General features: G+C 42.6%; 1 protein-coding gene across 1 annotated transcript; it reads right to left on the bottom strand.

Moving 5' to 3' along the window:
* Nucleotides 1-65750: 65750 nt before the first annotated feature.
* On the bottom strand, nt 65751-240687 carry LOC124804617 (brain tumor protein). Its single transcript, XM_047264818.1, has 5 exons — nt 240516-240687; nt 82219-82420; nt 75950-76237; nt 74786-75139; nt 65751-74131 (listed from the first exon to the last, which is right to left on the bottom strand). The coding sequence occupies exons 2-5, from the start codon at nt 82399-82401 to the stop codon at nt 72809-72811; spliced, it is 2148 nt and encodes a 715-aa protein (XP_047120774.1). The 5' UTR covers nt 82402-82420; nt 240516-240687; the 3' UTR covers nt 65751-72808.
* Nucleotides 240688-286371: the final 45684 nt, after the last annotated feature.

The raw sequence follows: 286371 nt of genomic DNA, 5'->3' as shown, positions 1-286371 counted from the left end.
CCACCCATCATGTCACATGATCTATCATTGACAGAATGTAAAGGTAACGATGTGATTTGGGGAGTGGCCCTGCAATGTCAATGTGGACGTGCTAGAAGTGCCCCTTTGGAATGGGTAATTTACCAAAAGGAGGGGGGTGGGGTGGTGCATGGGCTGCCAGTCTTTGCCTGCTTGCACAGAGTGCAAGTCCTGGCCCATGCGCAACAATCCTTTTTAACGTTACGTCAAACAAGCTGTTCTGTGATGAGGCATACAGTAGGGTGCAAGGTTGTGGAGAAGGTCAAAAATTGTCCTGTAATACGTCACTGGAATGACTGTTAAGACCCCTTCATTTGAAACTTCACACCAAACTTGTTTGGTCGCATTGGGTAGTGGTTTGTTAAACAAGCTGTGGAGATTGGCGTTTGTAACTTGTGAATCTGCGATCCTATCGAAGTCCAACTGGGTGCAGGTAGCTACAATATGGGAAAGATAGTCTACAACAATTGTCGTAGTGGTCCCTTATTGTCAGAGGGCCTGAGCAACCGACAAGCAAGATGGGTTGCTGACCCCTTTTCAGGAGTGGGGAGAGAAACATCGCCAGCGGACAGACTTTCCAAATAAACAAGGAACTACTTCACCAGACAACATGTGACAGTGTTCCACCAAACGGAACTCATACGACTCATGTAGCACGCCATCGACCTGGCTTTATAAGCACATCTAGACCATCAGACCGGCAGGGTTTATCAACGCTAGGAACAGCTCCGGCCAGTACTTATGCCGGCCCTAGCATTTTATTCACTCATTGTAGCATTGTGGTAGCACGTTGTATTTTGTAGTGTAGATTTTGGTCAGTATTTTCCTCCATTGTCTTACTTCCTTATCTGGTTTGCCACCACAATAGTTATGAGTTTTTCTGTTAGTTCTTGCGTTTAACACACAGTGTATGGCAAGAAGGCGTTTTTCTTAAATTGTAATAAAGTGTGCTCAAATTGACTGTTAGTTCTCTCCTGCCGACCGCAGTACACTACAGGAAAATTATTGGCGCCTTTGCCGTATTGCACATCGTTAGCAAACTGTGCTAAAAAATCTCTGTGGCAGAATCTCCTGGGTGCAGAATCCACCAATTGACTGCGGAATGCGTCTGCCAATGCACAACGGTCTGTACATATGGTAACAGGTCTCGCCTCAACATCATCTTGAAAGTGACAGAGTGCTTCATATAAGGCTAGTAGTTTACAAGTAAATGTGGAACATTTGTTCCGGGTATCAGTAAGTTTGTGCGAGATAAACCTGAGTGGTTGAGTGGTCCCACAGATCTGTTGCATGTTACATGATCACTAGCACTGGACACCATAATTAGATGTGCATCAAGCGATGGTTTGCAAGGCTTGTGGCATTTACAAACATTATTTTATTTTGTCAAAGGCCATTTGCGTTTGCAATGTCCAATTGATGTGCTGTTTACCTCATGTATTCTTGCTGCACAATGCTTGTGTGGGTGGTAATTTCCTATAGAAATTATGACTCCTAAAAACCTAAGTAGCTCCTGGTAGTTATTAGGAGGTGGGAGGAGGTGTATATGGGCAGTTTTCTCAGTTGTAGGAAGCACCCCAGACACGACTATGTGGTGCCTAAAAAGGTCACATGGGTATATAAAACATTCTCGGTATTCTTGCCGTGTCAGTTCTGGATAAAATCTCGAGCTTTCGACATTTACCTCCATCGTCATCGTCAGGAGCTGACTGTCTTCAACGCTGTTTTTTTTTTCTTTGTTGAATTTGGTGGGCTGGCAGCAGCTTAGTATGCCGCTCTTCAGCCTACAGACTTTGTTTTAAAAAAGTGAAGATAATACATAATAAAAAACAGGCGGTAAAATCGAAGACTTAAAGGGTAACATAGCGAAAAAATCATGGAACTTAAAACAGAACAAAGGGATGATGATACTAATAAAAATACATATGAAGCAGACAGGTAAAATAATAAACAGACAATTAAAAAAAACATGGCGATAGTCTGGTTTCTGTTTGCAAAGGACATAAAATTCACACCCAGCGACAGCATGGTTTCTGTTCGCAACACGGGAAAAGGTGAAACAACACTGACCGTTCACTGGAACACTGCGCTAAAATATGACATACCACAGCCGAGAGCATGTGAGGGGAAACTAGACAGATGAGGGGAAGATAAAAAAGGGGGGAAGGTGAGGAAAAGCGCAAGGGGGGGGAGGGGGGAAAGGAGCCAATGGAGGATGAGGACCCATAAGAGGGGTGGGGGGTGCTGGGCAGATGCGACAGGGAGTGGGGAAGGCAGAGGACGGGAATACAAAGGGACTCGGGGGGGGGGGGTGGGGAGAAGGGAGGTAGGGAGAGGTTAGGCGGGGAGAAACAAAGGATGGAAGGGGGTAAGAGGGAGCCCAGGGAAAGGATGGAGGAAAGGAGGGGGGTGAAGATCAGAGTTGATAGGAAGGATAAATGGAGGGAGAGAGGGCATCATCTGGGAGGGGAAGTTGATGGAAGCCACCTTGGGAAAGGAGATGAAGGGTGTAGAGATGGAGGGTAGGGGGGACACAACAGGGAAGACGTGGCAGAGGGCGGGGATGGGAGAGGAGAGGAGCAACCAGGGGGTGAGGGGGATCAAGGCGGCGGGAAGTGTAGAGTATGCGGATATGTTCGAGGAATAGGAGCAGATGGGGGAAAGGAATGAGGTCATAGAGGATCCATGTGGGGGATGGGAGGCGTATAAGGAAGGCGAGGCAGAGTGCATGACGCTCAAGGATCTGGAGGGACTTGTAGAATTTGAGGGGGGCAGATATCCAGGCGGGACTGGCATAACAGAGGATGGGACAGATTAAGGATTTGTAGGTGTGGAGGGTGGCAGAGGGGTGCAACCCCCATGTCCGGCCAGAGAGGAGTTTGAGGAGTCAGAGGTGGTTGTGGGCTTTGGATTGGATGGAGCAGAGATGAGGGATCCAGGTGAGGTGTTCAATGCTGCTGTGGTAGCCTTTTTTATAGCCCGTAGACGGCTTCTGATTGGTCGGCTTATGATTGGTCGGCGATTACGTACTGCTGTCACAGACAGTGCCACTGTGTGCGCTGGTGGCGCCACCGCTTCCGTTGAAACGTAAACCTTGGAAGGAACGTCTCTGCTCCTCTCTGCATCAAGTGCTCTTTTCCATGCACAGCTGGGATGGTATCCGCTATCACGGTTAGAGTTCTTTTGGTTCATTCTTATTTCAACAGCCTCCTTAATAACAGAATCCTAGTACGTGGTCGGCATGGGTAAGAATTTTAGTTTCATCGAACAATATTTTATGTTTGTTCGTGAGGCTGTGCTCCGCAATTGCCGACTTCTCCAGTTCTCTATTTTTAATGTGGCGTTGGTGTTCTGCACAGCGGTCGGAAACGGTACGAATCGTGTGACCAAATTGCTTCCACACTCACAGGGTATGTTATAAACTCGAGGCACCCTGAGGCCAAGATTGTCCTTAACAGGGCGCATCATCTCCTTAATTTTCTTAGGAGGACGAAAATCGATCCTATACCTCGTCTACGCAGGACTCTTCCTATTTTGCTGGAAATCGCGCCACAAAAAGGAAGAACCGCAATCGGTGTTTCATCCTGTGTGTGTGCAGCATTTTCACGTTTCCTTTCTTTGGAGAACGCTGCCTTCATATTGCGTGCACAATAGCCATTCTTTCGGAACACGTACTTCAGATGGTTAATCTCGGACCTTAAGTGGTCCTCGTCAGAAACTGTTTTTGCTCTGTATACTAACGTGTTCAAAATGGGTCCCTTCTGAGCAGGATGATGTAAACTCTGTGCATTCAGGTATAAATCGGTATGTATCGGCTTATGGTATACAGAGTGGCCAAGACGCCCGTCCGCCTGTCATTGTACTAAAACGTCTAAGAAAGGCAGTCTCCCTTCCTTCTCCATCTCAACAGTGAATTGTATGTTCGAATGTATGCTGTTCATGTGTTCTATGAATTCTTGGAAAGCTTGTGCGCCGTGTGGCCAGATCATATATGTATCGTCAACGTAACGATAAAATTGGGATGGACGGAGGGGAGCCGAATTTAATGCACGTTCCTCAAAACTCTCCATAAAAAAGTTAGCCAAGGATGGAGACAACGGAAAATCCATCACCATACCGTCCGTCATTTCATAAAATTTGTTACCATACAAGAAGTAGGTGGTCGTCATCACTTGCCGGAACAACTTTATAGTTTCAGGAGGAAAATGCTGGCGGAACTTTAACCGCGATAGCGAATACCATCTCAGCTGTGAATGGAAACGAGCGCTTGATGCAGAGAAGCAGCAGAGACTTTCCTTCCAAGGTTTACGTTTCGACGGACGCGGTGGCGCCACCAGCGCCCACAGTGACACCGTCTGCGACAGCAGTACATAATCGCTGACCAATCATAAGCCGACCAATCAGAAGCCGTCTACAGGCTATATAAAGGCTACCACAGCAGAATTGAAGACATTCAGCTCCTGACGATGACGATGGAGGTAATCGCCGAAAGCTCGAGATTTTATCCAGGACTGATGCGGCAAGAATACCGAGAATGTTTTTATATGTAAGTGCCGTCGCGAAAAACTTCGTTCCCGTAAGGTCACATGGGGTTGCCGAAGCTGGCACTTGTCACCATTCATCATGATCCGGTGGGAGGCCAGTTAATCAAGGATAATATGCAGGTTGTTGCCATTGTCTTGTTCGTTTTGCAAAAAGATTATATAATCTAGATAGGCCTAACAAAAAGGCAAACTGAACAGTACGCTATCAATGAATCTTTGCCATGTCTGTGCCGCATTTTGTGGTCCATACAGCATGTAGAGGAACTCAAAGAGATTTAATGCTGTGTTTATTGCAGTTTTTGATACATCTTTAGGTGCCATCGAAATTTGCAGGTATGCTGTTTTTCAGTCAATGACACTGAAAATTTTTTCCCCAGCCAAGACGTGGGAAAAATCGTGCAAGTTCAGAATGGGCTAGCTGTCAATGATTGTCTGAGCATTGAGGTAATGGTAGTCACCGTGTAGGCGCCAAGTACCATTCTTTTTAGGAACTAGTTTATAGAGTAGGCCCAAGCACTGTCTCACGGCCTGACTATTCCAGCTCACAAAAGTATGTCCACTGCAGCTTTAGGCGCTTTATGTTTGTGGGGCGCTAGACAACAGGGGTGGCGATGGACAGGGGGGCCTGGTGTGGTGGTAATGTGGTGGATTGCACCATCCTGCACAGTACAGATTGTATGTGGTCTAATGAGGGGGCGTGGAGCAAGTCCAGGAGGTGGGTCACAACATGATTCGCCATTTCTATTAACATCACACGACGTTATATCATGAGTGCATTCAAGTGAGGCTTGTGACATTTCACCAACCTGAGAAGTGTCCTTAGTAGTGGCGCTATGTTAGTGATCATTGTCAAGGTGAATAAGGTCGTTGGGATGCTGTTGAGCTGCATGTGGTGATGTGGTAGTATCCACGATTCGTCTCCATAGTTTTTCAGTGTTGAGGCGCCTGACCTTATTGTAATAATGAGTACTTGGTTGCCTTTAAGCGTAGCTAGTTTAAAAATGCCCCACTCTATAGCTTAAGGCCAATTGGTGTGTCAATTGGCGGCATGGTGACCAAGAGAGTTACTGTCCAGCAGGTAGTGTATCACTGACCATACCACGGATTGGCTGTTGGATGTCCAGTCATAATAGGATGACATTATTTAAATCCAGCAGTAGTTGATAGTGGTGCAGGAAATCAGCTCTGAGGACTGGTTCAACTCTCTCTGCCACTAGGCACGTCCGAGGTATTTGTGTATCTGTTCTGAGGTCGAGCATGATTCCAGCAATTGCAGTTACAGTGTCATTGGCTGTGTGCAGTTTCAGCAGCAATGGCAGGTGGTACAGTGCTCACATAAACCCCAGTATCAATGAAGAGATACGTGTGCAGCCATCTATCATGGATGAATAGTCTGGAACTGTCTGCCCATTGAAACACTGTGTCGGTGCTGTTTTGTTGTGGTATGCAGAGGTGTCTTGTTAGTGAAAAGTTGCCCAGTGCGCCTATGTCATATCACAGTTCTAGTCTGGGTAAGCATTGGGTTGTCTGCAGCACTGTGCATCCTGCTCTAATATCGTATGCAACCAGCAGTAGCATTGCTGTGTGTTGGGTGTGGCCGGCCGGAGTGGCCGAGCGGTTCTAGGCGCTACAGTCTGGAACCGCGCGCCCGCTACGGTCGCAGGTTCAAATCCTGCCCCGGGCATGGATGTGTTTGATGTCCTTAGGTTAGTTAGGTTTAAGTAGTTCTAAGTTCTAGGGGACTGATGACCTCAGAAGTTAAGTCCCATAGTGCTCAGAGCCATTTTTGTTGAGCATGAAAGTAAGCAATGCAATGGTCGGCACAGCATTTGTTGATACAGAGTGGTAGTGGCCATGTGAAAGGGAAAACAACCTCGGCTATTGCAGTAAGCAACTGCTGTCCACCAGAGCCATGAAAGGTGCTTGGGGTGGTAGAGGCAGGGGGCATGGCCCAGTTCGGGTTGGTCCAGCCATCGTTGGGCAGTCTGTGGCTGCGTGGGATGTTGGGGCACCTAACTGGGATCATCCAAAATTAGTTTCCGTGCAGGCCTACTGGGCGTCAACTGCAGCGTAGTGCTGTTGATTGTTGGTTAGAGTGGGATGTTGTGATAATGCCTGCATTCTGTTAGAAAGTCGAAGTTTAAACTCCAGAGGTGCCTCCTCATGCGCTATCATTGCTGTCTGGATGTTCACTGGTACTTTTAGGATCCAAAGTGTCCAAGGCATACAATCAGGCAGTAGCGCTGGGTCAATTAGAAATCGCAGCAGCACCAGAGCGAAGACTCCATGCTGTTGCCCAAATTAGTGTCGCTGATGATGAGATGTAGCTGCTGTTAGGCGTGTGTGTTAGTCACTGTAGCAGTGGTGTCTTGGCAGATTCGTATTTGTGAGAAGTCATACTGTCCAAAAGCGAGTAGCTAATGTCTGCACTGTGTGCGAGGTGGTTAAGATGAGTGACGAGCTTCTCATTGTCCCCAATGATGCCACAGGTTGACATAAAACTCTTGCTGACGGCAAACCACATTGTGGGAGAATTTACGAGGAACAAAGGTAGTTTTGCACAGTGGTGGACAGTATGATAGTTGTAATTCTTGAGTTTCTCCCGGCGTATTTGATAATCAAAATATCCACGGGTATGCTGCCGGTCTATAGTGTCCAACGGGCACCATATTTCGGCGATCAAACATGTCGCCATCATCAGGTGAACTGACGGACTGAGCTCCTGTGAACGTGCCGGCACGGAGATCCGTACGCTATGGCTGCTCAGAGGGAACTGGGTTCGGTCGCGGCGGCGGCCGATTTAAATACCCTCCGCCCGCGGCGCGCTCCCTCCGCCGTCCGCGCCCAGCGCCACGGTCGTGCGGTGGAACAGATTGCGACGGCGTCTGAGATGACGTCGGTGTGATGGCTCTGTCCGCCGTGGTCGTCACAACTATACGTCTGCTCGATTTACTCTTGATTACTCTTGATTAACCTCATAAACCGTGACTGTGGCTATAATCTTAGCAAGGCTTGGGAACCAGCGATCGGGTTAATCAAGAGTAAATCGAGCAGACGGAGGGCGGAGGGAGCGCGCCGCGGGCGGAGGGTATTTAAATCGGCCGCCGCCGCGACCGAACCCAGTTCCCTCTGAGCAGCCATAGCGTACGGATCTCCGTGCCGGCACGTTCACAGGAGCTCAGTCCGTCAGTTCACCTGATGATGGCGACATGTTTGATCGCCGAAATATTGTGCCCGTTGGACACTATAGACCGGCAGCATACCCGTGGATATTTTGATTAGTATGATAGTTGTCAGTGGGTTGATTGTAAGGCACCATCATGAGATGCGTATGGCACTACATGGGAGGTGCGGGATATTGGTGCTTGAGATGGGCAGGAAATGCTGCTCAATGGAAGAAATCATGTGATAAGGCAATTCATGTCACAGCATGAATGGCGTCGGCATCACACAACGATGTGCATAGAACTTGTGTGTCTGTTTGAAGAACAGCTGTGTATGTGAGTGCAGTTGGTGCGTATGACTTTCCCAATATCAGATACCTGAGACAGATGTAAGAGTGCACATGAGCTCATGACACCATAAAGAAGGAAGGCATGGTCCATTTATCATCCAGTGGCACAGCTGGTGTCTCATGGAGATTGTGCAGACGTGCAGCCAATGGCAACGCCGCTGACATGGATGTGATGTCACCTGAACAGGAAGGGAGCAGTACCTGACCACGCTAAGGCGAGGTCGTGAAAATGACATCCTCGTAGCCCATAGTTGGTTTTGGTGCTGTGTGTAATTGATGCACATATGAAGCACGGTGCTGGACCAGAAACCAGTTGGTTGTGATCCCCCGTGTGGCTGGGATATGAGTGACATCATAGTCTGCCTAGTAAATCCGATTTCCCAGATACTGAAAAATGATGTAAATCCTGATCCTGTTGTTTGTTGGTAAATGGATGATAAAACATAATGATGGAGTAATATGGTACAGGGAGGCACCCATAGAGCTCAGGACATTAATGGTGGGGTGGGGTGCATTGTTTATTGTGATTCTCTGCAGCGCTTTTGTCTGAAGTACCTGGAATAAATTCACTCATTGTCAAATCTGGAATATTTATCGTGAAGTCACTCGGTAAATACAACACTCGTTGCGGCACAGTTCACTGCTTGACATCAGTGGCAAAGCAAGGTTGGTCTGAAGATGTGGCAAACAATGAAGGCATTGTCGCTATGGCACTCAGCACAGTAGTATCATCCAAGCCTTTGCAGATATCTAGCAATCTTGCACATGGAATGTTTGTGGGATACATGAGCAGTTGTTGAGAGATGTTGTCGACATTGCCGAAGAAACAGTGAAGTGGTACTGTTTGTAACGGCAACATTCGTGATGGCTTAACCAGTGCAACAGATTTTCGACTTAACAGCAAAATCGTGGTGTGACACGAAAATTCAGGGTCACCACTGTGGGAAATGGGACACTGGAGGTGTGACAGCTGAATAGTGACACAACATTAAGATAGTATTTCAACTCTATTTATTGCTAATAAGGAAACCTCTCCATCGCATCCCCCTCAGATTTAGTTATAAGTTGGCACAGTGGACAGGCCTTCAAAAACTGACCACAGATCAATCGAGAAAACAGGAAGAAGTTGTGTGGAACTATGAAAAAAGTAAGCAAAATATACAACCTGAGTAGATAGGCAACATCAAGGATAGTGTGACCTCAGGAGGGCCATGGTGAGCGTGAGCAGCTGCGGAACGAGAGGTCCTTGGTTCAAGTCTTCCCTCGAGTGAATGCCGGCACGGTAGCTCAGCGTGTTCGGTCAGAGGGCTGGTTGCCCACTGTAATAAAAAAGGCATCAACGATCAACTTGAACAGATGTCCTGTGACGTCCGCCCAGACCAAACGCAACGAACAATACCGAACAAAAGAGACGTACAAATAAAGAGAAGCATACGAGCCGTGTTCAAAACTCCTTCATGTCATTATTAAAAAAAAAAAGTGAAAAGTTTAATTTTTTATTTTAGAGAGTATTACTGCTAACGAGGCTCCCTGGCTGGCAGTAAACTGTTCGCTACTTTGGACGGGAGTGCATTAAATACGTGAGATGTATTCCGTAGGCAATATGAATCCAGCAAATATAGCTCGCGACTTCAATAACAAGGTCAATGAATATTTTCCGACCTGTAAGGAATCGGAAAGTTCCTTAAGGGATCGAACGATTGTCGAACATTTGTATGATTGTTTCCTACATTTGTTGATAAATAGTACGTGTGGTGATGACGATACCTTGCTGATTGCTGCAGGGCTGTATGTACCAGATGATGAGATTGTTGACGATCCGTACGAAGAACACGAAGAGGAAATACTGCGACTTCAATCTGATGGTATTTCTTTGGGTTACATGAAGGAAATGCTCCAATACAGGTTACTGTCCAAAGCAATTAAAAGACGCAAATATAGATTATGGAGTGAAGTAACAAATAATTTTAAGAAATTTATAGGGATGGAGGAAAAAAGCACAATTAAATATTGCAAAGAAGTCGTGGAACGAGGTGGAACCAGAAGACACAAGCTGAGTGAACTAGAAAACCATGTATACCGACAATTTATTAAAGTCAGAAATGAATTAAGTGCAGTGCATGATACAGACCTACAGATTTGGGGATTGCATTACGCTAAACAAATCGGCCTGGACTTCAAGGCTTCATCTCATTGGCTTGTCACGTTCAAAAGAAGTGTTCCAAGACATTTGTTACAGAAACTAACGTCAGATACCAACAGTATGAAGACGCATATGTTATCAACACAGATCAGTCCGGTTTTAACTATGAAATGAAATCGACCCGCACGTTATCGTTAGTTGGAGAAGGCGACACGGAATGTACTGTAGACCAGTTGCATGCCACTTCGCCTGCCCGAGTGGCCGAGCGGTTCTAGGCGCCACAGTCTGGAACCGCGCGACCGCTACGATCGCAGGTTCGAATCCTGCCTTGGGCATGGATGTGTGTGATGTCCTTAGGTTAGTTAGGTTTAAGTAGTTCTAAGTTCTAGGGGACTGATGACCTCAGAAGTTAAGTCCCATAGTGCTCAGAGCCATTTGAACCATGCCACTTCACATAGTTATACCATACAATATGCTCTGAACAAAGCAGGATTTCTTTTGCCTAGATTTTATTTATGTTTGCAGGAAAAAAATGGTGCATTTGGACCGCAAATTCAGCAACAGGTGAATAGGGTACTTGCGCAAACGCCGAATGTCATTGCGAATTGCAGTGCGTCAGGAAAAATGGAGAAAAGGCTAGTGAAAGACTTTAATGAACGCGTGATTGCTCCTTACGCGGACAAAGATTTTGCCTTAGTCGTTGACAGTTATATAGGACAGAAGGATCAGGCATTGTACAATTTTAGAGTGAGAGTAGACGTGATTACCATTCCTCCAGGTTGTACACCTCTTGTGCAACCGTTAGATGTGTTTGGTTTTCGGCAAGTGAAACACTTTGTGAAAAGATTCTATGATTTTGCGGAGCTGCGCAGGTACACAGAGCAGTATTGGTTACGTGATCGTGTGTCAATTATCAAAGTTCAGGCACTCACACATAATCAACTTCGCTCTCCAAAATTCCAGGACATGTTCAGATTTGCTTGGACATACGCTTGATTTGACGGTCTACACACGGAAGAATTTGAAAACGTTAAAAACATATGTTTTGACAGAACACAGGGAAAACTGTGCGACCGTGAAACTGTTGCATTCATTTGTTGCAGTTTATGTGACAAACGCTTATGTTTTTACCAGTTTTTTGGGAGTGATTATCACATCCACAAGAAAGCCTAAATCGAGAAAGGTAGAAGAATCTTTTTACCCATTCGCCAAGTGTACAAGTTAGGTGGGTCGACAACATATTCCTGTCATGTGACGCACATGCCGTCACCAGTGTTGTATAGAATATTTCAGGCGTGTTTTCCTGTGGAGGAATCGATTGACCTATGACCTTGCGATCAAATGTTTTCGGTTCCCATTGGAGAGGTATGTCCTTTCGTCTACTAATCACACGGTTTTGCTGTGCGGTCGCAAAACACAGACACTAAACTTATTACAGTGAACGGAGACGTCAATGAACCAATGGACAGATCATAACTTTGCGAAAATAAAGAAAGTAAACTTTTCACTCGCGGGAAGACTTGAACCAAGGACCTCTCATTCCGCAGCTGCTCACGCTCACCACGGGACCACGACGCTCCTGAGCTCACGCTGTCCTTGATGTTGCCTATCTTGCACATGGACTACTCAGTTTGTATATTTTGCTTACTTTTTTCATAGTTCCACACAACTTCTTCCTGTTTTCTCGCTTGATCTGTGTTCAGTTTTTCAAGGCCTATCCATCGTGCCAACTTATAACTAAATCGGAGGGAGGTGCGATGGGGAGGTTCCCTTGTAAGTGCAATATATATAACTCATGTAATTATTACCAGTGTACAGAATATACTAACCCTCACTGCCTCCTGGGGCAGCAATGTTCCTTTTCTCCAGTCAGAGATGTTATGTCGCCACAGACCCAAAAATGAGATGATTATAATGGATGTGGAAGAACTCAGAAAGTAAAACACAAAAATTATACACCATTTTAATATAACACTCACTTCCCTGATCATCTGTCAGGAGATTGTCAAAATGTATGAATACATTACAGTAAACTGGAACTGCTAGGTTTTCCATATTTCCCTAAATTGTTCCAGGCAAATGCCAGAATGGTTCCTTTGAAAGGACACCATTCTTGCAACAATCTGAGATGTGCTCTGTGTAATGGCCTCAATGTTGATGTGACATTAACCCCAAACGTCCCAAGCATGGTCTCACAGACTGCTAAAGTTACTCCGTTGCTGATGTATTATGGTGGGCTAGGAGATTACAGCATTGTCTAGTTGTTCTTTCCCGAAGCTGCCATGGTTTCCTTCATCAGTAGCCACTTGAATGTTATGTGGACGTATACTGTGATTTTTCATTTCTATGCACACTCATACGAGGCTGTTCACTCGAGATTTATTTCGTCTGGACCTATACTATTACTGCTTCTTTCATGACAGAGGTCTCTGAGACCGCACGTGGGAGTTTGTGTTATGGATTCACTAGCCAGGCCTTCGTCACCTGTTCACATTTAACAGACCCTGACTTTGAAACTACTGTTTTAATGGTTTGAGGACATTTTAGGAAGTGATGTTGGATCAGGTAGTGACAATAAAATTGAAAGTGAACATAATACAGTATAGGAACAGCGCGAAAGTGAAGACAAATTTATTTTGCCATCAGCGAATTTTTTGAATGAAACAAGTTATCAAAGTTATGAATACAGAAGTGTGGAGACTGTATCTTTAGCCAGAGTTCTGCTAGAAATGCATTAGGTCGAAACAAATATCACTGCTCATTGAAGCCTCTTCCAACGATGGCCAATGACATAATTTTTTCACTTGTTGGACATAAGTGGGGTGAATGCATTTGTTCTTCATAGTTCCTATAAAGACAACACCCAAGTCAACAGCTTTAATTTTGAAGACACTTATAAACTTGCTGGGACAGCACAGATAAAAAGCAAGTCAACCACATACCCCATCAACTTCTTGCATGCTTCACCGTGCTTTGGATGTAACAGAACCAAGAGTAGAAGTCATTGTAGAACGACTGGAGAAACGCAGAACATGCTCCACATGTGACCCAAAAAAGAAGAGAAAGACAGCTTATATTTGCCATTATTACGAGAAGCCAATTTGACTTGAAATCTCTACAAAAATTCCAGCAAGTGCAAAGCAAACCTCTGAGAAGGAAACAAACTACTAGTGTAATTTTCATTTCTTGAATGTTTTGTGGGAGTTTTTAAAGTTTTTATTATTACATGTGTAATAAACTATAAAAAATAGCAAAAAGTAAAATTTATAGTGCAAGATATTTCAGTTTTCAAAGCATTAACATTATCATGTAATATTATGCTCATTTCATGTAGTTTTCTGTTTAAATGCATTTTCTCGTAAAAATAAACTTTAAACTTTATTTGAATATATATACATTTTGTGTGGTATTAATGCAACCACTTCCATAAAATCTGAACAGTTTCACTGAAACAGGTCGATGCTATTTTTGTGGCTACTTTTAGTGGTCACTCAGACCACATCCAGGTCAGTGTGTGACCAAAAAATGATCTGGGGAGGTAAAGGTTAACCCTAACCATTGTTCCTTCTGTTTCTGAAATGGAATTTTCCCCAGTACCATAAAGACAGGACAAGTATCTCCTTTATCTAAAAAGGGACAATAAAAGAGTAAACAACTAACTCAGTGTTTTCTCCAAAATAATTGAATGGGTTTTGTATATAGGTGTCAAACTACATTACAAACATTTCATTAGCATGAAAGTAGCATGTATTTAGAAAATGTAAGTCTGCTTCCACAATGATGTACGTGTATTTTGCTGCTCCCTCTGAAGCACTGGCACAGAGAATATTCTACTTGCATTTTTTTGGATGTGTCAAAAATATTTGACGCAATTAATGGTGATATTTTTATTCACAGATTAACCTGAAATGTGTCAGACAGATCCCAAATAAGTGGATATGGTCATACCTCTAAGAGATGTAGCAAATGATGGTATTAAGACACTATGACATCATCAAAGAAAATACGATTATATTCTGTTCATGAAGAGATAAAGGAGGGCTCCCTGATTCTGGATTGGCAGAAGCTGATAGGAGTCAATCTCAGTGATCTAATTACCATTTATTACCATAGGTATGTTGTTCGCCACTCAAGACTGGACAGACTGCATCAATGTTATAAGGTAAATATACGCAAGCATTATAATACAAAAAATTAGCGTAAGTATATACAGTATATACAGAACAAATTTTCACAAGTATAGCATAACACTTAATGAAATATAGAGTGAGAAATTCTCAACAAGTACATATTCACTTAATTTCATATGGCAGTGCATTGTTTAGGGATTCCAATTTGCTGTTTCACTGTCAAAGAACCCATTTAAGTTGTACAGCGGTTTTTGGTATGGATTTTGCAACATCTTTCCTTGAAATTTCACCAAGTCCAAGGATTGCATTTCAATATTTAGATGGTTGAACATTTTATTAGCTACTGTTGCAAAACTGTCCCACATCACAGATATTTGACAGCCTGAGCTGTCTAAGTCTTCCTTACTATGCATGTTATAATTGTGTACATCACTCCTGTTTGTGAATGTTTCATGATTTTCTTAGACAAACATGAGACAGGTGAGGACATATTGACTGAAATTTGACATCACTCCCAGATGTGTGAAGATGAGTTTACAGTGGTCCAGTTTCCTGCATGATGTTAGGATCGCTGTTGCTATTTTTGTAGTAGCAGAATTTTCTTGCAGTCTGTAGAGTGACACCATAGTAACAGGCCATAGCTAATATGGCTGTGGAACAGCGGCTAATATACCATCAGCAGATACTGATTAGTTGTCACATGGTTGAGTTTCCTCAGGATGTATGTGACTCGTTACAGTTTGTGACACACACGTGCAGTGTGTTCTTGCCAAGTGAGTTTACTATCCGCCATGAATGAGCTTAAATCATTTACAAATACTAAGAACAGGATGGGTCCTATTACTGATCCCTGTGGCACACCATATTGCACCTTCCGTTCACATGATAACACTCCTTGAACTGATACAATCTGCATTCTGTTTTCCAAATAAGAGTTGAGGGTAGCCAAAACTGCGCTTCCAGCTCCATATTTATGGAGCATATGTAGCCATTGCAAAGGGATTGTAGTGGCATGTTGTGTTGCAAATCGTTCAAACGGCTCTGAGCACTATGGGACTTAACATCTGAGGTCATTAATCCCCTAGAACTTAGAACTACTTAAACCTAACTAACCTAAGGACATCACACACATCCATACCCGAGGCAGGATTCGAACCTGCGACCATAGTGGTCACACGGCTCCAGACTGAAGCGCCTAGAACTGCTCGGCCACAGTGGCCAGCGTTGTGTTGCAGATTAATACATTGCTTAATAAGCGATGTAATGATTCATGGCCCATCACTGGCAGCACCAGAAACTCCTTGCACTCCTCGGGGAGGGAAAAGGACAGTGGACCTAGAAAAATAATTAATAACATCACTGAATCTTGCAAGCAGGAGAGCAAAAATATAAATGGTAACTCTATTCTCTCTCTCATCTAGTGAGACAAACAGTGTCACACACAGGAGCAAGCTTCAGCTCTGTGGGAAGAATCCAGTATTTGTGCAAAAATAATCTAGGAATCACCAGAAAATCCTTCATAAACCGTAAATTTCAATCGATAGCAATAATGGAAACTCCAGGATGGAACAAAAGGTAAAACATGGAAAAGACAACCATTCATCTATAGCAGACTGATGTGTGGCTTGTAGAAACACAAAACAGAAAGCGGTGTTTAATAGCTTTCAAGCACACAAATACACACTATTGCAGCTGTGGCAAAACTGATCACTGATTAGCTGTTACTGAGAGAAGTTGCCAGAGCTGATTCATGTGGGGAGGGTGTAAGGAAGGATGCTCAAGTCAAGGAGGGGATCACAGGGAAATGTGAAGCACGAGTGGGAAAGACAAGTGACTCAGCAGCTGCACAACAAAACAAATGGAGTTCTGAGGCTCTTGCTGAATAAATATAGATTTTCCTTAATATAAAGGAGGCACAAAAATACATAATGACTGGAAACAGTCATTATTTCCAATCTTGTGAATAATGGCCTGTGATGCTCCTGACTCCTAATCAGTGTTATGATTCTTATTGCCTATTTTTGGAGTAATAGTACTTTCTTGCATCCTGTAGAGTGACCCCATAGTAACAGGCCATAACTGATATAGCCGTGAAACAATGATAGCAGATACTGATCAGTTGTGTCATGTTACAATTTTCTCTGGAGGTAAATTACTCATGACAGTTTGTCACACACATATGCAGTGAATTTGCTGTCCAGAATTTTCACAGCTGCAACACAGATTAGTTATCATTTGCCACTGAGGTTACATACCAAATTTTGCTTTTCTTCTTCTTTTATTTTCATTTGTTTATAGCAAATCATCGCTTTGTCACATAAAACAAACCATTTGTCTCTTTTTGAGCCTTGCTGGCATCGATGCCTGTTAGGTACAAAGATGAGTCATCTGCAAACTGCAAGAATTTTCCATGAGAACTTAAACCATATGCAAAAACTGTGGCACAGAGTATTCCAGCTTTCATTCACATGATTGTGTTCCTTGGATTGATACAATCTGCCTTCTGTTTTCTAGATGAGATATGTGTGTTGCCAGAACAGTACCCCGAACTCCATACAGACTGAGGAATGCAGTCAAATGCCTTACTAAGGTCATAAAGTGTCAGAGCTAAAGATTTTTTTCTTTCACAACTGTGATTTATCCCAGTAACCAGTGCTGCTGCTCGTTTGTTGTAGATATGTCTTTTCTGAAGCCATGATATGCATTTGAAAAGTGTTCATTGATTTCAATGTACTTAGAGATTTGGTGCTTCTTTCCAGTCTCAGTGTTTTTAGCAAAGACTCTGAAATCCCCCCCCCCCCACCTTCCTACTTTCATCTATTGTCCACATTAAACAATATTCAGCCCAAGTAATTAATAACCAAAGTCTTTTAAGATTTGCGAGGAGCAAAGATTACAATAAACTTTCTAGTTTACTTAGCTTGTCATGTTGAGTTGGTTCTTATTGTCAAGCATCTAATTCCTGTAGCTGAAAATATCACACCAGGTCCTCATGGTTGGTTTGAGGTAAATAAATCTGAAGATTGTTGTTGCAGCATTTTTAAGTAAATATATTTGCTCACATTTTAGTATATCATACAGTATTTTGATTTTTCACATTAACAAAGCCAAAATAACATTGTTCGCACAAAAATACATGCAATCACATCAGAAGCATGCTTATAACTCTCACATTCTGTGGAAATAACAATATTCTACAGGATTTACCATTTTTCTCAACAAATGAGTTTGTATTAGTTTCTGTTACATTATTAATTTCGATTATTATTTCATAAATAAATCCAGTAATAAACATAGTAAACAGCACAAGATTGTGTGATTAATAATAGAAATTTTAATTCTGCCAATAATTTGTAACTTCAAATGTTTCTAAAAAAAATAATTTTAACTGTATATTCTGAACTAGTACTTATATATTACAACATCAAGATTAAAATATTTTATAAAGTAATTCCTTTTCATAGATTTTAGCTTGAAGTATAACATACTGTGTATAACATTATATGAAAGTTTTCAGAAAAGCAACTGAGATAATAATTGACTTGTCCAAAATTCGAAAAATAATACTGGTATCGACAACTACTGTTGAGGAAAAGTAATGTTAGAAGAGGACGTCACGTTACACTGGAATTATTGAAATTGGTGTGAAGCTTGTTGTCATGTCTGGGTCACATTTTTTATAAAGTGGCACTGTCCCGGCAGTCAGGAAATATACCAACAGAGAGACACAGATTAATTTCATAGTTAATGGTTCAGCAATCTCATAAATAATTTTGTTGAGGACATCAGTAGACATTCTATATACATTCTGATAATGAAAAGGCATATATGATCTTACAATCTTTCTTTTTTCTACTGTTTATGATGGTTCACCTTTTGTCATTTCTTACACTAGCTGTAGGGTCTAGATTGTAAGTCTGGGTTTGCACTTATGGTGATTTCCACAATGTCAATAAAACAATTGTTAAAGTCATCTGGACTACACGAGTTTGAGGGAGACGTGACAAGAAGGCAGCGAATATGGGTGTGCGCGATTTTCCTGCTAAAATGAATTACAGCGATGCAGCTAAAAACATAGCGTGTGTGAATTGCAAAAGTGAAATCGCTAAATATAATGAACGTACGGTATTTCAAGTTTATAATGTGTAATCAATGGAGTCAGATGAGAAAACGACAGCCTGAAGTACGAAAATATGCAACTGAAATCGAAGCAAAACATGGGTGATCTACCAAAAAAGAATGTCGACTGTTTGGCTGAATGGAAGAAAGTATCCAACAAACGGAACGCATTAGGCGCAAAAATGCCACCGACAGTAAATGTTAGAAGGTTTGAGAATGTAAATAAATTTAATATACTCTGTTCTAGTAACACTTTTCCAATGAGTGACTCAGAACTAAATCTGAATTCGAATGCTAAAGCGACCTTCGCAAACGTTCCTAAAAGTGTAAATTGTCATAAAAAGTTACGTTTGATTTGCCAAAGCCTGAAGTTAAAGCGTCGAGAAGAGAAATTTCTGCTGTGAATAAAACAGCAAACTGCGTTCATATTTTTGCATACTTTCATGGAAGAGGTATGGCTGAAATGGTAAAAAACGGTTTTAATAGTGCTGATGTTTGTGGAATCGTGAAACCTGGAGCGAAAATTCAGGATGTCGTTGCAGGCTGCGATCCAGAAAGAGTAAAAAACGATTATGTGATTATAATAGGGGATTCGAACGATATAGCCTGCAATGAAAGTTTTGATGTTACACAATCACTCAAGGAGAAATTAACGGCGTTTCAGTATTCTAAGGTATTTATTGTGAACATTCCAAAGAGACACGACTTAATCCCACAGTCCTGTGTAAATGAAGCTGTCTCTTAAACGAACTCTACATTAGCAAAGATTTGTAACAGTTTAGCAATACTTGTGTTGTAGATATGAGTAATTTTCAAAGAGAGTTGTTTACCAGACACGGCATGCACCTTAACAGGTCAGGTAAACAAACCTTAGATACTCTTGTAAATTCAGCAATCATGAAAGAAATCAACAAAATATCTCCTCACTCGGAGCCTATTCCCCTTAAGTGGCTCTAGCAATCCCATCAGACTAATTTTCAAGCTCAGTATTTCCGTGAAACTGTTAACAATGTGCCTCTTGTTTCTGAGCCCACAAATGATTTTTTAGGCAAAAGTAGCTGCTTGCAGCAAATACCAAAGCTATGACAATTTTTCACCATAATAAAGGAGGACTTATAAACAAAGTTAACGAAATTACTGTTCATTTAGATGAGCCACAAGAGATAAAGGACATACCATATAGCACATTGAATTTAAAGAGTCACTGTTTTGAACAAGATATTGAAATATGTGGCACAGAAATTAATGTAAGTGACCATACAGTTGTAGTGTTAGCACTATACAGAGCTCCCTCGGGGAACATAAAGGTGTTCCTGAGGCAGTTAGGTTCTGTTTTATCACAAGTGTACTCAAAATCCAACGATCTAATAATTACAGGTGATTTCAATATAGATTTCCTAAATGAAAGCAATGGTAAAGCAGATCTAGAAAATCTAGTTGATTCTTATAATCTGACGACAGTAGTAAATTTTTCAAATAGAGTTACTGAGAACTGTCAGAGTCTGATTGACAACATATTTATAGATAAGTCAAGAGTCAACAATACAAGTGTACATCCAATTCTTAGCCTTTCAGATCATGGTGGTCAATTCCTTACTCTCACTGACATCAAGCTGAGCAACAGGTCTGAAAATTCTTGGAAATCTTCTTAGGATAATAAATGATGAAACCCTCCAAAATTTCAACACCAGCCTGCAAGAGATAGATTGGAGTCCAGTTTTCAATGAAACAGATGTGAACAAAAAGATAATACATTTCTGAATGAATTTATGTCTACCTTTGAAGCCTCATTCCCCCCCCCCCCCCAAAAAAAATAATTAGAAACAGTCATATAAGCACTGTCAATAAGTCATGGATCACTGCAAGAATAAAAACATCCTGCAGAACAAAGAAGATGCTATATTATTCCCTCAGAATTTGTAATGATCCAAATAAATGTCAGCACTACAAACTTTACTGTTGCACCCTAAAGAAGGTAATCAATAAGTCAAAAAATATGTGCATTAAGTCTAAAATTGATAAGTCTGACAACAAAATAAAAACAATTTGAAATGTAATGAAGTGGGAAACAGGCAAAAAAAATGGGGAACAGGACACCCATTGAAATTAAAGAAGATACCAATATTGTGAAGAAACCTGACATGGTTGCAGAAATCTTCAACAGGCACTTTTAGTCAGCAGCAGAGAAGACAAGCTGTAATGGTTGTGTGGACAAATCATTGCCTCTTCTACAGATAGCTATCAATAATAGACCCCCACAATTATACTTACCTCATGTTACAGTAAAAGAGATTGAAAGAATTATTACCTCATTAGAAAATAAAAAAATCTGTTGGTGTGGACAATATCTCCTGTAAAATAGTGAAATATTGCTATAAATATATAAGTCCAGTCTTATGCAACATATTCAATACATCTCTGCAAGAGAGAAGAGTCCCTGACAGGCTAAAACTGGCTGTAGTGATACCACTCTTCAAAAAAGATGAGACAAACAATGTTACAAACTATCACCCATTCTCCCTCTTAACCATCTTTTCAAAAATTCTTGCGTGGGTTGATTGTCAACCATCTTAGCTTCCACAATATCCTAAACATGAGTCAGTTTGGATTTCATACTGGTCTTTCTACAGAACAAGCGGTATTCTGTTTCACCAACCAAGTTCTGGAAGCCATGAACAAAAAAATGACTCCAGTAGTTATTTTTTGTGACCTCTCAAAATTCTTTGATTGTGTAAACCATCTAAGCCATTTGAAAAAGGCAGAATATTATGGTTTGGGTGGTACCATTGGTTCATGGCTCCAATCATACCAAAAGGACTGTGACGTTGATAGGTCCTATCGACCACGATTAACACCACCTTCAGACTCTTATTGCCCTGCCGAGCCTCCATGTTAGTTTTTAGTTCTGTTCTGTATCTCAAACTGTGTACACGTTAATGACTAACTACGAAATATATCTCTATGTGAAATTTAATGGGGATAGTTGTTGTTTTCGACCGATAATCGTATCTCATTCCCGTACTGGTGACCCCAAAGTTACTACATTTTCCGCGACTTCCACGCTAGGTGTTGTAAATCAACAGGTTATGCACATGATGCCATGGCTACCTCACCCAACGATCTGTTCGAAGATTTGGAGGCCCAACTATGACAACCAGGCCACTCCAATCCTTTGCCAACGTTTGGCTCTCCACTAATCAACAGTGATTCACAATCTCCAACCAAGTTAACCTCAAAATTTGTTGTTCTACAACAGTCGAGTGCTACACCGTTAGCTCAAACGATGGACTCAGGTTTTGTGTCACCGGACTGTGCTGCCAACATGTGAAATGGATAATTTTCAAAACTGTGTAACTACCGATTGATCGTGTAATGTTCAAAGTGATCTAATTCACACACGTACTTTGACTCTCAAGGGGCCACAAAGTTGGTTACAGTCATGCCGTGTGCAATGCCACCATTTGTGCAAAACGCACATGCTATCAACAACTATCAACCTATTCTGGTTTTGCATCACTCACAAACTTAACGATGGACATTTTCATGCACCAAATTCCCCTTGCTCACCTACCAGAAGTGTTGCTCAGTTTTTCGACCAAATGGGCTCGAGCACATCTTACGGAGCTTCGCCTTCCAGGAACGTTTTACCGCAACAATGCGATCTTCAGCAAGTTTCACCGGTAATTTATAGTCCGACCACACCGGGTGTGTTCTCGATGTGCACAGAAAACTCACACTGTTGTCGCATGAAGTACCAACCCCCTCTCCCCCCCCCCCCCCACCCCACACACACACACACACGCAGGGGAGTGCCCCGATTCCGACCGTTCAGCCGTTCCACCTGTCTCTGCCGCGAGGGCCTTCCGTGTCATTTCCCAGGTGGACAATTTCAAATCTGTATCTCTAGCCTCCGGTACAGTTTACGGGATCGTCACACGTGTTGCGCAACCACTCGTTCCCAGGGAACCTGTGGTATCGATAGCTACGATGCCACAGTGTAGGTGCCCGTTCTTAGGTTGGCACTACGAGAGCGGAAGAGCTTCGCCGACCACAGCGCCCTCTAGCCGACGCTGTGCAGCTCTATGAGCGCCGCTCAACTTTCACCCAGTTCATCAAGAGCAGATGGCCAGGACACTTGGCTCCAGCTTCGTTTGGTGTAGAGACTTTGCACCACTTACGACGGGTCTAAGGCTTCGCACATACGTGCTCATCTGTACAAACTTATGTATATATTCATGCACCAGTAAAGCCTTTTTACTTACTTGCAGTACCGACGTGTTTTACCTCACCTGCTCCTACTCGCTTCCTTCATTCGGCCAATCTTTAAGTTTTCGGGAGCAGACCCACGCGCCGCCTTCCAGGCAGGATACAAAAGTACCGTGTTTTCGCCACTCGTCAAGGACAATGCAACCCGCCGTTGCTTCGGACGTGCTTGCCAATTACACACCTATGCCTATGGTGCTGAGCTGCAGTACGGCCCCTCCTACCACGGACCAGCAGGCCTTCCAAGATACACCGAAGCCGCCTTTGTCCCATCCCCTGACCGTCTGCCAAAGTTGCCCCCTTTGTACGAGGACAACCCCGTATCATGGTTTCCACTTGTGGAGCATCTGTTCAAATTACATCATATGTCTGACGATAACTCTAAATTCCTATGTCTCGTCAAGCACCTTCGGTGGCATTGCTGTTGCCAGTGGTTTCTTCAGTTCATTTTTCAAAGTACTTTGGCAACTGCAACAAACATTTTTCTAATCTTGCATTTGAAATGAGAATTGTTTCTAGCTCTGTATTTATTGCCGAGTTATCATTTGGTAATTCACTTGTTAACTTGAAAAGATTTTGTACTAATTGTAATAAGCTGACATTATTCTTAACACAAAACTCAAATTTTTTACGTTTTTGTGTTCCTTTTTCACTGAAAAGTTTGATGACTAGCCTTTTGATGTAAGGTTCACAATAACATATATGCTATTTTGAACATCTCACAGAAAAAGCTTCACTGTTCGGCCTACACAATAATTGTGGAAGAACTTTCTACAGCCGGCCGCGGTGGTCTAGCGGTTCTAGGCGCGCAGTCCGGAACTGCGCGACGCTACGGTTGCAGGTTCGAATCATGCCTCGGGCATGGATGTGTGTGCTGTCCTTAGGTTAGTTTGCTTTAAGTAGTTCTAAGTTCTAGGGGACTGATGACCACAGATGTTAAGTCCCATAGTGCTCAGAGCCATTTGAACTTTCTACATCACAATCTAGTCATTAAAACTATTTCTGTGCTTTTCACTAGTTTTCTTCCACTTTAAACGTGATTTACCATCATCACTCACTGCCATCTTGAGATCGCGTTGTAGAGCCCCCACACAGGAGTGACGGATCGCAGAAATCCGTCGCGTGTGCAATCGATCACTACCGGCTAGAGATATTGAGTACCAGCAAACGCTAATGCCTGCTTGGCCCTCCCTTCTCCTCCCCCCTATTAGCAACTGCTGTGGGAAGTGATGTCAAACCAACATGACACTCGATGTGACATTCACGGTATTGGTTTTCTGGCTTTTTGCTTTTTTCCCCCTTAAAACTTGCAGTGTGCTGTTTCAATGTTTCGATGGAACAGCGCATTGAAGATTTAACATAAAAATATCATCCTTGGTACAGTTCTTGTAATCAAATGTCAGCAATGACACAATGACAGTATGACCTTCAGGATATCTTAAGATCCATAATAATGTTGATTGTTTCATGTACTCACAGTGGCCATGTGCATCAAGACATCGAGTTATGATGCCCATGAAAGGAGGTTCCTGTCCAGCTATACTATTTTTTTTTTATCTTTACCTTTTGTAAGAGATTCTGGTACCAACAATCACATTGTATTCATCCTCATGTGAAGCTAACATGTCGTATTTGGTGGTTTCTGTATTTACATTGGTGTATTATGAAAACACACAGGTTTTGTGGTGTACCACATTAAACAACTCTCCAAATTTCATCATTTTCAGCATGGTTTGTTGTGCTGAAGTGTTCAGGAAATGTACATAATTATGAACCGTATGGAGGTATTGCACTGAGCACTGAAGTTAAGTCAGAGCTTATATTGAACATACCGTATTCACTCGAATCTAAGCCGCGCTTTTTTTCGGTTTTTGTAATCCAAAAAACCGCCTGCGACTTTGAATCGAGTGCAAAGTAAGCGGAAGTTCTGAAAAATGTAGGTAGGTGCGGCCACAACTAACTTCTGCTGTCGAATATACACTCCTGGAAATGGAAAAAAGAACACATTGACACCGATGTGTCAGACCCACCATACTTGCTCCGGACACTGCGAGAGGGCTGTACAAGCAATGATCACACGCACGGCACAGCGGACACACCAGGAACCGCGGTGTTGGCCGTCGAATGGCGCTAGCTGCGCAGCATTTGTGCACCACCGCCGTCAGTGTCAGCCAGTTTGCCGTGGCATACGGAGCTCCATCACAGTCTTTAACACTGGTAGCATGCCGCGACAGCGTGGACGTGAACCGTATGTGCAGTTGACGGACTTTGAGCGAGGGCGTATAGTGGGCATGCGGGAGGCCGGGTGGACGTACCGCCGAATTGCTCAACACGTGGGGCGTGAGGTCTCCACAGTACATCGATGTTGTCGCCAGTGGTCGGCGGAAGGTGCACGTGCCCGTCGACCTGGGACCGGACCGCAGCGACGCACGGATGCACGCCAAGACCGTAGGATCCTACGCAGTGCCATAGGGGACCGCACCGCCACTTCCCAGCAAATTAGGGACACTGTTGCTCCTGGGGTATCGGCGAGGACCATTCGCAACCGTCTCCATGAAGCTGGGCTATGGTCCCGCACACCGTTAGGCCGTCTTCCGCTCACGCCCCAACATCGTGCAGCCCGCCTCCAATGGTGTCGCGACAGGCGTGAATGGAGGGACGAATGGAGACGTGTCGCCTTCAGCGATGAGAGTCGCTTCTGCCTTGGTGCCAATGATGGTCGTATGCGTGTTTGGCGCAGTGCAGGTGCGCGCCACAATCAGGACTGCATACGACCGAGGCACACAGGGCCAACACCCGGCATCATGGTGTGGGGAGCGATCTCCTACACTGGCCGTACACCACTGGTGATCGTCGAGGGGACACTGAATAGTGCACGGTACATCCAAACCGTCATCGAACCCATCGTTCTACCATTCCTAGACCGGCAAGGGAACTTGCTGTTCCAACAGGACAATGCACGTCCGTATGTATCCCGTGCCACCCAACGTGCTCTAGAAGGTGTAAGTCAACTACCCTGGCCAGCAAGATCTCCGGATATGTCCCCCATTGAGCATGTTTGGGACTGGATGAAGCGTCGTCTCACGCGGTCTGCACGTCCAGCACGAACGCAGGTCCAACTGAGGCGCCAGGTGGAAATGGCATGGCAAGCCGTTCCACAGGACTACATCCAGCATCTCTACGATCGTCTCCATGGGAGAATAGCAGCCTGCATTGCTGCGAAAGGTGGATATACACTGTACTAGTGCCGACATTGTGCATGCTCTGTTGCGTGTGTCTATGTGCCTGTGGTTCTGTCAGTGTGATCATGTGATGTATCTGACCCCAGGAATGTGTCACTAAAGTTTCCCCTTCCTGGGACAATGAATTCACGGTGTTCTTATTTCAATTTCCAGGAGTGTATGTAGCGCTACACAGGTATGCTTTGCAGACACAAAGATAAATACTGGCGCCAAAACCTCTGCGTCAGTAAATAAATTAAAAAAAAAGTAGAAGACAAGCTTTTTTCTCCACCCCGAGTTTCGACCACTGCATTTTCATACATTATCCAATGAAGTAAATAGAAATTCCGTATTGTTCATCTTCGAATGTTGTAGTCTTTCAAATATTTGTAGCAAAAAAAAAATTCGTTACACAAAAGTAACAACAATGCACAAGGCTTTAGGATTGTTGCACGAGTCGATACGCTGGGGCTCATTAAGATTTGCAATTTTGTCATATGATGACATGTTGGATTCCTTGATGTTGGAGACCGTGGCTGTTTTTGAAGACAAATGTTGATCGTGTTAGGACAGCAACCAGCCACAAATTTACTTTGAGTTCCTTTATTCAAAGGAAACCGTTACTGGTTTCGAATCGTTACGATTCATCATCAGACGGTTTACACGCTTTCTTTCTACATTTGGTGTGTTTTTTACATCTGTATGTGGCGTGTTTGTAATTGTGTTTTATTTATATTTTAGGACAATTAATCTGTAAAAAACACCAAATGTAGAAAGAAAGCGTGTAAACCGTCTGATGATGAATCGCAACGATTCGAAACCGGTAACGGTTTCCTTTGAATAAAGGAACTCAAAGTAAATTTGTGGCTGGTTGCTGTCCTAACACGATCATCATTAAGATTTCACGTAGCGGCACCTATTGCTTCGTGGAATTTTGTGAAGTGCTTGTTGGTGTTAGTGGACCATAATGAAGCCCTTTCATTATAGTTCCGAATTCAAGAGGGGAGTTATTTCTTATGCGGAACAAAGTTCTAATCGTGCTGCAGGTCTGCGATAGCCTATGGGATTGATGAGAGCAACGTCAGGCGATGGCGACTGCAGAGAGACAAATTATTTGAATGTTCAAATAGCAGGAAAGCATTTAGTGGGCCAAAGTGTGGGCGATATCATGCGCTAGAAGCGATTTTTTTGAATTTGTTAAGTAACAGCGTCAGTAATTCCTGCCTCTGAACGCCGAAGTCTTAAAAATTAAGGCACATGGAATTGCCAGAGAGCAAAAAATCGAAAATTTTATGGCTAGTCCCAGCTGGATTCATCTGTTTATGAAGCGCTGGGGTTTTTCACTTCGGAGGCGAACTTCAGTTGCACAGAAGCTGCCGAAAAATTATGAAGAAAAACTTGTGGAATTGCAGCGCTTCATAATCAGGCGGCGCACAGGAAAGCAATACCTTCTTGGTCAGATAGGAAATGCTGACCAACCTCCCGTATATTTTGACATGCCATCAAATTATACGGTTGACGCCAAAGGAAAGAAAGACATCAGTGTTCTTACATCACAGGGTGAAAAACAGCGGATGTCCGTCATGCTTGCTTGCACAGCAGATGGACATAAATTGCCGCCATTCATAGTTTTCAAGTGAAACACTTTACCGAAATGGGAAGTGTTTCCAAAAACTGTAATTGTACGAGCAAACGAAACTGGGTGGTTTCCGGAGGACATCGTGCAGGAATGATTGAGGCGTGTGTGGAATCGTCGTCCTGGCGCAATGCTTGGTTTACGCAGTCTGCTGGTATTAGATGCGTACGCAGGCCATACAACACCTTCAGCAAAACGAGAATTAGACGAAAGCAAAACGGATTTGGCAGTAATTCCAGGCAGGATGACGTCAATTCTGCAACCACTTGACGTTTGTTTGAATAAACCATTGCGGACAAGCTCAATCGCATGTACACAGACTGGCTCTGGAAAGGCGACAGACAACTGACACCAACAGGACGTGTAAAACGTGCAAGTTTGTCGCAAGTGTGCCAATGGATTTATGACGCATGGAAGTGTGTTCCAAATAAGACTGTGCAACAAGCATTTAAAAAATGTTCGATATTCGATGCACTAGATGGTACGGAGGGCGATGCTCTGTATGAAGAAATGAGCAACAAAGAATCGAGTGATAGTGATTCAGAATTATCACTGGTATTTTAAACATTTCGTATAAATGTATTACAAACCTAATAAAATTTTGTTTTAAATTTCAGCGTTTAATTTCTAAGTTATTTTCATTCTTATTTTATAAGTGTTGTTACTCTACATTACACAGTATAGAATAGCGTGGAGAGCTCCATCAAACCAGTCTACGGACTGAATACAACAACAACACACACTGCATTTGAAGTCATCACTAAAAATCTACTGCGAAAATTCGACTGGCAAGACTGTTTGGGATGTATGCTTCGACCATAGATATTTATGGTCGAAGGATGTATGTCAATATGGCCAACTCAACATTCTGAATTTTATCCTACCTGTGACAAGAGATGGTTTCTAATAGGAACTTTTATGGACCGTGAATCACATGCAGTATCCTCTTCGTCATAAGAATAATACGAATGTAAACATTATCCCATGTATTCTTGTGTTTGCTGCTATCACATTTAAATCCTGTCTGCCTAATAAACTACGAAACTTGAGCGAGACAACAGCAAACGCGGAAGAATATACATATCATGTCATGTTTATATTCGTATTATTCTTATGCTGAATAGTGATACAGCCAGAAATGAAGCACGGCAACTGATTAGATTTTTAAATCTAATATGACTCTAATTTCTGTGCAGAATGTAATGTACTAAAGATGCGTCTGCAAAGATTTTCAAACGGAGAAAAATTTTCGCTAAACTCTTTTTGCGAGCACCTTCTGTCATACGCAGTCTATTATTTGGTTCTTGTTGATCTTTATCAAAGAAAGCAGCAGTGTAAGTAACAAAAAATAGCAGTCTCTTGCCATTGTTTTGCTAGTGAGACAATTTCTCTTTTTTTATTGTAAGCGGTGATAGCTCTCACAAAAGCAATCCATCCCGCGGGCGGTGACAGGTCGTAAACAGTCATTATCAGAAATTCAGAATGTGACGAATAATACATGACATAGTGCAATAATGCATTTTCAGCTTAGAGTGACGCAACACCTATAACAAAAAACTGCACTCATCAGATCAAAGCAAAGTAAGCAATCGATTCTAACCCGACGAAGCACGTGAAAAAGGGAGGTTCCCGTATAAATACGGACGGAGCGCCGGACGCATAGCAATGGCTACGTGGCGAAGCTTAAATGCTAAGCTTACGACTCGAACCAAACTGCTGTAGCTGTATCTTCATCCATTCGACCTAAATTGTGTCTCATGTTACAATGGTCCAACATTGTTTCGATTTGGAGGTGCGGTCTAAAACTTTGCTCTCCCCTTGAATTTCGAGTCTCAAATTTCAGATGCGGCTTAGATTCGGGATATTTTTTTTCCCTTGATTTCGAGTCTAACTTCTCAGTACAACTGAGCAGGTTACTTAAAAGTAGAACAGTAATTACTGATGACCAACACAACCTGATGAAAGACTGCGATTAACACTCCAGTTTTTAGTAGCCGGAGAGAGATGTAGTGACATATGCAAAGCAATTCAAGGAGTAATGAAATGTGAAATAGACATTGATAAAGTCTGGTACGTAGCTTTTTAGAGGTCCGGTAGCATGATCCAGGGTAAACCATTTTTATTTATAGTCAAAAATCTCTGTCATAACAGCGATGTAGCACACTTGTAATTACAAATAGCACGAATTTGGGTAACAAGCATGATCAGGTCTGTCATATATTTTTAATCAGCATAATAGATGCATACTCTGTCACCATCCTATGGCAGCCCAAAGCTGATTTATTAGCCGGCCGTAATGGCCAAGCGGTTCTAGGTGCTACAGTCTGGAAACGCGCGACCGCTACGATCGCAGGTTCGAATCCTGCCTTGGGCATGGATGTGTGTGATGTCCTTAGGTTAGTTAGGTTTAAGTAGTTCTAAGTTCTAGGTGACTGATGACCTCAGAAGTTAAGTCCCATAGTGCTCAGAGCCATTTTGATTTATTAATTTTGAAGTAAGTTAATAATTTGAGCGGATGGTCGCATTTCCACAGCACTTGACACTCTGAGATAGTGAAACACTGCAGAGAACGGTAACAGCGGTAGAATTTGAATAAACAGTTTTCATAATACTCATCTGTTATTCTTCTTTGTTATAAGTTGTAGGCTCAAACCCCATTCTCAAATGTAATTATTTATACTGATCTAGAGGATGCTCGGCTTCATTTTGCTAAATAATATGAACACTGGTGGACTGTGTGATGTTGAACACATATATTTTCAATCATTTCATGTCAGAGTGCAAATAAACATCAACCACGATGCTAACACAACACACATAACTTGTACTCCATTTTCACACTTCAAAACTGGGCTACTAACTATCCAAAGACAAAATTTACCTCTAACAACATGTAGCAAAGAAAATACTATCATTTATTGACCTATCTGTACAAAATCATCTTTGAAACATACATTTCAAAAATAAACTACAAATTATTATTTATCATTGCTTATCTTTTTAAGAAGATGATAATCATCATAATAATTACATTAAGTGTTTCTATATGTTGACGTTGCATGGAGAGCTGCATCAAACCAGTCTCAAGACTGAAGACCACAACAACAACAACATTTTGACGTTTTCACAATCTCGTATAGCCACATATATAGCTCCCCTGTGGTCTAGGGTTAGTGTCTTTGATTATTAATCAAAACATCCTTGGTCCTGCATTCAAAACCTGCCACCGCTTAAATTTGTATTATTAATCAGTATTGGCGGCTGAAGACTTCCAGCATAAGAAGTCACTCTCATTCTGCCAAACGACCTTGTCAAATGAGGGTTGAGGAGTGGACACAGTTTCAGCGCATTCTCTTGTCCTTGGGATGGGGAATTGCCCCTAAAGCAATGATGAAAGGCATGAGGATGCAGAAGTCAATGGACACCACTGCATTAAAGACACATAATGTGTATCCACAGGACATGTGGCCTGTAATTGAAAAAGTGTCATGATGATCTTTCCATTGGCTAAAGATTCTGGAATAGTCTCCCATTCAGATCTCCAGGAGGGGACTGCCAAAGGAGAGGTGACCACGAGAAAAAGATTGAATAACCTACGGAAGGATAACATTCTACAAGTTGCGGCAGAAGCTTGAACATGGTAGGGAAGCTAGAAAATCTGAAAAGGGAAGTGCAAAGGCTCAGTCTCAATATAGTAGGGATCAGAGAAGTGATGTGGAAAGAAGACAAGAATTTATGGTCAGATGAGTATTAGGGTAGTATCAACAGCAGCAAAAAATGGTATAACAGGAGTAAGATTCATTATGAATAGGAAGGTAGACCAGAGAGTTTGTTACTGAAAATAGATCAGTGATAGGGTTGTTCATATCCGAATCACCAGCAAAACAACACCGACAATGATAGTTCAGTTATACATGCTGATGTCACAAGCTGAAGATGAATAGATAAAGAAAGTATATGAGGTTATTGAAGGGTAATGTGGTACATAATGGGAGATGAAAATTAACACTGACAATGATAGTTCAGGTATACATGCTGATGTCACAAGCTGAAGATGAATAGATAAAGAAAGTATATGAGGTTATTGAAGGGTAATGTGGTACGTAATGGGAGATGAAAATTTAATAGTCATGGGGAACCAGAATGCAGTTGTAGGGGAAGGAGCAGAAGAAAAGGTTACAGGAGAATATGGGCTTGGAACAAGGAATGAGCGAAGAGAAAGACTGATTGTGTTCTGTGTAATAAAGGAGGAGGAATACTGGGAAAAGGCCAGATCATACAGGAAGATTTCAGTTAGATTACACCATGGTCAGGCAGAGATTCCGAAATCAGATACTGGATTCTAAGGCATACGCAGGAGCAGATATAGACATAGATCACAATGTAGTAGTGATGAAGAGTAGGCTGAAGTTTAAGAGATTAGTCAGGAAGAATCAATACTCAAAAATACAGAAGTACTAAGGAATGATGAGATGCACTTGAGTTCTCTTAGGCTATAGACATAGCAATAAGGAACAGCTCAGTAGGCAATGCAATTGAAGAGGAATCGGCATCTCTAAAAAGGGCAGTCACAGAAGTTGGAAAGAAAAATGTAGGTACAAAGAAGGTAACTACGAAGAAACCATGGGTAAAAGAAGTAATTCTATTGATTGGCGACTCCATGTTGTCTTGTGCACTACGACCAGGTAACAGGTATACTTGAAAAAAGAGACAGCATTGGTCGTATATTTTTTACTATTGCAAAATCGATTTTCTGTCACTGAGTGACCATCTTCAGTGCTATATTGTATAACTTAAATTGGGATGCACTGTTGTCACTAAGCTTACGGCAATCACATGTGATTGCCGTAAGCTTACTGACAACAGTGCATCCCAATTTAAGTTATACAATATAGCACTGAAGATGGTCACTCAGTGACAGAAAATCGATTTTGCAATAGTAAAAAAAAATATACGATCAATGCTGTCTCTTTTTTCAAGAAGTAATTCTTTAGTTGATCAATGAAAGAAGGAAGTCTAAAAATGTTCAGAGAAATTCAGGAATACAAAAATATAAGATGCTGAGGAATGAAATAAATAGGAAGTGCACAGAAGCTAAGACAAAGTGGCTGCATGAAAACTGTGAAGAAATTGAAAAAGAAATGAGTGGCAGAGGACTGACTCAGCATGTAGGAAAGCCAAAACAATCTTCTGTGAAATTAAAAGCAGAGGCAGTAACATTAAGAGGGCAACTTAAATTCCACTGTTAAATGCAGAGGAGAGAGCAGATAGGTGGAAAGAGAACACTGGAGGCATCTGAGCCAAATGGCTGATCACCATCAGCAATTGGCTAGTTTTTCTTTCCTATTTACAACTAGTGTTCTTTGTCAGAGAGGTTAGAAGCACAGGGGGAGAGTCTTTGGAGGGGTGGGCAGTAGAGAGGCATGCCTTGGCTGTCAATGCGAATGGTCATACAGAGAGTTCTGCATTGGTTGGGCATATGATAGCGTGTACATTGCATGTTGTGTGCTTTTAGCGGGAAGTAGTGGCCTGTATGAGGAAGTAAAAGACACCTGGCCTTGCTGGAGAGGAATGAGTACGCGTATGCCACTGCTTCTAGGGTTTCACTATGGGATCTTGGCATGGTGCAATGTGCTAGTTGCAACTCATAGGGAATTATGGAATGACGGCCTTGGTGTTTGTGAGAGTCGCACAGGTGGGGTTTGTTAGAGGCTATCCATTCCAGTTTTGCTAGATCAGCATTGAAATCAGCAGTCTGCTAGTTGTTACGCAATTCGAAGTGCCTGACTGTACTTATTGATCTGATCTTTGTGTCGGCTCAATATGCACCTCCCTATATTAAGATATTTTATGCTCTGTTTTCATGAAAGGTGTATCTGCTGTGTACAATTTGTCTGGTGTGTTGGTATCTCATGTGTGTTTGTTTAGTTGGCAGCTGGGGCTGCAAACTTGTATTTCAGTAACAAAATGTTTCCTTGCGGCACCAACTTATAACGTGGGGCCAGCATTATTCAGTTTACATTCTCATTTCTCTTATTATTGTATTCAGTTGTCAGTACTGGCTGGTAATTTAATGTTTTAGTCTGTTGTAGACTTGTGGAAACTTCTACATTAAATTGGTGATTTGCGAACTGGCTGTAGTGTAACAGCCAGGTCATGTATTAGGAAAATGTGAAAGAACTCACACTAATTTAGAATTGAGAACCAAATCTTCAGTTATTTTATTGCTGATTGTAATTATTATCTGTGGAAATTTTAAAGTCTACCTATTAATGTGATTCCTTTGCTAAACCTTTTGTTTCTGTTTAATGTGTCTTGTTAATTATTCAGTCAAATAGCTTGTTTTCAAATAGCATGTGTTTAAGATAGCCTTCAGGCCTGTTTCAAAATTAACTTTTCAAGTACTAGTTAATTACCGAGTTTTTAATTGTATTTCTTTAATTAGCCCTTCAGGCTGTGTGGGAAATTTTATCTGGCTAAGTTGTTGCCATTGTTTTTAAAATAACTCATAAATTGATAAAGATCACTAGCTTGTACAGTCAAGGCTAACTTAATGTTAAATAAAGTCTGTGGTACCTTCCCATCTAGTGTGTGCAAATGAACCAAAATTGGCCCAGTCCTTCCTTTGGTTATTTGGTCACGAGGCACTGAGTTGGATACCCATCCTTGTCTATCAGTGTCTATGAGGGGGAAGATTTGTCTGATATAGTAGAAGAAGAAACAGGAGTCAGTTTAGAAGAGATAAGGGATCCAGTATTAGGATCAGAATTTAAGAGAGCTTTGGAGGACTTATTATCAAATAAGGCAGAAGGGATGGATAACATTCCATCAGAATTTCTAAAATCACTGGGGGAAGTGGTTGTAGAATGTATGAGTCTGGCAACATACTATGTGAGTTTCAGAAAAATAACATCCACACAATTGTGAAGACTTCAAGAGCTGTCAAGTACGAGAATTATTGCACAGCCAGCTTAACAGCTCATGCATCCAAGTTGACGACAAGAATAACATACAGAAGAATGGAAAAGAAAATTGAGGATGTGTTGGACAACAATCATTTTGGCTTTAGGAAAGGTAAAGGCACCAGAGATGCACTTCTGATGCTGCAGTTGATAGTGGAAGCAAGACCAAAGAAAACTCAAGACACGTTCATAGGATTTGTTGGCTTGGAAAAAGCTTTTGCCAGTGTAAAATGATGCAAGATGTTTGACATTCTGAGAAAAATAGGGGTAAGCTATAGGGAGAGATGGGTAACATTCAATATGTACAAGAGCTGAGTGGGAATAATAAGAGTGGACAACCAAGAACAAAGTGCTCAGATAAAAAGGGGTGTAAGACAGGGATGTAGTCTTTCACCCTGCTGTTCAATCTGTACATTGAGGAAGCAGTGACAGAAATAAGAGAAAGGTTCAGGAGTGGAATTAAAATTCGTGGTGAAAGGATATCAATGATATGATTACCTGATGACATTGCCATCCTGAGTGAAAGTGAAGAAGAATTACATGATCTGCTGAATAGAGTGAACAGTCTAATGAGTACAGAATATGGATTGAGAGTAAATAGAAGAAAGATGCAAGTAATGAGCACAGTGAGAAACTTAACATCAGGATTGATGGTCATAAAGTAGATGAAGTTAAGGAATTATGCTACCTAGGTAGCAAAATAAGCAATGATAGATGGAGCAAGGAGGACATAAAAAGCAGACTAGCACTGGGAAAAAAGGCATTTCTGGCCAAGAGTGGTCTACTAGTATCAAACATACGCCTTAATTTGAGGCAGAAATTTCTGAGAACGCATATTTGGAGTGCAGCACTGTATGGTTGAGAAACATGGACTGTGACAAAACCAGAACAGAACAGAATCGAAGCATTTGAGAAGTGGTACTACAGACAAACATTGAAAATTAGGTGAACTGATACGGTAAGGAATGAGTAGATTCTGGGCAGAATCAGAGAGGAAAGGAATATATGGAAAACACTGACAAGGAGAAGGGACAGGATGACAGGACATCTGTTAAGACATCAGGGAATGACTTCCATGGTACCTGAGGGAGATGTAGAGGGCGAAAATGGTTGAGGAAGACAGAGATTGGAACACATCCGGCAAATAATTGAGGACATAGGATGCAAGTGCTACTCTGAGATGAAGAGGTTGGCACACAAGAGGAATTCTTGGCACCTCTTCCTTTTAATAAAGACTTGTGCTTATTTACTCCATTTCTGCCTGGTACAAGCGTGTACAATGAAATTTATCATCATTGTTACATCTGCAATGGGAACAAATTGCTGTGAGTGGAATATTTAGCTGTTATTTCTGAGATTTCTGGTGGACCATTCAGCCATGGGACAAGGTGGTGTCTGTGTCAAACTAAGCTTACTCGAAATGTGCTGTGGTCATGTACATGTCATTTGGACGTCACTTCCGGGTCTCTGAAGGCATGCAGGCTTGAAGCTGCTATTTGGATTCCTCATGCGGATACCCAAGGCAGATACCTCATGACTCAGGAGATTTGTTTTTGTATTTGTATCTCCCGTGCTTTACCTTTCCAGTCTCCCACCACTTTCTAGAGCCCCACCGTCTGGCCACAGAGGATAATTCCCCTCATAACTCAGTACCAGCCAGGACTGGAACAACTGAATTACATTCTCCGCCAGGGTTTCGATTACCTCTTGTCGTACCCTGAAATGAGAAATGTCGTGCCCGCTATCCTTCTCACCCCTCCCACAGTGATATTCTACCACCCACCGAACCTACACAATATACTTGTCCATCCTTACACAACCCCTGCTCCCAATCCCTTACCTCATGGCTCACACCTCTGTAATAGACCTGGATGCAAGACCTGTCCCATACGTCCTCCCACCTCCACTTACTCCAGTCCGGTCACTAACATCACCTATCCCAGAATGAAATTTTCACTCTGGAGCAGAGTGTACACTGATATGAAACTTCCTAGCAGATTAAAACTGTGTGCTGGACTGAGACTCAAACTCGGGACCTTTGCCTTTCGCGGGCAAGTGCTCTACTATCTGAGCTACCCAAATGAGTACACTCCACTGCAGACTGAAAATTTCATTCTGGAAACATCCCCCAGGCTGTGGCAAAGCCATGCCTCCCCAATATCATTTCTTCCAGGAGTGCTAGTTCTGCAAGTTTTGCAGGAGAGCCTCTATGAAGTTTGGAAGGTAGGAGACGAGGTACTGGCAGAACTGAAGCTGTGAGGATGGGGCAGGAGTTGTGCTCGCATAGCTCAGATGGTAGAGCACTTGCCCATGAAAGACAAAGGTCCTGAGTTTGAGTCTCAGTCCAGCACACAGTTTTAATCTGGCAGGAAGTTTCATCACCTATCCCATCAAAGGCAAGGCTAAGCTTCAACCACTGTGCTGCTTTCTATGTAGGAATGACAACCAACAAGCTCTTTCCCCACAGGAATGGCTAATGACAAACTGTGGCCAAGACACAAGTGGACCACCCTGTTGCTGAACACGCTGCCAAACATGACATCCTTCATTTCAATGACTGCTTCACAGACTGTGCCATATGGATCCTTCCCACCAACACCAGCTTTTCTGAATTGCACAGGTGGAAACTTTCCCTGCAATACATCCTATGTTCCTGTAACCCTCCTGGCCTCAACCTTCATTAGTTACTGTCCTCGTCCATTCAGCCCCCACCCTGTTCCCATTCCAGCACTACACAGCCGTCATTCCGCCACCATACCCAGTCTTTTTATTTCTCTCCTTTTCTGCTACTTCCTCCCCCCTCCCACCTCTCCCCTGCCCTCCGTCTAATCTGCAGCACTTCACTGTCCACCACCCCCACATATTATCCCTCCCCCTCCCTGCTCAGCCTCCCCCTGACCCCCACCCAGTCGCCACTCCCATCATGCACTGGTGCTGCTGCTCGCAGTGTGGTTTCAGTTGCCTGAGACTGCAATAGTGTGTGTGTGTGTGTGTGTGTGTGTATGTGTGTGTGTGCGTGCGTGCGTACGTGCGCGCGCACGCGCGCGCGCTTGCATGTGTGTCTATTGTTAACGAAGGCCTTAATGGCCAAAAGCTTTAATCGTGAGAGCCTTTTTTTGTGCCTATCTGTGACTCGGCATCTCCGCTATATGGTGAGTAGCAACTTCCTTTCTCTTGTACTGTTACATTCCATCCTGAATTTTCCATTTGTTTGATTGGTGATTTGAAGCATTTTTTGGAGAGATTTTCAGTTCACGACAGAGCTGAGAGTGAGATTCTTCTGTTCCAGAATCTGTTTCATTGTAACCATGATGATACAGTTGGAGCCAATGATCTGCAAACAAATGAATTGTTGAAATAGAAATTCTTCCAATCCATATGTGGCATACAGCAAACCAGTGCTTAACAGTATTGGTTAAAAACAGTCTTGGTTGCAATTTTAGTTTTTTTATTTTTCAACAATGCATTTCACCTTATTTAAACATCTTCAGGTAATCGTTTCTAGATGGACACAAGAGGCACCAAGATCTGCATAATGCGTTCCCGTTCACAGGAGCGCATGGGAATGCGTTATGCAGATCTTGGTGCCTCTTGCGTCCATCTAGAAAAGATAACCTGAAGATGCCTAAATAAGGTGAAATGTGTCGTTGAAAAATAAAATTGGAACCAAGACTGTTTTTAACCAATACTGTTGAAATAGAATCACAGAGAAGAAAAACTTCTTGAATTTGACCGCTGCTTATCTGATGTTGAGTTTCCAAAATTTGACGCTGGTATGGCAAACATTTTCAAAAAGGAAGCATGTGGAATCCACACACCAAATGAGATTGACTGAAGAACATTTAAAAGCAATTCTCTTTATTGAGTGCAGCAATACCAAACCAAACACTGATGATATCTTGAACAGTTTAACAAATCTCGCTAATGTATTTTGTTGCTTAGTTTGTGAGATTCGAGTATGTGCACACTAGGTCTGATGTTACTACCTTTCGCTACCATTGCCTCCTTTGATAACTTTTTTGTAAATAAATACAATTACAAAAAAAATCGCAAAGGCAACAAGTTGTGTGACAAACGGAATTCGGTAGGCGTGTTTCAAAAATATGTTGTCTGTTCAAAGTTCACACCAGTCAGTTCACACCAGTCGCATAAGAGAGGTGTTAGTAGTGCCACTACGACAACGCAAATCAGGTTTGCCTTTAATGCATGCTGTAACTGCCATGAGCTTTAGTTACCTTCAAGATTGGATGTGGTGAGTTGACGTCAGTTACAAATGCCTTTAAAGCTACAAAGATGCCATTATCAGTACCTCGCTGAGCTTGAATAAGGTCACGTAATAGGGCTACGAGAAGCTGGATGATCCTTTTGCAATATTACAGAGAGGCTTGGCAGAAACGTAGCCACTATAGACGGCGGTGGTCACAGGCTGCAGAAGAATGGGCTCCAGATGGCCACGTGGCACTACTGAGGGAAGACCATCGTGTTCGGCATATGCTTCTGGTGCTTTGCACTGTTTCTGCAGCACCAATCTGAGCAGCAGTTGGCACCACAGTGACATGACAAACTGTTACAAACTGGTTACTTCAAGGACAGCTCCGAGCCAGATGCCACCAACAATAAACCACCGCCACCTGCAACTTCAATAGTGTCAATCAAGATCTCATTGGAGGGCAGGGTGGAGATCTCTTGTGTTTTCTGATGAAAGCTGGTTTTGTCTCAGTGCCACTGATCCCCATGTGTTGGTTAGGAGGAGGCCAGTTGAGGGTGTGCAACCAATCTGTCTGCGTGCTAGACACATTGGACCTACACCTGGAGTTACGGTCTGAGATTTTGTATGACAGCAGGAGCGCTATTGTGGTTATCTTGTGCACCCTGACTGCAAATTTGTTCGTCAAACTGGTGATTTGACTGACCTGTTGTGCTTGCATTCATGAACAGTATTCCAGGGGATGTTTTCCAGCGAGATCATCAGATCTGTTTCCAATCGGGCACATGTGCGATGTCATCGGACAACAACTCCAGCATCATCCACAATCAGCATTAAGCGTCCTTGTATTGACTGAGCGAGTGCAACTCCATCCCATAAACTAACATCTGGCACACATACAACACAGTACATTCAATGTTTGATTGCTTGCATTCAATATTCTGCCAGTTACATCCATTATTAATGTACCAGAATTTCACATTTTCACTGGCACTTACATTAATGCATGATCTTCCAATCACTTTACGTAGACAAATGTATTCTCAAAATTTCGTTACTCCAGATTAATTATTTTTTGGTATTGTGATTTTTTTTCTGTCAATCTATGTTGGTTGGCCTTGATTTTGGGCATTGCTTGCCACTCACCTACAATTAACACAGAATGTTGAACTTAGTTTTCCATCTTTTTCTTCGGAGTTGCTTGCAAGTGTTGTACAAAATGTTGACGCTACCCACACTCATGATTTTGATAGTTATCCGGCCTGCTGTGCAAAATGTTTGGTGACCTCTGAGCTATTTTAAGGTAGTGATGCACCACAGACCACTGCCTCTGGCAAAGGGAGATTTACTACAAGCACTGAGCACGGAATGATTTACAAAGTGAGGAACTGTTGTGCATTTATTATAGTTATAAGTTTAGCCTGTATAGTGGTATTTTATTTGACACCTGGAGAGGAGCAGCGTTTGTGGTAGGAGCAACCCGTGTCAATTTTTCTAGTGTTTGTTGGCTCAGTACCACAATGTTACTAGGACAATATTTATGGCATTAACTGCCAAGTCTCATATTTTGTGCAGTCTATTAATAATATTAACAAATTTGAGTAGATTCCTAAACAGGTATTTGCCCACAGACTTGTGTATAAACAATTTCCAATGTTTCTTCCTACCAAAATGCCTTAGCTGTTAGAAGCCATAATGTGGAATAGAAAACTTTTGCATAAATGATGCAGAGCAAAAATAATGCGAGATCTGCAAATTTTTGCGACAATGCATAATCACTGGTTTTTACTAGCTTTCGCAAAACTTGGCATTTTCCCCATTCCTGTGTAAAAATAATGTAAGTGACACCAGAAGTTTACCAATATTGGTAACTAATAGACACCAAAATATTGGATTTTGTCTATTTTCTCAATACTGAGAACAGAGGTTAGCACAGGAAAGGAATTCGTGGCGGGCCGCATCAAACCAGTCAGTAAACTGACGACCAAAAAAAAAAAAAAAGTGTAATCTTAAAACGGCAGTTGATCTCGTATAAAGGACTAGATGCAACATCAGACACATGAACATGGCACATTTTTGAAAGATTTTTAATGTGATGTATCAAATAAACTAGATATTTTTATGATATGCAAGCATAAATATGAAAAACATCAAATAAGGCACTTTTGTTTTCTAACACCATAAACAAGATAGAGTTGCAGCTTACAATCTGACTTAGTCACCAGCCCGTGCAAGAGATCGTGTTGCCACCACAAACTTCATTCGTAAAACAGTAAAAATAATATTGAATAAATATAGAAATAAATATTCTTTACAGTGTAATATTACTAGTGCGTCCTTCATTACAATGTTCTCTCCACATACTATGTTCATTTTTGAAATACCTCTCCCAATTGCATTAAATGTGTGTTAAAACGATTCATTTATGTGGTCTCCCTCCTCACTTAGCGCTTTCAAATTTGGTGGTATTGGTACTGTTTGGATGGTGCGACTTTTGCTGTCAAGAAGGAGTGTGGTGCAGAGAGAGAGTGCTATTCTGTGCAGGTACCTTGGCAAGTCATACAGATTGTTTGCTATGGTAGAATGATGTGCAAAAGTAGTTTGTATAGGTTGGCAGTAGCTCCGATGACTGCCAACTTCTGTAGCGGCCAAACAATGTACAGAATAATGTGTAATTCAGTCACTGGTGTTGTTTGTTGATGTTTAGCATTTCATCAACTTGTCAAACTGTGTGCTGGTGTAGAGTTTATGCCACATCTCTGCCTACATTTTCTGTTACATTTTAACATACAATGTAGAAAGGCTTTTGTGCCATGTGCCCATGTTTAATTTAATGTAATTCCCATGGATTTGGAATCCCTATGGCCTCAAAAGTGCAGGGAGTGTTACTGTTTCCAGTAGAGGGCACGTCGGAGGAGAAGGTAGTTAAGGGCTGCACCAACCTGGAGAATGGCGAGTGTAACACAGGCGGCAAGGTGCGCAAAGTGAGGTGGTGTGTTGTTGTGACCAAGCATCTGCCTTGGCCCGTTGGCAAGAGTGGTGCCTTTGCTGACTGCGGGTTTTGTGGGGCCGAGTGTCGGTCGCAGCCATGAACATTGTTCATTAAAAGCTACTTCGGCTGGATGCAGAGTACTCGGCGTGTCCTCTGCTATTGAAGTTGTAAGCAATTTGTGCCCATTGTGGTGCCAGGTTGGAGTCCGGTCCGACCTTTGCAAGTACTGGACGTGGTGATGTCTGCCATATGAGATCCGTGGGTTTCCGACTACGAGTAATCTTAGTAACATCCTTCTCTTGGCACACTCTAAGCAAGCATCTGGCAATGGGCGCTGGATTTTATGAGAAATCACGATGAGCATCCGATTAGTAGTAGTAGTAGTAGTAGTAGTAGTAGTAATAGTAGCTTTAGGATATAGGACAGGTCAAAGTATTTACAAATTTAGACCAATTTAAAATCAGCTAATTCATATACACATACATTTACAGACTTCTGGTTAGATACAATCATTAGATTTACTTCTGGTATACAATACTTTTTTTTTACAAATAACTTAATAAATAATGTAATGCCACACTGTTTACTCATATCTCACTATCAATCACTGCACAAACTATACAGACATTGTTTCATAACACTTCACTCACTACACACACACACACACACACACACACACTGGTGAACTCTGGGCCATTTTCTGTACCACAACTTTCCATTTGCTATCCTGAAAAACTGACTCAGCATCCCTCTTTTATGAGTGAGATGTTGAGCTCAGAAAGAGGAAGAGGCGTTAGTATTGTGCAATGCATAGCTTGGGGGTAATTTTTTCTAGAAAAGGAAAAAAAACATTGTGTGAAGGTGTTATGTGGAATGTTGGATGTTTTATAATCATTATTATTATTTATTTGAATAACTTTTTTTTACCAAACCCCTACTCTATTTTATCTAAGTAATCCTTCAATGTATAAAATGTATTGCCTAACAGGTACTTTTCAGCTGCCTTTTTAAATAAGTGTATTTTTGCAATTTCTTTTATCTGTTTTGGTAATCTATTGTACAGTTTTATTCCCTGATAGAAAATGCTGTTTTGAGTTTTATGTTTATTTTTTCTTGGCAAATGTGAATTGAGTCTAGCTCTTGTTCCTTGGTCATGGACAGAACTGTTTGTGCAGTAATTATCAATGTTATTTTTGATGTGTAAAAGTGACTGGTAAATGTATTCACATGGAGCAGTTAAAAAAGTCCCCAGTGTTTTGAACAGATCTTTACAATGACCTCGACTACCATTTTTGGTTACGATTCTTATGGCTCTTTTCTGGAGTTTGAAAATTATGTCCATATTTTGTGCATTTTTCCTAAAAAAAGATATTCTGTTTGCAAGTACCTTTGTGTGTTCACACCACTTCAACTGACAAGGGAACCTCCCCATCGCACCCCCTCAGATTTAGTTATAAGTTGGAACAGTGGATAGGCCTTGAAAAACTGAACACAGATCAATTAAGAAAACAGGAAGAAGTTGTGTGGAACTATGAAAAAAATAAGCAAAATGTACAAACTGAGTAGTTCATGCGCAAGATAAGCAACATCAAGGAGAATGTGAGCGCTGGAGCACCGAGGTCCCATGGTTAGCGTGAGCAGCTGCAGAACGAGAGGTCGTTGGTTCTAGTCTTCCCTCGAGTGAAAAGTTTAATTTTTTTATTTTCAGACAATTATTATCCGTCCGTCCGATGTGATCACTTTTTTGGGAGTGACTATCACATCCACAAGAAAACCTAAATCTGGCAAGATAGAAGACTCTTTTTACCCATTTGCCAAGTGCACAAGTTAGGTGGGTCGACAACATTTTCATGTCATGTGACGCACATGCCGTCACCAGTGTCATATAGAATATATCAGACGTGTTTTCCTGTGGAGTAATCGGTTGACTTTGCGATCAAATGTTTTCGGTTCCCATTGGAGAGGCACGTCCTTTCGTATACTAATCGCACGGTACTGCGGTGCGGTCGCAAAACACAGACACTAAACTTATTACAGTAAACAGGGACGTCAATGAACGAAAGGACAGATCATAACTTTGCGAAAATAAAGAAAGTAAACTTTTCACTCGAGGGCAGACTTGAACCAAGGACCTCTCGTTCCGCAGCTGCTCACACTAGCCACGGGACCACAGCGCTCCTGAGATGATACGCTCCTCGATGTTGCTTATCTTGCGCATGGACTACTCAGTTTGTGTATTTTGCTTATTTTTTTCACAGTTCCACACAACTTCTTACTGTTTTCTCGATTGATCTGTGTTCAGTTTTTCAAGGCCTATCCACTGTGCCAACTTATACCTAAATCTGAGGGAGGTGCGATGGGGAGGTTCCCTTGTGAGAATCAATATTCCTTCCTAGAAATTTTGCATTTGTTACACAGTATGTAGAGGTGCCATCTACATTTAATTTAACATTGTCATTTTCTCTCTTCAAACTGAAATTCATGGCATTAGTTTTCTTTGTGTTCAATGTCACTTTATTGCTTATTGACCAGTTGTAAACTTCCTTGAGAGCATTCTTTGCAAGGAGTTCTCTTGTTTTCTCAGTGACTACAATATTGCTGTCATGAGCAAAGAGAATTTTTTCACCACTGGGAAAGTCATTGATGTATATCAGCAATAGATTGGTCCTAATATGCTACCTTGCAGAACCCCTATATTAATGTATTTTGGCTCTGATAAGTGTTTTACTAAATGTTTAGATCTATTTAAAGTATGTGTTATTTCTGCTCTTTGTACCCTATCTGCTAGGTATGATCGAAACCAGTCATTAGCTACCCCTCTTACTCCTAATGCCTCTAATTTATTTAACAGAATCTTGTGGTCAACTGCATCAAAGGCCTTAGAAAGATCCAAAAATATGCCTGTGACACACTCATCTTTAATGTGCACGTCACTTGGTGCCGCGAGGTGGCTGTTTTGACTGCGTAACCTGGTTGCCCATTGTTATATATATGAATTGTACTTTATAGTCAGTGAAAACTGTTTAATCTAGCTACCTTATTTCTGAGGCATGTCTATATAGTTACCTGTTGGCTTGTATCATGAGCTTGAGCTGTTTACTAAACTGTTTGCATCTACTAAAAACAAAATTAAGGAAAATTTTATGCCTCAGTAGTCGTCAAAGTTTCCTGCATAACGTTTGTGCTTTTCTGCATTTGTAGTATGTTTAATTTTTACTAAATAATTAATGAGTTGTCTATGTGTTACAGGATAGGTGATTGTATCTCTTGTTAAGTATGGTCTGCTTAAAGATGCCTGTGTACCATGTGGAAGTTTTTAATGAAGGTTTCAAGTACTGTGGTAGTGGCAGTTGCCGTCCTATGTTACTAGAGAAGGAGGAATTATTGCTACTGGCGTTGCCTCTGCCACCGCTTCTATCATCATAAATTTGAACTGAATTTGTCAGTCATTCTGGCTACTCGAAGGCAATGGCATTTTGATAATTACTGCCAATAGCTGATGGTTGATATTTGTGACATATTCATTTGATCGTATGTTTTGCTGTTTGTAATGTAAAGGTATTTTTACTTCGTTTAATATTCTCTACTAAAAGGAAGTGATTTTGTACTAATGCCGTTTTGAGGTATTTGCTATCAGCCGTGTTATTGAAATTTAATCTTTTCAGTTCTGGAGGCAATTTGTTAATGTTAATCTTGGAATTTTGCTTTTTTAAAAATAAATTCATTAGTAAGAAACGTTAATAAATCCATTATGGCTCAGTACCCTTCCATTCAACACCAGCTACCTACCGCATTTCACTGGTAGCAGAGCGAGCTTGTAAACGAGTGGCAGGATTCTGATCCTGTCTAGTGGTAGGGGTAAAATTTTATGATTACATTTGTGTGAACCAAATTACTGTTTGAATATTTTTGGTTTCAGGTGTATTTGTTACTGATGGTGGAACATGGATCCAAGATTGGTGGTTGGAATTTCTTATCTGACAAAACAACAAATTAAGTATGAGCTGGCTGTACATGGGGAAAATCAGGAAGGTAGCATGGGTGAAAAGGTGCAGCGCCTGCACGGGTCGCTGAGTCACGCGATTGTTATCAACACGGACACCGTAGGTGAGGTATGCAACACTTGTTCTGTTTGCGACAGCCTCCTGCACAGCTTGCAGGCCAACCTTCAGTTATTGCAGGGCAGTGTGCCTACACATGCACAATTGTTTCGCATTCCAGCGCAAATGAATCACCTTGTTAATCATGTTGGCAACCTTAGTGTAATTAATTCAGATCCTAAGCAGAAGACAGTCATTGAAAGATTGAAGGATAAAGTAATTAAGCTTCAGATTGATAGGAGTCTTGCGAACTGGCAAGCAAATGCGGTGAAGGAAGAGTGTTCTGATCCCAGGGAAGGTTACAGTTCTAACATACATAGTTGGTACTGTAGAGGGGGATAATTGTCATTACTGGAATTTATTTAGTAAGTTGCCTAATCCACTTCTGACTGTACTTCAGGGCATTTCAAAGTTGGGTATGGACACGAATGATCAAACTGTTGACTTGTTAGGGTTAACAGTTTGTTTGCAGAATAAGGGCAGAGTTTTACAACTTGCCGATATTGTCATTTATCAGGCTATGTATCCGTTAGCCCAAGGCAAACTTAGCATAGTAATTGCTGACGCTATTGTAGGGGGGATGTCACTCACCAGGTTTAGGCAAAAGTTGTTAGAAAATGGTTTGTCTAGCAGGTTTCGTTAAGGACTCAATAATCGGTATGTTTATTGTGTCCAGGGTCCTGAGGAGAATTTGGCCCGGTATATTGAGGAAATTAGAATGGCAGTTACAGCGTTGTCTCTTAATGTTCCTGAACTGGAAGTTGTGAACAATATTATCGAAGGAATGCATCCTATGGATTGGTCGCGAGTGCTTTTTGTTGAGAGTCCACAAAGTATTTTGGACCTTGATGGGTTAGTTACAGAGATTGAGGAATTTGTTTTAGCGATAAGAGGCAGGGCGCTATTCCAGATGATTCTAGCTTAATAGGTGAGAGATCTGTTAGCAGAGAAAGTTTGTTAGAGCATAGACCCATAAAGTCAGGTGCTTGTTATCGTTGTAATCAGCCTGGACATTTTGTGCGTGAATGTTCGGCACCCTGAGAGAAAGGGAAACAAGAGCTGACGCCAGAAGGGTGCAGGTTTCTGTGGAAGCCTGCGTAAATTAATTAGCAGGACCTGTAAAATCAGAGCATCCGCTCCAGGGAATCTGCCTTTTATGCATGCCACTTTAGGCCGTGAGCCAGTTTGTGCATTGTTAGATTCTGGCAGCAACCTTCCGCTACTTAGTGAATCTTGGTATCGTAGGTTTTCTCGAATTTGTAAATTTCCTAAGCTCCAAAAGTCCCAAGTTAAGTGTCAGAGTGTTAATGGCAGGATAATTTCAGTCATAGGAAATATGGTTTTGTATCTGAAGATTGAACAGTGGCCACGGCCATTTGAGTTTATGGCGGTACATGGTTTGAGTACCGATGTATTGTTAGGGTGTGATTTCTTTGAACACACTGGTTGCATGTTGAATTAAATAAATTTTGTCCTGGAAGAAAGTACCTGTTGTGATCATAAGCGATCATGACGAATATGTGCTGTGGTGGAAGATGGGTCTTCCTTTAATTTTTCGTATTTGGAATTGAGCGGGTCAAAGCTATATTACAGGTGTTAAATCAGTACCTGGACACCACTAATAAGATTAAACACGCCATTCAGCTAACAGGCGAGGTGCCAGCTCGGCAATCCCCTTAGTGATTATCACCCCCTAAAATGAAAGAACTTCACAAGATAATTGTTCATCAATTGGCCGATGGGGTTATTCATCCATCCACCTCTTCCTATCCTTTTCCAGTATTTTTAGTGGCAGAGGCCGGGGATCAAGGGTTCCAGGCTGTGGTTGATTATTGCCAGTTGAACCAGAAGGTGACTTTAGACTCAGTCCCGCTTTCGGATCTACATGATTGTTTTACCTGGTTTTCAGGTAGGTGCGTGGTATTTTTCTATCCTGGATCTGAATCAAGCATATCATCAGATACTGTTAGCTGAGGAGTCAAAGCCCTTGACTGCATTTTGTACTGACTGGAATATATTTGAATATAATCTTGTCCCTTTTCGTTTGGCTATGGGAGCTGCTGTGTTGTCCCATCTTTCAGATTCTGTGTTAAGGGACTTAAAGTGTGTATATATTTACCTAGATGATGTCATGATTTATAGTGAGAACTTTAAAGAAATCTTAAGTCATTTAGGTCAGGTGTTATGCTGGCTGCAGAATGCGGGGTTAATGGTTAAGCCATGAAAAGTTAGCCTGACTAGGAAGGAAATTTCTTTCTGGGATCACCTAATTTCGGGCAGTGGGGTAAGAACTGATCAAGAACATACTAAAGCCATCCATCAGTTTCCGGTGCCCCAGAATAAGAAGGATATTGCAAGATTCGTCAGGATGACAAATTTGTTTCAAAAATTTGTGCCAAAGTTTGCACATCTAGTGGCCCCTCTTAATCAACTGAGGCGGAAGGGGGAGAAACTTGTTTGGGGCGAATCTCAGCAAGCATTCTTTGACACTCTGAAAGTCACTTTATCTAATGCTCCGGTTTTGGCCTTATCTTATTTTGAGAAGGATTTTGTTCACCAAACCAATGCTTCTAATTCTAGGATTGCCATGGTCCTCTTACAAGAAAACGAGGGTGAAATACAGCCAGTTGGCTATGCCTCAAGATCTTAGTCCACCATTTGGTATATGAGTTAGAAGCGTTGGTGGTGTTATTGGGCTTGGAGTGTTTCAAGATCTATCTTGAACATAAATCTTTCCTGTTAGAAACCAACAACCAAGTATTATCATGGCTTCTAGCTTGGCCGTGGAAAACAGGATGCATAGCCAGATGGGCAGTGAGAGTTTCTGTATTCCGTTTTCAGGTGCGTCATATCAAGGGCATGGATAATAAAGTGGCTGATGCCCTACATCAAATGTTTCCTGAAGACGATTATGGCCAATCCAGTGAGTGTGACCAGGAGTATGTTTGTGTGGGAGCAGTTTTAGCCGAGATTCTGGGCTGGTTTGGTGATCTGAGTCAGCAGCAGGATGAGGATCCTCAGTTAAAGGGGTAGAGGTTCCGTGATATTCCATTCAAAGATGAATTCTGTGTTTTGGGATTCGTTATGACGGCAAAGAGAAGTTGTGTCTACCCAAGGGGTTGGTGCTGGCTGTGTTTCAGTATTTCCATAAGTCCTTATATGCGGGTCATTTGGGTGTTTATAAGACCATCATGAAAATATAGCAACACCTTACCTGGCCCACCTTAAACGGGGACGTTCAATAGTTAGTGGGCTGATGCCAAGAGTCTGTAAAGCAAAACTCGTTCAGCATATGTGTAAAGGGGAACTAACTTCGACCAGGGAGGAAAACCCCATGAACAAAATCTATGTCGATTATCTTGGACCCTTGCCACGCACCTGGCCTGGAAATAGGTGTCTCTTCATCATGGTTGATGCGTTCTCTAGATTTGTGTGGTTAATGCCGAGCAAGTCAGGAACGTCTGGAACCAGTATTGAACTTTTGGGTCGGCTGTTTGCCTTGTATAGTCCTCCCAGAGTATTAGTGAGTGATAATGCGCCGCCATTTGTCTCAAAACAATTTAAAAGTTTCTGTTTTGGTAGTGGGATATCTACATCTACATCTACATGATTACTCTGCAATTCACATTTAAGTGCTTGGCAGAGGGTTCATCGAACCACAATCATACTATCTCTCTACCATTCCACTCCCGAACAGCGCGCAGGAAAAACGAACACCTAAACCTTTCTGTTCGAGCTCTGATTTCTCTTTATTTTATTTTGATGATCATTCCTACCTATGTAGGTTGGGCTCAACAAAATATTTTCGCATTCGGAAGAGAAAGTTGGTGACTGAAATTCGTAAATAGATATCGCCGCGACGAAAAACGTCTTTGCTTTAATGACTTCCATCCCAACCCGCGTATCATATCTGCCACACTCTCTCCCCTATTACGTGATAATACAAAACGAGCTGCCCTTTTTTGCACCCTTTCGATGTCCTCCATCAATCCCACCTGGTAATGATCCCACACCGCGCAGCAATATTCTAACAGAGGACGAACGAGTGTAGTGTAAGCTGTCTCTTTAGTGGACTTGTTGCAACTTCTAAGTGTCCTGCCAATGAAACGCAACCTTTGGCTCGCCTTCCCCACAATATCTATGTGGTCTTTCCAACTGAAGTTGTTTGTGATTTTAACTACCAGGTACTTAGTTGAATTGACAGCCTTGAGAATTGTACTATTTATCGAGTAATCAAATTCCAACGGATTTCTTTTGGTACTCATGTGGATCACCTCACACTTATCGTTATTTAGCGTCAACTGCCACCTGCCACACCATACAGCAATCTTTTCTAAATCGCTTTGCAACTGATACTGGTCTTCGGATGACCTTACTAGACGGTAAATTACAGCATCATCTGCGAACAACCTAAGAGAACTGCTCAGATTGTCACCCAGGTCATTTATATAGACAGGAACAGCAGAGGTCCCAGGACGCTTCCCTGGGGAATACTGATATCACTTCAACTTTACTCGATGATTTGCCGTCTATTACTACGAACTGCGATCTTCCTGACAGGAAATCACGAATCCAGTCGCACAACTGAGACGATACCCCATAGGCCCGCAGCTTGATTAGAAGTCACTTGTGAGGAAAGGTGTCAAAAGCTTTCCGGAAATCTAGAAATACGAAATCAACTTGAGATCACGTGTGGATAGTGGCCATTACTTTGTGCAAATAAAGAGCTAGCTGCGTTGCACAAGAACTATGTTGTCTGAAACCATACTGATTACGTATCAATATATTGTTCCCTTCGAGGTGATTCATAATGTCTGAATACAATATATGCTCCAAAACCCTACTGCAAACCGATGTCAATGATATAGGTCTGTAGTTCGATGGATTACTCCTACTACTCTTCTTAAACACTGGTGCGACCTGCGCAGTTTTCCAATCTGTAGGTACAGATATCGGTGAGCGAGCAGTTGTACAGGGCTATTACAAATGATTGAAGCGATTTCATAAATTCACTGTAGCTCCACTCATTGACATATGGTCACGACACACTACAGATACGTAGAAAACCTCATAAAGTTTTGTTCGGCTGAAACCGCACATCAGGTTTCTGCCGCCAGAGCGCTCGAGAGCGCAGTGAGACAAAATGGCGACAGGAGCCGAGAAAGCGTATGTCGTGCTTGAAATGCACTCACATCAGTCAGTCATAACAGTGCAACGACACTTCAGGACGAAGTTCAACAAAGATCCACCAACTGCTAACTCCATTCGGCGATGGTATGCGCAGTTTAAAGCTTCTGGATGCCTCTGTAAGGGGAAATCAACGGGTCGGCCTGCAGTGAGCGAAGAAACGGTTGAACGCGTGCGGGCAAGTTTCACGCGTAGCCACGGAAGTCGACGAATAAAGCAAGCAGGGAGCTAAACGTACCACAGCCGAAGGTTTGGAAAATCTTACGGAAAAGGCTAAAGCAGAAGTATTTCTTAAACAGGAGATTGGAAAACCGATGGATCGGTCGTGGTGGAGATCATGATCAACAATTCATGTCATGGCCTCCACGCTCTCCCGACTTAACCCCATGTGATTTCTTTCTGTGGGGTTATGTGAAAGATTCAGTGTAAACCACCTCTACCAAGAAACGTGCCAGAACTGCGAGCTCGCATCAACGATGCTTTCGAACTCATTGATGGGGACGTGCTGCGCCGAGTCTGGGAGGAACTTGATTATCAGCTTGATGTCTGCCGAATCACTAAAGGGGCACATATCGAACATTTGTGAATGCCTAAAAAAACTTTTTGAGTTTTTGCATGTGTGTGCAAAGCATTGTGAAAATATTTCAAATAATAAAGTTATTTTAGGGCTGTGAAATCGCTTCAATCATTTGTAATAACCCTGTATATGATTGGTGCGTAATCTGAAAGGAACCTAATTGGTATACAATCTGGACCTGAAGACTTGCCCGTATCAAGCGATTTGAGTTGCTTCGCAACCCCTAAGGTATCTACTTCTAAGAAACTCATGCTAGCAGCTGTTTGTGTTTCAAACTCTGGAATATTCCATTCGTCTTCCCTGGTGAAGGAATTTCGGAAAACTGCGTTCAATAACTCCGCTTTAGCAGTACAGTCATCGGTAACAGCACCATCGGCACTGCGCAGCGAAGGTATTGACTGCGTCTTGCCACTTGCGTACTTTACATACGACCAGAATTTCTTCGGATTTTCTACCAAATTTCGAGACAATGTTTCGTTGTGGAACCTATTAAAGGCATCTCGCATTGAAGTCAGTGCCAAATTTCGCGCGTCTGTAAATTTTAGCCAATCTTCGGGATTTCACGTTCTTCTGAACGCATGCTTTTTCCATTGCATATGCAACAGCGTTCGGACCTGTTTTGTGTACCATTGGGGATCAGTTCCATCTCTTACCAATTTATGAGGTATGAATCTCTCAATTGCTGTTGCTACTATATCTTTGAATTTGAGCCACATCTCGTCTCCTTTTGCATAGTCAGTTCGGAAGGAATAGAGATTGTCTCTTAGGAAGGTTTTTAGTGACACTTTATCCGCTTTTTTAAATAAAATTATTTTGCGTTTGTTTCTGGTGGATTTGGAAGAAACAGTATTGAGCCTAGCTACAACGACCTTGTGATCACTAATACCTGTATCAGTCAAGATGCTCTCTATTAGCTCTGGATTGTTTGTGGCTAAGAGGTCAAGTGTGTTTTCGCAACCATTTATAATTCGCGTGGGTTCGTGGACTAACTGCACGAAATAATTTTCGGAGAAAGCATTTAGGACAATCTTGGAAGATGTTTTCTGCCTACCACCGGTTCTGAACAAGTATTTTTGCTAACATATCGAGGGAAGGTTGAAGTCCCCACCAACTATAACTGAATGAGTGAGGTATTTATTTGTTACGAGACTCAAATTTTCTCCGAACAGTTCAGCAACTATATCATTGGAGTCTGGGGGTTCGTAGAAGGAGCCAATTATTAACTTAGTTCGTCTGTTCAGTATAACCTCCACCCATACCAATTCGCATGGAGTATCTACTTTGACTTCACTACAAGATAAACCACTACTGACAGACACAAACACTCCACCACCAATTCTGCCTAATCTATCTTTCCTGAACACCATCTGAGACTTTGTAAAAATTTCTGCAGAACTTATTTCAGGCTTTAGCCAGCTTTCTGTACATGTAATGATTTCAGCTTCCGCGCTTTCTATTAGCACTTGACGCTCAGGGACTTTCCCAGCACAACTACAACAATTTACAACTACAATTCCGACTGTTCCTTGATCCAAGCACGTCCTGTATTTGCCATGCACCCTTTGAGATTGCAGCCCACCCTGTACTTTCCCCGAGGCCTTCTAACCTAAAAAACCGCCCAGTCCACGCCACACACCCTCCGCTACCTGTGTAGCCGCCAGCTGAGTGTAGTGAACTCCTGACCAATTCAGCGGAACCCGAAACCCCACCACCCTATGGCGCAAGTCAAGGAATCTGCAGCCAACATGGTCGCAAAACCGTCTGAGCGTCTAATTCAGACCCTCCACCTGGCTCTGCACCAAAGGTCCGCAGTCAGTTCTGTCAATGATGCTGCAGATGGTGAGCTTTACCTTCATCTCGTAAGCAAGACCGGCAGCCTTCACCAAATCAGATAGCCACTGGAATCCAGAGAGAATTTCCTCAGACCCAAAGCGACACACGTCATTATGCATCTGGCTCAGCCAGAGACAGTACCTGAGACCTGTTTGTCAGACGCACTGAGGAGGCTTTCTGATCAGCCTCCGGGGACATCTTTCGCTGCCTGCCACGCCTTGGAACGACCTCCCAATCAACCACAGGCGAGGGCTCAGCCCCACTGCGGGCAGCAACCGGGGCAACCACAGCGGCAGACCGATCTGGGGACAGACGGGACGAGGTTGACATCCCCGTGATACCCAAGTCCGGCTCCCCACAGTGGTGGCCATTGGCAACAGCCTCAAGCTGCGTGACCGAAGTCAGCGCTGCCTGCAGCTGTGAGTGAAGGGATGCCAACTCAGCCCTCATCCGAACACAGCAATCACAGTCCCTGTCCATTCTAATCAATGTTGAACAACAGTTACTGAAACACGAGTCCACAGCCTAGACAACGCAAGGGAAACACGCAAAGAATGTATGAACTAACCTGTACAAATGCCTAACGACTGTGCTACAATCTGTCTGACTTTACGATTACTGTAACAAAAACTCGAAATTACACCTCCTATACGAAACTCACACGCAATTTGTAAGTAAGAATCTACGAAGTAAACACAGAAAAGAAGCTATATACGTATCTTTCTGCGGTGTCAATGTGCACCAACTGCGAGCTCAGGCCACATAACCACCATACCCCCAGCCATCATTTGCAAAGAGAGTGAACTGGAATTTGAAGTCAGCTCTTACCATCTTTCACTCACACTCGCAGACCAAGTGGGATCAATCTGTTGGGTGGCTAAACTTTGCTTTGACATGAGGCCCACAAGATGACTCCTGCCAAGTTGATGTTTTCTTATACTGTCAGTTCTCCACTTTCTAACATATGGGGGATCAACAATTTGTTCCCAGAGGATAGTGAGCATGAAACCATAAGGAAAAAAAATTGGGAGGCTACTAAGAAAATATTCAGCTGGCGCATAGAAGGGAGGCTGCTCGCTACACTCATGGAAGGCCTCCGGTCTCATTACCGGTGGGTAGTACAGTATTTTTGAAGAATTTCTGGGCACAAAGTAAAGGTGCTCAGAAGATCACTGCTACAATACTTCCTAGATTTGTTGGGCCTTATACGGTCAAAACAGCTATTCCCCAGTCAGTTTTCTGATCCAAGATCCATTTTCCCAGAAACTTAAAAGAGCCCATATAAGCCATCTCGTGGACAAGGGTAACGAGGATGCTGGGGCAGGATCCAATGCCCCCCCCCCCCCCCCCCCCACCACCACCACCACCACCACCACCACCACCACCACCACCACCTTTTCAAGCAGAATTGTGCCGGGTGCCCGTGTTTCATTTCGCTAATTCACATGGATTTGGAATCCCTCTGGGCACAAGAACTTATGGAGCGTTACTGTTGCTGCTAGAGGGCAGGTCGGAAGAGAAGGTAGTTAAGGGTTGCAGCAATCTGGAGAAGGGTGAGTGTGACACGGGCAGCGAGGAGCGCAAGTGAGGCAGCATCTTGTTGTGGCCAAGCGTCTGCTGTGGCCCGTTGGCAAGTGTGGTGTCTTTGCTCACTGCAGGTTTGGTGGGGCTGAGTGCTGGTCGCAACAGTGAGCATTGCTCATTAAAACCTACTTCAGCTGGATGCAGAGTACTCGGATGTCCTCTGCTATTGAAATTGCAAGCAGTTTGTGTGCATTGTGGTGCCACGTTGGGGTCCGGTCTGACCTTTGCAAGTACTGGATGCGGGGGCATCTGTCGGATAATACCCATGGGTTTCTGACTACGAGTGATCTTAGTTACACCCTTCTCTCGGTGCTCTCTAAGCAAGCATTTGTCAATGGGCACTGGATTTTACAGTGAATCACGGTGAACATCCAATTAGTGTGCACGTCACTTGGTGCTGTGCGGTGGCTATTTTGACTCCGTATCCTGGTTGCCCGTCGTTATATATACGAATTGTACTTTATAGTCAGTGAAAATTGTTTAATCTAGCTACCTTATTTCTGAGGATTGTCTATAGTTACCTGTTGGCTTGTATCATGAGCTTGAGCTGGTTACTGAACTGTTTGCATCTACTAAAAACAAAATTAAGGAAAATTTTATGCCTCAACAGTCAAGTCAAAGTTTCCTGCATTTGTAGTATGTTTAATTTTTACTAAATAATTAATGAGTTGTCTGTCTGTTACAAGATAAGTGACTGTATCTCTTGTTAACTGTGGTCTAGTTAAAGATGCCTGTGTACCATGATGGAAGTTTTTAATTAAGGTTTCTAGTGCCATTGTAGCGGCAACTATCATCCTATGTTACTAGAGAAACAGGAATTATTGCTACTGGCATTGCCTCTGCCACTGCCTGTATCATAAATTCGCACCACATTTGTCGGTCATTTTGGCTACTTTGAAGGCAATGGCATTTTGATAATTACTGGCAATAGTTGATATTTGCGACATTCATTTGATCGCAAGTTTCACTTTTTGTAATGTAAATGTACCTTTTACTTCATTTAATATTCTTTACTAAAATGAAGTGATTTTACTCTGTTGCTGTTTTGAGGTATTTGCTATCAGTTATGTTATTGAAATTTAATCTTTTCAGTTCTGGAGGCAATTTGTTAATGTTATTTTTGGAATTTTGCTTTTTTAAAAAATAAATTCATTAGCATTTTTAGAAACATTGATAAATCCATTATAGCTCAGTACCTTTCCACTCGACACCACCTCCCTGCTGCATTTCAATTTTCATTACTGGAAGTTAGCACCAAGGTAATACGATCATTAGGTGTACTCATCCCACTACATGCCAGAGGGTCTTTGAGTGTGAGAAAAGCGTGTCTAATGGAAGCTGTATCATGCTGGAACATAAGAGGGATAGCAGAGATTTTTCTGAGACACTGGATGCCAACAGTGTATCTTTTATTGTTTAGATTTACTGTTTAAATGTTAATTTACACCTCCGTCCATGCTCCTGACGTTACTTGCACTGAGAACTTGTTACCAATAATTTCTGTAACTTCATTTCACATTCAGAGCAATTACAAATTTCAGTAACTATAGATAGTCACTAGTGGATAAGAAGAACCAATCAAAAGTGTGCCCTGGGCAGGTCCCACAAAGGTAACATAGCTCACTGCTAGTGTAAGATCGGATTCTGGAGAGATAATACATGAATTCAAGTATGACGTCTGATCGTGTGTAAAACAGAACAATTTGTTGGAAACTGTCTCAGATGACGTTCATGTGCAATACCAAGTTGATCTTAAAATCATGCTTGGTTTCTGGGGAGGATATGTGACAAAATGGCTAAAAGTTGCCCCATAAAACATACATGTGTGATCTCTAGAATTCTAATATCACATGAAGCATTTTTTGTAACTTTTTACAGTGCTCTGGAAATAATAAGTATACAGAAACTTTGCTACGAGTATTAATCGTAGACTGGCTCTAGGAACCATTTTCTTCATTTTGTGATTCTATGTATAAAGTCACTAAATCAAGTATGTTCCCAATATTTCTTAATTACATTTTTTTTTCACACTGAGATTTTTTCCATTTGTCACTTCATTACGCACTGTTTACTTGTGTGTGGCAGAATCAGTGGCCAGCAGAGAAGAAACCGATTGGGACTACCGACTAAGTAATCTTTAGAAGACAAAAAGATGTATGCAAGTTACATGCAGTTTTACTAGGGAAAGTGGGCACAGCTGTTACATTCAAAAATTCACTATGTCTGTTACACCTGGCATCTTTTTCATGAACTGCCTTACATTCAGCAACCCGCCATGTAGTTTATGAAGTTACAGTTTGCATCTTTTGGGAATTGTATGAATATTGTACTTCGAATATCCCCAAAAAATTTTAAGCTTGCCCTTGTGCAGGAAAAATACTGTTAAGCAGCAGATAATTTGAATAGGATGTTTTAACCCTCATTACACATTACACTCTTATGTCCCGGATAAAAAGACCTGATACAGTTAACGAAGAGAAGCGCATTTTTAGGAAGTGGGCAAAAATTTACACGAGCTCTGCTGCTATTGCACAGACTGAACATTCCTCCATCAACATTAAATGCAATAGTGAGAAAATGAAGGATATTCAAGCAGTATGTTTACAAAAAAAAAAAGCAGCAAACAAAAACAAGAATGCGACGGTCAGTTTCCAGAACTGGAACCTTCCTACTAAAGTGGATAAAAGAAACTCGTAATAAAGTAATATATATTTGGCACAAAAGTGTGTGGCACACACACACACACACACACACACACACACACACACACACACACACACACACACACACACAGAGAGAGAGAGAGAGAGAGAGAGAGAGAGAGAGAGAGAGAGAGAGAGAGAGAGAGAGAGAGAGAGAATATATGCTGTCATCAATAGGCTTAATTTTTCATTTCCTGCCTGACAAAACTCTCAGATTCAGAGGAGAGAAATTCCACAATGAGAAATTTGAGGCTAAGTGTTACTGTTGCAGTGAAACAGAAAAGTTGATGCCACCAATATTTCGAAAGTTGAAGAGTGCCCAATGCTGCAACATTATGTGGACATTTCCATGTAAATATACATCTAATGCGATGTGTGGGGAACAACTATCTCTGTAATATTCTTGTGCACCTGGGATGCAAGGACAGGTGTTCCAAGTAGGAAAGTCACCCAATTTATTGAACAGTGTGCAGAGCATTATCAAGTTACATCGAATGTACATCATATAAATGTAGTTTTTTCTCCTCCCAATTGTACAAACTGCTTTCAGCCACTTGACCCAAGCATTATAAAATTCCAGAAACAAATGCACAGGAAGACTCTTGTATGGAAGAGGCTGGCCTGTCTTGATACCACAGTGAGGAACATTACCATCTTTTACGCTATGCATTTTGTAAGAAACCACAATCTCAGACTGCTTCAAGACACTTGGGTTTCAGCGGATACTTACAGAACATTACACTAGAAAATGAAGTAATTGCAGCTTAACAATGGCTGCAAATGAAGAGGCAAGAAGAAAATGCTGACTACCTTAGCTTTGATGAATATTTTGAATTTGACAAAGGTGTTGCAGTCTGCCAGTCCATGACAACTGACGAAGTCTTTTAGGAACAGATATCAGAGAAACACGATTAAAGTGAAGAAGAGAATGACCTGGAAGCTTTTCTGGTTCCTACTAAACCAAAAACTATTGATGCGCTTCACATAGTTAAGCATTAGGTTTTGAGTTTCGGAGTTGAAGATGAGGTGAACACGATAACTAAGATAGGCAATACAGTAATCTTTTGTGAAGTCAGGACGATGCACTACACATTATTGTGCTATAGTTGGTGTACAGTTTGTTAAAATGACAACTCCTATTCAATTACCAGTAGTGATTCACTAATGGAGGTGAGATATGAATGACTTTAGTTTGTTTTGAGAAGTGTAATAAAAATTGCAATTTTAGTGTAATTATATATTTTTACATCAAATGCCAGGTGTATATTTTGACACTAGAGATTACATTCACGTCACATGATTTTTCAAATTGGCTGATAGGCTAAATACGATATCAGACATGTACACTTCTATGTTGCCCTATTTAACACTTTTTTTTTCTTGTATACTACAAGGTGTACAACTTCGCTTCCACCGTTTGCCGATAGGTCGGAAGAAACAGATCACAGACGTCAGACAGTTAGCTTGGACCTCGATCAACATAACCTTATTCAAACATTAGTCGATTTGTGTCTGCATCAAAGTTGTTCTTGATTGGGAATGTCAGTTTATGAAGCTAATTCTCGTCATTTGCAGGCAGTGTTACTGTTTTGTTTGAATATGAAGGAAACAGCAGCTGAGTCTCTCACAATTGGAGACATTGCTGAGTGAAGAGACGTGTCGGACTCAAGAAGAATTGGCACGATTAGTCAGAGTGACACAGCAAGCATTTCAAAACGTCTTGAGGCTATGGGCATGATTCAGAAAGAAGGAACTTGGATCCCGTGTGGGCTGAAACCAAGAGACGTTGAACAGAGTGAGAGAGAGTGTGTGTGTGTGTGTGTGTGTGTGTGTGTGTGTGTGTGTGTGTGTGTGTGTGTGTGTGAACAGTTGCTTCAGAGGCAAAAATGGAAGGGATTTCTGCATCGCATTGTGACCAGGGACGGAAAGTGGGTTCATTACGATAACCCTAAATGCAAAAAATCGTGGGGATATCCCGGTCCTGCTTCCACATCGACGGTCAAACCGAATATTCACAGCTCCAAGATAATGCTCTACATTTGGTGGGACCAGCTTGGCGTCGTGTACTATGAGGTGTTAAAACCAAGTGAAACAATCACAGGCGCTTATTATTGAATGCAATTAATGCATTTGAGCTGAGCATTAATAGACAAACTGTCGCAATACAGCGAGAGGCATGATAAAGTGATTTTGCAGCATGACAACGCTCAAACCCATGTTGCAAAAGGGGTCAGAAAGTCCCGCTGTATTCTCCTGTCATTGCTCCCTCTGATCATCACCTATTTATATCAATGGTGCATGGCCTGGCTGACCAACAGTTCCAATCTCATGAAGAAGTCACATCTTGGATCGATTTGTGGATCGCTTCAAAAGATGAACAATTTTTTCGATGCGGGATTCATACACTGCCCGAAAGATGAGAGAAAGTAGTGGCCAGAGATGGAAAATACTTTGAATGATACAGGTGTAACCAATCTGTTCCATTGAAGCCTCAAATGTTGGGGGGAAAAAAAACGTTGGAAGCAAAGTTGTACACCTGTTAACATAAAATTCTTAGGGCTTCTGGGTTTGATATTCCAAACATGATATTTAAAAAAAAAAAAAAAAGACACATTTTGATGTATAACTTATAGAAATAGGGTGTCAGGAAGACTACAGTACCCCACAATGGAAACATCTACACATTATCAAATTGTGATTTTCCGTAGGAGGTTTTTCCACTTATGTTCAAAATCTGTGGTTCTTTCAAAAACGTGCTATTGAGATTCCACTGTATTCTGTTTTATGGGACAAGTTTGCATTAGGTCACATGTCCTGTGCGTTGATTGGCTAATGGAAGCAAACTGAGCGGGCGCAATGTTGATTTGCCTGTTTCTGAAGCTTAAGTCCCGCAATTTTTTATTTACATATTTACACAGATGTACTAGAAAACTGACAACATGCTAATGCTCTCTCCACACTGAATCATTTTTGGTACGATTTGTTGCACAAAAATATCAGAACATCTGACATTTCTGGATCAAACAGTACCTGTATTCCAAGTTAAAAATTAATATTGCTTGTGGAAAAATTAATTTTTCCATGAGTAATCCATTAATCTTTTGAGGAAGATGAAGTGACAATCACTTCAGGCAGAAGTGAATGAAACACAAACACACTGCGTTGCACTTTCAAATTAGGCTGATAATTTTTATGATCACAGACTTATGTATCATGCCTGTTCCCAGAGCCAAATTTTATAGATGATGAACTAAATGACAACACGGCAGTGTGTCTTATGGACACCTCGAAGGGCAAGTCTCAACTCTGTACAATATTCTGAAGAGATACAGATCCCTTCACACTTTAGTGCAAAAGCAACTTTCAATGCCAACAGAAGATGTTGACATTGTCAAATGGCTGGTGGCGTGCTGAAGTGTGAGTCTTCCATGTTCAAATTTAGACTCCGGGCACTTGTGTTCCCACTACAGTGATATATTGTCAAGTCTTAGAAGAGAATTTTGTCGTAACTTCAGTGTTTTCTTTTGAAAAACTTTCATTGGTGAATGGTTGCCAAGTATCTTTTCTAGTACTGCAAATAAATTAGGTCTTTGATGTCAATAAATATAACTGTATAGTTATATTAAAAAACAAAGATTCTGTGACTTACCGAACGAGAAAGTGCTGGTAGATAGATACAATTAAAAACACACAAATTTCAAGCTTTCGCAACCCACAGTTGCTTCATCAGGAAAGAGGGAAGGAGAGGGAAAGACGAAACGATGTGGGTTTTAAGGGAGGGAGAGAGGGAGAGGGAGAGAGAGAGAGAGAGAGAGAGAGAGAGAGAGAGAGAGAGAGTGTAAGTGTGCGAGTGTGTGTGTGTGTGTGTGTGTGTGTGTGTGTGTGTGTGTGTGTGTGTGTGTGTGTGTGAATTCTTTGGCCATACAAAGTGGTTGATTCTTCACACCTTTGTCCAAAGAGCAAAGTACTGTCCACTTTTTGTTGTGCTTTCTCCCTGTTTACTTAAATCCCATTCACAGAAGCAGTTTTCGTAATTGTAAAAAATGCCGAAGCACACAGTAATGCCAACAAAAGAGCACAGGAGTTTGAAACTGATGGTCTGCATGCTTCTGATATTCTGTAAATACCGCAACAGCATAATATTTTGAGACAGAGAAGATAATAAGCGAACATTCCTTCATAAACTGGAAACTGATGATTTTCGGCAGTGGAGGAATTAATTAATTGAAGCTAAGCTGTGGTTACTAATAGTAAATAACATGATAATCAAATTGAAGTTTTCAGCTTGCTACTGTATATTTAATTCAGTAATAAATTTTGTTAGCACAGATATAAATTATTTTTAAATTGAATGGTTACAGTGGAGTTACTTTCGTTTGAGGAGCTGGTGACATTCCATGTGTCAAGGCAATGAGGCAAACTGTTGTACCTTCAAAATGATGAAAGGATGAGGTGATGTAGCAACTAGATAGCAAGGATGTTTTAGTTTTAGCAGATGAGACCACTGACAAAGGAGGTCATGTTTTTGACGTGATAGTAAAAACTGTTGAGGTGTGTAGAGAACAAACTTTTTGTTGCAAGTGTGTGTTTTCTGAGACAGCAAACTCTGCTCATTGTGTTCGTACAATACTGGGTCTTTTTGCAAGACTGTAATATTCAGTGTACACAGTTAAGGCTACTGTAACTGACAGTGTTACATATATGAAAAGGTGTGTAAATTCGTCAAAAACAATCATATGAGACCGTTTGCACCATGTTCAATGTTGGGCATACAAGCTGAATCTGGCTGCAAATGTTTTTTCCAAGCATCTTTTGAATGAAAATTAACTCCGCTATAACCAACATAAAGAGTGCTTTCCCGAGTACCGGGAACAGAAAACATTTATATCTGTAGTTTTTAAGATGGATCCGAATTGTTTTCCACAGCCAGTTATGTGGCAGAAAATTTTGAAGACATAGTGAAATTGATTACGTTAATTCACCATCTTGTGATGAGGTAAGTTCAATTCTTGTGGAGACCATGTTCATTAAGGAACATGCAAACACTGATGGACATCAGTGTCTACTTAGGAGTCTTCAAAATCATCCTACCTCAAATGAATAACATTCAAAACAGCTGGAAAATGACTTTGCTACTGTGGCAGATGGAATTTTTTATGAGGAAACCAGCAAGCTTGTGAATAAGGTGAAGAGAGAGACTCTTTAGGCGGAAATGAGAGAAACCCTTACGCATACCGGACTGCATCTCCAATCAAAGGTGGCAAAGGTCATTGCTACACATCCACGTAAGTCTCCGTTCTCATTCCTAGCACTGTTTTTCGACCCCATGATAGTAATCACAAACTACTGTTGACATGGCCAAGAGACTCTGGTGTGTACTTTGAATGGCAGCCGTTAGCAGCATAGATATTCTGTAGCAATACAAATCTCTTCAGAATTTGATTGAACAGTAGCTTTCAGCAGGCACTGCGGACATCATTAAATGCTTGCAGGCAATGGAACTCAATAACCCCCAATTTGCTGCAGTTTGACTGAAGGCAGTTTAGGTTGCACTTTCATACTCAGAGTGGTTATTTTCACAATATAATGAAGTGCTAACAGACAAGTGGCACAAGTGTACAGTAATCCCCATCGGGATTTGTCTAAATCAATAACTTGACTAAAAACCATTGAGACAATCAAACAAGCTTCTCCTCACTCAAGCTTATGCCCAACATTTTAGCAGAGGGAGATGTTTATTATTTATATTAAGATGCCCACAAAGATACGTTTAAGAAAGTAACTGGGAAGTTGGTCACATTGTGAGGTGTGCTTGCTTGTGTGTATGGATGGTGTATGTCTCATACTGACAAAGGCTGTGGCCAAAAGTTGTGTATGTAACGAGTCTGTTTACATGGCCACCATCTACAACAAGCACAGAAAAATTTGTGTTGTAGATAAAACTATAAGTAGTTCTGTCTAACTTAATCATTTTCCATCAAATGTATATATTGGTAGAAAACTGATAGTGCATAACAACGACAAACGAAAAGTGAGAAGAAAAATGTTGGAGACTTAAAAAGCTTGCTTATGTTTCGTAAATTGAGTGATACTGTGACCTCCAGCCATGTGAGCAGATGAGAGGAAAAACAAATGCCAACTAAAGACGCGAAGAACATTAAGTAACCACTTATTTACATAAAAAGCAAGACGTGAACTGTTTTAAAATCTACAAATAATACATATCAAAACAAAAGTGTATCATTATAGATCCCATTGTTAATGCCTTAAAATGAAAAAAAGTTATATGCACCTGGGAGAACAAAACACAGTAGAGAAGGCATTTTTTATTTACAAAACAAATACTTAGTGTGTCTTAATTGCGCCTGTCTGCAAATTGACATGTCTTCTTTATGGTAAGTAGCAATCTGTATTTTGCTACACTATTGTAAGAAAGTAAAATATTCAACAGAAGACCAACTGCTGTCGCCAGTTACCATGGAAAATGGCTTTTACTACAGCAAATGTTTCACACAACATGGTAGAATAGTGCAGCTACATGTAGGTAAGAAAGGAAGCATACTTGTTGTTCTAGACTGTCTAATATACTGACCAATTGTGTTGTCATAAAAAGAGTGAAACATTTCAATTTACTGCGGACTTAAGTCATACTGTATGGTCAAATTTGTTGTCTTCAATGTACTGTATTTCTTCATGTAACATTCAGCTAACTACAATGCCATCAAGGTATTTAAGAGAAGTCGACATTCAAGCAAACAAAATATTTTATTGAATACCATTGTAATACATAGACAACAAAATGACACGAAAGACTTAACTGTCTAGTTACAAGAACCTTTCAACAAAAAGAAAAAGTGATAATGAATATATGACATTAACATAAGATGACATTTTGAAACAAATAATTGTTTTCAGTGTACCGGATAATGAGGAAGAACATTACAGATCACCATTTCTTTTCCTGAATGCTGTTAAGATCATTATAATCATGTCTTATTAACTTTTCACAAGAAAAAGTTTAAGCCCTTTTCAAGTAGAATTGATACTTCAGACACTGCAAAGTTCAAAGCAATGGTAATTTTTGTTCTGTAATGTATGTACAAACAGAACACTGCTGAAACGGATTCCCACCTCCCATACACAAAAATAACAAGATGCTGCCTTTTCGAATTTCAACTTTTGTCTCCACTGACTTATCATAATGAATGATTCTACTTGATATTTCACAGCTTGTGCTCTGTCTTCTGTCAATTAACATGTGGTAAATGTGTAACAATCTTAATTATATCCATGGAACACCACAACAGTCTTTTTTTTTAATTTTATGTATTATTTCATAAAACTGACCTGAACTCTATGACTAGGCACACATTTTAACAAGAAAAAATGTTCTATGGAAAAATAGAAACTTCTGACAAAATAATGAAACAAAAAATTCAAGATCATGAAATATCTGCTCAACTACAATGAACCATATATTTTTTTAACTGCTCCTTACTGAATTACAAAACTAAACATATCCTCAATATTCTCACAACACTCTGTGGCATCTTTCAAATACGTACTCCACATAACATATAAATACAGAGCTTCTGATATAATATGGGAGCATAACATGGTCAAATATTTGTCTTTGGAATGTTGCATGTAACACATTATTAATCTGTACATTGGAAATCTTGAACTAATCATTACAGATTTTTCAAATGATCACTAAAAATTTGTGTTTAAATCACAACGAAGTACAGTATTGCTTTTACTCTTCATGGTGAATGTATACTTACTTGACAGTTACCAAAACAACTGAGTTCTGTTTAATACACAGTTCCTGTGGTATTCAGACAGAACAACAGTTGTTAGAAATACTGCTGGTTTAATTGCATTTACTGACACATAAAACAAGACGTTCAGAAACATAATCAAAGATGCATCAGTACAGTGTGAAGTATGGATGAATTTCAATTACACCCAATTGTCATGAGGCTACAGGAGTGAAAAATCCCGCCCCCCCTCCCCAATGTATATGACGGATATTTTCAAATAAGTTTGTCAATAAAATAAAAGTACCCCAGAACAATTTAACAATTTAGTTATTTGGTTCATTACATTTCAGATACACATGAATAACAGTTTAAGGCTCAGGCTTGTAAAGTTATTTTTTTTTGTCGAACAACACTTGGTACAACAGAGCAACAACATACTGAAAAATTCCTTCGCAACATACTAAAACCAACAGATTATTGTCCACTGTTATAATACTATGAACAGTGAATTGTTAAAAAAAAAAGGTGTCCTCCCAAGCAAAAATAGCCAACATGGGCAAAGTGGCCAGCTTTTGAACTCAATATGTTACGCAAATTCGTACCTGATAATGTCCTGTGGAGCAATTTTACAGAGACTATTGAATATCTATAATCAGAATTTGATTCTACAGAAAGTACAGACTGAGTAAACTGACATTGCTAGGAACAGGTAAACAGTAGCAGCCTGTAAAATGACAAATTACAGTGCCAGAGATCAGAAGCAAACTACTGAGTTTTAAGCCTTGAGTATATCACCTTTAAGCCAAAATTAAAGAAACAAGTGTCCTCTTGTTATATTTCAGTAAAATATTCTTAATATAGACAATTTTAAAATAAATAAAGTTAACTTTTAAATATTCAGTACTTTTTCTTAATATGTGAACCATATTAACAGAATTGACTGGTAACAAGCAGATCAAATGACACACCAATACCACAACTTCCATTAAAAAACTTAAAAGCCTGCTTTCTTTCTTTTTTAATATTATTCATTTATTTCAGTCTTCAAAGGTTGAGTTAAATAGGCCTTGTCTGCGCCTTGAGTTGCAGGTATAGGACAAAATTCAAATTTTAACAAACTAGGCAACAATTTTATTTTGCCATCCCCCCCTGCATCTACACAGTCACTGAATTGTAAACAGTGAAGGCAAGTACCAAGACTTGTTATGTCTGGCATTAATAAGGTAATTACAAAAATCAAATATGCATATGAAAGTGAAGCCTCACACTACGAAGCATCTAATATAGAAAAATGAAGCCAGTCAAACTACAGGTACAAATCCTACTTTTTTTTAATCCTTGCTTACAAATATATTAGGATATGTCACTGACAGATCTCTCTATACCAAACACCTACAATATTACAAATATCAACATTACAAATCCATCGTTTAGAGATTTCCAGTACAAAATATTTGATTGAACAACTTTTTGTCTAAAGTCTTGCAACAATCCAAAAGGATTATTGGTAGAAAAGGGCTCTTAAATTCTGACTGTATCATACAACATTAAGATCAACAAGTAATTTGACAGTTGTGTCCTATTTAGATTTTCTTTTTAAATTTGAGCATAGGTTCAAACGTAATTGGGAAAAAAGGTGTGTCGCCTGCTCACAAATATTCAAGTAATGTAACATCAAAAACAAATCACAAAAAAAACAATGAAAGATAAAAATGAAAGCAAATATCAAATTATAAAATCTACATTATTGTTACATAAACCAAAATATTAAAAAGAAACAGATAAAATGAACAACAAATACTTGGTGATAAATACAACACAAACTTAAGTAAAACAAGTTCGCAGAAACTTGATGAAATAACAAACATGCTTAAGCAATGAAGTGACAGTTTCTTATGAACTACAACAGAATGCTAACAAACTTAATGTCATCAATAAAAACAGTATAATAACATGGTTCAAAGAAATGTATACATTGAAAACAATACCTGTGATACTTTTACTTTTCAAACATATATTTTTAACTCATTAAGTGAACTGTGGCAGAACTGCAGTCTGCACACAAAAAAGGACTAGCAAAGTAACCAATGCACAAATCTTAAGTTTGATAACATCTGTACCATCAACTCTTGGCACATCATACTTAAAAAGAAAGGAAAGTCTTCATTTTGTACCAAAAACCCTTAGATATGAGTAACAAAATGGACCACCATTATTGGACCAACGACCTTACAGATCTTTTGGATTTGAATCAGTCAATCGATCATTCAAGAGTGACATTATGAATGAAAGATAAGTATATATACATGCACACGCACACACACACAATAGTACTTTACCTACAGATCTACCAAGCAACACATTACATTAAAAATGTTGTTTCTAATGGACTTAATATGCAAGATTGCGATTATTCTTACATTTCTGTGATGAATACATTTCTGATAAAAATTAATAAATATAAAATTTCAGCAATAACTCAAATTAATTTTAATATATTAAATTAAATTTGTAAACTGACTCATTGAGTCTATGAAATAGAACTGCAATGCAGGTCAAATAACCTTACAAATATGTTATGTTCCAACAACATTTATCATTTTAATTGTTAGTTTTAATAAAGTGATTTATATCAGCAACATTTCCAATAAAATGAGTATCTGACTAAACGAAGAAATGTAAGAACACCTGCCTTAGAAGGTAATCCAATTCAAGTGCTATTATTCTATTATTTCTATTAAATAAATTATAACATTTACAATACACACAAGTACAACCTGTTGGTCCTATAACTTAGTACACACTGTATTCTTTCCTTATAAACTAACAAAAAGTGGCAGTAATAGGCCTACAACATCAAGCTTCTCATTTCTGGAGCCCCCTCTCAGTTACCCAAACATGACTTCAATTTCATGAAACATCCACAGAACTGTAAGTACTAAAGTGTTAAGTACACTCTGGTCATCTGTCAAAGTATCATGAAAGTTCACAGTTAAAAACAGCTCTCATTTGAGCCAATTATCTACAGCATGATAAAAAAGAAGCAATACTACATGTTACACGTGTTTTGACGATATTATACACCGCACACTTTTCGGTTTTGTCAACAATATTCAACTGGTAATAAGACTAAACTACAAAAATGTAAATACCACAACATTTTTTACTATAAAGAGGTTTACCCACTTATTTAGGATTCCATAAATATAGATGACGAACAATACAACATGGCAATATTATTTTGCAAGTTTTATTATACCATAAAAATACACTTACATTGGCATATATCTTGGAAACAGTCTGTGAGCTTCAATAATCTATGTGCTCACAGAAAATACGTTCAAGGGGCAACCAATAACTGGTCACATTTAAAAAATAGTGAAGCAAATTATTAGTGAAAAGATTATATAAAAGCAGCTCTGAAAAATTGGACCATTTGTCAAGAATTGGTCTGTGCGACTTTAACTGGATGGACAAATAAGATAACTGCTGCAGATAGATCAGTCAGATTAAAATCGAGCTAGAACAAGAAGGGCTAAAAACATCATAAAAGTCCCTATGGACTTTTAAAAATGACACCTGCAAATGCTTTTCTTTTATAAAAAATACTTTTGTGCGATAAGAAGCGAAGTTTGAATAGTAATCAATTACACATTATCAAATAAATGTTTGCTATAAAATTAAAGCTCTGACAAAATGAAAACGTGCTCACATTTTTATCTTAAAATTTCGAACTACATTAGGCTAAGAATGTTTATTGGTGTTATATGATATTTCTTAACAATAGTCTGGAACTGCCACTTCCTAAAACTGATTATAAACCTGGTGTCACTGGGTGCTCTGACAGGAGTAATTTGAATTATTCTATAGTCATCAGAAGTGAGCACTTTCTGAATTGTCCAGGTATGGGAAACCTAATATGCTGTTGAAACTTAATTGTATTAAACTTGTTTTTTTTTGTTTCTGTAAGAGCAGTTTATGTTGAATGTAGGATAATATACACTATTAAGAACAATAAACAATAACAAACAGAATGTGCACTCGGATACAACGTCTGTTGCCGTCTTCTTGCATTATTCCATGTACCTTGAAAAACATGGGTCTGCTCTGCCCAAGGATCATCAGTGACTATTTCAATTACTATGTATCTTAATATTTGCCATCACTTTATTAAAAAAAAAAATCTGTGTGTGCTCACTTCTGTAACATCTTGTTTGTAATGAATACTGTACAAACTAAGTTTTCATAACCACTCCTGCCCCTTATTCACTATTTCTTCGAACAGCTGCAGAATTGTTTAAATGTCAAGACTCCAAATATTCGTTCTAGTACTACAACACTGAGTTTAACAGTAATTCAATGACAAAAATTATATTCATTATTATTTTTTTTTCACAAATTTAACAACTAATATCAAGTCCTCCTTGTGTGTTTCACAGGGGCAACTTAAGGAACAGTTTCAGATACTTCACAGTTCTCCACTAACCTTATATGAGGAAACTGCAATGATTAGTCCTCGATGGAAGGCAAAAAACTTTACAGAAGCAATCCACAATATTGTAACAAACTAGATGAGATACTTTATGTTTAGAGCATTGTATCGCAGTTACAAAAAGCAGGAAAACGCTACATTTTTTTAAATACTATCTCAAACACCCAGTGGATAAATGTTCCCAAGAGTAATTGACTTGTTTAACAAGTATTTGATAAAACTGCTTGCAGCAATGAAGGACATGCATGATACCCCCTTTAAATTGAATTGCATATTTCACTTCAATTGCACCACAATTGAGGTTACCAACACAGTTTTTCTGTGGAGCACACAACCCATCACAGATTTGTCAGACCTACAGAAATTAACAATAGCCACAACATACAGTTTTAAAGTATCAACACATGCTATCAAAATAGATAATTATTAGACAATATTTGAAAGCATTCAACCAGTGGACTGCTTTCAGCTTAGCTTATCCAACCTAAAGAACAGTCAATTTTTTTTTCAATAACTGAGTAGAAACTTCACTATAAAAAGAGGCGTACAAGATGTTTTTTTTAAAAAACTCAACCTGTCAGTCTTACCCATTACTTTACACTTCTCATACATAACATTCCAATTCACTATTTTACAAAATTTTGTACTTAATTACAATGGAACCTGACATGCTGATGTCCTGCAGATTTAAAGTATAGAAGTTGAGTATTACCCTAAATCCAAGTTTCTATTCTAAACAAAAACCTACAGCAGATCAGTGTCACGCACACACCTACCAGAAGGAAATATTAAATTTATTGTGTAAAAGAATGTTTTCTGGAAGATTACATAGAAAAAATAAAATTTTTTGTTTCTTACTTCTTTATATGAAAGGCTGCAAAATTTTTAACAAAAATCTCTCATATATAAGGCTGCAAGTATAAGAGCATTTGCAGATGAAGCACCATCTACAGACTGCTGAACTTCTAAGTCCTATTGCAAAATACTTAAAATTTTCCCTATATATAAAAAACAAGTTTTAAAAGTTGTTAACTTTCCTTTGTTCAAAAGATTTCAGAAACAAGAGAACTTAGTTGTACTAACAAAGAAACAGACAATGGCTTTTATTAATCATTGTTAAAAAAACCTTTAACACAATTCAGAAAAGTATCTACTGGATGACTGTTGCAATTCACTAAACGTAAGTCACTAATATATATGAATAGCAAGGGGTCACTACCAAAACAACAGAATTTCTCAGAACTCAATAGGCATAATATTTCATCTGAAAGAAGAAACTAACAAATGAGAACTTCAAAACAATATATTTTTTTAAAACTCAGGAACCTTCTGTTTATCGCAAGTAAAAACTACAGCTCTATTTCAAGGACACGTCAAAATTTAAGCACTAAAATATTGTTGAGGGTGTAATGGAAAGAATTTATAATCTATCTCCAGATCATACAATTACCTCAAAGTGAAATCAGAAAGTATAAAAAGATATATACACGCACACAATAATCAACTTCAGTATATCTTATTAGTGGCAGTACCTTGTATCAAAACACAGTTCTGGAGGTCACTGATGACATCCCACTCAATGCATTTTCTTACAGAAAAAAGTAACAACAACAAACGGAAAATACAAAACAATAATATAAATTGGTCATGTTCTTGTGCTTCGCCACCGACAAAGACTGTAGCTATGTCACAGTGGTGTAGGCAATGTTACGCAGAGTGACTAGGACATAACTGATCTTGAAATGTTGCACTTCAAAGAACATAACAAATAATAAAATGAGAACAGTATAACAAAGGAAAGCCAACACTGCCATTCAAACAGCAAACACTTCAAAATTTTCTTTTAAATAAAAATTTAACAGGAAGCTGTTATGTTAACAGTGTTGCCTTTTTGTAGAAATCTTTGGACTCCCTTCATCAAATATATAACAGCATTCTGTTTGTGAATTTATAAATGTCATTTCTAAGCTATTCTACTCCTATGTCACAAAACGGCACAAAAACACTTATAGTAAAATAGAGCTTATTATGAAACAGGTGCAAGATTTCCAGAACTATACAACATGGCCCAGGCACCATTGCTTTTTCTTTTAAATGGTACACTGCTCAGAAGATTGTTACAATATATAAAAAACAAAATGTTTCACCCATTTCTGTTAGCTGGGAGAAACACAGAAATGGTATACATAAAAGCACATAAATTATTCAGTGGTCAATTGGTAGAACTGGGACTTTAGAATGTATTTCATGCAGCTGTGAGAGTTAACACTGTAGCATAGTACAAAACTAACACTACTGTTCATAATTATGAAGAGAGGAGACTATGTATATATGATTCAAAGAATACACATCTGCATGAACACAAGCTCATCTGCACTCCTGCCTCATTTAAAAATGCATAAACAGTTAACAGCATTAGGAATGGTTACTCCACTTTCAAACTTTTCTGTAGCCAGTACTTCATTCCTTCAGTCAGTCATTCTGAATCTGTTACATTCCATTATGGAATGCAATCTAAACATCAGAATGGAACAATTCACAGCAAAGTGTGTATAAAAAAAGGATATGTTTCTGCCAGGATTTATGAGAAAGTTCTCTACAGAGAAACTTATCCGATGGCACAAAGGAATGGTCAATACAAAAGTTTCTCATTTTGAGATGTTAAGTACTGGAAACTAATATTTGTGTAAGAAAGGACAAGGACAAGATAACAAAGAAATGCACAATGCTAAAAGCTGGATTTATACACAATTCCACATTAAAAAGAGTTGTTCTTGCACAGATTGTCCCTCAGACTTTTACTGAATTTGTGATACTGCATTCATAAGCCGATAGGAGGGACTTGGACATAACGGTAAATATACAGTCTGTAATCCTTACTTGCAAGGACAACAGAGCCATCATCCATGAGGGCAACATCAAAGCACTGCGCATGTTTGACTTTTGACTCTAATGCAGATACAAGCTGTCCATCTTGTGTAAAGATTGTTAAATTGAAATTATTATGATTGTCTGCAATGAGTATTTCACCAGCAGAATTTATACCAACTCCAATGGGATAGTTTGTGATTCCTTCGCCACCAATTTGTCTGAGGTATGCACCTTCATAATTGAACACTTTAACACAATGAGCACGATTGTCGCTTATAAAAATCTCCTGGCGGTCATTAACAACAACACCATTTGGAAATTCCAAGTGCTTAGAACAACCAAATTTCTGCAGTACGTTGCCCGACTGGTCAAAGATGATAACACGCATAACTTTGCATTCCACAACTACAATACGCCCTTTCCCATCAACAGTAACACCACGTGGGTGCTGCAAAATGTTGGCACCAAATTTGCGCACAAACTGGCCATACTGGTTGTAGATTTGGATCTGATGAGTTGGTGAACGCTCCGTGACGATAATATCACCTGATGTGCGAACGACAGCTACACGATTTGGATACAACAGCTGCCCGTCTCTTTTTCCACATTCACCAAATTGGAACTTGAATCGGCCTTCTCTGTCAAATATCTGTATGCGGTGGTTGTTGGTATCTGCCACAATTATGTCATTCTGTGCATTTACTGCAACTCCACTCGGTTCTGTAAACTGGCCTTCCATTACACCAAATTCACCAAACTTACAATGATATATCATCTTCTGTCGCTTTATTTGTGACTTTGGTGGAAATGCTGCAGCTGAAACCAATTTGGATGTGAGCTCAAGTACACTGTCGTGTGATGTTAAGCCATATGCATCTCCACTTCCACAACCATTCTGAAATGGACTCCCTCCTTCCGAACCACCATTTGACCATTTCTCGTATGGATTGCTTCCATTTAATCCATTAATGTCACCACTTACAGTTGCCCCAAAAGGCCCAAGACTGTTGGCACTGCTGAAACGTTTTGAAATTATGTTTGACTCAAATGGTGACGGTGATGGTGCCAGCCCATTCGAATACGGCCTCTCTAATACTCCATTGGTAGGTTGTTGAGGAGCATGATGAAGCCCATTTATGCCACCATTTGTGAGACTTCCAACTGTAGTTCCATTCACTGGACGAGCTATAGGTGGTTGTTTAGTAGGGCCTACTGCAGGTAACTCAGACCCTGCACTGGATCGCACATATCCAAATGTGTTACGAACACCAACCTATAACAATGAACAAATTGTTTTTACATGGAATACACAAGCAAAACCACAACTGAAATTCTTAAGCTAAAGTAAGTGAAAATATTTTACCTAAATTAAGTATTACATTAATGAAAAATGTCTACACTAGGTAACTCCTGAGTTCCAATTTTTTTGTGTGTGATCTATTGAACCAACATTTGATAAATATCCAAGATCAGTGTTACTCCAATACTTTAGTTTTGTTAGTTACAAATTCTGTACAGTATTTCCAAGGTTTTTTTTATTGGAATGATGTGGAATGACTCCATTTGCAAGAAGCATGTACACAATTTGCTTGTTGGGTGTGGTTACACGATAGCCGTTTACATGATACTAAATAATACACTGGCTTACATTTACTAACATTAGTCTTTGGCACTACTCAGGAAATATCACACACGTTAACATCTTTAATTTTAAATATTCTTCATTATTAGTTCAGTTCCAGTCTACCATTTCTGTAAGTATGCCATTCACTTTGACTTTCAAATTGTGTGTTGAGAAGGAAGACAAGAGGAACTCATTATGAATGAATGACTTATTGAGTAACTGAGTGTGTGGTAACTGCTAGTAGGAGCCTTGTCTTTAAGGTTAAGTCTAATACTACGAGTGAAAAATAATCTGAGAACTCACCTGTATTGCCTGGTAATTTGAGACAAACTCCAAGTCACAGTTGGTCATGACTGGTGTAGTAGTAGCATCCTGTCCATAGCTTGAGAATGTGGCAAACCGAGAATCAAGAACCTTTCTAAGCATCAATGTTTCTGGCAAAGATGCATGTTTAGCTAACCTCTCAGCAAATTCGCAAGTGTTGATAATTCTGTCAGCAGCTTCTTGGGCACGCTGTCCAAGTGCTCCAAGAGACATGTGCCGAGCTGAGAAAATACTCTCCAATTCCTTCAGAAGTTCCTGCTTCCGTTCTTCTATCATTGAGCGATAAAATTGGAATGTTTCGTGTATCTCATTTTGAGCCTTATGGTACTGCACCTGTAAGATTAAAACTGACATTTAAAATAAAATAAAAAACCAAATCCAATAGAAATAACTTTTCTTGCATCAGAATCTGAAGTATTTAGTAATCAGCAAAAAAGCATTTCCCACAGCTAGTGTGTGCCATAAGCTAAAGTACTTTTCTACAACACATACAAAATTTGCTTATCATAACCACTGGTGTGTACTGGAGTCTGAATTGTGCCTGTTGGCTTACCTAATCTCTTACAAGCTGTTTGGAGGTCTGGTACTACATATGGCAAACTTGAAAGGGCAATACTTTCGTACTAATTTACAGTAATCATCATACGATTATTAATAAAGTATTAAGAGATTTTTTAAAAGCAAGCACACCTAGAGAAAATGCAACTTTCAATATATATGCTGCTTTACTTTAAGGGGGAGGGGGAATCAAGTCTCTGCTACTACTTTCGTGAGACATAAGCATAGAAGAATAGTAACAATCTGGGCAAATATAATAAGTATGAACATCAACTTTGTTATATCCCCCGCTCACCAATGATTTTTGGTTTAACAGATCAAATCAGAGAAGATGCTGGAAACTCCTATGGCAGTTTACACTATCCACATCCACATCTAGGAACATCTCTCTCAACAGTTATTGACTTTAACAATTGTTTGAAGCTTTATAATCATCAGCCACAGCTTGACAAACAGAAGTTTACATTCAGCATTGCAGACTAAACTAAGCAGAATTTATAATAAAAATTGCAGTCTTTATGTTATATCATGCATATGGTATCTGAAACCATAAAGAACTAGACAGAGATGATTTTCAGCAATTACCTGTAGTCGACTGGCAGCTAGCTCTATATTTTTGACAGTAGCTCTTATGTCTGCAGCTTTGCTACGCCCTTCTAGAACAGTACGTGCCACCATTTCTTGTTGTCTAGGACCCGCTTCCGAAACACGCTCTATTTCATGTGAGCCTCCACTGTGATCCACACGTACACACTCTGCACACGCCACAACAAGACACGTGCGACAGAAAAGTGACACAGTTTCTGACTTGTGACGAGCACACCAGGCAGCTGAACTGTTTGTTCCCTTTTCACCAAGAAGTGTTGTTGGTTGCTGATTTGAAGAGAGAAAGAAAAAAATACTGTTAAAAGAAAGTCCATTTACTACTTTACCAATGTGTGTAAATACTCTATGCAGCACTTGCCAAGGCAGCCACTGATCTGTGAGCCAATGTACTGGGATCAAATTTTTTGAAGGCATCACACTCTACTTCAGGTACAAACAACAAAATAATGAATGTATTGAAAGCATTCCCACGAAACAAAGAAAACCCATTATGTGCCAGAATAAAAGCCATCATCTGGTAAGCGGTCTTTTTGAAGCTGCAAAGAGTGACATGTTCATTTGTTCCGTATGGAGGAAGGTGAATGTTCTTGGCTTGGCACAGATAGTGGTGATGTCAGACGGACAATTTTTTATGTTGGTACTATACAGGTTGTTCAGAAATTAGGGGGCGTGTGGCAGGAAAGAGTGATTTTGAAGTACGAAGTGAGCAATAATAGTAGTCAAATGTCAACTTTAATACTTATTTGCCATACTGGTACTTTTACAACAAGAAAGAAATACAATCAGAAATATCAGCAAAAATTTGTTGGAGGTGCTCAGCGAAAGATCAACTTCCAGCTATACAGATAAATTTTTCAACACTTAACAGCCACATCTCTTTCTCCATCTAAACATGTCATCCTCAATTTTAAGACTAACATATTACCTGTAATTCACTGATTTCAACAATCTACAGCATATTAATATGGGGCCACACACAAGGTAGCTCTTAAGGAGTTTAGTGTTAACTCTTCAGTTTTCGGGGAAAAAAGTCTGGGTCAAGAGTCGTGACACAGGATTCATTTTGAAACAGATGGGATGTTTGTCACTATAGGTACACCAATGAAATTTTGTTTACACACAAGAGGCCTGCAGTCAAATAATTTTCAAGATAAATAATAATTTGTTATTTCAATCCACTGCAGAAACTTCACAGTTGAGTGGCAACCTAGTAGTGTAACATCAGTCTTCAAATCACAGGCAACTTTTGTACATGCAAATACAAATCACACTTCTTGCATTTCTAATAAGGCTTTGGCAAAAGCAAAACACTGTCACAGATTTATATACTGCATTATGCCGAAACAATTTTTTCGGAGAATAGGAAAACTATCAGTGCATAGGCATACAAGCTTCAGTGAGGTGTCTTTGTTCTTATGTGGGGACTTCTGTTTCTGTGTACTGCATTTACTGTGTTTTGATCAAAAGCAAACAGTTTTGGATTTGTTAAGGTTGGAATATTTGGCAAAAAAGTAAACTAATTTTGTAAGCCAATTTGTTACTGTGAAGGAGACCCATGTCTACACTTCACGTCTGAAACCGAACAGCCGAAGTGTGTGCAAGAACCTGTAGGTCTGCAGGAAAAAAGAAATCTATTTCATCTGCTCTAACTCTGCCATAGAGCCACGAGCTCTGATAAGCAAGAAACCTACAAGGCAAGAGCCCATTTCACCAGCCTGTGTGGTTTCAGCAACCGACAAACCACCCTGTGCTTGCAGTCATTAGATGAACAGTACACCCTGTACATTAATTTATACAACAAAATTTGGTGTAAACATAAAATGTACCTTATTACATTCTGATGCTCTAGCTTGTGATGGTCTTGTTGGATAAGATGCACCACCTACGCTACAAAGAAATGAATAGCCATGTACTATGTCACTCATTATTACTATAGAAGTAAAATCTTATTACTTTACCAGTTAAATAAAAATTGTTTATTTTATTGGAACACTTATTTATGATGACAAACGAATAAACACATCTGCTTCTCTTCTCTATTGCTTAGTACTCTTTATACCCTTCCGACTTCAGCTATTACTCCACTAAAGATTTTAGCTTCAGCCTCACTCAACGTAATCCAATTACCTCAACACAGATAGTTATCTTACAACCGTAACCTTACAATATCAATCGCAAGATTCACAAATGACATTACTACTGTCAATGAAAATTAAAGAATTACTGGACTATTGAAATAGAATGAATAGTCTACTGAATTCACACTATCGATTGAGATTAAACTTCAGAAAGTAATGAGAAAAAGCAGAAACACGATTAGATACAAACTTATCAAAATTGTTAACCGCACAGTAGATGAGGTGAAGGAATACCATTACCTCAGTAGCAAAATAATGCAAGATGTCCGAAGCAAGGGGATATAAGGATCGAACTCAAACAGGCACAAAGAGCATTCTTCATTTATAACCATCTACTAGTATCAAATTTAGGTCTTAATTTGAGCAGGAATATTCTGAGAATATATACACGGACCAATGCGTTGTACTGAAGCGAATCAAAGACTATGGTAAAATAAGAAAAAATAAAATTAAAAAAGACTGAAGTACTCAAGATGATGTGTTACAGAAAGATACCGAACACTTAAGTGTACTGTTCTGATATGCAATCAGGTGGTTGCCTGTGTAATTGGCAAGAAAACGAATATATGAGGAACAATGACAGGAAGAATGAGAAGACATTTGTTATTAGACATAATGGAATAACACCCATGGTACTACAGGGAGTCAGAGGGCAAAACTGTAGTGGGAAGACAGATTGGAAACAATGGGCATAATTGCTGTACCGACAGAGTAATTGATGGGGTGCATAAAGAAAGCCAGAAGACTTTAGGCTTATCTGTGCTTACAGAAGAAGTTGGGTTTCCAGGAATTTCAGTATTGCAGATAATGTTTTCCACATGCATAAACTGCTGCACAGGAGACTACATTACCGCCACAGAACCGTATGAGGTAACTGAAGGCCTACACCAAGTCAGACCACCATTGATTTGAATGTAGATTGCCCAAACTCATTTCAAACAGGACTATGGAGACAAATACACCACAAAGGCTTCAGTATTGGAGGACTGACTTTCTACCAACATCACATACATTTCCTTCCCATGGCTTCTGGCCACCAAGAAGTATGCTCAACAAGGCATGAAATGTATGGCAGAGCATACTTTGTGCTACAGTCACAAACTGAGGATTGAAGTGGGGGGGGGGGGAAACAACAGTAATTCGCCTAAATGTGTAGAACATTTAGTCTGCTCAGACAATGAAGACATGCACATGATTGTTTCAGTTATCTATCACTGAATAATGGTGACAACGTGATTGCTATAGAGGAAGTGTCAGTTTTATCACTAACCGATCATAGAAATATTTGTGACAAATGATATGTCAAGATATTTAATTACTGGAAATGGTTTAGTTACAATAATCATTATGATTACTGCGGTAGAGCCAATAAACAGGCCACAAAGTACAGAACTTTAACTTTGCATACACCACTGGTTAACTAACTTTCACTAGAACCACCACAATTCTACTGTACATTTACATTACAAATAGGAATGTAAATGTACCTATTTCCACTCCCAAATTGCTAGATTATTTTGTTGATAAATTTTACAAAAAGCAAACAATGTTTCATATATCCATTAAAACACAAATGTCATCAGGAAAATCACTGCAAGAAGTTACGAAACAAACATCTGCAATTCAGTAACTACATGCATGAACTGTGCTGCACAGGGTATGGATGCTTCAGCATCATTATTGGTTTTTGTGCTTAAGTGTAAAAGAGCTATTATAGAGGAAAGTGTAACATTTCGTTGAACAACAGGCAAGTTCTTGTTTCAAACAGGAGTGAAGAATTCTAATACAAGATTTATAAAGAAAAAATTTATTTTTCAGCACTTTCACATCACATGTCGACATGCATGGATAGCAATTACTAAAAACCACTGCCTACATAACAGAAATTGTTTTTATCTGTTTCATAAATGCAACTACTAGAGAGAAAGACAAGTGTTACTAAACAGGCTATTTACTTTTACCTGATAAGGATATCAAATTATATTACACTGTGGCAGAAACAGTAGAAAGCAATTTGAAACTAATGAAGACTCCTACAGCAACAATACCACAACACTTCAAGTTGTTCTTAATTTTACAGAAAACAATAGTACCATTCATTGGTAACAACAGCAACCCCACTATAAGTTCCCCACAAAGGCTCACAAGAAACACTTCAAAACTAACTCACCTGTAATTTTTACTGAGACTACAGCCCTCCCCTAAGCACACACATGCACCACTGTCTTCCTTAAGAATCACTTAATACCTGTAACTGAATGCCTGGTGACAATACAGGGGAACCAGCTTTGTTGTTAGGGTTGGCACCAATTGTCACTTGCATTATCTCTTCTTTCTCAAGTGAATGGACTGTGTGGCCCTCAAAGCAGTGCATGAACTGGTGGGCCATCATGCAGGCAGTGCACAGGAAATGGTTACAGTCAAAGCAACGTGCTACTGCGCCTGTATCTCTTGATCTACAGCCAGTGCAGGGCTGTGAAAGATGTGGCTGCAGACAAAATTAAAATGTATTTTTGTACATGCTCTAGAGGTTTCCCATGTTCTTGTATGGATAAATGCTACATGCACTTTCTTCTAGAAATTTTAACCATGTTTAGAGGTAAGCATGAATTAATGAATCCTTAGAAACTTACAGGTAGCCGTATCACAGAAGCACTTTTGGCAAAATGAGATGAGTTAAATGCATGCACAAACTAATTTTTAGTGGACCTGAGTGGCTCTTGTGATCTGATGGACCTATCTAGGCAAGGTGAACAGGACTTGTATACAGTCTTCACAAATGTGCTGAAACTGTTGGATTTCTGTATCAGGATTGCTAAATATCTACAGCAACAAGATCAGAAAACATCTGGTTCTTAAACAGCCTCATAAAGTGAAAATTGAAACTTCCACATAAGTGCAAATCCATAAAAAACTGCACCCTGAAACCTAGCACAATAGGAAACCTATGATCCCCTATCTGGCACTGCAATTACAATTTAGTTCTGTCTATTTATGAATTGTAGCATTGTATTTATAACGAACAGCTGTTAAGTACATACACTTATGAGAGAGAGAATTTGGTGTTGAAGTTTAGCCAAGACAGTAAGATGAAACAGATAGGTAGTAAGGAGTATGCTTTGTAACAAGCACATTAATTTGACGAATACAGCACTGCAAAATGTTCATATATGTTTCTTCTGCACAGCGCGTACACAAATCGCACAAAAGTAAGGACCCAGGTAGAGAAGATAGCACAGTTTAATCAGCCAAGCAATGTCCAGTGTAGCAGGAAACATCACGGAACAGACAGTGCAAAGGTTAAAATTCCAACAATTCAATACTTCAACAAAAAATCTAACCAGAAGAATGGAAACACTGCAGCAAATATTTCAACAAATTATTTAGTGTAAACCTGCACAAATTTGTGTAAAATTAAAGGTATGCTGTACACTTCCAAGGAGAAAGGCAAGATATTAAACGTAAGAATTACCATGTGCAATAATACAGTGACGAATATTATCATTAGAGAAACTTTCATTTCTGTTACAGAAATAATAATGAAAGCAAATACAAAAGAAGCTAGGGAAGGTATGAGAAAAGAATTCATTAACAAAACCTCTAACAACAGTACAAATACTGCAAAATGGAAAGCTATGTATTTAATTCTGCATAAAAGCAGACAAATTTGTACACTTAAGATTTGTTAATTGGAGCATTTGCTTTGAAGTGGCACTAATAATACAGCCCTGAAGAATTTTAATTGGATCTAAATGCAGCTATATTACCATGAAAAGGTTTTACTAACAATTTTGCATTTTCCCATACAGAACTGACGATTACTACTTCCACAATCTGCTGATGATTTTGTAAAGTATGGAGTGGATAAACTATGAAGAAGGTATAGTGGAAAGAAGTTACTACAAAACCTAATGTGTTAAATACGACTACAAACTGCTCTAGATCTGCTGCAAAATATAATGAAATCGAAGATAATTATTTAATGCATAACTGCGTTTCTCCTGTGACTATCACTATCAAAGAATGCACAGTGAGATAAAGTTAAGTTTTCAAGTAAATGTCTTCCCTAGAAGCTCTCCATATTCTACATCATCAGTAAAGAACACTCACTTCGAGCGGATGGGTGTCCGAGCAGAGCACACAAGGTGAGCTGGAACTAGAGGAGGAACAGCTGCTGCTGAGGCTCAGGCGTTCTGCGTCTGGAGTTTCAGATATGGCGTTGACGGCGTCGGGGCTTGGGATGGCTCCAGGCGCAACGTCCACAGCAGAGGCAGCAGGCGGCGGGGTCGCCATCTTCAGTCACCACTCATCCCTGCCGGCAATGAACTATGCTAATACAAACCACAGTTTTTCCACGAGAAATTTATATGTGAAAATTTAAGTCTATAAAACCCTCTTACATAATAATGACAACAAACACAGTAATGTTACTTATCTAATAGTGAGGTAAGAGTTTTTCCTCTAACATGGAAAAGGTAGTAATGGATATATGAACAATGCATTTTCTGGGCAAATGCCAAGCAGTGAGAATGCTAAGTAGTTACAGCACCTTGGAATTTGGTGTTTGGAGGAAAGCAGAAGGGAAGTGAGCTGCCATTCGAACAATGGCAATATGAAAGCAGAGATTCTAATGTGTAACAATCTGTTGTCATCCAAAGAAAGATCTATTTTCTTGAGCACAGCAATGCTTAATTGAAGATGGTTCCACTGGATTTGCACGAAAACCTGAGCTCTCGTTCTGATGGGAATAAAAACACAAATTTTGGATAATGATTGTAATTCACATTTGTGTTTCAGGTTTGTCAAATCTGGCGATCAAGATTCGTGAACTGGGTCTTTCTTTCTTGCCAGGCTGGGTTTCTTCTCTCCTCCAGCCAGCCACCAAGTTGTGTTCAATTTTGCCAAATTCTTCTAGTTATATAGCTGTTTCCATATAGTGGAACCACAAAAAAAAAAATGTTTTTCCAGACCATTTTGTTATCAACGTGCAGTCTAAAATCCTTTTCAGTTTTAATTATTTAGGTTTATGTGGCTTTCCAGAAGACGTCCAGTGGGACAAATCCGTGAATAACTTAAATTTTTTTACCAGCCTGCTTCTACAAGTGAGCAAGTGGTTTAACTAATAATCCTGTTTAAGAGGCAAACTAATGTATTTTCCTTCTGTTAACAGAGATTATAGAAACAAAGGTAAGACTGATACCAATTTCCTTATGGGTTTCAGTCAAGTAAACTTTCTCTTTGTCAGTTGTTGACCAGTTCTCTGTGGGTGCTAGCTTTCCTATTTACATTTAATATCAGGATTTTTACACTTTAAACTGGCGACTTAGTAAACAGAATCACTTCAGTTTATGAGTTAACACCAGGAACCGAAAACTGCTGGAGGTGTAATGAGCTATCTTTTGAGCAATTCTGGTACAGCCAACTACACTAAAAAAACCCGATGTTGAAACACTATTTAAATATTGATAAAACCCAAATATTTAAACCAAAGGTTTTGCGCATTAAATGTAGGAGCACTGGAATGAAAATAGGTCCTTATACCTTTAAATGCACTCTTTTCAGTGGTGCTAATAATTAAATCACATGTCAATTTTAAAATACATGAAGTTAAAGCCAGGAAAAAAATTGGTAATTTTCGAGGCTGATAGTATAGCTTATCTATTTGTAGATAAGTTAATGGTTCACTAATTTTCTGACGGGCAGACAAAATGCTCTGACAAATTATCTCATTCCAAGCGTTTTTTACAATCTATCCCTTGTTGAAATATGAAGGTTTGTCACGCCAAAATTTGGCATCAAGTCTGATAAGAGAATGTACCATGGACACTGCCTCCTGATTTTCATTTATGCTATTTTGTATGCTGTGCAAAATTCTGTAGCATGGGCACAAGTAACAGGATCTGCATCTATTAATTCAGGAACTTTTTTCCCCACAGGTTTCAGTTTCCACCCTGCATACTAAATTTGAAGAAAAATCTACCATTTGATGACTTCGTACATTTTGACTATTACATGGCACCCTGACTGACGCTGAAATTTTGCCTGTTATGTGCAACAAGAACAAAGATGATGCCTAAATGGATTCTGATGCAGCAGGAGGGGGAGGAGGACACACTCAAAGACAGTAAGCAGAAAATATGCCTGATCTATTTGCAAATTCAACTCGTTACATTTTTCACAAATTTGTATGTGCCTTTCATGAGAAATATTAAAACAAAAAAGGTATATAATATTTTTAGTTTTAGATACATTTTCTGCTCCTCTTTACAAAGAATTATGGTACTTCGGCAACGTTTTTTTTTTTAAATTTTCTTTATTTTATCTTAAACTTGTGTTACAGTGAACTCGTTTATTCGGAGTTTTTCTGTGATACCCTGCACTTCGAATTACCAAGAAGTTCCTTCATGTTGATGAAAAGAATATTTAAAACAAGCTGTTAGCCGCTTTCTTCTGATAAACTGTAGAACTCTGTCTTTGTATCACATTCTAATTTACTTGGACAAATAATTGGTTTCAGATTCACAGCCATCGTCTTATCTACATGAGGAGCATAAAAATAAAGACGCTGCAGGATTCTGAAACCTGAACATGAACCTGTTGCATCGTCACAATAAACAAGTAAGCTAATTACCTTAAATATGCATTGATACAGAGACCGCGTAGTCGTGAACTTAGCTGATTAACAATGTATGTGATGCTTAAATAATGGTTGGATGCTAACAATTATTGGCGCTAGTGGTTGGGGCAGTTTCAAATCACTGGATATTTGGTTATTTAATAAATGTAACCGCACCTCCCACCAATGCCACTGGCGCCAAGAATATAAACTTTTACCTGTTTTTTTAAAATACCCTGCACACTGAATCAGTTAGTGGATACACGCCCTGTGTGTAACTGCGTTTTGTAAGGTAAACAGATTGCCTTTGCCACTTTTAGCTGGTTTATGTTCCACAAATTCTGCAATACCTGTCCTTAACTTGTTTTTTATTAGGTCACTTTCTTGGCCACCTGTTATATACAATTTTTTCCAATTTTACACTAACCTGCTTATCGGCCACATGCTTCGAAAGTTAAAAATTGATCAGAACTGGACGACAATAAAATGCAAATCTTTCGTCTAGCGTGTGGTGAAGAGTATTTTGTTTACCAAGGCCATTTCCCCTTTTCCAGTACCAGTCGCTAACAGTTTGCGGGAAGAACGACTGCTGGTAAGCCTCGTCAGTGAGAGGTCGAATCCATTTTCAACTATGAAAATACTATCAAGATTTAAACCGAAAAACGTAGGGCGCATGCAATCGCTGTGTCCCGGATGGAATGGTCATTATTCCAGGACGTAACAGGAACGGTCATTCGAAGGGCTCTGAAGTGCGTACTGTAAGATCTATTACGACATAATCTTCAAGATATGCTAATTGCTCTTACAATATGCATTTTAGAGCCCTTGTTTACTTTTTTTGCTTTGAATGATGGTTCCTATCACATCCCTGAATACTGACCATTCCTTCTAGAACACACAGTATAATTAATGCATGAATAAGTCACCGCTTAATATCTACTGTATGCACCCCACGTTTTTCGTTTCATATCCTGCAAGTACTTCCGTAGCTGTTAAAAACTCACGATCACAAATTTCCAGGACTATGTCTGGGGATTAGGAATCTGTATGGGGCTAAGAGAATTTTTATATTTTTTAGTCCAATTTAAAAATGTGGTATATTAAAAATTTATTTTTATTTAAATAATTTTTTCCCTTATCGTTCTGATAATGGTTATTAACTCTAAACTGGTTAACCGTTAAAACAAAATGGGAAGAGACCAAGATTGAGTTAGTCCTGCTTGTGTTTATGTGCCACCGTCACGCGTCACGTCTAACGACCTCATTTCATGGTCGTTTTAAGATTTAATATTTTTAGGAGAAAAATCGTAATCGCGTATTGTTTCTACACTTAAAAACACCAACTGCGCAGAGTCTATTTGAAAAACATCGCGGAAGCACTGCTGTTCTGGGCTATAAACTTCGATCTCGAGCGAAGATTGTGTTAATGGCCTCGAGATATTTCCCGAGGAATTTGTTTCGTAGCTGCAGATGACTATACGTAAGCAGAAACAGTAGGTTAATTTGACTACCAGTACTCAGACAAAGCTACTTTTTCACTCGAATCAAGTCGCTGCAGTTAAGTACTTCGACGAAGTAGGTGGACGATACGAGGCACCACAGTCTCTTAGTCGGCGTCATATTTTGAGAATGCAAGGCTTGCGGTTTGCTAGACGAATGGTACCGTCTTCAATTTAGAGTATGCACTTCCCAGTGATCAGTATCAAGGGCTGTATACCAAAACCATGTTATGTAATAGAATAAACCCGTGGAGAGATTTTCTTTCAATGTCACTTCAGCCAACTCAGTCGCTCATGTTCACCAACACACAGCTCTGAAATCTTAGCGCATTTATACATCGAAACGATGTTTAATTATGCGACGAGTCATACTTATAAACATTTGACTATTGCGTTTACCTCTTAAGTTTATTACGGGATACGGCAGTGGGCTACTGAATTTTAAAGGCCACTGAAACAAGCCTTCGCGAAAATGGAACTTCGCTTTCGAAATATGAAGTCGAACGCGGAAGGAGTAAACTGAAGGTGCAGTATGTATGTGTGTGTGTGTGTTGTTAGAACCAGGTTGCTTTATATGCAAATCGACTCTCCTCACTGCTTCGAGGAGACATAACCACCAGTGGGCGCCATTCCGGACTGGCCTAGCGATCGATACGTCGACGCTTCCGACCACAGCCCGCCGACCAGTCGACGCCAGCCTACAGCCTGTTTGCATAACCCCGCCCACGGCGCCACGGATCCTCTAGTGGTAAACAGCCATCTGTTGGGGCGGGGTGACGCCACGCTTAGACACCAAAACTGCACGAGCTGACGGCGCCACGTAGCCCTATTTTTACTGCGTGGTACTCAACACCATTATGTACATCAATAAATGGAATGTCCCTAAGAACGCATCACGACGCCAGTTAGAAAGCTTTTATTTTTAACACATGCATTTGTTTTTGTGCTATATGTCTTCACAGAAGGGGTGCCGAGCACAGATTTTTGTTGCTATTCAAAAACCTATGCTGACGAGAGAAGCTACTACCTACATGCTGCTCAGACATTCTAAACGTATTTTGTACCCATCAGCATCAGAAAACTGCTATCACACATTCAAAAATTATTATTGATTGAATTTACTAGGACGATAAGTCTGGAAGAAATAAAGACGTGAGGCGCACAGCCACGGACTGCTTTTCTAGCTGATCGAAGCTGAAAACAAGAGAATAAATCCGAGTTCAATAATAATAATAAAATCTACACACAACGCACTCTGCAGTACACGGAGGGAGTGCAATCTAAACAAGTATCCGCCAGCCATTCCTTCACTATTTCGTGAGTTTTAGTTTCTCTCTTTAAGTGCCCTAACTTATTTCGGGAAAGGACGAAAAAACCGAAGGTAACAGTTGAACTTTACCATCTCCTGGAAAACAGAGATTCTACACACTTACTAGCAGGGATTCATGTGAACGGATGGTTCAAGCAACTTTTTCGTTTTGTCTTTACCACCCTGTTACGGTTCTCTACGTAGTTCTCCTTGACGCTGAACACAATCATTATCATCACATGTTAAATATCTCGGCAGAAGATAGTATACCTGAAAGCTGCAGTAAGTCAACTGTCATCCCTATCTTCACAATTTTTAAAATGTCCATATTTTGATCACCAGATAGTAAGCTTACTGAACTCTACATGTAAATTTTTACCAATATCACCAAAAATAAATTGTACAGACACTACGAACCATCGTGGGTGAGCAGCAAAATGGCTTTCGAAAAGAAAGTTCTTGCTATGATACACACCAAGCGACTGAAGAGAACCAGACGTTTTTTAAATGATTAGTACCATGACCCTCGTGGTGGAATGGCGGAACCTCCTACAGCGCTCTCGCTATCGGACGCTGTTTCAGCAGCGATGACGCTGCGGCAGGAAGAGCACCGCATATTTGCGTATAACGCGTATTTGCGAAATGCTGAGTGTCACGCCACTGAAGAGACTTTTTCGTTTTCATTTCAACAGTGGACGCCGTGGTATATTTCCAGCAGCAGCAGGAGTACGATTCTCACGTGGTTTACCTGTCCGTGAAAGAAAGGAAGTATTGTAAAAAAGCCACCGGTCCTACAAAGGAGACAAGGACAACGGAAAACCAATGGTGAGACGCGCTGACTGCTCTAAGACACGCACGTTGAGATCAGCCGATGAGGCGTTGTCTGCTGAAATCAGTGGTAACGAGTCCAGCAACCGAAGATTAAGTCGCAGGGCAACCAAAGGAGGACAGAGCAGAGTAATATGGGCCACTGTCAACCGGGCGCCGCACAGACACTGAGGTAGCCGTGGGTCGCCCAGGCATGACCAACGCGGAGCCGGCAGAGAACCACGGAGTCCCTGCGAGAGGCCCTCTTATCGAGGACTTCCACACATTCGTGGTCCCCTTAATTGATCTTAGTTTGTTGTACGTACTGGTATTTAGCCATTCTGTCTCCCAAAGCTGAAAAACCTTGCGGCGTAATGACTAACGCAGGTCAGTTGTAGGGATGCCCATCTCCAGAAGTGGTTTCCGTGTAGCCTGTTCGGTCAACCTGCCAGCAAGTTCATTTCCTTTGCTTCCGACATGACCAGGGGTCCGGACGAACACCGCTGAATGACTGGATCGTTTCAGGGTATAGAGAGACTCCTGGATGGACGCTACCAAAGGATGACGAGGATAGCACTGGTCGATAGTTTTCATGCTGCTTAAGGAGTCAGTACATAAAAGAAAAGACTCCCCATGGCATGAACGGAGACACTGAAACGCACGAGAAATGGCCACCAGCTCTGTAGTGAATACACTGCAGCCATCAGGTAAGGAATGCTGTTTCAACATGGACGACGTGAACGTAGGCAAAGCCTGCGCGACCATCAGCCACCGAGCCGTCGGTGTAAACCACTTCAGAGTCCCGGAACACGTCAAGAATCGAGAGGAAGTGACAGTGGAGAGCCGCAGGGTTAACGGAGTCCTTAGTGCCACGTGACAGGTCCAGACGAAGCTGCGGCCGAGGCGTACACCATGGAGGCATATGTGAACGGACCGCAAGTAAAGGTGGGAAAGGGAAGGACTCCAGTTCGGAGAGAAGGGACCGCACGAGAACCGCAATCGTTAGCTATGACCTGGGCCACCGATGCGAGAGATGGACTGCCGCGGGCGGGAAAAGGAGACTAGTTCGGATGCTCAGAAGAACTATGAATGTGTGCTGCGTAACTGGCAAGCAGTTTTACACCTCTGATATGCAATGGAAACCCCAGCCCCCACCAATACGCTGGTCACCGGACTTGTCCTTATAGCTCCTGTCGCAGGTCGAACCCCGCAGTGGTGTACAGGGACGAGTAAAGGCAACGCTGAGGGCGCTGCCGAACCATAAACCACACTCCCAAAGTCAACTCGGGATTGGACAAGGGCTCTGAAGAGCTGCCAGCACTTCCGCTTAAGCTGACGAATGTGAGGTAGCCAAGTCAATCGTGCGTCGAAAACCAGTCCTAAGAATCGATGTGTCTCCACTACAGTGAGTGGATTGTCATGAAGGTAAAATTCTGGGTCCGGATGAATGGTACGACGCCGACGTAAGTGCGTGAGACAAATTTGCGGCTGAAAATTGGAGGCCGTGGGCTAGAGCCCAAGACTGCGCTTTGTGGATGGTTCCTGTAGGCGACGCCCAGCAACACCAGTACTGGAGCAGCAGTATGAAATGTAGAAATCGTCTGCTTACAGAGAAGGTGAGACGGACGGCCCGACAGCGGCTGCTAGACCGTTAATGCCCACTAAAAATATACAATACAGAGCCCTGCGGGATTTCAGTCTCCTGGATATGGATGGAACTATGGGAGACACGAACTCAGACACAGAAAGTACGGAGGGACAGGAAGTTTTGGATAAAAATCGGGTGCTGGCCCCGGAGACCCCACTCATACAACGTGGCAAGGAAATGATGACGCTAGGTCGTTTCATATGCTTTACGTAAGTCAAAAAACACGGCAACCATGTTATGCCGTCTGGAAAAGGCTGTTCAGATGGCAGACTCTAAGGACACAAGATTATCAGTGGTAGAGCGACCCTGGCGGAAGTTGCTCTGACATGGAGCCAGTAGGCCACGTGATTCCAGGGCCCAACCTAACCGCCGACATACCATACGTTCCAGCAGCTTACAAAGAACATTGGTGAGGCTGATGGGCAAATAGCTATCCAAATCAAGTGGGGTTTTACCGGGTTTGAGCACCAGAATGATGGTGCTCTCCCGCCATTGCGATGGAAAGATGCCATCGCACCAGATCCGGTTGAAGATAACCGCAAGATTTCGCCTGTACTCAGATGAGAGATGTTTAATCATTTGGCTGTGGATGCGACCAGGCCCAGGAGTTGTGTCGGGGGAATGTGCAAGGGCACTGTGGAGCTTCCACTCTGTAAATGGGGCGTTATAGGATTCATGGTAGCATGTACTGAATGAGAGGACGATCCCTTCCAGCCTCCGTTGGCAATCGTGGTTGCGTCGGTATAACACACCATTTATAGTCACACTGGGAACACCTGTGGGGGTCTCGTACCCGAAAACACGTTTTATCTTTACCCAGACTTGGGAAGATGACGTATGGCACCCAATGGTCGAAATGTATCTCTCTCTCAACATTCCTGCTTCCGTCGTTTGATAAGTTGGCGAACCCGAGCACGGAGCTCTAAGGAAGGGTGCCGCTGTAGAGCTTGCCGACGCTCCGTAATTGCTTCAGCGACTTCTGGCGACCACCAATGGACTGCCTTACGCCGGGGGCACCTTTAAGAAGCGAAGGATCGCGTTTTCTGCAGCAGACAATTGAGCTAGTCACCTGCTCAACTATCACGTCGATGTTACCGTGTGGGGGAGAGTCAACGGTGACAGCAGGGGTGAAAGTTTCCCAGTCCGCCTTGTTTAAAGCCCATCTGCGCAAGCGTCCATGGGCCTGACGCTGGGGCAGTGACAGGAAGATGGGGAAGTGGTTACTACCACACAGGTCGTCATGTGCTCTCCAGTTGATAGATAGGTGAAGTCCTGGGCTGCAAATTGATAAATCAATGGCCGAGTAACTACCATGAGCCACATTGAAATGTGTGGCGGCCCCAGTATTTAAGAGGCAAAGGTCGAACTGAGACAGTAAGCACGGTGCCACCCCACAAGGGGTTATGGGTGTTAGAATCTCCCAGATGTAGGAAAGGTTTAGGGATGCGATCAGCCAGTGCAGCTAATACATTTAGGGGTAGTGCACCAAATGGAGGAAGATATACATTGCAGACAGTTATTTCCTGCGTCGTCTTTATTCTGAGAGCCACAACCTTAAGATGGCTTTGAAGGGGCAGATGTTCACTACAGATCGAGTTTAGGACATAAACGCAAACTTCACCTGACACTCCATTAAAGTCGCCACGGTTCCTGTAAAATCCCTTATAGCAGCGGAGGGCAGAGGACCGCATTGCTGGGAACCAGGTTTCCTGGAGGGCAATGCAGATAGCAGGTGTGGAGCTTAACAGCTGCCGCAGCTCAGCCAGGCGGTGGAAAAAACCGCCGCAATTCCACTGGAGGATGACGTCATCGTGACAGTGGGAAGACATGGAGCACTCAATGAGGTAGTTTATGCCTCAGAGTCACCTGCTGCCACCGACTTATTGCCTGAGCAGTCTATATCCATTGTGTCTGAGGGTCTAGCGAGATTTAGGTCCTCAGCGGACGCCAAAATCTGCACCCCATCCTCAGACGCAGGGCTTGTAGGTAGCAGTTGTGTGGGTGCCACCGCAACTTCTAGTCTTATGGGGTTTTCTTTTCGTATTTCTCGCGCTGCTCGTTGGGTTTCCCTAGCTGGGAGGATTTCCGTGGCTCAGTCTCCGGAACAGCGGATGGGCGTGAAGCCCTAAAACCAGCTGCTTTCGGGCTCTTAAGCCACTGGTGGGTGTCGTCTTTCCCACTAGCAGAAACCTGGAAGGGAGTGACCCAAGGGATCCGTGATTCGTCACTCCACACAACGTTTTTCCACTGTTCAATCGTCCAGTGTTTACACTCCTTACACCAAGAGAGGTGTGCTTTGGCATTTACTGGCGTGGTATGTGGCTTATGAGCAGCCGCTTGAAAATAAAATCAAAGTTTTCTCACTTCCGGCGTAACTGTCTTAGTACTTGCAGTGGATACTGATGCAGTTTGGAATTCCTGTGTGATGGTCTGGATAGATGTCTACCTATCACACATTACGACCCTATTGAACAGTAGGCGGTCTCTTGTCAGTCAACAGACGAGATCGGCATGTACGCTTTTGTGCTGTACGTGTCCCTTCACGTTTCCACTTCACTATCACATAGGAAACAGTGGACCTAGTGAAGTTTAGGAGTGTGGAAATCTCGCTTGCAGACGTATGACAAGTGACACCCAATCACCTGACCACGTTCGAAGTCCCTGAGTTCCGCGGAGCGCACCATTCTGCTCTCTCACGATGCCCAATGAGTTCTGACGTAGCTGATACAGAGTACCTGGCAGCAGGTGGCAGCATAATGCACCTAATATGAAAAACTTGTCCGGATACTTCTGATCACATGGTGTGTGTGTGTGTGTGTGTGTGTGTGTGTGTGTGTGTGTACACAGATGCGCTCTGTGTTAGCATTGAGTTTGATCGATTTTATAACTTACCAGCTGATCATCTTACTGGCTGGACACGTATCTTTCCTTTATGTCATTACTGTTTATGTACACTGAAGCTATTATTTATCAGCATGTGGACAAGGGTGGAAATGCGTGTTTTAATACAGCTAACGTAGGGTACGCGCGTCTGTTTTCTTAAACTGTGTGGTTTGCGAGCTAAATTAAAGCCACAACTGCCAATGGGGAGCAGTTAAAAAAAAAAAGAGTGCAAAATAATGTGAACTAGTCCGCCCCATGCGCCGAGTGCTGACGGAGCTGTATCTCGTGAAGTTGGCTTTCTCGCCCGCGTCCACATCAGATAATATTAGTTACCTTGCTTCTGTGACGACGGCTTAACGATCAATCAACGACCAGGTCGTTGGAGACAGGGCACAAGCTCTAACTGTAGAGATATATGAGTCGTGTTCTTTCCAAAGGAACCATTCCAGCATTCGTTTTGAGCCATATAGGTAACCCCCCGGGAAATTTAAACTTTTATTGCCTGATGGGACTTAACTATTCTCCTCACGCAAGGATGAGTTCGATGTTTCAGCCAACAGCACTCGCTAACTGGGACACTACCACCTGGGAGTCAGAAAGCTACGTTCCGTGTCAGACAATTATCTGGTGGCATTTGCAACTCCTACATTACATCACAATGACCATGTCGGCCGTCTACAGACATCGAATGTGTTCAATTGTACAGTGACACTCAAATGTTTGTAGTGAACAGTGCTTAATTCTGTGGCCGATAGGCAATGAAAATGGGAACTGACAGACATCTTTGTTACTAAGGTAGACATCCTTATTACTAAATGACTAGTCCTGGGCACGACGCAGTTGCAGGTTCCCCTATAGCGGTTTCCAAGACCAACACAAATTTAATTTTCCATTATTTCCTTTGATTAAATTTAAATTATTGTCATAATCTACTCGTTAGGAAGTACAACTTTATACTGAAGGCTAACATTGTGGCAAGTATTACAGTTACGAACTGTGTGCCTTGAAGTAGCGAACACACACTGCGCAAATTACTCACACTTTATTCATCCAAATTAATTCTCAAACATCTATGATGGATATGTGCAGGCAGAAGCGAGAAGTGACAATTTGTATGAAGGCTGGGATTCGAACTCAGGTCTCCTGCTCACTAGGCAGATATGTGAACCACTAAGCCACCTTGGCACTAGTGGCTTTGCCCAAGTGGACGAACTACCCTAGCACGCCTCCGTCATCAATCCAAAGTCCCATTCACACCTCAGCAATGCTGTTCGACTTCATGGGGAATACCAAGTGGGCTAGGCTAGTCCGTGCCACTGTGCCAGGGTGGCGTAGTGGTTAGCGGTTAGCGTCTCTGCCTGGAGAACACTAGTCCCGGGGGGTTCGAATCCCAGACTTTACAAATTTCCATACGTGGCTTTAGTCTACACACACACACACTCACACACACACACACACACACACACACTCACACACACACACTCACACACACACTATATTCATCCAATATTTGAGAATGAGAGCGTTTAGCGACTTCCAGCAGACTTTTCAGGTGCTGAAAATGAAATAAAACATTAACTCACTCGTAATACGACTACGAATTTTGAAGCTGTTCTATGCATAGCACTTCGATTCTTTAAACTGCCCATTGTGCTGCAATATGGCACCTCCAGTACCAAGCGTCACGCTATAAACATTAATACCCAACTACTGTGTGCCTCATCTGAAAAGATCTAGAAAACTTGTTAATAGAAATCAACTGGTACATAAGTGACTAGTCGCAACAGTGATCTGTTGGCTGGATGATTAAAGAGATCGAACTATTAGATATCATCAAATCCCTTCTCCTCTAACATACAGGCCTACACGATTGGAAATCAGAAAGCCTCCGCGCAAATCCGTGGGCGGGGGGAGGAGGGGGGGGACTAAGGTATACGAAAGGCCAACGAAGGCGTGACAACGGACAAGAAGAAAAGGAGACAGAGGAATAAAGGCAGGCAAGGTGTCCCATCTTCCGAGCAGCAAGAAGCCCCTGAAAGCGGAATGCAATGAGGGGGGGACAACATCTCCAGCTCCTGCCACTTACCAGAGGTACTCCATTCAGAAATTGCCTAGGAAACTCTAGCAACACGGACAGAGAGAGAGCATGAACTAGTTTAATAGACCACCCAAGAGGGGGAAGGAGAGTGAAGGAAAAGGCAGGGTGAGTACTAGTCTGGACCACCAATCCCAGACAGCCGCAGTCCAGTCTGGGCACAGGAGGCAACGGAGTGCTCTGCCAACCCCTTAATGGGCTGTTAATATTAAGTGGCCCTCCCATAAAGAGGGTGGTGAAAGAGCCCCTTCACGAATAGAACTTAAAACTGAGTCAACCGCTGAGGCATCGTCTCTTAACGCTATGGATAGCTAGTCAGGGACATTATAAATTTCCACCGCAGTGCGGCTGTGTTGGGACAGTCCAGCAAAATGCTGACCATCGAGAAACGGGAACCATAACGACAGTGGGGGTTTGTACTAGTGACGGAGGAGATGAACATGAGCCAGCCACGTATGGCCGATGCGGAGCCGGCAAAGGACGGCAGAGTCCTGAGAGGTCTGCGTGGAGGAGCCCCACAGATTCGTACTCTCATTATCACCTGTGGTTTGTCTGGTGAAGTAAGAGTGAATCATTCTGTATTCCAGAGTTGTAATAAAACTTGAAAGCTTAACACAAATCTGAAGTGTTTCCGGAATACCGATCTGAAGAGACTTTACTGGTAGCTAGTTTGACTAGGCTACCAGCTAGTTCATTCACCAAGATCTCGACGTGGCCTTGGGCCCAGACGAAGGACAATGAGCATCCACATTGTTCAAGGTCATGCAGGGAATCCTGGATACCAATGACAAAGGGATGGCGAGGGTCAACACTGGTGGAGAGCTTGCAAACTGCTCAAGGAGTCGTCACAGACAAGAAAGAACCAATCGACGCAGGAACAGATATACTCAAGAGCAAGAGAGTTGGTTACCAATTCCACAATGAGAAAACTACATCCATCCAGCAAGAAACACAGTCGCATATATGCCTTGCGAGTACAAGCAAAGATCATGTGACTGGCAAGCCTCGAGCCACCACCACCACCACCACCACCACCACCACCACCACCACCTACTACTACTACTACTGAACCCCAGGATGGAGAAAAATTGGTCGCAGAGGTCCCCAGAAGGGATCAAGTCTGATAGGTCCAGACGAAGCTGTGGCCGAGGGATGCATCACGGATATGAACGTGAGTGGGTCCGGAGGAGAGGTGGGAAGAGAAAACAGCTGAAGTTCAGAGACGACGACAGGATACGGAGAAAGCATCCCTGATCCGTGCCACCATCGTAGGAGATGGATTCCCGTGTTTGGAAAAAAGATGGTAGTTCCGATGCTTAGAGGAGATGTGAATGTGGACAGCATAATTGACAAGCTGCTGTTGGTGCCTGATCCGCAAGGGAGGGACCCCTGCCCCCACAAGTAAACTGTTCACAAGGCTAGTCCAAAAGCATCCAGTCAGAAGTATTAACATACAGTGGTGTATCTGATTCAGTATCCTCAATGCTGAGGACGGTGCCGAACTGTATGCCAGGCTTCCAGACGAGATTATACCAGGGCTTTGTAAAAATTGCAGAAGGATAGTGAAATCTGCACCCCAGCTGGTGTTACTCAGGCTGCCGATGGGAAATCCACGTCAATCGAGAATCGAACACTAGTCCTAGAAAGCAGTAAGTCTCTACCACATTGAGTAGTCGATTGTCGAGGTAAAATTCAGGTTTTGGATGAACGGTACGTAGTCATGTGAAGTGCATGACACGAGAGTTGGTAGCTGAAAACCGAAAGCTATGGGTGAGGACCCATGCATCGCCTTTCTCACTGCGACACCCACACTTTAGGAGCAATAGTAGATGCAGAAGTTATCAGCATATAAGAGGGTTGATATTGATGACCTCACAGGTGCTGTCAGATCATTGATGACTACAAGAAAGAATACAGAGCCCTGTGGGACCCCTTTATCTTGAATATGTGGGGTACTGTGGCAAGAAACAACTCTAACCCAGAATATACAGTGAGACACTTCTGGATAAAAATCGGGAGCGGACCCCAGAGACCTCCGAGTATGATAGCATGGATGTGGTGTCACCATGTGGTGTCTTAAGCCTTTTGCAGATCAAAGACTACGGCTATGAGGTGTTGATGTCGCGCAGCTGTTCGGATGGAAGACTGCAGAGAAACTAGGTAATCAGTGGAGGAACAGCCTGGGCGGAAACCACCCCAGGACGGAGCCAGAAGACGCCAAGACTCAAGAAGCACACACAGCCACCGGCTCATCAAGCATCCAAAGAATTACAGATAACATTGGTGAGATTTACTGTGCAGTAACTGTCCATATCTAGGTGGAGGTTACTCTGTTTTAGAACTGGGGCAATGATGCTTTCTCGCCATTTCTATGGGAACTCGCTCTCAATCCACCATTAGGTGCTTAAACATTTGGCTGTGTATACAGTGCGCCTCGGGGTATCTGGCAGTAGGCCACAACACTGGCGAATTCCCACTTGCTAAATGGAACGTTGTATGGCTCCAGGGGGGCTTGTAATGAAAGAATTGCTTTCGATCCTGTTGTTTTAGAACACAAAAGACAGGATAATTCTCAGACGCTGACGCCTGAGCACAGTGCAGAGCAAAATGTTCAGCAACGGCATCTAGATCTGTGTAGACAGTGCCATTCACGTTAATACTCGGTACACCTGTAGATGTCAGGCTGCCACAGAACCGTCTGATCTTAGCCCAAACCTGTGGTTCTATGGTAGAAAAATACCATACCCAGCATTCTCGCTTCCATCGTTTTATCAGGTGGGGAACTGGACACGGAGCCACTTGGAAGGCAATGAGGTGCTCCATCGATGGGTGCTCCTTATTGCATTGGGGAGCCCACCTACGATCTCTCTTGGCGCCTGCTATCTCTGATGACCACGTAAGTATTATCTTCCAAGGAAGGGGGGGGGGGGGGGGAGGGAGGCGGGGCAGGCCCGAGAAACGAGAGATCGCTGTATCAGCTGCCGAAAAATTGGCTGTAATCGTATTCTGGACTTCCATATCAGTATCTCCATGTGGCGGGAACTGTCCACATGAGTGACGCTGAGGAGGGTACAGGAAGATGGGGAAGTGCTCACAACAGGTCGTCAGTCGATGAATGAGAGAAGACAAGGGCTCTAAATGGATAGGTCAATGGCCGAGAAAGTTCTGTGCACCACACTTTAAGTGTGTGGGGATACCAGTATTCCAGAGGGAAAGATCATGTTGTGCCAGGAATTTATCGAGGTTTTACCACGGGCAGTGATTGTAGTTGCCCTCCCCTTCTCCTCACAAAGAGTTATTGGCGTTGAAATCACCTATGGTTAGGAAAGGTGAGGGGAGCTCAGAAGCCAATGCAAACAATCTTCACAATCGGGGAGGGAGATAAACATTGCAGATGGTAGTACTGTGAAATACCCTTACCCGAACAGCAACAGCCTCTGAAGATGTATTATAGCATCCAGAACATACGTGCCACCTCTGCCCGACACCTTGTCATAGGTAGCACGATTCTCTTAGTATCCCTGGTATCCACGAAGAGCCGCGGTCCAGGTTGCTGGTAGGGCAATGCAGAAGGCAGGATAAGTATTTCAAAGACGTCGCAGCTCAGCCAGGTGGTGGAAGAAACTACTACAATTCCACTGGAGAATTATGTTGTCGCTGTACAGTGAGACCATGAAAGGACCGAAGAGGCAGGTTTTGTCCTAAGTCACCTGCTACCACTGGTTCAGGGGGGTTATAGCATCAACAGACAGGTTTCAGGATCCGTTGTGTGGTGCAAACTGGGGCCACTGGGGCCGCCATATTCTCCGCCTAGGCCACAGGATTGAAACAGGTGGGATGTAGTTGCGTGGAGGTTGCCCAAGTGTCCTCCTTTGACAACTTTTTCTTGCCCTTTTTCTTCTTAGAGGATTTCGATGATGGTGAGGGCTCCTCCGAATCAGTTTCAGGTAAAGATCATGATCGTGAAGCCCTGTTTCTTCAGCCACTGGCTGGTATCCAGTTGCAGACCGGCTAAAACCATGGAAAGAGAGATTCCGAGGCATTCCTTCCTAGAAGGCGATTCGTCTCTGGCAGGGAGGTGGGGACCAATGTCCCTTTTGGATGGGAAACCATTGATCCCAAGGCAAGTGTGGGGGAAGCAGCAAGAGGGGAGCCCTGAACTATCAGAATGGCTGGCATGGGTGAGCGTCCCTGATGTCCCACTGTATGAGGAAACAGGCGGGAGCACAGTCGCCAAAATGGGGCGACGTCGTCCTAACCGTATCTTATGACATTGTTGTACACGCAACTGCTCGTATTACTTCCTGGCCTCGTGGTAAGGTAGTTTGTCCGGAGCAGGAAGAACGGTGCTTTCCCCAAACAGATTGGGGGTGAAGGCACAAGTTGCGTTTGCATGCAGCAGTCGTCCACAGTCCTACACATGGACATAGCGCTACAACGCGAAGACATGTGCCCAAATTCTGAACACGAAGCACCGCATGCGGAGAAAGGGGGAGGGGGGAGAGAACAGTTTCTCATCGCATCGGCATACCACCACCTTTACATTTTCAAGCAATGAATCGCCCTCAAGGGCCAAGATTAAGGCACCGGTGGCGATCCTGTTGTCCTTTGGCCCCCTATGTACGTAAGGAACGAGGTGTGTACCACGTCGCTCCAAGCTGGCACGTAGCTCGTCATCAGATTGCAAGAGTAGGTCTCTGTGGCTAACAATGCCCTGAATCAAATTTAGGCTGTTATGGGGAGAGACAATCACCGTTGTCACACAGCTTATTACAAACGAGTAGTGCCCGTCACTGAGAAGGAGATGCTGTTTTGATCAACATTGCCCACTCATTTTCTAGATGGCTGCACACACACACACACACACACACACACACACACACACACACACACACACACACACACACACAGAGAGAGAGAGAGAGAGAGAGAGAGAGAGAGAGAGAGAGAGAGAGAGAGAGAAATGACTACTGTGATAGGGTTTGGGTATATTACCTTATTAAAGGTAAGGATGAAAAACTGCTCGGGTACAACGGTGGAGCGTACATCGCATTGGGCGACCTTCCCTGTACGATCAACTAGAGGATTTTGAAAATTGGTGGCAGGAAAACTCAACAATGGGAATCATGTGCTTATGTAATGGAAAATTGTAGGAAACACTGGAAGTGGAAACTCCATTCCCAATCATAAATCAGATTCAAGCAGGGTCTGCACCAAGAAAATTATCCGATGGAGAGGCAGTGAGGGAAAGAGAGAGTGGCAGTATAAGGCTGCACCACAGAAAGGAAGTAATACTGCAAAGACTGGGGCCCCTTGGTAGCCAAGCACGTACTCAGAAAGGAGCTCCGAGTCCCCCGGGGGAGAGGGCAGTTAGTATTTATATTTGAAAATGTTCTAAAATTCGATTACTTCGAATGATTAACAGCGTCTGCACGATAGGTTAGATTAGATTAGTACTTGTTCCATAGATCATGAATAAGACACTTCGTAATGATGTGGAACGTGCCAGGTTAATAAAAGGTGTACATACAAGATATGTAGTAACACGAAACATTACATCACACTCAATATTTTTAATTATTTTTTGTGGCGGTTGGGAAAATTACCCACTTACTATATCCAAAAATTCATCCAATGAGTAGGAATTGCCATTAAGAAATTCTTTTAATTTCCTTTTAAATGCTATATGGCTATCTGTCAGACTTTTGATGCTATTAGGTAAGTGACCAAAGACTTGTGGCAGCATAATTTACCCCATTCTGAGCCAAAGTTAGATTTAACCTAAAGTAGTGAAGATCATCCTTTCTCGTATTGTTGTAGCCATGTTCACTGCTATTACTTTTGAATTCGTTCGGATTGTTAATAACAAATTTCAGAAGTGAATATATATATATATATATATATATTGTGAGGCTACAGTGAAGATTCCTAGTTCTTTAAGTAAGTGCCTGCAGGATGATTTTGGATGAGCTCCAGCAATTATTCTGATTGCACGCTTTTGTGCAATGAAAACTCTTTTACTCAATGAGTTACCCCAGAATATGATGCCATACGAAAGCAGAGAATGAAAATAGGCGTAGCAAGCTAATTTACTCAGATGTATATCTCCAAAATTTGCAATGACCCTAATAGCGTAAGTAACTGAACTCAAACGTGTCAGCAGATCCTCAGTGTGTTTTTTCCAGTTCAACCCCTCATCAATGCATACACCTAGAAATTTTGAATATCCTACCGTAACTACCGATTTCTGATCGAAGTCAACATTTATTAATGGTGTCATTCCATTTAGTGTGGGACTGTATGTACTGTGTTTTGCCGAAGTTTAATGAGAGCCCATTTGCAGAGAGCCACTTAATGATTTTCTGAAAAACATCGTTTACAATTTCACCAGTTAATTGTTGTCTGTTGGGTGTGATAGCTATACTTGTATCATCAGCAAAAAGTACCAGCTTTGCATCTTCGTGAATACAGAATGGCAAGTCATTAATATATATTAAGAACGGCAGAGGACCCAAGACCGAACCTTGTGGCACCCCATTCTGTGAAGGAAATATTTCTGCGCTTGTGGGGTAATACTTTAATCATTAGATTATAGTGAAACGCTCCCAATGTGGCCACAGCGGCTCACACAACGAAGGGCAGTGCTCCTCTGTCGGCGGCGAAGGCGAACATTAGCATTTCCAAGGCCGCGCGGAAACTGGTGACTCAGCCGCCACGTCACGTGACACCGCGGAGGTAGTCTCCCATGTTCCACACACGCCCATCCGGCCTTACACCTCGAGAGGTGCGAACAAAATTCCCCACGGTACGCGAGGCATTCGCTGGAAGCGTTATTTCCTACAATCTGGCCACGAGCACGTTGGCCGCTTCAAACTGCACCCTCTGCTTGACGTAACTGCGCGGAACGAATTGTCCCCAACAGGACAGCTGTTTTTAGCCACCCGAGCGAAGAAACTTTGAGCCTGACCCAGTATGCTACGATGCATTGAGTTGTGTGTTTCCCGCTGGAATATGCCTCTTTACCAGCGTAGTCTGCGACTGTATTTGCATCCCTGGGGCGATTTGTGTGTGGTCTGAAAAATATGGTTGTTCTGATGGTCCGGTAACGTGTTGTGGCATCTGGTACGAAATCCAGTTTCATGGAGCTCACCACGTTAGTGCAAGCCTCAGTCTCTGAACAATACATCCGTTTCAGTGTGCTTACTGTATTTAAGTCTGTATCTCTCTCTGCAATACAAATATATATTTTAAATTAACTAGCTGTTCCCTGGCGTCTCAGAATGTATCCTGTCAACCAATCCCTTCTTCCAGTAAAATCATGGTGTATTTTTCTCTTTGATCAGAATCAGAACCATCCATTAGTCATCCGATATTCTCATCTTCAGTTTTATTCTGTAGCATCACATTTTAAAAGCATGTATTCTCTTCTCGTCCTTCACCTTTAACTTCCGTACGAACTTTACTCTGGACAAATGCTTTCAGAAAATACTTCTGAACACTTGAGACTACTACATGAGAGCATAATGATAACAGGCGGCGGTTATTCCGTGGACATTAAATTTAGATATCTAATAGATGAGATAGATACCTCTTTCAGAAACGTCTTCCTTGCTACTGCTGACGCCCAAATAGTAAACTAGTGCACTATTTTTCGTCTCTTATTTTTTAATTCGATTACCATCTCCCGATGCGATTCGACTACATTAAATTACTCTTACCCTTCGTTTGTTAATATTTTTTACAGTATCTGCCCAAGACACTCATCGATGATGCCTAAATCCTCCGGAATACTCCACACCTAACATCCGAATCGGGACTACTGCACCCAAGAGGATTCCATCATCGACACTTTCTCGACCAACGGGACTAAGTCCCGTCCTGTTTCTGGTGTCATGGAGTTGAATTCACGCATCTGGGTCCTGTCGGACGTCTGCTGCAGCACAGGACACACCGTGGCAGTGGTAGTCGGAATCTCTGTCCACAGATGGCAGGAAAAGACTGTCGTCTTTAGACTAGGGGCCTGCTGACGTGAAAGTGATGGTTTTGATGTTTATAATTTAAGTTTTCATGCCCATTTCCAGAAAAGTTAACTAATTCACATGGTCAGATACCACGATTACTTCCTGACGGAACTCCAAGTCCCACTTTTGTTTTGCATAAGAATTTAAAGAAAAATCGGAATGCACAGTTTGTATTTGCTTTGGTAATATTCTCCCTCAATTTTAATTTTTTTTGGGATAGTATTTCAAGGCTTGGACAGTAAAGGGTTACGCTCTACAACAGAGCTATATTTCCTATATATCTAAGCGACGTAACTTTACACTGGCGCCTGGAGCACGCACGCAGGCACGCGCTTTTATTTACATGTATGTTGCGAGAGGTACTGTGGTTGTACTGCTTTTAAAAACTTACACTGGCCGAAGCACCTGGGTGAGGCCATATTGGATTTCGTCAAGAAGAATCTTTAACTTATATTCACCAATGATCATTTTACAATGAAATAGGCTTCGTCATTGTATAATACAGGATGTAGTAATACATATGGGTATATCTTTTAAACTAATGTCAACTGTACCATACATATTAAACAACACAAGAATAAAATGCGATAGCGTAGGGTTTGTGAAGAGCTGGTGTTACACTATGAAGTACTACAGTACAAACACTGTGCAATAATAATGGGAGAGTATAAAGGACAAATATAGACCATAGAAGCATAATTATACACAAACACAGCACATAATGATGCAGTAGACTACAGGAAAATTTACATCTCAAAGAATTCTTAACCATGATAAAATGGGAAGATCTTATAGCCAGACGTACCATTTAATTTTAAAAATTCTTAGATGAATAGACCGAACACAGACTTGTAATTTGTTGAAAATTTTGAGTAAGGTATGTCCTAAGGCAAATCACTGATTGCTGCAATGAAGAAGGGTCCAAGAATAGATCCACGGAACAAACTTGCTGATTTCCATTAAGGAGGAATTTACGTTGCTGAGACAAACTTTTTTGTTGCTTGAATAAAAATGCATCACAGTAAATATGCTCGCACGCACCCCATAAAACCCCACTTCCCTTATGTCACAGGACTGTGATGATGTATGGCTTACGGGGCGCTCAACTGCGCGGTCATCAGCGTCCCCACAAAGCCCCAATTTTTACACAGTCCAAGTTTTCACACATTTAAATTTAGCCACTGACACAAATGATGAAATGACGAGGACAACACAAGCACCCGGTCCCCAGGAACAGAAAGTCCCCAACTCGGCCGGGAATCTAACCCGGTACTCCGTGATCCAGAGGCAGCAACGCTAACGACTAGACCACGAACTGCAGACCCATCTGTCTATGCCTTCCAGAAAGCCAAGGATATATTTAAAAGGAGAGCAACCACAGTAACTAGTTACGTACAGACCGTCATAATGACAGCATGATGGGAATTAGACTTCAGAGTAGATGCTAAAGCTAAACGGCGGTAGACTAGTGTAGAAAGTAGTGTACAGAGTTCCTGTTACCGAAAAAGAGAGAGAGAGAGAGAGAGAGAGAGAGAGAGAGAGAGAGAGAGAGTGTGTGTGTCACACACTTTTTCGGGAACAGGAACTCTGTACACTACTTTCTACACTAGTCTACCGCCGTTTAGCTTTAGCATCTACTCTGAAGTCATGGGATAGCGACATGCACACTTAGAGGTGGCAGTAGTACCGCGAACACAAGGATTGACAGGGCAATGCATTGGCGGAGCTGCCATTTGTATTCCGGTGATTCGTCTGAAAAGGTTTCCGGCGTCATTATGACCGCACGATGGGAATTAAACATACTTTCGAAGCGGAATGGTAGCTGGAGCTAGACAAGGGATATTCCCTTTCAGGAATCGTTAGGGAATACAATAATCCGAGATCCAAAGTGTTAAGAGTGTGCCGAGAATACCAAATTTCAGGCAATACCTCTCACCATGGGCTTCGCAGTGGCCCTGAAGTTTGCGGAAGTTGTCAGTGATAACAGACAAGCAACACTGCGTGAAATAACCGCAGGTATCAATGTGGGAGGTACGACAAACTTATCCGTTGGGCTAGTGCGGCAACATTTGGTGTTAATGGTCTGTGGCAGCAGATGACCGGCACGAGTGCCTTTGCTAACAGCACGACCTCGCCTGCAGCGCCTCTCCTGTGCTAGCGAACATATCGGCTCGACCCTCGACGACTGGAAAACCGTGGCCTGGTCAGATGAGTCCGAATCTCAGTTGCTGAGAGCTGATAGTAGGGTTCGAGTGCGGCGCAGACCCCAAGGAGCCATGGAGCCCAGTTGTCAACAGGACACTGGTGGTGGTTGTTCCACAATGGTGTGGGCTGTGTTTATATGGAATGGACTGGACTGGGTCCTCTAGTCCAATCGAACCGATCAGTGACAAATTTTTATGTTCGTCTACTTAGTGACCATTTGCAGCCATTCGTAAACTTCCTGTTTCGAAACAACGATGGAATTTTTATGGATGACAATGTGCCCTGCCACCGGGCCACAATTGTTCGCGATTAGTTAGAAGAACATTCTGAACAATTCGAGCGAATGATCTGGCCACCCAGATCCCCCGACACGGACATAATGGAGAGCTCAGTTTGTGCACAAAATCTTTCACCGGCAACACGTCGCCACTAGCCCGGCTGTTCAAAATTTGAATTTTGTGGTTTACTTTTAAAATGAAGAATGAACCAAAAATTACATACAAAAAAACACACGATATAAGTTAAAAGTGCATTATGCTTAGTAAAGTAGCGTACTGAACAGGTCGATCCAGAACTGTGGTAAAACTGAGCGGAAGGTGCGATATAAAATTATTATATAAACCGTGAAGCGCAATGGAACTTTCCTTTTACACGAGTGGCAAACAAGTTTTAAACTTTGTGCTTATATATAAGTGGCAACGTGGAACTACGCGCCACAGTCATCAGTTAAAAGAACATGACTTTTGTATGTAATTTTTCGTTTTTTCTTTATTTTAAATGTAAACAACTAAATTCAAAATGTGAACAGCCGGGTTAGTGGCCCCGTGCTGTTCTCTCCGTCAATAGATGGCAGCACTTTACCACTGGCTTACCAATTTGCCGCCTCGTTCGCGTCCGCTACTCCCTGTTCTGCGTTCATAGGCTGCACACCGCGCCTGGTACACGCGGCGCTCGGGGACCACAGTTCAGCTGAAGTGTTGTCATATCATTTGTATATATTCCTTACCCAGGCAGTTGTCCGTAGTACTGTTTGGTGCCACTTGCGCAGTGGCATGTTTCGTAGCACCTTGCCCGACCGGCGGTTTCGAAATGTTTTTAAAAAGTTTAGCTTTTTGGAAAAATTTAAATTTGTTTTTGTGTGTGTAAATTATCTCCCGTCTTTTACTATTTCCAGTACGACACCTGAGGATGGGCTTTTAACTGTCCGAAGCCGGTCGTGTGAAAAAGTAATTTACAACTGTAGCAGTATTTTCAACCTCTGCTATAATACTCAGTTGCGGATGTTCTGCCAACAGGATTGTTTGTTCCAAAGACTTGTTGCGTCCATGTCACTGCACTGCTGCACTACGCCGGGCAAAAGGAGATCCGAGCGTATATTAGGAGGTATCCCATGAATTTTTCATCCCAGCGTAAAAGACTAAGGATGGACGGGAACATTCACATGCGTTTCAACTAGTGAACCTGGCGTAGGCAATACGCTGGTCTGCGGAATTTCGTCGGCACGGGTTGCGGAGGTGGACGCCGGATATCCTTAATGGCGGAGTCCTTGAACCTCCGCAGGGACATCCGGTTCGGCCTCCAAGGAGCAGTGCGCCGGGGCAGCTGCGGCGCTGCGAAGCAGCCGAGATGTTCAACACTGCCGCCGCGTCAGTTCCTTGGATCGCTTTGTACAGCTGTTCGGTGTCCAGATATCAGGTGCAACGCTGAAGCCGCAGAAACTTCAACTTGCAGCACCATTTCACGGGATGCAGGGCCCTAATTCAGCAATGGGTACGCTCCATATGGTTAGGTAAACTTAATTGTTCCGAGAGTGTAAAACTTTTACCTGTAACTGCACACTAGCACACACTAGTTCGACTTTTTCACAGTGAGTTCTCTGAACTACCCCCTGCTGCCGAGGCTCTATCGTATTGAGTTACTTTTCACATTTTCACTCGGTAAGCGAGCCTGAAGATAACTGGGTACTGCTGTGCATTGTAATATTACTATCGCATTATAATAAGCAATAGAAATCATCATCCTCTAAGATTAGTTACGTAAGACTGCTTTTGGAGAAGAGCTCGCTCTGTCTTCAGGATCTAATAGCATCTTTTACATCGGCTGGTTCTGTTTACTGAAAGAGCGTTACGGACCTAGAACCGCGGCTAAAATACTTCATACTCATCTCTCCCCTGACTTGTGAGAATCTGAGGAAGATAGCTTAAAAGTATTGTACGCTCTCTAAATTTCAGAATCTCCCATCTCCCCCCCCCCCCCAAAAAAAAAAAATATCCACGTGGCCTGCTTGCCCTCTTCGCAAGTGGAGGTGTCAGTTCCACTTCGATCTCATTTCCGCGTCTTGTCTAGGCCCAGTCGCAAGAAACGACGCTGTGCACAGTACCTAACAGGCTTTCTGTTTTATTCAACAGCAAATAACTTACGGGCGTGCCGGACCGTTATCAACACACACACTATGTGATCAAAAGTATCCGGACATCTGGCTGAAAATGATTTACAAGCTCGTGGCGCCTTCCATGGGTAATGCTGGAATTCAATATCGTGTTCGCCCACTCTTAGCTTTGATGGCAGCTTCCACTGCCGCAGGCATACGTTCAACCAGGCGTTGGAAGGTTTCTTGGGAAACGGCATCCCATTCTTCACGGAGTGCTGCACTGAAGAGATGTATCGATGTCGATCGGTGAGGCCTGGCACGAAGTCGGCGTTCCAAAACATCCCAAAGGAGTTTTATAGGAATTCAGGTCAGGACACTGTGCAGGCCAGTCCATTATAGGGATGTTATTGTCGTGTGATGTACAGACCGTGCATTATGAGCAGGTGCTCGATCGTGTTGCAAGATGCAATCGCCATCCCCCAATTTGCTCTCCAATAGCGGGAAGCAAGAAGGTGCTTAAAAGATCAATGTACGCCTGTGCTGTGATAGTGCCACGCTAAAGAACAAGGGGCGCAAGCCCACCCATGAAAAACACGAACACACCATAACACCACCGCCTCCGAATTTTACTGTTGGCACTACACACGCTGGCAGATGACTTTCACCGGTCATTCGCCACACCCACACACGGCTATCGGATCGTCACTCCACACAACGTTTTTCCGGTGATCAATCGTCCAATGTTTACGCTCCTTACACCAAGCAAGGCGTCGTTTGGGATTTACCAACGTGATGTGTGGCTTATGAGCAGCCGTTCGACCATAAAACCCAAGTATTCTCACATCCGCCTAACTATCATAGCACTTGTCAGTCAACAGACGAGGTCGGCCTGTACGCTTTTTTTGCTGCACGTGTCCCTTCACGTTTCCACTTCACTATCACATCGGAAACAGTGGAGCTAGGGATGTTTAGGAGTGTGGAAATCTCGCTTACAGACGTATGACAAGTGACAATCACCTGACCACGCTGGAAGTCCGCTTCACCATAGTGCCTCGCCTTTACGTGGCAATTTTATACATTTTCTCCATATACTGTCTCTCAACTTTAGTTCACGCTGTTGCCATGAAACTACCAGACTATTTATGCTCCTTGTTTGAAGAAATTAAAATCGATACAGTTTAAAATTTAGAATTTTCCAGTCGACCTGTGGAATGGCGTATTTCCTTGCTGTCCATGGCTCCTACCCGTTGGAAACTACAGCCGTCTAGAAATACACAAAGTGCATTCGCAGTTGCTAACATAACAATCAGCTGTAAAAAAGAATGACAACGAAAATTTGTTCCGGAACGGGATTCTAAACCGGATTTCCCGCTTTACGTGAGCGGTCGCCTTAACCGTTTGGCTATCCGTGCTCGACTCGCGGATAGACCAACATTGTTAATAACGATCTTTGGTGCTCAACCGCGCGGTTAAAAGCCCATACGCAGTCCCAATTTTCACACAGTCCAATTATTATTATTATTATTATTATTATTATTATTATTTTTATTATTATTATTTTTATTATTATTATTATTATTTTTATTATTATTACACATTATAATCTAGCCACTGTCACGAATGATGATTGTGACGACGAAAGGATGAGCATAACACTAACACCCTGTCCCCGGATAGAGAAAATCCACAACCCGGCCGGGAACCTAACCCTGGACCCCGTGAGCCAGAGGCAGCAACGCTAGCTACTGGACCACGAGCTGCGGATTGAGAATAATGGGATATCTACTTGGTAGAATTCCTTATTGTGTTTTTTGTAAATATGGCACAGTATTAATCAGCCAGGAAGCTTCATATCAGCACACCCTACGCTACAGAGTGGAAGTCTCATTCTGGAACCGTTAACTGCTATAGGTGAATATTTGTACGGACTTGCAAGTGAACCCAGAGCTACCACTAAATTTTTTAACAACTGCCTGATTTCGATGAGTAGGGTTCTTGCTTGGCTGAATTAATAATGAACTCTGAACTTTCAACTTTATGAAGGACTGCATAAAGAACTGGTCTTCGCTCTGCTGCGTCCTAATAAAAATTAATATGGCGCTAACTGAACTTAAAACCCGCTGTTTTGGTTCTGTTATTTATCAGTGCAGTTAAGCAGCGTGAACAGTTTGCAACAACTCACAATGATTTCAAACATGCTACCAGGATGATAATCTTCAACCCTGTAAGCAATCTTACACTATCGCAAATTACTGCGTTAAGGATTCTCTACCGTCAGTGTAACTTCCATCCTAAACATTGGAGGCATCTTTTATCAGCAGGGGACAGAAGGAATGGAGGACAGGATCATGCGAGTTGGGAGTGATGACAAAGAACCCTTACATTCCCGATAAGATTATCAGAAAAACCGCCGATTCCTCCTCTAATCGCATTTTACAAATAAACAGCACCTGGCAACTCTCCAGCTCCCGTGGTGTATACAAGAAAACAGTTATAAAAGCAAATATTAGGAAATTAGTGGCCCTTTTCAGAGAGTACGATCATATTCAGAACCACGCATCGAGGTAGCTCTCCAGCCCCTTGTGCTGTTCGTTTTCTGAACTAATCGCTTGTAATTGTAACTGATGACAGTGTCACGCTGCAAAGCGAGCAACATTAATTTGACACGTGGCTCCTTCAAATAAATTGCAGTACCGTCGGCCGAAAGTACACTGACGTGCGTACAGAGAGAGAGAGAGAGAGAGAGAGAGAGAGAGAGAGAGAGAGAGAAATATCTGCTGACTTCTCAAATTCCGAAAGTATTTTTACGCCGACGAAACATCGTCATAAATCAGAACAATCAATGAGATGCGTGCCATGTGCGTACGCAGAAATTCTCGACAGAAAGGAGTTTAAACTGCCAACTTGACAGAACTGATTTGAGTTCGAAGTAGTATCGTGCCAAGGTCCACTGAACTTATGGAAGGCCTATGTCAAGCGGTTGTTTGTTATGCACATAATACTTTTAAGATACATTGCTCTGATGCCGAAACGGAGATATTTAGTCTCTTGTTAATGAGCTGTGAAAAGAACAGTTTCTGTTGTTTAGTTCATATGTCATTGCCAACAGATCCTCCATAAGCTATGCGGAACTACCTGGGGATCTTTAGCTCTGGATTTGGTGTACTCAGGTGCCGAGTATTGTGCACCTGTTTGGAAGAACAATCATCACACAAGGCTTGTTGACACCGAGCTGAATACGACAATGCGCGTAATATCTGGCGCAATCAGATCTACTCCAGTTTATTGGCTACCACTGTTAACCGATATAATGCCGCCTAATCTACGCAGATGAACTGCCCTTAGGAGAGAATTTCACAACATCTTCAGGAATTCTAACCTATCCGTGCATAGCGACCCGCCACTTTTAAATCCTTAGAGACTGAAATCACGCCATCCAACTCCGTGCGATGCTCCCGACATGGTTACGACCAATTTCAAACCCCTCGAAGAATGGAAAGGTTGGTGGAAAGCAGTGACAGATGTGTGCCTGTATAACACCTTCTCAGGAGCTAAACTTCCAAGTGGATTCGAGCTAGCACGCAAGATATGGACTACCCTCAACAGAGTCCGTGCCGGCCATGGCCGATGCAGGGATGCTCTCTAAGCAGAAGAAGCTGCCTAATCCAGCCTGTGCTTGCGGGGCTCCATACCGGACTGTTCACCACATTGTCAGTGAATGCAAGATTCGAGCCTATCACGGTGCTGAAGAGGACTTCCTGCTAGCGACTCCCGATGCAGTGCGCTGGATTGAAAGACTAAATATTCAATTGTAAAGCCAAACTTAAGTTTCATACGTACATATGCATATGTAATTTAATTTTATATGTCTGTATTAGCCATACTTTAAAAAATAAATAAAAATAATAATACCCTCATGATTAAATCCGAAGTATCCCTGAAGTTACGAAATAAAGGTAACATGTTCAAACTCTCTTCGTATTCCATGACAAAAAACTCACAAGGGGACACTCCATACTGTAAATCATGGGTTTGATGCGCTTCAAATATGTTGCAGAGGCACTTACTCTGATGTTTTTTTAGCGACTGGTCTTTGTTTTTGAGAAAATCGATTTTGAAGTTCTTTGCGAGATTTGTTTACCCATAACATTACATGTATTCCGAGCAAGGCAGCGTAGCGTAGAGGTGAAAGTTCACGGCTGCCGTGCTCGAGGTACCGTGTTTGAATCCTGCTCGTGTACTTTTTTTCAAAATCTACGTAATTTTTTAGTTTTATTTCAAAGAGTATCAACACAGTGTAAGGTGTGCGAAATTTTAAAGATATATTCAGTTATTAATTTTTTCTATCATACAATATTACAAAATCTAATTTTTCATCATCCACATTGTTGGATGTACCAGAAAAATATTGTGGGTGATACATAGAAACAACCGAAGCGCAAATTTTCGCAGCACCACGTGCATTTTATGAAAGCAAGTCTTGCAGGCGCACGGTTTCTTCATGAGCGATACCGGGAAACAATTCTTTTGCACTCGAAAAGATCTCTTTCATCCGCTAATTTCGATGCGAACCATACGTAACTAATCATGCTTTCAAAATTAGGACCGCTTAATTGATGTATTATTAGTGAATTTAATTTCATCGAATCTTCCCTAGAAGCGATTTCTTTATTGTCTTCCATCAAGTCGGGAGCCTTCTGAATAATTCTCGTGAAAATTTTCACCAGTCGGCAAAAATAAACATCGCAGGGCTGGCAATAAGGAGTGCGCTTTGGTGGGACCACTTTTAGGGTGCAGATGCTCGCTTTCCTTTTATTAGTGAATTGATGATAGTATAAAGCTGAAACGGTTTGCCCTCCCCACGAATCGATAATGTACAAAAAAATTTTCTATCACACGTACGGAAGAATTACAGAACGCAAAAATTCTTCGTACACCAGTTTCGTGAACTTCCCGGATTTTGTGCAGGACACGACTACATTTCTGTATTTCCCAGTCAGTTCGTGAACTCTTTTTTGAACGTTAGGACGAAATTTTCCGGACGGTTCTTGTATACATAAAAAAACATGGAAGCAGAATTCGAACACGGTACTTCCTGCGCGGTAGCCGTGAATCTTTACAGCTGCGCTACGCTGACTTGCTCGGAATATATGTAATGTTACGGGTATATGAAGTGCGCAATGAACTTCAAAATATAGCCAGGTCATCAGGGTAAGTGCCTTTACAACATATTTGAAGCGCATCAAAACCCGTGATTTACAGTGTGGAGGGTCCTCTTGTCAGACATCTGACATAAAAGAAATCGGGACGACTGGGAAAAGATTTTTGGGAATTAAAAATAACTAACAAAATAAACTCATCAAACTGGAAGAATTGGGAAATGAACTTTGTTGATGCCATCAACAATAGTTTTCTTACAGAAGTTCATCAGATCGAGTTACTAGATTCATTTCGTGGTTTTCATGCTTTTCATTTTTTATGGTTGATTGGCATAACTTAGTAACAAAATACGTTTTGGGAATTAAATGTTTTGGGTTGGTTCCGTGAAGTGCAGTCCAAGGCCAGATATTACTACGAGGGCTTGCTGAAAAGTAACGCATCCGAAATTTTTATTCGGTTCTCAATACCGGTGAAGTACTCATGTCGTGCATTTTACGCGGTCTAGTTTTCCGATTTGCTGACGCAAGCTGCAACGCTCTGCCGCTAAAGGGCTCCCAATTGTAACATGTAATATGGCGGTGTTAACGAAACTGTGTGTGTGTGTGTGTGTGTGTGTGTGTGTGTGTGTGAGAGAGAGAGAGAGAGAGAGAGAGAGAGGTGAGAGAGAGAGAGAGAGAGAGAGAGAGAGAGAGAGAGAGAGAGAGTGAGAGTGTGTTGTAATCGAGTTTCCAACCGCAGAAAACATGCCTCCAATTGAAATCCATAGAGGAATGAAAACTGCGCAATTATAGTTGTATCGGCATCAGTAATGAGCGACGGTGAGTTGTCCATGCTCATAATTGAGGAAACGGTGGCGCTATGCTCAACGTGTGTTACAGTGCTCTGGGTGGACGACCGCTTACAGTAACCGACGGGACTCACCAGAAACAGGGTTGATGACATTGAGAATCGTCGGGTAACAACTCTCAGGCAGATGTGGCGCATCATTAGAGCGTGTACAGGCCATTATTGCAGAAGAGCGGTACAGAAAACTGTAAGCACGGTGGGTGCCTCTAATGCATGCTAAGAGATGCAACAAGAGAGATCAAACATTGGTCAATTAAGGGAGATTGGTTCCGTAACACTGTGACAGTTGGTGAAAGCTGGGTTCACCATTTTGACCCCTAAACTAAGATAGCATCAATGGAATTCCGGCACAAGCTCAGAGTTATGGGATGTTCAAGCGCTGGTGCACTTTGAATTCACGCCTGAAGGCACTACCGTAAAATCTGCAAGTACTGCGAGACCCTCAGGAAACTCCAAGCACGAATTTTAAGAGTTCGTCCACACATGAGGCACCCTCGCCTTCAGCATCACAATGTCAGACGATGCACGAGCGCTGAGACATCTGCAACAATCCGACGCCTTGGGATGACTGTCATCGTCCATCATCCGTACAGTTCTGACTTGGTCCGATTTGATTTTCATTTGGTTCCAAAACTTTAAAGGGAATTTCGAGAACTTCACTTTGATAGTGATGAAGCGGGGGAAGCAGAGGTAAGGTCGTGGCAGCCTCAACTAAGTCTAAGATTCTACTGTGACGGTATCAACAAATCTGGCTCTCGTTGGGAGAAATGTGTGCATCGCCAAGTGACTACGTTGAAAAAGAAAGGTGTAGACCAGAAGAATACAGATGTAAAATCTTACGTTTGCTTTATTTAAAAAGCTTTAAGAGTTTAAAAAATAGAAGTTCAAACATAAAAATTCGGAGACATTACTTCTTAGTACGTCCTCGTGGAGTAACGTGAAATGTTTCCGAAAATACCCTCAAATTGGCCGCTAGAAAAGACGTAACAGCCTAGTACGGAACTAAGACAGTCATCCCACCAGTTTGTCATGTTACTGTGCAGCCATGTTCAGCAGGTTGCAGAACTCTTCTGATTGAACGTATTGCTTTTCGGGGTACTATATAGCGTTGCCGCGAAGAAGAAGAAAATGTAATCTGCAAGGGAACGCGCATCATGGCGTTGAACTCTTCTCTTTCTGCAGCTCGATAAGGGCTCTACGAGGATTGAAAAGATGGAAGGTACTATTTGGGCACAGTTTTATGAAGTTTCACATCCATCTGCATAGCGAAACAGAGGCGAAACGACCGCCCGCACCAAGGAATAGGTTTAATTTCTGGTGAATATATGAACCAGCAATCAGTAATTTCCCGTCGAGGTCTGCAATCCTAGAGCTGCACTTCAGTTGAGTCGCAGACAATCACTGGTAGCGATCTGAGAGAATTTTGTAATGAGTAAAAAGGCCTATACCTAGATTTCAGGTAGGTCAAGTAGATGGAAATGCCCAAGTTTCGAAGTACGTTGGAGAAATTACCTAGTTCAATATCCTGTATTCTTAGTGCAGATAATTAAATCGTGCTGTTTCCAATACATAACCGGACAATGCGAGTCGCGTACACTGTTCACTCTGTCGATATTGCTCTTCAACTTCAAGCTGAAACAGCACTCTCATTGTCATGAAGGCGAGAAGAGTTGTCAGAACAGGAAGCGCACCACTGTATAGGCATACACAACAGCGACATCAATCGAGTACTGAACCGCTATTGTGAGCCACTAAAAATTGAATATATCTCTCATAGTGGTTGCCCACCGTCAACACCAGCGGACGCATAAAAAACTTAGATACCTGGACGATAATGCATCAGAACTGTGGGCGGAGTTTTCGAAGGAACTGTCAAGGCCATGTCGACGTAGACAGTGCGCAACAGTTCACACCCCATCAATTTGGCCTCTAGGCGTTAACAGTGTAAGGCGCAGTATCGAGACAGTGTTCTCTATTTTGCAGACCTACACTCAAAATTTCGTTCATGACACACTCTAGGTTCATGACACACACTAGTCCACCACGCCCACTTCGTTAGCATCTTCCTCAAGTGGGTCATAAAGCACAGTTATCTGCTGATACTAACCCCACTAAGTATGCTTGGGACCAGATGGAACTTTTAATGTGTCGTCGCAACTCTCACACTGGATGACCTCTGAAGGACCCCGTGGAAGACCCCAATAGGTTACACCACATGTTACGGATCAAAACGATCACAATATTATCCAGCAACATGTTGAGATATCACAGATTTCCGCCTATACTACGCCAGCCACCTGACGGTGAGTGGCGGAGGCTACATCTGCTACCATAATCTCTTCCCCTCTTGCCCATTACATCCGCGAACGCGGGGACAATGATTGCCGTCAACACTCATTATCTTTAATTTCTTGGATTTTCTCGTGGTTGTTTCGCGAGACGTTTGTGGAGAGAAGTTAAGTGTAGCTCGACTTCCCGGAATAAGCTCTCTCGGGACCACATCGTTATGCGGAGCGCCTATCGTGCCGTCTGCTACTTAAGTTTCTCACGCTTCTCCGTAAAGGCGCGCGCACGGTAGGCCAACGAGGGCAGGAAAAATATTCGGCCGAACGTGGGTCGCCAACGCACTTGCGTTCGGGCTCTTATCCTCACCAAACCAAGGAGTTGGGGGGGACGAAGAGATTCGGTGGTTGTTTGGGGTTTAAGGGACCAAACAGCAAGGTCATCAGTCCCTTGTTTCAAATGCGGTCCATTCGGCTAGTGTGACATCTCAGGAAAGTCAGAACAATAAAAGGGAAAAGGCTAAAAATGTAAAAGGGCAGTCATGTTGTCAATGGTAAAAACAAAATGAGGGAAGTCAGCAAGAGAACGAACCCAACGCTATGCTGAAGCAGCAGAGGCAAGACCACCTGCGACTTAAAAGGTGCAACCGCGAGAATAGAGAAGTGCGTATGGGAAAAGGAGACTAACCAACCCTTAAAAAAAAAAAATAAACGGAGTAAAAGGGGAAGAAAAGAAGATCTCGGTCACGGACGTGAGTCGGGAATCTCCAAACACGGCTTACAGTGGGAGATACCCCAACACTCACCGCCCTGCCCCAACACCAGAGAGATATCAAAACCTTAAAACTGAGAATAAAAACCACTTTCCCAGAGGAAACCGAGAACCAGGGAGACCATCCGGGAATCGTCAGCCAACATCAAAGGTAAAGTTTGAGGGGTCTGTACTTAGCACGCAGAGCCAAAAGAAGGGGGCAATCAACCAAAATGTGGGCTACTGACTGGAAGGCTCCACAACCACAAAGTGGGGGTGGCTCTTCACGCAAAAGAAAACCATGGGTCAGCTTGGTATGGCCAATGCGGAGACGACGCAGTGTGGTCGAGTCCTTTCGGGAGAGGCGAAAGGAAGAACGCCACAGGCCTGGTGTCACCTTAATCGCACTAAGTTTATTAGACAGGGGAGTAGCCTCCCAAGAGTTGGCCCATGACTGTGCGAATTGGGATTTGATGTGAAGCCGTAAATCCGCTGCAGGAGGGGTTACAGAAAACGGGGAGTAAGTGACTGCTCCCCCAGCCAAACGATCAGCGAGCTCATTACCCGGGATACCCACATGGTCAGGGACCCAAAGGAAGTCAACGAAACAACCAGCACGGTAAATATCAGCGAGATGGTCATGGATGACAGAGACGAAGGGATGGCGCGAAAAATGGCCAGAAGGCCACTCATTCAGTCCGTACATCACGAAACGCGGTTGTGTTGGGACTGTTTAATAAAGGTAAGGGCCTGGGAAATTGCCATCAATTCCGCAGTAAACACCCCACATGTAGGTGGCAGCAGATGATTTTCTGTTCCAGAGGACGTGAAGGCATACCCCACATGATCAGCAGATTTAGAGCCATCAGTGTAAAACAACAGCATCCCGAAATTCCCATAAAATTCTGCGGAAAAAGGAACGGAACGCCATCGGGGGGATGGAATCTTTCGGACCTCTTCGGAGATCCATCCGAACTCGAGGCCGAGGAACTAACCAAAGGGGGGGGGGGGGGTGGAAGGGAGGGAGCGAGGAAGACAGGACAAAGAAGGAAGCTGAAAATCACGGCAAAGAGACCCAAGGCGGAGCCCAACCGGTAAACCCGCCCGAGGGCGGGAATCGGGTGGGCGACGTTCATGGTATGGGAACAGGATAGAATAGGAAGGATGAGTGGGAGAGGAACGGATAGCGAGTGCATAGGACACCAGAAGCTGGGACCGCCGAACAGGAAGGGGGGATCCCAGCTTCAACCAGGAGACTCAACAGGGCTAGCAGGGAAGGCACCGGTGGCCAAACGGATACCACGATGGTGGACTGGATCCAGCACATTCAGTGTGGAAGGAGCAGCTGAACCATAAACTTAACCATAGTCCAAGCGAGACAGAACTAGATCACGATAAAGGCGGAGAAGGAGGGAACGGTCCGCACCCCAAGAGGAGTGGGCGAGGAAGCGAAGGGCATTGAGTTTACGGAAACATCCTACCTTCAGAAGTAGGATATGGGACAGCCAAGTGAGCTTATTGGCGAAAAGAAGACCCAGGAAACGAAACTGTGGGACCACAGGCAATCGTTGTGCATAGAGATAGAGCTCTGGAGCAGGGTGGATCGTAGTACGGCGACAGAAGTGGACCACCTGCGATTTTAGAGGAGAGAATTTAAACCCGTGTGAGAGGGTCCATGCAGAGGCACGCCGTATAGCCACCTGGAGCTGCCGTTCTGCAGAGGCCATCGAAGGGGAACTAACCCAAATGCAGAAATCATCCACATACAGGGCAGGGGCGACCAAAGGACCGACAGAGGCCACAAGTCCATCGATAGCAATGAGGAAAAGAAGGACACTCAAGACAGAACCCTGTGGGATGCCCGTCTCCTGGGTCCGTGGAGAACTAAAAACAGTACCAACCCGAACCCTGGATGACCGATGGAACAGGAACTAGCGGATAAAAATGAAGAGATTCGGCCATATGGAATCGCAGTTGGCTCTGATAACTGGTCTAGATTGCTCTATTATTATTATTATTATTATTATTATTATTATTATTATTATTATTATTATTATTATTATTATTATTATTAATAATAATAATAGTCTCCGTATTTCACTCCTAACTCAAGTATATTTCAAACACAATAAATACACATCCGTTCAAAAGACATAACAAATCGCTACCGAACCAACGAACACACTACTTGTCTACTCTGAGAGGATTTTCGGGGCCAAACCACCGCCAACGCTTTGGTGTTACCGAAGCAGACCGAAGCCCAACCAACGCCAACAGCTTCGTTGGCTCAGATTTGCCGCCCGCAGACACTAAGCATGTATGTTTCAACGAAGCGGTGGGTTATTTGTTGGCCTAGTGTGGGCGCCGTAAATCTTTCGTGCCCACAAAACGATACCGTGACGAAACGTCGTCCCCCCCTCCGCCGTACTAATCCAACCTGGTAAGAATCCGAGACTGACGAGAAAAGAATCGGTCGAACATGTGTTGGTAAGCCACCTGCTTTGTAGATGAATTATATTTCCTTCAGATTCTTCCTACATCGGCTTTCCTTACTATTCGTTTTTACGCGGAGTAATAAATTAATCTTTTCTTACACTTCAAAGACAAAATTGTACATTGGATTTACCCTATAGCCACCACCAACATTTTCGTTCTTGATCTTAAATAGCCGAGACACGTATAGCCTTTCTTCTTCCGCCCTCGTATAAGGTCGCATTTTCTTATTTATAATTTCACATGAATTCATACTTTCATTTCATAGCAATACAGCAGAAATCCTGAGACTAATTACGTATTCAGATTTGACTGTTTCACCTTTCAATTACATCGGGAAGCGGTTGGTCTGCTGTGTCGATTGCACGCTTTCGCTTCATTACATGCATATTTGCAGTTTTCGTAAGTCTAACCTTGCGGTCTAAATTTCTTGTGTTATACATTTCATTTCATGTCATGTCCAACACATTTCATTTCAATCTCATCTCTTCGTTTATTTTGAATGGGATACATTACAGTGATCACTATGTCGCTTCTAGGTATTTTACGGTAGTTTCTCGTTCGCAATTTGTCACTAACAGTGTAATTATACAGCGGTGGATTTCTTCTCTTGTGAACGCGCATTGTGTTAAATTTATTTATGCCCAGGGCAAACTGCCAGTTCGTTATGATCTTCTGACTCCTTTTCACACGCAACACCATCCGCCTCAAACCTCACGCACCTTATGTTAAATACATCAACTGCATGTATTTTAAGTGGTAACAATTCTATCACACTTCGTTGGAATACTCCTGAAATGGCCTTTACATCTGTCGATTTTGTTCCGTTAACAGACGCGATGAGTTTCACGTGCAAGGAAATCTCGAATCCAGTACTCTATTATACGTTTTTTTTCCCCCTTCACTAAACGACAGTGGAACTGTGTCAAATGCATTTCTGAAGTCAAGAAATACATCAAACCTGACCGCCGATGTACAGCGCTGTGTATCTATGGAGGAACGAGGCGAACTAGGTTTTGCCAAGGTATGTTTGCGAAACTTTTGCCTATTTTTGTAGGGGAGATTATCGTTTTCCAAAAACGTGTTACGTCAGCGTTTTATTTTTATTCAATAGTTATTTTTCTTTCTCTTGGCAGTATATTTAACTCTCTGTTCCCCTTGACTAAAGAGGTCGGCGCAAGGACAGTGCATTCAGACATCGAGCTCGCAGAGTTTCTGACGTCATAGCGTGGGACAAGTACGTTGGAGAGGTCTTTCCGAACGTGCAAAGCAGTAACTACCTTGTCAGATATTCTGAAAGTGTGTCTGAATGTAGACCAGAGAGATGGAAGAACGATAACACGTCACATGACGCTATCTCTCCTCAGCACAGAGTCGCGAGACGGCATATTGGCTTTCTGTTTAAGCTCTTGTGTATGTAATGAAATGACGAGAACGTCATGCAGGTGGTTAAAGAATTATTTTGACTTGCGTATTATGAAACTAAGCCGTTTCACAGCAATGGCATGTTGAGGTTCTACAGCCACCAAAAATCCATTGTTCTTGGTAGAATTTGTTATAAAAAATGCCACTTTAACATACCTATGATTAAAGCTTTGAGGAGATGATCAGAAGCAAAGTATGGTCGTACATTATTCAACAGGTGCCGTGTTGCTGGTTTGGGTCTCATTGGATCCAAATATTTTTTTTGCTGACCTTCGCGTTTTCTAATAGCTTCTGATACTATATCAGTTTAATGGACATGTATTCTATAATATTCGATTTAATGTAATTTTAGTTGTCATAAATTTAAGGGCACTTTTTAGGAGGTTTGAGTTTTTTATTGTTTTTATGTACAAGACAGCTTGCGCTGTTTGCAGTAAAATGTTTTGCGTATTCTTATTTCAAGTTCTGTAATCATGTGCCTTAAAGATTCTGCTACTGAATAGGTACAGTGATGAAAGTAAGGGTGACAGAGTTTTACTAAAAATTGAGAATAATAAAATAATTTTTTATCTCGTGTGGAGAACTTTGTAAATTTGTACTGCACTATTTGTAATGGAACTTTTTAAAGCCGATGACGTTACTGACTGGACATGGTACTTTCCTTTTTGCCTTACAACATGTTCACAAGGCATACTACAGGCGTAACAAGTGACTAGAATATGGACAAGGGAGGAAACGTCCGTTTTAGCAGGGCTAACGTAGGAATTTTACGCCCATCCATTTCTTGCTACGTGATCTGCGAGCGAGATATAGCTGACAACTATAGCTGTAACCCGCTTCGATCGAGTATACTGTATCACTCTCATATGCAAAAAATCTCATAACTTCTGAGTGTTGAGCAGCAGGTTGAACTGGGCACGCTCAACGTTTGTGTTCGAAGGCACGGTCCGTGTGACGACGGCTTAGGCCCTCGCAAGTCGCAGATATAAACGTGAGCTGTTTAGATTCGTTTGAGTATACAATAATGCAGGGTGAAAGGGGAACCTGTAGGCTGCGAGGAGGATGGTGATGGCTAACTAGCGGGCGCCACTGCCGCGGTCGGGGAGCTTACCAACGGGAAGCGGCCTCGGCCGCGCAGTGAAAGCTGAAACCCGAGGCTGCGCGCCAGCTCTGCGTTCCGTTACGCAGACGCGTTACGCCGGCCGGAAAGCGACGGTGAAAGTCGCTTCCTCTCTCCTCCTCTCCTCTCGCTTTTATTACTGGCCAGGCGCTGCGTTAGGTAACCCGTCTCTCCATCGGCGGCGTAACTTTTAGAGGCCACAGTCTCCGGACTTCCACTGATGCGCTCTCCCGACACGCGTTCTTGAAGACAAGCAATAACTCTCATTAGGGTAATAAACGCCCTCACTCGTGTGGTTTTAACAGCGCGAGAACGACTGAGGCGGATCGGAGCACATGGCTGAACGCGAGCAGACACGTGGCTCTCAAGGTGCTCTGAGAGAAGTTAAGGGACTCCGCGTTCAGGAGTGCAACATGCAACAGCCTGCGTGTGGACTGTGAAACCCGTACTCGAGGACTAGCGACGGAGTGGCATGTGCGCGGTTAGTACATTAGTTCCAGTCATGTTCTACGTGTAAAAAAATAAAATAAAAAACCGATTGACTGACTGAATGACTGAAGGGGTTATGGGACTAAACTCCGAGATCATCAGTCCCGCGAATCAGAAGTTACGTGCGTTAAGATACACGTGTCTGCTTACGACATGGTGGATCCAGTCTGAGGGGTCGAATTATAAAGCGAGGAAACTAAAAACAAAGTAAGGCATAAAAAAGGTATCTCAAATCTAAAAACTTGAAAAACATGTTTAAAATAGCAGTCTTTGCCCGGGGGAGTGGCCATGGGCAATTTTCCATTTAACCAGACTGAGCCATAGCAACACGTGGCCAGGTACAGTTAGTCTAATATATTATTGGGCTTTGTCAAGGACAGTATCAGCCGTAGCGACACAATGAGGGAAAGCATTTCTTCGGAGAAAATTCTTACGACTAATCTAAGATTTGTACCTCCGGGTACCCTGGCAGGAAGCCATGCTACATTCTTAAGCGCCTAACGTGTTTATTATGCGAGACTAGTCCAACGTTTTATTGTTACGAAATACAGTAGTTACTGTCCTCTTTAACTACACAGATACAAGATTCTTTGCTACAGGTTTCACGTTGCTGTTTCGTAACTGTCCTCTTGGTGAATTCCACGTTATCCTCAGCGTCAGCGATAGCTTTTATATAGCCTACGGAGCTCACTTTGGAGAAGCACCGTCGCTCTTTGGACACACAAACTTCAAGTCCTTAGTCCTGAATCGGGAGTCCGCGATGATCGCGTCGCGTATTGTGGTTTACGAAAAGAAATCCGCGGAAGAGCGCACAATAGCATGCGCGAGAACGACGCATGCCACACGCGCTGGCTGATATGTACGGGAAGCATCTGACCGCAGCTTAACCCAACACCTGCCTACTTGATAAGACTGCGCCATACGGACATTCTTGCGCGCGGAGCTAGGTGGCTCGTCCTAAATCGCGCGGTTGTGTGTATCCGTCTGAGGAAACCCTAATTTCTTACAGATGGATGTCGACAACGTGTATTAGGGATATTGTAGCCGCCCTTAGCATCCACATACGTATCATTCCGTAGGTGCAAAAATATATCTAAAAGCGTTTACACAACGCTGAACAGCTTCATGCAACATTTTCACTGAGCAAGTATCGTGCAGTGTAAACACACGTTAACAAAAAGCCACAAGAGGATTTTGACGCCTCAGATTATAGAGCTATTAAACGAACCGTATTTTAACTGTCACATAACATAGCGTTATTAACTGAATGGGGAAATTCGATTTCTTCTCTCACCCATTCTACAACAACCAGTCCAGTAACGAGAAGCACGTTCTTCCTTTCTAGTGAACGTATAATAAAATGTACGAGCGTCCAAAATCTACCAGCGTCTATACTAAATTCTAACGTGCAGCACGATTTGACTGTCACATCCTTTCATTAGTAGGAGGTAGAATGTTTTTGTGATAGTGCTGCATTGCCTAGGCAAGGAAGGCTGTTTTGTGAAAAATTCTCTCCGGGTAGTCACATTAAGCGCTGAAATGAATTCAGCGTGATACTACGTCAATCGTCACAAACTGAGAACAGACCAGAGGACAAACAGTGGCAGTGATTGTGTGAAGCTACAACAGAACACGGAAGTGTATTCGAATGTGGTAGATAGTTCGAATCGTAAGGGAAGAAAGTTCACTAGTATATGGCCAGCATAGGGATGAGAAGCAGTGGTGCATACTTCCCGATTAATTATGCGTCAATGTCCCTGGTTACATTTCAGATCTGTCCACAGTGGCTCACGCAGTAATGGCATCAGAGTGTGGAAAGAACCATCTGTCGAATGCTGCCGTTAATCTCTGTGACCTCACCTCCCTCTGCGGTGCTATTGGAAGGGAGCAGGTTGTGAGCCGGCACCTTGCTTTAAACCTTGGGAGGGCGGTGCAGATAGTAATAAAGGGGAGCTATAGTTTCGTTGAAATATTTGTATTTCACATTACGTAAGAAAAAGGTTTCCGATAAATACTGCCAGTGTCTGATTCTCACCTCCATGAAGCACGTTCGGAAGCTCCCTCATCGTTAATTTGCTGCCTTATTTCACAAGAATTGAGTAGTAGATCCTGTCAGTAGGAATGCTGAGGAAAGTCGCGAGTAATGATTCATTACACAGCCCCTTCGTGAACAGTCCGAGGATAAATTTCGAGAGCCTCAATCTGAGTATGACTGGATCCACAATCCGTCCAATACGATCGGGGCACACCACTTGTCTAAAGCAAAACATGAGGAGCTAATAGAACTCAATTGATAATAGAACGCTTCGAAATAAATTTAAATCTAAGTCTCCAGAAATTTTTAGAGTACAGACTCTGAATAACCAAATTTAGCAAGAAGGGCAGTGGACATGTTATCCTTCCCTTCAACTTAATTATACGAGACAACATTTTCCGCAATGGCATTAATCACGACGAAACATCGGTCTCAGCTACAGTTGGAGGGGGGGGGGGGGGGGAGGGGAGATCTACGAACTGCTGTTTGAAAGATTCGACAAAGACTGGAACTGCTTTCTTGGCGAGTTCAAGCACTAACTAAATGTGCAAATTTCTGAAAATTTCCCAGTTTTGAACTAGGTACATTTTTGTTCTGTTTATTTTCTTTCTTGATACATGAAAGTTTTAAACTGGCATTTAAATGTTGACCATTGTCCTATCGTCATTAGTATGTCGTGATCTTTCCAATATAAAAACCATTATAAATGAATTGACAGCAATGCGGATGGTAACAAAACTTTTTTTGTAAAAAAAAAAGATTGTAGTGTCTTACACATATTTGCACAGTTCCAATAAACTGAACACGCAGCCGCGGTTATTTATGAACTACTAGTTTTATCTGTTAACCTTTAACAGCTTTGATTAAGACAAATGCATGATAATCATAAAAAAGTAACTGATTTCCTCAAAGGATTATTATTATTATTATTATTATTATTATTATTATTATTATTATTATTATTATTATTATTATTATTATTATTATTATTATTCATTCTTTCTTTACTTTCTCAGACGTTAAGTCTGGTTAAAAATGGAAAGTGGCGCGGACCTTGATCAAGCGTCACTTCCTTTTAACTGTATGGTATGTGTTATATTGCATTTAGGGACTTTCGGGTAATTGAACATGTATCAATAATTACAGATTTCTGTAGTTGTATATATAAGTTTGGATGTAGCTGTATTGCATTGATGTACTGGTGGATATTGTGTGGTATGACTCCTGTGGTTGATAGTATAATTGGTATAATGTCAACTTTATCCTGATGCCACATGTCCTTGACTTCCTCAGCCAATTTGATTTATTTTTCAATTTTTTCTCCTGTTTTCTTTTGTATATTTGTTTTATTGGGCATGGGTATTTCGATTAGTTGTGTTAATTTCTTCTTTTTATTGGTGAGTATGATGTCAGGTTTGTTATGTGGTGGTGTTTTATCTGTTATAATGGTTCTGTTCCAGTATAATTTGAATTCATCATTCTCCAGTACACTTTGTGGTGCATACTTGTATGTGGGAACGTGTTGTTTTATAAGTTTATGTTGTAAGGCAAGCTGTTGATGTATTATTTTTGCTACATTGTCATGTCTTCTGGGGTATTCTGTATTTGCTAGTATTGTACATCCGCTTGTGATGTGATCTACTGTTTCTATTTGTTGTTTGCAAAGTCTGCATTTATCTGTTGTGGTATTGGGATCTTTAATAATATGCTTGGTGTAATATCTGGTGTTGTTTGATCCTGTAATGCAATCATGAATCCTTCCGTCTCACTGTATATATTGCCTTTTCTTAGCCATGTGTTGGATGCATCTTGATCAATGTGTGGCTGTGTTAGATGATACGGGTGCTTGCCATGTAGTGTTTTCTTTTTCCAATTTACTTTCTTCGTATCTGTTGATGTTATGTGATCTAAAGGGTTGTAGAAGTGGTTATGAAATTGCAGTGGTGTAGCCGATGTATTTATATGAGTGATTGCTTTGTGTATTTTGCTAGTTTCTGCTCGTTCTAGAAAGAATTTTCTTAAATTGTCTACCTGTCCATAATGTAGGTTTTTTATATCGATAAATCCCCTTCCTCCTTCCTTTCTGCTTAATGTGAATCTTTCTGTTGCTGAATGTATGTAATGTATTCTGTATTTGTGGCATTGTGATCGTGTAAGTGTATTGAGTGCTTCTAGGTCTGTGTTACTCCATTTCACTACTCCAAATGAGTAGGTCAATATTGGTACAGCGTAAGTATTTATAGCTTTTGTCTTGTTTCTTGCTGTCAAATCTGTTTTCAGTATTTTTGTTAGTCTGTCTATATTTTTCTTTTAGTTCTTCTTTAATATTTGTATTATCTATTCCGATTTTTTGTCTGTATCCTAGATATTTATAGGCATTTGTTTTATTCCATCGCTTCTATGCAGTTGCTGTGGTTATCCAATATGTAATCTTCGTGTTTAGTGTGTTTTCCCTTGACAATGCTATTTTTGTTACATTTGTCTGTTCGAAAAGCCATATTTATATCATTGCTGAATGTTTTTGTTATCTTTAGTAATTGGTTGAGTTTATTATTATTATTATTATAGTAACATAGTAGCAATAATAAGTAAATAGATATCTTGGGCCGTTATTGTGCCAAGCGTGGCAATTACTTAGGAAGGAAAGGAAACCAGAAAACGTGGCAGAAGGGGGGGGGGCAAATTTTTCATGTAGGTGGGCGCGACGGAGAAAGTTTGAGACATCCTGGCTTAACTACTCCCTGCATCCTCTCCCCTGCCCCCTCCCAACACACTACTGCTGAACAGAATACAGTGTGAAGAGGTTACAAGGAGAATATCAACGAACTTCAATGAAGAATAATACACACTAATTACATCAGGTCATGAGCGATTTACATTATGAAATGGAACGCTGGACATGATAGACGGGCAGCAAAATAACTACTTTTTATATCTTCTTTGCTTCGATCACGGAGTGGCAATAGCAAGACAAGCATTTTCAAAGAAATTTGTTAACGTACGAACACTTTAGGTGAGAAGATTTTGAAATGTGGTATTACAAAAGAACGCCGAAGAGAAAAAATTTATTGCACAACGTAACTTTAAAGCATGGGGGTATCAATAATTGACTATTACTTCACGCCGCGGGATATTCTATTTGCTTTCTCGTGCATGCGCTTGTGTACAGAGAGTTCAAATGGTCGTTGAGTGCAACGTTCAGGTAAATACGAAAAGCCGCAGCCGCCACGTGTTTTCTAAGGTAATGAAAACTGTTACATTTTCGTCATATGATTAATTTCACGGAAATATTTCCCTGTTGACGTGACGGTATTTTTACTTAGGAAGACTTTCGACATTTTAATACCTCCGTATCTTTTATAGGAGCGTTGACCAGAAAGTAATGCACCGCATTTTCTCTTCAGCAATTCTGCATTGAACATAAAGAGAATTACAAACACGAAAGAATGGGGTTTCATCTACACATCCTATTTTTCCACGTAATCTCCATCCCGCTCTAAGGCCTTCCTCCAGTGCGAAACATGGGTATGTATGTCCTGTCGTACGAGACCTTGTCCTGGTGACGGAAAGAGTGCTTCACTGTGTGAATCACCTCATCTTTCTCAAAATGTCTTCCACGAATGACGTCAGCTCACTGCAACATGTCAGGTGTGGCCGCCGTGGATGGTCTCCCCGACCGCCGCAAATCTTCCGAGCTCCGCCGAACCGCCTTCTGCTGACCTCACCCTCCGTGTACAGCTACTAACTGTACTTCTGTCGACAGCAGATGCTCCATAGACTTTGCACAAGCGTTTGTCAATATTATCCACAGTTTCTTTCGCTGCAGTAAGAACTTCAATGACGGCACGTTGTTTGTAACGTAAATCACCTAAAGACGTCATTTTGAAACTGTCCTGAAGCTACTATCTGTCTGAAGTGACAAACTTGGCGCGCTCACACAGGAGACTTTAAATAATACGTAACGTTTCGCATTCGTAGCATTGTTTTCAGCTGAGAAAAAAAAATGCGGGGTGTTACTTTCTGGGCAACCCTAGAAGAAGTTAGTGTGAGCCTATTGTCAGATTAATTTACTTAATAGTTGGGGTCTGTCACTTTCTGCTACAGTGTTACCATATCGGCTACCGGTTACCGCTCATTTATAGGTGACACACTAACACCGCGAGTGATTTCTTAATGCTTAACGTGTAACGCGGAGCAATGTTGGAAGGTATGACCGAAATGCAAGATGCTTTGTCGAGAGCCGATTTTAACTGACGAATGAACGAATTCGTCCTGTAACATTGAATTTAAACTCTTGTCCCAACCTAACCCCAACCTCCATACATGCAGCGTATCCAGGAAAAAGGCGGATAACCATCTGTGGCAAAACTGAGTAACCATCACTTTATTCACGGCGATGAAAGCATCTACGAGCAAACTCAAGATAGAAAAATTTTCGCTTTACCAACCGATGAGCAGTAGTAGATTATAAACGATACTGACAGATTCCAACTGAATAAAGGATGATATGAAGAAAACTGAAGACAAAAAACCAATACGATAGTGAAAATGACGCGGCAAAATATTAGAATTTAAAAAATATTTAAGTCAATTACCTAAATAAGTTTTTTTATGTAGGTTTAAAAATTAAAAATCTTTCACGAGTTTCGAATCTACGACGTTCTGCATCACTCATTAATGCGCTACCCACTACACTATTAGGAAACTTTTCTAATGTAAGGCGATCTTTGTGATAACAACCGTACACCTAATGTTGAATCTCATGTAAAGCGGAAGGGTCCAGTAGAGTTTGGTTACTACTCTTACTAGGTATGTCGTTAGCATTTGCTTAGGCGTGTCATGAGATACGAAATTAAAGGGCCAGTTCCAGGATGCGGGATCCAAACAGCAAGAAAGAACGATGTGAACTGAGTGATTGTTGCTTGGTAACGGCGAACGTTTCGGACGTAACGTTAAGCACTCTGGAACGAAACCATCTGCAGCCCGTGAAGTGCCAACTATCAAGTAATTTAAATGAAACCATAGCTTTATATAGACGATACAGAACGACAGCAGTACACTACTTTATGAAACGTCTTTTATAAGTGATCAGTGATCAAGTCACTTCAGAGTGTGATACGGTCTCAGGAGCGCCGTGGACGCTGTAGTTGGCTGTCGGGCCACATGCGGCGTCAACGGCGGTCTCTCGACGGCGAGGCAATAGGGGCGCGGCCCTGTAATCCCGCTACGCGACTGGCCACAAATGGTGGGCCGGCAGTGACGCGCTGCCCGACATCAAAGGCCACGCGCGGTTTGACATGGCGGGATTGTGCGCGCGCGCGCGCGCGCCAAGGCCGGTTAAGCGGCTCACGTGGAACCGACGCTTTGCGCACACTTGCACAGCCCTCTCTTTACACGCTGCCACTGCACAGCCACCTGCTCGGCGGATTTTGGCCACGGTGTACAGCCAGCGGCTGTGCTACATTTACGGTGACAGCGCCATGAAAGTCCAAAAATATTTTGTCGGAAAAAATATCTCAACACTAAGCACGAGTTGTGCGACGTAAACTTAAGTCGGTGGGGGCGTTTCCACATCTGACGGAAATCTAGTCGAACTGTGCACCAGTTGCACAACAGAGGCGCTAGTAGCGCCAGAGTAAGGATGAAAATCAGATTTGCTGTAAACAGACACTCACGGTCGTGAGCATTAGTTACCTACTGGATTGGACTTGGTGAGTTGATGTTAGTCAAGAATGCCTTTAAGGCGATGAAGACGCCACTCAGCACCTCTGAGTTTGAACGAGGTCGTGTAATCCGGCTAGATTACTGTAGAGACACTTTACAGGAATGTAGCCACTGCACATGAATGCTGGCGGCTATGGTCACGGGAATGTAAGGTCGCGAGAACACCAGGCTCCGGGCGGCCACGTGGCACTACCGAGAGAGAAGACCATCGTGTTCGGAGTATGGCTCTGGCGCGTCGTACTGCATCTGCAGCAGCAATTTGAACAGTAACTGGCACCTCAGAGACAAACTATTACAAATCTGTTACTTCAACGTCAGCTCCGAGCAAGATGCTCTGTAGCGTATATTCCACTGACCCCAAGCCACTGCCATTTGCGACTTCAGTGGTGTCAAGCGAGAGCTTTCACTGGAGAGCTGGGTGTAGGTCTGCTGTGTTTTCCGATGAAAGCTGGTTCTGTTTCGGTGCCACGGAAGACCGTTTGTTCGGACGTCAGTTGAAGGCCTGCAACCGACCCGTCTGCGCGTTCGATACAGTGGACTTACACCTGGAGTTATGTTCTGAGGTGCGATTTCGTGCTACAGCAGAAGCACTCCCGTCGTTATCCCACCCACCCTAACTACAAATTTGTACGTCAGTCTGGTGACTCGACCTGTTGTGCTGCCATTCACGAACAGCATTCCAGGAGATGTTTTCCAACAGGAGAACGGTCGCCGACATACCGCTGTTGTATCCCAACATTCTCCATAAGAGTGTCAACACTTTGCCTTGACCTGCTCCATCACCATCGACCGAGTAGACATGGGGCATCATCTGACGCCTCCAGCGTCTTCACAATCAACAATAACCGTCCCTGTATTGACCGACCAAGTGCAACAGGCATGGTACTCTATCCCACAAACTAGCCCACCCGGTTGGCCGTGCGGTCTAACGCGCGGCTTCCCGAGCGGGAAGGAGCGCCGGTCGAGGTCTGGTGAGCCGGCCAGTCTGTGGATGCCTTTTAGGCGGTTTCCCATCTGCCTCGGCTAATGCGGGCTGGTTCCCCTTATTCCGCCTAGGCTACACTATGTCGGTGATTGCTGCGCAAACAAGTTCTCCACGTACACGTACACCACCATTACTCTACCACGTAAACAGAGGTTACACTCGTCTGGTGTCAGACCTTCCCTGGGATGGTCCACCGGGGCCGAACCGCACAATAACCCTCGGTTCGGTGTGGGGTGGCGGAGGGGTGCAGTGGACTGCGGTAGTAGTCGTGGGATTGTGGACCACTGCGGCTGCGGCGGGGATGGAGCCTCTCAGTCGTTTCTAGGTCCCCGGTTAACATAACACAAACTAACATCCGGCACCTGTGAAAAACAATGCATGCCCATCTGCATGCTTGCATTCAACAGTAGCAGTTACGCCGGTTAGTACTGTACCAGGATTTCACATTTGCAATGGCTAATCTCGCGCTTACATAAACCTGTGATCTTGCAATATTAATCACTTAAATATGTTACCTAGACAAAAGTGTTCTCTAAATTTCATCACCCTACATTAATTTATTGTGTTGCAGTTTCTTTCCGTAACCGCTGAAAGATTCACTAAAGGCTGTGAAGCAGTGTTCTGTACGGGTCTGAACATTGACAACAGCGAGGCTCTGGAACTTTGTGCAAGACGACCCACCCTTATCGAATGTCAGTTTCGACGTGTGACGATTTCGAGCGTGACGTGTGCAGACGGAGATATAACAACACTGACAATATATATCTTGCTTCTGTATTTTCTCGACTGGTAACTTGTGGAAACAAACTATATGCTACGTCGCCCGAAGTCTAGGTTATGCTGCAAAGTGACACCTTGCTGGCTTCCCAAAGTCAACGAATGTGATGTCACGAGACTAAAAGTTTGTTACGGTTCGTATTTTACGAATTCTGGATTTCGAAGACCTGCTTATTTTCGCTATCGCTCTAAGATTACAAGTGATATCAGCGCGATCAATATTTCAACAAGAAAAAATGCTTAACAGAGAATTTATCATACGGCATTCCTGGCTGGGAGATCGCATCTGGTGGTGTTCGGCCACCTGGTGGAAGTCTCTACATGACTCCACTTCGGCGACTTGGGCTTTGACAAAGTTGGGATGATAAAAGACGATGAATAGGATCCACTATGATTAACAATGTTAAGACTGACTTTAGTGTTTGAATGCGCTTAGTAATAACGTACTCCAGAAGACACGGAATATTTTCTACACTGCCGAAATTTAAGAGAGCAGCTGAGTACACTGAAGCAGGTTTCCACGTTGCTCTAAATACACACTCAATTCAGCCTCCAAAACAATAACGTAGTTGCAACTTCCACATATTTTTAACCAACTGCAAATTTTCTGTTATCTTATTTTACGATATAGCATAATCCTACTGCTCTGCAGAAACAGTCGTAAATGTTAAAGAGCGAGTCTCAGCGTAGCTCCTATAAGTTATGCATTTGGTCTGTCATATATAACGACTCATCAACATCTTTCATTAACTTTTCCACAACACAGCTAGCTTGAGTAGTGGTTGAAATCAATGTAGTGTAATAAATGATAATTATAATTATTATGTCGACGAGAGTTAACAGCTGAATGGCGGGGAGGCTGGAGCAACGGTCTTCAAGTAGCTGCTTTTCTTCTAATGTACCTACATACATAAAAGTAATCCACAAGCATTTTCGTTTGATTGGGAGTTCACTCGTACTAATCCGTTTGTATATTTTACGTAAGTTTGCATCTGCCAATTAATGAAACTGCTCGTTCCGCAACCCCGAAGGATCTCCATACACAGTATTCACTAAAAAAAAAGAGTATTATCAGAATCGATATTTTCAAAGTTGTTCAACTATACTTTTTGTTGTTGAGAATATGTAAATCGTGAAAAAGATTGCAACTAGGACGTATCTGCAAATTCATTAACATTTAACATTGACGGTGGTCACGCTCTATCTTTTGCCGAACACCGTGAACAGCCATGAACTATTTGACAGCATCAGTACTGCCCCAATTCGCCGGGTTACTTTAAGTTTTGTTTTCACTGTTCGCACCCTTAACACAACATTAACACTTACACCAAAACACGTCATTTGTTGTTCTTCGTGCACAAGGTCTTCGTGAGTTTTCTTGCCATCTCATCTTTCCTCATTTCATCGTCACGCTACAAGCACTAGCCACGTCTTTACTGCCCCATCAACATCAACAGTGTCACACTCCTTGCTCCACCACAACTGTCTCCACACATTCAATGTAGTTTCCGATTTCATCAAATGGTGTTGAGATTTCACAATTTCTACTACCGATAGAGCAGTTCAACTTTAAGTGTGAACAGCACGTTCTTTTCCTCTTTCACTAGCTCGTTTCCTATTTTGTGCACCACTTAGACTTTCTCACGCCGATTAACAGTGTGACAGACCACTGGAGAGAGGAGGGAAAAAAAAGGGGGGGGGGAGGAGCTGAAAGGTTAAATGACAACCGACAGCCAGAGCAATGTCGAGTTTACGTGAATACTGCACATGCGAAGAACTGCTGCATATCAATTGTGAGTAGCGGCAACAGTAGCCACCAAAACAGAGCAACAATAGTGCTAGAGAGAGAGAGAGAGAGAGAGAGAGAGAGAGAGAGAGAGAGAGAGTAGCTGGTGCGTAAATGCTTAAGTAAGATGAAGGACAATACGCCAGGAGAGCATGAACAAATACACCCAGAAGTTGTAGAAAAGTGCGGAGGGCGACACACCGGAAATAGCTGTTGATGACAAAAAGTAAGTCACAGCAGTTTAGCTTATAGCGGTTCATAAGAGGTGCACGGACTCTTGGCTTATCACAGCTACGCAGCTGGCGCCTGGCCAGAAAACAGGAAGAGGCCGACGTAGCTACATCCGGCTACTCATCTCGCGCACGCAGTTCTCCGTTCTAAATGCGGGCTCGCAGACGCAAACGCTACTATTTCACGATCAGTTCTTGTTACTTCAAGCGAGAAGTTAACAACTCGCCTTCTCGCAGCGTCAAGTGATATTGTGATGGTACCTAATACTTACTGCTTGAACAGCAGCTCTTCAAAACAGTATCTCATACGAGAAAACCGGCTGCATATTTATCAGTGGTTCTCCGTACTTTCGGTACTTTGGCTATGTACGGCTCTGAAAAGAATAACTCGACCTAATCATAGAGTCGAGATGCAAACTTTTGCTCTCCCGCCCCGCAGCTAATTCGCTGCAAACAACAACCTGTAGCTCTGGATCCTGCAATCAAATTGTCTATGCACTGGCTAGAATTACGAGTTAGTAACATACACAGAAATACAAAATAAAAATTAAATGGGTAGTTTTGTAACAAGGGTTCTATTATAACGTCTGTAATTGATGCAGACGGCAGAATTATGTTGAATAATGATTATCCAAGAAAGAACATCTCAAAACAGGAAGCGATCCCACTACAATATTCAGTTAAAATCCAGACACAAAATACCTTTTCCAAATGCATTATAGTTACGTTGAGTGTGTTAAGAGACTGGTTGCAAATTCCCCAGACTAAATAGTCATCAAATATACATGAAAACTAAGCCCATTTCGCAATCATAATACACAAAATATCCACCAGCACAAAACAGTTCAGAGCTCAATATGATGATCCGCAAATTAACACACGCAGTACAGAAAACAGTAACTTATACGCTGACTATTCTCAGTGCCGTAAATCAAGGGAAAATATTTAGGACTCTGATTCTGGAGCACGTTCAGACTTGTCGAAATACATTAAGTCCCTTCAGAAGTGAATGTATGGTAGTGACCATTCCCCATCGCAGACAAACACCTACACGATCGATATCTCGTTACTACAAGTCTGCTCCCTTCCAGCACTCGACATGAAGTGTCCAGGATCGCACCCTTGAGCGATTCACTCCAGAACTCCGTCTCCGCTTAGCTCCCGCAGTGTTCCCCTACTGTTTGCTTTTCCACTGACTGAAGGCCGTCCCTACGAAATTACATCGGTCTTACGTTGCACAGACATGATCTGATTCAACTTTGCCGCTTCACGTACTAAACTAATATGTTGAAGTCATAATTTACTTTAAATTTAAGTAATAGTTGGTTCATAAATAAGCCAGCGTTCTTGCTGAAGTGTGCTCATGATGAATGACAACAGATCGTCCTTAAAATTTTTTAAGCAATTATTTATTCCTTCTAAAATGAAGGATTTTTGTTTCCCTTTTTGAAGTGGGGTGTTCGCTAATACATGCGACTGCCCACTTTCAAACAAGCACTTTTTTCTAGAATGAAATTTTCACTCTACAGCGGAGTGTGCGCTGATATGAAACTTCCGGGCAGATTAAAACTGTGTGCCGGATCGAGACTCGAACTCGGGACCTTTGCCTTTCGCGGGCAAGTGCTCTACCAACTGAGCTACCCAAGCACGACTCACGCCCCGTCCTCACAGCTTTAATACCGCCAGTACCCCTTCTCCTACGTTCCAAACTTTGCAGAAGCTCTCCTGCGAACCTTGCAGAACTAGCACTCCTGGGAGAAAGGATATTGCGGAGACATGGCTTAGCCGCAGCCTGGGGGTTGTTTCTGAAGCACTTGCTCGCGAAAGGCAAAGGTCCAGAGTTCGAGTCTCGGTCCGGCACACAGTTAATCTGCCAGAAAGTTTCAAGCACTTTTTTAATAGCACTTTCAGTCAACATTTAAATAAGGTTACTGGCAAAATCGTTAACTGTTCATTAAACAACAAGTATCACTAAATTTGAGGTATTCATGCAGCATTCATTTCCTGTGTAATTATGGATACGATGTTATGACAAAAATTTGCATAATGAAAAGATTAAATTAATAAATTAAGAAATAAAATAGATACAAATACGTAGCTATCACTGATATAGCTACTACAATGCTATGCTGTCATCTGGGATATCGCACGCTGAAATTGTATGAAGGTTTAAAAGCTTTTAATTCAGAGGTTCACTGTGCAATTGAAGACGTGCGCGGAAAAACGGGCTAGCCCTCAAATGTAAAATCTTGTGAATGTTGCCATCTGTTGCTGGTTATGGGAACTATAAAACTGACAGTCTCACCCCAAAATATCATTTAGGGGTCAGTCCAATGTCAGTTTTTATAGTTCCCATACCCAGCAACACATGGCAACACCTACAAGTTTTTACATTTGATGGTTAGCCCGTTTCTCCGCCCATTTCTTCAATTGTTTATTCGCTGTGAAATATTAACTTATGTAATTTTAAAGACTTTGAAACGTCGTTATGTCATTGGATGCGCCTCATTTTTCCGAGACCGCAGGTGTATTCAGATTCCCCTTCACATGTACCGGATTTGTTGTCCAAGTTCAGAGAGCTCTAAATCGCTATCGTTAAGCTTGTCTGACACTCCGTCATTTCTTGTCCACCTAAGAGACTGTCCGTCGCCAAAACCCCGTATTGGGATTTACCCACGTCCGGTCCTTCGCTGACGCACCTGGCTCGCCTGCCAGGCCGCGGCCCGCTCTTGGGCCTGGCGCCGCACAGCTTCGCAAACAAATCCACCTTACCTTGCACCAATTCTGCGCGGCCGATTAGATCGCCTACTTACGCGTAACGTTACACTTAATTTTCCATTCTAAATGAGGGCTCACAGACGCAAAAGCTGCTATTGCACGATCCGGTCTTGTTACTTCAAGCGAAAAGTTCTAACAACTCACCTTCCTACAGAGCCTCCATCGATATAGAACAGGACCAATTTAGACTCTTGCCCAACAACTTCAGATCTCAAATAGAAGGCCGCTACTTTACAGTAGCTAGCCAACTGTACGCCTGTAGTCGCATTTCTGCAATTCCGTTGACAAACTTTGAAATTAATGCAAGTGCTAGAATTGTACAACTGCTCTCACCATTCTTTGAAGCCGCGTCTCTGTTCACTATTAGAACTTTTGTGAACTTCAACGTTCCTGAAGAGATTCGGCGACTGTCTGTGCAAGGTGCTGTTGTCAGCGACTCCAAATTAGGTTTTTTCCAATTTTGGAGAACTTTCGGGAAAACGACTACCTTCTTGCCACATGCCCCGCCTATTTCCATTTTAGTGCTTAGACCGCGTGTTTAACTAGCCTGGGGCAACTCCCAGTGACCTACGAGAACGAGCTGACCCCTGATGCACGAAATAATGAAAACAAGTAAAAACAGAAAAGTGAAAACAGATGTATGATTGCAAATGCCATGACATTTTGGTGGCCTACAACTGTGTTCTGCAACCAGGCGTTTCCTTTGAAGGCGATGGAAGTGGCTTCCGCTCTGTTCAGTCAATAGCCCACAGACTGCCGTCTCCTGCAAGACATACGCTGCATTTCCGTGAGCACACAACCCGAAAGTATGCATAATCGAACTGGCAATAAGGCTCGTTAATGAAAAGGTTAATCCTAGCAGTACTGCAATGACCCTGCTTTAGGCCGATAAACTTTATTTTCTGACGTGCTCCTTGCTACTAGTGCTCCAATAGAAATGATTGCATAGTTTTCTATCTAGAATTTTGACTTTTTTAGTTGTGTTAAGGGTTCGCAAGATCTAAACTCAAAAGTTCGGATGCTGTGTCGGTAAACAATTCATTATGAGAACGGGTAAAAACGGTATCAAAAATACGACGACGACTGAAAATTAGGCCAAAACTTTTTCGTTGTTTACAGCACAAATATTCGTTTTGTCTGGCTAGTCATTTACGAAAGTTTAATTATACTGGAAGATGGGTAAATCTAACAAAAACCACAAACATCGCTGTGGAAATTTTGTTTTCTCCATAGATACAGTTTTGCTATTACTCTCTCGATGTAAAAGTTGCTCACCTGAAAACACGAGTTATAACAACAATGTAAACGCCATTTGTCCACGGCACTGTAGTAAGACACTAGTCTCATAAAACAAGGTTAATGTTCGAGTTATAAGTGTCACTGGATCCGCTTGTTCCACTGTTTTCATCATGTATCTGGAGTATATTTCATCCCTGGCTTGGACCTTCGTATGCTTTACTGACTTTGGTCACTGCATGGAAATCGTTTGCGCTTATGGCCGCTCCAACTCTAGCCTAGCCTCTTCTCTTTCTATATCTCTCTACGTAGTTCTCTGACTATCGCAAACTCGTTTAGAATCTTAACTTTCGCAGGCGTACATTAAAAATGTTAAGTACACCTCGGTCGAAGAGTTTCTTTTATGAGGTTTACAGACTTTTACATTTGACAACTGTGTTTCTTCCGACAGCTCTCTACTCTAATTCTACATGGCGAAAGACCTCGTTGAAGTCGTCTATATTGTTAAATAGCTAACCAAAATATACGTAATTAGAACTAGCTTCAGTCGGTTCCAATAATGTTTCCATTTTAAGTCGAATTTTTGAACGTCAACTCCATATCAGGTAGTACGAAAACTGTTTATATGACATGGTGCCGAGTGCTCTAAGCAGAATTATAACTGGTCGCTACTCTCATCTTCGGTATCGACTTGCTATTTTAGAAATTTCGAGTCGCACCGTTATTCGTATTTCAGGTAACGTATTTCACAGCGTGAACTGCAGGAAAGGCAGCACAAAAGCTTATCCCAACGTGACTGACAAGATTTTCAGCATTACTAGACAGACAGATACAAAATTACAACATAAACAGCAGAACTATAGACAGGAAGGCCAAACTGTTTACTTATGCAGTTCATCTGAAAACATCTTAGTTACACAGTAGCTCTGCTACTTACTGCAAACCAGTTTTCGCAAGCTGAAATCAGCACTCGATGTGTTCCAAATCTGTGGAAAGGCGGTTCGAATAATACGTCGCGCGAGTGAAGTGATTGGAAAACAACAATCACGATTTTAGATGTAACAGCTTTTTACATACTGCAGACATACCCGACAATCTAAAATCAGTACCATAGGACCCATGACAAACAAGGTTGTGACATGGCACTCGATATTTTGACTGAATTATTGACTAAACATATCTTACACTGACAGAGCGACGATGGGAGTTAAGTTACAATTTCTTAGAGGCTAATATACGAAAAGATTATTTATGATTGTTCAAACAAGACAATCTCCACGACAGAATTACAAAACAAATGGAAATCATGACGAGCAAGGAACTCCAAGAATTCGTTAAATGCCGGGAACCAGGAACTTCCTTTGTGCGGCGCCTACGCTGGCACATGTACGAGTATGTATGTATGGTTGTGATGTCGCTCCAACTGTTACGACAATCTTGTCCCTCGTGCGCTGCGGAAAGGCCTGGCTAGTTGGAGCTCCGGAAGTAGATAGGGCGCGCGTGGCCTCCTTACATCGCTCCGAGCCGTCTCGTAAATAGGACTGCTGATATTTTGCAAAATATTGGTAATCCGATATGTCGATATTTACAAAATCATTTGCGGCCCTCCATATATCGAGACAAGGTACTGATACGTCGACGGAAACAATATTGATTCACTGGCCTATGAAAGTATCGGCTGCACGTCGTAAATATGCTGCCGGTTTAGAGCTGTACATTAAGGTATTGATTTATTATTAGATATTCCGTACATCAACAAGCTAGCAGCCTTATTATCTCCCTTCTAGCAAGAACTGAAAGGAAAACAATGCACGTTGACGCTTGGCGATAACCACTTTGTTAACTCCATGGAAGTGGCATAATAAAAATGTCCGATGGGTCAGTCGTTTAATTTCGTCTTATCTTATTTGTCCGGAACACTTTATGTCTACCTCCCGGTTTTTTCATTTCTGCAAACGCGCCTATTAAGACAGCATTTACCCTCCCACGTACCCGCCACCACGAAGACCAATCTTGTTTAGATTTTTGTTTATTTCCAGGAACTGTTTCTGAGGAACGCCAATGTGAACAAATAGCACACTAATTGCGTTAAAATTGTTTAACGAGACTGATGTGCTATTTCTTCATATCAGAAGTCTTTTTACTCCATTCACACTGCCACCGTCAGTGCAATCTGACTGTCATGTGTTCATGGTTTTTTGGAAAAATATCGACGTCTATATTTTATCAACAGCCCTACTCGTAACCACACTACCAACGGCGGCTTCCCGCAGTTCCCAGGTCTGAATCGCCTCCACGCAATATGAGCTGTTCTTCGCCGGTGAAGTAAAAAAGGTTTTAATTGTTTGAACGCCCTGGTACCTTACCAGAGAAGGCTCTCATCCCCCAAACCTGCTGTACACAGAGCTAATTAGCTATCGCTCAACGAAGTGTACCGTACACAACGCCTTAGCGGAAACTAAATTTGGTTGCGTCACTAGATGTATGCAGCCACGCACCAGTGTGAAGTGGCACGCAGTGTTACTTCGCCAGGCAGGCAGGGGAAGAGAGAGGGGAAACTGCCCCCGCAAATTACTGATGAGAAAGAAAAACAGGAGCGCTGAAGGAAAAAGTGACGGAAGAAGCAAGCAAAATTTACCGAGAGTTAATTCCGAGATGGATAAATTGCGACAGGAGGTACCCTATGCTGAGGGAAGTGAGATTGAAGTATCTATCCCAAATAAGACGCAATAAAGTATTCACAATAAATACCCGTCTTCGAAAGGAATACATGTGTTAGTAGGCAGCAACTTCTGGGTATTACAAATAATATAACGATTTTGCTACGGGATTTGATCATCATGTATATAACACATGCTTTGAGAGGGACAGCATTAGCCATTCTGAAGAAACGAATCTTTATATGAGCGTATGTCTATTCCGAATGATTTCCAAGTTAGAACATGTTTAACTTTCGTCAATTTTTCTTCAATAACTCAAACCACACCCTCCACCGAAAACTTGTCTCTTTACACAGTTTAACTGCACTAAAAAGTCTTATTTATTTTTCTCAAGTAGTAATAGTTTGTGCGTTGAGAGCGCGTGAATACTGAAAATCTCGCGCGACACGCATGCGCTGTAGCTTATGTACGCCAAGCTGAGGTAGCTTTCAGGCTCTGTCCCAACAAATACTGCTAACCCTTGCTTTCAAGCGACGCCCAGAGTCGACGGAAAGCTATTTCTTTACCTGTTACAAATGATGTTTACAGCAGCAACTGAACATCGTGATCCATGGCGGTAGCAGTTAGCGCATGCCGGTGCGGCAGGCCACATTGCAAAAACGGAACTGCAAACATCTACAAAAACACCACAAAAAACACGCCTGACAACTCTTATGAGGGACACCACACGTATAAAGGGTTCCACAAACTGCATATATTAAGAGTAAGGAGCCGTATTTCACCCACGGTATCAAATTTATGTTCTACTGAAGAAGTGCTAATAGTTCTTTAAGTAGGTATTTTAGAGCCCATATTTGCCAGACTTTTGTTTCCAATTATCGTTCCTGTCGTATCAATGGATACTGACAATTCCTCCTGGGACACCCTATATCTTTATGACATAGGGCAGTGGTTTATTCAGGCACAATGCACTGTGACAATGCTCTCACGGTGTTAGTGTGCGACGAGCATTTTCAAAGTACAGCACCGGTCAGTGTTTAATTTCCCTGCCGTGCAGGGCGTATGAATACGACAGCGCTCCATTTGTAAAGAGTATTGGAGCTTACGCTGTTACTACCTCTCCAAAGTGTATCTCCGGCGTTAACATTTAGTGCTGCCACCCTATGTCTTCCAAATCGCTTTGCCGGGTTACAGTTATTGGGCAAATGTGACTAAAATCTGGGATGTAAAAAGCCGTGCAAATTCATTTGTTACGCTACACACAAATATAGTTATAATTTGAAGGTTAAAACTTTATGCTGGACCGGAACTCTACCTCTAATTCCTGAGGAAACTGTGGTGCACCACGGGGCCATAGATGACAGCGGTTGTGGACGACTGGAGAGAGATGTACGGGCGAATAGGCCTGCAACTGTCCAGTAGGTGACCGCACAGATGAACCAAGGGGGCTACCAATAGTGCCTGCTGTTCATCGGTGACGAAGGCTGGAATTTGAGCCCCAACACCACAAGTGGGCGTCCACTGACAGGCGACAGGTTGCCTTTTCAGATGAATCAAGTTTCATACGCGATTGGACAAATGACCTCCAGAGTGGAGGATGTAGCACTACGGTCTGAGAAACCTTTTAGTGACACTTCCTAGGTGATTACGAAATTCCAGAGGGCACAATTAATGAAGAGAGATCAGCTGTCCTTGGGGATCATGTCAACCATTACATCAGTGTTTTCTCGGCACGATGGCATCTGCCAGCAGAACAGTGGAATGGTCACACAGCTCGCAGTGTGCGTGCGTGGTTCGGCGAACACCAGGATCGGTTTATCCTACTCCCTTGGCCACCAAACTCCCCGAACTTTAACCCAGTCAAGAATCTGTGGGATCATGTCGCTAGGGCTGTTCGAGCCACGGATCCTCAACCGAGAAAAATAGCGCAGCTCACCACGGCACTGGAGTCAGCATGGCTCCACACGTATAAAACATTCTCGGTATTCTTGCCGCGTCAGTTCTAGATAAGATCTCGAGCTTTCGACGATTACCTCCATAGTCATCGTCAGGAGCTTACTTTCTTCCTGCTGCTACGGTAGCCTCTATATAGCCCGAAGACGGCTTCTGACTGGTCGGCGATTACGTACTGCTGTCTCAAACGGTGTCACTGTGAGAACCGGTGGCGCCACCGCTTCCGTTTGAACGTAGACCTTGGAAGGAACGTCTCTGCTGCTGCTCTGCATCAAGCGCTCGTTTCCACGCACAGCTCAGATGGTATCCGCTATTGCGGTTAAAGTTCTTTTGGCTCATTCTTATTTCAACAGCCTCCTTAATAACAGAATCCCCGTACGTGGAGGCATGGGACAGAATTTCAGTTTCATCGAACAATATTTTATGTTTCTTCGTGAGGCTGTGTTCCGCAATTGCCGATTTCTCCAGTTCTTCAGTGACACCGTCTGAGACAGCAATACGTAATCGCCGACCAATCAGAAGCCGTCTTCGGGCTATATAGAGGCTACCATAGCAGCAGTGAAGACAGGCAGCTCCTGACGATCACGATGGAAGTAATCGTCGAAAGCTCGAGGTTTTATCTACAACTGACGCGACAAGAATACCGAGAATGTTTTATACATAAGTGCCGTCGCGAAAAACTTCGTTCCCATGGATCCACCACCCTGTTGATACCTTCCAGAACCTCAATGACTTCCTGCACGCCTCGCAGAGGTCCGCGCTGCAAAACGCGGGTATCTAGGCTCTAGGTAAGTGATCACAATGTGATTGGACAATATAATTCGTCTACATTCCTTCACCCTATTTTACTTTTGCTGGAGTCCATCTTATAACCGTTTTTCAGGACACACACCGTTGTATTAACAGGAAAAAAATTAAGCTGCTGGTTTTCGCAGAGTTGAGCTTTCACGCGGGGCTTAAGTCCAAGATTTTTCAATGTTCGCAGACCTGACCATCGACGTGATCAATGAAGTATGCTAAACAAGCATTCGTTTTCAAGCTGCGTCGCTTCCAATGAAAGTCCTCGCGCTTTCAGCAGCTGCCTCCAACAATCATCAAAAGTAAAAGTAGTGACTGGTCATGCTAGAACTAGGGACGGAAGGCAATTACAAATCATATCGATAAGGGCCGTGGCAAGGCAGCGCTCAGGAGTGAGTATATCTAACTGAACTGTTTAACAGCAACATAGTGGGAACCCTAGACATGTTGGGAATATTCGGTGAGACGTGATGGCAGGCATGTGTTCCAGGTGCACCGTATAAGCCGGTGTGACTGGGACGGACCGCCAGTTTTACGGCCCAGCTGCCAGACAGCACCACTGGCTGCTGCTGCGGGGCCCGGCGGTGTGTCGGCGCGGCCAAGGTCACGCACCGCCCTGACCACGGAACACCGGCAGGGCGCGAGCGGCAGCTACACACGCAACACCGACCGGCAACAGGCTCGCTCACGCTCCTTTAATGGTTAGGTTTGCCCACAATGGAAATAGTTGCTACCTTGACTGCCCGGGATAGCAGCGGGGCAAGAAAGTGCCGTCTTTGAAACAAACACCCTACCTGCTGGCAGTACACTTACTGTGTACACTGAGGTGACAAAGACATGGGACAGCGATATGCACACATACATACGGCAGTAGTCTCGCGGACACAAGGTATAAGAGAAGTGAATTGGCAGAGCTATCATACTCATATGAAAAAGTCTCCAACATGATTATGGTCGCAGAACGGGAGTTAACAGACTTCGAAAGCGGAGTGGTAGTTGGAGCTAGACGCACGGGACATTCCATTTCGCTAATTGTTGGGAATACAATGTTCCGAGCCATAGTGTCAAAGTGTGTGCTGAGAATACCACATTTCAGGCATTACCTCTCACCACGGACAATACAGTTGACGACAGCAGTGGCGTTTGTGAAAGGGTGTCAGTGTTAACGTACAACAAGTGTTAAATAACCGCAGAAATCAATGTGGGGCTTACGACGGATGTATCCGTTAGAAAAACGCGGCGAAATTTGGCGTTAATGGGCTATGGTAGCAGCAGGCCGACGCGAGTGCTTTTGTTAACAGCACACTGCCTCTCCTGGACTCGAGACCGTATCGGTTGGACCCTAGACGACTGAAAAACCGTCGTCTGGACACATGAGTCCTAATTTCAGTTGGAAAGAGTTGATGATAGGGTTGGAGTATGGCACTGACCCTACGAAGCCATGGACCCAAACTGTCAACAAGTTACTGTGCAAGCTGGTGGTAGCTCTATAATGCTGTGGGCTGTATTTACATGGAATGGACTGGGTCCTCTGATCCAACTGAACCTATTACTGATTGAAATGGTTATGTTCGGCTACTTTGGGACCATCCGCACCCATTCATGGACTTCATGTTCCCAAACTCTCATGTCATGTCCCTGGACCAGAATTGTTCGCCTGTTGGAGAAGAACATTCTTACAATTTGTGCAAATGATCTGGCCACCCAGATCCCCTGACATAAATCCCATGTAACGTTTGTGGGACAAAACTGAGGCCAGTACGTATACAAAATCCTGCACCGCAACACTTTCGCAGTTTAACACGGCATAGCCCATATCAATTGAGGCAGGTTAGGAAAAAATCTTACCTTCAGTCTCTGATGTTATTGAATTTAGCATATGTTAAAATGAAGGAGTAAGTAAGGAACACTTTTCTCCAAAAAATTTCTGTCCGAGATATAGCCCTCCAAAAATGACACTGCGCATACCATTTTGAAGATGCGAATTTTTGGAAAAATTTTAATATCTCTGGAACAGTTCTAGATATTTGGTTGCGTTTTTATTTGAAAGGTAACTCCTTAATGATTACAAAGAAATGCTCCATTTGGATATACGCGTCAAAGTTATTTTGGTCTATGTGGTAGCAAAAGTTCACTACAATTTCGTTTAACTTATAACTGGTGTCTATAATCTCTGCAATCCACTAGTCCAGTCATACACAGAAGCCACAAACATCCCCTTATCAGGTTGTGAATCTGATTATCCTGCTGTTTCTGAGGTATTGACCGAACCAACGAAATTTCTTCTTTCTTGCTCTTTAAAGTGCGTGCAATATGAGTCGCCCAAAACTGAGTCCAAAAATGTGTCCAAAAATGTGTCTTCTGAATTCCGATAGGAACATAAACATAGTGAGACAGGGCAATTTAAGTTACCTACACTAGTTTTAACGGTACATTTGGAACCACTTTTAACTATCATGAGGTGAATTCGAAAACACTACTAATCACGTGATCAGCTCATCTCTTACTAAATTGAGGGTTAGTACTTTCTCCCTCCAACCCCTTCATTTATGTGCTATTTCCTGTAACTAACAACAACTCATCTTGACTAGAAAATACGTGCCGCATGGAAATAAAACCATGCCAGCAGCTACACAACTTTTCAACTGACGAAGACGACTAGTAATGTGGAAGTATTTTAGTACAGAGAGGAGAAAACTATGTTAAGACATTTGTCTGAAGTGTGCTTCTGTAAACGGCTGTGAAAGTTGGTCACTGTTTAACACAAAAAGCAGTTAGCGTGGTGGAACTGTGGCGTTGCCGAAGGCTGACGGGGACGAAGAAGACAACGAGACAAAGATGTTCTGCAAGACATCAATGTACAGAGAAAGCTCACACCAACCACAGAAAAAACATTTATGGACACTAAACGCATAGTAAGTTTGTTACAGAGTTATTGGAAGGAACAACCTTGGGGAAACCAAAGGAAGACAGATGCTTTAGAAGGTGGTGGACTGGCACGTTGTGTTTCTGATGTGAAGCCTCCGTTTTTCAGAATACTTTTCTGCACAATTCGTGTAAAATAAGCGAGGCCGTGGAAAGGATTAAGTTAATTAGAATCTCACCTGAAGTCCGAATACGCATTTTGCCCTTTGCCTTGCAAGGAGGAAGAAGAGAACACCAGCTCGTGCATATGTTTCTTTTTATGTTGACAGTAGTTACATACTCTAAAACTTGCGAAGAAGTAGTAGATTACCTGCTGATGCACTGAAGTAGCACGAAAAGTGAGTAGAAAATGTCCAGAAAGCGACGACATGGAATGAAATTTTAACTGGAAGCAGCGCGTGAAGACTGAACAGTTGTAACCTTTGTTGTACAGCACCCAAAAAGCATGTTTATGATTTAAGGCTGCTCTTTTAAAAAATTTTACAGTAGTAATCCACATTGTTTCAAATACATGTCAGTCTCAATGTGAGTTGTAGTCGATGTGAAGCAGTGGGTAAGGCTGCATTTGAATTCGTGAGCAGCAACGTTTTCAAATCAACGTCCTCATACAATGATTAAGGTTTCCTAAAATCAGTTCTGCCGAATCCGTGAGCGTTCTTTATCAAAGGCATGGCTGACAAAGTGTGATAAGGTTGGATTGAACAACACAGCAGTGGAAGCGGAGACCACCACCACCACCACCACCACCACCACGGTTGGCCGAAAGCTCATTTTTCTAACAGTCTTTTTGTTATGCCTATCTGAGGTTCAGCATTTCCGCTATATAGTGAGTAGCAACCATCCTTTCCATAATATTGTTAATTGAATCCTGGTTTTTCCATCATTTATGATTTGAATGATAACTACAGTACCTACTAAGGGGTCGACACCGGGAAAGACGCAGGTAGCCTCCAAGTGCCAATGCAAGTGTAAAAAAAATTATTTTGGAACACCACGATACTGAAGTTGTTGCGACCAGCGTATAATTTTCTTGCTGAAGTGTTCTTTTAGACGTCGAACTGTGCAATTTAGGGCCCGCCGAACTAAAGCAGCTGTCAACGGCAATAGTAGCCTGTCGTTACAGCGGAGGCGTTCCATCGTTTCGCCAGTAGCCAACAACCAGCCAGGCTGCTGAATTAGCAGTAATTGTCAGCTTTCACCGAGCAGTAAATGCCACAAAACCATTAATTCAGCTAGCTTTCCAAGCGTTTTTACTGGGCAGGTTGAGTTGCTTCAGCAACATTCGTCGGCCTGGGCCTGTGTGTGACAGTACAAACGTAAGTAGCAAAGGATAAATATTTCAGTACAAAAATTTACGCCTCGACCTACATTTCATAATACACGTGACATCGTTAGCAGCGAAAGTGCATTGGTGGGCAAAATTCCTCTGTCGAGTGAATGGCTACATCTTTCGAGAAGAAAACGTTAGACGCGAAAGCTGCCATGTTGGTACATGAATTCTTGACTTTGTATATTCTAGGAAAATGTTCAGGACTTGCCACTCTTCTACAGTATTTGTTTCGTTAGGATCACTGGGTTTTGTGGAGTACAAAGACAGCTATGACAAATGGGTCTCCTTTTCTGGCCATGAGCAGGCTATTTGCAGTAATATGTTACTCAGCTTCGCCAGAGAAACTTTCTCCACACGGGAAACTTCCCAATTTGTTAATTGCTGTGGCTGTCGTGTGACTGCTGCTGCGTAAAATGGGACCTCTCAGATTCAGTCTTTCATTAACACACAGCACGATAAAGTTTATTGAAAACCAGTTCTGCTACTTATTAAAGCCATCCTTTACCTTTGTTTGTTGCACATAGATCTGAATGCCCGAAATTATTTTTCAAAGGACAGTGGGTACACAAAACTAATGCTGCAATTTGTTATCACCATTGCAATATCTACAAATAACAGAACACCCAGGTAACACGGCGTAGTTAATTACAACAGGCGATACTGAGGAAATTGATTCCGAAATGGAACAGTAAAGTAGTAGGCGAGTTTTGTTATTCGGGCACTGCAATAACCGACAACAGCCTAATTAGATATGACAAAATGCAGACTGACAACAGGAAGAATTTAAAAATGGTTCAAATGGCTCTAAGCACTATGGGACTTAACTTCTGAGGTCATCAGTCCCCTGGAACTTAGAACTACTTAAACCTAACTAACCTAAGGACATCGCACACATCCATGCCCGAGGCAGGATTCGAACCTGCGACCGTAGCGGTCGCGCGGTTCCAAACTGAGGCGCCTAGAACCGCTCGGGCACTCCGGCCGGCGAAGAATTTATATTTGCTAACAATGAGTATGGAAATTTAAGTGTTAGCTAGTCTTTTCTGAGAGTTTTTAATGTAGAATAGTATGCGTGAAATGTGGATGATAAAGGAGTTCAGACACGACTAGAGACGCTTTTGGAATTTGGTACTACAGCAGAATGTTAGAGGATTTGATAGGCGCAACGGGTAAGTAATTAAGAGGCACTGAATCGGACTGCGGTTCGCAGGGAAACCAAGACTTACTACAGTTATCGAGTTCTTGTGTATGTTCGTTGTTGTAGCTGTGCGGGGATGTGTGTCTTGGAAGATTGACCCAGTCTTCTGACTGAAAACAGATAGTGAATGGTATGTAGTTTTCATTACAGTATTTTTGTTTTCTACATCAATTTTAATTCTAGAAAAATAGTGAGCGTTTTTCCTCCCACTCTACGTTTCCCACGTAGATATTCTGACATTTTTTTAGAACGCTACTAAATTATCGATATAGGGATACAATACGCATCTGAAGGAAAGTACTGACACTTGCACGTAACAGTAATATCGCTGTAGAACATTAACGGAGAATGCGATGTGAATGCGCCAGAGTTAAAGTTTGGTGAAGGCTCTGCCCTAGCAGCTGCGCCAGTGCGTCTGGCAACGCCGCAGGGCAGCAACACCAACATACCTGTCGCCCTCCTCCCCAACTCTACTGCTCACACAACAACTCTTACACAAAGGCCTCGAGTTCGAGACTCGCGCGTCAACCAGCATAATAATGTAACAGCTGTTACTTTCCTCTATGGAAAGAGAAACTTCTTATTCCGCAATATTCGATGACTACCCAAACCTCAGTCTTCGTCAGGCTGTAAATGAAGTACCGGACTAATCAAATTATCACAAGAATCTTACAGCTACACTATTCTGTAACTTCTCTTATCCGAGGCCTATTTCTAAGCATTTACCATTCATCTTACGGTCCTGTCTGAACGGAGTCGACAATACTTTGTTTGTCGCGCTGTGTGTGGGCCAAGCACCTTGCAGAAGCATGACACGGGTCATCGAGCGGCAGGCGGCGTTTCTAATACTTCTGTTTTCTCACAGTCTCATATGCTTTTCGACCAATGGCCTTGCTTCTTCCAAAAATACGTAACATTCCATTGGCGTCGCAAAACCATTAGCCGTAGCATATCTAGCTAGTTTTTGTACTTTCTGGTTTGCTTAACGAGCTTATTTTAACCGACATCATGCACTCTCCTTTTGTATCCGCGCTGGCGTAGGAAATTTCTTTCTCGTCACCGGTCACGATATTGTCGAGCGGCGCTACTTTCGCATAGTAATGGAAAACGAAGTTCAAAATCCAATGAGATTTCTGATTCTCAGAAATGAGCTTTGAACCTCAAGAACGCAGAACTTGGGGTGCCCTAACTACTTGTTTAGTCACGATCGCATGCGAAACATCGGGAGGACTGAGGCAATCTTTACTCGAGAAAATTATTCTGATACACCAATTTTCGTGTGTCCATTCCCCTTGCGAAATACAGACAGATGGCCGCTTCTGTCAACAATATTGGTCCTTCCGCTCTTATCGACACCATGGACGAACAGTCCCTCCTCTCAGCGTCCGGCCCGTATACAGCACAAATTTCATTAATGTTAATAGCTTTAAGATGTTCAACGAACGTGTTTCACACTTGACAGGATCAACTGCAACACTCATTCTGAAAGACCACTTAAGGTCCACAAAAAGTTGTTACTTTCTCGCCACTGCAGTCTTAAGTATGCAGACCTAACTAGGCCAGAGTATACACTGACTATTCCTTTCCCCTAGTACTTCCCACGCTTCGTGAAATCTAAAGATAGTTTCCTAACAAAATTCTCTATTACAATGATAGGACGAAAGAAACTTTCGCATTGTGTGACACAGCCAAACATAGCTCGATGAAATTTTGACCATATAGGAAACGACTGCTACAATATATTATAGAAGGTAGCGAAGAAAAGTGCAACAACAGAAATGACATGATAAAGACAGTAATCGCACTGTCGTCAACGCGATTTATGGTGGCAAGGCGCAAGGCGCGTGTGATCACCACGGATGGCACATGGTTGGTAAGGCAGGACATCGCATTTCTGCATTTTCTCCACCAGCGCGGCTGACGATTTTTGGATCGTCGCTGGTGCGCGTGAATGTGCTGGAGTACGACTCCCCAATGCGTCCCACCCGTGCTGGACTGCTTTTACGACGGGCCAGTCCACTCTGGAAACGTACTTTCGTTTCAAAGCTCCTCTCCCGGCGTTGTTCGATGCGATTGCGAATTTTTTTCATCCATAAAAATGCAGTCAGGGCCGAACGCATCGTTGCGAAGACCCACACGAGGATGGAGTACAGTTTCACAATAACGTTGATAGGCGAGTGTACCGTATTCAAAGACTTTGAGGTCAGCAAGCCCATGCAACATTACGCCTTCCCTTTCCGTAATACCTGGATCAACAAACTTTCGTGGATGCATTAAGTGTTCAAACTCTCGCCATACGAGGGTACGCCCAGTGTTGTAGAGCAAGACAGTTTTTGAGATAGGAACATTGTGTGGGGGAGGCATAATGTTGCATCGGCGCAGTGACTCCGAATCTTTTAATACGAAACAATCAGCGGTCAACTGCGTGACTGTACTCCCTTCCCCATATGCGTCTTCTCAGGGGTGCATTCGGTCCGACTTCTTTTCTATGTCTGAATGTGCGACCGCATAGAACAGCGCTGGTGGAGCAACTCTTGGAACGAGACGATTTACCCCTTTGAGTAATAGCATAGGAGAAACAAATGTATATACTATAAGAATCTCCCATTGGGTTAACTTGTCACTTCCATTTATCTTTTGCAATTTCCACTTGTTAAATGAATTACCAAGAGAAATGAAATTATCTTGTTAAACACACAAAAAAGTAATGTAAAACCAAAAATGTTCAATATGAAGTGGTAGCATGTAATCAAACATATGAAAAATTGGAAATAAAGAAAATAAAAATTGTAACCCTTGGCTGATAAAGGACAAACATAAGCTCTAGAAAGGCTCGTCTTCTCCTCTCAGAAGAAATGAAATGTGCTTTTAAAAAACCAGCTTCGTTGCGAGCTGCCGTTCATGGTGATCACACACACTGTTAAAAACAATGACCCGCCTTCTGTAACATTCAGGGGACCATCATAAATCGCGGCGACTTCGATGTAATTATTGTTTCGAATAAAGAAGTCATTTCTGTTCGTCCCACAGGTTATTTCTTTCAGTTATCATCTGTACTACAATGCAGCAGCTCTATCTATAGATGAAGTTTCATCGTGCTACGTTACTTGTCACTTACATTACACTTAAGTTTAATTTGGTGGTTAAGCTTAGTGCAGCAGTGTACGATCTGCGAAGGGCTCCGTCGCGATGCTAACCTGTGAAGTGGAATTCTCAAGCACCAGTTTTAAGAATAGTTTTTTGCCAAATGAATAAAACGATTTAAAGATCTGGATTTCTACCAACTGGGTGGTGGTGATCAAGCTAACATCATTAAAATGTGTACAGGGGAATGAGCCAGTAAATTTACGACTAAGATCCGTCATCTGAAGAAGTGTGTATCATCTATTATTTACCGAAACAATAAGCAAGGCGATACTGAGCAAATTTTCATCTAATACAGCAAAGACAAAATTCGTTGCTACACTTTTTTTAATGTACATGTCTCAGAATAACTTAATTCTACCATGTACTTATCAGTCAAGTGTGTGTGTATACAGCTTTTGAAATTAGTCATTCTGTCTTTTTTTGTTCCAATAAATACAGAGACCGAGGTCTTCAAACGATCCGTTATTTTGCAGGCTCTGTCGCGCAATTTGTGCGATTTGTGGTAGTGTGGTCTTCGATAGATAGCGATACGTAGCATTTTTGTCAGGTGTTGACAGCGACGATTTTATGTCATTACAAATTTTACTTAATTATCTTCAGATCTGACTGTTACTAAAAATTATTTAGTACAAAATGGCAGCTCACACTGCCACCTAAAAAAAAAGAACACTGGACGAAGTTCAATAGCGAACTACGACAAAAATAGTGTGTACCTAACAGCCGTCATTCAAAGCCAGGTAATTTTTACTTTTCTTTAATTATGCATTTCCCACTAACAGAGTGTCGATTCTATGAAATACGCAGATTACAATTACGAAGAACTGAACTGGAACCATCACACAGAGAAAGTTGCGGGAAAGTGAACCGAAGACCGTTTTACTGGGAAATCACTTCGAAAATTTAACAATTTTACTAAAGAGATTTCGTTAACACTATGCTTGTCCGTAAACTTCGTCTTCCTGCCGTGGCGTGGGAACCTTACCAGGCAGGTTGACGGAGGGCCGGCCGGAGTGGCCGTGCGGTTCTAGGCGCTACAGTCTGGAGCCGAGCGACCGCTAAGGTCGCAGGTTCGAATCCTGCCTCGGGCATGGATGTGTGTGATGTCCTTAGGTTAGTTAGGTTTAATTAGTTCAAAGTTCTAAGAGACTGATAACCTCAGAAGTTAAATCGCACAGTGCTCAGAGCCATTTGAACCATTTTGTTGACGGAGGACGCCGAGAAAATTCAAAGGCGGGCAGCTCCTTTCCTATTCTCGTGAAATGAAGGAGAGAAAGCCACGGATATGACAGACGGGCTGGGGTAGCTGTCGTTGCGGCCATCAAAATCATCCAAATGTGACAATATTTTGCTGGTTCCCTTCTACATAGGGCCAAATGACCAACGTAATAAAGCAACATAAAGAAGAGCTCGCACAAAGGTTTCCACATTCATTTACCTCTTGCTATTTTAGAGTGGAACGGTTGGAAAAATGAAATCCAAACAGTTTGATATGAACTGCACAGTAGTTATTAAAAAAGGCCAAATTACAGAATTAGTATTTCAATTCTTTTTGGCAGGTCTTTTACAGCTTTGAACGATTGGGCTCCTAACAAAAACTTGTCGGATGTTTTCTTTCGGCTCTTCTCGTATCTGGCAACTATTGTTCTAAGTAATTTTTCACATGGTTAATTTTTTTATTGTATTTCAGCCTCGGATAACAGTAAATATTATTAGCTGTATCTTACTACCAATTCGTCATCAGATAATCTGAATACGTTACATAGCAACTTGTCAGCTCTGTAACCACTGTGCAGCTTCACTTCTTCCAAGTGATGTGCTGTTGGAACGCAACGTGACTGATGCGCCCAACTGAGGCTCTTGTCGCGTGGGCGCAGACGCCGCAGCTACATAAAGAGACGCAGCGGGACGTGCGCTGCGTGCCCAACGCACGACGCAACCTTGAGATACCACGGCGCGCCGGCCCCGAGGAGGGGGGAGCCGAGTGTAAACACGGCGCAACGCGCGCACTCGCGCCTGCGCAGTGGGGCCAGCGCTTCGGCCAGCCTCGGCGGGCGCCGGGGTGCTCCGAGTGCGGCCGACGCCCCGGCGGCGTTGCCGTCCCAGCGTCCGCACCCCTCTGGCAGGGAGGGGTGGTGGCTACGCAACTTTGGGGGCGCTGCCGGGACAGAACTGTATTAAATTCTCAGCAAATTACATATCCCAGGAAATATTCCCAACTGCTAACACTGACTGCGTAACAGCGTGATTGCTCTCCAAGGTGTAATCGAGAGAATTCACGCCTTTCATGACTGGCCGCAAATTAAGCCTTTTCACTTTCCTTTCTGAAAAGTGATCGTTACTTCGGTCACCGCTCGACTGTATGGGTTTTTATACATGGACACATTTTAGAACAACAGTTTGTGATTAGACTATATTTCTTGGCATGGAGGACGCAGCCTTCACTGGACAGTAAGCAACTTCTGGTGTGCCTCGAAAAAGTGTGTTCATCCTCCCTACCACGTTATTTTCGTGATGTGGCAGACAATAATAGTAACCTCAGACTTTTTGCAGACGGTGCAATAATATATAAGTAACTATCTGTAGAAGCTACACAAATATTTACGTCGTAAGATTTCAAGGTGGTGAGGAAAAAGATAGACGACGTGTTTTAAAAAGCTCCGAAATGAACAACTGCGCACTTTACAAAACGAAAACAGAAAATAAGAGAGCCAAAGCTGTAACAAATAATCGAGACGTAATTTTTGGGGATATGAAATGGAATGGTTGGACAAGCTCAGTCGCAGATAATGCGGATGGCACACGTATGTTCGTTCATTGGTAGGATAATAGGAAAATGTATTCTGTCTAAAATGGATACAGTTCACACAACACCCGTGCGACCAATCCCTTAAGTACTGTGGGACCTATGTAATTTTTTTTTTCGCGTCTCTTTGGGAGGCTGACTAGCCATAGAAGACTAATCTATTGCGCTTACCTAGAAGTAGGCTTTGATGGCGATATTTAACGTAGGCAAACAAATGCACGAATTGTCAATTTTTTCACTCACAGAACAGCGTCCAGGAATTCCTGAAAAATCTGATCCATACTCTGCAAACCACTTAACTACGTGGCAGAGGCCAAGTCACATTGTACGCTATTAGGGTTTCTTCGCGTTCCATTCACATAGGGAGCGCGGGAAGAATGTTTAAATGCCTCCGTGCGCGCTGCAATTAATTGAATCTTGTCCTCGCGATTTGTACGTGAGCGACACGTAAGGGTGGTTGTATTTTTTTTTACGAGTATTCACGTTTATCTCCAAGAGTCGGCACTCAGCGTCACCGTGATACTCCAAGCGTCAAACAAACCTGTCGCCATTCAGTATCCCCTGCTGGTCGTATCTGGTACGGGTCCCACACACCTGAGCAGTATTCTACAGCGGGTCGCCAATCCGAACTGTGCCACTTGCTTTACCTACGACTGAGTTCAAGAACCAGTATTATAGTGACATATTCAGAAATCTACTGCAGATCTTGATGTATCGCTCTCTCTTAGTAGTCCGTGAACCTCAGGTTAATTACTGCTGGCACAGATACACTGAATAATTTATCTTCCCGCGCTCTGCCCCCAAAGACACAGGCCTTCTGATTACAGCTGTGTACGTTAACTTTTACTGTGCCTTAGTTGCAACTGAAGTATTTTTTTCCCCAATACAAATCTGAAGTACACATTTGCGAATGTTCAACCTTATCATGCGCAAGTGCTGCCGGCTGTGGGCATCACTAAAAATATTAGCAAGTCTGATGCAGTGTTCAGCAGCTCGTGGCAGTGCGCAGCAGCCCACGACAACCAAAATACCCGGTTGTTTCGTTATATTTCACTGTACAATTGGATATTTTTGTTGTTATTTTGTATGGTAATTATTGAATGATCATTTTACTATTCACTACAATAGGGAATAGTTCGTAACTATTTTAGTCCATAAAATGAAGCAAAGTGTACGATGCATATTTTGAAAACGGATACTTTTTTATAAATCTTGCGTGTAAAACCTTTAGAAGACCACCTAACAGCATTACCACAGAAAAATTTTCCCTCCTACAGAAAAAAATTGGGTTTGACAGAGATACGTTGTACACCGCGAATATCGTTTCACTGTGGTTTGCACAGTATGACAGGATGCACAATATGGCGACATGTCATGTTAGACATATGAAAGGACGAAGTAACACGAAACAAACTTTTTAACCGCCGTTTTACCTAACGAATACGAAGTATAATTCTTTTGTTCAACAATCCAATTGTGCAAAGAAACCTACCTTGGTAAAAATCGATTTCGACAACTTCAAGAGCAGTTTGTCGTAACGTCGCACTCTATGTATTTAATTCGCCCTCTTCCGACGGTAGAACCAGGATACACGAATATCGAGAGTTGCGAGGAATGTTAACTACGAGGTAGCATGACATGATTTTACGCAAACCAAGCATTACCAACTGAGTCACTGAAGTATTCAATTAAAATTGCTTCAGCCACAATCTAACTATTACACCCTCAACATTTCGTCTCAACCTTGTTGTTGAATGTAGAGCAGACGAACCAATAATAAAAGTTTTTACTATGATTCTTTCATTCTCTTTCCTTTTTTCCGTAAGTCAGTGAGCTATTAACATGAATAAACCTCTTATACAGACTGTAGCTCTGTAAGGCGACTGCAGAACTTATCACAACAACACTAATTAACCGATGGCATTTCTCTATTTGCATCTGCAGTAAATATCCTACAAACCCACATGTTTCCAATTTTATTCTTCACGTCGTCTGATTAGTAGATAACATTTCAAGTCATGAGTGATGGTTAGGAAAGGAACTTTATACGAAGTGGGCGGTAGGTTGGTTTCAAAACATTAAGAAGAATTTACTTTCAAGAGCAACTGGTATAGTAAGGACTGTTACTCACCCATAGTCTTTTCAGCATACTAACCTGTAACAAAAGAACAGAAATTTAGCATCGTTTCTCGTTTCGCATGTAATGCACATATTTAGTACAAGCAACATCGAAAAGGCGATGTCACGTTCTTAATAAGTAAACGTTTGTGCCCTTTTTATATGTGGATCCTGGCGGTGCAGAACACTGTTCCGTTCTTATCCGAAGCGAAGTGTGAAATCACGAACTTTCGCATAGGGCAGCAATCTGTTTCATGTTGGAAACAAACTTCAAAATACAGTAATTTCTCTGAAACTAGCAATCGCAATTTGAAGAGTAGAACTACTACTTAGAACTACGACACAAACGGAAGAAATTACTGTAGCGCCATTTGACAAAGCAAAGAGGTTATCGTTATCTTTAATAAACGTAGCTATGGAAACTGACTAAACGTCATTTAGTTAGGATTTTCTCAGAATTCATAAGGTGATTGATGACTGGTTTGTGGGGCGCTCAACTGCGCGGTCATCAGGGCCCGTACGAAGTTCCACTTTTTACGCAATCCACTCTAGCCACTGTCACGAATGATGATGATAACACAAACACCCAGTCTCCAGGCAGAGAAAATCCCAACAGAATTACGGTGTTTAACAGCTTAGCTGAATCCCCCTGTATATACGCAAAACCGTATAAATTCGGAAATGGCAACAACGGGTACCACAGAACTATTACAGGCGAAAAAACTTGTTAGTTTCATTCTCTCTTTAGACAAGAATAAAATAAGGGTATATCAAAAAAGTTCCTTTTCGTATCTCTTTGCAACGTTACACACCCAGATATACAAACAATGTGACTGCGTCAAGCAGGACACGTAATACTGTATCCGAACATACACGTTTGTTCCTGCTACGCACCCGCATTTAAAGCTAGCTGCCATTTATCACACCAACTACCGACCGACCACCTTGCAAAACACCGTGCCCTGCTGCGTGAAGTGTAACTGCGTGCTGCACATCCTTCTCCGATAGGAACTGTCGACCCTTCAAGGCCTGAAGCGACCGGAGGCGCGATAAATGCATGGGGAGAGATTAGGTCTATAGGGCAGGTGCTTCCCACTTTACCATAATGGATGAAGCTGATCTCCCATATTTACCGGAGACTGAGTCGAACCGCGACCAGCACTGAACTTGGCGCATCATTACACGACGGTCGTTTTACGCAGACACACATTGAAAGGTCTCTGTTGGATTCCTTTCATGTTAATTTCTTAAATATGTTGTCATTTACGGCATAAATTCCTCTTCTAAATTTACTGTGGTGTTTCTGACTATCTGGGAGGAGACTGAACAGTGGAACGTGTTACTTTTAAACATAAACAAGAACGATCTGTCACACTATTACACTTTAAAACACAGTTTATATGTAATTCATGTCACACAGTCTCATACGGAACCTACTTCCGCTTTCTTTTATATACTGTATATGATAAGATACTGTCATCCCCCTTCCCTTCTGTGTGAGAGGATGAATGAGCAAATGTATTTCTAGTTGCATGCTTGATGGTAGCAGACAAGCCTGTCTGTTATAGAACAGTAAGACCAACGTCGGAACAGGTAGTTACGCTTTCTAAAAGCAGAGAGGTTTCTATTCTTAGTATGGTCCTGTCTGTCCCTTGTCGTGTTGGTATGGGAAGCTGCCTCTCTGGTCACTTCCGTTTGTATCTGTTAAGCACGCTCGGTAGGGGCCCAGGTCAGTCTGTCGCAGCGAGCGTGTGAAGTGGTAAGATCTCCGGCTAAGCGCGTGTCTGCTAAGTCCTTAGGACAATGGATTTCTTAAGTTCAGCCTAACTGAAAATTTAATCACCTTTGTTTCAGGTTTGGATCTAAAATATCTAATGTTATCTTAAATTGCAACGCAGTGTATTTCGAGTGTGAAGTTCAGAGTATCTTCCAGTAGTTGCTTTGTCACTACTATGTGAGTAAAGAGGAACCACGTTTTGATCAGTAACTCTAAGATCATCAATCTTAAATGCGAACGTGCGTGAGATTATAATGTCTCGTCTTGACAATATTTTTCAATATAGCAACTTTTCTTTATGTTCCACCCACGTAGGGTGTACTTTGTGAGACCAGTACCACGTGCTTATACAATTGTTTGACCCATCAGGTTAATGGTAAGACGATAGTAACCAGTTCGAGGTTTTTCTTTTGTAAATTGCGATCGATGTAATTTATTTTAATTATCAAAATTATTGTGGAGTTACACTCTTTGTGTAAACCAAGTTGACCACGTGAAGCATGTGGTGTAAACATCGAAGTAGCCCTCAGCTGTTCTTTTCGGGAAGATTTCACAGAGAGTTAGTACGAATTTAGTATACCAGTGTGTGGTAATTTCATGACGGCCAGGATTGCACTACGAACGTAACTTCTTTGGGTGAAAATTAAATCGGTTGGTTATGGTTAATTTCCTCTAGGATATGTTTCAACCTTCTTCGTGTGTTATTTTATGAATGCAGTGTTGTATGCAGTCTCCCAATCTTGGCTCCATATTTGATGTGTTCCGTAAGATTACAAACTCACATTTTCACAGTCCTAAATAAGGCACCAGCTTAGTTATGACTCATGGTTAATATGCTGAAATTTCAATGATCAATGTTAAAATAAATTTCCAAATATAAACTGATTTATTTCTTTTTATTTAAATTCTCTTTTATATATATATATATATATATATATATATATATATATATATATATCTCACCGGTTATCGTAAGATGAGTACTAAAAGATTATAATTAATGTTAGTCTGGCTGGGAATTTGGTAAGCTAGACTGGATACCTGGTGAAACAGTTGCGCAGTAATGCAAGGTTAACTTCCTTAGATAGCTCACAGCTTTTAACCCACTTTTATGGTCTTGAGTATCAGCACTACTTTAAGAACAAATTAAAGCAGCAACATTACAACATTGTTCTGTCTCCGGTGTATGTCCTCCGGCAGCCACGAAAACAACAGCGCGTCAGCACGCTAGTCCTGTTCGGACGCATTTGGTAATAACGTTGCCATATTGGTTTCCGCATTTCCCTTGCCTCTATGTCTGATCCCTTGCCTCTATGTCTGATTATCGTCTTCTGACTGGTTTGATGCACCCAGCCACAAACTCCTCTCCTGTGCCAGCCTCTCTATATCAGAATAGCACTTGCAACCTACGTCGTCAATTATTTGCTGGATGTATTGCACAATCTCTTCCTCTACGGTTTCTGCCCTCTACAGCTTCCTCTGGTACCATGGAAGTTACTCCCTGATGTCTTAACAGATGTCCTATAATCATTTCCCTTCTTATTGTCCATGTTTCCCCTCTATTCCTTTCCTTGCCGTTCCTGCAGAGTGTCACATCATTCCACCTAATTTTCAACATTCGTCTGCAGCACTACATCTTAAAGAAGCTTCAATTCTTTCAACTTCCTGTTTTCCCACAGTCCACGTTTCACTACCACACAATGCTGTGCTCCAGAAGTACATACTCAAAATTTCTTCCTCAAATTAGGGCGTATGTTCGATACTAGTATACTTCTCTTGCTCACAAGGGAACCTCCCCATCCCACCCCCCTCAGATTTAGTTATAAGTTGGCACAGTGGATAGGCCTTGAAAAACTGAACACAGATCAATCGAGAAAACAAGAAGTTGTGTGGGACTATGAAAAAAACAAGTAAAATATACAAACTGAGTAGTCCATGGCCAACATAGGTAACATCAAGGAGGCGTAAGCTCAGGCGCGCCGTGGTCCCGTGGTTAGCGTGAGCAGCTGTGGAGCGAGAGATCCTTGGTTCAAGTCTTCCCTCGACTGAAAAAAATTTATTTTCAGTTTATGTGACAAACACTAATGTTTTCATCAGTTTTTTGGGAGTGATTATCACATCCACAAGAAAACCTAAATCGGGCAAGGTAGAAGAATCATTTTACCCATTCGCCAAGTGTACAAGTGTGGGTGGACAACATATTCCTGTCATGTGACGCACATGCCGTTACCAGTGTCGTATAGAATATATCAGACGTGTTTTCCTGTGGAGGAATCGGTTGACCTATGGCCTTTCGATCAAATGTTTTCGGTTCCCATTGGAGAGGCACGTCCTTTCATCTACTAATGGCAGGGTTTTGCGGTGCGGTCTCAAAACACAGACAAACATATTTCAGTGAACAGAGACGTCAATGAACGAACGGACAGATCGTAACTTTGCGAAAATAAAGAAAGTAAACTATTTACTCGAGGGAAGACTTGTACACTTGGCGAATGGGTAAAATGATTCTTCTACCTTGCCCGATTTAGGTTTTCTTGTGGATGTGATAATCACTCCCAAAAAACTGATGAAAACAGTGTTTGTCACATAAGCTGAAAATAAAAAATTAAAATTTTTCAGTCGAGGGAAGACTTGAACCAAGGACCTCACTTTCCGCAGCTGCTCACGCTAAACACGGGACCACGGCGATCCTGAGTTCACACTATCTTTGATGTTGCCTATCTTGCGCATGGACTACTCAGTTTGTATATTTTGCTTATTTTTTTCATAGTTCCACACAACTTCTTGTTTTCTCGATTGATCTGTGTTCAGTTTTTCAAGGCCTATCCACTGTGCCAGCTTATAACTAAATCTGAGGGGGGTGCGATGGGGAGGTTCCCTTGTCAGGAATGAGCTTATCGCCAATGCCAGTCTGCTTTTTATGTCGTCCTTGCTCCTTCCGTTTTTGGTTATTTTGCTGTCTAGGTAGCTGAATTCTAATTTCGTCTACTTTGTGATCATCAATCCTGGTAAGTTTATCGCTGTTTTATTTCTGATACTTCTCATTACTGTCGTCTTTCTTCGACTTACTCGTCAACCCATATTCTGTACTCATTAGGCTGTTCGGTCCACTCCACGAATTCTGTAATTCTTTCTCGCTTTCACTGAGGATAGCAATGTCATCAGCGAGTCTTAATATCCTTTCACCTTGGATTTTAATTCTACTCTTAAACCTTTCTTTTATTTCCATCATTGCGTCTTCGATGTGACGACTGAACAGTAGGGGCGAAAAAGACTGCACCCTATTTAATCCGAGGACTACTACTTGATCTTCCGCTCTTATTATTCCCGTTATGAAGCTATTTTGCATATATGCGTACGCTACTTCAGAGTCATGGTAGTCAATGCAACATCGAGGACGCAAGCTGACATACTAACTATATTCCCTTTTAATATAAAATAGGATGAAGGTTTAACAGAGTTCGGTAGCAACTAATATGTATTGTCAGATCGCTGTACAGCATTATCGAGTCCAGAATCTTCTTCGCGGTTTTCTCAGCTGTTCTTTGACAATAGCTAACAGAGATAACGCAGCTATTTTACGTGCGTCCATTTTCGTAAAGAAACAGATTAGCGCGTCAGATGCATCCGGAAACTGCCGCTGGAGAGCGCTGAGGTAGCAAAGTTCTATGAGAAGCACGCTCCGTGAGATGCAGGTCGTTCCAGAGCGTGCCACAACCACAACGGACAATGTCTGGCGTGCTTCGTGATAAACACTTCCCGTGTTAGGAAGTTTATTAGTGTAACATTATTGGCGAAAGCCGCGATCAATCCAACGGTAGGCTTTAACACCATAGTGCTGTAATAGGCATGGTCCTGTTGGACGTCGTATGCCTTGCTCTAATCTTTTCATTAACACACCCCGCCAGTTTTAGCGGAACCTACAATTAATTTTGAGTATACAGTCCGATTAAAATTACTTTATAGTTGACTCTGTCACTTGTCGCAAAAGTGTTGCCTCATCGACTGTCGGGTACCGCTCTGTTATAGGTGACACGAACACGGCGGGTCACTTCACAAATACTGATTAACGTGTGACACAGAGCAATGTTGTAATTGGCCGCCCCGAGATATAACGGAAATGTGAGATGCTCTGTCGACAGCTTGTTTTAGGTGAGCAATGAGTGAAGTGCGGCAAACGACGCGTTTTAGAGCAATGAACTTAAACTATTGTTCTAAGCTAACCAGACGCTCGTGATGTGCAATGTATCCTAGAAAACGGCGATCAAGAATCTGCGGCAGAACTAAAACCGCGATCGCACTGCCCACAGCGATTGAAGCTAACCTCTACAAGCAAACTCAAGACGTACAGAATTCTGTTTCAGTGCTAAAAGCAAACTGTAAATCCCTCGTTATCATTGGTCATCTGGAACTATCCATCCTCACACTGGCTGCACGAGCTGCCGCGTTACCAACCGATGACAAGCCCTGGTTGGTACTTTCTTACAGGTTATAGGTGGCACAAGCAAATTCCAAACGAAAGGAGAATGATAGAAAGAATAAGAGCAAATAAAAATAGTCAATGCGATGAAGAAAATAATGCGACACAGTATTGGAAATACATTACATTTAAACAAATTAACTGAATGAAAGTTATAAACTCAAATAGATTTAGAAATAAAGTTCCACTATATTCTTACGTGATTCGAACTTACGACCTCCTGTACATTGTCCTATACCACGACTCAGTTTAATATTGCATTTGTAACTATGGGAACCCAGTCTCAACGATGATTGCAGTCATCAAAATTTCATCTTCACGCAATGTTGTGCGAAGCTTATCTAATGGAAGCCGACCTCTGAAGACAACTGTATATGAGATAAGTACCAGACCAGTGATTCAGGGTACATCAAGAAAGCCGCACAAGGAACTGCAAGTGAAAATGAACTGACCAATTATTGCGGCAGTTTGGCAACGGCAAGCGGTTCGGGCATGACGATGAGTGCTCTGACTGGAGGAAACCAGCTCCAATGCGCGATGTGTCAACTGTCAAGTAATTTTAATCGGACTACAGCAGTCGTGAAAAAGAAGTGACAAAAACCTTCGGACTTACCGTCCATCCAACTAGAAGTTCTTTTGGATCCGTAGTCTGGTACTTAACACAGCAGCTCGGTGGCTCAGTGTCCACATCTGAATGTAATACTATTATCTTCTGGCACGTGCGCGCTCGTTAGTACTGTATACACACACACACACACACACACACACACACACACACACACAACCATTCGGCCGCGGTCATGGCGTTGAGATACCATTAAAATACGCGGGCAATATCGCGCTTACGTAAGCGAGTTGCTGTGAAACGTGAGATTTTCCACGAGCAACGAAGCCCGCGAGCGAGCCGGCACACGAGGGAAGCCTAATGCACTTCTGGCGTATTGTCCGCCTCCCGTGGTCCGTAAGCCGCCGGAGGGGCCCGTAGGCACAAAGCAAACAGCACAGAAAGAGCAGGAAAGGCTCCGCTCGGCTGCCTCTCCACTAAAATTTCTCCACCAGATTCCGCGTGGCTACTTGACGGGCGAACTGGGCACAGAGTTTTGAGGGGTCCCCTCTGTTGCTTTTCGCAGAAGCAGCTCTGACTTACACAAATGATCAGCGAGGCAAAGAAACCGCGCGTTGTTTTCCTTTTCTCAACCTTTGGTTAGCCATAAATGAATTTATTACTGGAAGTTTCGCACGTTAATGATCTCTTTTCGACTTAATCACCGTAACGATAGACGCATTTTCTGTACATGTGCATAAGATGTCCAATACCCTCTACATAAAATGTTGCCCTGAATGAATTGAAGGGTCTCCCTCAGTGCTAGATAGGTACTGTAAGGCGGACAATCGAAAATTTCCCACTGAAGTTACTCAAAGAGTCGTTGGTTTGCATCAGCACTGTGTGGATGGGCATCGTTACTGGCCAGAACAAATCCAGAAGTCAGCATGCCTCTTGTTTTGAGTGGTTCTCCGCTTAAAGTTTCAAAATAAACAGTTGTATTAATTGTGGCCCCCGTTTACATGAACTCAGCAAGCAATACACATTTTCGGTTCCCTAACAGCAGCCACAACCTTTCGGATGTTGAAGGTTTAATTTGTTAGATGAACGTGTGTGCTTCCACTGCTGTGCCTTTTGTTTCAGATTGGTCGTATCATACCCAAGTCTCAAATTGGCGCAATTCACTGGTAGAAACACTTGTTGTTGTGGTCTTCAGTCCTGAGACTGGTTTGATGCAGCTCTCCATGCTACTCTATCCTGTGCAAGCTTTTTCATCTCCCAGTACCTACTGCAACCTACATCCTTCTGAATCTGCTTGGTGTATTCATCTCTTGGTCTCCCTCTACGATTTTACCCTCCACGCTGCCCTCCAATACTAAATTGGTGATCCCTTGATGCCTCAGAACATGTCCTACCAACCGATCCCTTCTTCTGGTCAAGTTGTGCCACAAACTTCTCTTCTCCCCAATCCTATTCAATACTTCCTCATTAGTTATGTGATCTACCCATCTAATCTTCAGCATTCTTCTATAGCACCACATTTCGAAAGCTTCTATTCTCTTCTTGTCCAAACTATTTATCGTCCATGTTTCACTTCCATACATGGCTACACTCCATACGAATACTTTCAGAAATGACTTCCTGACACTTAAATCAATACTGGATGTTAACAAATTTCTCTTCTTCAGGAACGCTTTCCTTGCCATTGCCAGCCTACATTTTATATCCTCTCTACTTCGACCATCATCAGTTATTTTGCTCCCCAAATAGCAAAACTCCTTAACTACTTTAAGTGCCTCATTTCCTAATCTAATTCCCTCAGCATCACCCGACTTAGACTACATTCCATTATCCTTGTTTTGCTTTTGTTGACGTTCATCTTATATCCTCCTTTCAAGACACTGTCCATTCCATTCAACTGCTCTTCCAAGTCCTTTGCTGTCTCTGACAGAATTACAATGTCATCGGCGAACCTCAAAGTTTTTATTTCTTCTCCATGAATTTTAATACCTACTCCGAATTTTTCTTTTGTTTCTTTTACTGCTTGCTCAATATACAGATTGAACAACATCGGGGAGAGGCTACAACCCTGTCTTACTCCCTTCCCAACCACTGCTTCCCTTTCATGCCCCTCGACTCTTATAACTGCCATCTGGTTTCTGTACAAATTGTAAATAGCCTTTCGCTCCCTGTATTTTACCCCTGCCACCTTTAGAATTTGAAAGAGAGTATTCCAGTCAACATTGTCAAAAGCTTTCTCTAAGTCTACAAATGCTAGAAACGTAGGTTTGCCTTTCCTTAATCTTTCTTCTAAGATAAGTCGTAAGGTCAGTATTACCTCACGTGTTCCAGTGTTTCTACGGAATCCAAACTGATCTTCCCCGAGGTTGGCTTCTACTAGTTTTTCCATTCGTCTGTAGAGAATTCGTGTTAGTATTTTGCAGCTGTGACTTATTAAGCTGATAGTTCGGTAATTTTCACATCTGTCAACACCTGCTTTCTTTGGGATTGGAATTATTATATTCTTCTTGAAGTCTGACGGTATTTCGCCTGTTTCATACATCTTGCTCACCAGCTGGTAGAGTTTTGTCAGGACTGGCGAGTATTACTGGAAAGCTTGTCCACATATACTACAAAATGCCTTAATTTTATTAGCAACTACGTTGGAAATTAATCATAGGTGCACTTAACTTTTAATAATAAAATAATTTATGAGCACTTATTTATGACCTATCGGAGGCCGTAGAGTGTATATTAGTTTCTCTGGAAGTCCAGTGCTGCCTAACCAAATAAAGGTGTGAATTTTTAATTTTTCTTTATAGTGAAACTTATCACTTTAGTGCTCTAAAATACTTTACTGGCAAGATAATTTTGTTCACTTTCACCAAAGCCTATTTTAGCCCGACCGGCTAGCCGCGCGGTCCCGAGAGGGAAGACGTGCCGGTCCCCGGCACGAATCCGCCCGGCGGATTAGTGTCGAGGTCCGGTGTGCCGGCCAGTCTGTGGATGGTTTTCAACGCGGTTTTCCATCTGCCTCAGCGATTACGGGCTGGTTCCCCTTATTCGGCCTCAGTTACACTGTCGGCAATTGCTGCGCGAACACTTTCTCCACGTACGTGTGCACCACAATTACTCTACCATACAAACATTGGGGTTACACTCGTCTGGTGTGAGACGTTCCCGGGGGTGTCCACTGGGGCGTAACCGCACAATAACCCTGGGATAGGTGTGGCGGCGGCGGTGGGGTGGGTGGGTGGACTGCTGTGGGGTTGTGAACCACTGCGGGCAACGGCGGGACGTCTCCGTCGCGTCTAGGTCCCCGGTTTAATACATACATATAGACATAAATAAGGTCCACTTTTAAGTTTCGAAAGTGGCAAATGATATGTCAAACAGCTGTGTTAAGAAGTTGTTCTTAGCGTAATTTCATAGGAGAGACGAAATTAAAGGTGGGCTGAACCTATCGATAACATTATTAAAGTTCCCGACGACGAACTCATTGAGATGGAATACAACATCGGATCGGCGAAGAAAATCAGTCGTATCCTTTTGAAAGGGTGTAAGCTAAGTAATTTATGGAAACCAGGGAAGACCTAAATCTGAGTAGCCGAACAGGAAATGAAACTAAATTCTTACAAAAATGAGTCGGCAGTCTTTACCACGGCGCCACCTAACTCGGCAGGGACGCAGTCACGAACACCTCTTACGATAACGGAGTCCCAGCCGCTACTGCGGAAAGAGGGGAATATTAAATGTGCCATAGCATCAACACTTAAGAACAATGTTTTGGAGCCATAAGAGAGAAAAGTATAGATTGGTATCTACAATTTACTACGCGGAGGCGACGAAGGAAGACACATCCTAAAACGGGGGTTGATAAATTTTGGTGAAATTTGCAGCAAGACCAACAAAAATAAAAATTAATAGACGTAGCTGAAGGAGGTTTCCAAACTTTTGCGAAATGCATGTTGCAATTTCATAACATCAAATTAAATTTTTCTTCACTTTTGCAGACTATGCAGTCAACTTCTAAAACGAGAAAGCTAAAATAATAATAATTTGTGTTCTGTGCCACAGTAAAACGGCTTCTTTCTCCCCATCTCTACCCAAATTGTTTTTTAACTAGCCACCAAAATTTTGTTTACCCCCTCCCAGTTGGAATGACCGAATCCATGCGTACCGATAATAAACACGCACTTCTGTGCCATGACTACGTTACTGTTACGTCTAATCCTAAAAATATAGCTGGAGATAATTTCCATTTATTGTTTACTGCATACAATCGCGTAACAAGCTAACGTCCTTCAGCAAGAAAACTGTCTCCTATTCTCTCAGAAGGGTGTTCTGACAATGCCAGGATGGAAGACACTGCACTTGTTTTATGTGGACGACGCATAAGACACACTGACTCGGCAGGAACGGCACACCTTGGAGGAGCCTCTCGTTTATGTTGTTGGCTCGATTGGTTGCAGATGTGAATTCTTGGCGGGTGCAATTACCGTCGACATTTATTAACAAGCAATAGAAACGTGCTTTATAAACACGCTATACCCGACCAAACGAGTAACAGGCGCTTCACGTACGATATAAAACGGAAGAGAAGAGGGGATAGTGTTGAACGTACTACCAAAGACACTAATTAAAATTTCAAGTTTTACAGAATTCGAGAACAGTCTTAACGAAGTAGTAATTAGTCGACAAATTAAAGGTCATGATATGAAGCTCTAATGTCAGAATAGACAGTTTCTTTAATAACAATTTCCCTCCGAAAGTCGCGTAATGACCCAAAATGTCATTCATCACCGACATTCAATCAATTACTCTCAAAAAATATGTTGGTCACTTATTACCGTGGAAACGCCATTCACTCTGAGCTCACCGACATCCTCTCTCCGACCCTTTAGGTAGCAGACCCGACTTTTCGCAAAATTTCGAAATGTGACACTTCCCATTACTGCTGTGATTGTGTTGACGTTAAGTACAACTATCAGCGTCCCTGTAAACTTTTTCACAAACAGATGTAGTCGAATATGGTGGGATGAAAGATTTCACAATCTTTACAAATTGGTGGATCATTCCGTCAGAGTAGGTATGTGTGTAAATGGACAATGTCCTATTCAGAAACTGGTGAGAGACATTTCGCGCCTAAAGTGTAGCTGGCTGGCATGAGGTTCGCTAATACTGCGCCATTCAGTTGATTGACGCTAGTTTCATAATCCTCTCGTCGGACAAGATAGCATGTGGGTGGACGGCACATCGAACTAAAGCCGCCACTACATGCTTCTTTGTCGGCTGCTTCATTTCCTGCCTGGTCTTACAGCTGGGGGAACCAACCTGAACAACAGAGGAGCAATACCGAGATGCAGAGAAAATCTCGTCGAACAAGCAGGCGGTGGATTCGCGGAGACACAAACTGAATTCTAGGGAAGAATATAACAGGAGATAGGATTTACTAACGCCTGAAAAATGCTGCACAAATATGTAGAAGATCTTGATACGGTTTCCAAGTGTTGCTACGATTGGCAACTTGCTTTACATGTTCAGAAATGTTAAACTACGCACTCCACATACAAAAATAATAATGCTGTTACTATAGTATCAACAAATCAAAGTTGAAATTGGCCAATTCATGCAAATACCTGGATGCAACAATTTGTAGAGGTGTGATAGGGGACGATCACATAAGATCAGTCTTGAATAAGTCTGGTGGTAAACTTCGGTTCATTGGTAGAACGCTATAGAAATGCCCTATCTATGAAGGAGATTTTTAAGCAATCACTGATCTATCATGTAACAGCGTTCTATTGTGTGGAACCTATACTAAATAGCACTAACAGGCGACATTGGAGTACAGGGAGGCAGCACAAATTGTCTCAGGTTTGTATGACCCATGAGTGTCATAGGAATGCTGAAGACAGTTCGCGTCTATCCCGATGAAGCCCATTTATAAAGCCTCAAGAGCCAGCTTTAAATGTTGAATCTATGAACACACTACAATTCCCTACGTATCGCTCCCGTAGGGATCCTGAGGACAAGGTTAGATTAATTACAGCGTGCACAGAGGGATTCAAACATTCCTACCGCGTTCTATACATGTTGAACGGGAAGGAGACCTGGAATTGAATAGTAAGGGCTGCCGACCACGCGAGATGTCGGTCCAGTCACCAACCACCTGTCGCTGTACTCGCCTGACGACGTACTTTGCGTCCGATGTGAAATTCTGTAGAAGCGCCAAACGTGGACATTTAAAGTAACTAAGCCGACCTTTTACGCAAAACCTTCGTCATCATGGGTAGTGTCACAATCTACGTAAATAAAATGTTTACCTTTTTCTTTAAATTAACAGATTCAACCTAGCATTGTATTAATAATGTAAAGACAAGTGTTTACAACGTACCATAGTGTTTTACGAAAGTCGGGACGAACCACATGACATACAAAACTTATGGTCGATCATGTCAATGAACTACCTCTAATTGGCCTATGAATACTACGTAAGCTACAGCGCATGCGGGTAGCGCGATATTTTCTATAGTCTCTCCCTGTCTTCGCGCAAACTATTACTCCTACAGAAAAGAATAACTGACGTATATTGCAGGCATTTTGATTCTATTGTAGACTGGGATATGTTTTCGCAAGAGGCGATGGTTTTAGAGGTATTCAAGAAACACGTATAAAAGCGACCTTCAAATGCTCCTTCCCCGCAAACCCGGTGAGGATTGTTAGTACTTTGCTGATGCAACTCCCTCCTAACAACGTACAAATATTTTTGACTACACGAATTATTTTCCATACTGGACTCTTAATCTTCACTGACTGGGCTATTACACCACCGGCTTAATAGTGCACTTACAAATTTTAAAATTTACCTTTCTGTCAATATTAAGACAGTTTTTTCAATTTTAACTGCATCCAAGTACCAAATCTTTGTTTGGCTGGCCTCACTAGGATACTACTCTGTCAGGGTTAAGTTTTGATCTAATTTTAAACGCAATTAGTTTCTGTATACATCTTAGTCTTTTCAATGATGATAATAATAATAATAATATGGGAATAGCCGATTAAGCCGGTGGCTTAACAGTCCAGTCAATGAAGACCAGAAAGGGTCTTTTATTGTGAATTATTCGTGTACTCACATTTTTGTACAGCAGTAGGAGGAAGCGCCATGAACGACATACGAGAACGTCATTTTTTCGTTTTTCATGAGCAAGTTCAAAACCACGGCCCCTAGTGAGAAAGCTTACCCCACTACAAAGTTAAACTACACTTAATTTTCTAGAATGAAGGCCATATTTTTTCTGTAGGGCTAACAATTTGCACGAAAGGAGCGAGAGAATACTGAAAATCTCGGGCGACACGCAATGTTAGGTGGCTTCTGTTGGCCAGTTTGAGGTAGTTCGTAGACTTCATAGTCCACAACTGTCTAGTACAAAATTAGTCGTCTCGACCACCTTTACATCACTGTGGTAAATTGTCAATAACACACCGTGTAAAATTCGCAGAATGAGGTCTGGCAAAACACACAAATGTGCGACGGATCCTCGATAATTCAGTCGTTGCAACTGAACATTCATTCACTACTTCGCTGATCTCAATTTAGATATTGTTTGATAGTGATCTGTTATACCGCCCTTAGGGGCAGTTCCATTGCGTCTGTCTTGATGGTGAACAGAATCGAGAACTGTTCTCTACAACGGAAAGAAAAACAAAGAAGGCAGTACAGCCTAGCTGTCAGGGGCCACTGTTCGTTTCCGCCACGAAGCAGATGTTCTGTAAGCGTTTACGATTTTTATCCTACCATGGCTGGTGTAATTATGTAATATTTCGCGTCTTTTGGGCATCTACTAAGAAACAGTTCTGTTTACATCAAGCGAACGTACACATGTCAAGTTACTTCCTAGAATATATAACTTTCTGTATGAAATAAATCGGTGTGTTTTGCTATGCGCAGCTTTCTGAAGAGGTTTTGAGGAAACTAGTAAGTTAAATATTTTGCTTATTACCACACACAGCCACTTGATAGTTAACTGGCTATCTTTCGTTACTGGTCGAAGTTATGACGTCTAAAATTTAAGTAATTAATCAACACATCTTTCCATATAATATTGTGTGTTTAACAAGTGAAAGCCTTTGTCTCCTGTCCCGTCTTAAGACACAGTTGGGAACTACGTAATATGAATTCAACAAGTGAGTCCTGCTACAATAAGAAACGGGTGTTATTCATGTTTCGGGCGCTATCGACAGGAGCAGATGAGCACCGTGATATGGGTTGTCTTGTCAGTGTGACATTCGGAAGCCTACGCCAGTTTACGAATGGACTCTAGAAGTTCTGTTTCGATGTTGCTGGAGAGTAAAGTCGTGTGTGGTGGTAATTTAATTGTAAATGCCAACAGGCAAGGCTTACACAACAGAGAGAGAGAGAGAGAGAGAGACAGAGAGAGAGACAGAGAGAGAGAGAGAGACAGAGAAAAAGAGAGAGAGAGAGAGAGAGAGAGAGAGAGAGAGAGAGACAGAGAGAGAGAGACAGAGAGACAGAGAGAGAGAGAGACAGAGAGAGAGAGAGAGAGAGACAGAGAGAGAGAGAGAGAGAGACAGAGAGAGAGAGAGAGACAGAGAGAGAGAGAGAGACAGAGCTGGCGCTGGTAAGCTGGTGAGAAACGGTACGGGTGTGCGTGATGTGTGGCTGGGCACGGAGCTAGCAAGCGGCAAGCAGGCAACCTGAACAAAGGGAGGGCAGCGCCCAGCGCCTCGGCTCAGCAGAGAACCAGTCCAGCCAGGGCCGGCGCTCCCACGCCTTTTGTTCGGCGTCGCCGGGTGCACGTGGCCCGGCAACCACCGCCATGGACCCCATGTCCCTTCCCGATACCGTACACACCCGTTACAACAAACAAGGATGACGTCGTACTTGGCAAAGCGATCTCTCACTGTAGTACAGAGCGTCTCAAAAGATTTACCCGATTTCACAAGAGCACATCATCTAGGTTAAGACAGAAGCATTTGGTGTATGTACCGTCTACTGGTGTACCATTGGGCCTACGGCCTCCACTGTCACCTGATCTCAAAGGGACATTCCATTATATGGTGTTCGTGGAGGATTACCATATGTCCGCAGCTCGTGGTCGTGCGGTAGAGTTCTCGCTTCCCACGCCCGGGTTCCCGGGTTCGATTCCCGGCGGGGTCAGGGATTCTCTCTGCCTTTTGATGACTGGGTGTTGTGTGATGTCCTTAGGTTAGTTAGGTTTAAGTAGTTCTAAGTTCTAGGGGACTGATGACCGTAGATGTTAAGTCCCATAGTGCTCAGAGCCATTTTAACCATTTGATTACCATATCTTTATGAAACTCACATACGCGCGCTAAGGGTCATAAGCACCAACAATCGTGTATGAAGAATCTTTCTGAAACAGCGAAACAATGAAAAACATCCGACACCATACCATTCACTGATGTAAACCAATACCACATCTTACCCACAATCAGTCCAAATCCCGAAACAATGGAGCACAACACTTAGCACAGAAACTACGTATATTGCGGACACGAACTTTGAGCACAACTGACTCATAGGTGATCAGTGCTCTTATTTAGACTGAATTGACATAAATCATGCGACATGCAAACACGGACGGCGAAAGTATCGCGTATACAAGATATAAAAGGGGAAAGCACCACAGGCACAAAGATGTGAGATGGTGCCAGTGCCATTGAGACTAGCCACTCGCGCGAGTTCCACCAGCGTCAGGAAGTGGCGCTGAGGATGAAGATATCGACTTCGCCTCAGCCAATTGCCGGTCGAGTACAATCCTCTAATGACAGGACAACCGACAGAAGCCTACTCTGAAGATAGAAGAGCAGCTCTCGCCCACTTGGTTATACATCATCGTGCAGAGCAGACTTAGAAAGGGGACGTCGTTTTGTGAACTCTTAGAAGTGAACATACTGTTGTAAAATTGCATTTGCTATGTACTGTTAAGTTGACCGATTATTTACATTTAGCCATTGGTCTTTTTTGTATTAACTACATGCAGAGTTCCCGACAATCATTCAACAAGTCACAGAGATAAGTAAGCCTTAAAACTACCTTGTGTGACTTTGTTGGAGTGTTGTAGAATCTCACACGTTGCCTCCACAGTAGTAGCGACGAGGCGTTTACGGAACTGGGGGCGAGGGTTTACAAAATGCATTAGTGGAGTAGTCATTTGCACTCGGGTGTTTCACGTAAAAAGGTTTCTTAAGTTATTAAGGCCGCATGACGGGAACGCGGAATGTTAGTTGACGCTAGATGGTTCAAATGGCTCTGAGCACTATGGGACTTAACTTCTGAGGTCATCAGTCCCCTAGAACTTAGAACTATTTAAACCTAACTAACCTAAGGACATCACACACATCCACGCACGAGGCAGGATTCGAACCTGCGACCGTCGCGGTCGCGCGGCTCGACACTGTAGCGCCTAGAACCGCTCGGCCACTTGGAGCTGGACACAAGGGGTTCCATTTCGAAAATCTTTAGGGAATACCACATTCCGGGATCCACATTGTCATGAGTGTGCCGAGAATACCAAATTTTAGGCATTACCTCTCACCACGGACAACAGATTGGGTCACGGCCTTCACTTAAAGACAGAGAGCAGAGGCGTTTGCGTACAGTTGTCGATTCTAACAAAGAATACAGCAGGAAATAACTGCAAAACTCAATGCGGGGCGTTCGACGAACATATCCTTTAGGACGTTACATCGAAAACTGACGTAAATGGGATATGGGAGCAGACGACCGACCTAGTGCTTTTGCTAGTAGTACGACGTCGTGGGCTAGGCGACTGGGAAACAGTGACCTGGTCAGATGACTCCCGATTTCAGTTGGCGAGAGCTGATCGTGGGGTTAGAGTGTGGTGCGGACCCCCTCGAAACCATGGACCCAAGTTGTCAACAAGGTACTGTGCAAGCTGGTGGTGGCTCCATGACGGTGTGGGCTGTGTTTACACGGAATGGACTGTTCCCTGGTCCGACTGAACCGATCTTTGACTGAAAATAGCTGTTCGGCTCCTTTGAGACCATTTGCAGCCATTCTTAGACGCCTGATGATCAACAACTGTAGATTTTTTTATGGATGAAAATACGCCAAGTGACTGGGCCACAATTGTTCGCGATTGGTTTGGAGAACGTTCTGGACTGTTCGGGCGAATGATCTGGTCAACCAGATGGCCCGGCATGAACTCCAAAGAACATTTACGGGACGTAACAGAGGTCATTTTGAACATTAACTCCAACCCGCTACATCGAGTTGCTGCACTACGCCCGGCCAAAAGAGGTCCAACACGATATTAGGTGGTGTCCCATGACTTGTCACCTGAGACTACATAATGCAAATGAACTTACGGAGAGACCAGAACTGACGTCTAGAGCCACCGCTGCTCTTTATACCACCTTTCATTTGCAATACAGTAAATGAATGTATCTTGTTTCTTGGAACATTAGTTTTATGTTAAATGGAGGCATCTGATGATTATTGTTTAATGGTTCAGATTGTTACAAAAGTTTAAAACAATTTTAACGCGAACTGGAAGGGTAACGACCAAAAGCCATAAACAAATAATAAAGAACATGGAATATTTATTACCAATCGGTAATCGGGTAAAGCCTAGTTGCAGATTGCCTGTTTAATGGGTTCTAGTGGCAACAAAAACTAATTTCAAGATTTCATACATGTATTTAAAATGTCACTATATACTCGTTAAGAGCTGTAACAAGGACGACGAGCAAATTACTCCCGCTATTTTCACCGTGTTTAATAATGACAGCACTTAGCGACTTCCAACTGACTTCACACAAAACCTGAAGCTTTTACGAAACACTTGTTCGTTGACGCCACTCACCCAACGACTAAAGAAGAAAAAAAAGATCAATTACTACATTTTCGCTTTTCATGCAGTGTAATTGCAGCATCATGCATATTTTAATTAATTATTTTCGTTAATGCTAACTGTTCGCAATAACATTTTGCAGACTGTCCAAATATACCAAAGGATATACCTGCAAAATTACATAATTGTACGACATATAGTTCGGAAAATACGACGTTTCGTATGTGGGAGTCCAATTCTTTGAAGATTAGGGGTAGAGGTTAACTGGTATTCAGAATAAGAAAACATTACGAACTCAAGAAATTTCGAGAACCTTCTAGAAATGATATATACTAAATAAAAATTTAGTGATTAGTAACTGGATTTGAACTGGCGATGAGCAGCAGGCCAGCCATCGACACTAACCACTATTTCACACTCCATGAAGAACAGTTCGCGGCAATACTATTATTACGTTGCAATACTTTACGTATTTATTGTTTTATTTATTTAACCTGATCAGATTAGGTCCATCAGGCCCCCTCTTACATCGGACCAGTGTTCCACACATGCAGCATTTCACACATCAGAGTTACATTTAAGTATTTGTCATGAAAGTACTAGAAATCTGTGGCACATTAAAAGTAGGGAACGGTGTATTTGCAAGGGAAGGGGGGGGGGGGGAGGGGGGAGAGAAAGATAAGAGAAGGTAAGAGAACCTCTCCTATCCTACAGAACTGTAACAATTTGATAGTCAAAGCGATCTCAGGCTTCAGGACAGATTCATTTATGGGGGCCTTCGAGATACTAATAGCGGGCTTTGTGAGGTCACAAACCGAACGAGACATGAAATTCAAGTATTCATGTTTAATACAGAAGAATTCTAATAAATGTGCAGGAATCTGAACTGCAACAATCATCTCATTGTACACTAGCAATATCCGGTACCAGCCTTTTACGTACAGCCTTCGGGCTGTGCTAAGTGTGCTATTTGTATGCAGGTTTCCAAAACAAAACCAGTGCCTCTCAATGGTAGCAAACACATGCATATATTACGAGTTTGGAGTGTTTTAACTCCAGTTCCATGATTCAGACTTTACGCAAAACTCAAGAACTTAAATTTTCAGGTCTCTCTGATTTCCGCCTGGCGTTTCATATACACTCCTGGAAATGGAAAAAAGAACACATTGACACCGGTGTGTCAGACCCACCATACTTGCTCCGGACACTGCGAGAGGGCTGTACAAGCAATGATCACACGCACGGCACAGCGGACACACCAGGAACCGCGGTGTTGGCAGTCGAATGGCGCTAGCTGCGCAGCATTTGTGCACCGCCGCCGTCAGTGTCAGCCAGTTTGCCGTGGCATACGGAGCTCCATCGCAGTCTTTAACACTGGTAGCATGCCGCGACAGCGTGGACGTGAACCGTATGTGCAGTTGACGGACTTTGAGCGAGGGCGTATAGTGGGCATGCGGGAGGCCGGGTGGACGTACCGCCGAATTGCTCAACACGTGGGGCGTGAGGTCTCCACAGTACATCGATGTTGTAGCCAGTGGTCGGCGGAAGGTGCACGTGCCCGTCGACCTGGGACCGGACCGCAGCGACGCACGGATGCACGCCAAGACCGTAGGATCCTACGCAGTGCCTAGGGGACCGCACCGCCACTTCCCAGCAAATTAGGGACACTGTTGCTCCTGGGGTATCGGCGAGGACCATTCGCAACCGTCTCCATGGAGCTGGGCTACGGTCCCGCACACCGTTAGGCCGTCTTCTGCTCACGCCCCAACATCGTGCAGCCCGCTTCCAGTGGTGTCGCGACAGGCGTGAATGGAGGGACGAAGGGAGACGTGTCGTCTTCAGCGATGAGAGTCGCTTCTGCCTTGGTGCCAATGATGGTCGTATGCGTGTTTGGCGCCGTGCAGGTGAGCGCCACAATCAGGACTGCATACGACCGAGGCACACAGGGCCAACACCCGGCATCATGGTGTGGGGAGCGATCTCCTACACTGGCCGTACACCACTGGTGATCGTCGAGGGGACACTGAATAGTGCACGGTACATCCAAACCGTCATCGAACCCATCGTTCTAGCATTCCTAGACCGGCAAGGGAACTTGCTGTTCCAACAGGACAATGCACGTCCGCATGTATCCCGTGCCACCCAACGTGCTCTAGAAGGTGTAAGTCAACTACCCTGGCCAGCAAGATCTCCGGATCTGTCCCCCATTGAGCATGTTTGGGACTGGATGAAGCGTCGTCTCACGCGGTCTGCACGTCCAGCACGAACGCTGGTCCAACTGAGGCGCCAGGTGGAAATGGCATGGCAAGCCGTTCCACAGGACTACATCCAGCATCTCTACGATCGTCTCCATGGGAGAATAGCAGCCTGCATTGCTGCGAAAGGTGGATATACACTGTACTAGTGCCGACATTGTGCATGCTCTGTTGCGTGTGTCTATGTGCCTGTGGTTCTGTCAGTGTGATCATGTGATGTATCTGACCCCAGGAATGTGTCAATAAAGTTTCCCCTTCCTGGGACAATGAATTCACGGTGTTCTTATTTCAATTTCCAGGAGTGTATTTACCAACACATGAAAGGAAATTAACATGGCAATTACTACGATTGAGAAGAGAATTTTGGCGGATTACGCGATGCAAGGAACAATTTTTTTTGTTGAAGTTAAAACTGGGCGGTGATTAGTTCTTCTATTGCGCTTTCCAAGGGTAATAGTTCCACTCTGGTAGTGAAACTTGTTTCTCGGGAACCAATACTGACATTGTAGGACAGCACCTCGGGCCGCCCATGTACCGAACTGCTTATTAGTGGTAACCTACATAAATTACTATGTTATGAGCCCCAAATAGGCAATTTGTACTGAGGGCGCGATAAGTTGGCAGCCGAACCCCCTAGCACTGATCGTTAGGAGTCGGCACTTTCGGAAGACCTCGTGTCGGTTGTTCTGTTTCAAATTGCTGCCCACTTCCGCGACCACAAAATTGTGGATTGTGATTGCCTATCTAACATTTTATTGTGCTGACTGTGTGGGCGTATGGTTAAGTGATTAAGAACAGTAATTGCAAAATGCAATGTAAAGCACGATCATAAATGTTCACTGAATGTTTTGAATGTTGCTTACTAAATGTTTTGAATGTCTCTTCCTTATACTCGCTACATTGTATTACAACTAATACAATTAATTTAATTTCATATTACTTGCTACAAAAAAGTAGCAGATTTGAAGATATAACGGCTTCTAAAATGAATCCCTGCTATTTCTGTGTAAAAATTTATACCACAGCAGCTGGTCAGTGTCACTCGCGCAAGCCCGTGAGTTGTCGATATTGAAAGACAGGCAGTGAAACATCCCGTCCCCCTCCCTGACACCCACTAACCCCGCGGTGACCGCGGTGCTTACCCCTCTGCTCCTGAGGTCAGCGGCCAAATCAAATTCACAAACGTTAACAAAAAAATTAGTCGACCTTAAAATATTACTGTCTCTCCAATATTTTTTGGTTACTGAGAAGAAAACTTACACTCCTGACATGGGAAACTCCCCATCGCACCCCTCCCTCAGATTTAGTGGTAAGATGGCCCAGTGGATAGACCGACAAAAAACTGAACACAGATCAAACATGAAAACAGGAAGGTGTACTGAACTGTAAAAACAGGTAACTGATCAAGCTGGGTCACTGACGTGTCTGTTCTTCTGTAGTCTTGGCAATTGTCATACTACGCACTGGATTAGTCATATTACCGTCACCCGTAAAGGTCATTAACATTCAGAGCAGGTGAGATGCCGCATAGACAAAGATATTTAAGTGACTAAACTTCCAAAATTGAACGCAAGACTGAAGACGTGACATGTGTAACAAACACGAGTTGCGTACGTTTGGAGATCCTTTTCTTGCACCTCGTTTTAGCAAACTGCTTTACAAGAAGACAGAGACAAAACTGAATACAACAAACAGACGCCTAAATGACCCGACCGACAGTTCGTGTGTGTGTGTGTGTGTGTGTGTGTGTGTGTGTGTGTGTGTGTGTGTGTGTGTGTGTGTGTGTGTGGGTGGGGGGGGGGAGGGGAATGCCCCACGAGGGAGATTTGTACACTGATCTCCCCTTTCGCAGTCCAATACCGTGACCCCCACAACCAGTACATCGATGCTATTGAAATTCGCTCTATGTTGTACATCTTGAGGTTTGACTGTTTATTGTTTCTATTTTGCTTATTTTTTCACAATTCAGTAGACCTTTTTCTGTTTTATCTGTGTTCAATTTTTGACGGTATATCGACTAGGCTATCTTACCATTATCTTCCCTCGTAAGGTGGTCTTCACTTGACAATTTTTGATTAGATTGTTACATGCATATTAGTATAAAATACGGCCAAGACCCGCGGACCGCACGAATACTTTATACGGGCCCCATTCGTCCCGAGGGCCGCAATCTGACGACCACTGCTGTAAAACTTTATAAAGATACAGCAGCCTAAGGAGCGAGCGGGGAAGCGGAGACAGTAAGGAAGACCAGGATTTAATGCAAATCTACGACAGAGTCTAGTAGAATTGGTGTGAGAAAACTGCCGTGTACTTTTTCAACGTACCACCCGGCATTTCCCTTAAGCGACTTACGTGAAACGACGAAAAACATAGATCTGCATTGACGGCAAAGAATTTGAATCTCCGTATGAGCTTTAGCGCTAAAAGCAAACTGCAGTTTCTCGCTTCATTGGTTCACAGAAGCTACGCTCACACTGGCTACACGAGCTTCCACGCTACCAACCGATAAGCATTCCTGATCGGCACTGGTTTGCTGATTACAAGCGACAATTCCAAACGAAAAAATGCAGGAAGAATAAGAGCAAATAAAGTCAATACGGTAACGGAAATGAGTTGGCAAAGAACTATAAATAAAAATAAAATTTAACCCATTAACTGAATAGAAGTAATAGTCTTGATTAGCTATAGTTAGAAAAATTTCGACTTCATTTGACGAGCCTCGAATCTATGGAGTTCTACGCAGCAAGTTCATACGCTAACCACTGAACAACACTTCACTGCGTTAGGTGGTTATATTTAGGCCTCTGGTGGCCCAGTCGCAACGAAGACTAGCATCCTTCAAAGATTCCGCTACACGCAAGGTCGAGCGAAGTTTCTCTAATGTAAGCGGATCTCTGATTACAATGACTGACCAATTGTTGTGGCAGTTTGCTAACAGCGAACAGTTCGGACGTGACGTCGAGCTCTCCGATTGGAGCAAACCAGCTCCAACCCGCCAATTGTCAACTATTAAGTAATTTTAATAGGACTAGAATTAAACTCGCGGCGAGATGGTCGAGAGGAAGTCTATCGAGCTGTATGGGCGGGTTTGATCTACATTACAAGCTTGATGTGCTAAGAGAGAAATCTGTCAAGACCACAATAGACATTTTCATGTATTATACCCTTAGCGGTGTCACACCTGGTTACTAACGAGACAGAAAAGAAAACTTACCGGTACAATCCGGCTTTGTTCGCACGAACGATAGGCTGGCTTGTAAATTGCAGTTGCATGGACGTCGACATCAGCCAATTACGCGGAGATTTTGTATTCCGCAGATTGCTGTCGACATGAACACGAAAGGCTCGCAGACAAACAAGACGGGAGTCTGGCACGCGTCTCCCGATTGCGACGGCGGCGGCCTTGAATGCCCTCGTGCACGGGTGACTTCATGCTGCACGCAGCGGCTGCATAGCAATGTATAACCTGCTGCGCCTTGACACCGTTGTGTCCGTCCGACTTCTCCGGAGGCAGCGGACGCATTGCGTTTCCTGCGTGACGCTGTAAACATGCAGTATCTCGACGCCGGCGCTCAGCTTTCGCTAAGAAGCCCGTCAACTATCAGGTAGCCAGCCCGCTGCGCCAGCTCCTTAGTGTGCGCATTATGTAGAACGTTGGGTGAACTTCCGGGGCAAATCGTGGTGCATACCCAAAGTGCTGTGAGTCTGGCAGTGTTTAACACCGAAACTGCTTATTTTGGCAGCACAACAGTTATTAGTGCTCTTAGAAATACTGTATGAAGCGGTAAGAAGGGGCTGAAGTAGCCGTCAACCTTTAGATTTGTTTGAACACCACAGTGCTTTACTACATCTATATCAATATTCCGCAACCCATCTGACGCCGTGTGGCGGAGGGTACTCCGTACTATTACTAGCCGTTTCCTTTCCTGTTCCACTCGCAAACGGAACTAGGGAAAAACAACTGTCTATGCTTCCGTATGGGCACTGGCCTTATCTTCGTGGACCCTGCGCGAAATGTATGCTGGTGGCAGCAGAATCGTTCTGCAGTCAGCTTCAAATTGCTGTTCTCTAAACTAGTGTTTCTCGAAAAGAACCTCGCCTTCGTTCTGTAATTCTTGTTTTTGAGTTCCCGATGCGCCACCGTAACACGTTTAGTTCGAATCTACCAGTAACACATCTAGCAGCCTCCATCTGAACTGTTTCGGTGTCTTCCTTTAATACGATCCCAAACTCTAACAGCATTCAGAAACGGGTCGCAGTAATGTCCTAAATGCGGTCTCCTTTACAAATGAACCACACATTTTTTAGGATTCTGCAATAAACTGTAGTCTATCAATCGCCTTTCCTACAACAATACTCACATGCAAGTTCGATTTCATATCGCTTTGCAGCGTTGCGCCCTGATATTAAAACGATGTGACTGTCTCAAGCAGGACACTACTAATGCTGTATCCGAACATTACGGGTTCGTTTCTCCCACTCTTCCGCTATAACTTACATTTTTCTACATTTTAAACTAGCTGCCATTATCAGACCAAGTACGAGGGTCGTTCAAAAAGTAATGGCTCACTTTTTTCTATCTCAGAACTTATTTGTTGCTAAGTATCAGAATTTGGTGACAACAGACAACATGTCTTGCTTTTCAACGTAGTCTCCATCACGTTCTATGGCCGTACACCAACGTTGTGGGAAAGCATGTATTCCCTGCAGATGAAACATCTTGTCCTGTTGGCATAGCCGAGTTTTTACTGCATGACCGACATTCATCATCTTCAAACCATGTTCCCTGTAGACAATCTTTAAGCGGCCCAAAGAGATTGAAGTCAGAGGGTGCCAGGTCTCGACTGTAGGGTGGATGAGGCAATGATGTCCAACCCAGGATGTCCCGAGCGCGGCTAATCATGGAGCTCTGTTTCTGCATTTCCTGAGGCTCTAGTTTTCTTCACCCATCGCCCAACTGCACTAGTATCAACTGCATCATCGCCATACACTGCACACAATGTTTTCTTTTTCTGCATACAAGAATTTAATTACTGCACGCTGCTTGCAACGTGAGTCATATGTACGCCTCTGACGCTATACTACGGCTCTGCCATCTGCGAAAACGGTTCGAAACTGGCGCTCAGAACGAAAATCAAATGTGAAGCACAAACAAGGACATGTGTATGTTTATTTACAGCTTTTTTTTAAAATGTGGGGCATTACTTTTACTGAACGACCCTCGTAGAGATTCTACCTAAGTCATCTTGAATCCTGCTACAGTCACTGAACTTCGACACCGTATAGTACGCCACAGCAGGAGTACTCACCGTCGAGAACAACATACTGTGTTCTGTAACTTAAAAGTCTTCGAGGCACTCCCATATCTGTGAATCTACTCTATATGCCCGTACCTTCTTTTAACGGTCTTGAGTGGGGCAAGTAGTCTTCCGCGCGTTGTAGAAAAATACGTGAGAGAATTTGTACACTAGTACATCTGCTTTCTGACTTCTGCTCTAACGTACAACGAAAACCTGTCCCTTTTCCCGCTGAAGCAGACAACCTAGTCATACCGCTAGCGATCTACGCATCGACTACTTGCGGTTCGCTCAGTGCTTTCGTTTAAATTTTTAGATCAACAAAATACTGCAATTTAAAGATATACATAAAACGCCTGTGAAAGTGAAAGGCAGTAAGAGCTTCACAGATTTCGTCACTGATCCAAAAGCTAAACATCTTACTCTGTGCGTGAGCGCGGGCAGCAGCACGTTCACATGTACGCCTACAGAGAAAGATAAAGTACCATAAACATAAATTTCGGATCAAAATTACGGAGATTCTCTAGCAGTGATTCCCAACCTGAGAGAACTGCCGCCGCACTCCGCAATGTACAGCAGAAAACTTTGCTCCCAGACATTGCTTGAAACAAATTTTTAGCAAGATAGGATTTGCCAACAGAAAAAAGTAGTTACTAGTCATGTGACAAATATACAGTTTGATTACAATACTTTTATCATTGTAGTTAAAATTTCAGTAATTTAAGGCAGATCACTAATATTCTAGCCTCTAATTCCATCTCAACCCATTACGCAAAGAGCTCCCCGCTGTCAGTGTTATTCGGGCAGCAACTGCCTGTTAGATCGCAGTCAGTGTTCCGCTAATGGCTCCGCGCGGATATGTTATTCGTGGCTAAGATCGTATTCTTATCATGCGCGCGCGAGCGAGCGACATAATTTTGGAAATGCGTGGTAAGGTCTTATGCGACCAAATTGCTGAGGTCATCGGTTCCTAAGCTTACGCACTGCTTAACCAAACTTACGCTAAAGACAAACACACACACACACACACACACACACACACACACACACACACACACACACACAACGAGGGAGGACTAACCTCAGACGGGGCGAGGCGCGCCGACCGTGACAAGACGCCTAAGACCGCGCGGCTAGTAATTTTGTTTAAATTCCTATAGCAATGCCTAGCGGCGCTGTACCTCTAGGCAGCTATGCCTTTCAGTCAGTGCTACAGCAGCCTTTTACAATTCCCGGTATCGCGAGAGTACTATATGGCGAAATCGGAGTTCATATACTCCCTCTTACATCTTCAACAAGGCACTACAACAAATTACACGCAATATACAGCAGAAAGCTTCGCATCAGACTGTGCTCCAAACGGAAAACAGTTTGTAATCACTTAGCACATCAAGAAGTACCGTGTGTAGGCATCCGCCATAGTACTCCACTTTCCGTGCCTCTGATGATTCTACCTCAAAAATCTGAATATAGGAATTTAAATTGTTTTAAATTTCGAAAACAAATTCTGGCGACAGCAAACGAAGAAAGGTTTTCCCTAAATTAGCGCAAATTTCTCCCATCAACTGCTTTCCAAGAAATAAGCTCTCAATAAAATCTGCATTGCTCTACGGTATCTGAAACGCCACTTAACGCTGTCACCTGAGGAAGTACAAACGAACAGACCGCCTGGGAAACGCCTGTGGGACTTTCTTCCCGGGAACGAGATATTAGGTGGCGCAGAAACGCGGCCGAATTGCGCGTTTCCTGCCATTTTCACGCCCATCTATTCTCCGCCAGACGGCTGTAACTAGGGTTAACGCCCCAGTGATTTCAGGCGGGTGGCGTGAACTGCAAGGTTAACGGTCTCAATCAAATGGAAAGGAGCGGAGCCGAGAGGAGAGTAGAGTAGAGTGGCGTTACAAAACTGGCGCGCCGCGCCTCCGCAATAAGCTGTTCTGCAGAAGGCCACAGCGCAAATGCCAAGCGCCCACCGCCGCACAACACACGCAATCCGACCGGCATGGAGAGTGAAGCCGTCTCCATAACCTTCTACCTTACTGACGCGACTGACAGCGAAAGGCTGACTTGTCAGCGTTCAGAGATTTTAGTCCATTTCGAAGACTTGTCTGGTGTAACTCTCCACGCTAATTTGCATGCGCAAGCCTCAATCTCTTACTACGAAAGTCATTCAATAATAAGAGAAATTTATGTACAAATGGAAGTTTACAGAGGAGTTTTATGCATTCATGACTTCTGGTTGCATCACTGGGATGAGCTAAAGAACAGCTAACGGATAAAAATTGTAAACAAAACAACTAACATAGCTTTTAAAGATGGTGACCCCGCTCGAAGCCTTTCGAAGACGTTCATTCATCCGTTTTTGTTTTCTGAAGGTGGGAAAGGGTTAAAAATCTTCCCCCTGAGCCGGCCGAGCGGTTCTAGGTGCTAGTCTGGAACCGCGCGACCGCTGCGGTCGCAGGTTCGAATCCTGCCTCGGGCATGGATGTGTGTAATGTCCTTAGATTAGTTAGGTTTTAGTAGTTCTAAGTTCTAGGGGACTGATGACCTCAGAAGTTCAGTCCCATAGTGCTCAGAGCCGTTTGTTTTCTTCTGATATTACGGTATGGTGGAAGCTGCATTAATCACGAAAATTATTGCAAGCGAGTTTTTTTCTGCAACAGTTAAACGGTTGAACCCCGGTAACTAACGAGCAACGTCCTGCCAGACCATTTGAAGTGTCCTTCGCTTCAAACCCGGATTGTGGGCATTCGTTAGGACAGATGTGTTACAGCTGAACATACCCGAGGTGACAAAATTGACGGCATAGCGATACGGACATATATCAATGGGGGGGGGGGGGGGGGGTACTACCGCGTAAACAAGGTGTAGAAGTGCAGTTATTTGCACTCGGGTGATTCTTGTGAGGCTTCCCACGTTATTATGGCCGCACGTCGGGAATTAAGGGGGTGAACGCGGAATAGCAGTTGGAGCTAGATGCAAGGGGCATTCCATTTCCGAAATGTTACGAATACCCAAAAATATTCAGGTTGACTGGGTTACATGTTGTGGCAGAGGTACGTTAAAATACAACCGAAAGGCGACAGTAAAAGATAAAATTTTACCTCTAACAGTTAAAACATGCAAATCATGGTGACTGTCATTTAGTATTACCCCATCAATGTATAGGTACAGCGATAGCGTAGCATACTCAACTTTTGGGCTAATGTAAGCTTCCGGTAAGAGAGGGCGCTTTTTAAGTATGTGCGAGGAGGGTGCAGGACAGTGGATGAGCATTATTATGCTATACTTACTTTAAATGTTAAATTTTAAGTTTCGAAATTATGAACTATCATATTTAGCTTTGATCACATTTAAAATTAACGAAATGGCAACAACTTGATACCTTGCAATTCTAACGTTTAAAGCATGTGTAGCATAATAATGTTCTTTCACTATCATGCACCCTCCTCACACATACCGATAGCGCCCTCTCTTCCCGGGAGCTTAACTTACCCCAAGAGTTGCGCCTGCAACGCTATTGCACTAGCTCTACACCTGCGAGGTCGTACTAAATGACAGCCACCAGGATGTGCCTGTTGTAACTGCTACAGCGGTACAATTTTATATTTTACTCTCACCGTTTGCCTATATTTCAACGTACCTCCAACAACACGTAACGCAATAAGTTTGTATAAGTTTGTGTAAGTACTTGTATTCGTAACAAGATACTATTATACATGTGTTTATAGTATTTTTTTAACATGTTTTCGTCCGCAGCTCGTGGTCGCGTTCTCACTTCCTGAGCACGGGGTCCCGGGTTCGATTCCCGGCGGGGTCAGGGATTTTCACCTGCCTGGACACGACAGTGTGTGTTGTCCTCAACGTTTCATCATCATTCATGTACGTGGAGAGATTGGACTGTGTAAAGGCTGGGAGTTTGTACGGGCGCTGATAACGGCGTGGTTGAGCGCCCCACAATCCGAAACAGTTTTCACTGTTGACCTGTTTAGGTTGTCACTAATTTCCTTGTGAATAAGACTTTTGAAACCATGGTCAAGGTGTTGCAAATCTTCCTTCCCTTTTGCAACTGACTGGCTGTTTATTTCTTCAAGAAAAGTTCATCCTACCATTGCTGCTTCAACCACGTAAAAAGTTTCCAAAGCTAATGAAACCAACTTAACTGAGATTCTGCGTCTTCAACCGTTTTAATGGGTTAGCATCAAATATTTAACACAGTAACTCATTTGCAATCAAATGTTTGAAGTTGCGATGGTGGGGATAGGAAGGGGTTGGTACTGGCAGTACTCTATCAACGTAAGATTGTTTGCAGTTTAAGAATACAACAGGTTAAATCAGTATCATTGCACCGATGGAAACTGGTGGATCCCAGATGGAAACATCAGCCTATTGATACGTTTAACACACTAGAGATGAGCTTTCAGTCCCTGAGAAAAACTATTGGAGATCATACGCAACTAATGCTGACAATGGTATCACGTATCGCTACCACTCGACAGGCGTATAGATATTGATAACCGAATGCCAAAATTCCATCCAGCGCCCACAGTGGACGTGCGGGATCCGGTGGACCCAGTAGAGCTCGCCCGCTGAGCGATACCTCCAGCGGCGCTATAGTTCGAGCGCCCTCTGCCGTCGCAGTAGAGTACGGCCTGCGGCAGCGAATCGGCCTCACCTCACTATCTCTGAGAAACTTCGCCACGTGATGCTACGCATTGGTGCTTAAGTACACATAGGCTATTCCCAGTTTATGTTGTGATAGCTGAACTATTTCTTTCCACATCATTTGTAACGAGTCTGAACGATTGGAGAAATTAAAGTTATGTAAATCTTCCTTTTGCTGTGTACTTGTTCGCTGCTCATTTCTGTTCCTGTCCAACTTTCCTGCGACGACAGTTGCTGCTCCAATCTGTAGCCCACCTATCCGTACCGTTGTGTACGAAGTCGTACGCAACACTGACAATGAACTTCAGGACTAAATTCTTCAGTATCACCCATTGTGGAATTTACGAACCCAAATGCAAACAAATTATACGAACGAACAGTAGTGTTAAGTCCTAAGTGTAAGTCGTGACCGTTGTGACAAGTCCGCAGCGTTCGCGAAACAGTCGTTAGTCGGCGCAGGAGGCGGAAGCCTTGTTTGGGGCTGAGGGCATCTGGTCGCCATCTGGAAGGCGTGGTAACTCTCAAGCCGCCGTCCGCGCCTGCAGAGTTGCGTCACGGCCTACAAGGCAAGGCAACGCACGGCAAAAACACTGCGCGCGCAGTGGCCAGCGCTAGCGTGATAGCGCCTGGACCGCTATGCGACGCTCAGGCACGTCCGGCTGCTTAGTTCAGGCTTTTGCTGCCTGAAGTGATCCAATTTCATAGTGACTTCTATGATAAATGCAATATTTCCCCGATTCTTTGCATAATACAACTCCCTATAGAAAACTTATCTCGCGAACTGTGTGTTGTACCATGTTGTTTTGCAGGTACATTCAATGGTATACGTAGACACTGTCTGCAAAATTTATTGCAAATGGAGTCAATGATAAAGTCTTGCCTAACGATGCAGCTTTACTGCATGAGCACGGAAAATATAGGAACCTATAATTTTTTCCTTATTTTGCGGGAAGGGAACGGGGCTGTGAGCGAGAGAAAAATTGTAAGTGCGTGTAAAGTTATTTAGAAGTCGCGGAGTGCTCTCATTCTCGAATAATGTATGAATATAGTCTGGGTAATATGTGGGCTGTGGCAACGGCCTCGTCACAGTGGTAAGACAGGTTCCTGCCAGATCAGTGTAGTTAAGCAAGTCAGGTTAGATTAGCATTTGGATGGGTGACCGTCCGGGTCTGCCAAGCACTGTTGTTGGCAAGTGGGGTGCCCTCAGCCCTTGTGAGGCCAATTGAGGGTTGATTGAGAAGTAGCGGCTCAGATCACTAAAGCTGAAACCGCTCGAAGAGCAGTGGGCCGACTCGATGCTGCTCCATATTCACATTCGGTGACGCCTTCCGGCTGAGGGTGGCTCACTGTTGGTCGGAGCCAGTGGGCCTTCCGAGGTCTCTTTCCACGGAGTAAATTTCGGAGCTGTACGTTATGCTGCTTTAACACATACAGCTGTAAAAACACGTATTTGTTGGTTGGCTGATTTGGGTAGGGGACCGAACAACAGCGAGGTCATCGGTCCCATCGGATTAGGGAAGAATGGGGAAAGAAGTCTGCCGTGGCCCTTTCTAAGGAACCATCCTGCCTGAAGCGATTTAGGGAAATCATGGAAAACCTACAGCAGGATGGCTGGACGCGGGTTTTAACAGATTCACGTAAGACCGGCACCATCTTGACTTAATTACAGTGTTTCTTTCGTAACACGAGGGGCAAAAATCAGGCTTTTGCATTTCTTGGATGGAATTGGTACGAAGGCATTCACCGTCAGGTTGAGTTATTGTGTTAGTACTTCGTTCAACCTAAGTTCTTCCAAATTACCTCAAAAATGCTCTTTGGCATTTATTTTGTTAGAGTTGGTAGCTCTTTCGGTGAAACCGTCGTCCTCTCTTCTCCTGTCGCTTTTTTCAGCTCACACACGGCCTCAAATTTTCTTCCATTGACAAACAAGCCTTAAGGTATCCCCCAAAGTTTTTTCCACGGGGTGCAAATACAGGCTGCAAGCCTCAGCAAAAGGTAGATATTTTTATACTCAAACCACTTTTCGCCCTCTAGGTCATCGTAAATTCTGATCAGTTATATCTCTACCATCTTAGCGTTGACGTTTTCAGTTCATTCTAATGTTCCGCTACACAATGCGTGACTGACTTTCAGCACGGAAGGCTGAACAAATTTTAACGCTTCCACTATGAAAATTTCTGCTCATTCTTACCTGCTCTGTTCTCAGATCATGTCAATACTATCGAAACTTATCCAGCGCATCTAAATTAAACTTTTAATCACTGAAGATCACTTTATCCCATTCTGAAGTCCATGACATTTTTTCAGTGAACTCCAATCTAGCCTGTTTATGTTTGTGTGATAGAGTGGGTTTCTGCAGTCTTTCCTTGACTGTAGGATGATTGTAATTTGACAAATTTTGTTGTACAAGTCTGGCAGTTATTGGCAACAGTAAATCAGCAACAAGCTGGAAAGCACAACTGTTTGCGGCCCTTGTTTTGCACAGAAGTAATCCTTTCTACACAAGATTTCGCATTACTGCATTTGCACTGTGCACCATTGTTCCAACCGATAATTTTAATTTTCCTGCAAATATTAATGCCTCTACCCTGATTTCCTCTACTGTAGAAGAAAAAAATAATCATATGTTGTCTTTGCATATGCCGCATAAGAAATAACGGCTTGGATATAGAAACTTTTTTTTTTTTCAATTTGATTCCAGTCCATAAGAATTTAACAAATAATATTTAAATGTTTTTGTTGTTCTGTGCAAATGCCAACACATCCTATCGCTGTGTGGTGTGGAGTTTTTAAGATAGAAGCCACCCACGATGCCCGCCAAAATACGAGTGTCCCACAGTGACCAGCAGCCGGCGCCCACAAGCACACACCGCCCGGCTCTTGTTTTACTTATCTGTTTGAACCCGTGTATTCGTAGCAATTACTCAGCGGGGTGACGTCACAGCCGAATGCGTGTGAGCGCCGCTGGGAGCAGTACGGCTCGAAGGCTTGCAGCCCTGCCAGGCGCAGGTTTGCCCGCGTGTCAGCCTTCGTTGGAAAGACTTCACAACGTTCTTACAGTGGCATATTAGATTTAATGAAAAACTGATTTTACGCTATCGTATCGGCAGATCCTATCCTTTGTAAGTCAAACCGGTCTCATTCTTTGACTGAACATTCTCTGACGCGTTGCGTAATACAACTACAGTGCTCCCACAATAATGTGACGAAAGTCATGGGATAGCGATACGTACACATACAGACAGCCGTAGTATCGCGTACACAAGATACAAAAGGGCAATGGATTGGTGAAGCTGTCGTCTGTACCTAAGCGATTAATATAAAAAATGTTTCCGACTTCATTATGGCTGGACGACGGGAATTTAACTTTAAGCGCGGAACAGTAGTTGGAGCTAGACGCATGCACATTCCATTTCGAAATATTAACGGAATTCAATATTCCGATATCCATAGTGTCAAGAGTGTGACGAGAATACCCAATCAGCATTACCTCTTGTCACGGACAACGCAGTGGCCAATGGCCTTCATTAGATGACCGAGAGCAGCTGCGTTTGCGGAGACTTGTCAGTGCCAACAGACAAGTAACACTGCGTGTAATAACCGCAGGAATCAGTGTGGGGCATAAGATGAACGTACCCTTTAGGACAGCGCAGCTAAATTCGGCTACGGCAGTGGAAGACGGACGGGAGTCACTCCGCCAACAGCACATCGCCTGCGGCGCCTCTGCTGGGTTAGTGAGCGTGCCGATTTGACCCTAGATTGGAAAACCGTCCCCTGGTCAGATGAGCCCCGATTTCGGTTGGTAAGAGCTGATGGTGGGGTTCGAGATGGCGCAGACCTCACGAGACTATCTAAATGGCACTGTGGAAAGCTGGTGGCGGCTCGATAATGGTGTCTGTTGTGTTTACATGGAATGGGCTGGGTCTTTGTTCGAACTAAACCGATCGTATACGGAAAATCGTTATGTTCGGTTACTTGGAGACCACCTGCAGCCGTTCACGAAAGTCTTGTTCCGAAACAACGATGGAACTTTTGCGGACGACACTGCGCAATGTCAGAATATTCTGGACAATTCGAGTGAATAATTTGGGCATCCACATCACCTGACATGAATCCCGTGGAACATTTATGGGAGACAATAGATAGCAGTTCGCGCACAAAATCCTACGCCGGCAACAGTTTCGCAATTATGGATGACTATGGGGGCAACATCGCACAATATATCTGCAGGGACTTCCAACGATATGTTGCGTCCAAACCACGTGGAGTTGCTGCACAACGCCGGCAAAACGAGGTCTGACACGATATTAGGAGGTATCCAATAATTTGTGTCACCTCAAAAACCGTTTCTGTCTTCAGTGTACTATTTGTTAAAAGTTTACATAGATCAAATTGTTTTACAGTGCAATGTATAAACCGCCACTCATGATGTTCGTCCAACAGAAATGGAAACTGAGTGTATGGAGGAATTATGTCCTGTTTCTTCAGAGCGTATAGATATTTCACCACATGTACACTAGAAGATACGCTGCTTACACTTCAGCCGAAACAAGCATTTCTGAATTCTTAAGTTGATCCACCACACTGCCCAGATATCACATTCGCGGACAGTTTTTTCTCCGAAAGTGAAAGGAACAATTCGTGGGCACCACAGACTCCACTAAGCGGCTAACTGTGCCTACAGAGAGGTTCTAAGTGGTTCTATAAGCTGTACCAGTGGTTACAAGCGTGATTAGTGGAAAGTCCCCGTATCCCCGGTTTAATATCAAATGTTGGACAGTCAGCTATGTTACTACTACTCAATTGTTGGAATTCATGTTTACATATTTTTGATATAACAATCGCAGACGAGTTTTGATTTGTAGCCATGGCAGATGTGAGTGGCCATAACTGCACCATTGAGGAGCGCTTAGAGGCAAGTGTGGGGGTGCACGAACGGGATCCCGGGCAGATGCACGTCACGGACGAATTCCGGGGCTCCACCGCGAAAGGCAACACTTCTGCACTGCCAAGGGCGTACTTTTGCATTTGGCAGTATGCACGGCAGCCGCGGAGTGAAAGGAAGAGGACGCGAGAAGAGATACGTGCTAGTTTCACTAGTGCGATTGAACAATCTTCCATTAAGTCGAAATGTAAACTTCGGAACTCTGTACACCGAAGATAACAATGCGGGATCACATGAAAAGACGACTTAATGTCAGACATTTTCGACCGTCGTTCGTAGAAGAGTTAGCAGATACAGATCGGAAAGAGCTCGTTTTCGCATGCCACATTTCCAAATGCAGTAAAACGTACCAAGATTATATTTTCAGGCGACTGCTATTTATCGCAGCTCGCGTACACGAAGTATTTTGTTTGGGTCAAAAAGAACCTTCATACACAGTTGAGTTACAAGGGACCCGCCTCAGGGAGTTGTATGTGCAGCGATGACATCAAAACGTCTGCTTTGACCGTACTCTTTTCTCACAGAACGCATATGGTCGCAGCAAAAGCGCCTACTCACTATGCCCTTGCAGTGCACGAGTTCCTAAATGAAACACTTTCCAGGACGGTAGATACGACGTGGTTCAACAGCAACCCCACCTCCATTGAAACGGCCATCAAAAGATTCTGACCCCACCACATAAGAGAACTAATTAAGAGGCGTCATTACGGTGCATTTATCTGCACGTCGCTACACTACAAACCACGAACTGTGTAATTCTGTTTAAGGATGCATTTCCCTCAAGTAACACAGGATATGCTCAAGAATGTCAAGAACACGGACGCGTATGGAAATGCGTTTACAACGCCAGGGGGTATATACCGATATAATGGACACTTAATTACCACTTACGTAAGTGCTTGCGCTAAAGAAAATCAACTACCATGCGATACTGAGTGACGGACTTCTCGTCCACTCTGTACTTTAATTGATATATGGGAAATTTGAACAGTAAACGTCTCTCTCGGGCTCAGACATTGTCGAGGCGGTGTGGCAGCTCAGAGTTCCTGATTAGCTTCTGTAGGAGCTCAGTGCTACGACGAAACCCACTATGCAGTCAGATGATTCTTGTAAGTCAGTTCTCAGATTTCTGTGAAAGTAAGGCGATGCGTGAACCCAGCAAGGCGACTACGGCGCCAGTGTTTATAACTCACACGGCCTGTTAAAGCAGCTCTCGCAGGCCCCTTTTCCTTTGAGGCCTGTAAAAATAATCCAGCCGCCGCTGGGCACGAAACCCGGATCAGCGCGATGCGCAAAGAGAACCATTCTCTTACAGCACGGCTCTCTGTACCATTACACACGTCCAATGAGTTGCTTGGCCACTGAAGTGTACACACACACACACACACACACACACACACACACACACACACACACACACACGTACACACGTCATTACTGGCATCAGCATTTAATGGAATACATTACAGGAGCATAAGACGATTTCTTGTTAAGTGTAGCTAGAGAAGACTAATATAATGGCCCAGAATCTATTCTTTAACCAATTACACCGAGCTGGTATCTCCCTAAACAATCTAGTTAAGCCATGTAAGTCACGACGGTGTATTATGGATAAAATGACATGATTTTGTGAACTAGATATTGATGCCCTTGCTTCTTCGGGAGAACAGTATAACTGAAGCTAAAAAGGGCTGAAAACCACTGTATGTAGCCAAACTTAAGAGACATGAGGAGGTGCCAACTTTGAAAATGTTCGTGTTTTGCTGGTTGCTTGTTCCTAGAGGTTAAAGAAAACTAACAAAGAAAGTAGTATGAATCGAATCTCATTAAGGATTGCCTATACAAGAAACAAAACACTAAGTGTGCGAACACGGAAAGTATACACAGTGTGTCCCGCCGAAGTACTACATCAAACTACTGTCTTACTCGCTGGCATATAGAGGAAGAGTTCAGTCAATAATTTAAGGATATATATCACTGTAGAGTTGTTTAAGATAAAAAAGCGCAAACCTTTATGAGAAACAGTGGGAACTCACCTATATTAATTACCCGAATGAAATCGGGTTTTGCAGTTTAACGCGCTGTTATGAACTTCCCTGATAGATTAAACGCTAGGACAGGACTCTAACCCTGCCTTTCGCGCCAGTTCTCTTTAGCGAGCTACCAAGCAACACTCACGAATCTCTTCCACCCAGAACAGTTCAGAGATTACCTCATTACTACTCACCACACTTCGCAGAGAGAGAGAGAGAGAGAGAGAGAGAGAGAGAGAGTGTACATTACCGTGTTTGAGAAATATGTGTACAAACGATACGGGACGCGCAGAGGACAATGAAACAAGCAAATGCTTGTAATAAGCATAGGTCTAGAAACCAATGGTTTCCCATGTACGACGCATGCGCCAATATCTACGTGTAGTTCATTTCGACATACCGAAGTGAAATACGCCCCCGTTTGATTTTATCATTATTCTGGGTACTGATAAACAGCGTTTTGAGGAATGTCTAGGTCGTAGCTCGCCAATACGATGGTTACGGAGGTTCTCAGACTAACCCCTTTGGATTTTTTGTGACAGGATATTAAAAAGTTTGTGTATTACAACTCTGTTCATAGAGAAACTCTGGGAGAGCATTATGGGTGGTGGTTTATGCACTCTGAACACGCCAGGATTTTTGAATGAAGAGTCGTGCTGAAGCCTCCTTCACGGGAACTGGAGTCTACCGGGGCAGTTGTTGAACAATGTCCTCGAAGTGCGTACCTGCAGTTTGGACCCTAGGAAGAATGTTGCAATGTAGTCTGTCGTATTACATCGTATCAAGGCAACAGTTGGTTTCCGATTAAATGTGTATTAGCATTATTAGTTTATTTCATTGTTCTCTATTCGCCCAATGCGGCTGTAGATGTAATAGTCAAACCCTCTGTATCCAGTACATATTTAAACATGCCTGCAGTAGTTTAACCTTCGTCTCTTACAATTAAGTCTTCTAACCCATCTTACACTTCTGTGAACTGCGAAACTGACTCATCCTTTACGTCTCCGGGTGGGTCCTGCAACCTCTCTTCTTTTAGAGAAGTTCTCACGAATCTCTTCACCCAATTCAACTCAGCATCTCAACTTATCTAAAAATACACAATGATGAGAAGGGATTTTTAAATTGAACAGTTTTCGAATAACAATTGGTTTATTACATTTTGAGTATGAAATGTTCCTACCTCGATCGTGAGTTCACTTCGAGTACACGCACAACAGCAGCAAACACGCACAACAGCAGCAAACACGCACAACAGCAGCAAACACGCACAACAGCAGCAAACACGCACAACAGCAGCAAACACGCACAACAGCAGCAAACACGCACAACAGCAGCAAACACGCACAACAGCAGCAAACACGCACAACAGCAGCAAACACGCACAACAGCAGCAAACACGCACAACAGCAGCAAACACGCACAACAGCAGCAAACACGCACAACAGCAGCAAACACGCACAACAGCAGCAAACACGCACAACAGCAGCAAACACGCACAACAGCAGCAAACACGCACAACAGCAGCAAACACGCACAACAGCAGCAAACACGCACAACAGCAGCAAACACGCACAACAGCAGCAAACACGCACAACAGCAGCAAACACGCACAACAGCAGCAAACACGCACAACAGCAGCAAACACGCACAACAGCAGCAAACACGCACAACAGCAGCAAACACGCACAACAGCAGCAAACACGCACAACAGCAGCAAACACGCACAACAGCAGCAAACACGCACAACAGCAGCAAACACGCACAACAGCAGCAAACACGCACAACAGCAGCAAACACGCACAACAGCAGCAAACACGCACAACAGCAGCAAACACGCACAACAGCAGCAAACACGCACAACAGCAGCAAACACGCACAACAGCAGCAAACACGCACAACAGCAGCAAACACGCACAACAGCAGCAAACACGCACAACAGCAGCAAACACGCACAACAGCAAACACGCACAACAGCAAACACGCACGCTACTGTCCTTTATTCCCTTCGGTACTGTCGTCAAATAATTGAACAGTTTCTTATTGAACAACAAGAAACCATAGAATAGCTACTTCGCGGCAATGGACCTGCGCCTACGTTCTTACTTGTCACCCCGTGAATCGATTCCGCAGACGAAGTGCGTACTCGCCTTTTCCGTAGCTTAGTTCACCCCACTCCCTAAATGACTAGCCATTCCAGTGCCACTTGCGATCTTCAGCCCTGCAACTAATGACTAACAGTAACATTCGATAAATCGTAGCAGTATCATAACTTTATCCTTACGTTGTTCATCGTCCACATTTCTCTTCCGTACGAGACTACCTTATCGACAAATAGTTCAAAGAGAACATCCTAAGATTTTTATAGGAATTTAGTTTCCTTGACAACGTTGCTCTTCTATGCCTAGAGCTTTGTCAACGTCTGGAAACACATCAACCTGCAGGGTGAAGTTTTACGCTATCTCAGTTCGCAGATAGGTGGAAGATTTATGCAACGGCACTCCTCGTTTTGTTTAGTGGACCGTAAAGAGGGGGCTGCGATCAGGCGGTGCCATTGTTCCTCGCGAACGAGTTGTTTAGCGGCGCGTCGTGCGCGGCCGGCGGGCATGTTTTGGTCGGAAAGAGCGTGCCGCGCTTGTTTACGGCCCCGGCACGGGAGTTTCGCATTTACTTCTCCGGTGTGCGTCGGGCTCGTCCGATAGCGGCGCCGTGGGAAGGGAAGAGGCGGGGCGGGATTAATGGACTGCTCGCCGGACGATGACGAAACGGAACCACCTGCGGCGCTGTATCGACCAGCCGAGTCGACAGGCAGCGGCCACACAACAGGGCCAGGCTCCCACTACAGACACTGCTTGCAAATTTCATAATCACGCTTCATCGCAGCAACAGCGAAATGTGCCAATTTTCACGACTCTCGCGAATTTGTCACCGCCAAACGCCGCTACACGGAGCAGACGTTTCACCATGTTCATCTACACCTATATCCTCAAGCCGCCTAATGGTGTGGCAGAGGGTACTTTTTAAACCACTGTGTCCCTCCAACGCTGTTCCACTCAAGTGGAAAGAATGATCGTCTCTGAGCCTCTGTATTGGCTCTAATTTCTCCAATTTTCTCCTCGTGGTCATTACGTGAGATCGTATGTGCGGGGAGGTAATATCCGACTCTTCCCGGAAATTAGTCTCGAAATTTCAGGAGTATTATCTCTGTGATGCACAAGGCCTCTATTGTAACGCCTGCCAAGGGGGTTTGTTGAGCAACTCCGTGACGTTCTCACGCCGGCTAAACGATACTGTGACGAAACGCGCCGCTCTTCGTTGGATCTGGACTACGGTGTTGTATTATTCCATTGTCATCGTTGTCAAGCAAGTCGCCGGTCTCGTCAAATAAAGAGACTTGCACTAGGTGGCCGAATAACCCCATATGGGATCATATGCCCAATAACGCCATACGATTCCATTTCTTTGATTAACATTCATAAAAATTAAAAGTATCGCAGTTTTGCGTGACCTACAACGTTAACTCACAAGTGATGGTCATTTTATCATTATATTACATTTAAAAACATCCTCCTGCACACATGTTAAGGTAAGTGATGTCTCAAAACAAAGTATAAAAATGTATCCTGTAATATAATTTAGCTGTCTGATTAATTGATTTATATTAGTACTTTTCTATTGAAAACGGAAACAAGAAATCAAGTGTGTACGCTGGACGCACTACTTCGCCTGTTTACGTAGCGTTTCTGTAGCAATGTCTCTCCACACATCTACAGAGGGCGACTGTTTTTGCTTACAGCCGTTTGCATTTCGCAGTTTAAAGCTTCCAAAAGCGCTGCCAGGTGTCGGGGATTTCCTCAAGTGTGCTGGGAGTGTGACAGTAGTGAAACCTAACTTTATTAACACTTCATGCATGATGCGGATTTTCAGGTGTCATTATGATGTCACATCTCCTGAACTATAGTAGGTAGGTGGTTCTTACATGGCGACTGCTGCCCGGCTGTCAGGGATGTACATACCAAGTTCTGTAGGAATCTAACCAGTAGCTTAGGATGAGATGTGAAACATGCAACATACATTTTTCATTAGTATGGATGGGTGGATGGATTGATTGATTAAGTTAGAAGTATTATGTTCACATTAAATCTGTGTGACTAAATTTATGTGACAGCAGTACTGCTTGACTCCACTGATTTCCAGAAACCTGTCTACCGTCTAAAAGAGAAACCTTTGCTGCCTTTGAAACAACTGATAATATATCTGTAAAATGTCTCCTCTTAAGTAAAGTTTTTTTGGTGATTCCAACACTGCTTGGATTTTCCGAGATTGTAATCTTTCAGAGCTGCGGAGGATTTAATAATCTGATTTATATTGTAATATTAATTCAGCTGATGCGTTAGGCCAACTCTTGTATGTAGAACATCTTGTATCTTGCAGATCTGCTAAATAATGGTTACTTTCCTAAACAGTTTTGCTTTAATTCTACTATTACGCTACGGCTACCTTTGTTTATGTGAGGTACAATTATGGAACTAGCCAAACAAGTTGGTACCCCATGGAATCTATTATCCTACTACAGTCTTTACCTGTAACTATCCTCAGTTCGTTAGTAATAAAATATGGGGCGACTTTTTTTTCAACATTCGAAATACGAATTTCTTACAGGAATCCTGAACTTTCGTCAGTAATGTATGGTATCAATGGACTCAGCACCAGAAAATACTCTGCTGCTGTCAAACACCTTAAATACAGAAAAATGAAATTCACTTTATGTAAGTTACAGTTTGTTTGGAAGTGTTTAGTTGTCACCACCAACTTAGCTTCGATGATAGATTACGAAATGACATTTCATCGCTACTGTCGGGTCATGGGTGGGAATAGGTCGACGAAAGGGGGCGTGTAATCCGCTACTGTTAGATTGCTTATAGCAGACAGGCTCCAAAAGAGAAACACTGGGAATTATTTCGTCTTCGTATCCAAAGCGGTTCATAAAGAGCGGAAAACTCTTTGCACTCTTTGAACGTTTAGCCCAAAAACGTCAGCCAGGCGGTTTGAAGGACGCCCCCGTGAAGTAGAGGCCTGCCAGTTGGAGGGCTTCGCTACCCGCGGTACGGAGTGCCTAAACAGCGCGCTGCAGGCCCGCTCTAGCAGTGCGGGAGCACTGGAGCACTCTGCCACTGCCTCCCATCTCCTCCAAGGCATGGCGGGTGCACGCCATGTGGAGAGCCAGCAGCCTCTCCAGCGCCGCGCCACGGCGCAGAGGGGAAGTAACGAGCCCGCCGTCCCTCTCCGCGCGGCCAACACTGCAGCCAAAAACCACTCGTGGCTGACGCATCCTGCGTGGGCCTAGGATAAAGTTTACACACACACACACACACACACACACACACACACACACACACACACACACCATGGAATATTTTCGCCCTAACTGCGACGACACTGGTTTCACTACTGTTGCCCCTTTCCCAACCCCCCCCCCCTCTCTCTCTCTCTCTCTCTCTCTCTCTCTCTCTCTCTCTCTCTCTCTCTCTCTAGCTCACATCAATTCATTATCAATGACACCGACTGCGTCTTTATATGGCTAGACGAAATAATTGCGTAAAATACCATCAACAATCTATCTCTACGAGTGTTTTGAAACAGTAGTCGCGCCCAACACTAAATACGAATGCCCTGTATTAAAGGGCTTCGGTTCGATCCTGCTTGCATAGTTTGACAGCAACACTGACCGTCGATCGATGCCACAGCTGCAGACTGAGTAGGGGTGGCTACACACTATAATGGCTCGTTATGCAAAATAATTTATGGACACAGAAGTGGTAGTAAAAAACTGCATGGAATTAAACTTCCTGCCAGATTAAAATTGTGTGTAACTGAGAATTTAACACGGTACTTTTACCTTTCGCACGCAAGTGCTCTACGACTGAGTTATAGAAGTATGACTCACGTGACTCGTGCTTGTGCAGTTCAGTCGATAGAACACTTGCCCGCGAAGGCAAAGGTCCCGAGTTTGAGTCTCGGTACGGTACGAAGTTTTAATCTGCCAAGAAGTTTCCTATCAGTGCAAACCCCGCTGGAAACTTGACAATTTTTTTCTCCCCCTCCCCTACTCGTATTAGGTATTTATCTGGAAAACTCCTGGAACTATGCGTCTTGAGAGCAATATTTTATGCTAGAGTAAATTAGACCCTCGAAAACATGGAGAACAAAGCATTTATTTGTGATGCTACCTAAGAAAGTAAAAAAAATTAAGTGAACAAATTAAGTACGAAGCGGGTACGGGAGGAAATCGATGGAACACCTTTCCCTGAAAGATTGACACTGGCAGGGCATGTACGACGTGCAGAAATTCACTTTGTTCTGTCAGGGGAGCTAGACGACTAGGAAACAGTTGTTTACTAATGTCAGAATAATATATAAAACATTAGAAGTCTTACATACTTATGTTTTTGCCAGAGGGTTCCAGGAACACATTTCAGACTATGCTCTAAAAGCATGTGGGAAAAAAGAACACCTGAATCTTCCCATGTAAGCTCAGATTTCTCATTACGAAGGCCATGATCTCTACATAGATGGGAGTCAAAATATTTTGGCATTCAAAAATTCGTGATTAAACGTGATTAAAACATCTCTAACAAATCTCGCCGCAACGAAAAACGCTTATGTTTCTATGATTGCCACCCTAACCTCCTTACGTTCTATAATACAATGCGACCTGTACTTCGATCTTTTTAGATCTCTTCCGTTAATCGTACCCGGTAAAGATTTCATACGCGCAACAATACTACAAAAGTGGGCCGAGAAGCGTAGTGTAAGCAGTCTCTACTATATTTGTTGCATATTCTAAACGCTGTGTCAATAAAAGTATCTGGTTCTCTTCCTCCCCCCCCCCCCAACCCAAACTTTTTCTATGTTATGTTTCAAATTTAAAGAGTTGTCGTAAATGTAATCCTGAAGTATGTAACTGAAAAGATTATCTTTCAATTTGTGTGATTTATCATGTAACCAAAATTTATTATCTTTTTAGAACACCTGTAGAGACCTCACGTATTTCCTCGTTTAGGGGCAGTCACCAATTTTCGCACCGCGCAGATATCTTGTCTGAATCTGTTTGCAATTAGTTCTGATCATCTGGTGACTTTACTAGACGGTAAACAAGGGTGCTGTAAGCCAATAATCAATAAGTGATGCTAAGATTGTGTCCCATATTGTTAATATAGGCTAAGAGCAGTGTAGGGCATACAACAGTTCTTTAAGAAACCCCTGATGTTACTTCTGTTTCATTAGTTGAGTCCCCGTCAGTTGTTACGAACTATTATCTTCTGATAGATTATCAGAAATCCAACTGCAGCACAGACGGTATTCCATAGGCACAGGATTTGATTAGTAAGCCGTTTTGAGGAATCGCGTCAAAAGCCCCCTCGAAATAACGCAGCTCGGAAACAACTTGATATCCACTGTCTATGGTATTCTTTACTTCGCAAGAGTATGGTATTTATGTGGAGATGAATATATTAGCAACAAATCTGGCTTAAGACCAACTACCAAAATAATTTCACACGGTCAAAACTCACGAACATGTAAGACTTATTAGTTCTGAGTGCACTAAATCTTTCTCCGTTGTGCATGAAGAAAAGCCTGTCCACTCAAAACCAAGAGTAGCTGGTTGGTGCATTAAGCAGAGAAAATATTTAGAAAGTTGGCTTCCTTCATTAGCTTCAGGCGTCCACACGCCAACACTGCATCCGTGAGTACCTGGCGGTGTCGTGCGCACAGGTTCCCACAACATGTGCCAAGTCAGGCGTTCCAGAGCATGGAGGCGTCAGCAACCTCGCTCTGTTCTACGTCACAGCCGGCCGTGGACTCCAAACGAAATGCAACGCATACTTGGTCTCAAAAACTTACTGAAATTACGCCAACAAACACTGCCTGCGTTTGAGCGAATCAGTTTAGAATATTCCTGTCAGTACTTGTGTGTACACGGTTGGTAACGGGACTAACCAATCTTAAACCATAGTACGCGTAATAGCTATAATTATTGGTCCGCATGACAACAAAGACTCCCCATTAACTCTCGTACATGGGGTACCGGCGTGAATAAGCCTCGCTGCCATCGTTAGCATGGTGTTCGTCCCATGATGTGGCCAGGAGGGGGGGGGGGGGCGATTTGGGGGTCGTATTTCTTAGCATTGAAGTTAGACCTTGATCTCTTACAACTGCTGGTGTTTGACCACCAGCAAAAGATAACGTACTACGCGTGTCATCCGCCCTGATGCCGTCCACTCCGACCAGGGGCCTTTCCCACGGGCGCCACCCAGCCGTAGCAAAGGCCATGTGGCAGGATGGTCATCGCCGCGAGTCCCGATGCCCCAGAGTGAAGGGCATCTACTCCTTGGCATACTCGGGGGAAGTAACGGCGCAGGCATCAGCAGGGCGATCCCTTTGTGGTCAGGGGGCTATACCAACAGGGTACATGGCGGCCCCACCCGAGTGTGACCTCACCCAACAGCTGGACAATGGGCGGAAGTGCAGATCCACGTCGATGTAGGATGCAAGAGGTCTGGGCGCATGATGGACACTACGCACCATGTAAGGCGCCCTTCCCCAATTGGCTCGCTCTTCGGGAAAATTTTGAAAAATGGAGGTCAAACCCCACAGGGCATTATTACATAGAAGCCAAAACGTGTGAGACTCCTTTTAGTCGCCTCTTACGACAGGCAGGAATATCTTGAGCCTATTCTAAACCCCCAGACCCGCAGTGGGCTGACTGGAAACTGTTTACGAAGGGGCGCCACAATATCAAGAATCGGAAAAAGTAATTGAGTAAGAGCCAAAATGAAGCTGAGAGAGAATTGAAATAAAAATTATCAATGTTAGTCTATGCACGTGTTGAAAATGCCATAAGGTCGGCAGTCAAAATTTTTTAATGCAAATCAACTGACAGACGCCAACGCAGCAAGCCCCGACGTTCTTCGAAAGAACAGAACAATGAAGTAACGGACCATGGCGATGTACGCAACAATGCCTGGAACAGAGACACTTCGCAGAAGATAGATACAGCAAAATGTTATTAATTGAGCTTTATATTAATCGTACAATAATAATTTTGAAATGGGTGAAAATACTAATCTTGGCTGCATCACAGATTTCGAGAGAGACTAGAAGGACACCAGAAAAGATCGGCAATGTCTACGGCAACGTTTCAGTTCTGCGAGAGGGAGGTGGGGCTGGTTACGTGCACTGTCAGAACTCTTCTACTTTTAGCATCTAATTTCCTAATCAATTCCTCAGCATCGCCTGATTTAATTCGACTACACTCCATTACCCTTCCTTTGATTTTTGTGTTCACACTAGGTCTTTTCTGGACGCTACCAACTTCGTGCTACTGCTCTTCTGCGCCTTTCGTCTTCTCAGAGAAATATAATTTAGACGGCAAATCTAGAAGTTTTCATTCCCACTCCCTTAAAGCTTAATTCTCTTTTCATATTTTTCGTCAGTTGCTCAAAGTACGTTCATAAAACATCGGAGATAGGCTACAATTCCATCTCATTCCCTTTTCAACCGCTGCTTCCCTTTGAAGTCTTACAACTCAAAAATGCTGTCTGGCTTCTGAATACGTTGTGAAAACCCTTCCTCTCTCTGCATTTTATCTCAGTTAACTTCAGAATTTCGAACAGGCAAGTCCAAGCAACATTTTAATCTACAAATCCAAGAAATCTACGAGGACCGTTCAATAAGTAATCCAAATTTTTTTCCCTGGCCAATTCCGTTTGAAAAATGTGGAATATGTTTTGGGACTTCGTGGAATATTCTCGTTTCGGCCCCTATAGTTCCATAAATGTGAGAGTGGGGCGCTACACACACAGCCTTCAAAATGGCGTCGTAACGAAAGTGCGTTCCAGCGGCGAGCTGTCAGTGGGTCTCTGGCGAGAAACCTGACCATTGCAGATATTCATAGGCGCTCGTAGAATATCTATGAAGAAATAGCACTGAACAAGAAGTCTTTGGCCGTGGCGTCATCATAGCAACAAAGACTGCCCAACGACGGGTGCACTCCGCTGGGAGCAGTACTTTAATGACTTATTGATGCAGAAAGACGTTGCCTTCTACGTACCAGTGGAATGGTACCATGCGGGCATATAGGCCTCCCAAGTAAAGTGGCTTAAGGCCGGCGCTTTGTACGGAGATAATGTAGATAAATAGGATTCTGTAGCCAAAAGAGTGGGAAACAATGTGGTGTATTGGTATCCTGAGTAAGAGAAGAAATTGTTTTTATTACTTATTGAACGCCCCTCGTAGGTTTGCATCTCTCAACGTATACGATATTCCAAGTTAAGTTGAACGGCCAGTATTACATCGCGTATACCTACATTTCTCAGGAACCCAGCTGATCTTTGCCACAGTGTATTTCTACCAGTGTTTCCATTCGTCTGTAAATAATTCGAGTCAGTATTCTGTGACAATGACTGATGCTTCACACGTGTCGAGACCTGTCTTCTTTGAAACGATCTCCCTGAATGTCTGTAGGAATTACGCCTGTCCCATACATTTTGCATAGCAAGTGAAATACGTTTTTTCACGTTTGAACTTAAGTATTTCAGTGCTCGTTTGTATCATTGGGTGATGTAATTTTATCTGGTTGTATCAGTTTTGACTGAACTATGACAAAACAATCCTACTCTGAGAACATTTCTCGAGGAGAGTAACAGCTGTCTGGCTCTAAAATACTTTAAAAATGGATGAGCAGTAGTTGTTGGAATAACATCACCTGCTCCGTCCATCGTCACCGCCTACCATCATGGTAGAAATCAATTTTCTCCAACCTTTTTGCTTACCCGCACCACATTAGAAGAACACGAGTACATTTGACACACACACACACACACACACACACACACACACACACACACACACACACACACACAGAGAGAGAGAGAGAGAGAGAGAGAGAGAGAGAGAGAGAGAGAGAGAGAGAGAGAGAGAGAGAGATTCGTCTCTGGGCAGGTATGATTTGTAAAGACCACATAATCAAATTTTTATTTCAGTTGGGAGTCAGATTGCAACTATATGCATTCCATCTGAAAATCTTATGGAATGCATCTGTATTGTTTGTAAAAGTTGTCGCATAAATGCAACAATTTTCATTATTTTTTTGAAAATCCTGAAATTTTTTCAAATCTCTGCATAAAATCTGAATGTGTGGTTGCGTATTTCATCCGGCCTTTAGGATTTATTATAACTTTAGATAAACTGAATTTATGGAATTTTTATCTACTGTGTGAGGTGCGCACTTCTTGGGCCACGTTAATAATTTCTTTGGACCGCATGCTGGCAACGGGTCGGAGACACCTGGTAAAAATAGCCTGAAGATGCCCACATTTTGACCGAAACCGCTAACCACTGTATTTCATTGCGGTCAAAACATCAGTTTTTAAAAAATCTTAGCTCTTCAAATTAGAGTGTTGTGGCTAACATTATCTGCCAGAGCAAGCGACGCCGGCGCGAGTGGTGTGGGACGGAAGGGCTGGGAGACATGCAGCCAGCGCGCTTATCTCACACAAGCCACTTCCCGGCCGGCACGGCGAGAAGAGCGGCTCGCCTGCCTGCCTTTCCCAGAACGCCGACACAGGAGCAGTCAGCAAAGTCGCCTCACGTTGCGCTCCGCCGAGGTTTGTACTGCGCTAGCATCGTGTAACTAGAGATAACTTCCGCATATCTGAAAAACGCAAAGAAACTGTTTCGTCATTCTCTAGGAAGGAAGGTGGGAGGAAGATTAGGGTTTAGTATCCCATAGACAGCCAGGTCATTAGTGACGCGGCAGAAGCTCTGTTTTGGGGGCGGGCAAGGAAAGCACACATGCTCTTTGAAAGAAACCATCGATTTAGCTGATTCTCAAGTTTTCCCGTCGTATCGACAGATCACTATCTCCCGCTCGTATACATGGCCTTGACGAATGACCTATAGTTCAATTAAAATTACTTGCTATACTCTAATATTGCTTTATAGTTAGGCGTCTGTCACTTCCCGTTACTGAGCTGCCACATCCCCTGCCGGCTACCGATCGGTTACATACGTCACAAAACCACGGCGGGTCACTTCACAAATACTCTTTAATGTGTAACGCGGAACAATGTGCGAAGCGACCGCCACGAGGTATGACGGAAATTAGAGACCGTAGAGAGCTGATTTTAAGTGACCAATGACGAAACTGCACCAGACGATGCGTTCTGCAGGTCTCAATTTACACTCTTATTCTAACCTTAACAAAACCTTCTGACTCGCAATGTATGCATGAAAACGGCTGTCAATCTGCGGCACAACTGTTAATCATAAAAGTTTCAGTACAGCACTAAAAGCGAAATGTATTTTCACACATTCACTGGTTATCTGAAACTATCCTCACTTTTTACACGAGCTGTTGCCATACCAACCGATGAGCAGTACTTTTTGACACTCTCTTACAGGTTACAGTCAACACAGGCAGACTCCAAACAAAGAATGACTAGTACAAAACAAGGGCAAATAAAGTTACACGATTGTCAAAATGACGTGACAAAGAATTAAATATGACAAATACCTGAATGAAAGTAATTGTCATTTTGAAAAAAAAATTAAAAACAAACTTTAACTTTCCGAGACTCGAACCGAAGATTATCTGCGCGTAAGAACTCATCCATTATGTTGCAGCACCACATACCGTTTCTGCGTGATATTTATTTTGCTACAGGTACGATGACTTACTGCCTCAAAAAATTTCGTTCTCGTCCAATGTCTTATGCAAGTTGCCTGTTTTAAGCTGATCCCTGTGATGAGTAGTGTCTGGCTAGTTCTGTGTATGAAACGTGCGAGCGCGCATGCACGCGCGCGCGCGACAAGGAATTTGAAGTCTTAAGTCACGGGCATTTTAGGTGTGACGTTGAGCACTGATTCTTGGAAACCAGTTCCAACGCATTGTCAACTGGCAAATAATTTTAATAAACAGCCAGTTGGTATAGTTTTGGAATAAATTTGGAGCATCTGATAAAGATCTCAAAGTTCTGAAATATACAGGGTGTCAATTATTGAACCATGTGAGAAAAACGCGAATTAGTTACGAACTACGGCGTGCACATACTTTATTCAACAGGTAAACGCCACTACAGATATTCAGATTTAGGGTATGACATGTTCAATATTCCTGCCATCATTGACGATGATATGACGCAGGCGACCAGCGAAATTCTGCACGACCCGCTGAACTGTAGGAAAATCGGAAGTGTCGGAACATCGATGCTGCCGATAACTTCCTCAATAACTTTTCGGCTCACCAATGGTTTTGGAATTATTGCTGTACATCTTTTCTTTAATATGGTCCCACAAGAAAGGGTCGCATGTGTTCAGATCCGGAGAATATGGCGGCCCCAGAAACACAATGCGGTCCTGAAGTGCTCTTCCAGGACATCAAACACACTCCTGCTTCGATGGGGTCGAACTTCATCTTGCATGAACCACATCTTCTCGAAATCACGGTCACTTTCGATAATGGGGAAGAAATCATTTTCAAAAACATTCACGTACCGTTCGGTAGTCATCGTGTCATCAACGAATATCGCACCGATTATTCCGTGACACGACATTGCACATCGCATAGTCACCCGTTGAGGGTGAAGATACTTGTCGACCGCGAAATGCGGATTCTCAGTCCCCCTAATGCGCCAATTTTTCTCACTGACTGTACCCATCCAAATGAAAGTGGGCTTCTTAGCTACACCGTACCGAACATGTACATACTAATTCCCATCACGCCCCGTGGCCAATCGTGCAGTTTGAACGTCCTAACGCAAACCTTTCAGAAGTTCTGAAGATTTTATTTAATATAGTTCAATAATTGTCACTCTGTATTAGAGGAGTTGAAAGAAAAACAGTCGATTTAGTAAGTAAATTAAGAATTTATCATAGTCCAAAAGCTGTTTTATTTTTCTTAATATCTCCGCGAATCTAGATTGAGTCTAGAAATTTTACTCCTGTTAAGATTGTCCTTTCGATGCACAACGATGACGAAAGCTACAGGTTTTTATTGCTGATAGGCAGTCTACTGTAAACTGACCTTTCCACTTACACTGGAGCGAGCGCGTTGAAGGGCATTGCCAGGTTGTCACACCGAGTTCGTGGAGTCATTCCAGCATCCGGTAAGATCGATATGGGAAAAGATTCACCATGACAGGTGGAGGGGGAATGGAACCGTCCCTCTTGTCGATCAAGATTTCAACGCTTCAGACAAGAAACCGTGACGACTACCTCACCGAAATGTATCATACGCCGTTTAATATGGATACTGACCTATGACACGAATTAGAATTTGGAAATTTGTGAATTTCTCCATTTTCCCGCAATTGCAAATCGCTTATCTCCCACTACTGATTCAAGTACCCACTAGTTATGTACAAGGCCACTATTAACTACAGTTATCAGTGACTGCTTGTTAAGAAATGGAAATCTGGGGAGACTTCTTTACTTTTGATCTTCCCATAACCTGGCCGATGGAAGAGAGAGATTTCATATTCCGGCGCAACAAGGTCACTGGAGACAGCACAAACTCTGGTAAAAGATATAGACAGTCCCATTGTCAAGGTAGGAGTTAACGCTATTTAGGTAAACTATGGTAAACATACATCTCTGTAACTCGACATGGATTAGAACACAGCTTTTTCGGAAAAGGAGTCAAGCTTGCTAACCACCATTCACCTAGCTATGTTGCTGAAGGTAATACGAAATTCAAGTCTTACCCACAGGCTTTCGCCATGGTTATTTTCGCTTCACCTTTACATTGCTACGCCCTTACGACCTTTAAAATATAAACTAGCGTGGAAGTATGTTACAGTGGAGCACGTGACTGCAAATGCAATGAGACACTGTAACAGTATCCTTGCACCGCATCCTATTTCGAACAAACACGCTGAAACGGTGCTTGTACATTCCACTCCTTAAGAGAGACTACGATACGTTCGGTTTGCAACAAACGCGGCTGAGTATCTGGATTTACTTCACCATCTGAAAACATGTGTCATGCCTGAATGACACTTCCAGAGAAGTTAGTGACAAGCACCCTACGCTACTCTACATATTATGCACCACGTATTTCACCACAAGTATTGCTATCACTACAAGCACTCGTCAACTCTTCCAGGTGATATGTTACACATTAGCTGCCGAGATGACAACTACAAAGCAGCAGCAATCAGTTAGTGAAAGGTGACTGTTCTGCTTACTCCGCATTGTACCATCGTTTCAACGGTAAGGGTCGTAACTGGGTGATCAGGTACACAACTTGTGTCCATTGACGCAAGAAATCTGGTGAAAATGTCACTTAGAAAAATGAAGATACTTCAGTGTAAATAGCTTTATCCTATTCATAGCTACAGGGCATTAAATACTTTCGTTCAACAAAGCTGCCTGCACTAATGTTCTTTCATTAAAATCTCCTGGATGGTGCAAGGGTTAATGTAACAGCTATTATTAGCTGATATTCACAGGGCTTTACAAGAGCTGCATTGTGTCCGGTGAACACGACATGTTGACGTACAAACAAATCACAGTGTCCATTTGTGAAGCGTGTGCTCATAGTTCCAGTAAACCGCAGCAGTTGACCATAGCTGACAACAGCACAAACAAGATCGACCGCGTGAAGTATTTCACACAGCTCCCTGACGTAAGCTTCTAAATTATTTCTCTTCCTCCCGTAGCCATCAAGTTAGAACGTCGATGTGACCCGCCGTCAGGGAAGTATTAGAAACGATTCAGAAATTTATTTTCGTATACAGGGATTAAGCACTCAACACGTGAGCGTAATGATGGTGTCTTGGCTGCATAGTACTTGTTACCGCAAGAATAAAGGTTCTAATTACTGATACTATGAAAACAAACGGCGAACACGCTATTGACTTCACCTTGGTGAAGTTCAACGTTAAGCTGATACGTGTTTATCAGCTTCGCAGTTCCCTTCCACTGTCGCACGGTTCACCTCTTTTTCGGTAGAGGCACCGTCAACATAGCTATGCTTAAGTGTTGAAGTTACACCAGCAACTATATGGATGTAAATGTGCTGTCATAAGCCTCAACTGTCAAACGAGAAGTAATATTAAAGAAACTTAAATCACTGGTGCTCATCAGCTTGATCATCTCATTTCTGATATACTGATTATAGCTACGCAAAATGAATATTTACAATTTTGTAGAAATAGTTTCTGAAATTACGGCCGTCTTCAGCGACATGATTAAAACCCATACTGCGCAAGAAGCATTAAACGTGTGTGTTCGATGTTTATTTCCTTGCATCACGAACAGTTTGTTATTAGTGACATTCTATTCAAGTTTCGGGTTTTCTTACTGGGCCGTGACTGAATGACAGCTTTGCTTACTATGATAAAACATGTGTAATGTGTCTTTTCTGTATGAGTATGAGTATTTTTAATGATGTCGCTGAACATGTGCCTAGTCTCCCATATTAGTTCAGCAGGACTGAAATGTTTAGCTTACACCGCGTTGATCGATATTTTTATCACACAAAATACCAACCTGTAACACGTAATTTTATATCCACTTTTTATTTCAGACCACAAAAATACAGCACTGCCAAATGATGAGAATAAGCTGACAGACAGCGAAAATACGACCAACCTGTAATCTTAACAGCCAAGAAAAATTAGTGAAGCAGCTTAGGAGTAGTCACATTTCTTCCTGGGCCAGTAAGCGGGGAAAGCAAATCTGGCAGTGTTCTTTTTATCGCTACCATCGTGGTTTTTGCCGTAACAGATTTAGGTAAGCTACATTAAAACTTAGGCTATGGCCACGTGCTAAATTTTCCAGTGGTAAAGAATGTGGCGGGAATCTTAGCAAATGTGCCGATCACACACGTTAGGACAAGCTGCCAAGAGTTGGAAGGCAGAAGGGCAGGGCACTAAGGAAACTTCGAAAGAATAACATACAGTGTTTCCTTTGACAGCAATTCACCTTTCGCAATCTTGTTAGTCGCTCATCGAAGTTAATAAAGAGAAAGTCTTTCTTCCGCCAGAATACGCTGTATATTTTTTAGAGTATTATCTATCTCAATTTATTACCAAGACTCATCTATTGCGAAAACTGATTTCTAATCAAATACAGTGATCAAGGATTGATTTTTTCAACTGTTCTAGTACCTGTAGCGATAGCAACAACTATTTCACATACACTGAGGTGCGAGGCTACGGCCATCAAAAAGAATCAGAACTGTTCAAAGCAACTGATATAGATAAAATTAATTTGTGCACAGACATTAAATTGCCTCTTGCAAACTGTCCTTTCATTTGCATTTGTGGCTTACGAGGGAACTGGCCCATACACAGACCTCAGAGAACCTTTTGCAGAAAAACTGTACACCTTAACTTTTTTTTCAACGACAGATTATCAAGCACTGGACTTTTTGTTGAGTGTTCATTTTGGCATTTTAGCAAGTAAATTGCGGATTTTTCACCGGCCGATATGTATATTGAGAAGTAGTGGCTCTGGTCTCGAGAACTGATGTACGGCCGGGAGAGCGGTGTGCTGACCAAATGCGCCTCCACATCCGTATCTAGTGACGCCTTTGGTCTGAGGATGACACGGCGGCCTGTCGGGGCAGTTGGGGTGTCATGACCTGCTCGGGTGGAGTTTAGTATTAGTTTCTTAGAAACGTATGTTGAATTTATTGACATAGTTTCAACAGGTTTAGTTCAAAATCTTATAATTATTGCCGACTTACAACTTTGAGGACACACTGTCGAGTCCGTGAGAAATATGACTGCGTTTGGAACTGGAGGCACCAAGTGGCAAGTTTGTGAGATGAATTTCCAGAGAGTTATCACGTAGCAGTGCCTTGGCAAACTTACTGTAAGAGCTGTATCTCAAATGACTGTCAGAAAGAGAATATGAACTTTCTTGCACGAAGGTATAAAGTAAAAACTTTGTTTTCCTACATATCAACACTATTTCCTTCTTGCAGTTTCACTTGTTCACACTCTTCCCGAAACGTGGTATGGTTATTGCTAGCCACGACTCACTCTTCATGTACCTGTTTTTGTCTCGGGATCTTACATCGTAAATACACAGATGATGTGGACGTCGACAGAATCCATGTCGCACTTCTCAACACTCAAATGTCTGATAACCACCCTCGCTTAGGCGGTATTCTATTTCTTCTTTTGTCGAAAATCATTCGTGTGGCCGTAGCCTACATGTCTATGTCCGATGTGGCTTTGTGCCGAGCTAATTACGAATGGTAGTGGAGTACATCAGCCAATGTAGCACAATACCTCCACTGGCCCGCCCGATGCAGGATGCTGTCTCAACAGGTTGCCTGGCAGCTTCCAACGCCTATAGTAACCAGACAACGCATTCTCAAACCGATCGAGTGCGGGTTCCGCTGAGCGTGGAGTCTAGCTAGCCGATATGACGGCGTTGAGCAAGCGACGCGAAGAATTGCCCCTGCTGGCTGGCGGTCTGCCCCAATGCCGGCGCTATTGGGTAATTAGGCCGACACGGGCGTCGCGTTTCCGAAGAAAAAACCCGCCGATCCGATCCGCTGTTGTAACGCCCGCGTTACTCAAGCCCAACAGCCTGCAACGCTGGCGGCCAGAAGACGCGAAAAAAGGCTCGACTTACGCCAAGAAATGCTCTTTCAGTGTCGCAGTTAGGGCAACCCACCGCTCTAGAGGAGAAAGTTCTACAGGGCGATCGGAATAACGCACAAATCAAAAGTAATCAACTGCATTAAGATTTCGTAAACTGACACATTGTAACAGACGGTCAAAAATGTTGCCCTATTCAGTAACACATGCATGAACTTGTTTTACCGTGTTAGAGGCCAACCTGCAACACTCGTTGATACCGACTTTACTCTTCGTTACGCTAATCTTTAGTGTGTGTGCGCGCGCGCGCGCGCGTGTGTATTTTCATATATCCTCCTCTTAAGGTAGCGCCAAAGAAAGACGGGAGAAGTGAGGGGGGCGCCGCCACTGATTCGATTAAAAAAATCGCTTACGAAATGAACCGTTTCTTTATATGTACAACACGTGGCACAGCCCTGCTACAAGCAACAACTTTCATCTGCCTCAAGATGCGAAACGTGCAGTATAATTATATCTTTGTACACAATACTGTTCTCTAAATTCTTAAAGTAGGGCTCAGTATTCGAAGATACAACACTGTACATTACACTCCATTTTTCCGCGACTGCAAGGTATTTTCTCGAAAAAATTCGATTTTCGGTCGACCGAATTACTGTATTTTTACTATTCATGTGTCCACTAAGTGAAGCCCCACTTCATCAGTGAAGAAAACACGATCCAGTTCTGAGATTCCATTCAGGTGAACAAATGACCCAAACATTCACTGCCTTATTAAAAGGAAAGAACAGAAGCTTTTTCTTTTACTAGTATTCCAACTTCCGGCACCAAGGAATGCTAGGTGTTGATAACAGCTGCTTATATTTATATATCATTTATTTCTTTTTACTACTCACCCCCCCCCCCTCTCTCTCTCTCTCGTACACGCACACAAAATCGCGCGCGCGGCGCAACTTTGAACAGATGTTCAGTGATACGCCGGTATAAAAACTTGTTTTGTAATGTAACACTTTATATTCCGTGTCAAATCTGAGTATTATTGAAGAATGATTACTGATGGCAAAATTATTACTGAATGCATTAAGCAGCTGACTTTTGTTTCTCGATGAAAAACTTATTCTTCAAATGTTACAACTGTTTTAAGAAAAAAAAATGCATTGTTGTCAGTTGTAACGGCATTTGAGAGACTAATTTCTATTCTTTCTGTATGTGCTTTCGTATGACAGCACTGGTGTGAAGATTAAATGATAACACTAACAAAGATTTAATAAAGAATCGAGTTGCAGAAACCTTTTCCAACACACAGTAGCAAAATATCAGCTTTATATTTTTTATAAGCACTGCTTGTAAATTTATCTTAAAATGCACAAATGTAAGGATATTTATGAATTTTGGCCATTTACCCGTGGATTTATCCAGGGCATTTGCCCCAACTTATACATGCTCATGCATTTTACAACCAGTCGCCCTACCACACGCGTTATAAAAATTGAAATAGCCGTCATTATTTAGTTTTCTGATATTTATTTCGAGAGAGTCCTTAATTATATTGTCCCAGAACTGCGTTTGCACCAACATACTGGACCCTTTTATTTTATTTCATGATTATATTCAAGGCAGATTTGCTTGGTTGTTTTCACTGGGTATGTCGCCAATGTTTTGCATCCTCCTTCGATTGTTATGAAGTCTGTCCCACAAAAGGCATGCTACAATTCGCACGGAACGCGATGCACACGATCTTCGGAGTTCTATATTATCTTTAAAATTACAAATAATACTTCTATTTTAGTTAAAGGGAGCAAAATACATTGGGTGCCATGTTTACTTAGGAGTCTGCCGATCTCTCCGGGAACTGAGCCAGCATAAGGTTGAATACGCTTTTTTGGCTTCTCTTCCTCGGTCCCAATCTCAACCTCTTTCTAAAGTGTTACTTTGATTGCATCGCCCATTCGAAAAAAATGGCTCTGAGCACTATGGGACTTAACTTCGAAGGTCATCAGTCCCCTAGAACTTAGAACTACTTAAACCTAACTAACCTAAGGACATCACACACATCCATGCCCGAGGCAGGATTCGAACCTGCGATCGTAGCGGTCGCGCGGTTCCAGACTGTAGCGCCTTTAACCGCTTGGCCACCCCGGCCGGCTCGCCCATTCGATTTGGTTATTTGAATATCCAGTTTTACGTAACACTAGTCGTAGGTGTAATTGGGCACGGCTGATTTAGAAAATCGACGCACGTTGGCCAATGTCTGGAAGGCTCAAGTCGCCGTCATCATCTATCACAAAGAAATTTGGTGCCAAAGACTCTGGTCCATAGAGGTCTAACATTTTCAGACAGAGTCTCGCCGAAGTATTGCAACACCTATTAACAGTGTTACGATCATAAAACTGAAAGGGTGACGCAATCAAAATTAAGAAGGCCTAAGAAAGATGTTTTACACGGACCGCGGAAGAGGAGCCAATAATTGCTATCTACCTGATGCTGGCCCAATACGCGGGGCGATGGGTCGACTCTTAAGGAAACATCCAGTGTATTTCGCTCTCTTCAACTAAGACCAAAAGTATTCTTTACAATGTTAATCTAAGTATCCGAATGCCAGGTGTGTATCACACAGCGTGCGAATATAGCTTGGCTTGTGAGGGGCACACTTTCAGAACAATCGAGGAGAGATTCAAGTAAACATCAGACACATACTCGACTAAAACAACCAAGCAAATCAGCTGTCACCGAACACTGCCTCGAATGTAATCGTGAAATGAAATACGACAGCAGTACTGGGGTGCAAACAATTTCTGGGACAGCATAATTAAGAAATCCACAGAAATAAAGATGTAAAAAAATCTAATACAGATAATCGGCGGTTTCAGTTTAAAATAATGTCTGGGGGCCGGCTTTAAATTTATTAAAATCCCGCGGGCCATCACATCCACCAGAGTTGCAAGACGGGAGAATTTGCGTTTCACAGAATATCAGTGCCGGCTCTGAAAAACGAAAGAGCGTCAAGGGGCGTACTGAGAGTCTGGAATAAAACTCTGTACTACAAACAGCTGCGTGAGACCAACAATAGTTTCAATGTCTTGTTGGATTGCAGGCAGCGGGTGCACAATAGCTAAGCTCTCAGCACCCGATGAAGAGGGCGCAGCTGGGTCGGTCGTGGAAATATTGTGCATAAAATTGAAAAACTCTATAGAACACCCAGACGCCCATGCCTGTTCCCCAGTACTGTACACAACTCTTGCGTAGTACGAGTACGTTTAACCATTAACTTTGCTGTAAACCCTCATGGTTTAACACTGCAGAGACGTATGTAAATTAACCTAGGACGCTGTATGCAACCGTATCTCATCTTTGCTGGCCAAAGTCACGATGAAAATTCCTCCCTGCAGCAGGTTACAAACCAGATACCCTCGAGCCAAACGCCATCGCAGAATCGAGAGCTAAGCAGGTTTATCAACGAGGCATTTTACCTTCTAGGACACCACATTCCTTTGCCTACTTTCCAAATTTTGTATACGAATCGCTCGTATTTTGCTCTAAACAACATTTCTTCCGCAGCACTCAATATCTTTAATTAGCTTACTATATTAAACATGGACTCTTCCTACACATCTCGTACCGGTCCGTGCTGAAAGATACTTTTCATGCGTGGTCGCATTGATGTGACTAGACGGTCTAACGTTAGTTGGCCGTCTTACAAGGGAACCTCCCCATCGCATCCCCCTCAGATTTAGTTATAAGTTGGCACGGTGGATAGACCTTGAAAAAATGAACACAGATCAATCGAGAAAACAGGAAGAAGTTGTGTGGAACTATGAAAAAATTAAGCAAAATATACAAACTAAGTAGTCCATGCACAAGATAGGCAACATAAAGGATAATGTGAGCTCAGGAGCGCCGTGGTCCCGTGGTTAGCGTGAGCATCCGCGGAACGAGAGGTCCTTGGTTCAAGTCTTCCCTCCAGTGAAAAGTTTAATTTTTTATTTTCAGACAATTATCTGTCCGTCCGATGCGAGATAACTGCGCCGTAGTATGGAGACGCTACACCTAATCGAAACACACGTCAGTCGACTACAGCGCACAAACTCTTATGTTTTCATCACTTTTTTGTGAGTGATTATCACATCCACTAGAAAACCTAAATCGGGCAAGGTAGAAGAATCTTTTTACCCATTCGCCAAATGTACAAGTTAGGTGGGTCGAGAACATATTCCTGTCATGTGACGCACATGCCGTCACCAGTGTCGTATAGAATATATCAGACGTGTTTTCCTGTGAAGGAATCGGTTGACCTATGACCTTGCGATCAAATGTTTTCGGTTCCCATTGGAGTGGCACGTCCTTCCGTCTACTAATCGCACGGTTTTGCGGTGCGGTCGCAAAACACACACTAAACTTATTACAGTGAACAGAGGTGTCAATGAACGAACGGACAGATCATAAATTTGCGAAAATAAAGAAAGTAAATTTTTCACTTGAGGGAAAACTTGAACCAAGGACCTCTCGTTCCGCAGCTGCTCACCTTAAACACATGCCCACGGCGCTCCTGAGCTCGCATTATCCTTTATGTTGCCCATCTTACGCATGAACTACTCAGTTTGTATATTTTGCTTGTTTTTTTTTCATAGTCCCAAACAACTTCTTCCTGTTTTCTCGATTGATCTGTGTTCAGTTTTTCAAGGCCTATCCACTGTGTCAACATATAACTAAATGTGAGGGGGGTGCGATGGGGAGGTTCGCTTGTTAGAACCAGCGTGTGCGATGGGGAGGTTCGCTTGTTAGAACCAGCGTTTCCAACCAGTGTGACTGTTCTCAGTATTTTGTTTTTTAATCAGTTGTTTCTCGTACATACACTGGATAGCGCGGCGTTCATCTGAGCAGTTAATACCAGTTACTGGTTGTCACATCTCTGATTCTGACGTCGCCACCGGTGTTGTGAAGATCACTCAAGTTTTAGTAGTCTTCCAATTGGATACCCATCTCCTGTAAATCGTCTATGACGTAGACGTTTTCGGTTTTGAGTCAAAGAAATTGAAAGTGCGTATCCCACTGGGTATCACCAACCTTCTTTTTGACGTGGTAGTCTTCCAACCAAAGAATGGTTTGGCGCTAGTATATCTGTACAAGCCTCGCGTCCGAAGAGCTGTTTCGTTGCAATGTACAGCCATTTCAACTTCCTTACTGTGTTAATCCTGCAATCCCCCTCTATAATTTATATCCCCTACATTTCCCTCCATTACGAAACAGAAGATTCCTTGAAGCCTGAGGATGTGTCCTATCAACCGAATCCTTTCACTAAAGTTGCGCCATGATTTTTTTCCTCCCCAGTTTGATTCGGTTTAGTACATTCTCGTTAGTTACTCGTTCTACTCACCTAGTCTTACGCATTCTTCTGTAGCATCACGTTTCAAAAGCTTCTGTTTTCTTTCCCGAATTGCTTAAATTTATATTTGGTGCAATAAATTCGTCCTTTTCATAAATGCTATTCGTGCTATGACCAGTCTGCGTTTTATATCCTCCACTTCGTATATGACCTACTCTTTTGCTGCGCAAATCTTTTAGTGTTTTATTTCCTAATCAAATATTTAGCTTCATCTGTTTTAATCGGAATCATTCTTTACCCTTGTCTTAATTTTGTTGATCGTCCTATGACCTATTTACAAGACACAGTCCATTCCATTCAACTGCCCTTTAAATTCCGTTAGTATCTGACTGAATTATTCATCAGCAGACCGCGATTTTTTCCCCCACTGAACAGTTCCTTCTAAAATTCCCCATTTTCCCTTCACATATCCGTAAAATTGATACACTGATATGAATGTGAGATATGTGTGTACTGCCTTTACAATACGGTATCCACCATTAACAAAAACTACGTATTCTGCTCGTTGCACGACTTCGCAAATCTCAATTAAGAAGGCACTGTAACTTCACACAGTTAAGTTTTTGGCATGTTGATATCGCGATGAAGGTCTTTCATAATTAAAGCAAGGTAATTTTAACTAGACTCCAAATAGGGCACTGTCCTTTTAACCACCGACATCTTTTAAGTGGCGATCCTCCACACTGCTCCCAGCCGTGGACGGTGAGACTCCTTTTACTTCAGTGCCCCTATTTTAATCCGCTACGCGCTCGTTAACAGCTGTCATCTGATACATCTTCCCTTCTAGCAGATGACACGCGCTCAGCCGATCGCGTCCTAGAGTTTGTGTCAGTGAGATGACATTGGTCATTTGAACCTCTTTTGGGTACTACAATCCCCCCTTCAATAGTAGTTTTTTAAGATTTCCTTCCGTTTTTAGTTTCCCTCTTTTTTGAATTTAACTCCCATTGCTGGTGATTTAACATACGGTTTTTTACCCTTCCCTGAGCCACAGAATGGGCGCGTATGGCTGTAGCAGTTTTGCGCCCTAAAACCATAAAAAAGCCCTTGTTGCAGATCCGTGCTTCACAAATTTAATATTTCGAAGTAAATAACGTATTGAAATCACAGTAGACGAACTTATTGAGTTGGTTGCTCGCTCGGGTGTGAACCAGGCTTAATGCGCTCCGTTCGTTCAGGGAATAAGCTGTTTAAATTCTGCACCATACGGAACAGCTGAAAGTTTCCCGTAGTTTTTATACCCAGAAACGTTCAGGGCGCCTGTTCTAGTCGTAACTGCTGCAGGAGTAGCAATCACATCTACATAATTACCAAACAGTCCACTTTATAGCACATAGCGAAGGGTGCCTCGCACTGTTACGACCTTACTTTGCTGGCCCATTTCGCAAATGGCACGCGAGAGAAGTTTGTATATCTCTGTACTCACCTTAATCTCTCATCTTATTCGCCTCGCCCTTGCACTAGATTTTAATAATCGGGGTAGTATCATTTGTGTTCGGCAATAGTGTTTCTTCTGAAAATCCCCCGAACATCTCCGCAGTACTGTCGTAGTGACTAAGCCTGTCAAATCTATGAATATGCCTCATAATTTTTCTGTAAGCTGGGCCGTGAGGATAATCAGCAATCCAACGGTGCTAAAGTCGTCAGTCTCACGTGGTATAAATAATCGTAGTCCCGAACGTACAGCTTTCATTCGAATCGTTCATGTTTGTTGGAAACCTTTTCTTAGTAACGGTTACGTTGAATGTCAGTTAATGCTGACTGGTTGAAGCATTTGTAATACTTTCGAATAACAGAAAAGTCACTTGCAGTTTTTCTTCAGTATCCTATCCCATAACATGAAAAACGAAGGGAACATACGGCGTAACGCTTTTACCGGTTAACCCGAGCCACTAATTTCAAAGGGTCAGATTTGACGTTTGTTTTGCGAAGCTAAAGCATCTGGCTAAACTGTTACAGCTTCGTTAAGGTTTTGTCACTTCATCTCTGTGGATTTCATTCATTATCAAAATGGGCGCCATTGTCGTAAAACTTGGTAGCAACTCCTAGCGCACTGCCGTACACTGGCAAAGTTTCCCAGGCGGATGTTGCGTCGCACTGGTGATAAAAATACGTCGTAATCCTTAACGTCATTTGGGTGTCACCCCTTACTCTTTAATAACTCCTAGCGATTGAATTTTATGTTAGTGTTGTGTATGGAGCTATATAAAAAGTTGTTGAATTGTCAAGTTACTAGTCAGCTTTAATTTTTTTTAGTTTAAAACTCTATGCACATACTAGTGGTTCGTGTTATCATTCATTTTGTAGGCCTGTTTTGTCACTTACCAGTGGTGACCGTTAGGTATCGTCGTGTAGTCAAACAACGAACCAAGTCTGGCAACAAGGCTCGCTCCCCGCTGAGGACCCCCAATGGCTTGCCACAAATTTTTCTCTGTCCCGTTAGCCCCCGCGGGAATGCTTTAACCTTGGCGTTCACAGCCGCCCTATTACTGAAAACGTCCCTTCTACCATCTCCTATAGATTTCGAGCGGGCGCACTTGGTCTGTTTCGTTACGTGGGAGTGACAGTTCTAATGAGGCCGGTATATATTTTCGTTTTCTCACATTGTCACTCACTCTTCCTCCACCCAACGCATACACGCGCGACTCTTGCGTATTCACTATTCAGTAATAAAGTTTTCACTTGTTCATATTACAGGTGCTATAATGGAGTATTTCGTATCTTTGTAGAGTTATGAAATGCAACAGGTGGTTTTGTGCGTTTGTCGTTTCTGCCTCGGCTAGCTTAGATATTGTTTGTCGTGTACTAACTTTTGTGCACTGGATCAGATTAAACTGCAATTCTAGCTGTGTGAAGCACAGATGATTGTGTTCATTTCATTGTAATGGGAGTGTAGTTACTGAAACCTGTTTAATGTACACTTACAAACGATTAGAGGTGATAAATGTATTGCTGATTTGAGTGAAGTTACTTGATTTTTTTTTTTTGGTTGCCGAATATAAACAGAAGTTTTGACTAATTGTTAGTCATTAAGGAAGTAATATGCGAAAATGGATTCAGTTATGGAAGTGTTAAAATTTCAGCAGATATTTATACGCCTTTCACGTTTTTCTTCGTTCCTATGCTCTGCTACACACTAAACAGTGGTGATTGTGTCTGGTAGCTGCCGGTAACAAGCTAATTCGATCTATGTGACAAGGCCTAGAGGTTATTAGTTACTCCCTAATAGGATTGAAAAAGACGCTAGGCGGAGTTATTCATACTTTAAAAAAAACTTTGCCTTAGCACATAAATTTTTGTGTACTGTTTTGAAAATTAGATATTCATTGTATTTCCAGCAAATTAATAAACATTAATGATAAACCCCAGATTTTCAATCTCTCTAAATGCTTCCTTGTGGAACATTCATTCTGCCACAATTCCTCGCATAACTAGAACCTGTCTATTCTAATTATATGGGAATATTATTGCAAACATCACGACTGGTTCTTACGGCATAATGCACGTGTGGAACCAAGAAAAATTCTAAAAGATAGCGAGACATTGTCGTAGCAGCGGGGGAGGGGGGGACGACACGTAGTTTTATGATATGTGTATGTGTATGTGTGTGTGTGTGTGTGTGTGTGTGTGTGTGTGTGTGTGTGTGTGAGGGGGAGGTTATAAGCAAACTTAATACTGAATCAATGCATGGTGTACTAACCTCAAGGTCAACATTTTGGTTTCTGCCATTCGTGCTTTTATAATTTTTTGCTGCATAGTGCTTTACCACAAGGAATAGATAACTGAATACTGTTTTAATGGAATTTACTTACATGTTTCCTTCGTCGATGGGGGGGGGGGGGGGGGGTTGATTGAACAAAGCGTGACTTCATAGTTTAAATTTTGCCTCTTGCGGCTGGGTTTCTCTCGACGCGGGGCTGAGTAGTTAACAAAATCTGCTACGGTCCATTTCAGCGAGAAATGACGCGTGGTGTTGGCGATAGCAGGCGCCGCTGTAGGAGCTAAGTATTAGGTGCCAGCGATTAACGGCCTGGTCTGTCCCACAGACTGAAATGTGTAGTGCTGCGCCAAGGAACTACTTAATTCAGTCACATAAGCATGGATGTTAACTGATATTGGTGAGTGTTGAAATACTCCCCCCGCAATGAAATTGGCGCATTTGTCTGCAACGGAACGCAGCCTTCCCCTGCGAGGCGAACATCATTCAGGATAGAGTTAAAAGCCTCCGAAAAATCTGTTAAGTCCGGCTGTGAGTATTCGTGCTTGGTTTGTAAAATAATGGTCGTTGAGCTTTTTCGTAGCGCATGGAATGTCAGTATAATTCATTGGCCATTGCAGGTAACCTCAACTGGCAAAGAAGTAATCCGGTAACAGTGTTAAAACATTCGTGGATTATGTTTTCAGTAGTAGTTAATTCGGTAGGATATTCACTATCGAATACGAATACTTTTCCATGCATTTCTGTGTAACTTGCACTTTAAGTGTGAATCACCAACTAAAATATCTTTATCGACTGTCTACATAACATGGAAATAAATAGTTCTCCTTTGAACCGACATAATAGTAATCACTCTTACTTCGAGGTGTTACATTGTTTGGAGGTAGTAAAAAGTGTAACTTTTTGAGAATCTCAATACATCGTTAGTCTAGCTTGTTATTGTCAGTAGTATTGGAAGGAGTTAATTATTGTCTTAAGTAGCCGGTTGAAAACAATAATTAAAACAGAATTGATTTATTTATTAAGAAAAATTATTCGTGTTAGTTATTTGGCTGACAAATTTGTTACAGTGGAAAGTCAAACCGTCCAAGTTGTGTTGTAAGCAATAATTGCCCCGAATTTGGTATTTATGTTGTCACAGTGCACTGCGAATTATTGAGCCATTTCAATCGCATTGTATTGCTTTCGCGAAATTTCAATATACCGCATAGCCGATTGTCGCGAGAACTAAGCTTGTTTGGATTGCTGTCACTTCAGTACCAAGCACTGTCTCTACTGTGCAATTCTGTTTCAGTGATCATTATACACTAGCTTCCATTCGGTATCTACAACGTTCTAAATCATACGCTTTATTCTTGTTTCTGATATTATGTAGCTTGCGTTCATTCGTGCGCACTGGAACCACCGCCGTAGAAGACATGAGGCGCCGCACATACATTCATAGCGACATATTTCTCGGCTGTCTGGCATTTGCTTAAATAACTGAAAACGTAATTGCGGTAATTATATTGCTACCTGAAATCATTTTCTTTGAAACACTAATATCTTAAAAGATAAAAATAGCAAGACACGAATTGTGCACAACGAAGCATTCGAAAAAAGAATAAAGCGTTTGGTGTGCATCCCAGGCTCAACCAGCGTTGTAACACCTCTGGAAGATGTTTCTAAATATGGTTTCTTTCAGCACAGATTGGGTATCATTATGCTGATAATGTGTGTTCTGGGAGGTACAGACCGATATGTGGAGTCATGGTGCGAACAGCCCAATGGGGGTGGTCCCACAGATGCTCGACTGGGTTTGAATCCGGGGAGTTTGGTGGCCAGGAGTGTATGGTAATGTCATCCTCTTGCTCTTCAAACTACGCACGTATACTGCGAGCTGTGGGACACGTTGCACTGCCCTGCTGGTACCGTGCGGAAAACAATCTGCAAGTAGGGATGAAACACGGCCACCCTAAGGATAAATGCATACGTTAATCCACTGTGCTTCCAGAATGACAGTATCACCCAGGGGGTGTCACGAAAATATTATCCAGACCATAACGCTCCCTCCCCAGCTTTGACCTTTTCGACGACTGTTGCTGGTTATGTCATCCGTACGACGGAACATCAAAGCGTGATTCATCCGGTATCGCCTATATTGCCACTCAGTGAACTTCCAGTTGTGGTTCCGGGGTGCAAATTGCAGCCTTAGTTGCCGATGAACTGGAGTCAGCATGGATGCAACAACCGGGCGCCTGTTGCGGGGGCTCATACGCAGCAACGTTCGTCGAACGGAGCACAGCGTTGGTAGCCCCTTGGTTCATTTGAGCGGTCGGCTGCTCAACAGATTTACTTTATTCGCTTATACCCATTTCCACAGCCGTCGTTTACCCAAGTCATCTATGGCCCGTGGTGCACCACAGATGCCTCTGCGTCAGTTATGGGTAGCACCATTTTGCCATGCGTGGTATACACGGTGATTCAAAAAGACGGAACGTTTCAGTTGTGTATTAAAGACAAGCTGTGAAAAATTTAAACACTGGGCATGCAACTAGATAGCAGAAGGTTCGGAGTTTTACGTTCGCATAGACACTTTTTTTACAGTGCACTCAAAATGAGCAGCATACGTTGCTCGGTAAACATCGAAACGTTAATCCATTTTATTCCACACACGTATCAACAGATCCCTTTTTATGAACTAGATTGCTTCAACTATTCGATTTCTCAGCTCTTTATGAGCAGCTGCCATAGGAAGGGCAAAGTTCTGTCTTACGTACTCTCATAGAAAAAAATCAAGGTATGAAGGCTGGTGACCTTTGAGGCCAAGAGCAATGCACAAGAGCTTGTCCAACTCTTCCAATCAAACGTTGTGGAATGGTTGGTGGTAAGATAACGTCGCACATCAAGGAGAAAGACGGGGCACAGTCATGATAAATATGAAATCACTGGAATCTTCGTTGAGGAAACAACGAAGTTTGTGACCTGTCCATGAATGACATTCCTGTCCGTTTTCCCATAAAAACTAAAGGTTTACAAATTTTGTAAACAGTAACATTACGGAACACTTACAGTTTCGGTGAATCATGTTCGACGACGCCAAGATTCTGTGACCCCCAAAATCTTACATTCATTCAGGCATTTCCTTTATGTGATTAATCATGGGTCCACAGCCTTTTAGCTTACATGGGCCACTTTGGAGAAATAGCATTTTTGGGCCACACATAATACACTGAATAGCCGCTGTGGGGAAAAAACGAATGGACCAATGAGAGAATACCTTTGTGTGTAAGGGAGTCTCAAAAATATTGAATTTATCCCAACTTTACATACGTAACATCACTGTTTCGAAAGTTTAAGTTCCTGGCCAGCCCGTCCTGTGGGCTACCGAGAGCTCCGTGTTGACTCCTCTCTGAACGCTCGACATTATCATCAGACGTGCGTGGCCGTCCAAGTCTCTTCCCTTTGCACATTTCCAAAAATTGTGTACACCAGTCATATGCTCTGCCTGTAGAGTGGCGGATTCATGCGGGGTAGACAGAGCGATGCACGTTGCACTTTCACAGCGAACTGACTTCGCGCAAATTCCAACAAATATTTTGATTCTTCTTATCCTGTAGTCGGCTTGTTACAAACAGCGAAGTTATATCAAACCTTTGAGCTTTCCTCCATCCAGTGAGATGCGCAATTTAATTATTTTTTTAGTTTGTAATGAACAACTGAAATAATATTTTTTGAATCAACCGGTACTTTAACCAGGGCGGCACACTAACAGTTCACCAACTTTCGGAAATGCATCCACTCTTTATTCGAAAGCCAGTAATCACGATGTTCTGGATGTCAGATAAATCACTTTCTGCATTACGACAAAGCCTGAAATGTTTCTGCAGCTTCCCCTCCCACACGTTCCATTTGCCCTCCACTGCTAGTGCTGCCGCCTGAGTGGTTATTGCACGTTGAGTCTAGCATAGATGGTAGTCACATCGGTATTACCAGAAGATTTAGTTCAGAGGTGTTCTTAATGTTTGCATGCGTCGATTCCTGAGCTCGCTTGTGTTCAGTCTAGGGAGGACGCTCGTTCATAGGTATGGGCAACTCGTAGCAAACTGTCACCTGAGTGCTCGTCCTCTTGTGTTCGCTCTCATTCGCTCCACGGACAACTAAGGTTCGGTGGCGGACCGCGCGTCTGCAGAGCAGCGAGCAGCTGCATAGAGACAGCTGAGAGTCTGCGCGCGTGCAGGCCGGGGTGGAGCGGAGCAGACACACAGATGCCTGTGGGATGCGGGCTGGCCTTTCGCGCGGCCTGCCCGCCAAACCGGTCCCGCCGCTTTCACTTTCAGGCGGCGGCTGCCCACGGCTCCTCTGCAGCAACTGGGCCGTGCCCCCTCCACACGACACCGCCGCAGCGCACGCCACGCCATGTCTAGTTTCTCCGCCCGCCCGACCAGGGCAGCATTTTTTTCCGCTTAAAAGCTGGTTGCTATGCTGGCCGATGAAGGATTCTTGTCCGTACCATATTAATTGCCAGTGTTTTCACCACCTACCTTGGGCGTGGCCTATAAAAAATCGGTACTTCATTTTAAACTTCACAAAACGAAAAACCGTAATATCCTATTACTATAATTCAATGAGTCACTGTTGGAATCTGCCAACTCTCACAGTCGTGGGTAAAGCAGGTGATAAACTTAGGTTTGTTGGTAGAATACTGAGGAAGTGCAATCAGTTTACAAAACAAGTGCTTACAAATCCATCGTGGGATCCTAGAATACTGTTATATTGTTTGGCATCCGTACAGATAGGACAAACGGGGGTATTTAACGTATACAGAGAAGGGCAGCACAAATGGTCACAGGTTTGTTCAATCCGTGCCAGTGTCATAGATACTGAAGGAACTGAACTGGGACTCTAAGAAAGACGTGGTAAACTATCCCAAGAAAGACCATTAAATAAATTTCAAGATGGGCTTTAAATGATTACTTTAGGAATATATTACAACCCTTTACGTATCGCTCACTTAGGGATCGTGAGGATAAGACTAATTACTTCACGTACAGAGGTAGTCAAACAATCATTCTTCTCGCGCCCCATAAGCGAATGGAACAGGAAGAAATCCTAATAACAGGTACAATGGGACGTAACCTCTGACTTGCACCTCGCGCCGGTTTGCAGAATATAGAAGTAGACTGTAAAAATATGAATGTATGTATGTATATGTATGTATGTATGCATATATGTACATACACGGCGTGTGATCAAAAAGTAACAGGAATTTATACAGCCGATTTTCAATTTTTTTTACCTTTTTTGTACACACGTTCCTGACGTATGTTTGCATTATCAGCTGTTTTGAATATTTATTGTTGATAGGCAAAAACGTTATACGTGTTTTCCAGCGATCGGTGAATTTTCACTTCCGAAAAAGATGTAGCCAAGAACATTCATTACATTTTGCCTGAAAAATGGAATAAGGAGCAGCACCACATTCGTAATGTTGACTATGACTTTTGACGGAACTACTATGAGTAAGACAAGAGTTTACGAGTGTTAACAACAAGTACGTTTCAGAGAGGGTCAATAAGGCGTTGACAACACCGTTCTCGATGTCCTATATCCGTTCATCATACGAATAAACCCAATGTAAACAAACAAAACGCCGTGATTGGTCACAAAAGCCGTAGCACAAGTACACACGTGTTTTTACGCTCCTGGAAGTAGGTCCGACTTGTCATATATCGTATTATTAAGTTACGTTAAATGAAACTAAGATATTCACATGTATAAACAGCCATCAACGGTTTTCTTAAAAACCGTTTAACTATGTAGTTTTTATTTCAAAAATCGTGTAGTCACAGCCTCTGCAGCGTTGTGCTCTTGATTGTCGCGCTGTTAATGCGCATTATGAAAATGGTTGAGGATGCTTTCTGTTCTGTAGTCAAACACACGTGTGGAACATGGTTAAAATGTGCCGATAAATAGGCTGTTCTTAAGGTTTTTCATTAATTTATGGAGATAATGGGCTTCGAAGTTTTCCCGAGTTGTACGCAACGCGGTCGATGGAGGACTCCTACTTTCCTTTTTGTTACGAGATATTCCGCCCCCCCCCCCCCCCCCCCCCGGATCGACTTCTAGAATCGCCTCCATCTGGAGCCAAGCTGCGGGATTTGGCCCGAGTAGCAACAAAACGGTTAAAGTTAAGCTGCCAGTCGTACTCGAACCAAAGCACGCAGCTTTTTCACGCGTCACTGCAGAACGCTGGCGGGATGGCTCGTCATAAAAGAGAATGCTGCGCCTGGTTAGCTTCGTGGATTATGTTGTTGAAAGGTTCGTTATCTACGTGACAGGTAACACTTCCAGAACTGAAATGTATTTCTCGGATTCGGAAAAGGAAGCAGCTAAGCGATTACCAGACGACTGACTAAGTAATACCTTCACTGGCTTCAATATTTAACTATATGCTTAAATCCTTCAATACTCTTACGTTACACACAGCTCGTGCAGGAAAATTACCCTGTGCTTGAGTCAGGAATTTTCATCGTTCTTAATTTCAATTACAATGGTATATTAGCTAAAAACGACGACGTGTTGCGGTTTTCGTCTAAGGAGCGTATTGTGGCAGATTTGCAGTGTATTATTTCATTCTGCTTAAAAATTAAATGACTTTCGAATCTGTATTGCTCCTCCCATAGTCTTCTTACGTGTGTAGGCGTCCCGTATTATCGCAAAGTCGATGTGCGCGTAACGCACAGCTCAAAACGCACCCTTATTATCGTACTTGACACTACTCTAGACAGCCTGGCTGCAGTCCCCCGCGAAACAGAAATCCAATGAGGTACCAGCAAACCCGGAAGAATACGTAGTGCAGTGTTTACATTAGGCTTATTCTTATGATGAACGGATTATAGAACATCAGTTACTGACAACTGTGGAAGAAGTGATGATAATGACTATGGAAAATCGCCGAATCACTATCAGAGGATGCCGATGATGTCGGCATATCCTTTGGCTCACGCCGAGCAATTTTTTTCAGATATTATGAGCATGAAACGTGTACCGGCAAGGTTTGTTCCGAAATTGTTGGATTTCGTCGCGTAGACTTACCTTACGAATTGCTGAATGAAGTCGACAACGATTCAGAACTTCTAAAGATTATAACACGTGACTGAACATGGTCGTACGGGTATGACGTCTAAACTAAGGCCCAATCGTCCCAATGTGAACTACCAGATGAGCCAACAACGGAAAAACTAGGCAAATTCGATCACATGTGAAGGTTCTTCTCAGTCTTTCCTTAAATTACAATGGGATAGTGCATCTTGAGTTCCTCCCTTATGGTCGTAGAGTCAATAAGGAATACTATCTGGAAGATTTGTGCCGTTTCCGTGAAGCAGTCCGAACACTATTAGGATTGTGGAAAAACGACTCGTGGAAATTGCACCCCGATAAAGGTCTTACACTCAATGCTTGTTCGCGATTTTTAAGCAAAAAATACATCAAACCGTTATGTTGCCTCGGCCACCATATTCGCCGTGTGACTTTCTATTCCCGAGGCTGGAGAGGACCATGAAAGGGCGTCGTTTTGCCACATTTTTGAGAAAATCACTGAACGAGCCGAACACCACAATGGAAAATGAGTTCCAAAAATGCTTCCACGATTGGAAAAAGCGCTGACTAGTGTATACCTGAGGGGGATTACTGTGAAAGGGGCAAAGCTGATGTTCAATAACGATAGATCGTTTAAGAAAAACAAAAATTCGTTATCTTTTCTCACACCTAGTATGCATGTAAGTCCCATATCTTCTCCTAAGTCACTGGACCGACTTCAATCCAACTTCATACATCACTCGCCCACTGAAAAGATTCGTTGTGACGATAACTACTTACTTACGAAAAGATCTGAGTTAAGGATGAAAAAGCAGAGTAGCCCAGGATGCACACATACCCGTACTTTAAATTCTTGCACTATTGGGCAATATGAGCACTTAGCGACTGGCAAAACCTTTACTAAACTCCAAACCTCTACGAAAGTTTCTCGCGGACAGTCCCCCAATAAAATGATGAAAGTAAGTTTATCGCTTACTACTTTTTAGCGTTGCTTCACGTCGTTTTCATGCTTATTTACTAGTAACTGCACTCGCGACTAGTTTCGGACAGTATTTACGTGCGCCACTAAATGTAACAGTAAAATGTCATCGCACTACCCTCAGTTCAGAGGATGCAACATGGAAAATTGCAGGGTGAAATTCGCTCGACATAGGGGTAAAATATGTGTATAAACACATGTAATATATGTTTAAATTATGAAATATATTTGAGTAAGATATCCAGAACAGTAAAACTAAGGATCACCTTCAATACAAAAAACTGAATACCACTGAGGACTAGAACACACAAGATAGCAACGTGCAAAACGTGGCCAAATTTAAATACCCGCGAGATAACTCGAACAAACGAAAGCAGTGGGTCGGTAATAGAGAAGGTGAAGATGAAGTTTGGTCTTCCTTGTTATCACAAAAATAAGTCAACAGAAGCAAAGCCTATGGATACTAAATAGCTACAGTGAGCAATGCGAACTAAATGCGACTGAGACCTAACACTATGCACACATGGTTCCAAACTGGAGAAAGAAATACTGCGCCCTAAAAGAGGTGGAAGATGGGTTCGAAGAGATCGAAAGGAGTTAAGTGGATGGGAAACAGAAGTACACATCGACCAATTAGCCAGGAATTCTGACAGGATAGAAAATAACGACAGTAACTTGTGGAGCATACACGAGAAGATGGTACTATTTCAAATGAGCTGAAGAGAAGGCAAAGAGTGAAGCAGTTCCGGGAGAAAAGGTAAATCCAATCCACCAAAGGGTTAACTGTAGGCCAACCAAAAGTACTGTACCTAATTTACAATTTTAAAATGTTTGATACTTATGACCGACGTGATGAGCACTGATATTTTGTGCCGAATGTCATGACCATATTCTGTGCACTGCTAACATCTTCTGTTCTCAAAGTACAGTCTCCTTCCTTCAATGACTTCTGGACACTGGTCAGTTATTACCCTACACTGATATAAAAATAGTCTTGTAATTAATATTAGAGGACCAGAACGCAGATAGTTTGCTTTTCATGGCTGAATATGAAATTGCTCTACTCGCAATTTATGGAACAATTCATCACCGTTATTATAATCCTGTCAGTGGCACTATTTCATTGTTTTATTTTGTTTCCCTATTGAACATACAGTCATCTGGGTATATTAGGAGGCAAGATATTTTAAGCAACCTATTTTTTCATATTAACATGTTAGACAAAGCCAGCTGGTTAATCACCCTCTGTCTTCAGAATTACGTCTGGCACATGATTACTACGCATTCGACACTTTCATGATTACTACGCATTTGACACTTTTGTACTTGGCAGAGCGTGCAAGACCACATTTTTCGAATTATCCCTACCGCTCCACTAATAGCACGTGGGAGTAATTAATATACAAATCTTTCCAGGCGACTTGTGATTAATCACTGTCGTCGTTTCTATGCAATTAGGAAGCAACGAAATACCTTGGCGTTTACAGAAGAAAGCAGACTGAATTTCGTGAAAATGTTGTCACAATAAAAAATTATTTTGATTACTGCTCTGCCAACACTAATCGTATACGTACTATTTCGTGATAAAAACGGAGCCGCCCTTTTTTTGTAATTTTTACGATGTCTTAAAACGACCCCGATTTTTTGCACCTACTTCTGTCAATGAAATGTTATCTTCCCTGCATTATTTATGTGATGGTTCCAACTGAAGTCATTCGTAACTATGTTCTACGAATTTAGCTTTGCTTACAAGCTCTAAATTACTTGTTTCTATACAGCTAAGAAAGAAAATTTTGTTTACTTATCTCAATTTCGTATTGCCTTATTCACACTAACCATCATTACTTAAGCATATTCCATAGAGGTAACTCGGGAATTAACTTGTGATTAGTTTCATGTAGATATCATTTCCATGATTAATCTTAATGCTATGGAACGACTCATCTTACATTCATATGTAAATAGGGCTACAGGTTGGCCATTTACAAGTTTATTTTTATTTTATTGGCACAATTTTGCAATTCCTATCTACCACCATGAAGATAAATTTTACATAACAAAGGAAATGTTTCAAGGACAAAATTTGTTTTAACAAAGGAAATGTTTCAAGGACAAAATTTGTTTTAACAAAGGAAATGTTTCAAGGGCAAAATTTGTTTATCTTCAAATTTAACTCCTGACATTTTATATCGTGGTTACATATTGACAGAAGGGTGTCGTCTAACATTTCCTTTTACTACGTATTACTACCTGAAATTTCATCTCACAATCTAGGTGTGATGGTCGTACTTCGCTACTATTGTGCCACTTGCGCCGCTGTATATATGTAATTCACTTACAGGTAATTTACAGAGGTTGGATGCATAATATGAACATTAACCTAATATGCTGTATGAGGTATTTTAGCCAAAGGAAGAAAAAAAAACATTTCTCTTAAGAGCGAACTTACGCAATTCCACAGGGGTTCACAGACTTCCCACAGAGCGAGGTGGCTCACACTGGACTAGCATTCGGGAGGACGATGATTCAAATTCGCGTCCAGCCATCCTGATTTGGGTTTTCCCTGATTTCCCTAAATCGCTTCTGCCAAATGCCGGGATGGTTCCTTTGAAAGGGCACGGCCGACTTCCTTCCCCATCCTTCCCTAATACGATGGGACCGATGACCTCGCTGTCTGGTCCCTTCCCCAAATCGACCAAACGACAGACTGCCACGTTTCAGGATGTCAAATGAAACACCTTTCAGCCGTCTAATTTCCAAACTTATTTTATTTGGTTACCAGTTTCGGCGTTTGACTACATCTTCAGGCCCCTGACCCTGGCGTAGTAATCCGTCGAAACTGATAGCCAAATAAAATAAGTTTGCAAATTAGACGACTGTAATGTGTTTGATTTGACATCTGTAGCCAACAGCCGAGTCCCGCAACCATCTCTGAAAGATGGACATACAGAGAATTTACCACGTTTGTTTGAGTAAACTCCCCACAAAAAGTAACTATGAAAGTAAGAGGTTATTACTGGACGACATTGTCAGAAAATGTCATTTTATAGATAATGACAAACAGCACGAAAGCGGGAGAAAGTTTTCCTTGCACGGTCAGGGGTCTCGCGATAAAAATTACAGAAAACAGGTACCTAGATACAGCCAGCGAAATAAGACTTGCAGAGGAAGTCTATTTGGTTTGTTGAAGCAGCCTGTCACGTCAGATCATTCCCGTTATCGGTGGCTGCAGCGATCCACTGTTAACACCACAGCACAGTTAGGTCTATATCAACAATATCTCCAATATTTGGTTTAGTCATTTCCTGCCGCAACCCCTTCCTTGACATTTGCCTAATACGGGGTTACATGCTCCGAGTAAAACTATTAACAACATGGCTTTTCCCAATGTTTTTTAAAACATTTGTTCTGATATCTGTGTTATTGGTTAAGGTTTAAAATTGAAGTAATTCTTGAATAAGGTATGTCTCATACTTTTTAAAAACTATATTAACCTTTAACAAACAGTGTTCTAGCAAAGTACAGGGATTCTTAAAGTGTTCTGTTAGTGGAAAACCCTTGGCCTAGAGTGATGTCACAAATAAGTTCTGTTATTTCTTCGTAGCAATGACCCTATTACTTATTTGTAAACTCCCTCCTGGCTAAGAGTGATTAATTCTTTTTCCACGATTATATTTCGTTGATAGTCTCTCCATGAACTATATTTTCACATAAAAGTAGCTACTTCTCTAGCAAACTTTGGACTGCTATCTTGGATGCCTCATGACTAGACCACAAGCACAGACCCCTGCAGCTATCAACTTCGAGAGAAATTTAATTAAATTTATACTACATGAATGTATCAATGTGAAACGAATCTACAACCGTTCAGAAACTTTAAACATTCGCGCCAGACCGAGATCCGATGCTATTCCCGCATACCCCATGGTAGAACATTGTTTCTATATAGTGTAGGAAATTTTAGGAGGAAACATTGTCACAAAGCGAGGAAACATTGTCACAAAGCAAGTTTAACTCCTGCCTTGTCGCAAGCTCAGTGTCATTTTTCATCTGTCACGAAATGGCCACTGACCCCAGGTATGTTTTTTTACAACAGTAAACTGAAGAAGTACGAGGGATTCAGGAGTCAAGCTCGACTGAAAAAGTGACTGGCCGAGTACAGTTGAATAAGTAAAAAAGTGATGTCAGTTCACTATTACTTGCGCGCGGAATATGGCTGAGATAGCTACAGCTGTATTGGTTTCTCACCAAATTCATTCACATGATTCTCTATTAACGTAGACTACTGAATCCCCTTCGAAAGCTCACAATAGCCTTCTCTGCGGTATCGCACACAGTTTTTACATATTCTGTCACTCAAAACATGCTGCACAGAGAAACAACGAAAGCGAATCACAACAATCAGATGTTACTGGCTATCATCGTCTGCAACAGACTTTTACCAGAAGCAGTGCAGACAGATAGGCAATAATGAACAGTATAGGGCAGTATGACCAAATTCGTTCTTACATTGGCTGTTGCTATGGGAACTGCCCTGTAAACAGCTATAGTCATTGGGCCCTAAACAACTACTGTCATTAGCCTATTCGATTTGGCTTAAATATGCGCACACATGACACGAGAAGATAGATATTGAAAACCCAGCGAAAAATTATGCAACACGATCCCAAACCAGCGTTTTTCCTTTGTCTCGCTAGACAAACGCATTCTCCTCGTCCGAGAATTATATATAATCCTGACGTAGCTTCAATTCTCTATTCACACATCACTATCTAAGGCCAATGTAAATAAAGACAACGCCGCTGGAAAAGTATTCGGATTTAATACAAACGCCGCTGGAAAAGTATTCGGATTTAATACAAACAAAATAATAACGAAAGATACGAACGCTTCACTGCAGGTGTGATTTCCATTACCAACAAAGTCAGTTTTAGGGTTCAATCGCTGACAAACGTAACGAGTTCCTCGGCAGAAGCTAATTTCCATCTATGTATTTGCTTCACAATCACGAAAACTGTGGAGCTCCACCTCGGCTCGTGTTATCGTTATGCCGGCTGTGTGGCTATTTTTTTTAAGTTACGAGCAGAAAAAATTAAAACAATTTAATTAGAAATACCACTGTTCTCATAGCGTTATTGGTTCCTTTACCTTTGACAACTAAATGTATGGACATACGTAAATTTAAATCACAAAAAGTGAGACATTACCATTCTACAACATGGTGATACGGATGATGGTTTGCATTACTGCTTTCACACGCTTCACTTTCAAAGTAGACAAACATTGCTTTATCACATAAAACGGCGACGCTTGATATTACTGAAGAGAAGCTACCCAGTTGCAACAAGATGCATCTTCGCGATGACACATCTCAGTTCGTATCATTTCACATATGCTCTTCAAAATTAAACTTTCGATTTAAAATTCATAGGACATGTTTCATTACATAATTACCATGACGATGCGAGCCTCCCAACAAAATCACAACAACGATATTGTTAAATCATGGTGTATATGTAAACTATGGAATAAATCTGATAAAAGCAATCTTCAACTATTCTGGAAGAAAATACCCAACTTCTGTAAAATGAAGACGTTAACTCATAACAAAATTTTGAAATTTTACACAGAAATAAATCGATGTTAATAAAATACTGAACTGTGGATAATATTAATGTTCAGTATCAGAATAAACATTTCTAGTATATCCTGTAAACCGACTTTAATGATTAAAAACTTTCTACACCGCACCTTTAAACAATTTATACTGAATTGCCTACAACGCAGTGCCAAACATTCCAAATTAGGCTCTTGAATGCTCTATACAGGTTAATCAGTAATTATTATCCAATCTCTTACCACAAAATGTTTTCGAGCATTACAACCACCACGTGCGACAGTCTTCACGACATTAAATAAATATCCAGGACAGACATGTTTAAACAGTCAATAAACCTGAGACTTTCAAAGGAGAGTAATTTTACAACGGCCTTTGACTTTTCTGATACATGTTTAGTATAACTTGCTAGAAAGTAAATGTAGAGTAATTTAATACCTTTAGATATATGGCGAGAAGATTACGTTGCACCTACAACACATCCTTACCAAAGTGGTAGTATCAAACGTACGTAGGTTAATTGTGCGTTTCACTGCGAGATGAACTAAAGACATTTAACCAAACTCTTCATATGAATCACATGCCAACGAACAAATTGACTGGTAGCGTCACCATGTATCAACAATTAACAGTTGCTGCAGCAATGTAACCAAAGAACGTCGACGGAAGTTACACATCACAAGCAGTGCTGTCCGCATCCTGGCTGCCAACGATACTGAAGCTTCTCTTCCCGGCGACAACCATGACTATTAGCAACAACAAAATAAGACTGGCGAATGATATCTCTAAATTCTTTGTTACTCTTTACTCAGTATGATGTGTTTAAAAATATGCATTCTGGAACCCAGTTAATAAACATTGTGTTCCTAGAAGTACAAGCACTCCAAAATCGTATGTATCAGCGACGTAAATTTTACATCTTAATTAACCAAAAACATTAGCGAACCCTCCCGTGACATTCTTTGATGACAACCCTTATCGCAGCAAATTACCAGTAGCATGACACACTGCCAATGTTCACAGGAGGAATGGATGTTATTTTCTGGAAAATACCAAACCGCACATAAATACGTGAACTATCTGCAACAAAGTACGTCAAATTTTTAGAAAATATTAATGAACTTTCACTGTAAGCTAGAAGGATCACAAAAATCAGGTGGTGAAACTGCGACTATCGGTACAAATAAAAACACTCAACTCTATAACAAACTGAAGGTCACACTACCTAGCGTGTTTTCCACAGAGCAAACTTAACAACAAACAGTAAAATAGTCTGACAGCTACGAACAGCACTTGCGACTCCGTTTAAGGGCGCGTTGAGAGGCCCTTGTTAGTTGTTACGCAATACTGAAACACGATGCGACCGGAAGGAAGGAGAAAACGTCACAAACGAAGGCGTGAAACTACGCCGCAGAACGCCAGTGGGTAAGAACGCAATCTGTGGATTCTACTCACAATCAGCGTTCCTTTGTGGTTGCATGGCGGAAATTTACGCGCAGACAGTGGTAACGCACTAATTTGTTCAGATTAACAATGCAAGAGTTCTACGACGACCTAAGGCTTGCCCCCTAATTTTATTAACGTTCCAATAATTACTTACATCAATTGTCTTTCCATTCAACCGAATCGCATCTTCCATACTCATTCAAGTGTGTTAACCTTGGCTCGATACACATTCGAGTGATATGAAGACGCTGCACAGAACGCTTTCACGATTAAAGAACTTAACAAGAGTTTGGCTGAAGATGCAATCAAATTTGTGCACCCACACCATCAAAAGCTGCCATGTAATTTAGTCACTCTTATCAAAGGAAAAGCTTTTGTTTGGTTAATTCTCTAATTTTAATCCCCTCAACATCAAGACGTTTCTGTCTTCTGCATTTCGCAATCACCTGCATTGAATTTGCCTATCTTGCATTTGTTGTATTACCAAGTACACATTACACAAAATGTTGGCTCATGGTTGCATACTCCAAACTTTCATCCCATTAGCTGCACTGTTTATGTTTACTCCTGGGACTTCCCTTAACTTCCTTTGTTTACAATACAAAGAAGTAGAAGCAGAAATGAGCATACAGCAACTGCCTAGAGTTTTCAGACCATGGATGATTTTAGAGAAAATAGGAAAATCTTGTTTCGATGGCTAACAGACTTTGAATAACAGTACCACATTCGAAATATTGGTTACGGTACAATGTATGTGGTGCAGTCCGATGGTTGTATCAGGTAATAAGGCACTAATTTGCCTGTGAATTACCGCAACTGTAGTCAAAGAGTGAACACGAAATAAAACACCTGTGATGACAAATCTACAGCGTAGCCCGCTCTATGGCCGCCTCCATACGTAATGCACTACCCGTTACTGAATGGTAGATCCAGAAAATCACACACACACACACACACACACACACACACACACAGAGAGAGAGAGACGATACTTTGCTGTACGTCATGTACACCTATCTTACATTAACTACGTAGGCATAAGTTTGCCACTACGCAGCTCTTTGTAGATGATTGCTCCCGGGACTGCCACTAGTGGTCACCCATAGTGATCTTATACGTAAACACTTAAATCTGTGCGATGTGGCCTGGGCATCATCCATTTGATGCATTACACTTGTGCCATGCAAAATTAAGACCGCTGGTACGAGTGCCTGTACTTTAACACAAATTACTGGTGCTTTTCTATTTTTTACTCCGGTGTGCCTAAGCAGAATCAAGAAAATGGCTGCGTCCTCAGTTTGCTCACAAAATAAAGTTAGTACAGGGCATTTTATAACTTACAAAACTAAATCAGCTGCTGAATCTCTCTCCGGCTACTATCCGACCAGTGTGACTATTATAGAAACCCCCTCCTCCCCTCTCGTCACGTTGACAGTTCCACAACACACTTCAGTAACATTGAAGATGCTGTAACATCACCTACCATTACTAAAATACTCCTCGCGAACTGGCCATTTGAGGAACAACCATCACACGAGTAAACAAACGCTCGATCGCACGAACAAGCGGGTCTGCTATGCCAGATGTTTGGAAAAAATTCACGGACAACTGTGGGCAGCATGACGTTGCGTACCCGCTAAATAAACGAAAAGAGAAAACCGAGCAGACATGACGGCAGCCACCACTCAGCAACCAAACGAAAAAAAATGGCATATGTAAGTCCGGTCAAAGAACACTTAAGTCCGTCGGGAATAAACTGCTAAACAGCTATTCACGAAGGAACGATCAGTTTTTCTACCAGGCGTGTTTGTGACTTATTTACTGGGAGCTTGGTAACAGCTTTTTCAAATATAAACGTACTGGAATATCAAGAACATCTGAGGGGAATTTTTGTTCTTGCGTCAAAATTACGTCACTAGATTAATGTGAAACCATTCTGATAACTATGAGCTGTTCAAAATAACCGAAGACGGGGGTTCTCTGCCTGCTTTCGCAGGCCACCTGTTGTACAAGTCCTTCGTTCAACCCTTACTACGTACGTAAAAAGGTCAAAACATTGACACATATTTCCTATTCTACACATGGAAGCAGAAGCAAATGCAGTCTTAATGACTAAACACTACAGCATCTATATGACAAGTGTGTTGAACAGCAAATACACAACGATGAAAGTTATTACGCAAGCATGCGCGATGAGGGCACAGCATGAATCAGTGTAGAGAAATCAACTGTCAGTCTTTCGTCGCTAATTAAGGTGGAGGAATACTTTTACTTTTCTCGATTCCGACTGTACCACGAACTACGCGCTTTTTATAGACCTTTAATGCGTCCTTGCCTCTAAACAGTATGTTCAATAGACTTACTATATACCGTTATAGACGGGGTAGCTACCTGAAGTAGACACACGAAAAGTACTGTGAATCAGGATCCGAACAGATACGCAGATGTACTTTATCCCGAAAAACATTATTTCGCTTTTAGTCAAAGCAAATGTGAGTTTATACAGCTACGTGTGATTTCAAAAAGCGGCTCTCGTGATTTATACAAATGTCAAATATCATCACAAAATTAACCTGTGTGATTATTTAACACGTCCAATACAGCAGAGGAGAAAAATCTTTCACTTCTAATTTTGAGATGTTCATCAATATTATTCTTTACGAAAGCACTCGTTCGATGTGTGCAGATAGACAGAGCAAATGTTAAATGAGCGGAGTAAATAATCGATACTACGCAACAATATCGGGGGACGCGCGCAGTGTGATTAGCGGCGACTTATCTATCAAGACCGGGGAAGGAAAAAAGAGAGCAACCTGTAAACAAAGGCAGGCAGACCGGCCGACCCGCCGGTGGTGTCCAGGACTGCCGCTGGCCGCTTTTCCCGCCCGCCAGCTTTGGGCGGGCCCAACGCGTTCTTTGTCTGCCGACGCGCCGCCACGCCGCCAGAACAAAGGAAGCTGGGCCTCCAGAAGGTTCCCGCGGACGCGCTTAACACCCCCGAGGCTCACCGCCGGTCGCACTAATTGCCGGCTTCACAGGTACCGGTAGGATGATTCGATAACGAGATATACTGCTACATCCTGGCAGGCTCCTTTGTTCGCCGGTCCCGCCATAAGGCCAACTGCTCCACCGCGAGCCGGCAACGTACCGTCAAACTCGCCTCTGTAGACTGGAAGGGTACCTGACAGAAGCGACACCGGTTGGACTTACCTCGAAGACGCCATCCAACAGATCCCGAGAGTGAGACAGCAGCTGTTGGTAAGACTTGTGGCCCGATCAGAAACCGTGTCAGTTCTCTCGCCAGCGAGTGTGCACTCCCTCTTCAACACAAAGGATACTCCGGCCCACCAGCCAGTCCCATCAACATTCACTCACCACCTCTCAGACCCTACGCCAGAACATAACTGGCGGGCACGGAGACGCCGCGCCTCGGCGGGAGCCGGGCAGAGCCCGGACGGCAGGCGGTGGGGGCAGGCCACGTGACCGCGCTGCGCAGTGCCGCTGCGCAGAGGACGCCGACGGCGGCTGTATCGACTGGCGCGGGCCGCGAACACGCGGAGGGTGCGACCGTGAGACAGGGGGAGCCGGCGGCCGGGGACTGCGCAACGCTGGAAACGGCACCCACGCCGAAGGGCACGCACCAACCACCGGCGGACCGCGCCACTACTGCACGGTCGCTGCCTCCGGGTTTCAACCGGCATTGTACCGTGCCTCCATCTGAACGTTAAATGTGCACTCGGGAATTACACAGAAATCCACAGGTTATTTCAGCAAGGTGGAGTTGAGGTTGGGTCATCGTCCCAGAACGCTGTAAGGTTCATTGCTCTCTCCCCGCCAGCTAGCATCTACATACGAGTTGTGATCAAAAGGTAACGAGAAATTTTATTTTTCTTAAAGACTCTTTCTTTATTCATCAACATTAACTTTGTCCTTTTTAAGTAATCCCCCTCAGATGTAATACATTTGTGCCAGCGCTTTTTCCAATCCTGGAAGCATTTCTGGAATCCAGTTCTCGTTACAGTGTTCGCTCATTGAGTGATTCTGTGCTTCTCAAAAATGGTGGCAAAACGACGTCCTCTCACTGTTCTCTTCAACCTCGGGAACAGAAAGAAGTCGCAGGGGGCCATGTCCGGTGAATACAGTGGCTGGGGCAACATTAATTTCGACGTCATACCCATATAACCATATACAGAGTTTCAGGGAGAGCATAAGGGAGCAATTGACAGGAATGGGGGAAAGAATTACAGTAGAAGAAGAATGGGTAGCTTTGAGGGGTGAAGTAGTGAAGGCAGCAGAGGATCAAGTAGGTAAAAAGACGAGGGCTAGTAGAAATCCTTGGGTAACAGAAGAAATATTGAATTTAATTGATGAAAGGAGAAAATATAAAAATGCAGTAAATGAAGCAGGCAAAAAGGAATTCAAACGTCTAAAAAATGAGATCGACAGGAAGTGCAAAATGGCTAAGCAGGGATGGCTAGAGGACAAATGTAAGGATGTAGAGGCTTATCTCACTAGGGGTAAGATAGATACTGCCTACAGGAAAATTAAAGAGACCTTTGGAGATAAGAGAACGACTTGTATGAATATCAAGAGCTCAGATGGAAACCCAGTTCTAAGCAAAGAAGAGAAAGCAGAAAGGTGGAAGGAGTATATAGAGGGTCTATACAAGGGCGATGTGCTTGAGGACAATATTATGGAAATGGAAGAGGATGAAGATGAAGATGAAATGGGAGATATGATACTGCGTGAAGAGTTTGACAGAGCACTGAAAGACCTGAGTCGAAACAAGGCCCCCGGAATAGACAACATTCCATTGGAACTACTGACGGCCGTGGGAGAGCCAGTCCTGACAAAACTCTACCATCTGGTGAGCAAGATGTATGAAACAGGCGAAATACCCTCAGACTTCAAAAAGAATATAATAATTCCAATCCCAAAGAAAGCAGGTGTTGACAGATGTGAAAATTACCGAACTGTCAGTTTAATAAGTCACAGCTGCAAAATACTAACACGAATTCTTTACAGACGAATGGAAAAACTAGTAGAAGCCAACCTCGGGGAAGATGTTTGGATTCCGTAGAAACACTGGAACACGTGAGGCAATACTGACCTTACGACTTATCTTAGAAGAAAGATTAAGGAAAGGCAAACCTACGTTTCTAGCATATGTAGACTTAGAGAAAGCTTTTGACAGTGTTGACTGGAATACTCTCTTTCAAATTCTAAAGGTGGCAGGGGTAAAATACAGGGAGCGAAAGGCTATTTACAATTTGTACAGAAACCAGATGGCAGTTATAAGAGTCGAGGGACATGAAAGGGAAGCAGTGGTTGGGAAGAGAGTAAGACAGGGTTGTAGCCTCTCCCCGATGTTGTTCAATCTGTATATTGAGCAAGCAGTAAAGGAAACAAAAGAAAAATTCGGAGTAGGTATTAAAATCCATGGAGAAGAAATAAAAACTCTGAGGTTCGCTGATGACATTGTAATTCTGTCAGAGACAGCAAAGGACTTGTAAGGGCAGTTGAATGGAATGGACAGTGTCTTGAAAGGAGGATATAAGATGAACATCAACAAAAGCAAAACGAAGATAATGGAATGTAGTCGAATTAAGTCGGATGATGCTGAGGGAATTAGATTAGGAAATGAGACACTTAAAGTAGTAAAGGAGTTTTGCTATTTGGGGAGCAAAATAACTGATGATGGTCGAAGTAGAGAGGATATAAAATGTAGACTGGCAATGGCAAGGAAAGCTTTTCTGAAGAAGAGAAATTTGTTAACATCGAGTATAGATTTAAGTGTCAGGAAGTCATTTCTGAAAGTATTTGTATGGGGTGTAGCCATGTATGGAAGTGAAACATGGACGATAAATAGTTTGGACAAGAAGAGAATAGAAGCTTTCGAAATGTGGTGCTACAGAAGAATGCTGAAGATTAGATGGGTAGATCCAGGCGCGGCTCGTGGTTTCTATACTGGGGAAGGCTGCGGCATTTATCAATCGGAGCCAATATAGACCTCTGGTTACGTTACAGATTAGTCTGACATAAACAACTAAGAATTCAGGCGGAGGGGGGTGGGCAGATCACTCTCTACCCATAATTTTACGTACTATGTCTTCTATAATCAGGTATTTATTAAATATCATTAGAGGCTAACTTCGAGTTAAAATCTTTGGTTAGTGTTTTTATACGTCATCATTACATTTTCTGACACTTTGCAGCAAATCATATGAAAAGACGCGTTTCGGAGAGATCTTTAATGCGATGAATGTTAACTTTGCGGCTGCTTAATATTTTTGGTGTTTTCAGTTCTAAATTTAAGGCGTTTATTGTAGTTTACCTCCAAAGCTCGAAGTTAAATGTTTTTCGCTGGAATTATGTTTTTTCACCTTTGCGTGAAAATTCTTTAAGTCAGTGATACCAGTTTCAGTCCAGGCACTGTCAGTACTATTTGTACGAAGACAGGTGAAACAGAAAAGTGCATTTTTCACTTCACAACCACACAACCACTCGGCTGCATCGTACATTGCTCTATTAAAACTGCGGTTGTATCCTTGCCTAGATTTGCACTGTTTCTGTTCTTGATTGATCGTTAGATCGGGTCTGGGTGCACAAAGTTCTTTCACTTGCATCCTATGGCCGCGTTCCAAGTTTTTACCTATTGAATTGCACACTGAATTCATATTGCGCTGGTTTCACAAGCAAGTAAAACTCACTAAAATCTTGCAAAATACACTCCGAAAAAGAAACTTGCTAATATCACACGATATCAACAAAAGCAGTCAGCATCAGCAAGCAAGGAAAGTAAAGTCACGGGACAAATTTCGCGCGCTTTGTCCTCTAATCACTTATGAAACTCTCGCTAGATGGTAGTACTGTTGTTACGGTTAGAGAGCCTGTAGTTACGGTAGTCTAGTGCACTCTGGCGGGATATTTGCAAACTTATTCTAAATGTGGATAAAATAGCCAATGGTAGAAACAAAACAACAATGTAAAACATTATCAAAACAATAATACTAAACGTCGATTAATGACGCATCGAAGCGTAGTAGACATGTGCAGAGACAGAGATTGGATAGCGAAGTTTCGGCTACTCTGCATTCCTTTATTACATAGATAGTGGAACGTGAAAAACGTGTGGTGGTTGGTATGACACCCTTAGGCTGCAAGCTCTGAGCCTTCGGGTCGCCCCCAAACCGCTACTACATGCAGCTTACGGACGTTCCAAGGCGCAGCCTAAACACTACTAACCGTTCTGAAAACATCTATCGATACAAACAGTTCCAAAAACGTTGACCGTCGTTATTTTAATCGGAATGGGAAATGTGCGAAATTCTTCCTGATAATTTAAATTTTGTAATATGTTCTTGCGAAATTTACTTTAACATATATTTTGGGGCCGCTCCGCCTCAGAGCCTTTAATTAGGAGCCGCGCCTGGGTAGATCACATAACTAATGAGGAAGTATTGAATAGGATTGGGGAGAAGAGAAGTTTGTGGCACAACTTGACCAGAAGACGGGATCGGTTGGTAGGACATGTTCTGAGGCATCAAGGGATCACCAATTTAGTATTGGAGGGCAGTGTGGAGGGTAAAAATCGTAGAGGGAGACCAAGAGATGAATACACTAAGCAGATTCAGAAGGATGTAGATTGCAGTAGGTACTGGGAGATGAAGGAGCTTACACAGGATAGAGTAGCATGGAGAGCTGCATCAAACCAGTCTCAGGACTGAAGACCACAACAACAACAACAACAACCCATATACCCATGTTTCGTCACCTCTTACAACTTTCTTTAGAGCTTCTGGATCGTTGTCGTGTTCGTTCAGCAATTCATGAACGATGTCTAATCGACGTCTTTTCTGGTCAAAATTCAACAATTTCGGAACAAAGTTTGCTGCTACACGTTTCATGCCCAAAGCATTCCAGATTCTGCTTGGCGTGGGCTACGGATATGCAGATATCATCAGCAACCATTCTGATGGTGATTCTGCGATTTTCCACAACAATTTTCTTTACCTCTTCCTCAATGTGTTCAGCAACTAATGTGCTAGGGCATCCACGATTTTCGTCGTCTTGAACGTCTTGACGACCCGCTTTGAAACGTTACACTACTCGTAAATTCTTGTCCTACTAATAGTAGATTCGCTAAAAGCCACATCAACATTTCGAATGTGATGCTGCACTTTATACCACTTTTCAAACAAATTCAATGCAAGTCCTTTGATCCATTTTTTCGAAAGTAAAAAACACGTATAACCTTTTCGGCAGTCAACAAGAAATTAAATCTTGGAAACAGCTGAAAATGCAAACATACCTTCGGAACATGTTTGCCGACAAGATAAAATAGTTTTGAAAATCAGATGTATAAAGCCAACGAAATTAAAAAATTCCCGTTACCTTTGATCACACGTCGTATCTCTACCTGAGAGGCTAATTTCCGCAAGTTTTAACTGAAGACCGTGCTTCAGTTGAGGAAGAAGAACGCTGACACTCCAGCTTTGTCAAACGTTAAAAGTGCGTATGCCCATTTAAAACTGCCTACATCAGCGATGGGAGAGGCCACCGGCTGCCATCCTTATTTCATAAGTAATGCAATGTGTGAGGAATATGATCATCGTCATACCCTGAAAAGATAAAGAAGCTGGTACACTTGCCTAAATGTCGTGTAGGGCACCCGCGAGCACGCGGAAGTGCCGCAACACGACGTGGCATGGACTCGACTAATGTCTGAACTAGTGCTGGAGGGAACTGACACCATGAATTCTGCAGGGCTGTCCATAAATCCGTAAGAGTACGAGGGGATGGAGATCTCTTCTCAAAAGCACGTTGCAAGGCAACCAAGATATGCTAAATAATGTTCATGTCTGGTGAGTTTGGTGGCCAGTGGAACTATTTAAACTCAGAAAAGTGTTCCTGGAGCCACTCTGTAGCAATTATGGACATGTGGGGCGTCACATTGTCCAGCTGGAATTACGCAAGTCCGTCAGAATGCACAATGGACATGAATGGATGCAGGTGATCAGACCGAATGCTTACGTATGTGTTACTTGTCAGAGTCGTATCTAGACGTAGCAGGGGTCCCATATCACTCCAACTGCACACGCCCCACACCTTTACAGAGCCTCTACCAGCCTGAACAGTCCCCCACTGACATGCAGGGTCCATGGATTCAGGAGGTTGTCTCCATACACACGTCCATCCGCTCGATACAATTTGAAAAACGAGACTCGTCCGACCAGGCAACATGTTTCCAGCCATCAACAGTCCAACATCGGTGTTGATGGGCCAGGTGAGGCGTCAAGCTTTGTGTCGTGAACTCATCAAGGGTACACGAGTGGGCTTTCAGCTACGAAAGCCCATACCGACGATTTTTCTTTGAATGTTCAGACGCTGGCAGTTGTTGATGGCCCAGCACCGAAATCTGGAGCAATCTGCGGGAGGGTTGCGCTTCTGTCACGTTGGACGATTCTCTTCAGTCGTCGTTGGTCCCGTTCTTGCAGGATATTTTTCCGGCCTTAGCGATGTCGGAGATTTGATGTTTTACCGGATTCCTGACATTCACGGCACACTCGTGAAATTTTCGGACGGGAAAATCCCTATTTCGTCGCTTCCTCGGAGATGTTGCGTTCCATCGCTCGTGCGCCGCCTATAACACCACGTTCAGACTCGCTTAAATCTTGATAACTTGCCATTGTAGCAGCGGTAACCTATCTAACAGCTGCGCCAGACACTTGTCTGTATAGGCGTTGCCGACAGCAGCGCCGTATTCCGTCTGTTTACATATCTCTGAACAGTGTTTGAATGCGCATGCCTATACCAGTTTCTCTGGCGCTTCAGTGTAAGTCGGAACAGCGGGATTGCATTTATGCCACTTTACCTCTTACGTATGGTGTATACGACGAAAGCCACTGTAAAATGCCTGGCTGAGGGCATTACGTAACAACGCTAGTGATTTTCTGTCCTATCCCATTTGCGTAGCCAGCGAAGGAAAGATGTCTCTATTTCCTGCAGCTGCTTCGGTATACACTGCCTGCACTCAGAAAATATAGTGGGACGTCAATGTAGCTTCGTTCAGATGCACATCATCGACCGGTATTTGTATGGGGTGTAGCCATGTATGGAAATGAAACATGGACGATAAATAGTTTGGACAAGAAGAGAATAGAAGCTTTCGAAATGTGGTGCTACAGAAGAATGCTGAAGATTAGATGGGTAGATCACATAACTAATGAGGAAGTATTGAATAGGATTGGGGAGAAGAGAAGTTTGTGGCACAACTTGACCAGAAGAAGGGATCGGTTGGTAGGACATGTTCTGAGGCATCAAGGGATCACCAATTTAGTATTGGAGGGCAGCGTGGAGGGTAAAAATCGTAGAGGGAGACCAAGAGATGAATACACTAAGCAGATTCAGAAGGATGTAGGTTGCAGTAGGTACTGGGAGATGAAAAAGCTTGCACAGGATAGAGTAGCATGGAGAGCTGCATCAAACCAGTCTCAGGACTGAAGACCACAACAACAACACGCTACAAATATAGCATCATTCTTATCCGTCGCCTATCAGAGATCATTGGAACGGCGGAAAGTTCCACGGGACTGGAAGAAGGCCCAGGTCATAGCAATCTATAAAAAGGGTAGAAAATCGGATGCACATAATTACCGGCCAATTTCACTAACATCGATTTGTTGTAGAATCATGGAACATATTTTGTGTTCAGACATAACGACATTTCTAGACTCTGAGAAGCTCATCTCCAGAAACCAGCACGGTTTTAGGAAACAGCGGTCATGCGAGACACAGCTGGCCCTCTTTGTGCATGATATACAACAGGCTCTAGATACTGGCTCCCAGGTTGATGCCATATTTCTCGACTTTCGAAAGGCGTTCGACTCAGTTCCACACGGTCGCTTGCTACAGAAAGTGCGCGCTTACGGTCTATCCAACGACATATGCGGTTGGATAGTAAGTTTTCTAACAGACAGGGAGCAGTATGTCGTCCTGAACAGGGTAACTTCAACAGAAACAAGAGTAACTTCAGGTGTGCCCCAGGGCAGCGTAATAGGTTCTCTGCTTTTTACGATTTACATAAACGATCTGGTTGATGGTATTGACAGTGGCCTTAGACTGTTTGCTGATGATGCTGTAGTCTACAGGAAAGTAGTATCACAAGAAAGTTGTGAACAAATCAATGAGGATTTGCAGAAAATAAATGCGTGGTGTAATGACTGGCAGTTATCTCTCAATATTAATATGTGTAACCTACTGCATATAACGAGGCGAAAATCCCCATTAATGTGTGAGTACAAAACAAGTGATCAGTCTTTGGAAGCGGTAACATCAGTCAAGTATCTGGGTGTGACTATTCTAAATGATCTCAAATGGAATGATCAGATTACACAAGTAACGGGTAAGGCGAACTCTAGATTGCGGTTTATTGGTAGAATCCTGAAGCGATGCCGTCCTTCAACAAGGGAAATAGCTTACAATACGTTAGTTCGTCCAGTCTTATTGTTCGTCTGTATGGGACCCTTACCAGTTGGGTCTGATTCAAGAGATTGAGAAGGTCCAAAGAAGAGCGACAAGATTCGTGACTGGTACACTTACTCATCGCGAGAGCGTTACAAATCTCATAGAAAGTTTGAAGTGGGACACACTTGCAGATAGACGACGCGCTAAACAGAAGGAGCTGCTCACTAAATTCCGAAATCCAATCTTCACCGAGGATGTAGAGCATCTATTATTACCACCAACTTTCAGATCGCGTAATGATCATCATTCAAAGATAAGGGAAATAAGAGCTCGTACTGAGGCGTTCAGACAGTCGTTTTTCCCTCGCGCGATCCGCGAGTGGAATGGAGGTGGGGAAATATGACTTTGGCGGGTATTGTGCCCTCCGTCACATACCGCTTGGTGGCTAGCGGAGTATATATCTAGATGTAGATGTCATGTACATAACATGCGTTGCTGCCTGTGTCGCTTTTCGAAACAAACTTGTTCCATTGACTCACTGTATATGGTGTTGACAAGAGTAAGGTCTACTTTTGTCTCTCTAACATGCATTCACTACTGCTCGGTCCAGTCTCGAGTTTCTCTTTCGGGCAGTGGCAGTTGTACGTTAACAGTGATGTAAACAGCATTTCTACGTTTAATGATGAAGAATCGGCCGATATGCATCTCTTCTACTGGTTCACTGATGCAGTGGAAAATTGCGGAAAAACGACATGCTCAGCTGTTCCTGCGGCGATGGCAAGCATGTAACAGTAGTTATGAATCTATACTAAGGAGCTCTGAACAGTTCAAGGAGAGGGAATAAAAAATTTGGAGTTTGCCAAAGACGTCGTAACTCTGTCAGAAACAGCAAAGCATTTGGAAGAACAGTTGAACGGAATGTGCAGTGTTTTGAAAAGAGGATATAAGGTGAACGTCAGAAAAAGCAAAACGAGAATAATGAAATGTAGTCGAATTAAATCATGTGATACTGAGGGAATTAGATTAGGAAATGAGACACTTAAAGTAGTAAATGAGTTGGGCTGTAACAATTAATGACGACCGAAGTAGAGAGGACATGAAATGTAGACTGGCAATGGCAAGGAAACCATTTCCGAAGAAGAGAAATTTGTTGCCATCGAATATAGGTTTAAGAGTTACCGTATTTACTCGAATCTAAGCCGCACTTTTTTTCTTGTTTTTGTAATCCAAAAAACCGCCTGCGGCTTAGAATCGAGTGCAAAGCAAGCGGAAGTTCTGAAAAATGTTAGTAGGTGCCGCCACAACTAACTTCTGTCGTCGAATATATGTAGCATGCTTTGTAGACACAAAGATAAATACTGGCGCCAAAACCTCTGCGTCAATAAATAAATTTTTAAAAAAGGTGGAAGACGAGCTTTTTTTCTCCGTCCCGAGTTTCGACCATTTTCATACATTATCCAACGAAGTAAACACAAATTCCGTATTGTTCATCTTCGAATGTAGCAGAATTTCAATGTACTACGAAAATACGACTGGCAAGACTGTTTGGGATGTTTGTCAGTATGGCCAACTCTACGTTCTGAATTTTTTCCTACCTGTGAGAAGAGATGGTTGCTAATAGGAACTGATGAAATGTGAATCACATGCACTATTCTCTTCACCATAAGAATGATACGAATATAAACATCTTGCCATGTATTCTTTCGTGTTTGCTGCTATCTCATTTAAATCCTGTCTGCCTAATAAACTGCGAAACTAGAGCGAGACAACAGCAAACGCGGAAGAATATACGTATCGTGTAATGTTTATACTCGTATTATTTTTATGCCTAATATTGATACAGTCAGAAATGAAGCACGGCAACTGACTAGATTTTTAAATCTAAGATGACTAATTTCTGTGCGGAATTTGATGTACTAAAGAAGCGGCCGCAAAGATTTTCAAACGGAGAAAAATTTTCGCCTAACTCTCGTTCAGAACATATTCTATCATACGCAGTCTATTATTTGGTTCTTGTTGATCATTATCAAAGAAAGCAGCAGTGTAAGTAACAACAAATAGCAGTCTCTTGCCATTGTTTCGCTAATGAGACGATTCCTCTCTCTTTTCTTTTTTTTTTTAATTGTAAGCGGCGGTAGCGCGCACAAAAGCAAGCCATGCCGCGAGCGGCGACAGGCCGTAAACACGCACTATCAGAATGCGACAAACAGTGCATGACACAGTACAGTAATGCATTTTCAGCTTACAATGGCGTAAGCACCTATAACAAAGAAAACAGCACTTATCAGATCAAAGCAAAATAAGCAATCGATTCAAACCAGACGAAGCACGTGAAAAAGGAAGGGTACCCGTATAAATACTGACGGAGCGCCTGACGCATTGCAATGGCTACCTGGTAAAGCTTAACTGCTAAGCTTATGACTCGAACCAAACTACTGTAGCTGTATCGTCATTCATTCGATCTAAATTGTGTCTCATATTACAATGGACCAACTTTGTTTCGATTTGGAGGTGCGGCCTAAAACTTTTCTCTCCCCTTGAATTTCGAGTCTCAAATTTCAGGTGCGGCTTAGATTTGGGAATTTTTTTATTCCTTTATTTCGAGTCTCATTTTTCAGGTGCGGCTTAGATTCGAGTGCGGCTTAGTTTCGAGTAAATACGGTAGCAAATATTTTCTGAAGGTATTTGTCTGGAATGTAGTCATGAAGGAAGTGAAACATAGATGACAAACAGTTTAGATAAGAAGACAATAGAAGTTTCCGAAATGTGGTGCTACAGAAGACTACTGAAGATTAAATGGGTGAATCACATAACTTATGAGGAGGACGTTAACAGCTGAATACAACTGAACATAAAAGAAATTTGTAGCACAACTTGACTAAAAGAAAGGATTTGTCGACAGGACACATTCAGACACATCAAGAGATCATCAGTTTTGTACTGAAGGGCAGCATGGGGAGTAAAAATCGTAGAGGGAGAACAAGAGACGAATACAGTTACCAGATCCTAAAGGATGTAGGCTGCAGCTGAGATGAAGAGGCTTGCAAAGAATAGAGTAGCATAGACAGCTTCAGCAAACCAGTCTTCGGACTGAAGAGCACCACCACCACCACATCAACAACATAGGCTCTCAAGGATAATAAATCTGCATATTATAATAGTTATTGCGAAGTGGAACATGCATGAGCATTACAAATTTATATTTTAAGAAGATACACTTCAACAGAACAGAGTACTCACAACAACTTATGTAACATCGTAACTTACGTAACAGAAAAAGAAACAAAATTTTAAGGTGATAATGGTTAACGATTTTTCGCATTAGGACACAATATGCATTATAGAAGAAGGAAAAGCAGGATACAAACATTAAAACAAGTAGAACAAGTGTCATATGTGTATTTAAGAGAGAATATCATATAACGTTGTGTAGTGGCAACTTCTGCCACCAAATGTAACAGCAACACCAAATGTAGCAGTAAGAGGTTGAAGGCAGTGTATTAAGACTCGTCCCAGCTTTCCAAGTGATTTGTTGTTTCCAACTACAGTCACCCCGTTCCTTTCGATCTGTGTCACTGGGCCCTGCAATGCTGAGGACACCTCTTTGTTGTCTGCTAAACGGCTTGGTGAAGAATGGCTGCCTCAGCAACCTGTGCAAGCACTGCTGTCAGTTGGCCTTGTCCGGCAGTGGAGTTGCGGCATCGTCAGGGTGCCAGCAGTTGACTCAGCAGTCTGTGACCCTGATGACTCAGTGCTGCTTGGTGTGAGCCGCAGGCAGCCAGCTGTGTGCTTAGTGTGGCTAAGATCGCGGCGACAACAACTGCCTGCGATTCGGAGTCCAAATCTGTGGCCCTCGCCCCAGGGTGCCTCTGTCGTGTGTTGGAAGCCAGGATGATTGCCTGCGGTAGCGAGCTGTGGAGTGGGCCCCCACTGGCTGGCTAGAGACCCTGCATTGGCCTCAGAGGGTCGAACCATCCACCCGCAGTGGACTAGAACACTGGCGCCCCATCTGCTGCTGAGTGTAGCTGGTGGTATGACATGCCCCGCTGTCAAGGAGAGCTGCCACACTTGAAAATAATGTCGTTAGAAACCCACACCTATTTATACGCGGCTGTGCACCTCTGTTTTGCCATACTCACTGCTTCGCATCATGTACTCATAACATGCTAGGTCGGCCAGTGGGCCCATTATGCCTGTGATTTGTGACATACAACCGCTACCTATTCTCTTTCAGCAATTTGACGGCCCTGTGGCCTCTATTTTAGTTCACAATGTTGGTATGTGTAACTCACTGCAATGCAGCCTGCAACTGGCTGAAGCTTGTGCTCAGAATATTGCACAAAACTAACTTTCCCTATCCTAAACGGTGGTGCTGCTACAGTTGTGTAGGCGATTTGTGGCACTCTAGGTCTTCTTCCGGCAGTCAGATGTTATGTTTACATTGCTGATCATTTGCATGGCGGTGTCGACTAGGCTGGGACAGGACTGCACAGCACCCCATTGCGGGTGTAGGAAGGGGGTGAGTGAGGATTCTGGGTGCATGTGGGTTGTGTCATAGTGAGCAGGTAGTAACCACATATACTGGGTGCAAATTTCCCACATTTCTGGCTGGGTACACATTTCAGTGGGTGCAGTTTTCATATACACTCCTGGAAATGGAAAAAAGAACACATTGACACCGGTGTGTCAGACCCACCATACTTGCTCCGGACACTGCGAGAGGGCTGTACAAGCAATGATCACACGCACGGCACAGCGGACACACCAGGAACCGCGGTGTTGGCCGTCGAATGGCGCTAGCTGCGCAGCATTTGTGCACCGCCGCCGTCAGTGTCAGCCAGTTTGCCGTGGCATACGGAGCTCCATCGCAGTCTTTAACACTGGTAGCATGCCGCGACAGCGTGGACGTGAACTGTATGTGCAGTTGACGGACTTTGAGCGAGGGCGTATAGTGGGCCTGCGGGAGGCCGGGTGGACGTACCGCCGAATTGCTCAACACGTGGGGCGTGAGGTCTCCACAGTACATCGATGTTGTCGCCAGTGGTCGGCGGAAGGTGCACGTGCCCGTCGACCTGGGACCGGACCGCAGCGACGCACGGATGCACGCCAAGACCGTAGGATCCTACGCAGTGCCTAGGGGACTGCACCGCCACTTCCCAGCAAATTAGGGACACTGTTGCTCCTGGGGTATCGGCGAGGACCATTCGCAACCGTCTCCATGAAGCTGGGCTACGGTCCCGCACACCGTTAGGCCGTCTTCCACTCACGCCCCAACATCGTGCAGCCCGCCTCCAGTGGTGTCGCGACAGGCGTGAATGGAGGGACGAATGGAGACGTGTCGTCTTCAGCGATGAGAGTCGCTTCTGCCTTGGTGCCAATGATGGTCGTATGCGTGTTTGGCGCCGTGCAGGTGAGCGCCACAATCAGGACTGCATACGACCGAGGCACACAGGGCCAACACCCGGCATCATGGTGTGGGGAGCGATCTCCTACACTGGCCGTACACCACTGGTGATCGTCGAGGGGACACTGAATAGTGCACGGTACATCCAAACCGTCATCGAACCCATCGTTCTACCATTCCTAGACCGGCAAGGGAACTTGCTGTTCCAACAGGACAATGCACGTCCGCATGTATCCCGTGCGACCCAACGTGCTCTAGAAGGTGTAAGTCAACTACCCTGGCCAGCAAGATCTCCGGATCTGTCCCCCATTGAGCATGTTTGGGACTGGATGAAGCGTCGTCTCACGCGGTCTGCACGTCCAGCAAGAACGCTGGTCCAACTGAGGCGCCAGGTGGAAATGGCATGGCAAGCCGTTCCACAGGACTACATCCAGCATCTCTACGATCGTCTCCATGGGAGAATAGCAGCCTGCATTGCTGCGAAAGGTGGATATACACTGTACTAGTGCCGACATTGTGCATGCTCTGTTGCCTGTGTCTATGTGCCTGTGGTTCTGTCAGTGTGATAATGTGATGTATCTGACCCCAGGAATGTGTCAATAAAGTTTCCCCTTCCTGGGACAATGAATTCACGGTGTTCTTATTTCAATTTCCAGGAGTGTATTCGGTTGACCCGGTCACATTGTGCACCAAGCACATCGTAGCGACCTTTACATCCGTGTCCGCCATCCGAGAACAAGTAGTGGACTGCACGCAACGTTTTGTGTCATCACGCACATGTAGTTGGAGATTAGTGACAGCCGGACTAGTGAGTTACGAGAGTTGTCCAGAAAGTATGTTGCGATCGGTCATGACGTGGAAACCACAGTGAAAATGAGAAATGTTTCATTTGCAACAATTGTAAGTAGGCTGTTTAGGTTTTTATGTTGGTAACGCCACGTAGTGCCCGGTATGAAAAACGCTGATTGTGCTGTGTGCAGTCTGTGGCTGGTTGGATTCATTGTTGGAATATTCGCTTGTGTAGTGTTGGGCAGTTGGATGTGAACAGCATATAGCGTTGGGCAGTTGGAGGTGAGCTGCCAGCAGTGGTGGATGTGGGGAGAGAGATGCCAGAGTTTTGAGAGGGTACTATGAGCTGTAGAGGACAAGGGGTTATTTTTAGGAAATATGTTGCGAAATTGTGATTTAGTATGTTTCAGTGCAGGATGCGCCAGCCACACGGCAGACAGCGGATGGAGGCTGGCCGGCGCGTTATGCAGGTGACACTGTTTTGCAACATGCGTCAGTATGTGTGTACGAGCGCGGCAGCCATCAACAGCCAGAACGCAGCATTAGCAGAATTACGCAGGCGCGGGCCGCGTTTGGCGCGGTTGCGTTAGCCAACTCACCGAGAACATTCTAATAAACATGGCGCCGCGTAAAAGGCGGCTTCAGCAGTGGTCTGCACTATTTAGAGGTGGTGTTGGCATCATTTTGACCGATTGGGCGATCGGTCGCTGTTACGTCGTCGTCATCAGTGATGCTGTCCCCGAGGACCAGCCGGCGGAGGGCGTTGCCCGCTGCTGCACCGGCGACTCCCAGCGTCGTCACTAGCTGCAGTGTCTGCAGGAGGCGAGCTAGGCTGGACCTCATGCTGCTAACCTCCTTCCGCCTGCACAGCCGTTGACTGAGCACGGCATCACATTCGCCGGGCTGCGTGCATCAGCATGTCTCCACCACGACACAAGCGGTGGGGCTGAGCTACTGGAAAATGTATTGGAAGAACCAACAATAAAGAGGAAGACTGCTAAAAACAGCCACCTTCTTCTACCCAGCCAAGCCCTACAACCCCGACCACGTCACCCGCTCCGGTCATCCTATTACAAGTGGTGTTAGAATTAAGGTAAATTCATTGTTTGTTCTCTATCAAATTCTTTCATTTGCTAACTATGCCTACCAGTAGTTAGTGCCTTCAGTAGTTAGAATCTTTTATTTAGCTGGCAGTATTGACGCTCGCTGTAATGCAGTTTTTCGAGTAACGAAGTGAGGTAAGTGATTCATAAAAGGTATAGGTTATTGTTACTCAGGGCCATTCTTTTGTAGGGAATGCTGAAAGTAAGATTGCGTTGCCTTAAAAATATTGTGTGTCAGTTTAGTGATGATCAGAATAAGTAAAGAGAGAACTGTCTGAGTACGTTCAGTTTTGCTCAGCTGTTTGAAAAATCAAATAATGTGAGAGTTTTTCCAGCACTGTCATTCTTTACATACAAAGGGGAAGTTTCATATGTCGACCCTTAGCCAAGGATACCGCCCGGAATCTTCTGATTTTTTCTTGTAGTTTGAGTAATTACTGTAGTTGTTGTTTATTGCTAGCACATAACTGTAGAGAGAATTTCCATTGTAGTTGTAGCTTTTCACTATTGTACAGTAAAACAGTTGTGGCATGCATGTAGATTTGCACCAAATATTTCGCAGCTGTGCTTGCTATTAATGAGATATTATTTTCAGTGCTATGTTAATGTGTTTTCTTATTTTTGCTCTTCAAATTGTGCTTTTCTGTGTTATCGAGTGTAATACGTGTTAATTATGGTGTGTGAAAAACGTATCACTAGGTTCCAAAGTAAATTAAGAAATGATAGTGACGACGAGCGTAGCTTATGAGCACTGTAATGGATTAATAGACATTGAAAGTAGTAATTTCGTAATTGTGCACAGGGAAATTGGCCAGGCGGTAAATAATGGCGTAGACAGTGAAATGGCTAGTGAACGGGTAGTATTGTCGATCGATCGGTCGGCAATAGCTCGCCTCAGGAATCCGAAATGACGGGACAAAATCTTGGAAATACTTTAGATTCAGGTTTTGCATCAAAACACTTTTCTCAATCAAGTCAAGATACATTTTCCGTTTTTGAAAATGTGAATGTTCCCGGTGCAAATGCACTGCCGAAAAGCACAGAGGAACACGTTCCAGACACTAATACATTGTTATTGCAGTTAATGCAACAAATGAAACAAAAGCAAAAGCAAATGGAACAAAGGCTTCAAAAGTTAGACACAAGGGAACAAAATATTCAAAAATTAGACACAATGGAACATAATCTCCAAAAGTTAGACACCACGCTTGAACAAACAGGTGAAGGTTTAAATGCTGAGTTTCTTAAAATCGAATCGAAGTGTCAAAAAGTTTGTAATGAAGTAAAAACACAGATTTGTGACCATTTTCAAACTATTTTTTTGCGTCATGAAAATGCATTGCAGAATCACGAAGGAGCTATAAAAGAAAAGCAAACTATTGTTCATGAAAATCACGGCATCTTTCGGGCTAAAACACTCAGTTGCATCTACTGATTCGGTTACGCAACTTGCAAAAACTCAGGAAAACTTAAAGGACACAGCAGATACTCTAAAACTTGGTTCAGAAAAACATACAGAGGAAATCAGTTCATTATCGGAGAAAGTAGCCGATCTTTCGGATCAGTTCACTAACTTATCTACAAAGGTAGATGATGATCTGAATGACACAAGACCGGTAGCCTTCACTAACACAGAAGAGTGTGAACAAATTAAGAAATTGAAACAAAATCTGAATAAAATTAATACACAGTACAAAAGAGAAATGCGGAAGGTACAAGATCAGTTGACACAGGTAACACAAGAATTACATATTTCTGAGGACACTTGCGCTCAAGCATGGGAAGAGGAACTTAGAAATACGGAAAAGCCACAAAATAATAACACAAGGAATTTTGCAAATTACGTAAGAAATTGGCAAGGTGCACCAAATTTTGAGATGGAACCACCGACACGACGAAACAATGGCCGATATGCGACTCGCCGACATGATGATTTTAACTATAAATTGTTCATTACTACATGTAAATTCAAAACATTTAAGAATTCTGGCAACAACATTCCTCCACAACCATGGCTTCATCAATTCTCTCATTGTTTTCCTCCCAATAGGTCATTAGAGCACAGATTGGAATTTATGTGTGGCTAATAGGAAAATGAACCTGCTGTAAGAATGCCTTCGATCATTCGCGATTGTCACAGTGAAGGAGAATTTTATCATACCTTCCTCTCAGCATATTGGTCTCAAGTTACGCAAGATCGAGTAAAACATTGCATCATAATGATGAAACACTTCGAACAAACTGAATTTCCCAGTCTGGTAAAATATTTTGGAGGCATGTTGCACAAAAATCAGTATTTGACAAATCCGTACAGCCCATCAGAACTTATTCACATTTGATTCATTAAACTGCTTGAACATTTACGACATATTATTTTGGCAGCACGTTGCAAAGACGACATTGAAGCTTTCCAGGGACTCTTACAAGAATTGGAAACTGACACTGACAATCACAGGACGCGAAACTCGGAAAACAACAACCCGTTACAATTTCGTGATGACAAAAAAATAACTGGACACAACAAGGCTATTCTTACAACGCAAATCATGACCAAAACAGACACCACCCGTTTGACAACCATTGGCAGAGTAATAATAATTACAGGGAAAGGTCACCTCTCCATGGTAATGACTATGACAATCATAGAAACAGATAATATGGGAACCAGAACTATCATTATCAAGGGTGACAGAATAACTTCAGACGCAAGAGCCCACCACGCAGTTACAACTCTGGGAGAAATTCTCCACCACGGGACCGACAAGAAAGAAATTACAGAAATTACCGACATGACGACAGACAATTTAATGTTAACAACAGACCAGAATTTAACCAAAACTGGCGTGATTCAAACAGAGCAGGACCCTCTCGACAAGTTGAAATTGTAGAATTTAGATCTCCAAATCCCAATAACGACGTGCAACAACAAAGAGGTAACAGACAATGACTTGCACAGCAGGCAGCCAACTGGGCTTGAGAAAAATAACATAAGCTAACCTTTAGAAAAATTCCAGTATTTTTTACCAACGTATACCACATGATAATTGCGTTGAAATTGAAACTCTGTGTACTAGGAAGACTTACGGATTACACCACATTTCACATGTAAAACCATTTATTAAGAGATAATTTGCTTTCTGAATTAGTCGTTGCTATAAGATTTCTACTTCACGTTACGAGTACACTTTGTCACACTTAGAAACTGTTAATATGCAACAGTGTTTGAAGTTAACTATCCAGTCAAGAACCTAGGGAACATATCTAGACAGTAGTTACGACTGCATTGTTATAGTGAACAGACGACACAGTGTTATTGTGTGTACATCTTGCTTGTTCGTTGCACGATTATGTAACGACTATAAGGCTTACATACTTAAAACATTTACTGCTAATGAGACTTTAATGCAACATTTTGGTTCACTTGAAAAGACATTCTTTATTTGAAATACAGGGCTATTACAAATGATTGAAGCGATTTCATAAATTCACTGTAGCTCCATTCATTGACATATGGTCACGACACACTACAATACGCAGAAAAACTCATACAGTTTTGTTCGGCTGAAGGCGCACTTCAGGTTTCTGCCGCCAGAGCGCTCGAGAGCGCAGTGAGACAAAATGGCGACAGGAGCCGAGAAAGCGTATGTCGTGCTTGAAATGCACTCACATCAGTCAGTCATAACAGTGCAACGACACTTCAGGACGAAGTTCAACATAGAACCACCAACTGCTAACTCCATTCGGCGATGGTATGCGCAGTTTAAAGCTTCTGGATGCCTCTGTAAGGGGAAATCAACGGGTCGGCCTGCAGTGAGCGAAGAAACGGTTGAACGCGTGCGGGCAAGTTTCATGCTAGCCCGCGGAAGTCGACGAATAAAGCAAGCAGGGAGCTAAACGTACCACAGCCGACGGTTTGGAAAATCTTACGGAAAAGGCTAAAGCAGAAGCCTTACCGTTTAGAATTGCTAGAAGCCCTGATACCCGATGACAAAATCAAACGCTTTGTATTTTCGGCGCGGTTGCAACAGCTCATGGAAGAGGATGCGTTCAGTGCGAAACTTGTTTTCAGTGATGAAGCAACATTTTTTCTTAATGGTGAAGTGAACAGACACAATGTGCGAATCTGGGCGGTAGAGAATCCTCACGCATTCGTGCAGCAAATTCGCAATTCACCAAAAGTTAACGTGTTTTGTGCAATCTCACGGTTTAAAGTTTACGGCCCCTTTTTCTTCTGCAAAAAAAACCTTACAGGACACGTGTATCTGGACATTCTGGAAAATTGGCTCATGCCACAACTGGAGACCGACAGCGCCGAATTCATCTTTCAACAGGATGGTGCTCCACCGCACTTCCATCATGATGTTCGGCATTTCTTAAACAGGAGATTGGAAAACCGATGGATCAGTCGTGGTGGAGATCATGATCAGCAATTCATGTCATGGCCTCCACGCTCTCCCGACTTAACCCCATGCGATTTCTTTCTGTGGGGATATGTGAAAGATTCAGTGTTTAAACCTCCTCTACCAAGAAACGTGCCAGAACTGTGAGCTTGCACCAACGATGCTTTCGAACTCATTGATGGGGACATGCTGCGCCGAGTGTGGCAGGAACTTGATTATCGGCTTGATGTCTGCCGAATCACTAAAGGGGCACATATCGAACATTTGTGGATGCCTAAAAAAACTTTTTGAGTTTTTGTATGTGTGTGCAAAGCATTGTGAAAATATCTCAAATAATAAAGTTATTGTAGAGCTGTGAAATCGCTTCAATCATTTGTAATAACCCTGTACTTTCTGAGAGAGTACAGATGACCTAGTATTTGGTTTGTATGCCAGTTACACGATTATACCATGACGCTATTAATGATTGACACAATTTATATTATGACTTTTGCGCTGTATCTGTTTTATATGTGCACAGTTTTTCTGTATTCTTCTGGAAAGTAAAACATGTTTTAGTAGTAACGTTTGTGGTATAGCTGCAATGAGACAGCCTTTTCAGTAGCAGGAGGAGGAGGAGGAGGAGGAGGAGGAGGATATTGGTGTTTAACGTCCCGTCGACAACGAGGTCATTAGAGACGGAGCACAAGCTCGGATTAGGGAAGGATGGGGAAGGAAGTCGGCCGTGCCCTTTGAAAGGAACCATCCCGGCATTTGCTTGGAGTGATCTAGGGAAATCACGGAAAACCTAAATCAGGACGGCCGGACGCCGGATTGAATCGTCGTCCTCCCGAATGCGAGTCCAGTGTGCTAACCACTGCGCCACCTCGCTCGGTTTTCCGTAGCACAACAATACGTTACAGTACAGTACTTTCTTGATCATGGCAATTAGCGTAATAACTACGATATCTATACACATAGCATTTCACTTTTGTTTACGACGAGGTAAGTACATCGACTTCTACAGAACTTTGCTTACGGACGACGATAATTACGACACTTGGCACATTTTTACCATTAAGTGGTGATAGAAATTATCTTACAGCAAGATGCACGAGTTTAGCCCTACAGGGAACGCATTTGAGTGATTAATCTTTGTACTTTGAACGTTTTTAGAAAGATTCTTGAATTACAGAGATACAGAGAAGGTTTTCGGTGAGAAATTTCATTACGTTGCTGTGATCTATAACACCTGAGGATATAATTACATTAATCCTCAGGGGGTACATGCCTACTTTGTGTACTAAGCATGTGGCAAACGCTAGGAGACCTAGCTAATATGGTATTTGCTTATTCAGTTTTACACATCAGTACCATATTTCTCTAACACAGAATTACACAGCTCTCTGATCATTTAAGAGAGACAAAGATTTTTTTTACTACATCAGTGAATTCACACTTACAAAACTGTATTTTGTCTGTACTTTGTGAACTATTCATAGCCGACCGTGGTGGCCACATGGTTCTAGGCACTGCAGTCCAGAGCCGCTCGACTGCTATGGTCGCAGGTTCGAATCCTGCCTCGGGCATGGATGTGTGTGATGTCCTTAGGTTAGTTAGGTTTAAGTAGTTCCAAGTTCTAGGGGACTGATGACCTCAGATGTTAAGTCCCGTAGTGCTCAGAGCCATTTTGAACTGTTCATATTTTTTCCGAACCACTGTGATACTAAGAGAACTTTGAATGATGTATTTGGCATGGAATCAAGATTTTTGAAGTATGTTTGCGGTATATGACACTATTGAAACGAGCAGAGATTTTGTTTTTAAGTTTTGAAATTATTGAAAGAAGCTGTGACGATTTTGAGATGTCATTGATGTGGAATGATGATGTTATTACGACGATGAAGTGCATTATGGTGTCGATATATGTTTATGATCAATAAGATGATGCTATATGAGGAATGTGATTGCGTTTATATGTATATGAATAATGAATAGGGGTTAGGGGCTCTGATTTGTGAAAAGGCTGTTGGAAACCAAGAATCGCACTTTAAGAGTTATGAAATGTGTGTACATGCGTGAATGTGAGTATCACAATGCCGGCGGAAATATTTCGACACTGTTTTATATGAGATTTTGTTTTTACACACTTCTAATGTAAATTTTCAACCTGTGAAATTTTTTTTATTTTGTATGAGACTGTCACTGTAGCGGAAACTGCTGTCATAAATATTTCAGTAAAGAAGGTAAGTGACCTTGATGTAATGTGCTGTGGGCACCCAGCTGTGCGTAAGTCAACCTGTGAAATTTTTTTTATTTTGTATGAGACTGTCACTGTAGCGGAAACTGCTGTCATAAATATTTCAGTAAAGAAGGTAAGTGACCTTGATGTAATGTGCTGTGGGCACCCAGCTGTGCGTAAGTCGCCTGGAAAAAAGCCATTAGTGTGTGCCTTTCAGAAGCACATGTGTTGAAAAAAAGAGGCCATTAACCTCGCTATTGACATTTCTTTGTAGAAAGCATCGCAAATACAGCATGCTCATGCACAAAAACATATGATTACACTTTGGAGCTCATAATTTTTGATATTCACTAAAATGCCTATGAAATCATGAGGAGTATTTTACCTCTACACACCTGATTATGACTATTGTCTTTCTAGTTGAGAGATTCTTTTACTGCCTTATGAAATGTATATGGCTAGTGAATGATGTTTCATACCTTGCTTTATATATATTTGCCTGTTTTGTTTGATATCTAGCTGCTAGCTATGCTGCAGCATTGGTTAGAATAAAATTTAATAGATGTACTAATGGAACTCTTTTCTGTCTACAGATCCATTAAATACTAATGTTATGGTCTACTTCCTTCAAGAAAGAGAGCACAAACAGACTTTTCCCTTCACATGAATTGCATTCATAAGTTTTTTTAACGACTTGGTAGCTTGTTTGGTAGAGTAAGTTATTGTGATGCATCACTCTAGTGTTAAAGATGTGATATAGGTATTAGATGTTTCCTATCTTTACTGTAATATTTTTTCTGATTGAGCTTTGTTATATTTAGGTATAGTTTATTGCTTTTGCTGCTGCTGTTTGTCAGGCGTTGTCCTACTGAATTTTACGTTTTGTTAAGCCAGTTTTACTACTGATTTATTTTTCTTGTTGCTGCACATTGGCTCATATTAGTTGTAATGTTGCATTTGACTTGCTAATTTGTATTTGTTGCTGCTTGCTTTGCCACTTCTCATTTTTTCCTCGTTCTTGTTTGTTAATGTTCATGCTGCTGCATTGCCTCATCCCTTAGTTAATGCATCTGAGCTCAGTAGATTTAAGTTAAGAGGGGGTAGGCTACATAACAGAATGAGTTGTGATGAACTGGAAGAAAAGCATTGAGGAGCTATGAGAAAAAATTTGGCAAAAAAAGGAGTGTACAATGAAGAATAATTATTTTGAAAGAGGATATGAGCAAAAAAGTAGGGTTTAGGGACAACAGGTTTAGGTAGAATTTTCTTGGAAACAAATGATGAGATAAGATACCGGAAAATAAAGAAAGCATGCTTAAATAGGACCTTTTGCGGAAAAAAAGGTTGAAATAAGAGGAGAGATCTATGGAATGAAGTTTTAGGTTGGACTGCAGTACCAAATGTCACAATGAAAACAAACCCTGTCCTTTCCTTTTGTGTTATTCCGCTATGTGTATGTGTACTCTTGTGTATTTGTGTTCTTCCTGTCTTTATGTGTTTATCTGATAAAAGTTATGTTGTAGAATTTTTCTGATACTAAGCTACATTCACTATGATGTGGTGTACTGTTACCCTCAAATATAATTTGCGCTTTACTTTGTAATGATGTTTAGACATTATTTATTCTGTTCTGTTTTTAATGCTCAGGTGTGAAGTTAATGTTTCGAAAGATATTCTCATTTTGTATTTATTTACTTATGTCATAATTCCTGTAACACTGATGTATATTTTTATTTCTATTCTTTTGTAACACCTGGATTACTACTAATGTTATCATTATATTTTTTAACGATTTTTTTGTACCTTTGTAATTGTATTCTCACGTTATAAAATTAAACACCAGGTCTTCAAATTAAGTATATAGTAGGGTTTCATTTCACTGCACACATTTCTGTTGGTCAGAGTATATGCACAATATGTAAGAAGTTAAAAGAAAGGGACTGTTAGTGCTCGCATGTGTGTTGATATTCCAGCAAGGGACTGGTTAACAGCAATGCTATTCTAAGTACATTTAATTTTTTTTTTGTGAGTGCACAAGTGCTGGTTCATGGACTTGCTATATTATCCACAAGACTCTTCGATGGTGATTGTGCACACGCACAGTCGCAACGGATGGCTGCTAGCCATCTCTACAAGGACTACAGTGTGTCTGCACCTGCGGTGGCCCACTAATACCATCATCTCTTCAAGAAATACTGTGGGTCTGCTCTGCGATGACCTACCTACCAATATTCTTCAAAACCACCACTGACTCTGATGTGGGTTTGCTCTGTTGTGGCCCATTACCTGTCTGCATGTCAAGAGTTAGCACTGTCTTTCCGTTGAATGGACAACACTACTTCTTCAAAACTGCATGGAAATCAACTACTTCCATGTCACTTTCTTTTACTGCTCAGACTTGTGCATAAAACTATCATTCTTACTGTGATGACTGATCAGGACTGTCTTTATGGACCGTGAGGACAATTTTTGCCTTTGACCAACATTGTATCAATAAGTGTGTGCATTTGATATCTTTGTTATTGTAATTATGAAAAATTTTATCATATCAGTATTGTCCATTGCCCAAAATAATTTGTAAAAATTTTTGTGGGGAGCATGGGGGCTATGTAAGTAGGCTGTTTAGGTTTTAATGTTGGAAACGTCACTTAATTCTCTGTATGAAAATCGCTGACTGCGCTGTGTGCAATCGGTGGCTGATTGGAATCATTGTTGGAATATTCGCTTGTGTAGTGTTGGGCAGTTGGATGTGAATAGCGCATAGCGTTGAGGAGTTGGAGGTGAGATGCCAGCAGTGGTAGATGTATATAATGACTTTTGAACACTATTAAGGTAAATTCGTTGTTTGTTCTCTATCAAATTCTTTCATTTGCTAACTATGCCTACCAGTAGTTAGTGCCTTCAATAGTTAGAATCTTTTATTTAGCTGGCAGTATTGGCACTCGCTGTATTGCAGTTTTTCGAGTAACGAAGTGAGGTAAGTGATTCATAAAAGGTATAGGTTATTGTTAGTCAGGGCCATTCTTTTGTAGGGAATACTGAAAGTAAGATTGCGTTGCGCTAAAAATATTGTGTGTCAGTTTAGTGATGATCAGAATAAGTAAAGAGAGAACTGTCTGAGTACGTTCAGTTTTGCTCAGCTGTTTGAAAATCGAATAACGTAAGAGTTTTTCCAGCCCTGTAATTCTTTACATACACAGGGGAGGTTTCACAGTTAGCTACACCTTTGAGAGCTTTCTCTACATGCATGAAATGTATTCGCAGTTGCGAATATCGACAACTGTAGAATGACAACAATGAAAATTTGGGACCGACCGGGACTCGAACACGGATTTCTCACTTATCGCCTTTTCAAGCGCCTGTCAAAGCACGACTCACAGTCAGATCCAAACTTCCATATGTCTCAACCATGTGCCTAGAACCTGTGATTGTACATCCATTATGTGTATTCCCTTACAGGGAGAAATTTTATTTGAAATCTGCTTGCCTGGTGCCGGCGGATAAACACGACATTGCAGTGCCTGTGTTATTCCGAATTACACTGCAATGTTCCTTCGGACATGCATGCATAGTCGACGTTCCGGCTTAAACATCTGTCGTAGCGTTGTGCCAACTTTCCAGTACCTTCGTTACAGACGGTAGCTGCCTGTGCTATCCGCCAATTCTCTACGCTGGTCTGCAGCTCGTTGTTAGAGCCAGTGGTTCATGTGAGCAGGGACGAAAATCAGAGGACCTCCGTCCGGACTGTATTGTGGGTGATCAAATACTTCCCAACGAAAACGCCGCAGGAGCGTCTTCATTGCCCTGCAGTGTGCGGCTGAAAATAGTCGTGAGGAAGGAAATGCATGACAGTTACGTTTTGTGGGGTTGCATACAATTACGCGAAATCTCTAGCCAGGCACCCATACTTGGCGACAGACATTATTTTCCGGGCATCTTTACGCGCTCACTGAAATGATCTTATGGCATTGTTGGCCGGGAGGCCCCATGTGGGGAAGTTCGGCTGCCATATTGCAAGTCCTTTTTAGTTGACGTCACTTCGGCGACTTGCGAGTCAATGATGATGAAGAACACACAATACCCAGTCATCACGAGGCAGAGAAAATCGCTGACCCCGCCGGGAATCGAACGCAGGACCCCGTGCGCGGGAAGCGAGAACGCTACCGCAAGACCACGAGCTCACTGTACGTTCAGAACAGTAAAGTACAACGTGAAGCGATTGAGCGACATACGAGAAACACTGCTCCACACATTGAATTTTCACTGTAGGTTCCGTTTCGCGACCGATCGGAACTTACTTTCTCGACACACCATTGTACTGCCCCTGCGTGGTCTGCCATAACACAACACAAACGGTTGCTTTTGAAGTGGTGTTGTGATCGGGAAGCATGGACTGCTGACGAATTGCGTCCGTGTTCAGCGATGGACTAGGGTTCTGAACTGCCCAGATAGCCATCTTTGGCGAATATGGTAGCGACCTGGGTAGACGTCCCACTTTTTCCAATGTTTTGGAAAGGCAGAGCTGTGTTACTACTCGCATCACGATCTGGGGACCTGTTGGGTATAGCTCCAGGTCGTGATTGTGAGAACTCAGACTGAGCCGTGCGTGGCTCGTGTTTGTGCCATCTCTTATTTAACACCCTGTTTTTACCATACTGCTACCTCGTTATGTTAATTTTCAATTACTGGTATCACTGAGTTGCTGCCTTGCCTGCCCGTGAGTGGAAGCAGCAGTGCTTATCGATATAGACCGTGCTGTATTATCTTTGCTGGATTGCTATTACTTCCTGCTCGTCGTGTGTCGTCGGAAGAGTTGGAACGCGCCAGCAGTGCAGTTTGGACCTGGCAGTGTTTCAGTCGGTACGCGGCGCAAGTTCAGTCGGGACGCAGCAGCAGTGAAGTCGGGGACGGAGCGCCGGTGAGGCGCCGACAGCCAGTGCTCGCCGCCTGCTGGCGACACACATGAAATGTCTGATGGAGGGAGATTGGAGCGGGACGACCGTTGGTTGGTCGTTCGGTTGGTCGTCTCATCGGCCGACGTGTACCTGATCCTTTCACCGTTTCCTGCCTGGGCAGTCGGTCGTTTAGCGTGGACCAGCTAGGAATTCTCGGTGGGGCGTAGTTTGGCTGGGCCCATTGGTGGTCTCTACGTGGTGTCGGTGCGTGTGGCGCTGTTCCCATTGCTACGAGGTCCGTGGCTCACCGACCCTGGACACGAAAGTTGAGTTTTGATTAACCTACCAGTAAGTCAAGACTGTTCACAGTGTGTCGTTTGGAATTCATTGTCGGCTATTGGGCTATTCCTGCGAGCAACAACATGGTTTTCAAGTTGGAAAATTCTAGCCACCCTCCAGTGGAATTTCACTGTATTTGGTTATTTGAATTAAAGTGCACCAGTGGAATCCTCTGCCTTGTGGCCGTTAACGTTCCGGTTACCTGCTCTGGCCGTTGACGTAAATTTTAGGCACTGTAGTTTCCTCATCCTGTTGTTGCTGTCCAGCACGGTGTGTAGTTTGACAGCTCAATGTGTGATTGGGTGTGGGCGCCAATGTCTTCTAAGTTGTTTCCGTTGAACTCCCTGTTGTGCCCTGTTCGGGTGAAGTGGAAGTTATCCTGTCGGTGGGTCCGTTGACTGTCGGTCGGTTGGGTTGTCGTCTGATCGTGAATGGTAGGCCCGACTGCCTGTCTCACCTAAGCGAGCGTTAGTGTTTGAATTACAGGCCGACCCTCGAACATCTGAGCACCCTTGGGTGTACTGCCCTATTTTTAAAAAAAATTGTTGTTGTTGTTTGTACTTGTTAGAGTTCTTTTGCTCTTAAGGCCTTCAGCCTAAATTAAAGAACTGTTTCACGTAAGGCCTTTGGTATTAAAAAATAATTAATGTTATGGCGTTTTAAGTGTTAGGCCTTCAGCCGATTTGAATTTAACTTCTTTACTTCAGCCTTACTAATGAACTGTTTTAAGATAAGGCTTGCCTGTTAAATTTCTGATCACGCTTGCTTTTTAGTTATTGGCCTTCAGCCGTTTTTAAATTAAAGTGGCCTTCAGCTGATAATTAACTCTCAAGGATTAAAGCTGTGCATCTTTTTTCTTTTTTTTTTTAAAAAAAAAGATTGGGATTTGTAATGTTTGATCAAATAATAAAAAAGTTGTATGTTGGAGTGTAGCTGACTGCCCTTATTTTGGCCCCTTTCCACAATTTATACTATCTGTCCTGTCCTGCGGGATTAGCTTAGCGTTTAACAGACTACACAGTGGTATGTAATGGACATCCTTCGTGCTCATGTGTTACCTCTCATGTGACAATTCCATGGTGCCATTTTTCAAAAAGACAGTGCTCACTCACACATGGCACTTGTCTCTATGAAGCGTCCCTGCGTCAACGGTGTATACCCTTGGCCATTAAGATCCCCAGATCTGTCCTGGATAGATATGTGGGATCAGCTCGGGCATCATCTCCATCCCAGAACCTGTATCCAGGATATTAAGGACCAGTTACAACAGCTGTGGGCCAGCTTGCCTCAGGAGAGGATACAACGCTTTTATCACAGCCTTCTGAACAGGATCAGTCATGCAGCCAGACCAGATGGGGTGCAATCTCATACTGATAAGTGGTCTGATGCTGCCAAGTTCTTTGTAACTTTGACTCGAGTTTGTAATCACTGGAACAATATCACATACGCTCTCAACCTCAAGTTTCATTTCGTTTCCTCTTTCCCTTCTGGATCCTTCACTTCGTTGTTAGGCAGTGGACACACACTGCTAACCACTGTGGAGTGCATGGCATGTTGTGCGGGAAGAATGGCTGGCTATACCTCTGTGCCTGGCACGTAGTCCAATTTGACTACTCCCTTCGGGAGTGATATCAAAGGGGATCAAGGTTACTTCTAGATTCTTCAGCTAATACTGGTAAGTTGGTTTTCACGGGATAAATGCTCGTCTACGAGATCAAGGTTTTCAGCATCACCATAACGCTTTCGAATGAATCAAACAAACCTGTTGCCCTTCTTTGTATGCGTTCAATATCTCCTATAGCCCTATTTGGTATGGCTCCCGGACGCTCGGGCAGAATTTAAGGATTAATCGTAGGAGTGTTTTGTAAGCAGTCTCTTTTGCAGATGGACTGCGTTTCCCAATATTCTGCCAATGAACTGAAGTCTGACGCTTGCTTTACCTGCAACTGAGCCTACGTGTTGGATCCAGTTTATGTTCCTTCAATCTGTTACGTTCAGTCAGTGATTGATTTGCAGAAAAAGAGGTTCCGATACTGCAACCTTCCTGGGGGAGTTTTTTAAATTTCAACTTCCTAAAACGTTATTTCAACGCTTTTCTGGACATTTTAAAAGTGTGAATACAACATTTGTACCGGTTAAAAAATAATACTACTATGTGGACCAACTTCCTTTTATTACACTTTTTTAAAAATCAAATAGTATTTCTTAGTTTACGGTTTGTTACGAAAAAGGTGAACTCACGTCAATTTGGGATATAAGGTACTGAAAAAGAGATATATATGAAGTTTATAAAACTGTCTAAAGCTTTGAAAGATTTTTTTGTACGTCCCACCTCTCTCTCTTTCCATGCTGTTTGTGTCATACTTTTCCTACAACGGAACGCTTTGAGAATTCTGGTACTTTGATAGAACACCTTGTTTATTTTGAAGGTTAATAAAATTTAAAAAAAAGAGAGGAACTTATTTTATTCAGCAATAACTTCAATTTTAAAATCGTAACACAAAATCATAATAAAATTTAAAAAAATAATAGTTTTTCGCGAAGCACTTAACACTTCCACGAATCACAGTTTTGGAGATAATGCCATAGCGGAGTCCCGTCCAAGAAGCAGGCAAGATTCCACTTACCTTGAAGGATCAAAACGAGTCAGTTGCTTGCCATTCTATTTCAGAAAAAGTAGTGAAGAAACAGTTGTGTTAACAGAGAGGCCCTACGTCAGTAATGATCAGATTCATTAGAGAAGACTCTCTTTCACATTCGACATAAAAGTTTTCTGGGTTTGGTACCGCGTCATAATGTAAAAAACTACTGCTGCTATAGAAAAGCCAAAGTTTCGACCACGATTGCAGCGGCCTTCTTCTGGGTCTAATGGTGCGTTCTAGCTATATATTTCTAGCTTTATATTTTGTTGTTAGTGTTCACTGCGCATGCCATTATGTCATAATTTTAAAAAGGTAGTTAGTTTATTGGTCACTTAAGCTGACCATGATGTCCGTAAGTCTTATTCCCAGAGTACCAGTCTCTCCTAGAGTTTACGGTGTTCCAAAGATAAATAAGGAAAGTTGTCCTTTGAGGCCAATAGTGAATGGGATCAATTCGCCTACTTACAATTTGGCAAAGTACCTAGCCTGCAAACTAAGACGTCTAGTTGGCAAGACGGACTCTTATGCGAAGAACTGGACACACTTTATAGAACGCCTAAAGGGAGAAACAATTTTACCTACGGACATCATGGTCAGCTTTGACGTGAAATCACTATTTACGAACGTGCCAGTAGATGAAACTATCCACATCCTTCAGGAGCATGTCCCGCCAGAAATATGTGACCTGGTTGAGTTGTGCCTGACTTCAACGTACTTCAAATGGCAAGGAAAATACTACGAGCAGACAGACGGCGTAGCAATGGGGTCTCCCCTATCTCCGCTGGCAGCCGACATATTCATGGAAGCCTTTGAAGCAACGGCCCTCGGTTCAGCTCCTTTACGACCACGTTGCTGGTTTAGATACGTGGACGACACGTTCGCTATACGGCCTCATGGTGAAACGGAGCTACACAAGTTCCACGAATATTTGAACAGTATGCACGGGAAGATACAGTTCACACTGGAAGTAGAAAAGAATGGTGCTATCCCATTTCTAGACGTCGAAGTGTACAGGCGGACGGAGGGTACACTGGGGCACAGAGTATATCGTAAGCCTACACATACTGACAGGTACCTGCACGCCCAATCCTACCATCACCCAGCGCAGAAGAACTCTGTCATCCGCTCCTTGGCAATCCGTGCGCAGCGCCTAAGTGATGCTCAAAACATCACGCCTGAGCTTAAAAGGTTACGCACAACGTTTTTAGCCAATGGCTACAGCCATAAGTCGATAAACACAGCCTTGTCGACGAACACAAGTAAGAAAGATAAGCAGGAAATAGACAAACTGCAGCCAACAGTACACTTACCCTATGTGAAAAACGTTACTGACCGAATAGGCAAACACCTTCGCCGCGTTGGGGTGCAGCCTGTCTTCTATAGTGGTCGTAGGATCCAGGACGTGCTAGGCTCCACCAAGGACAAATTGGATGCATTACACACTGCAGGCGTTTACAAGGTGGAATGCGAATGTGGAGAGGCATACATCGGCGAGACTGGTAGGCCAATAGCAACGCGCATTCGGGTGCACGAGCGTTATATTCGTCTAGGGCACCACAACAAATCCGCAGTGGCAGAACATCACAATGACTGCGGAAAAGAAATAAAATTCAGCGAAGCCTGTGTGTTGGCCAAGCAGCCAATTATGACGAAACGCAAAATCAGAGAGGCTACCGAAATACTTAAACACCTTAACAACATGAACAAGGAGGATGGACTCAGGCTTGCCCCATCTTGGCTGCCAGCAATCAGAGCCCAACAGACCGCACTGTCAACACGAGGCACGAGCACTACCGGCGAGTAACTGCCGCCGCGCGGCCGACGTCCAGCAGTTGGTAAACAGAAGCAAACTTCTCATTCGACGGTGGCCACCAATCATGGTACATAACACAAGAGCCAATGGACAACAGAGGTCACGTTCTCCTTCCACCGCAATAACCTATTAAAATAAAGTTCCCTCTCCTAACTAACTACCTTTTTAAAATTATGACGTAATGTCATGCGCAGTGAACACTAACAACAAAATATAAAGGACACTGCATAGCTAGAACGCACCATTAGACTCAGAAGAAGGCCGCTGCAATCGTGGTCGAAACGTTGGCTTTTCTATAGCAGCAGTAGTTTTTTTACATTATGACGCGGTACCAAACCCAGAAAACTTGTATGTCGACTGACTATGGCCGCGGAAGCCCACGCAATTATATCTCTTTCACATTCACTAGATGACACTGGAGTCGTCTTGATGATAGTTGTCAATGGAAACAAAATAATGGGATACTTTGTTTTGTTTTTACTGATTCCACCAAACTTCTCATAATTGTCAAAAACATAGTCAGGATATGTTTTTACCGTGTCTCGTTTGTTCAGCTTAAAACGAAGTGCACTAAGTAGGCATAGTTTTACGTTACTTCAAGTGCAGCAAATGTTTTATCGCGCCACATCTCAAAATCTCCGGATCTGATTTTTTTTTTTTTTTTTTTTTTTTTTTTTTTTTTTTTTTTTTTTTTTTTGTCACAGGTATCGGCACGGGATACTGGTGCGTACCATCATAAATCAGGCAGTACTGCCAGGATTTGTGTGAGTTAACATTCCATTTCTGTTTTATCGACATTGTGATACGCAGTAATGGGTAAACTGTATGAACATTCGGAATATTTTCTGAATATTGAAACTAAGTTATCAGTCCTTACATCGATTTGTGATCTTATAAAGAGTGACAGGATAATGTGTAACTTTTTTCAGACATTACTTCATTACAGATAACTGCATAATCTTCGAAAATTCAGAGTTTACTATTAATATTGCCCTCCAATCCATCGATGTACATCATAAACATGAAGGGTCCCAATACGCTTCACCTGTGATACGTATCTGTCGATGATACACTACCTAAGGTACTACTATCCCTGCCAAGCAATCCTCAATCCAATCGGAAATTACTTTTGATGGTTCGTATGACAGTACTTCGTGAGCCGTGAGGCGCTTCGGTGTGTATCGAAAGCGTGTTTTTACCTCTGTGCCACTGCAGCCAAGCCAACGATTCCTTCGCGTCCCACCAGGGGGCGCGTGGCGTCCCTACCGAGCCGATTTAACGACGGTGCGCGTGAACTCGCTCTCATTCATTTACTATCGATAGTTGGAGGATGGCAATCCAAGGGCCAGTGCTTGTAGTCATGTGGGACATGGACATTATAGACAACTGCCGGAACTGAATATCACTTTGAGCGGGAGAGTGTGTTAATCTGTCAATTTACGTGCCAGAGAAACACGTCGCTCGGATTTGGTGGATACGGCCTTAGTATTATGTCTGCTGCTGGATATCTGCAAACATCACGGGTAAAGTGAAATGGCTGAGCCCTTGGATTTGCTTGGTCAGCGCCGTAGTGCGTAAACTGTATGAACATTCGGAGCTATTCGCTGTACCAAAGGGTTCTTTACACTCACCTCTACTTACATTAGGCTCCCAAAACCTGAATCTGTAAACCGATTTCCCAATATCGCTTCTCGTTGGTCATGTATACACTCCAAAATTGAATCTCGAAATCCCATTGTAGCTGCTGGTTTTTCAGTTCCACAATCGATTTTCGCTCCCACGTAAACGCACAAGATTTTTCAAAACGTGCTTTGGTTCTCAGGTTACGTTTCGTAATTAATATTTTTTGATTGAAATGGCCGGAGAGATTTAATTGTACAGTGAATGATACATGGAAATATTAGAATGAGCATGAAGCTGTACAACTCTAATACTTGATTAAAGAGAAATAGCGATTGTACTGATTCAATCAGAAACTGGAAAACTGTTTTCCAGATGCCACATCTTACTAGATCAGCAAATCCGCTTCGGGCCTTAACATGTAAAGAGGACAGCGAAACACGTTTTCTGAAATTCGGATTTTTCTTCCGGAAGATGTTTCACATATAGCCGGCCGCTGTGACCAAGCGGTTCTAGGCGCTTCAGTCCGGAACCGCGCTGCTGCTACGATCGCAGGTTCGAATCCTGCCTCGGGCATGGATGTGTGTGATGTCCTTAGTTAGGTTTAAGTAGTTCTAAGTCTAGGGGACTGATGACCTCAGATGTTAAGCCCCATAGTGCTTAGAACCATTTGAACCATTTTTAAGTTAGAGGCCGGGAGCAATGCCGTTCCAGAAAAGCTAGTCGACAAGGCTTTCATATACTGCTTAATTCAGACAGGCGTTAAACAGTCATCGCAGCTGCTAACTGAGAGGAGGCTCATGTCAGTCATCGAGCTGAGATATTGCAGACGGCCTCCACCTGATTATGTCTTCAATAGCTGCAGGCCACTGCCTGTACTAAGTGTGGAGGCTACTGACTTGGCGCTTTCCCACATGTGGGTCAACCGCTGTCTGACAGTCATCTGCTGCTGGTCGCCTTCCTGGTGGACCGAGGTTCGAGCCTGGGTCACCTAGCTGACCAGCTCAGCAATAATTTGGCTGCTTTCTGTTTTAAGTTAAGCCTTGAGAGTGGTTTTGTTTAAATTTTATTTATACATTATTTTAGGAACTAGCCTGAGTAATCTCAATTTAAATATCAAACTATATACATTGCTGCCTTTTTCTTTGGCTCAGATTCGTATTTTACTTGATTATTTAGCAGGGACGAAATAACATATTTCATTTTATTTACAGTCATTTGTTGTCTCTTCTGATTTGCTGCGTTTACAGAGTTAACTGAACTGCCAGCTAAGTCTTTAGATGCTTTATGTATGTTACATGGAACATGTACTAATAAAAATGTTTCGTCTGTTCTCTCACTAACTGAAGTTATACTACGCTTTACTTGATCTATGCAGTGGCATAGCCACCTGAGCCGCGTGGTCTCAGGCGTCTTGTCACGGTCCGTGCGGAGGTTCGAGTCCTCCCTCGGGCATGGGTGTGCGTGTTGTCCATAGCGTAAGTTAGCTTAAGCTAGATTAAGTAGTGTGTACGCTTAGGGACCGATGACCTCAGCTGTTTGGTCCCATAAGACCTTACCACAAATTTCAAAAATTTCCGGAACCACCTGAGTGCGCTCAAGGCTTACATAATTTCCCCATTTCTATTTTTAACCTATAATTCATGTGTTACATATTGACTGAAAATATTCTACGTAGTTATATGAGCCAATTTATTCCATTCTGTTTTTTCATAGTGACTCACTACCTGTTCTGACCTTAAAAATAACGTTTTATTGATACACTGAGATGACAAAAGTCATAGGATACCTCCTAATTTCGTGTCGGACTCCTTTTGCCCTGCGTAATGCAGCAACTCGACGTGGTAAGGACTTAACAAGTCGTTGGAAGTCCCCTGCAGAAATATAAAGCCACAGTGCCTCTATATCCGTTCATAATTGCTGAAGTCTTGCCGCCGAGGGATTTTGTGCACGAACTGACCTCTCGATTATGTCCCATAAAAGTACGATGGGATTTATTTTGAGCAACCTGGTTGGGCAAATCATTCGCTCGGTTCACCCACAATGTTCCTCAAACCAGTCCCAAACAACTGAGGCCTGGTAATATGAAACATTGTCATCCATAAAAAAATCCATCGTTATTTGGGAACATGAAGTTCATGAATGGACGCAAATGGTCTCCAAATAACCGGACCTAACCATGCCAATCAATGATCGGTTCAGCTGGATCAGAAGACCCATTCCATTCCGTGGAAACACAGTTCACACCATTATGGAGCCACCACCAGCTTCACAGTGTGCTGTTGACAGCTTGGGTCCGTGTTTCGTGGGGTCTACCATCAGCTCTTACCAACTGAAATCGGGACCCATCTGACAAGGCCACGGTTTTCCAGTCATCTAGGATCCAACCAACAAGGTCACAAGCCCGGGAGAGGCGCTGCAAGCGATGTCGTGGTGTTAGCAAAGGCACTCGCTTCAGTCGTCTGCTGCCATTGCCCATTAACGCCAGATTTCGCCGCACTGTCCTAAGAGATATGTTCGCCGTACGCCCCACACTGATTTATGCGGTAATTTTACACAGTGTTGCTTGTCTGTCAGCACTGACAACTCTATGCAGAAGCTGCTGCTCTCGGTCGTCAAGTGAAGACTGTCGGCCACTGCGTTGTCTGTGGTCAGAGATAACGCCTGACTCTAATATCCTCGGGACACTCTTGACACTGTGAATACTGAATTCCATAACGATTTCCGGAATGGAATGTCTCATGCATCAAACTCCAACTACCATTTCGCGCTCTGTTTGTTAATTCAGGTAGTGCGGCTATAACCACGTCGGAACCGTTTTGAGATGAATCATTTGAGTACAATGACAGCTCCGCCAATGCACTGCCTTTTTATTCGTTGTGTACGCGATACTACTGCCATCTACGTATGTGCATATCGCTATCCTATGACTTCTGTCAACTCAGTATATTATTGCGCAACATTTGTATTTTCGATTTGCTTGAACTCAGACCTTACTTATGAAAGAAATACATAATAACTATTTGGAATACCTCTTTTAAAGTAGTTTTCTGCTTGAGGTTTTTTTTTTTTTTAAACCTGGCACCATTTAACTCCCAGGTGGTCGCTTGCTATGGTATTTCACTTCCGTTAATAAGCGTTTGTGTGGTCAAATGCTTTTCGGAAATCAAGAAATACTCTATCTACTTGTTTCCTGTTTCAACCGGTATGGCATTCTGCCTCTGTCGAAACGTAAATGGTCGCTTGGGTCGGCGACTTTATGAATAAATAGATAAGTTATTTCTGCAAGGCTGAGCTGACGTAGGGTAAACGTCATAGGACGCCACAAGGTTCAGTGCTCTGTCTTCACCAATTTGAATCTACATAAGGCGGTCTTTTAGAAACGAATGCCTTCCAAATATTTTCGCCGGCCGGTGTGGCCGAGCGGTTCTGGGCGACCAACCCCGTAATCGCAGAGCAGCACTTGCGACCTACGTCCTCAATTATTTGCTGGATGTATTCCAATTTCTGTCTTCCTCTACAGTTTTTGTCCCCTACAACTCCCTCTGGCACCATGGAAGTTATTCCATGAAGGCTTAGCAGTTGTCCTATCATCCTGTCCCTTCTGATTGTCAGTGTTTTCCACACATCCCTTTCCTCTTCGATTTTGCGCAGAACCTCCTCATTCCTTACCTTAGCAGTCCACCTAATTTTCAACATTCGTCTGTAGCACCACATCTCAAATGATTCGATTCTCTTCTGTTCTGGTTTTCCCACAGTCCATGTTTCTCTAGCATACAGTGCTGTGCTCCAAACGTACATTCTCAGAAATTTCTTCCTCAAATTAGGGCCTATGTTTGATACTAGCAGACTTCCCTTGGCCAGGAATGCCTTTTTTGCCAGTGCTAGTCTGCTTTGATGTTCTCCGTACTCCGTCCGTCATTGGTTACTCTGCTGCCTAGGTAGTAGAATTCCTTAACTTCATCTACTACGTAACCATCAATCCTAATGTTAAGTTTCTTGTTGTTCTCATTTCTACTACTTCTCATTACTTTCGTCTTTCTTCTATTTACTCTCAATCCATATTCTATACTTATTAGACTGTTCATTCCATTCAGCAGATCATGTAATTCTTCTTCACTTTCATTCAGGACAGCAATGACATCAGGCGAATCGTATCACTGATATCCTTTCACCTTGAATTTTAATTCCGCTCCTGAGCCTTTCGTTTATTTCCATCATTGTTTCTTCGATGTACAGATTGATCAGTAGGGGCGAAGCACTACATCCCTGTCTTACACTCTTTTTAATCCGAGCACTTCGTTCTTGGTCGTCCGCTCTTATTACTCTCTCTTGGCTCTTGTACTTATCGTGTATTACCCGTCTCTCCCTATAGCTTACCCCGATTTTTCTCAGAATTTCGAACATCCTTCACCATTTTACACTGCCTAACGCCTTTTCCAGGTCGAAAAATTCCATGAATATGTCTTGATTGTTCTTGAGTCTTGCTTCCATTATCTTCCATTATCATTCGCAACGTCAGAATCGCCTCTCTAGTGCCTTTACCTTTCTCAAAGCCAAACTGATCTTCATCTAACACATCCTCGGTTTTCTTTTCCATTCCTCTATATATTATTCTCGTCAGAAGCTTGGATGTATGCGCTGTTAAGCTGATTGTGCGATAGTTCTCGCACTTGTCGGCTCTTGCAATCTTCCCGAAAGTCCGATGGTATGTCGTCAGACCCATATATTCTACCCACCAACTTGAATAGTCTTTTCGTTTCACTTCCCAAATGATTTTAGAAGTTCTGATGGAATGTTATCTATGCCTTCTACCTTATTTGATCTTAAGTCCTCCAAAGCTGTCTTAAATTCTGATTCTAACGCTGGATCCTCCATCTATTCTAAATCGACTCCTGTTCCTTCTTCTATCACATCAGACAAACCCTACCCCTCATAGACGCCTTCAATGTACCCTTTTCACCTTTCCGATCTCTCCTTTCCATCTAACAGTGCAATTCCCGTTACACTCTTAATGTTACCACCTTGCTTTTAATTTCACCGAAGGTTATTTTGACTTTCCAATATGCTGAGTCAGTCCTTCTGACTATCATTTTTTTTTCGATTTCTTCACATTTTTCATGCAGTTATTTCGTCTTAGCTTTCCTGCACTTCCTCAGCGACTTGTATTTCTGTATTCCTGAATTTACCTGCACGCTTTTGCACTTCTTTCTTTCAGCGATCAGCTGAAATATTTCTTCTTTTACCTATGATTTCTTCGCAGTTACCTTCTTTGTACCTATGTTTTTCTTCCCAAACTTCTGTGTTTGCCCTTTTTAGATTTGTCTATTCCTCATCAACTGTACTGCGTATTGAGCTATTCCTTATTACTGTATCTATAGCTTTAGAGAACTTCAAGCGTATCTCGTCATTCCTGAGTACTTCCGTATCCCACTTCTTTGGGTATTGATTTTTCCTGACTAATCTCTTAAGCTTCAGTCTACTCTTCGCCTACTATATTGAAATCAGTGTCTATATCTGCCCCTGAGTATGCCTTACAATCCAGCATCTGATTTCCGAATCGCTGATGTAATTTAACTGAGATCTCCCCGTATCACCCGGCCTTTTCCAGGTATACCTCCTCCACTTGTGATTCTTGAACAGAGTATTCGCTATTACTAGCTGGCATTTATTACAGAACTCAATTAATCTTTCTCCTCTCTAATTTCTCGCCCCAAGCCCATATTCTCCAATAACCTTTTCTTCTACTCCTTCCCCTAAAACTGCATGCCAGTCCCCCATGACTATAGATTTTCATCTCCCTTTACGTACTGTATTACCCTTTCAGTACCCTCATATACTTTCTCTCTCTCTTCATCTTCAGCATGATAATCGTAATATTAATACGTGAACACGAAAATTTAAATATCGATTTTGAATATTAATTGTACCCGGAGGCCAATGAGTGTTATATAATGCGAAAGATACTTCCCCAAAAGACAAAATCATGCGTTTAAGTAATAGTTAAGAGTGGTAAAAGCAAGTAGAGGTTTCTATATTCGTAACTGTGATGATACCTTCTCTATCACGCGTTAAAATCCCCAACAAATGCATATCGACAAATGGAGTGCAGCTAACTTCTGCCTGCGTACCAGTCAGGTTCTGTGGTAGAAATGTCACAGGGAAGTAACAACGTTTCGTGGAATCGCATTCTAGGGACTGTCATGTCTATTTGGGTCATTCGCGGTAACACAACCAGTGCGGACAGCTACAACGTGACAACTTCTAGGTCGATAATGTTGTCAGCAGTGGAAATCAAGATAGCATAATAACGAAGTCTGTAAATAACATTGTATATTGGCGTCGTTATTTCGCTTACTTTCCTGTGGTCGTTTTCCACCGTTTCCAGAAAATTTTAAGTAAGTCCGTAATTTTTAATTTCTTCATTTTGAATAACTATTAAATTCATTTTGAATAACTTATTAAACGGAAACTATTCTGCTTTATGCTATGACTAGAAGAAGAACGCTAACAGGTCGGCGTGAAAAGCGCAGAGCTAGACAGACAACTTTTGTGGATATTTATAATGATAATGTGTCTGGTTTATTTAACGATCAGAATATTAACACGTGAATATCAAAAAATGAAGTACCGATTTTTCAAATTAATTATACAAGGAGGCCAGTGAAACTTATGTAATTCGAAAGGTACCTTGCCATAGATGTGCATAAAAAACTATGTGCGTACATTGCCATTAAGAGAGGTAAAAGGAAGTAGACATACATGCATGAGAAAAGAGATAAGTTTTCTTCTGTTCTTACATTGCTACTCCCCATAGTAACGATCAGTTGTTATGGTACAAATCACACGATAACAACAACGTTTCGTGAAATCACGTTCTAGGAACGCTCACGTTTAAATGTTGCAGATGGTTCATTTGCAGTAACACACTCACAGTGGGCAGCTACAGTGCCACAACTGCTACTTCGTTGATGTTGTCAGCGGTGAGAAACATAAAGAAGTCGTCGGGGACAACAAACGTTATTTAGTTTCTTCCCTTACTTTTGTCCAACGCTAAACAGAACTAACGTTGTGTTTGGCTGCCACCATGACCACAAAATCTGAAATGTTCCTAATGTTCAATTTCATCATTTTGAATAGCTACGTATGTCCTTATTACACGGAAACTATATTGTTTTAGGCTATGCCTCGAAGAAGAGCACTAACGAGTCAAACTGAAAGACGAAGAGATAGACACAATTTTTGCTTGGACAAAATAATAGGAATAATGCGAACGTTGATAATGGTAATCCTACTGTTGTTTTTAAAGAGATAGTTAAATGTGCACTGAACGTAATTTCAAATAATTTTCAGAGTTATAATTGCAGTTTGATGAATTTACAGTCCATCATTTCGCATCTGATGTTGCTTTACGCGATACAACGGCAGTCACATTGTGCTGTCATAAGTTATTTTGCCACCAGTTGCACAAAATGAATTTTTCAACGCACTGTGTCAAGGACTCACTTAAAAGATCAAAAAATTCCAGAGAAATCAAAGAATTATTCCAAGAGTACTCGTAGATGCAATGCAGCATTTGCTATGGGTCATTTCTGATGCTAAAATTTCAGAGTTTTGCATGGAGACTATCACTTTAAGATAGACGGCATTTTTTTTATATCACAGATAAGGTCCACTGACTTAGTTGGTCGAATTTCGATCAGAGGTGGCAACAGTATTTATTACTAGCTGTTCGGATACTTTTGACCAGATAGCAGACTCATCCCCCTGTTTGATGCTGTACACCTCCAACTCGTCATTTCTTTCCGATGACAACTTCTTCGAACATTAGGATTCGAAATAACTAGTTTCGAATCGAATGCCACCTCTCAACCATGCATTATCGGCCTCACCTATGGGCACATAAGTTCACACTGTGTACGTCAGTGCCGGCCGGTGTGGCCGAGCGGTTCTAGGCGCTTCAGTCCGGAACCACGCTGCTGCTACGGTCGCAGGTTCGAATCCTGCCTCGGGCATGGATGTGTGTGATGTCCTTAGGTTAGTTAGGTTTAAGTAGTTCTAAGTTCTAGGGGACTGATGACCTCCGATGTTAAATCCCATAGTGTGTACGTCAGTGATCTTACAGTTGTGAAATTTGGAGAGGTACTGGCTGAATCGAAGCTGTGAGGGCAGATCGTGAGTCGATGCGAGCATGGCTGGGGTGGTAAGAGTATTGCCCAAGATGGGCATGGCGCTGAGTCCATGTCATCGTTCTGTACACAGTTTTAAACTGCCAGAGTGTTCTGTATGACAAGGTTTTTTTAAAAAAATAAAAATATCAGTATTTTAAACCTAGCTGCACAACAGCAACGGTTCCACGTAATACTGTTTATGGTATAACATTAATGCTGGTAACCTCAGTGGTCTATTTTCTCAGGAAGCTATGATGCACTTTCAAATCTTTAAGCTCACTACCCTTTATGTAATGTGGTTTTCTCACGATGTATGGCTGCCACTACATCGGCCCTTATGTGATTTTGTCTGGCTCTAAAACGTTGGTTCCCTGCGAATGTTTATTACCTGGATTGTGGACCAGGGTTCGTAATTCTGTCTTAAGAGCCATTATTATCAATTTTAAAGTTCTGACATATATACCGTGTGTGGGCTTCACTAATATTGTAGTGTAATTTTTATATTCTGGCTGTATATGCCACTGTACGTAACTCTCTCGGCGTAAGCGCCACCTGCCTTTTTGATGTATAACTACATTAATTGTACCAAGGCTCCCATATTGTTATAACGGGAGTGTTAAACGCTTTCCTTCTTTTTATTGTTACTTTATCTAAGGACGTTATTAATACTGATAATTTACACGTTGCTTTTGTACGCCAATCGGCACATGGTTCGCGCCATGAGCGCCACCTGCCCTGGCCGCAGAGTAACTACGCTGGCCGATTACACTCAGTCGGTTGTGAGCTCTGCAACATCCATGTACTAATTTATATTTACGTGACAAACCCTATTTGTAGGGCTATATTTTAATTTTAACAAATGGATCTATGCAGACATTTGTAAAAACGGCGATGATACATCAGTCCATACTAATGTAAAATTTTAAGTACCAGTCGTCGTTCTCATATTTTTGTAATGCAAGAGCTCTCTAATTTGTGTTAAAATCTATTCTTGACTTAAGTTTCATACCTTTCTAATGTAAGCTATGATGTTCATTGTCCTTAGGCCACCTTCTGAAGAAGACAAATTTAAATTTGTTGAAACCTAGGTAAAGAATTCTTTATCCATTGCAACTGGTCGGCTGTTTATAATTTTATTAAATAAAAATATTATGCAATCAAAATCGGCTGTTTTTAGGGCTCCATACGTCAGTCAGTAAAAACAGAACCCTTATGGGATCAATTTGTTGTCTATCTGTCTGTCTGCCCGACAGTTAAGGCCCTAGAGGTATCAAGTTGAAATTTATGTCACATACAGGGAATAGACAAAATAATATGAAGACTTGTACTTACTTGGAAATGGTTTATTAATAAGGGGTTAGATCCCCATTTGCCTGTAATACAGCTGCGATTCTTCTTGGAAAAGTGGCATATAATGATTTTATAGTCTCCAGTGGAATATTATGCCACTCTTCGATCAGAACCTCTTCTAACACCTATAGTGACGAGGGAGGCGAAAATCTGCGCTCCAATACCGTCCACAACGGTTCGATAATGTTCAAGTCCAGGGCCGGTGCTGGCCAGGGAAGACGCTGTTCAGTTGCATGCTCCTCATACCACGATTGTACTGTCCTGGCTTTGTGAAAGGGTGCATTATCGTCCCGAAATATGGCATCATTGTTGGGAACAACATTCGAATCACTGGGTGCACCTGATCATCTAAACTTTTCACATAATCATTGGTGGTAAGGCCGCCTTTAAGAATAATGATGGGACCAGCAGAATATCATGATATGGCTGTCTACACCATCACACTTCCACCTCCATGCTTAACATTTGAATCAAGCAATCAGGACTGTCCCGATGTTGGAAATAACAAAAATATTGACTCGTTGGGTCATTTGACGTGTTTCAACTGATCAGCCGCCCAGCATTTATGCTAATGGCATGTTTTACGGTTATTTGCGTTGGTTGTCGTCACTAATGGTTCTGCTATAGCAGCTCGTCCACGAATATTCGCTTTATGGAGTTCTCGGCGGACGGTGTCGATAGATATGGGCTCTGCAGTCACTTTAGCCGTCGTAGTTTTGTGTTGTTTTGAGACAATTCGTATTAGCGTATGACGATCTCTGCCATTAGTTTTGATTTGCGCCCAGCATTACGTTTACACGATGATATCTTTCCATGTTTTGTGTAGGCTGCCAGACTGTTGGAACAGTTGCTCTTGAAACATTCAATAAGTTTGAAACGTCCCCCCACTGCTGGCGGCTCACCTCCAACTGCGCAACGCTACGTGCTGTTCACAGCCAGCTGCCTAACACTACAATGGCGAGTATTACAACAATGCAAAGCAGCCACAGACTGCACACAGCACAGCCAGTGATTTTCATACAGAGGTGGCGTTACCAATAAAAAAAACCTAAACAGCCTACTTACATAGCCCCCATGCTCCCCACAAAAAATTTTACAAATTGTTTTGGACAGTGGCCAATAATGATTTGATAAATTTTTCATAATTACAGTAACAAAAATATCAAATGCACACACTTATTGATACAATGTTGGTCAAAAGCTAAAATTTTCTCACTGTCCATAAAGACAGTCCTGATCATTCATCACAGTGATCTTACAGTGTTTTTTTCCTCAAAGTCTGAGTAGTAAAAGAGAATGCACACAGAAATAGTGGATTTCCATGCAGTCTTGAAGAAGTAGTGTTGTCCTTCCAACGGAAAGACAGTGCTGACTCTTGAGATGCAGACAGGTAATGGGTCACAACAGAGCAAACCCACAGCAGAGTCATTCGAAGTTTTGAAGAATATTGGTAGGTAGGTCATCACAGAGCAGACCCACTGTAGTCCTGGTAGGGATTACGGTATTGGTGGGCCACCAGAGGTGCAGACCCACTGCAGTCCTTGTAGAAATAATGGTATTGGTGGGTCATCAAAGGTGCAGACCCACTGCAGTCCTTGTAGAAATTGGCAGGCCATCAAAGATGCAGACCCACTGTAGTCCTGGTAGAGATAGCCAGCAGCCATCTGTTGTGACTGTGCAGGTGCACAATCACCATCAAAGAGTCTTGCAGAGAATATAGCAAGTCCATAAACCACCACTTGTCCATTCACAAAAAATTTGTTTGAAATGTCTTTAGAACCAGCAATGCTGTTATCCAGTCCCTTGCTGAATTATTAACACAGGTGCAAACACTAACAGTCCCTACTTCTCACATATTGTCCATATACTATGACCAACGGAAATGTGTGCAGTGAAATGAATGCTTACAAGTTACTTAGTTTGATAAACTGGTGTCAATTACAATTTTATAACATGAGAATACAATTACAAAGGAACAAAATACATCATTAAAGAACATAACAATACAGATAACTCTGTAGTAGTACAGGCTTTACAAAAGAATCGAAATAACATATACATCAGTGTTACAGGAATTATGACATAAGTAAATATATAAAAGATCAGAATAACTTTTGAAACATCAACTTCACACATGAGCATTAAAAACAGAACAGAATAAATAATGTCTAAACATCATTACAAAGAAAATAACATATTATAAATGCAAATTATATTTGAGGATAACAGTATTCCTCATCATAGTGAACGTAGCTTAGTACTAGAACAGAAAAAAATTTCTACGAAACAGTACACAGAGACAGGAAGAAAAGAAATACACAAGGATACACAAACACATAGCATAATAATACAAAAGGAAAGGACAGGGTTTGTTTTACTGCAGTATTTTGCAAACAAAACTTTCTTTACTTCCTGGAGATCTCCCTTCATTCATCATTATTCCCAAAAAGTCCTATCTATACCTGCTTTCTGTATTCTATTCATATTTCTTTCAAAATAATTACTCATTTTTGCCAAATCTGTTTCTTATATCTTCTCAATGCGTTTCTTCCAATTCATCGCAACTTATTCTCTTATATAGTCTACCCCCTCTTAAGCTAACTTAAATCTACTGAACTCAGATGCTAAACTAAGGGACGAGGCAATGCAGCAGCACAAAACAAGTAACACAAACATCAATGACAAAAAATTCAAACTGGCAAAACAATTGCAATATTACAACTAATATAAGGCAACGTGCAGCAAACAAGAAAAATAAATCTGGCTTAGCAGAGTAACACAAATTAAAATTCAGTAGCACTATGCCTGGCAAACAGCAGCTTATATCTAAACATGACAAAGCTGAAAATGACC

This window comes from Schistocerca piceifrons, chromosome 7 (assembly GCF_021461385.2).
Source record: "Schistocerca piceifrons isolate TAMUIC-IGC-003096 chromosome 7, iqSchPice1.1, whole genome shotgun sequence".
Lineage (NCBI taxonomy): Eukaryota > Metazoa > Arthropoda > Insecta > Orthoptera > Acrididae > Schistocerca > Schistocerca piceifrons.
This window is presented reverse-complemented; position numbering and strand designations above follow the sequence as displayed.

Coding starts and splice junctions, on each gene's coding strand:
- LOC124804617 (XM_047264818.1), bottom strand. CDS start 82,401: ATGGCGACCCCGCCGCCTGCTGCCTCTGCTGTGGACGTTGCGCCTGGA. Junction 75,140..75,949: donor TAGCTGCCAGTCGACTACAG/GTAATTGCTGAA, acceptor TTAATCTTACAG/GTGCAGTACCATAAGGCTCA. Junction 74,132..74,785: donor CAAATTACCAGGCAATACAG/GTGAGTTCTCAG, acceptor TCATTGTTATAG/GTTGGTGTTCGTAACACATT.